The following is a 288,358-nucleotide window of genomic DNA, read 5'->3' on the forward strand; positions in this document are numbered from 1 at the left end:
AACCATGGGTACGGAAGACTAGTCTCCAAACTTGGGTATGGAAGCATCTCCAATGGGGATTCATCCATGGTGGACTCCTGAGGAAAAACTCGGGAAGGTTAGCGCAGGGTGAAAAAATATGGGGAACAGAGTCGTAGAGGGAAGGATGAAGAGGGACAAAAAGTTGCCCGTTCGTCAGCCGTCACAGGAGCAGCTCAAGGAGTACCTACGTCAACAGCGGATTCATTACTCAAGTTCGGAGAAAGTTGGGCATTATTCCATTCTAAAATGTCTCCCCGCTTTAGGGAGACGAATGCTCCATTAAAGAAGTTTTCCGATCCTCCTTCACGCAAATGATACCGAGATCGTAAGAATCAATATATAAGGGGAAAAAGGGTGGTTGGGAGAATCCCGACGGAAAAGATTACGATGAGTCGGAGAGAAGTGACGAGCTTGGTGAAATCGTAAAAAGACGGACGAGGAGATCTCTGTTGATCCAGGCCGATACGAAGATAATAACAATGGAGTCGTCTTTATTACAAGCGAATTTAGGACTAGATGGTCCTTTGTTACAATATACTTGTTTGACAATCACAAACATCCATGCCCCGGATGGCGGTACATCAACCCAGGCGGGGTTCGAATCTAAAACCTTTCCGTTGGCAGACGAGGACACTACCACGGCGCCACCGAGGCTGGCAAATAGAGGTGTGAAAAGAGGTACACACATGAGCGTAAGAAGAGAACATAAATGATACGAAAAAGAAGCAGAGGAAGATCTAAAAAAAAATAAAATAAAACTTAAATGAGATTGCGCAGGAGAATTACGATAGCCATATAGGTACCGGATACACTCTGCATCGTAGCGGCTAACTAGGACTTTTCCATCCCCTTTCAGTTCGGTATTTATTATTTGGAGGAAAGCAACTTCACAGGCGTATCAGCCTTTCCTGTACGATATAAACACTTTCCTGGTCATGAAAGGAAGAGACAATATAAACATATAACTGTAAACACCACATCTTAAATTTCTAGGAAAAACCATAACCGGAAAAATACTTGCTAGATGTGCAGCATACTCTTTGATTAGTGAACGGCATATTCGACGAAAATAAATGTAATTTACATAAAATGTATCATATAATTTCGAATAAAATTTTGTTACATTCACACAGACATCCAGTTGTAGTATTAGCAACAGAATTAGACATGCATCCACGAAGTATTTCTGCTAAAATTACTGTATCTTGTCCAATGCTTCACGCGTTCGATCCGTTCATTAAGCGTCTAATTCATTACACTGAGGTAGCATATGCTCAAAAATACCGTACCAAACACGAAGTTGCTACTCCATAGAAATCAGAGCCGCGAAAGGAATTTCATGGAATAAACTCGAAGTTCAGCAAACAAAACAACGACTAAATGTAATGTATTCCATCGAGTACCAATGCATTCTACTCCGTGAGCCTCGTGCGTTTGGATAGAGCGAAAATTGTTCATCCCTATCATCCCTGGTTCGGAGTGTGATAGCAATGAACAGTAATAGACAATCTGCGGAGATACCTCATTCCTTTGAAAAATTAATAATAACAGATACATTATTTCCAGGCCCTTCGCGTATGCTCAGTGATATAATGCATATTGGACATAGACGAAATATTCGATGGTGGTTGGCGTAACATGGTGAAACTCCTTCATGATGCACAAAGGTTAAGAAAAAGACTTCGCTATTTCACAAAATAAAATATATATATTATTATGATTATCATCATGATACGCTGTATCGAAACCGGTCGCAAATATATTTTATTTTGTGAAACAGCGAAGTCTTTTTCTTAACCTTTGTGCATTGAAATATTCGTTGAAACTGTTTTAAAATCAGCCAGATAGACAGATTTTAATGGTATACATATGGATTGAGTATAAAAGTTGTAGCAAAAATGATTTGAGCAAGTACGAATTTGATTATTTTGAAGTACGATTATTTTTCTACTCAAATTAACAATATTTTCAAATAATAAATAATTATTTTAAAAGATTTAGTTTTTCACCTAGAACAAAAACTTTGGTGGATAAACTCTGAGGTAGTCTATGCTATAATCCTGTGATATAATTTCATAGCATTAAAAAAAATAAATTGTAAAGAAGCATGCAGAAAATCAGTTTCGAATTCAATCTGTTCACGTGACTACTGCTCATAATTCTGGGACAAAAGCCTTATTTTAAAGGACACATATAATAAGTATAACAGTTATGATACCTACCAAAATAGCTGCTATGGTCATTTTAGGAATATCAGCAATTATTTCATAATTCAAACAGCCGATAACAAAGATTTTGGCGTGTAGTCAGAGGACTAAAATTGATTAAAAGTCACGTAATGTCAACAATTTTTAACCATTGTGAAGGAAGAGGAGACTATTAAAATTCAAAAACGGTCAAAATGACTATTCCGGTGCTTTTACTGTTAAGGATTGTTCTCGGATGGAAGGCTGGGAAAGGTTTCGTTAGCCGAATGACTCCCTGGGTTCGACGGAGATTGATCAATCGGAGGTCAGATGAGTGGCTCAGGTCGGCACTACCACTCACGATTGGTAAGCTACCGCCTCTTCCTCTCCGGTCTAGTATCCTCACGCTTCCACTCTTCCCTTACAAAGCTCCCCTTCAGAGTCCCATCCCTCACCTTCATGAGCGCGTGCTCGCACACATCTCTCTGTCACTCTTCGTTAACCTGGAGGCTAATCCCAGGGAGACACGGCGAATTTCGCGTCTGCGGCTCACATTCGCACCGGGGACAGTGTTCGGTACTCCACGAGCGTTCCGTGAAGCATTCGTGCCTCCATTCCACATCACATTTAACTGTAATATATAGAGTTTCTAAATATAAAAATTACAACTTTCTGACATTTGAGCACTGGTGTGACAAAAATTCTTCGTCATTTTTTCCGACAACAGTAGTCAGCAAACAAGAAAAACATATTCTATGAGACTTAACCCAACACAAAGGAAACGTCCCTAGGTACTGATGATGCCAAAACATTCGGCGGAACGTTAGCTAAAGAATAAGACACATTATTCCACGACATGAAGTACATATTGTACGGAAATGTTTATTCTGCCATTCAAGTTAAAGTTACGCATGGTGGCTTAACAGCACGATAAAAAACAACTTACTTAATATAATTTTGTGTTAAACACACTACCTATGAAGAGGCACAACAAAAAATGCAAAAGAAAATATTTTACGAGGACACATGAAAATTCTGTCTTACCTAAGAGAATAACTACGAATGGTGACCAAATGCTTCTAAGACATTCCTGCTGAATATTAAAGGAGCTGTTTTATCTTAAAAATTGATGATTGCCAAGGAACAAAGAACTAGAAGTAAAAATCGTGTCCTAAGAATTCAGAGGAATTTGGCAAAGATGGAAGGCAGTAAAGTGCACGTGTGTATTAATTTAGCATAGGTGTTTTTACTTACTCAAAGAAGACCATCGAGAAAAGCGCGTAATAGATCACACTAGTCTCCTTACTGCCTGCCTGCGCGTAATAGATCACACTAGTCTCCTTACTGCCCGCCTGCGCGTAATAGATCACACTAGTCTCCTTACTGCCTGACTATTTAATTCGAAAATATACACTGAAGAAAAGGACATGGCAATACATATGTATCCGACAGCGGTACAATTGTTCTGATGCAAACACCAGATCCTGAAGGCAAACTACCCATAAAGTAGCCGCGACAAGAATATTCTCCAACAAGGGCGAAAAAAGCCTCATCCCTCTAGTTAACTACCTTCCATGATGTTTAACGCGCTAATTACAAAAATCGAAAAATTAATAAAAGTTTGAATGAAGCCCGATAAAAAGCCTTAAGAAAGAGCAATTTTCATTGCCGTTTCGAGGAATTGAAACGCGGTGAATTGCTTCCTCTTAAATTCTAACGAAGGCAATTCAGCAGATTTAAAATGTGAGAGACGAGCGATATTAAAAATTAAATCCACGCCGTTCGACTTTGATTGGAGAGTGGAAGGTGCCCAAACCAACAAACATCACTTCCCGTTTCGAGCCGACAGCTGAATGATTCATCGCAACCACCAGAGACATTTCTTCGCACCATCTACCACTCCCATTTCCCAAACGGCAAGGGAAACCCTATTTCCTTGTATTTTTGACGCTCCATCCCCTCGACACACAGCAGTTCTCGCCAATTCCAAGCCGGGGTAAGGGAACATAGGCTTTGCGATCTCTCTCGGCCCCTTTTGTACATACCTGGAGCGATCAACCGCGGAAGGACTTGATCCGGAATTGGTAATGACAGCTGACACGCTTCATCCACTATACGAGCTCTTCCATACTTGTGAAAACAGTGATGGGAACGATGGAACTGGCTTATCCTTATCTATAAAATCCAACGCATTCCCTTTCGAACCACTAATTTAATGCATGCTGAGCATGAAAAATTGTCCCGTACGTGCCAACACCGGTAGAGATGACGTTTGCTATGACCGTTAATGAAAGCCATTAAGTCAGTGGAGGCGGGGTAAAGTCCACGCCTACCAAACTAAAGGTCGTGGGTTCGAATCCCGCCTAGGTATGTAACCCCAAATTAGGAGATAGATTATTGAGGTCGTGGTTCATTGTTGTATCCCCCGTTGCAAAAGCCAAATAGTGCTGTTTTCGGGGTAATGATAGTATATGAAATGTAAATTTCAAACATAAAATGCAAAGCAAAACCCTTTGAATTAAGGATATCAAAAGAAGTATTTCCCTCGGTTATTAGAAATGTTTCCACATTATCCATTTTGTGAAAATACTCTAAAGATACAGGAATCAGAGTGAGATCGACTATAACATTTCCCTTCCAACTTGAAACGATAATATTACTTTAAATTAAATATTAATCAATAATAATAAAAATTAAATACGCTCTACTGCTTCTGACAGCTCAAAAATGACACAATCCGCATCTCGCTCGTTGCACGCTCACAAAAGAACCACAACCATATGAAAGTTGAACGGACCGATAAAATTATCTGACAAAAGACAAGTAAACGACCACACCTGCGGAAGAACTGGAACTTTACAGTGTCAACACGACAGAGGAGCCAGAAATAGAAGTCAAGCCGCGGATGCCGTGTTGACTTCAGTTCAGAACTTGGCTTTGTTACCCGCTTCCCCTTGTAACATTTGATCCTGTCGTGAAATGGATATTCCAAACCAAAATTTTCCGCCATTTCGCGGCCCATTTCGTACGCCGGCGTAAAAGTGACATCGTAGGGGCAAAAAAAGAATAAATGAGAGAAACAGCTCATTCTCCCCACAAAAAAAGTGTTTTATGCGTCTTCTGCTGTCGACTTATCGGGGTTCGCTAGATGTTGTGATAGTCATAACTATAGGGAAATTTCATATTCTCCTCCCTGTCACTTAGGGTATGTGATCCTTCATAAAAACTGGTAGAAGTCATAAAAGAGAAAGTCATAGACAGAATGGGATACCTAGACGATGAATAGCAATGAATACTTCGCCGATCGCCTAGCTTACAGCAATTTTTCGAGAGGGCCAACCAAAACACCAAAATAAAAAAAGTGCGGGAGTAAACAATTCCAAGAAAATTAAAGGACTTCATTTTATTAAAACTCCATCTGATCAATATTCCCTGACATTCTATGTGCTTCCGAGATTAATTCGGATGAAATCTCACATATCGAAAGAGGAGGCTCACAATTTTCCACAAAAACGATTTAATGAGGACCTGTTAAGATACATGTCATTCGCTGATCCAGAAGACAAAACAAGCTATCGAAACTGGTCGCCATATTTTAATTTTCAGTAAAATTGCCAGTTTTATTGTTCAAACTATTCCCTGATACTTCTTCCTAGCCGCGGTTAGAAATATATTAATACCTTTTGCTCATTACATTATTTCATAATATTTTATTACAGGCACTCAATTGCAAGTTTAAATTACCAGTAAGTACGATATCTTGTCTACATTTTTGGACGAAGGGAAGAATTTTCTTATTGGGTCAGAAGAGAATGACAGTCATTTCCTTTTTCAGGTAGGAGCTCAGAAGGCGCCTCGGGGTATTTGGACTGCCTTGGATCGTATTTCTGTGTTTTTCGCTGCCGACGCATAAGGAATGACGGTGAGACACGCAAGAATTCCATTGTCGAGAGCAAGAGATTACTTCCAATATCACAACTCGGTCCCGTTATGCCTTTTATATTGCCGCGGGGAAGGAATGTATTCCGTTTGATTCGAGCCTGAATTTCGGCAGCTTTTGAGGCACGCAATAACGATAAAAGACTAGCACCCTTTGGCCATATCGATGACACGATTTCACGGGTCTCACACCCAACACAACGCTCCATCGACGCCGTTTCGGAGGAGTCACACCAGAGCACCCATGCTGGGGCAATGAGCAATAAGGCAGTCGCACAGTCTCCGCGAATGAGATCAGCTCAGCTCTACATGAAAAGCGAATCCGACACGCCAGTGTGAGGTAATACAGGCGTTTCCATTCATTCCGCAACGAAAACGTTATTGCGGATCAGCGCTGAATTACCGAATATCGAAAAACATAAGTACGTGGAAACACGAATTTGATAAATGATTAACCCTTAATTACACGCTAAGCGGGGATTTTGCTGCATTTCTTTGAAAATTCGAAATAGCGCGCTTACTGCGTAAAGATCACTAGTGGCACACTTTGGTATTCTATTTCTGCACTTTTCCTCGACCAAGAACATTGTCGTCTGCAACTCCTTGAGCAAAATTATTCAAAGTATTTATCAAGAAATTTCCTTATTAATATACTTTATTTTTGCTTATAAAAGTAAGATAAAAATATTTAAGGCGCTTTTAATTATTAGAAGTTATCCAAATTCAAAATACCCTAAACGTTTAATGTCTATTTAGGAAAACCAAAAATATTGAAGTGCGGCAAAAAATCTGCAAACGTGCACTGGCGCTATCCTCGCGGGCGCGTGTAGCTAAGGGTTAATTAAACTAATTTGTACACAGAAAACACTCCTTTAATTCGATGATAACCACATCACCATAGATAACATAAAATTTAAAGCCCCGGCTCATGACACGCGTGACTTTATAGCACTGCTTTTGCCAATAGCATCGCCTTAAATTATGACGCGTTAAATTGAGAAATAGTAATGAACAATATGAAATCAGAATTAGTATGCCTAACACATTGGTTCAAAGCAAACATATTAGGATTAACTGTTAAGTAAAATTAAATGTGCATACTACACATTTGCAACAGACCAAATTAACTGGGATTTGCACTATCACTTAAAGATTGTGACGCAAACAAATGTTTAAAATGTCTTCCACTTGAAAAGGTATATAATTTCAAGTACTTGGAAATAACCCTGGATGAGTGCTTAAAATGGCTACAAAATGTGGGAAATGTGTCGAAGAATGTAAGGCGAACTATGTCAAATTAGTATTTTATTCGGAACAAAGTCGCTACTCTTGAAATTTATTCATAATAATACCTAATTAAAGTCAAGACTAGGCAATGGTTCTTTTTGTTGGAGTAGAGCCTAACAAAACTCTGTTGATTTTATAGTTATACTAAAAAGGAATTGTTATAGCAATCCCAAAAAAAGAACCGCATAGAAAGTTCTTTTCCATCATTGTGTAGCTCCCCTACAAGCATCTTCTAGTTACAGCTTTAAGTCGATTTTTCATTAAATGTGGAAATAATGAGCTCTTGTTATACAGCTCTTCCTCCACAGTACGAAGAACCCGTTTTTGTTTTCCAAAAATTAATCTAACGATAAGTAAACAATGTTACATATTCATGGAATCAAAAATGTACCATATATTACCATATTCATGTCTGAAAATGAAAAACTGTAATTTCATTACTGAAAATTCTCAGTTCTGGTTATTCTCAAGACAAATTTTACATTTTCCCTTAATTATAAAATCTATGAAAATTCAATACGTACTATGTATAAATGGTGTTTTACTTTGTTTGTTTATATTGGAGCATTACTTACTTTTGATGGTAGCCACAGCACTGAAAATTCTTAATGGCTACCTGAAATTACTTCTCCGATGAATGTAGCCGAGCTTATCACGTAAAATTATCCATCTAACAGAACAGAACTTTCAAAATCACATCCAGCCAGAAACGCCGAAAATGGGGTGAAACTTACACTTCGAATCGAAAGGAATAAAAACGGAATCCGCATGCCAACGAGAAAAGGACTCGGGTTCCGGAAAGATGAGAAAATATTAAATTGGCTCCGTAACAGGCCGCTTCCCTCACTTCGAATGAGAAGGGAAATATATCCTTTCAAGAAAACGAACGCACGGAAATTGGCAGATCCAGAATCCGACAGTTAGTGGAGAGAGGAAGGTAGGAACGGGGATTAGGTAAGGATCGAAGCAATGAGGCCACGGAAATCAATGACTCAAGGTGATACACGGTCACGTCGACTCATTAGAATGTATCCATGGCATCACGCCATACATATCAACCATTGTAAACAATTATAAGAATATGGTACTTTTTCACATGATTTATTTAAGACGACCGATTTCGTCGCAGAGGCGACATCTTCCGGTACAGAAATCGTTATTTAATAAATAACGATTATTAAAATAATTAAAAATTATAGTTAAAATAAGGATTTCTGTACCTGAAGATGTCGCCACTGCGACGGAACCGATCGTCTTAAATAAATTCTGTGAAAAAGTACCATACCTTCACAATTGTTTACAAGGGATTTTCACAAAGTTATGCCTGAAAGAATTGAGTTTATGATATCAATCATAGTTTAAATAATCAGATAACAAAAACGCATAAAAAATAGAAAAAATTAATTTTTAGAAAAATATTTTACATGGTACCTACTGATCCTCGACATTAGGCGTTTCATAACGATATAAAAAAACACTTCAAACGCTTATTGATGGTAAATGTTAGTTAAATTTTTAGAAGTGACATTCCAACAACGCCAAACCCGAGCACCAATGAGTCTTTGCTTCATTCATTCAAAACCAAATTATCATTTTGTATTGAAAATTATTTAAGCCATACCGCATAAATAACGAATTTATAAGTATGAACGGTATGAATACAATGATAAATTTCGACAAACTACGAATAAAACAAAATATGCACTAAAATAAGATGAAATTATTTGTTGCAATTCTTGAGTAAAATTCGTAGTGCTGAGAAAAAACTTTAACTGTTCACAAAGAAAACTTTGTTGGCCAGACAATATCTATTTACAACTAATTAAAAATTAATTACGTATTGCATGCCGGGATGGCGCTTAAGAAACGAATTTCTTTTCATATAAGAACTTTTTATCGAGAGACCCACACAGGATTCACATACATAGAGCCAAATTTGTTGAGTGATCACACAAGTTTAACAAATGTAAAATACCGACAATTCTAAGAAATGCGATGACATTCTTCGGAAAAAGATGTTTGACTCCCCCTAAGTATCAATTGAATATGGATATCTTCCAGACGTCCACTCCTAATACGACTTGAATCTTGCGTCATAGACTTAAGATATGCAGCAAAATACGCGCATCTAGCACAGGCATTGCATATTAAAAAATACGATGAAAACCGACTTGCCATCCCTCGACATCTTGGGATACTTGAGAGCGAGTTGGAAGCAGAAAAAAATAAACATTCAGGAAGTTGACTTCGCGACTCTCCACCATTTCCTTCATTTCATCAGCTCACTTGTTTTATGAACGTACCCTCATCCAACGTCGGGAAGAGGACATCACCCAGTATCGGCGCGACCAATACTCGACGAGAACTCGCACGGCGAAGTAAAACCAAAATTCACGCGACTCCTGGTCGCCTTGGACTTGGTTCTTAGCCACGGCAAAAAGCAATTTCTCCGTTACCAGTCCGACCAATGAGAACTCGCAAGGCGAAATGCACTCAAAAATCAATTCCTTTTCAGGTCCAGTTAGATGACCAGGCGTGACGAGCGACACGAAGGTCGTCTCAAAAGGATAGCACCTAGGTTGGGCAGGAGAAATACCTCGCGTCATGAAATGGAGACGCGGAGGGTGAAGTTTCACGACACAGCACGAGGCAAGAACGAAGCCGGTCGACGGTACCATGTGGCACGATATTGGAAATCGCTACGTCACCCATGGGGCCCAGACAGGACCAAGACATTCATATCTACATAGAATCTATTCTTCAGCATATGCATCCTAGCGTGCAATTTAAGAAATAAGGCATTAAAGCATTTTCATTGAAAACCGGGAAGACAATTCCACCATTTTTTATGCCGCTCCTCGACTTTAGGGCTCATCCTACGGTAGTAGCAACAAAAATTCAGCTATCCTTTTTTTCATATCATGTATACATAGTAGGGACGAATTGTTTAATGCATGATTTTATACAGATTTGATATATATTTGACAGTTGTTTTTCTTTAATTGTCATTTTTTTCTTCAAAAAATTCACTAATAGATTATTTTTTTAAGGTGGTTGTGAACGACACTAAATCAATGAAGTGCCGATTTACGTTTTCCTGGATATCAGTTTTCCTGGATATCAGACAGTTACTTATACCACTTATTTTAAGTAATTGCCTGATATCTAGGAAAACTTATAATGGAATACCACGAAGGTAATGGAAGGTACGGTTATTACTGGGAATACGAGCATAAATTTAAAAAAAAAGTACACGAAGTAAACGCGAAATGTTCGGTGATGCCTTTACATTCATCGGTAATACACACAAAAACATTCGGTAGCATAAGATTCTCAAGAAGATATCTAAGGGATCGAGACATTTGCGGGCGCATAGTATACCCAATGACCTACTCGAATTTTAGGTTACTAAGAGCATAAAAGATGCACAAACATTCGCGCATCCATTTCAGGCGACACACAGGGATAAATATTTGAAGGTAAAAAAATTTCAACCAAGGATACATCACTCGACAGCATGCGACACTTGAGAATGAGTTGCGAGTGGCGTGAACGAAAAAAGATATACGAGGCGAAGACTGAAATGCTCTGCGCTCTTATCCTCCAACTTCTACGACGAGAGCACGGGAATGGAATGAGAACTGAATGTCACCAACCTGAATAGAAGGAATCCTAGTCCGGTGACAGCAGCTCGGCGCACGTCATCGTTGACATCGGACACCTGGAAAACAAAATACGATGAATGCAATCAAATATATCAAAAATCGTCAGAGTTGCAATGGATGAAATATGACTAAACGACCCAAATCGGGCATTCCTCCAAGCATTACGGAGGTATTACCAATATCGTCATTTAAGCATTCAAAAGGATCGGTTTAGGTATGTATGCACGGACCATTTCCTCCTTCTTCTCGTCCTATTGTCACCCCTTCAAATTTGAACATCTCTCTTCAATTCTAAATCCAAATTTGACCAATGCATTCCTAAGCCAATGTTCAAATTAATGGCTAACAGGAGTGTTGCATTTATTATCTAACCAGCATTGTAAAAGGAATTCCATTTAAATTGCAGAAAGTTGGATTATAATATTTTTAACTTCGCAAGAGCTAACAAGGGTAAGGGTTCCACAAATGCTGTATCCATCTCACGTCGGTACCTCAACATTTTTTTCTCTTTAAAGCTGCAACCGCACCTCCTGCGTAACCTCAAATTTAAACAGACTGAATATAATTGCGTTTTTTAATTGACGCTTTGTCCCTGAGCAGGCTGTATATTTTGTCATCACGTAAACTACAGTTCCTTTTAAAAATTCACAAGTTCAAAGTAATTTCGCATCCACAGAACACCATTGAGCGGTCTCACAAAAATACTTCCCTAAAAGACGCAACTTTAAGATGATGAAAATACACAGTATTTATTCACGCTAAGTAACTACCTTTTTTTCTTTTCAACGCTGGCGTTTTAGGCTAAAAAGAAACGAGTCTTTGATGATTATAAAGGCATTCATAATTACATCTATCTACCACAACAAAGGCGCCAAAGAGCACTAATTTTTAACCGAAGGCGCTCACCTCAAAAAAATAATTGGATTCCAAAATACGTAACCATTTCATCCTTATCGAAAGGCTTTTCATCGAGCAATTGGATGAAACAAACGATTCGGAACGATCTTCTCGAAACTGAAAAAATACTGTTCCCGCAACTGACGCAAATGAGAAATCCAAGGATGCAGAAGCAATTACATCCTTTTCAAGACATTCCTTGAGCCCTAATGAACGCATTTCTGAAGCGAAACTCTCAACAAGTCGCAGATACCTAATTACTTCACTCTTTCATTCATTTGAGAGAGTGCAAAAGCAATGAGTACGTTGCTTGAAATTTCACATCCGAAAATTTCTTCGGCGTAATATTCGCTAATGTGGAACGTGTCACGTCAACGAATACAGTGAACGGCCTAGAATTTACGAGAGGGAAGAAGACGGCATGAATTTCAAGCACGAATATGTATTGTACTTATTTTAACGCAATTTAAAAAAAATTACTGGAAGTTTGAAATGCGGCGATTCCACACATACTTTGGATATACAACCTAGAACTTCCAACAGAAGACACTTAACATATGCATAGCATAATTGTTTTTCGTTACAATCCATAGCGTATCAGTAGTAGCCAAAGTGAGGCTCCTATCAGATTAGAGGTCTACGAATGCATGATAAGAAGTTCTTACACAGCACACTTTGACATAGCTCTTTAATAAGGCTACCACATTGACTAGGGCCTCAGTTGGGTCATAAAAATAGTACTCCTAGCTTCTCTACCGCCTGCCCTCATTAATAACAAAAACTGAGAAAAATTAAAATATGTACTGAAAAGTTCGATATAATGCACTGCATTGACGGAGGTGATCATATCACAGTATTACTTGCATAGATAAACTGATTAGTATTCCAACAGCGCCCAAATATCTAGACTAATCGCTCTATAAAATTCTATGCAAGACAGTTATCATAAAAAAATTACTTAAGTACTCCTGATGGCATTCTGTAAATATTTCCAACCGTGAAAAGTAACACGTCTTCTTGATACACTGACAAGTCCAAAATCGATAGAGGTAAAAACAAACTAGAAACAAACTTTAAAAGAGTTAATCCCTGAAAAATCTTCACAATCGATGAAACAGGATATCACCATCAATTAGCGATATGGAAAAGTGAGAAATACATAGACAATAACGGCAAAAAGCTATAATGAGACAGCACTTTGAAATAGAGTAAATCTTCCAGAACAAAATTCGCCGAAATAGATTATTTCACTATAAAACTCAATTTAAGCAGAGGAACTCATTAACTGAGACGTGTTTCAGATTGTTCCCACATAACAATGAACAATTAAAATTGAAACTCGCTTTCTCTCTCTACACAGGAATTTTCAATTGGCCATGAACACCCTGAGAATGTCTCCATAATGCCAAATGAACTATAAAAGATCCGATCACATAACAGGAAGTAAAATTACTATCGGACCATTCGGCTGAGAATGCTTTGAAATTTTACTACTGGAACAAAAATACTTGACCCCTCAATGTTAACACGGAATGAAAGGTCAGAAAATAAGGAACCTAGCCATTCACATACTACATAAAGAGTGCAGTCGATACGACCATTTGATACCACAGATAAGAGAAGAACAACACAAATCAAGGCCACCCCAAAAAGAACAATTATCCTGTCACTCGAACGAGAGAATTTTCATTACGCTAGACTTTTCGTAACACGATGAACAACTGAGGAAACGAGAATAACCTTGCCGTTAAGGGTAACTCAAAACATTCATCTACTTTAATTTCAGGACGCAATATCCCGAAGGGTTCTTAAATTAAATTTAAAAAAAAACAAACAGCGACCTTATCCGTTCGAAGGAAGGTGAAACGAAGGCGCAAGCTAAGGGTGATAATATGGCCTATGCGATATTAACCTCGGCAAGAAATTAGGAGCAGCAAGAGAAGATTTTAAGCTCACACAAGTCTGGAGGAAGATAAAATCCACCACAATCACAAGAACGTTTAATTAGCACTCGTTACGAGCTGGAGCTTTAATGTCGGATTACCTGGCACGAAACACTGGTAACTTAAACCACAAGAACCCATTCCCTAAAAAGCAGAATGACTGATGAGAATGATGGCTGAAAATGCTCGCGGTGAACATATGTGTAATGATAAAGCAAGGAGTCAACTCTTAATCGAGCACATACCTACGCATGTGTTTTTAGCTATTAAAAGCCTATCGCATGGATTAAGGAGACGATTTATACAAAACGGTTGGCCGCCGCGAGCTACATACACGAAAGACTGAAGAACTTAAATAGTGAATGAAAGGCTATATCGTACTTTTTTTCCTCAAAATGCAACGCATCAATAGCTATATTCAAGGTTATGACGCACATTATTTCATTCGAGTATTTAAAATTCTTTTAAAAAAAACCATATCCAAACATATCAGAGATTATGATATTTCTCTGAGTCACCTCCAACACTTTTAAATATTCTATTTGCGCTTGAATGCAGTGGATGTAAAATCATTTAAATCGACACAATATAATATCCTAAAGATTTAACCCCACATAACTTTTATTCATTAAAATAGGCTAGCTACCGAAATCCGATTATCGACATCCCTCGCTTTTCCTTGATGACCGAACTGATTCCCTTAGGCAAAAGAAGTACAAAATGATGGATACATTTTCATTATTCAAAACTAAATATTCAGCAAAGATGGAAGAAAGTGTTGAATACCGAAATCAGCGCAATAAATGCTTCAATTCCATCCTAATGCTGACCACCGTGTACGGATTCTAATTAATTGATCGTACTAACTAAATTATAACCACAATTATACGCGCTAATGATAAATATTTATGTTCTTAATTACCAAACAAAAGGGAACATACAACAAGGCTTTCAGGATGATTCCAAAACAATGAAGACTTTCCAGAAATTTAAAAATTATGAAAATTCCATGCTTCTCCGGTTTCCTTCACGATTAATTGTTCTTAAATATATGATTTTATACTTACTGCGACGTGGAGAAGTTTCCGGATGGCCCTGTTGTTTCCCGTGCCACAGAATGCCATGGCGAGCGTATACATTCCCGAACGTCTAAGGATGGGGTCTTTGTCTCTGGACAATGAGGTCACGAGGGGGTCAGCCTCCTCCAGGCGGCCGTACGTTGTGAGGGCTATGCCGACGGCCAAACCACGGAGAATCTTCTCGTGCTGGGTCTCCTGTGCGTACTGCAATGAAAGAAAGAAACACCGTTTAACACAAAGATGCGATCATTTTTATAGTGTGCAAAATGAAGAAAGCGTACATGTTTCAATTTTATCTTAGATATTGCACGTATTCACCCTATATTTGAATATTTACTCATTACGCGTCGTTTTCGGGATTTATCGGCAAGCAGTGGCGCAGCGAGGGGGGGGGGTGGTTGGGGGATAAAACCCCTTCCAGAGCTCAGAGAAATGTTTAAATTTATTCCATTTTATTTAATTGGTTAAATATTACTTATAGAATGGTGTAAGGATTAATAAAATGCCCCTCAGAAAGCCGTAAAATTCACCAGTTTGAACCATTTATCCTAAAAATTTTCTGAGGGGAGGGCACCCGCACCGAGGCGAGTATTACTTATATCCCAGGCCCCCCACTATAAGCTGCGCCTAAAACCCACCCTAGCCTTAATTCCAAGCTGCGCGCCTGTTGGCAAGATAATCATCCATTTTTTGTAGAGCACATAAACATTTACATATTTTTGAAGACTTATTAAGATGACTTTAAATCTTAACAGAATCCGTCCATTCATTTTAAGAGAATAGTTAGTACTTACTTTGGTTGGGCAATGGACTGAGCTCTTTGCTTTAATCGAAGTATTGTAAGTGATGAACATAAAAAGAAGCAGTTGAACCTTTAGGATTCGAGTAACGCTTGCGAGTCAACTTTAGTAGAATCTTTAATCGGTAAAGCAATGTTGCCATATGTATATCATCCGGATGTTGGGAAATTTGTACGTCAGGGTTTGTACCCGTCGTATCATAAAGTCATTCTTTTTGAGGAGTTTGACCTTAAGTATCAATTATGTTCTATTTTAAAGACGCTATTGGAAAAGATAAGAGTTTACCGCTCCCATGATATGCGAAACGGGGCGCTTGATAAAATTCACTGGTTTGATTACATATGTGTCTAATTACGACGATATATAAAAGATCAGGCTGCTCTTTATCCAGGCGGACACGCCGTTTTGGGAAGGAGGTATCAGGAGATAGATCATATTAGAACGATTGCATTCCCAAAGTACTGAACAAAGGTGAGGTTACTGAATATTAAAAAGTGTGTTGTCCAACCATCCTCAAACTTAGCCTATGAAATGAAATAAAATGTATTCAATATTTTGGGTACATACCCCTAAGAACAACAGATACATAAAGCAACATGACATTTTGGGTTCATAGTAAGAAAAAACAACACTCAAAACATAATATATAATGAATAATGAAGAATAGACGTTTACGTACTCTTAACATGACCGTGACATAAAGTAAAAATTAATTATTTCATTACTGATGTAGCAGACATTTATAACATTTGCAATTGAAAGATTTCATAGCCGTACAATTTTTTAAACCGTTATGAATTTTATTCCTAACTAACAGTAAACTTAGCCTATATTATATCTTATATGATTATTCTTCTTTCATCGCACAACTTCTTTCCAGAAATCTTTCCAGGTTGTTGGGTCAAATTTCTGGAACGAGTTGCCTAAAAATGTGAAAGAAATTCGGTCTCTGAAATTATTTAAGTCAAAGGTCTATAGCTTATTGCTTACCGCCACGCTGTAATTTTGATTGTAAATTGTATGTCTTACCGTTGTATACATTGTATAAAACTTGTATCATTGATTGGATATTGTCTAATATTTTTTTTCTCTTTTACTGCCCACAATGAGTAATTGAGCAAATATATTGAAGTATGTATATATGCTTTGTAAATTGTTTTGTTCTTAGAGGACATCAGTCCTAGAATAATAAATAATCTTTCTATCATTCCATCTATTATTAATATACTATTTTACTGCATAAGATAATTAAGACTATTTTCAACTCAAGCCGTATCATTAAAATTAGAACACGGCGTTTTTCTCACTCAACAGTATGGAAGGTAAAATTCTTCACATGGAATTCCACACACAGCTAGTTAATTATCACAAAAGGGTAACAGACCGTGGCCCACGTTGAAGGGTTTACATGGGGTTTCACAACGCCGCACATAGGCCTTCGGAGAATCCGATGGAAAGATCGATAGTTGAGGAAAGTTAGGAGATTAAAACCCATTGTCCGGAGAAGCGGTAGGGTCCACCACCACACATGAACGAAGCCCGAAAATTCAATGGTAATAAGGAGATTGGGTCCAAGCTGCCACTCCACTACCTTTGCCACAAGGCCAATAAGGGACAATGGCAGCCTTATATCTGGACATAACCTCAGCATAAGGTAGGCAAGAAACATCTACCAAAGTAGCAAACAATGATTGAATCAAGAATTTAAATACTGAAAGCGGGTCATGCCATAAGAAGTCAGCACATGGTTCAACCTGGCCTTCTCCGATTCCTTTCAAAATTTGTCGATCGAGTGACTCTTAAGAGTAATGAAAAAAATCAAAAATAATGAATTTCACGGCAATTAAAATTATTGAATTTTTACGAATTTTATAACAAGGTTATATAAAATCAAAATTGGCAAATAGCGTGACTCATAATATTCCGCGGCGAGGTTCAGACGACTCCGTTCATCATGGGTTTCATCACGTATTGATTTATTCCTTGACGACAGTTTCTCTGGTACTTATGATATTTCTATAGGATATAACAATTGATTGGGGTGCTAAAATGCATTTTTATCAAAAAACTAAAGGGGTGATTTGAGATATCAATGATCAAGTATTAAATCATTAACCTAGGATACCAAAGCTCAAACAAATGGCTCACTTATACCCATAATAAATACCTACCCATTCGCTCCCTTCCTCGCAACCCTACATTAATCTCCCTTCTTTCATGGAAGTAAAAATAAAGAGCCTTCAGTCCACAATCTTCGGCTGACTAATTCATTAATTGAGTGTAAAACTAAGTGAATTTATTTTTTCCACCACTCGCAAAGGTCACTAAATTTACCAAATTTTGAAAAGAATCGGAGAGGATTAGGTAGAAAATGCCACTTAATTGTGATGAGTTGACGTGGAATGACCCAGGCAGAATGAATTGGACAAAAGCATTATAAATATACACCAAACCCCTACACAGAGCCTATGGTCAATATTGATAATTTACCTTGAAATTAAAATCTGTATAATTATCCCACTAAGTCACGAATTAAAGATCCTTCACAGATTCCGCACAGAAACATCATTGAAAATATAATAAGTCCCAACGTTTCCACATCATTCTCAGGTCTTACTTGAGAATTCCATTCATGATGGAGCAGATGCACTACATATCACCTAAAACGTCTGCTTTAAAGAATATAGGGAGGATAACATAAACAGCTCTCTGAAAGCATTTCAAGATATGAACAGCTTCAGAGGTTGAATACCTTAATACGCATGCATGTATACGAAATTTGAGGATGTGCGTACACAACTGCGTGAATTATGTGTTTAACCACCCATCCAAACTGAATATTAATCCATGGCGTCCGCCTATAATACAGGCAGCCAGACATTGAACATTTAATATTAATATCAATATAAAATACCGAGAAATACGATTTTAAGTCGATCATTACTGTAATCAGTAAGCCACATCCCACGAAGCTTACTAACCCTATCCATAAAAGACGAAGCTTATCACGAGGAAACAGCTCGGGAAGAGGATATTCCAGATTTGAAATAGTCCGAAGGTTTAACCGCAAGGGTGGAAGGTGGCAGGTGGTTATAAGGATGGGGAGACTGACGACCCCGGCCTATGGGGCGAGAGGATACGAGGTGAAAACGGTATTGATTGAATACCCGATAACGGCATCAGCCCAGAATCGAGAATAACTAGAAAGGGCGAAGCCAGAGCATCGCCTATCACTTTCTCATCATCCATAATTAATACCACCATCATCCTTCCTGGACCCTGCGGAAACGTTTCCGAAGCTACGGTACAAATAAAAGGAAAATTCCGATAGACCAGGGACTATAACGACCATATACTTGAACAAGTTAACGAGATTTTCTTGATTTATCACCTTGAAAAACCTTCCATCGTGTTATAGCAGTTAGGTCGTTTATAAATACACCTTTTCAAGCACAAAAAAGTTGCGAATAAATAATCACTCAACGAAGGAACCGCTATTCACACAAATTAATAATGCATATCAACGCAAATCACGAACATATTCACTTTTAGATCTTGGGAATGATGTCTCCTCAAAAAGCTTAAACTCTGTAAAAAAAAAAAATGGGTGGGTATGCTCTCGAATTTAGTCATGTAACCATCTCAAACTTTCAAAATTCTAAGTTGATTGGTTAACAAAATTATGAGGCGAGAAAATAATGATCGCTGACATCTTCGCTGCCCGTTCACGACGTCAAATACAAACGGGATGCGATTAATTTTTTAAATTACTTTTTTGCCCTACCTTCTTAGCATGTTTTGAATAAGATCCTGATTTTAAGAACCTAATCGAGGAATCCATTCAAAATATCACCCCCATAAGATTTATATCTCAATATATCCTGATACATAATATTTTAGAGACAATAATTATGCCAGGTGGTTTTCAATCGGGAATCGGTAACTTAGGATGCGCTGAAGGTATCCACGATAATTAAGGATGGATTTTGGTAAATCGCAGCGTGAAGAAACTTCAACGATGGATAACAGAGTGACATAACTGTTTAAGAATACCTCTAGCTTCCTCCGCTTCATTTTCATATACACTGCCCTGGCGTTAGTGACATTTAGTGTCTTTCCCTCCCTTAAACGACTTTTCAACCACTTCAGCATACATTCTCTTATCCGTTGACAACGATCATGTGCGTGCAAAATTCTACCCTTAAGATACCGAGGATTTGACAAAGCCCAATAGAAAAAATAAATACTTAATACCCAAGACCCTACTCACTCATCTGGTGGGCAGAGAAACTGTTACTAATTCAGATATACTGTCGTAGCACCCAATTTTCAAGAGTCGCGATTACGAGTGCGAATCAATATGCTTATTTTAATAAATACAATGCGAACTATAAACTATTCAGACTGATAGTGTAAAACATTTTCCAGTAGTCTGGATTAGAATTGCGAAAACGAAGAACATTTAATTAAGCTGGTGCTATTGCCGTTCAGGAAAATTAAGTTCCGACAACTACCGAGGATTAAAACTATGCATCACACTGAAACCAACTTAAGAACGTTAGCCAGACACATTTTAATAAGGATGCCTCCAAAATAATTTCGCCACATCCAACTGAAGCAGTTGAAGTTGGGCAAATAAAAAACTAAGTAAGAGAAATGATATTATCAAAGTATTTTACCCGCTAAGGTAGGATCACATGGAGCCTTTTTACAAATATTCCCGTCCGGTCCCGCATCCCTCATCCAATTCCCTTTCCAATTCACAGTAAGGCCTCTTCTCTTTCATTCCATCTAGAAATCCTATTCCCCCTCTCGCTTGCCAAGCAACCTTCCCTCTATCGCGGTTTTTAGCGTTCTCTCACCGCTAAGAAGTAGGGTGAAACTTGATGACAAAATAACTTCATATCAAATCCCTTGAGTGAATTCGAAATAATATACGAACACGCAGATAAGATTTCAATTAACGCTAGGCCCCAGGGAGAAACATTTTCGATGAGGAAAAAATACATACACCTACTATTCGCAGCCATAAATTATAGAATTTCGGGACCGCGACCGCCCTGAGATCCCATAAACATTTTACCACACCATCCCATGAAGTGACACAATTTATTCAAAATTATCTCACAGCTTTTGCTGACACTTGAGTGATTGATAGCTGGGGGCTTTGGGCCGATTTTTTTTGTTTCTGAATATATTCCAGGCAGATCGATAATTTTCGGTCGAGAAAAATGTAAATGCTGGGGGTGGTACTAATAGATTAGGAAACACTGATCTACTGAGGCGTTAAGTCCAACTCGTGTCCAGAATAAAATTGCGAACTTGAGTACGATAAATAACACAGCAGTTCCACCATTTCACTTCATTTCCCATCAATGTCAACTCCAAAGCAAACCAAAAATCCTGAATGTATACAATTCCTCATTCAAAAATGGGCAATGGAATAATTTAACGTTAAAAATTTATATTTCAGAAATTTTCAAGCAGAGGACAAAAAGACCAATAACCTGGAGTGAAAAATTTCCAAGCTTTCTACACAGCAAAGGGAAATGAGCATTAGAGGCAAAGAATGAAAAGGTATAACAATACCGCAGCAAGACCTCACAATATAATATTATGTGACAAGGAAAATTAGAGGAAAATTGCATCAAAACTGCACTACATTGGGCACTGCAGTGGAATTTTTCTGTGAAAGTGAAAAGGCCTATGCGTATCTTAAGTATGTATAATGAATTTTCATAGACTTGGTAATTATTCGTTCACGGATCAATGATAATTATTAATCTTTGAATTATTAATAAAGGTGAAAATTCACCTTAAATGCCCACTCCAGTGTGGCCGTAGGTGTTTCTGACATTATTTGGATATACAGGATATCAATGGAACACAGCTATCAACTCTTATTAACATCCAATGGAGTGCATCGGAATCGTAACGGCCATACTCGTCCACGTTATAAGAAATGGTACACAAAAAACTACTCAGCTCAGTGAAAAGGCATACTGGATACAAAACGATTATCCCCACACTTTATTATTACCATCTACGACGTTAAGTGGTATGCGCGGAAAGGATTCCAAAAATACATTATAAACACAGGAGAACAATGGCACAGTGAAAAGTTCGCTGTTTTTTTTTACCGAAATCAAAATTCAGAAAAACGGATTCCAATGCATTAATAAATCGGGCAGGCCTAAACAGAGGTAAGTTTCTCATGCATTTCATATAACCTGTGCAAGTTTATGCACAACTCGTTTAATACTGTAGCGATTCATGATAGAATAAACAAATTATTTATATCTATATACACTTAATTTAATAACAAAGCAAGAAAGTTTTTCTCCAACCAAGGAATCAATTCATAAACAGCGAAGGAATATTTTAAGGCAATACAGACTCAAAGCCGCTGTCACCTCAGAGATACGTATCTTTATTTAACTTTTTCATTCAGGTGTGACGTACACGGATCTTTGCACTCAAATCCAGGATTAAATTCAGAGAGAGCCTTGAATTCGTGATACATAATTTAATAGACACTCAACTTGAAAGAAACAAGATAAAGGGAAATTTTCGTTCAACTTGGCGGTACCCCACACACTTCCATTATCGTCACTAACTCGATTCAAATTTATTCCGCAGCACCCTAAATTGATAACGTCATTTTTAAAGAGTATTTCTAGCTCTCGATCAAAGGAGCAGCGAGCGGAATATCAAATTATTAATTTTTCTACCACTGCCCTGCAACATTCCACCAACAACAGCATTGAAATTTCAAGTTACATATAGGGATACGCAATATACACGACCATGCGGAACTTGTGTCATAACGGGATGCGCAATGCATTAATTCATGCAGCTTCGAATATTTGAGTATACTATACGGACCAGTACCGGTAGTATGAATCTAGAATCTCCGAATAAAGTCAACTTTTTGCGGAAAGATGTCGTCGAACAACATATCGAATGATAAACGTATCATATTTCCCACAAATTTTATAATAACAGCTGACTACACATGCTTCGATTGTTAAACAACCACAAATACCTGATGATGATTGTGTGACAATCGAAACACGTGCAATAAACTTTGATAATAAAATTAGTGAGCAATACGATACACCTTGTTCATCATTCTAATGTCCGGTTGCTTCACTATTTTTGCTCCCGAACATTAGACCTTCTTCCTCAAACGCTCCTTTCTTATTACGATATTCAACTTTTTCGAAGGATTTTTGGGTAAGCATTTTTTTGAAGTCATACAGATTGCAAAACTTTGTTTGAGGTCATATAGAATGCAAAACCCCTTAATTTTCAAATAATCAGCGATACCGGAAGACATTATTTTAAGAAAGGAATATTTGATAAATGCAAGGCATTGTGAATGATAAAAACTGCCATGAATTCGCACCTGATTGGCAGAACCAAAGTCTGAAATGTAAGCTATGACGGCGAGTGAAGGAGGACGGTATTCCTTAACCCGTGCTTGAGATGGATTGTTTCCGGGGACGAAATATCAATTTATCAATCCCTCATTACAAGAATATATTATCTCAATTACCGCAAATTACCATCACAACAAACAAATGAGTTAGAAATATAATTCCGAATAAATTTTCACCTTCCGCACTTCACAAAATAATAAAGCGAACATCACTTCCGCGGATACCACGGTAATAAATTTCACTCTGCAAGCTGGAAACGCGTTCCAAAGCAAGGCGCATTCCGCCAAGACGACGTTTCCATCCGCACTTGTCTTCAAGATACTCCGCACCATGCATCGATTGACAAGGACAGACGTGCGCATTCAATCGTACCCCAACTTGTCACCTGCAGGTCCGCTGTCGTCGACGAAGGAAAGACTGAGATACGGGAAGGTTCCTCCTCCGTAGGACTTACAAAATTCAGACGCATCATAATCTTCGGCTTGAGTAAAAAAAATGGTAATTCAAGGTGTCCAGCCAATCAAAGCAGAAGATTTCACGCATAATTCACGGTTTTCCACGTTTTTTTACAAAATTCCAGGTTAATCTTACGTGATTACTTCTATGGATAAGAATTTAAAAACACCCAATAATACTTCAATACTTTAAACTAATATTATTTTATATTATTTAACTTTGATGCATTAATTATATAAACTAGTATTATTTATGCCTATTTATTAGCAGGTCAGTTAACACACATTGCATGCAAAATTAAAATTTATTAAGAAGCTGCTTCGACCTCCTAAGTAGACGCCACCTAGAATTGATGACACCTAGAATTCCATTCTTCGTGTTTTTGAATCTTACTTGAGACAAGAGTGCTAGACATTTCGAGTCTGTTGTCTTGTCTGACATTCCACGTTTCGATGCGGTTGTAAAAATTCCACTAAGGTACTGCGCTTAAAATTACGCCAAACTTTAAGGCCAGAAAATGGGCGTCGTACTGGCATAAAAATTATGTGAAAGATTTTGAAAATCCAGGTTGGAGCAAAAATTCATGCATAATTCCAGGGACTACAAATTAATGCACGATTCCGGATTTTTCCGGTCGCTGGACACCCTGAAATTCTATATGCCTACAGGAAGAATAGATTTTAGAACTGAAATGATCCAACTTCTTCATCTCGTTGATAAAATAGCTTTAGCAACGCGCATCGACTTGCATCACGCCCGTCTCTTCCAACTGATGGCTTTAGAGGACGCATCGCACCCACTCGATCGGTCATTTTTTCACGCTTTACGAACTTATTTCTTTATTAAACTAAAGCAATAATCTTGAAATGTTGAGGGCACGTAGAGAAGGCCCTTATCGATATACTCCCGTATCTCAAATATGGTTTTACAATATTGCGATAAAAAGCGTGGAATCCGTCAAAACCAGGAATGTAGTGACACGCAAAATTTCTAAAAGGCATGTAGGAAGGAAAAGTAAGAAAGACAATATTTTCACTTATTAAGAACTCGTGATCAGAAAACTTGAGCGGAAGTATCAACTGAAGTCGCCAGTCGCTAGCACTAAATTTCTTGCATGGAAGTAAGACTGTGTCATGAACTGCATGCAGATGATGTGTAAGTGCACATATGTTAAACTCGTTCGTTGTGATGCAGAGCCCATGCATGAGCATTCACATTTGAAAAACTCAGTCATGAGACTAACTCTCCTCAAAATTTAATTCCCCGTAAATGTAGGACTTAAGTTGAACAACTATCGCCGAATAACTCCATTAAACCAGCTAACTTACAAATTACTCAACTAAAATTTTATATCCACCATTGAAACTATAAGCCAGCGACGAAGTATTACGCATGGATTAATTTCATAAATCGTCATCACGAGAGAACTCGAATTACGGTAAATTATTCTCTCATTTGATTTTGGGAATTCGTTTCATTCTCGCAGTTGTTACATGAAGATTTTTACATTGAACGCAACTCACATACTAAGAATAATAATATTTTTTTACCTTGTTGAGGGGAAAGTTTGCATTTCAAAACATCTCTCGTGCACGTGACTTTAGTGCAATTACATGGCTTTCTGAAAAAAGTCCAAGAGTCAACATCGGCAGATTATATCAACTTTACGGATAAATACGATAAAATAAAAAGTATTACAGTAAAATTAAAATTGAAAATTCTCCATCGCATGTGAAACTATTCTTTCCAAGTTGTACAAACAACCCTTATTGGACAACTAAATATAACTGAATTTGTATAACTGAATAGGTAAATGAACCATCACTTAGAAAAAGTTACTAATTTTACGCACTAAAAAATTCAAATTATGACCTGGTTATCCTTTCGTACAACATCATCACATTGGTCGTAGAAGAATAAAATAAGCCAAATATTAACGAAAGGGCGTTGATGAAATAAACGTTACTCGGGTCACAATTTAAGTTATTTTTCGTGGAACTGGCAAGTGTTTGTTCTCTTAGTGACGGTAATGGTACGTTTCCACAGGATAATTCCATAATCGTCCGAAATTTGTCATCTATGTATCATAAATGGTCTGCCGAAAATGAAGTATTTACAGAAAAGTTCATTAGTAAAATGAAACCAACTTTACGATAATTTTAATAATGATAAGTCCCATAATATCAACACATCATGCACACTCGAGATTTTTTAATTTCATTTGAAAGGATTAATACTATAATATCACAGATAAACAAATGCTAATACTTAGTACTAAAACAAAAGTGCGGCACACTACTATCCAAGATACCAGATAGTCAAAATCCCATGACGAGATTTTTAAGACTGATGCAAACGTCCTCGGTGAGTGAAGATAAATGTATAGCTGCATACGCTAGTCGCGGGCCGGACATTACCCAAGGAAATTCCTCAAACAAAGCAAATTCACACAATACGCACGCGGCCTCGTCTTCTTGACACATTCAATGCATTCATTCCGCCTTCTATCTCTAGCACCTGCCTGCATTTCATACCATCAACAAGTCCAAAGCCTTTCTCCGGTAGACATCGAGTAACGACTGACATAGTGTTTCAAAAAATCAATTAATGCACGAAAGGCAAATTCCATGCATTAACAAGTATAATACGATGAAAATGAGGAAATTAATCAACCACCGTCGTTCAGGATACAGTATCGTTCACTTTTCTCTAAATATAATACTCATTAGGAGGCTGATGAAAAGCAACCTTTTAGAAACAAAGATCTCTGGCATAGGGCAATCGCATACAGCACACAGTGAATTGATAGAAAAATACACGATGATCGACATTCATGTGCATGGAGAATGTGCATAAGGGTTATGACTTTTTTGTAACCCTTTCTTCCTGTGCTATAAATTGATGGAACTTTTGTTCAAAAGCGAAGTAAAAAAGATTATTTCTATTTAGTTTTTGAAAAAGGTCACCCCCAACCCAAAAAAACTATTTTTACCATAACAACGTATGAGGCGAAAAAAATCATTTTGTAGCATTTTTTAATTAAATTACAAATTAAATCATAATGATGCTATTTTATAACACTTATGAAGCAACAAACATCTGTTCAGCGGGGTAGCGGGGTCCGGACCAACCACCGAAATATAAAACACAATCTTTCCTTTATAAAAGAAAACAATATAATGAAAAATCATAAATTTACAAAAGATTTCTTTGACGAATGAAGTTTTTTCGATGATAAAAAGTGTTAAAAGTAGTTTAAAACCCTCTACTTAGTACCCTGTTTTTCAAAAATTTCCCTCCCCCGGTTTCGGACCTGAAACTGAAACCCTCGCTTTCGGAGTAGTTTCAGTAAAATGGAGTAGTTAAATGACTACCATTAAATTGTAGTTTCAAATTGCCAGGCTTTAAAAAAACTTACTTCAGCTTATTATTCTCTGACATTGTAATCGGTTACCCAGAGCGGGCCCGCAAAATTTATACTCCTGAGGGCCGGGAACCAAGTCCGAGACTTTTACGCCCGTGCCTCTCAGTAGGAGAAGGACAGAGGAAGAAAAAGGGGAAAGGAGGCACCGCCGCGATAAGGAGCCCGACGACGCCGCAAGGTTGGGATAGGGAAGGAAGGATTGGGATGGAAGAAAACTGCGCCGTCACTAAGGCGGCGCCGCTACACTACACTACAAGCAAAACCGAGCTTAGCTGTTTCTACATAAATGAAAAAATGTTATAACAGTAAGAATACCCCACATACTTTTCTGTAGATATTATTCTATGATAACCAGTAAATATCATTATACTCTCATAATTTAAAAAATGCCGCTTGTACGACGAAGGCGTGGTGGCGGTCGCGCCGCGCTGGTGAGATGGGTCGGCATCGGCGGCGCCGAAAAATTCTGCGGCGTCGGCGGTGTGGCGGCGCAAAACTCCCAGTCGACTCGCCCTAGATTGCGTCCCTTCCCCTTTTGCAGAACCCTCCCAACCTCTAAGCCCCCTCAGGGCTTCCCCGAAAATATGATGAATGCGACCTCCCTCCTTCCCATTCTATATCCTCGATTTACGTTCCTTGGGGACCCCGTGAATGAGGTGCCCGAAATAACTCGGTCCCGAGCACACGCTTCCTTTTCATTACGAGGATTACCACAGTGGCGACCCCCCTACGCTCAATTATTAAGGTCCCGCACGTAAAGGCGAGCCCACAATCCACTTTCGTCAGCCAGTTCAAAAAAGCAGGAGCGTGGTGTAAAGCTTACGGCCGGATCATGACACCCAATGGGCAATCGCCGATACAATTTGTATACATGTATCGTTCTGTAGGCCCATGGGCAAGAGCATCAAATCAATTTCACGAAGCTACAACCGGTAATAGCAAGCATCACTCTCGCTCGGCCGGTCTTTTTGCGGTAAAACTTACTCTTTCCAAACCTCCGCTGTCAGTTGATGTTTTCAGAGTATACAGAGTTAACTCAAGTCAGAATTAACCTGTACTCCAAACGTTGCCTCAAGTTTTCTCAGATGAAAAATTATTAAAGATGAGCTACAGACAAACGTAGAAAAATTTCGATTCTAAACATCGAGAAATTTTCGAAAAAAATACGGTAAGTTTAAATCGAGTTATTCGTACTGAAAAAATACAAATTATTCTCGACACATTGAGAGTAATGCGAGCTTTTAACGTGGTCGTAGTCACATGATAGAAAACAATTCGAATACTAGGGTCGCTGGAGTTCTACCATTCCAGCGACCCTAGTATTCGAATTGTTTTGTGAATGTTGTAAACCGTATTTTAGCGCACCAAAAACTTATATAGATGAAAGTGTCATCGAGGATAACGGGGAAATGAGGTGACTAGTGTGTAGTATTCCCAATCAGAGAGCGTGAATTTGCACCTCCGCAACAGCGGTGAAAAACAGAGGGCCTTCCTCTTGAAAAAAAAAAACCGTGGGATGCTGCGCGAAGTACATTCTATGTAAATCATTTCAACCAATGAGTGGGACATAAAACCACAGTCCCCTAACTGCCTTTCATGAAGAGTAGCCTAACCTCGATGCCATGTTTCTCCCTTAAGTTCTTCCCCTACACTTCTCTCAAAGCACAAAGCATCTGGGTTTTTGATCACCACCGCCTATTACCATTCTAGTTCCACCGAGAAGCATATTTGACGCCAATCACAAGAACATTCCAAAACCTGCCTCTCCAGTAGCATTACTATCATTTTAAAAATATGCTAATTACCTGATTTAAACTATAGTAAAAACGTATAGCTGATCATAGAAGTATAGATGCCTTAAAGACCAGGAGTAGATGGCAATTGCTGAAGACAGTTGGATAGGATGAGAAACAAGGAAGTGAGCTGAGAAACAGGAGAAGGGAAACTGTAAAACACCCAGAGACTTACCTGGTGCACTGGCAATGTTATAAGACATGGTTATTTTGCAATACACCAAATAATTGAGTGATAATAGAGGGAAAAGTACTCCAGGGAATACCATGAAATGAATACTTGAGGCAGGCTAAGAGGGGGACACAAGGAAGAAACATCAAAGATAGCTTGGAAAAGGCAGATGGAGGGCAGCAACACACCTATCTCAGGATTGCAATATTTATTTATTTTATTTGCCAACGTATTTTACGATTTAATGTAGATTTCCATGGAGTGTTAAAGAAGTACTCTGATAGTACCTATCATTAACTTCCCCCTTCAATTCACAATAAGGCCTACTCCTTCATTCTATTTAGCAATCCCACTTCCTTCCATCCTCTCCAGCATTTACTCAATATTCAACTCTCTCACACTGTTATCAACATTCCCTCCCCACTCAGTACTCGCTCAATTCATAACTTGTGTCCTCCTTATCTCATTTAGAAGATTCCTCTCCTCACCCACCACGTCTGGCACCTGGTCGTTCTTCTTCCTCTCTATCCACTTCACCTTCTACAATCTTCTACAGACCCACATCTTGAATATCTCCAGCCTTCTCTCATCCTCCTCACTAAATGCCCACATTTCTCATGTAAAGAGCAACTTTTACCTTGTCTCCTATTCCTAACTCACAATGCTTTTCAAAACTGCCATAACCTTGGTCTTTTTGTGATTAATCCTCATGCCATATTCCTCACAACACTTGTTAAATGCATCCGCAAGAGCCTGCAGCCATCTTGCTGACTGGCTAATCAACAACTGATCATCCACAAACCTCACTGATTTAAGCATCACTCCCTCATTTTTACTCCAGCTTCTAACTCATCCCACACTTCTCTGACCAAATCCTCCGCATACATATTGCAGCAACAACGATAGTGGACAGCCTTGCCTAACTCCTTGGCCAAAGCTTGCCCACCCATATTCTCTATCCTCTGCCCTCATTTGCACAGCCTGGGCCATAAACAGATAACAAATGAGTCGCCTATCCCTCCAATCTACACCTTTTAAGAAGATACATTCATATCTTGAGAATATCCGTATCATGAAGGGCTCTCTCCAGCCAGCCACACCCCCAACCCTCCACTGATCTTTCCTTCTCTAAATTAACCTTTAATGCCCATTTCTTTCGTAATACTGATCCTCACCACATTCCTTAGATCTAATCAGAATCTCGTCTCACTCAGTTAGCATCCTTCCATCTTTATTCATAATTTTTGACCAGACCACCTCTCTTTTGCCACTTAATAGCAATTTAACCTTGGCATTCAAGGGCCTACCTCTCCTTTTGAAACTTTTCCGTTTTGCAATACTATGAATGAATAAAAGGCATGTACAGTTCGACTGGTTTTTGGCGACTTTTAGCCCATGAGTAGCAAATTGGAGACAACAATAAGAATACAAAATGAGAGGGTGAGAAGCCAAGGGGTGCAAGTGATTTTCGATCTAAAAAGCATTAGGTGCTGAAATTAATAAAAGAAATGCACAAAAACTTGGTGGCCAAGGGATACCAGTGATTCTCAGTTCTGCGCTGACATCAAGTGGAAAAACAAATGCACCACTAAATATCCAGTTGGTCTCGTTTATTTTCTATACCCAACTTCTATTCCTAACTCTCTTAAGAACAAAAAATCACTTGTTACCATTGGCTTCTCATCCTCTCAAATGTCTTAGAAAAAAAATTGCCATGGATGGGTCATAACATCAGAATTGTGATAAACAGAATGCAGGCACCCTGCATAACACCTGCTGAGTGACTACATAGCAATGTAATACATTCATCAGTGTCAAAATAAAGTAAGCAAATGTGTCAATACAGGTGAAACGAGGACCCTGGTGGGCTCGCAGGGCTACTCTCTCGAGGGCAGGGTATATAAGCCTTTGCTTTTCACCCTTGCACCTCAGGAGGGGAAGGACAGTGGAAGGACAAAAGAATGGGAGGCGCCCCACATCAATGAGAGCCCAACGATGCCTCCAGGGAAAGGATAGGGATGGAAGGGAGGGGATAGGGAAGCCCAACACCGTCATTGGGGCGGCGGGGCCCACTATTAGCAAAACCATGCTTTGCTGTTTCTACAGAAATCAAAGATCTCCCTATGAGGAAGGGAAATCCTATGATTTTCCGTAGATAAATGTGTCAATACAGTTCACTCAAACACCTGGATAAAGAAATAACTTCACCACAGGTGCTTAAACTAAGCTGCAATGTATACCATTGTCTCTAAATATGCCCATGACATTGAAATAAGTCATTTATGAGAGCAATACACATTATTGATAAAAAAAAACAGACTCAAGTGAGTTGCAATTCATACAATGCTTAGCATGTATATTACAGTGATATTATGAATACATGGGAGCAGTGGCACATAATCATATGAAACATCACCATCTGACACGCTTTGATACATAGCATTAGCATTTCATACAATTACAAACACTGACTCTAGCTCTTGCCGATGTTTCATAATTAGATCCATGATACAGATGAAAAATAAGCCATTACTCTCATTATTACTTCAGCACTAATTATCACCATGTCAATGAAACACGCTGGCATTTTTCCACAAATTTTGGGAAAATTTTACTAGCAGAAAAGTTAAAGTGGAAAATTCTCATTCAGCTTAGCCAGAAGTCATGGCCTTCATGGAGCTATAAGATGGCTGGAATATGCCAAAAAGACTAAAAATAAAGTAGAAGGGCAGGAGATACCCAAGCTAAGGGTATGTAACTTTAAAGTAGAAAAAGCCCTCAGGAAAATACAAGCAAGAAAAGACTCAAGCCAAAACCAATGCCAGGGTGAAGATGAATGGAGGATTTTTACATAAGGGAATGCAACCATAATCACCATTTCAATTATTAGATCTTAAATAAAGATTCCGAATATCAAGGCAGTAGTGCTTGTTCCATGGATTTAGAGAAAAAAATATATACCTTAAACTGGACTGCTTGGAATTGTTTTACGACTAATAAGAAATTTTGTAGGTGTATTTATTTATGGTATAAACAATGTTTTGGAAAAATGAAATTTCAGTCGGCAACCTCATTCTTACCGAGGTTGAGAAAGAAGTTAGTACTTCAAAAGTTTCCGAATCTATTTTCCTGTGTGAGTGTTTCTTTTTTTGTCTCTCTATGTTTATTGATATTGACTTGAACTATTTATATTTATGGTATAAAGATACATACATTGATTGAGGGCAGTAGTTTGAGAAACATGGTGGCCAGTGAGAGGGCAAGGTATGAAAAAAATGTTATAATGTGTAACAAAATATGGAGAAAGAGGAATGGTTATATTTGGGGAGACGATAAATGATAAAGGATTCATGGAAAACCAGGTTTTCAAAAGCAATAATATCTTGAAGATTGAGAAATTATGGTGTGCACTGGACAAGAATTGAATACAAACAGTACAAAAATAAAATCATTCAAAAATTAGAAAGAGCTAAGTCCACAGATAATATCTTGAAGATTGAGAAATTATGGTGTGCACTGTACAAGAATTGAATACAAACAGTACGAAAATAAAATTATTCAAAAATTAGAAAGAGCTACTCCAGCAATAGAAGCAATTTCAAAATAAGGTAATCATGAATAATACTGAAATCCTTAGGTAAAGATTGAAAAAGAGTGTGGCCATCATGGAAGTACATATGTACACTTCGGCCCAGATTCATAGTGGGTACCTAGGTGACCGCTATGCTCACAAACTGAATTTATACCCCCCCTTGAAGGGGACTGATGTCAATACCTCCACTGCATAAACGCTCAACAATCGCCCACCAAATAGAATCCGCTCATCTAGATAGCCCTTATAGTACTAGATGAGCGAATTTGATTAGGTGAGCGATTGTTGAGCATTTATGCAGCGGAGGTATCCCCCAACTCACCCTCAGGCCACGGGATGGGTGAAAGATGCTTCAAGCTTACACAGGAGCCCCCTTATAGACGTTCAAGATGGCTGTCGCCATTAAACTGGGTACAGGCATCCCCCAAGTTACGTAAGAGATGCGTTCCGGCAGACTCTGCGTAAGTCGAAATTTACGTAAGTCGAACCTTTGCGTTAGTGCTTCAGAGATTTCGATCGGGGCGGTGAAATTCTCAGCGGAGAAATGCACGGTAAATTCTCGGTGAAGTTTCATTCAATTCACTGCGATATTCATGAACTCTACCGCGTATTCTTACGTTATTAGATACAAAAGCGATAAACATTAATATAGTCTGAGAATTGCACCTCGAGCATTGCTAATCAAAATGCGTAATATTATTCCCAGAGTTGACCGATCGCGTGGATTCGGGAAAGTACGGTATCTCAACACTACATTACTAAACTGATTACTTAAATTGATTCATTATGTTATACTACGATCTAAGGGCCCAAAGAATGCATTGTCTACCTACCTATAGTCATTATATCTTCTGCCTTTTATATATTACGTTGATCGATGAATCTGGTGGTTTCACTGTTACAGTTAATACACGTAGGAGGAGAGTCTAAGATTACGAGTAAATAACACACAAAAAAATACCAGTAAATTACTATATTCTTAGATACATTCACACGCACATACCCTCAATCTTTCACGCACGGAAACATACTTTCATTCTCTCATATCTCAATAAAATAACGTGAAAATATCATCATTTGAATATTTACTTCGCTGGAAACATCGAAGAGTATTTCCAATGCACGAAGCTAATTAAAAGTGAGCTTTTATTCAGCCAACTCCGTCATTAACGTGCAACAAAGTTAGTGGGGAAAAGCTTCCAATGACGCAATATTCAATTACAGTTGCACACAATATGCAGCTTAATAAAATCTTCCGCCAGAAACATGTAAAAAATTACGCAATTAATATCGTGAGTCAACTTTTTCTTAACTTTTTCGCGGCGTTCATTGCCAACACTCAAAATTTGAATGCCGTTACGTGAGTACTAAACAATTCTTTTCCGCAATAAAAATTTCTGCTTGAACTTTATTTTCTTTTAATTCCACAGATGGAAATGTCCAAACTTAAGGATATAATTTTTAAATAGTTGAAAGTCGGAGTTCGGGTGTGTATGCTGTGTAACAAGCTGTATGGTATAGGAGTGAGCGCAACCACCATGGAAGAAGGAGGAGTCTCCTTCTTCTCCCCTCCTTCTTCCATGCAACCACTTCCCATCGCTAGAACTCCAAATTTTCACGTTGATTGCTGACTTGGGATTTATAAGCGATTTTTCTACAGAAATTAATGAAAATTCCTTTGAGGAATGACAAAAAGGGTCACTTTGTTATTTTTAGCGCGTAAAAAACTCAATAACTATTCGATATTTTTTCTACCACAGGTTGTACGAGCGAATATCTACTTCTTCGCGCTCTCATTCGAAAATTAACGTAATCATTTGAAATACGGTTATCACTTACGTAAGTACGGATTTACGTAAGTCGAGACATACGTAACTCGGGGGATGCCTGTATTAATATTGTTATGAAATATATAACTCAATAAACATATAGTACACACAAAATTCCATTTTAACAATTCCAGTTTTAAATGTGTGGACAGTAATAACAGAAAATGTAGATGCAAATGTTCTTTGCAATGATAATCACATCGCTTCCATAAATTTCTTTTATAGTACATATTATGCAAATTTTTCAAGAAATTCATCCCTGTACTGAATTATAAGTTGAGTTATGACTGTGAGCAAACAGATTTTAAGTATCAGAGCACAAAAACTTACACATCTTACATGTAAATTATCTAAATGCTTACCTATTATTTTGAAACACGTTTACTACAGGCGTATTGAAGTTAATTCTCCAAATTATGGTTATACAACCTATATCTGGATTATAATAGCTCCAGTAACATTATCAGGCTCTTGAAATACTTTCATGCAGTACAATAACATTACTTGCATGTTGAATAAATTATTAATCAATATGGTGGTGATTTTTATTGGTGGTGGTATTTGTCTGAATATAGTCCCCCTTTTTTTCCCAAAATGCCCGTGATAAAAGCTAAGGGGGGACTATATTCAAACCCATTTTTTAAATTTTTTACCGAAACTGAAGCCTCAAAATTAGGGGGGGGACTATATTCATAGGGGGGACGATATTCGGAGGAATACGGTTATTCCCTCCTGGTTAGCTAGCTTATAACCGAAGATGGTATTAGGAATACATGAAGGAGGTGACACTTTCATTCATTTAGAGTATTGCAACCCTGAGATATGGTAAAATACAGCCATACGTTTCTCCCTATCCCATACACGTTCATTTATTTCCCTGAGGCTCTCTTTCCTAGTATCTTTCTTGATACGCAGGTACTTGTCCCTCGGACGTACTCTGGATACTATTTCATCAATTTTCCTGCCCACTAGTTCTCTAGTAATTGCTATAACCCATTACGGTGTTCCCCAGGGGTCTGTCTTGGGACCCATTTTATTCTTAGTAATGATCAATGACCTACCATGCAGTATACCTTCAAAATCCATTCTTTATGCAAAACTACTACCTATGCTGCTCAAAGTGCAGACAATCATCTAGTATTGGCCAATGATTGGTTTAGATTCAATGGCTTTATACTTAACATAGAAAAAACTCAAAAGCTTATCTGTAACCTGAAGCCTGCCAACAAAGTCAAGCCAACAAAGTTACTTGGGTTTTATCTGGACTCTAAACTCAGTTGGAGCTATCACACCACTGAGGTTAATAAAAAGCTTTCCAAAGCTCTCTTTATTTTAAGAAAGCTAAGTCTGATAGTCCCTTCTGATTATATGCAATCTATATATTATGCTTTTTTTAACAGCCACATAGATTACGGCCTAGAAATATGGGGTAGTGCCCCTGATATAAAATCAGTGTTTCTTTTGCAAAAAAGGCAGTTAGAATACTAACTAATTCTCCATCTCGTGAACACTGTCGCCCACTATTTATTAGATTGAACATTTTAACTATTTACAGTATGTACGTGTACAGAGTTTTACTATATATGAAAGAAAACCTTGATCTTTTCCCTATAAGAAGTACAACTCATAACCATAGCCTAAGAAATAAGAATTCCTTATCACTAAATCAGTGCAGATTAACCAAAACCCAATTCTCCATACATAATTTAGGTATCAAGCTATTTAACCATCTCCCTATCTCAGCCAGAATGGCTAGCTTGACCAAATTCAAGAGTGTGATTCACTCATGGCTAGCCTCACAGCCATTGTATTCTGTCAGTGAATATTTTACTCTTAACACACGTGATATTGTATTCTAATATATTCATATATTTTTTATTATATTTCATTTATTTTTATTATTTTTATTAATTGTACACTGCCTATGAACTGCGACTATCTTTTCTTGTACATTCTATATGTATGTGCAATTGAATTTCATCTGTGACGAGGTCTGTGTATTTAATGAATACTATTGACCAATAAAGATTATTATTATTATTATGTCTCATTTCACGGCCAATCCAGAGTTCTTCTATGGCATACAATGATTCATATTGTCATTTTTTTTCTCCAGTTTCTCACCCTTTCCATCAATTTTACTCCAATATTCTACTCTAGAACCAGATCTTGAACGCCTCTAATTTTTTTCAGATCACTTTTTTTTCATTGTCCAAGCTTTTAAACCATAGAGTGCCACTGCCCATACAAATATCTTCAGGTACCATTCACTGTTTCCACTCTTAAGCTCTTCCAGCATAATAGTGGCCTCATTGCCATGAATACCAAGTTAGTTTGAACTTATCGATGCCTGATGCATCTCATACTTCCGTCCCAAGTAATTGTGCTCACAAGGTAGGTGAATGACTCCACTTGCTCCAACTTTTCTTCTTTGAGGCAAACATCAGTCACTGTTTTCTCTCTTTCATAAACAGTTATACAGTAAACTCTTGATTTTACGAAGCAGGATTTTACGAAGTTTTCGATTATACGAAGTGATATTGCGGTCCCGGTGAAAAGCCTATGCTAAATACATGGCGCTATTCGATTATACGAAGTTTCGATTATACGAAATTTTTTGAATTTACGAACCTCGGCTCGGTCCCTAGGAGCAAATGGCATTCGTTTATACGAACTACGGCGAAAAATTTGTCAACAAAACTAGTTACGCCGGCGTAAGTAGCTAAAAAATCAGCGCTTCCAACTTTGGTCCATCAAAAGTGCGAAATCGTAAATGATAATGCAACTTTGGAGAGAAATGGGTCGCCAAAAACCTCACTGTGGGAATTTAGGGGGAGTAGGAGTTCAGTTAAAATATCGCGGCTGACATTATGCCCCTATTTACGTGCCTGTTCGTAAACATTGCATCGACAATAATTCGTAGTTTAACATGTCAGGAAGGTCGCGCGGAGTATTTCGTACACCCCTAATTAACCCTTTGCACTGCTGTGAACGTACTTCGAAGACTACTTGACTACTTTTCGCCGAAGCACTTCGAAGGGTCCCTAATTCGGGACCCTTTCCTCGACGAGCTCACCCTCGCTGGCCCCTGAAACTGGGCTATTTTTTAATGCATTACCTGACGCAACCCTGGGTTTCAAAGGGCAAAGGTGCCATGGGGGGAAAAAGAGTAAAGTGCGTGTTACTGGGGGGCTGTGCGTCAACCAAACGGGCACGGACAAAATAAGCCCGTTGTCATTGGGAAATTTGAAAGGCCACGGTGCTTAAAACATGTAAAATTGGAAGCCCTCCCCGTTTTTTACCATGCAAATAAAAACAGCTGGATGACCCGAGAAATTTTCCAGCAAACGGTTATACGTCTACAGAGAAAAATTGCTGGAGAGAACAGCAAAATTGTTTTAATAATGGATAATGCCACCGTTCATAAATACGTGGAAGATCTAAAATTGGCTAATGTTCGAGTCCTCTTTTTACCCCCGAACTCGACTAGCAAGTCCCAGCCCTTGGACCAAGGCATTATCCAGGATTTTAAAGTCCAATACCGGAAGAAGCTTGAGCGGTATTACTTGCGATGGATCGGTATGCACACATTCATCTATTTTGCTCATGTGCGTTTGGATATCGATTTAGATATTTTTATTCATGATTATCATTCTTTCAAATCTATTTGCTACTTTTATAAATGGGAACAGAAATTAATAACATCCCGAAATGGACGTTGATACATGCAATCCGCGCCATAATATCTTCTCGTGTATATATTGGCCTTTGTGAATGAACAACTTAAATATCTTAAGTACTGGGCTCTATTTACCGCCAATTTATATTTCAGGCTTCTCGTAATGAAGACGCACTTCCAAGTCTAACCATGAACTTTCTTCTCACGCGCGCTTCCCCGTTCTCCCATGCTGGGGTGCTGTCTTTCCAAAGCCGTCCCTTCCCTCCTGCCGCCTTTGGCTGATCTTGCTGACACCCACCTTACGCATCCCAAACCCCTCCTTCCCCAGCATTTCCCATTCACTCCCTCCCTAAGGAGACTGAGCTTGTGTGCGTCGCAAAAAAATACGGCCCCCAAAAGTAGACTGAGGCAGAGCTGAAGGCCATTTCCCCACCCTTCTTTGTCCTGCCCCCTTCACCAGTCCTTGTGCTGACCACACTTCTTTCCTCAGGCAATCCCCATCCCACTCTTATTCACCCCACCCACTGGGAACGTTCCCCGATTGTGGAGAAGGGCATGGTTCATCTTTACCTGCAACGGGGGGAAGTTATTAACCGGAGAGAGGCGGAAGAAGTATCTTCCACTATCGGGAAAATTGTGCCGCGCTTATAATTGTCTCTCTTCTTCTCAGCTGACTTTTCAATTGAAATTAATTTCTTTGCTCTTTCCACACTATATTTATTTACGATTATGGCGCGACTATTTTTTAGTGCTAAAACTAAGAAAATCTTTTCTCTATGTCAATGATCCTTTGCCTAACTTTCAATACGGCGGAGAAAGGAACACGAAAACTAAATGAGGTGACGGTACAGGTTTTTGCGTGTCATTTTTTGGGAATTCACGCTAGCGAACCAATACTTAACCACGTTGAGAAATGATAAAACGTCTCTTGTAGGAAAACAATCAATGTGGATAATAACGTTTCCATCTATATTTCTCCGATACTGTAAGATGTTTCTCCTGTCGTTTACCGGTTGGAACCTTGCTCCTGTCGGCATAAAAGGAGAGAAACATACTATATGAACAGGTCACCTCACACCCGGTATGAAGAATACAGTCCTGATGAAGAATTAAGTCTTTTATGGCAACGTCTGCAAAGATGATGGAACACAGTAGTCGGACGGAGAACTCAAACAGAATTTACTTCAAATATTCGCCAGAAGATAATCACATCCTACGTTATTTATGATCGTAATTGAATCTCAGTGAAAATAGAGCACATTCTGCTGAAAATACAAAGTAACTCGAAATATTAACTTACGAAGGTTATTTTGGAAACGGGCTAAGACCCTTGTTTTTCTTTTTTTCTCGTCACTGAGCGATAGAGGGCGACATAAATGGCGGTTAGGCCGGCTGCCGCTAAAATTCCGTGGGTGTCAGAAACAAATATCTATCTTTTGCATACTTAATAGTAGCTATTGGCTCCTAACCACAAATTTATTACTGTTAATTCTTATAATAAACATTGCAATTCATTATTTGATTACGTTTTCTAAACTGGTCGGGAATTTCTTTAGCGATCGTTGATGTTGAAGTATGAACAAGAAATGGGAATTTTATGGTGGTATAATTATTTAACGATTATTCACATCATAAATCGATAGCAAAAAGCCTTTTCTATGAATTATACCGAGAATAACCACCGAAAACATTTAAATAAGACCACTATTGACAAAAAACGGCGGAAGAAACAAAAGCGAACATTTTTTTTCGTGACTTATGAAAAAGGTTTGAATTTACGAAACTCGATTTTACGAAGTGCCAATTTTCCGGTCCCACTGACTTCGTAAAATCAAGAGTTTACTGTATTGATTTTCTTCCCATGTATTTTCATTTGATTGATTCTCTATTCCCCTTGATCCCCCTGAGTCTTCATTTGTCTGTCTTTAATTACTTCCCTCATTGATTCCTTCATAAATTGTGCCTCCATGTTTCTTTCTCCTTGTGCGCATTTTGGCCACTTAGTCCATGCAGAGCTAGCAGATGATTCTTCCGTCACTGTTTTAGTGAGTCATATATAGTAGTAGAATTGAATATTCCCCATCCTACTGGCCATCTTATTCCATTCGATGACCTTTAATGCCATTTAAAAATCCACTAAGGCAATTATGTAGTTGTTTATGCGGATCACCTTGAGATGTCAAACTAATCCTTCAATTTGCATTTCAGTATTTTTGTTATATGCTTGTCACATAGAGATTAAAGTGATACATATATGTTTTGCAGCTTCAATAAATACTCCAAATTGCAAAAAGCACTAATCAACCTCAAACATAATGGGACTATTTATCACATGGCGATCACTTCATCAGTGAGCGATGGGAGCGTGCACCTAAGAATTCTTAGGAAAATGACAGCTGCTCAATAGTGGTCGGGTTATATATAACCAATCACATTCAGGGGGTGAGCAGTAGTCCACTCACTGAGTGATCAATGAGCGGAACTCCCCTGAATGTTCGCAATTCTTTTCAACATACCGTATATGTCTGAATATAGTCCCCCTTTTTTTCCAAAAATGCCCGTGAAAAAGTTAAGGGGGGTACTATATTCAAACCCATTTTTTAAATTTTTTTCCGAAACTCAAGCCTCAAAATTAGGGGGGGGGACTATATTCAGAGGGGGACTATATTCGGAGGAATACGGTAACTTCTGGCTCTGACCTACAGAACCAGTGAAAATGATTGACATAATCCACCTATTCCTAGTTTTAAGTGAAGAATCATGTAAATGTATCGGCTTGTTAGCTCGAAGGCAATGCCAGCATGATTATCACTCCTATGCCTAAACAAATTGGGTAATTCAAGCAATCAGGTCAAGTCTCCAGGCATCAATTAATGAATTTAGGTTTTTAGGTATCTGGGGAATGGGACAATTGCGAGCTGAGGACAGCTTCTTCAAAAACATTGAAAAAGTTGATTTTTTGTGATGTATGAGTGAAGGAGCTTGAAGTCTTCATCCATGACGTTTTTGGTGTGTGGGAGTGCAGTTGTGTAAGCCCATGAAAATTCAATTAACTGTCCTATTGGGAGGAGCCCAAATTAATAGCTGTAGCATTTTAGGTATTAGATCAAAATTAAAAGATATCCAAGGAAGAAGACTGAGCAAGTATGTAATGCAAAGATTGAAACACTTGGCTCCCACCATCCAAATGTTCTCAATAAGGATATTTTACTGTAATTACAACAGGAATAAAATATTAGGATTAAAGATTAATTGGCAGCTAGCTACTGCCCCAAATTACACAAACTAAAGAATGGGGATGGGTAGAGTAGTTAACTGTTAGTTGCCCTATGTCTTTCTTCCATCGCAATCGCTGAAAGAATGTGAGGGAGATACAAGAATAGCTTACTATTAAAATAATGATAAAATTAGAGCCACTGATTAAATAGAAATTGACCAAACCTCTAAATCCTCATGCAATATCTGCAATACCCATGGGTCGGAGTTTCAAAATGCTACAGCTATTAATTTGAGCTCCTTCTGATGGGACAGTTATTTAAATTATCATGAACTTACACAACTGCAACTCCCACATACCAAAAACTTCATGGATGAAGACTAATTCAAGCTTCTTCGCTCATACATTACAAAAAATCAACTTGTGCAATGTCTTTCAAGAAGCTGTTCTCAGCTCGCAATTGTCCTATTCCCCAAAACAGACTACTTCAGGATTAACTTTGTGGAATTTTTCAATTCTAGACATTAGACATCTAGACATCTAGACATAGATAACTATTGCTAATCTCATTCATTCAAGATTTATTGATAACTTGGGGTTATAAGTAATGCCATCTTCATCAAAACCCATGGCTATCACTTAATGGAATAGGTGAAATTTGCAGAAATTATTATTTCCAGCACTAGTTTTTCACTAAAGCGAGTGAATTTTAAGGTTCAAAACAATCAAGAACTAGCCAAGCAAATAAATTATGAAATAATCCCATTCACAGCATTGAAAACATAAAGACAATCATAGAGAATTATACTCACCGCCACCATATCTTCAATAGCCTGTGTGGATTTTGATCCCAGCATCACCATTCCCATTGCAATTCCTGCAGCCTCTCCAGTCACAGCATCATCCTGGTAAAGATTGAACTTCAACTGTTCATAAACATCTTGCCTGTGAGTGCCCATGGCAGCCAATCCAAGACCCAAACAACCTCCATGGCGAACCATCTATAAAATCAAAAGATAAGTGGATAAATAATTTTGGAAAGAATATATGTGCTTAATAAAATTATGAATCGAGAATGGTAATGGATGCGGAAAGAAATACAACAATTTAAAATTTCCAGCAATGCGACAACAACCAAGCTCAAAATACATAATAATTGACAGACCTATATGGCATCACATATAAGCAAGTGAGTCCACCTCTCCATAAGCAAAAATCCCAAGTGCATAAGAGCAACCACAGACTGGAAAATGGAGGAAACACCAAAAAGAATTCATTTTCTTAGTAAGCCACTCCATCACTCAAACATATAGTATCAAAGCAAGTGTTCTAGCAGCACTACATATTGCTTTACTTATTCTTAAATAATCCTCTCCAATTTTTGAGGATACAATTCTGTGCTTTAATATATAACCCCCTTTCATTTTCTCCTATATAAGTATAAGACAAAATTCCTGACAATATTGTCATTTCTTGTATTATTTTCATTGAAATCATTAACATTTTCAATTCCTAGGATAATCTTAAGCCATATTGTTTTCAGCAGAGCTTCCACATAAGGATAAATCTGACATATAAATTTCTTTGAACATCTTTTTATAAATAAGCAGTTTGATGAAGTTGACCAAGTATTGTACCCTTTTCAACAGAATTCGCAGGATACACTAATTATGTATTTTGATATCAAGATCACAACCAAACCTTTGTGATCTTGCAGTTGCATTAGATGTAACAGCAGTTGTTGTCAGATATACAAATGATTGGGAACCAAAGATGATGGAAGAATTTGGGATCATGCACAGGAGAGTGTTCATGAATGCATCTCATGTGAGAGGTACGTAGAAGAGTGGGCACACCTTTCTCAGGTTGTCATGTCGTAAACCTGAACCGCAATACACTTGATCTTTAGACAGACCTAGCACCCGTGTGAGCACTTGATACTAAGGGCAGAGACACATGTGATTAGAGACACCTAATAAGGTTGCAAAAATCTGATTTATTGACTGCAATCATATTCCACCCAGACAAAATAGCAAGCAATTATCACATACTTCACTGACAAATTTAATTTTCATGTAACACTCTCAGACACTGTTTACAAAATGAGATAAACGCACTTAAGCGGAGTCAAACGAAACAAACAAACGAAAGATATCCAAGTTGTATAAAAAATGCCAATGCATACAATAACATGCTCCTCTAGAAAACCTTGAAAAACACATTTTTCTAATTTTAATTTCTGAAAAATCTCCATCTGCTGATCAAGTAGTTAGTCAGTGATCAATTACTACTGCATACATTAGGAAGACTTAGTTACACATGATGTACATACAGAATTAATTTTTTAACAGCCATCAAAATGACATGACCAGAAAAAAGGTGAAGATAGGAACATTTAAGATACCTACATTAAAATCTAATGATACAATTTTGTCCAAAAAAACTTAGATAGCTATAAAATGATGCTTCAACATTCCAAGCTTCTAGAAATTTCAAAAAAAAAGAACTGCTGAATTAAGCTCAACTATAACTGATAAAGCAAACAATCCACAAAAACCTATGCTGAAATTCTGATGGAGCACTACTTTCATTGAACAAGACCCTGATAAGCAAGTACAGAATCTTTTCATCCAATTATAAAATAATTACCTCATTTTGAGCTTCTTTCAGCTGTCCCAAGAGGTAATCAATGATGGCACCACCATGGTTCGCATGAATCAGACCCAGAGCATAGAGGCCACCACCTTCTGAGTATCCTGATGAAGGACCAGCTTCTTTAGGCAAATAGGACTGCATGAGTGCCAGTGCCTCTTGCTCATGCCCCCTGTGTATCACTCCTAATGATGCAGTAGCAGTGAGTTTAGCCCAATTTGTAGCCCTTGCCAACCATTCAAGGTTGTCCCTGTAACAAAGCCAAGTTAGAATACGTTACGTCAGTTCAGAAGTTATTTTTTATGACAAAGTCAAATGCATGGCTATGGTTATGCAAGAAGAACCACAACATAGCTAAGCCCAAAAACTAGCATAGCATAATTACATAAGGTCTAAATGACAGCAAGATATTTACCTGCACAAATTGAAAATTTTATGACAACAGAAATACCAAATACTGATACCAACAAGAAAAAACTAGTTACTGCAAAGGCTGGTGACCAGAAAAGACCAGCAGTGAAAATACCCAAAAGTATAAAGCAGCCAAAAAATACATTTTCACGCAAACATAAGATTAATTTATCTTGTGCTCAACCTTTTTGTCATGTTAATAGTTATTCAACATAATTACACATTTAAATAATGGATTCTGATGAATAGGAAATTGCCAAAGAAGTACTACCTAATCCCAAAATTTGAGTACCACAATTGGTTTCATTACTGTAACTCATTGCAAGCATGAAATGTAAAATAAACAACCAAGGACAAGAAAATTCTAAATTTAAAATCAGAAAAAGATCATGACTTGAAAATTCCTCTTTTTTAAAAATTGAAATTGAAACTAAGGAACTAAGTAAAATCAATTAATTCCACCCACTAAATAAATTTAATTATATGCTTGCCTCAGAAACTGGTCACTGGTGGTGCCTGCATGCATATATGCATTAGCTATAACAGTAGCTGTATGGCATACAGACACCCTGACAGCATCTTTGGTACCACGAAGTATAAGGAGGTCTGCACGATTACTTCGGATGAGGAACTGCAGCTGAAGGCTGATTGATAATTCACCTCCTAGGATAGAAGCCAAGCATTCCAGTCTTCCAGCATCCCCAGATTTCTCTTCTTCCTCCTGTAATGGCAAATAAAAGACTTACAAACAATGACTCAATGCACTGACACTTCCACAAGTTACAACATAAATTGCAAGCAGGCCAATCCTTTTGGCCCTAGACAGGAAATGTATTTTTAAAAGAATTATGTACTTAAACCATAATTAGTGCCTCTGGTTCACTATGAATGAATCATTTCCATATAGACACTGACATACACTTTCATCAAGAAATCTAAAAATTTATTACAGTGCTCATAGCCATCACCACAATTTCCAGTACCTTATGAGCCCCAAAAGGTCTTACTTAAGATAGATATGATTATCATATTCACCACATAGCTTTAATGAAAAGTTATGGGATAGAAAAAGTATGCACCAATCCATCATGAAATTTTCATGACGAACTTGAGCCTCATTTTGACCAATTTCACGAGCTAGATGGAATTTCCAAATATTTCCTATTTTTTGTAGGCAAGTCAAGCTGGTTCATCGTTCAACCAGATGCAAGCAACTGAAGCTTCTAATGATACCTATGAGTAACTTGTTTTTTTTTGTAATTAAAAGGTGACTTGAAAATACACATGTCATACACCATGAAAATGCCATAGCAAAATGTCATACAATGAATTTATTTCTCCAAAGACATCATAAACACCAAATAAGTGCACTGAAGAATTGAAAGCACCTTTGTTGATGGTTTATCCTTTGTCTTGTCGACTTCTGATGGACTAGCAACTACAACAGCAGCAGCATCCCCATCCGACTTTGTCTCCATACCATCTCCAGCTGCAGCAGACCCTTCGGCTGGAGCAGTGGCCCTAATAGCTTGCAAAACTCTTCCAAGGAATTGCTGGGTGGCACTCTCATATAAATCGAAGGCTATTTGGTAAGCCATGAGAGTACTTTCCTGTACAATTTAAATATTTAATTATGCTCACACATGCATACTTACAGGATGAAATAGTATAATTCACATGGGAAACTTGCAAATAAAATATGGCTGTGACACAAGACTCATTCCAGAAGTTTTCCATTCCTCTCTTACCTCAGATTCTTTAGAAAGCCTGTCAAGAACTTCAGCAACTGCAAGTGGATCATCCAAAAATATGAGACACTGACACATGTTAACATAGTCAGGAGTCGCCAACCCTCGATACAGCCCAACAAGTGAGCGAAGAACAGCATTTCGAAAACCACGGTTTTGTATCAGAGACATGGCAACATTAAAAGCATAAGATAGCATCCCCTGAACATCGTCCTGTAAATAAAATAAAATTGATTACTTCTAAAGATTATTTTTTTAAGCTTATGCCAATGGAATAGCTAACTGAAGGCCATTTTTCAAAGATAATAACAGAGCATATAGTCTATCACTTTATACTTCTTGAAAGATAAACATGGAATACACAATTGGTGAACGGCAATTGACTCGTATATTACGGAGCTTATTCAAAGATTGGGTATTAGCAAAATGCATTATAATTCAAAAAATTTCCCACTTAAAGACAAGGCCAAACAAAGAATGACGGTTTGATTTGTACTAACCGATTGCACGATGGCCCTCTCAAACACATCCATGCGACGAGTCTCCAGGGCAATGCCAACCGCTTGGCGATACTGGCAATCATCTATACAACGCTGGAACATACGATTCACAATAGCTTCTAGGCGTGGATCTATTTCCTTAGCTTCACTAGGGTTTTCCACCATAGCCACTCGCTGCTGGGTATAGTAGTCTATGCATTTTGCTATCCGAAAAATTAAGGATGAAAGAAATCATTAACATATAACAGCTACAAGAGGCCCATTTAAATAAACAATGAGGAAAAAGTACAAACTTCTTCACGAGATAATACATGCACTCATTGAAATTTCCGGAATAAATTTTCACTGCACAACCCATTTATGAAGTATAGTGACCGTTATTTTAATAAGGCTCATGATTACCCACATTGCCGTTTAAATAAAGCCACCTCCCGCCAGGACTTACCAATGATTGTGTCCACATATTCTGACCTAGAGTTTACATTAAACAAATTTCCGGCACCCAAAGCATATGTGAGAGAGTCTTCGAAGGACCCAAGGTGGTAGTAAACTTTGCTGGCCACAAGAGCCGCCAATTCATGCTGGTTGAATATTTTATCCTCATGCAGGATTTCACTGCAATAAAATTGAAATATTATTGCACAATGTAAAATGAGAATCAACAAATATTTGAAGCAGAATAATAATTACATTTTCTCAATGGCTTCAGAAATCTCCGGCCAGAATTCATCAACAATCAAGTCCAGTTTCTTCAAGGCAAAAACCTTGAGCTCCGGCATGGGCTCATCGAGGAGGGAGATAATACCAGCTGAAAGAAATTCATTTCATCGCGTCAAATAAATAAAATTAAAAAGATTCTTCATCACAGAGAAAATTTATCGACAAGTTTACCAGACGAGCATGGCCATAAAAATAAATATGATTTGCATCAGAGGAAAACGTTATATCTCAATTATATTACAGCATTTTGTAGAAAAAACACGTGGTGCGAATTATTTTCAAGCTATTACTCTAAATTAACTCAAGAAATGTTACCTGCTGATGTAATATTCATTTTTAATGAATGTTTTCGTCCAGTTGCCGAATGACTTGTCAGAGTTCAACGAGTTTCTGTGAGGAATTTCGTCATTCGTATTTCAACCGAAGTCGAGCCAGTTTAGAGCGTGGCGTCGCTACTGTCGTATTTTATTTTCTGAAAAATCTCCTCCATAAGGTACTATTTTAATATTTTACTTATAAAATAACATTTTTCTATTATTTTAACCAGTTTAAACGATTTTAGCTTTAACATTCACTTTATTTCAAGTTGTGCAGTTTCGTCACCAAAAAGGCGCCAAGGAGAATGATAGCGCGCCAACAGATAAATTTGCAAACTCACGTTAGCTGATTCATTCACTTGAATCATTGCCAGAAAATTTTTAAAAAATTATTTACCCGATTTTCATAAGTTTTTCAAGTAGGTTTCACCACCTTCCAAAAGATAAATTCATCTATGAGTCAAAAATACAATGTGTCGTTGGTTTGCAAGTTTAAGTTGGTGAAAGACATACATATATTATGCTGTGTAGCAGTGCTTAATTTCTAAAAATTTAGGTACCAGACAATAAACGTGTAATCCACAAATTATTTTCAAATATAAGCCACTGCCACCTAAAACTTCAGATTTTTAAAGGTTGTAATAAAAGTTACAATGAGGTTTTGCGTTTAATCAAATATAAAGAAATGGCTAGTTTTTTGACATACGCGCATATGCCCTGAGAGGTGCCACAACACCGTGCCGGTGTATTCTGGCCAAAATTAAGGACTGTTATATTATTATTATAGTATTCTACCGATTAAGGTAGGTTTCCATGGAGTACGCAAGAAGTGATCTGGGAGTCTCCCTTTCCTTCCAGCACTGCCTTCTTTAACTCACAGTAAGGCCTACTCTCTTTCAATCTATCTAAAAAGCCTATTCTTTCCCTTCCCCTCCCTCGTTTCCCTAACATTCGACCCTCTAACACCATTTTCAACATCCCCTCACCGCTAAGCACTAACTCCATCCATACCTTCTGTCTCCTCCGTATCTCATCCAAAAGCTGTCTCTCCTCGCCAACCATATCCAGCACTTCGTCATTCCTTTTCCTCTCCGTCCATTTCACCCTCTCCATTCTTCTCCATACCCACATCTCGAATGCCTCCAATCTTCTCTCGTCTTCTTTCCTCAGTGTCCACGTTTCCGCACCGTAGAGAGCTACACTCCAGATCAAACTCTTCACTAACCTTTTCTTTAAACTCTTACATAAAGATCCTCTTAGAAGCTCCTTCCTGTTCATGAACGCCTCCTTCGCTAATGCAATTCTCTTCCTGATGTCCTTACTACTGTATCCGTTTTCCTCTAACGTACTGCCTAAATAGTTGAATTGCTCAACCTGCTCAAGTTTTTCACCACCCACCTTTATCTTGAGTCTCACATTCCTCGCTCGTGATGCTTTACAAAACCGCATAACCTTAGTTTTCTTGTGATTAATCCTCATCCCATACTCCTCGCAATGCTCGTATAAAGCATCCACTAGAGCCTGAAGCCCCCTCGCTGACTGGCTAATCAGCTCCTGATCATCCGCGAATCTCACTGATTTGAACATCATTCCTCCCACTTTTATTCCAGCTTCTAACTCATCCCACGCTTCCCTTACCATCTCTTCAGCGTACACGTTAAAGAGCAGCGGCGATAGAGGACAGCCTTGCCTCACACCTCGGCCAATGCTTGCCCACCCAGATTCTCCGTCCGCTACCCTCACTTGCGCAGTCTGGGCCATATACAGATTACGAATCAGTCGTCTATCCCTCCAATCTACACCTATTCTCTTCAGAATATCCATTAACTTTACCCAGTTCACCCTATCAAAACTTTCTTTCAAAAATCCACGAAACACGCATATACGTCCTGGTCATATTCTAGGTTCCTCTCGACGAGGGACCTCATTATTGCTATTGCATCACGAGTTGACTTCCCTTTTCTGAAACCAAATTGATCTTCGCTCAAATACTCGTTTGCCCTCGCCTCCATTCGTCTGTTCAATATCCTCAGCACCACTTTCGCCTCATGCGATATTAAGCTGATAGTCCTATAATCTCCGCATTCCACAGCTTTCTTCTTTTTCGGAAGCGGAATTAAAACCGTCTTCACGAAATCTTCCGGCCAATATCCCTCCTCATAGATCCTGCGCACTAGTTCGAAAAACCTTTTCTTACCTTCCCTCCCTAGATTCTTCAGAAGCTCACACGGGATATTGTCCACGCCGACTGCTTTCCTAGCCTTCATATCATGAAGTGCTCTCTCTATTTCCGCATCTAATATATCCGGCCCAAGATTATCCTCCTCCACTGCACTTTCCTCCTCTAGAGTCAATCTCTCTGGTCTGTTCATTCCGTCATACAGTTCCTCCACGTATTCTTTCCATCTACTCTGTACCTCTTCTCGCTCGGTTAGCATCCTCCCATCTTTAGCCTTAATTTTGGACATGGCTTGTCCTCTTTTGCCGCCCGATAGCAACTTAACTTTGGTGTACAACGCGCCTACTTCTCCATCCTTCTGGAACTTTTCCATTTCCTCACACTGTCTTTTCCACCAAGCCTCCCTTTCCCTCTTAGTTTCACGTAGTAATCGATTATTCAATTCCCTATACATTCTTTTGCCCTGTTCTGTGTCCACGTTCTTCCACTTCCTCCTCTCCTCCATTTCATTAACCATTGCCACTGTTATCCACGGCTTCTTTATCCTTCTACTGTCAACGTAACCAATTGACTTCTCCACCGCTTTGACTATTCCCGTTTTTATATTATCCCATCTTTCCTCTACCGTCTTGGTACTTTCAATCTCCCGTATACTAATGTCCACTAGTTCCTGATATTCTCTCCTCATACTCCTCTTCAGGGCTTCTACGTTCCATTTCATCACCTTCCTAACTTTCATAAGTCTTTTGAATCTTAGGACTGTTATATAAAATTATTTATAAAGATGTAATTACCATAGAGGTTGACCAAATATCAAACTAAGGCCCACCTCCATCATCCATTGTAGAGTTTCTTGCCACAACACGAGGAACATGCATTACTTTGTCATTTAACCCCTCAAGCCATGGGCGTACCCAGCAAGGGGCAGGTGGGGGCAGCTGCCCTCCCCATAGAAGCAAAATCGCAAAAGTCTTTAAGCAAAATTAGTACTGAATTGAAGCGAAAGTATTCAACAATTTTCTTTAAACCCACGAAAAATTATATATATATTAGTATAAGATATGTAACTAAAATAAAACTTTTTTCAAGGGAATAATCTCATAAAACCTATGGCTAGCCCCCCTATATCATGGCTTGACCCCTCTAGACCATGGCTTGTCCCCCCCCCTAGTTATGATCCTGGGTTCGTGACTTTAAATTCCCATGGTCCTTCCCTCAGCGTGTGCAACTCGACGTCTGCGTTCTATGAAAGCCATGCCTTAAGCGTGTGTGGCACATACAATGACACATTCAGAAGCCTATGCATAGGCATCCGAATGTTTCATTAGGTATTCCTATCTCTTATGTATACTTTTAGTGAGTATTAGCTTCCATATGTATACTTTTAGTGAGTATATATGTGAGACATATCTGCCTGCTTTCGTTCTGTGCTTCTTAATTGCCTATTTTGTGTGCTCGCATTTTTTTAAGAATATTTTTTCCAGCTGGTGCCTGGATGCCTCCTCTAGGAGCGGCGTCTCTTGGACGCTCATGGAAGATAGTCTCCCACTTACGCTCCGATTCATTTGCTTTCTTAGCGTTTGTGTGTTCAATGTGGGGATGCCTCATCCTTTCTTTCTCTTTCATCCTGGCAATGATAGTGAATGCTTAGACTGTCCAGGCATTATCACTTAATAGTTCTCGGAACCTCGAAGACCTGCCAGCATTTGGTATATTATTTGCGACATTTGAAGCTGAGGGTTGGGTTTTTTCATCCTACATTTGTTTTGGTGGTTTTATTTTTTTGGCTTTGGGTCCCTTCCGTACCTGAACCCCTCCTTAGTTGGCCATGCTTTCTAGCTCTCGTGAGTCGTCCAATTAGTCTTTGCTTGACGCTCTGGAAGAAAAGAGTGCAGAATGTTCTCATATGACTTTGGAAGTTTCAATTGGATACTCCCTTGAATCCAGGTTTCTAAGATTTATACCATCTCATTTTTGTGTGAATTTTCAAGAAAATAATAGGGTATAGTTTCCTTCATTGAAGAAAACAAAAGGCATTGATTGCGATTCGTTACCCACCATTAGTGTATTCATAATATGCAAACAATTTGGTTTTAGAAATACTGGTTTAGACGAATGGCAAGGGTCAATTTTATCCTCATTTGAGAAAGGCCAGATTGGCGCCCATGCGATGCCACTCCATGTGACATGATGGGGACTTAGTTTCTATACGAGTAGATAGGAGTTTTACATCGTCTGAGGTTACCAATGCATGCATGAGGGACAGAGCTCAGGGAAACATGTCTTAATAATCACCTATTAAAACTGGCTAAGGTCGGAAAGTTTTCTTCATTTGATAAGGTATTAATAATCCTTATTTAAGCCAAGCGCTGCCAGCTAGCATGGTACTCTGCTACCTGCTAGCATCCTGTATCGTATCAGCTCTCAGAGCCTTGCCCCAAGGTCACCTCACTTGTGGCAGCGGGAACCAGAACGACGTCACACAGAGTTTTCCCGGCATTCATACTTAACCATCGCGTTTTCGCGCGCTTGAAAATTTTCACTTTTCATTTAATCGTGAAAAATAGATATCGTCATTTAAAAATCGAAAAGCGTGAATTACGTACTCCAATAGTTATAATCTTTCGATTTAGGCAATAAAAAATAATAGGAAACCACCCTATTGGGAAGAGATCGGCTGTGAAGACATATGCCTGTAATCTTTGGGTGTGATTTAATTGGACAAAAAATCTCGCCTATTCATGTAAAGACGGTCCTTTGGCATTGGAGTTATTTTTTGATGATGAAATAATTACAATTATAGTGACTGAGACAAACCACTATTTAGCATAGTTTCTTGAAAATCTACGAAGAAAATTCGAAAGCAAAAAAAATTGCTATTTCAAAAGTAGGTCCCCACAAATCTGGTGGAAATAATATGTAGTATTCTAGGTTTGCTCACATTGATGGGAATAAATAAGGGACCAAGCTTCAGAATGTATTTTATTGGAAAACATGTAGGTATTCGAAACTCTATTTTTTATCAATGTAATGAGCAAGGAAAGGTTTTCATGGCTCTCTAAATTTCTCTGTTTTGTGGATAGAAAGAGGAAGGAAGTTGTAAAAAAATATCCTTATGTTGGCACCATAAAAATTTCGCCCATTAGAGAATATTTGAATCTTAGTGAACAAAATCGTAGCAGGACAGAATTTAGAACAGTGCAAAGGATGGCTCTCGGATACCAATACAGAATGTGCTCGATTGACCAGATGGCATTTTGTTCAACAAAACCCACCAACTGAAACATTTAGGGTTGAAAGAAGAAAGTGTGTGGTGAGTGAGAAAAACAAAAAGAGATATGAAACAAGATACAGATGTAAAAACTCCCCAGGAACCTGTGAACCTGTGTCCTAGGTAGGACCCTATTTTGAAAAACACCACAGACTGGACAACTACTAAATATGGCATACAGGGAGCAGGCAAAAGTAAAGAGCTCTGAAAATTGTGAGTACGCATTAATAATTATCAAGTTCAAAAAATTTTTTAGAGAATATATTTTCTTAAAATTTTATTCGATGAGCAATTACGATGCTAAAAATGTTTTACTTGATGTCTGCACAAAAGCTTCAGTGCCTCCGAACTTAAGAACTCTGGGAGACTTAGATACCTACGATTAAAGCACACTATAGGAACAGAATAGCAATGGCACATGTGCTGCGTTGCACACACTTGAGAGATTAAGTTTCAAATATAGCCAATGAAATTATAGAACTTTCTACCATTGCATACAATGCTAACATTCCTCACAGCAAAATATCTTCTAGATGCCTGCAATATATCTATAACGTCTTTAGCTAATGTCTAGAAAATATCTTGTAATATTTTCTAGATATTTTGTAGATATCTGAATGTCTGTTTTTCTGATATCTGCAAGATACCTTCAAGAAGATATTTTCTAGACATTTCATATTCAAATTGGATCCACTGGGAAAATTCAGGATAAATGCGGCTAGAATCATAGAGTAAGTATATTAAGTAATTATATACTTACTCTATGCTAGAATATAATATTTTTCGGTATAGCAAGAGTTTATTTTCCACTGACAGCCTACTGGTGGAGCAGGAGGTGATGGTAGGGTGATTTCTGGGGATTCTTCCTAAATATTGGAACCTCTCTGGTTTTCACTTCTTTCTAAAGGGGGCTTCCTCCTCCAATTCCAAATTTGAAGTTACCAAAGCAGCTTACAATTTCCTTGTAGATTTCTCAAAGGAGTCTGCAACATTATCAATGAATGTTGATTCAGTGTCTTGAAATGTAGGTCTTGAACAATTTTTAATTCAAGTTTTTGCTAATGTAGTTAAACACCTTCATCAGGGCTATGAACAAGGGCGTACCCAGGATAAAAACTATGGGGGGGGAGGGGCAAGCCAAGGTTGTTCAAGTTATAGGTAAGACTTAATCATGGATAAGGTGAATGAAACCAACATTTTAAGGAAACTAACACCTCTTTATTGGTTTTTAAATCATTTGCTTGAAAAAAATTATTTTCCTTAAAGACAGTTGCGATATTTGCTTCTACAGGGAGCAGCTGCCCCCTCCTGCCCCTCCCTGGGTACGCCCATAGCTATGAATGAATTATATTTATATGAATGAGTACATAATTGTTATATGTAAAAGGTTATGGCAATATTTTTTACAATAGTAAAAAAATTAGTTGTAAATTAATTATAAAAAGAAGTTACTAGAATTTTGGCATCACTTTTATTCCATTGAATTGTATTTGTTTATTGATGGTAACCAGTGGCGGATACAGAAAAAACTCAAGGGGGGGGCGCAACATATCTTGAGTTGTCTTTACTTTTATCGTAATAAGAGATGATCAAGTCACAGGCAAAGTATAAGAAAATTTTATTTAAAGTGATAATAAACATGTAAAAGACAATGCCATCTTATAATATAAAATATTTACAGTTGTGATTTTGCAATGTTCGGCAATACAACCGGACCCGCAAGGGGGGGGGCGCGCGCCCCCTGCGCCCCCCATCTGTATCCGCCACTGATGGTAACTAAGCTGAGACAGTTCATAGGGTTTGGATGGAGTGGGTACATACTAATCATAAAGGGGTAGCTAAAATCCTTGTTATAGAGAGAGGAACGTTGGGGAGTGGAGGGAAGGGAAGAGAATAGGTTTTATGGAAAGGGACTGGCAGGGTGACTTGGACAATGCTTCATGCAAAGCTGCCTTAGCTGGTAGAGTACCTTTAATTATGATCTGTCTTCATTTCTTTTTAAGATGCTAGAGAGTTCTTACGTAAAATCCATTAAAAAAAGTACATAAAAGATGCTCTATGATAAGCAGAATTACCTATTGAAGAAGCATTTTTGTGGCAAGATGTTTAAAGTACACTTAAGTTCTTAACACCAGGTTCATTTACCATGGTTTGGATAGAGCAAGTACTTATGGCAGAGGGCATGTTAAAAACTGAACTAGAGTGAAGACTACTAGGTGAGCAGGGGAGGGGGAGGGAGACGATAGGATTTTTAGATGGAAGGAATAAGAGTTATAGTGGACAGAAAAGAAAAGACCAATTTTGAAGGGAAGATCAGTTGGAGTGAACAGTTTGCTAAACATGCCGATAAACTAACTCAACTATAGTAGAATACTTAAATGATAACTATGAAAAAAAATTCTTTAGGCCTTTTCCACTTTTTCAAGTATTTTTTAGAGTTGCTGGAAACATACCAGCAAGGGATATGATGCATGTAGACCTAAATAAGAAGTTTGAAATTAAATCCTCTATCACCATCATCACTGGTCAACAATCCTATGATTGGTTTCATGCAGCTCTACACTCAATTCTTGCATCATCTAATCTTTTCATGCATGCACACCTATTTATTCTGCGGTGGAGCTCTTAGTTTTGAGTGCCACCAGGCTGAGTTCGTTGCCCTGAGACCCTGAGGTCTCTGCTGATACCATCAGAGTTTGCGGAGGCTAGCGCCAGGAAGGCACTGCGAGAAAGAGACGCTCACAGGAAGGCAATGGAGAAGAACTTCCGGGAACGAGAGGCGAGTACACATCTGTATCGTTTGCCATCGGAATGAACATGGTCGACATTATTTCCGACTACATTATTGGAAGTGAGATTGATTACAGAACTATCCAGAACCCAAAACCACACCTGTTACCATTAGCCACGCCACCTTCACCGCGAATCCTTCACCCTATCCAACTTTGCCCTCCTCACCCACCCTCTTTCCCTCCCTTAACCTAGACCTTTCACCGATGCCTCAGATTTTACCCTGGGGACAGTTCTTCAACAACAAACTGACACTGGCTGGAAACTATTGGGTTTCTTTTCTTAAAAAATTCAATGCTGCAGAGAAGAACTAAAGCCCATACAATAGAGAACTATTGGCCATTTACTATGGGGTTCACTACTTCAAACACATGATAGAAAGGTGAAATTTCATGATTTTCGAGGACCACAAACCATTAAAAGCATTCCAGTTAAAGTCTGATAAGTGCCACGCCGGCAATTCCGCTACCTTGACATGATAGGCCAATTTTTCGACGGATATACATCATGTAGCAGGGGCCGACAATATTGTTGCTGATGCCTTGTCCCGGATTGAGGAAGTGACTTGTCGATTTTGAGACACTAGGCCGTTCCCAGGAGGCTGTTGAGGAACTGGCCTTCCTTCTAAACCCTCATACATCTTTAATCCTAAAGAAAGTGACAATATGCGGGTGCAGTAGGCAGTTAATGTGTGATACATCTACATCAAACATTTGACCATATGTCGCTCCAGCTTTCCAACGCCAAGCATTCAATTCAATTCACAACCCTGCACACCCTGGAGTGAGAACTACCATCAAATTAGTGACTACTCGTTTTGTGTAGCCATCAATAATAGCGATCCAAAATAGCACAGCATGTCTCCTCACCCATAACTGATTTCACCCTGCCGGGAAGGAGGTTTGAACATGTGCACATTGATCTTGTTGGTCCTCTTCCAATCTGCTGTGGTTATCGCTACTGCCTCACATGTGTAGACTGCTTTACAAGGTGGCCTGAGGTCATTCCTGTGGAGGACATCTCTACCGAAACCGTGGCTCGTACCTTCCTTTGGAATTGGCTGTCATGCTTTGCGATGCCTCTGTGAATCACTACAGACCAAGGCAGACAATTTGAGAGTGCCCTTTTGTGCCAGCTCTCCAATATAGTATACTTGGTGCAGTCAACTTGTGGACCTCAGCATACCATCTGGCATTTGGCAGCAAATGGGATGGTGGAGCGCCTCCACCACCAATTAAAATCTGCCATCCGCTGTCACAACATGCAACAGTGGGTGGATGTACTGCTGGCAACCCCCTTGGGTTTCCAATAGGGATGAGTCGATTCCAAATGTCGATTCTCGATTCCACCGATTCTCGGGCACGGAATCGGAATCGAGAATCGATCGCCTAAAGTCGATTCCGATTCCATCGATTCCAGGAAGATAAATGTTTTGAGCATAGACTATAAGTTTGGGGCATAAATGCTGCCACACCCCTAAGCGGCCGCGGTGTCAGCCTTGCCCGCGCGGAGGATACGCCCCGCACGCGGGTGCTGCGACAAACATACCTAAGCGGCCTCGGAAACATTAAAATGTCGGCAAGAGCGACAAACCGACGAACCCTGAAATACCTCGTGTTCATGAGCAACTCTCAGAGAAAAAAAATTGGAAACCACGGGATCGGGAAGCAGCGCATGCGTTTTCCGTTCTTTTATTAACCGCTGGTCACGGCAAATCAAATTGTTACGATTATGAATCACATTCGGAGAATTCATCTGGACCACCAATTTTAAAGTATAATAGATCGAAATATATTTTTTTACTTTCGAATGACATTTGAAGTCTGATGATAATAAAAACGTGCAGAGAGCGAGTTTTTCTGTGAAAAAAGTTTCTTATAGGTAAATACGCGCTGAGAGCGGTTTTTTTTATATTAGTAACTTTTTAGACTAACACGCGCCTGCGTCAATAATAAAAAAAAGACACATTCGCGTTTGTATAGCCCAGTTTCATCAATGCAACCCTTGAGGAAGTTGATACTTGCTTGGCATAAGCCGCCGCGGCTTCCGGGCGGACTCGACAGGTTGCGCCGCCACCGCGCACCCGCCAGGCTGCTCTGGTATGTATCGACGCCATGAACGCTACTTTATTGTTTAGCCACCGCGGCCAAACGAGAATGTAGCCACCGCGGCTATTGTTATTTTTAGGGATGGTCGGATCGGATACCTCGGATTCAAATACCCGCGGGTATTGCCCTTCATCGGATCCAAAGTCGCGGAAGACATCGGATCTGGATCGGAAATTTTAAATAATAGCTTCAGTGAATGTAACGCCCCATAAGAGTGGAAAGATTTCCGATTCTCTCTTCGAATGCGCCGTCGCATGCGATTATTGTCCTACTCATGAACTGTTTTGTTTGAAAGCTCTCGCAGAGGTTGCAAGTAGAATTTCAGCCGTGGCCAGGATTTTCAGCATTTCAAAAGTAACTATGTCGTAGATTTCAGAAAACCACCCTCGGCCGTCCATCAGCCCGTGCCTCTGTTGTTTTTTTTTCGCATCCGAAATCACACGGACCAAAAATCATTGTCTTCTAAGGAAAATATCAAATCACACGAAAACAATTGAAGCGTGTTTCATCCCTACCTCGTCTCACCAACTTACCTTTTTTGGCCTATCTGCTTCAATTCTCCGTTTCTAGACTACAAATGCTAGGAGAGTGACTTTCTGGGAAAGTGCTAAAATTAGTTTAAAACCCATTATTTAGTGCCCGGTTTTTTCAACAATTTTCCCCCCTGGTTTTGGATCCCCCCCCCCCAATTGAAATTCCTGGCTACGCCACTGCTCCTTCCCCTCCACCTCTCCTTTACACGCTTTTGCTGCCCACTCCTTCCTCATGCTGAGCGGTTGAGCACCTCGTCGCACGTGACGTTATTACCGTTTTAAATACTTTTAATTGTGTTGCTGATTGCGCAGTTGCAATGTAATTTAATGATGCACCAATAAAAATGTCTTTCATTGTGTATAAACATTTCCATTAACAGGAGTACCAATGAATGCAGTGTGCGTGCACTATGGCGTAAATAATTGCGAGGATGTGCTAAATCCACCTCACCATACTGAAGCATTTTCGGATGAAACACAGGTCCGTATGCGATGAGAAAGTGAAATTCGGGGGAAACGCGTGTGAGGAAAATTTGAATTCAGTCGATAGCAGGGGGGTAGCCAGGAATTTTGTTAAGGGGGGGTCCAAAACCAGGGGGGGAAATTTTTAAACAACAGGTTACAAAGGAGAGGTTTTCAAACTAATTTTAACGCCCTTCATAATAGAAAAAACTTCATTTTTCAGAGATTCTTTTTTTTTCATTTTTGTAAATTCATGATTTTTAATATTTTGTTTCCTTTTATGAAGGAAAGTAATTGTGTTTTTATATTTTGGGGGGTTCTCTCGCTACGCTACTGGTCAGTGGTTCATCCTAAGATTTTTCCTATTTTCATTTCCAGACCCAAGCGTAACAGTTTAGACCCTGAGTATGTAAAGATGTTTTTAAAAATCAACTTGAAAGCCCATAAAAAAATTTTTAATTTATAAAAATATAAAAATGAGTATGAAAATCTAAAAAGCATTCCATTGATTGTATGTACCCGCAATAAACTTGAATAATGACTTTGTTTAATGGCAGGAATTCGAAAATGCATTTGGAATCGAAAATATCCGATTCGAAAGATCTGGCTCCAAAAATCCTGGATCCGTCCATCCCTAGTTATTTTATTCCATTCAATTCTTAAAGTTTAATGACAGCGATGCTACAGATAAATCAAAATCCCACCTGCCATAAGGAGTAAGAATCGATGGAATCGGAATCGAGAATCGGGAATCGATTTGAAGGAATCGAAATTGGAATCGGAATCGAAAAAAAGTGGAATCGACTCATCCCTAGTTTCCAATCTGCGCGGTAGGAGGATATTCAAGCCACCCCAGCGGAGCTCGTATACGGTGAGCAACTAAGGGTGCGATTCATAGACGGAACTTTAGGCTAAAGTATACTTTAGCCGGGCTAAAGTCTGCTTTTTCCGTTTCATAAACGCCACTTTAGAGGAAAAATGGCCGAATCGTCACTTTACCGTAAAGTGCCCAACCGGAGCTCACTTTAGGGCTAAAGTGTCCTTTACGGATGAATAAATATGGCTGCACCGGCTGTTATTGAAGTTGAAATATGAAGATATTTGGGTTACGGAAATGAATATGAACTAATTTTTTGGTGAGAACACAGCAGCAAACTGGCGCGTTTCAAGAAATAACCATACAAGTAATATATGTCTTTTCCCTGAATATATATCGAGTCGGTATTGATGGAGATGACCCAATTCTTATATTTTGAAGTTTAACTCTATCGGTCGTGTGATAATTACAACACAGTAATTGGTTGAACAGGTTGGCATAATTTAAATTCGTTATAATTCGTCGGCAAAATAATATCGTTTGGCCAGCCAAATACTAGTTTCTACACCTTGCATTGCATTTTAAGCGTTTTCATTCAATATTTGCTTAATGTACTCTTTCCGTATGCCTCCATATCACGCTTAACATGTTTCTGTGATTGTGAAACTAGAGTCGAGTTTCTGTTTCGTTTTTCGACTATACATTTGCATGTTTACAATGATTATATAAGATCTCGTCATGAAAGGCAGCAATAAAAAGTAAAACGTACTTTCCTTCATAGCCATATTATCAGCAGCAAAGCAATGTTTTCTCGAGGATGTAGGATTGTTATGAAATGTTATTTACGCAGCATCACAGACTTCACTGACTTTTCTTACTGCAAAATTCGTGTATGGATACTCGGGTTAGGTATTCACATATGTCGAGGCATCTTTTAAAGTAGACAAAGAGATATTTATTGATATAAGTCCATTCTCACATTCAACATGTTTCATTGCGTGGCCATTCATTCATTGGTTTTGATGATATAGATATTCTTGACTGTACATTCTCGTCTATTTCTCTAGAATATATAACCCCTTAGGTCAACATTCCAAGAATTAAAATATTGGTAAGCACAAAAGAATTCAACAAACACCCATACCTCATTCAAAATGTGCGTCCAACTGAGACAACCACTGATCGGTAAATCTTCAAATTAATTGGCAGTTTCAAGTTAACGCGAGAGAATTTCACTATTTCACCCACCTTCAATGAACGTACACCATCAAACTTCGACTAACATGTAGTCCAAACAACCGTATGCAGTTAATCATAGAAAATGATCATAAAATGACGTGAAAACATCAGCATTTGAATATTTACTTCGCTGGGAACATCGAAGGGCATTACCAATGCACGAAGCTAATTAAAAGTGATCTTTTATTCAGCGAACTCAGTCATTAACGTACAAAATAGCTAGTGGGGAAAAGCTTTCAATGACGCAGTATTCATTTACATTTGCACATAATATGAGAAAACGAGAAAATACAGCTTAATAAGTCTTAGGGTGCGATTCATAGACGGCACTTTAGGCTAAAGTATACTTTAGCCGGGCTAAAGTCTGCTTTTTCCGTTTCATAAACGCCACTTTAGAGGAAAAATGGCCGAATCGTCACTTTACCGTAAAGTGCCCAACCGGAGCTCACTTTAGGGCTAAAGTGTCCTTTACGGATGAATAAATATGGCTGCACCGGCTGTTATTGAAGTTGAAATATGAAGATATTTGGGTTACGGAAATGAATATGAACTAATTTTTTGGTGAGAACACAGCAGCAAACTGGCGCGTTTCAAGAAATAACCAGACAAGTAATATATGTCTTTTCCCTGAATATATATCGAGTCGGTATTGATGGAGATGACCCAATTCTTATATTTTGAAATTTAACTCTATCGGTCGTGTGATAATTACAACACAGTAAGTGGTTGAACAGGTTGCCATAATTTATGTTGATTTTATATACAAGTTAATTGTTGAATTCTTAGGTTATTTATACGTTCATATTCTAGAATTTTCCTTAAAGATACTTGAATATGATAGCAAAATTCTGTTTACATTGGCGTCAATAGCCTTCGTACGCTAAGACTTGATTTTCATGTCGTTTGGCTAGCCAAATGCTAGCTTCTATACCTTGCATTGTATTTTAAGTGTTTTCATTCAATATTGCTTAATGTACTCTTGCCGTATGCCTCCATATCGCGTTTAACATGTTTCTGTGATTTTGAAACTATAGTCGAGTTTCTGATTCGTTTTTCGTCTATGCATTTGAATGTTTATAATGATGATATAAGATCTCGTCATGAAAGGCAGCAATAAAAAGTAAAACACACTTTCCTTCATAATCATATTATCTGCAGCAAAGCGATGTTTTCTCGAGGATGTAAGATTGTTATGAAATTTTATTTACACAGCATCACAGACTTCATTGAAATTTTTTACTACGAAATTCGTGAATGGATACTCGGGTTAGGTATTCACATGTCGAGGCATCATTTGAAGTAGATAAAGAGATATTTATTGATATAAATCCATTTTCACATTCAAAATGTTTCATTGCGTGGCCATTCATTCATTGGTTTTGATGATGTAGGTATTATTGAAAGTACATTTCTCTAAATATATAGGTAACCCCTTAGGTTAACATTCCAAGAATTAAAATACTGGTAAGCTCAAAAGAATTCAACAAACGCCCATACATCATTCATAATATACGTCCAACTGAGACAACCACTGATCGGTAAATCTTCAAATTAATTGGTACAGTTTCAAGTTAACGCGAGAGAATTTCACTATTTCACCCACCTTCAATGAACCTACACCATCAAACTTCGACTAACATATAGTCCAAACAACCGTTTGCAGTTAATCATGGAAAATGATCATAAAATGTCGTGAAAATATCATCATTTGAATATTTACTTCTCTAGAAACATCGAAGGGCATTACCAATGCACGAAGCTAATTAAAAGCGAGCTTTTATTCAGCCAAATCAGTCATTAACGTACAATAAAGCTAGTGGAGAAAAGCTTTCAATGACGCAGTATTCATTTACATTTGCTCATAATATGAGAAAACGAGAAAATGCAGCTTAATAAAACCTTAGCAAAATACAACATGAAAACCCAGTCGCCAGAAACATGTAAACAAGTACGCATTTAATATCGTGTGTCATCTTTTTCTTCACTTTTTCGCAGCGTTCATTGCCAACACTCAAAATTTCAATGCATGATCGAGACTTTAGGAGCTAAAGTGCCACTTTATAAAGTGAGATCCTTGAAACGACTCTGCAACGAACTTTAGCTAAAGTCTCACTTTACCGTAAAGTGAGACTTTGTAAAGTGAGCAATTTCAGTGTCGTCTATGAATCGCACCCTTAGCAAAATACAACACGAAAACCCAGTCGCCAGAAACATGTAAACAAGTACGCATTTAATATCGTGTGTCATCTTTTTCTTCACTTTTTCGCAGCGTTCATTGCCAACACTCAAAAATTTCAATGCATGATCGAGACTTTAGGAGCTAAAGTTCCACTTTATAAAGTGAGATCCTTGGAACGACTCTGAAACGAACTTTAGCTAAAGTCTCACTTTACCGTAAAGAGAGACTTTGTAAAGTGAGCAATTTCAGTGTCGTCTATGAATCGCACCCTAAGACTTCCAGGCAAGTTCCTCTCTCCAACCAGTGGCCCCGACCCCAATGCCACCTATTTTACCTCCCATCACAGGGAAACTTTCAAGGCCTGATTCCTCGACCAGCAGCATGCCATGACACATGGCATGCCTTACATTATTGAAGTGAGGTTAGTTATGGAACCAGGAGGGCAAGTCTGTAACTCTGTTCTCTCCCGAAAATGGGAGAAAGGAGATTCGTGAAGCGCCTGCGCGAGAGTTGTCGCCCGCCCCAAGTCTCTAGGGCGCCCCGCCGGAGAAAGGAGACTATTTGTCGCCTGGGAGAGTACTAGTCTCTCGACCCAAGTCCGTAAGCCTCCTCAAGCGCCTTTGGCGCCCCAGACGGGCGCTTCAGTTACGTCCCCCTCAAGAGCCCGACGTATTTCTTTCTCCCATGGAGAAAGTGCGTATCTCGACAGTGTTTTGTTGTATTTTCTCAATATGGCGCGTTTTCTTTCAAACCATAGAATATTATTGCTCGTATATGAGGTGCATTTAAGAGAAGTGGGGCAATTAACACCAGTGAGAAATTGTTGCGGGATATTAATAAACCGTTTGAGGCGAGGGAGGAAGATTTCCGGCCGCATTAGCGGAGAACCCCTATGAAAAAATTGTATAAACTTGTTTCAAAATTTTATACAATTTATACAATTTCCATGGCAATGTATAAGATTGTATAAAATTTTGAAACAGGTTTATACAATTTTTTCATAGGGGAAGGTTGTCCTATCCGTCCTTCGATGGTCCGATTCTCTTCCTGCTGAAAATCCATCACCCTCAATAGCAGACAAAAACACCGCAATCCTATGAAATAACAATTATCTGTAGCTCTGAATTCTTTTCGTGTAAGTAGCGGGGTTTAGAAAGCTAATGCTAATTCAGAGAGCGCAAGAAAAGCACTTTAAATAATGGAAAATAACTTCTAAACAGTTACCTATGAAAAGCAACAGATAGTTAATGAAACACAAGACATGCCCTTATTGTTAAAAGAACTTATTCCACGACAATGTAATAGAGTTTCACCATTTCATTGGTTTCACGAATACGACTGCTCAGCATAACCGTGTGCACACAACATGAGATCGCGAATCGGTTCCGCTGTCAACACATACAGAAGCTATAAATGTACTTCAATAATAAATCAATATCCACAAACTAAGTACTAGCACACACCGTAAATATAAAGTGAGACATAGGCAAATAAAATATAAAAAAACTGGAAATCACTTCCACTCTTTTATTCATCACGAACAACTTACAATCACTAAGCTCGTTATGATAAAAACAACTATTAATTCACTGATTTAAAGCCAGAAATTAGCCCACGAAAGAGGCACAGGTGACTTTTCTGACTATTATTCGTTAATATACTAGAAAAAGAAACTTCACACACAGCTTTGATCTTGATAGCTTGATCGTGAAATGTCAATGTACCTATACGATGAACAACGGAGGTGAACACGCCACTGACAATGTTTACATTGCTGTCAGACATTAATCGATATGGTAATAACACTGCTTACAATTCAATCACGATGGAGCACTGATAATTACAACTCTTAGCCAATATTTTTGTACATTGCAACCACTGGCACTGTGATTATCAGCAGAAGATTTACGGGAGTTGTCACATTGACAATAACACAATTTTGGCACAAAAGATGTTTGCACAAATCTGCAAGCAGCGAGCAAAAGCTGTATTCACATTAGAAATATACTCTTAATTTTCAACTTTGGTGAGGTTGTAATTGATACGAAATGAAGAATTTACATGGTGACAAGCAAAATTTACCGGCACTTGGATTTAGCCTTGCAGCCGCTTGCAAGCGAGGAATCACTGCGCGCGGTCAAAAAAGTAGTCCCGACTTTAGTAAGTCATAATGAGGTTATTATGCATTTAATTTAGAAAATATTTGCATGGATGGGTTTGACATAAAATTAAAAACATTTTAAAATTGCACACGGTTAATTTCTCGATAAATCAAGCTCCAATATCAGATTCGCCTTAGAAATTTTTCATACTACCCATCGGAGCGAGTTTTCTCCCATCCGAACGGGAGAAACAGTTCTCTCTACCGAGTTACGGACTTGGGTGGGGAGACAATTTTGGGCGACAACTCTCTCTCCCAAACGAGGCGCCCCAAGTTACCGACTTGCCCTCCAGGGGCACAGCTAGGAATTAAGGCTGGGGAGGGTTTTGGTGCAACTATTATCTGTTCATTTTATCTCTGCGGGTGAGCTTTCGTGAGATCCCGGACACTCTCGGAGGGCCTCGCTGAAGGGGGAGGGGCCTCGCTGAAGGGGAAGGGGTAGTACCGAGAGAGAGAGAGCAGGAGCAACCTCAACGTTGCCAAATGTACATAGCCGCCCTAGTGTCTCACTGAAAAGTTGTGACTCATACGTGGCCACAGATATTTTGGGCCCGGCGGCGAAACAATGCATACAACGTATACCTACTCATTTAGAGGGGATTGAGGATAATCCCATCTCAGAAGAAAGGATATTGTCCGCTAAATGCGAGACCGCTGGTGAAAGGCATACATAGGCGTAACATTCTGATAAACGGGGAGTGCAAGGGAATTCGTGAGGATGAGGATGCAAAAAGAATGGAGAAAAGTAGCACGAAGGGTATTTTATTAAATAATTTATTTTGTAACTTATTGTTGGAGTGGTGTGGCTAATAAATCAACCTCCTCGTCTTCCCTCCCGTCAGTGTCTTCATTTTCGGAGTCACTTTCCATGAGCTGTGTAATGATAAATGAATGAAAGTAACGAAGAACATTAAACACAATGCTCTTCGCGCTACTGTGAAGCAGCTACGCTCGGGTGTTACTCTTTTAAATCAGAGGTATCCAAAACTATATAGGTTATAATACCCAAAAGTAAATACGGAGTTGAGGAAAAGGGTTAAGGTTTGGTAAGAAAGGGATCGGAAAAGTACTGAGAGGGAATAGGTGAAGGGAGGGAGTCGGTGCTGATGGGAATGCAAAAGGTGAATAAAAATTTTCTGGAAAGAAGATGGAAAAGGATTGAAGTGGAAGAATAAGGAACAGTAAGTTATAAGTTGGATTTAAATGGAAGAATCGAAGAGCACCAAGAGAACGCGCGAGATTTGGCAACACAGCTAGCAGATTCACGAAGTTGACACGACGGAGGTCTGAGAGCGACTGAAATTCCGAAGTGCTAGGCCATGCCTACTGTGTGCTGATTGGCAGAGGGAAACTCAAGTGTAGATAAACTTTCCCTCCTCTCACCCCAACTCGGTTAAGCCACACCAGCTCACCCCCAAAGATAAAGTGAACAGACCTTAACACCGAGGTGTGTGGGGTATGGTATACCCACTAGGATAAGCGTTAGGTACGAGATTAATAAATTGCGGAATTTTACAGATAAATGTTTCAAAATGGTGAGTTTTAAGGCTTTCTGAGGGATATTTTATTAATCCTTACAATATTCTATTAGTAAAGTCAATCAAATTAAGTAAAATGGGTTAAACTTAAAACTTTCTTTGAGTACCTGGGGGGGGGGGGTTTATCCCCCAAAACTCCCCCCTCGCTGTGCCACTGTACAGAACTATCCCATGCCCCTTCAATTCTTTTTCACATTCTTTGATACCTGTTCTATGTATTTTATTTGCAGTCTTCCTTTTCCATTTTTGCCATCTACTTATCCCTCGGCGATTGTCTTCATCAAGCCATCATGTCTCAAGATATGGCCGATTAGGTTGTTTCATCATCTTATCAAGATTTCACAAGGTTTCTCTTCTCTCCTATTCTTCTCAGGACTTCCTCATCACTTCCGTGATCGATCCGTATATATCGATACAATTTGATCCTCATCATTTACCTGTTGCACCACATTTTGAAAGCCTCCACCCTTGATTTCTCTGCTCTCTATGGCTCACTTCCTTAGAGAAGCAAACTTTAAATGTTAGTTATGATAAATTGCTTCCTAACCTCTATGCTTGAATTTCCTGCCGTAAATCACCCTTTCTTTTGATGGAATATTCTCTTCACGTAGACTGTTCCATTGATACTTTCTTTCTAGCTTCTCCCATCACTGGTTAGTTTATATAGGAAATATTAAACATACTGATTTTGATATTTTAAATGAAACCTATGTACATTTAAAAGGCAACAGGAGGGATAAAACATTTTAAAAGATGGGTACTTCTGGTTCAATAAAATTATAAATGATGCATGGTAAAAAAACCTAAAAAGAATAGCAAAAATAAAAATATCATAAAATATCCCTCACATTTCAATGCACTTCCTCTGAGAGGTATGCTGAACACTCAAATTCATGTTTCCCAGGCATGAAAAACTGATTAGCCTTTGCTACCCTCACTGATTGGTATTTCCCTAATCTACCACATCCCTTCTCAAATTTCCCTTGCAATACCCCGCATAAAGTTCTACCTAGGAAATGATGGTAAAATTGGAAGATTAAGGAGAGAAAATGAATCAGAAAAAAGCAGAGAATGGTCCATAAAAGGCCTTGCCAATATAGGATGTATAAGTATGCACCTACCTGTTCCACAATTATTGGTTACAAAGTGGGTAACGTTGGAAAAACAACTTCACTTCAGGTGAGTTAACTGATCAAGAATAAAATATGCAAATGGATAAAAATTGTTATGTATTTTCTGCTGTCTGCTAATATTGTGTGTCAGTTGTTTGCGACTGTGGTGCCATTTGGGTGGTGTGGTAGGAACTGGGGGACTTAACAGCATCTCGGATTGTAGCCATGGTCGAGTACGGACGTGTATTGTGTACTGCTGTATTATTCGCTTACTAAATAAAAGCAGGTTGTTAATCCAACCAGAGTTCTTGTTACATATCAAAAATAAGCACTCAACAAATAATCAATTAATTTAATTTCAATTGATTCAAGTAAAAACATAGGAAAGGTACCACAAGCGTAAAGCAACCTTGTAAGGCCGGCTCTTTCTTGGAACATGAGGGTTTAAAAAATCAGCTATTCACATCACAACAAACTTGGTAACATATTTACAAATGACGTATGCAGCTGCAATTGCTGTCACATAATCTCAATCACTGCACAATACACACTTTCAACAATGATACATACAAGCCACTTGGTGGCAGGCTGTACAAATATAATGTACACAATATACTCCTCCTGAGCATTTAACCAAAGATTAATGGAGAGGAGAAAGTTTAATATCTATATATAATGGGAGAAGGGAACAAAAGAGATGAGCATTATTCCAAGTCAACATAAGAAATACAGTTCAACATTCAACAAAGAGACCAAAGGAAAGAACATGATTTTGTTAGGGAAGATTCATCTGCATCAGATCAGGACAGAATCATGCTAGGGCTTTTAAAAATGCAATTTTCATCCCAGCGTCAGCGTAACTAGAACGCAAAATGGATAGATGTCTGGGAAAACTTTACAAATACAAAGGTATTCTTGAAATGCATACTTAGCAGGCACTGGCAATTTTATTTTATGCATAAATTTATTCTTGGTTTTCATACATATGTAATGACCATGCATTATTTATTTTACAGCTTGTTATCAAGAATGAATGTGAGATAAAAATTTGTGATACAAAAGGCTGTAAATCATCTTTAATTGATCAAAAAATGCCAAAACATATTCTCATCTTTTTCAACAGTGCTTTGATATCTGAAAAAACCAATTTGAGGCCAAATCCCTATGCATGTTTTTATACATATATTTTTAAGTACTATCATGTAAAATTATTTTTAAAATCTTGAGACATGAAGTTTTTGTGCCTGTTTAAGTACACATTAAATTATAAAAAATTGACCAAAATTAAACAAGACAACATTTTTTTGGATAGCCAAGCTTGGCTCATAGTAATTCTGAGATGGTGTAAGAGTCATCACCAATGAAATGCAACCTTTTCTTGAGCATTGGCAACCAGTCCTTGCCAAATGACCCTTCCAATAGCACATCGAGTCTTGCCTTTGATGTGAAGTGAATTTCCTTATGACTTTGTCTTAGGGTGTGATGCGTGCCTACGTGGGCGTCGAGGAGCTGGATCATCTTCCGAGGTCCCCTCTGACCTGCGTCTTGTCACACCCTTCCGCCTTTCGATTGCTGCCTCCTTGTGGGCAACACGGCTCTCTGAGTAGGCCCTTCTTCTGCCCCCAGGACCAGCTCTTCTCTTTGTCTGCTGCTGCTTCCCTTCTCCCTCGCACCGTCATACTTTCTCCCCACTTAAACTGACCACATTATAGTAACAGTGATCTGGGAACCTCTCGAGTTCAATATAATCTGTCTCTGTCAGGAGTAGTCCTTCCAACAAGGTTACTAGCTCCCCGAAGGTGGGCCTTTCTTTAGGGTCCTTGTCCCAACAATAGTACATGACATTGAACAACTCGCGACGACAATGCTCAGGTTTCTCCAGTCTTAATCCGTCTCTAACCTTTTTCATCACATCTGAAGCAGCAAGTCCAGGGTATGGCGTTGAGCCTAGGGTTACAACTTCCCAGGCAAAGACACCAAAACTCCACACATCAGATTTTGTGGTGAAAATATTGTCATATAAGGACTCAGGAGCCATCCACCGAATGGGTAGGCGACCTTCTGATTTACGTTCATACACATGATTGGCTGCAATGTCACGAGCAAAGCCAAAGTCTGCCACTTTGCAGATTCTATTAGCGGAAATGAGGACATTGCGTGCAGCAAGATCTCTGTGTATGATCTGAAAAGAAAAGTGAAAATGATAAAAATTTTCGCTTGAGAGTATAATTAGGTAATGAAATACATCATAAATAATAAGATCAGGTTCAAATAGGATTGCATATGCCAAGGTTTAGGAACAAAAAATAACCATCTGTGGATGCAAAATATGACATCACACTTTACAGTTACATGAGCTGAATACCTATTTACATTCTTCTCCAGATATCCCCTGGGTTTGGTCCTTTATTTACGCCAGGGTTTCAATTCTTACCTCTTAAGTCTTATATTTGGGCTGAAGAAAGCTTCCCTAATTCATTTTTCAGCCACGATTATGATTCATGAGTAAAGAATGGAAACGTTAGCCATAAATTAATGACCTAACCTGGTGGAAATCCCACAAAGCATTTATCATAACTGTGGTTGTAGATACATATACATAAAATATAGCACAAAAAACCATAATAGGAGATTCACTACTATTCATGAGAAGAATTGAACAGAACCTCTTAAAAATAAGCCACGATATATCTCCTCATAGTTATGGAAAATATCACAGAGTCATACTAATATTTTAAATGAAGATGATACATACACATATAACATACTATTGAGATTCCTCAATATGTTCATAGGTCAATGTTATGCTCAGGACCGGGCAACCCAGGCGACTGCCCAGGGCGAGGTAGCTAGGGTGGGCGACCAAACACCTGGATATTGCTTAATTGGGGGGTATTCTATACCAAAGCCCCCGGTAGTGGGGTGACACAATAGCTGTTTGCTAATGTAAGTAAGCCTTAAGCCGGACATGGTAATGCTAATCATCAAATTACTAGAAAAGCTACTTACTCCTCTTGATGAAAGATACTGCATTCCCCTGGCTACTTGGTACACAAAAGATGTGAGATCTCTTGAACTGAGGTTCTCACTCTTTCCATGCAAGTTTCCATAGGACCGCTCAGCCCTGGTGCTCCTGAGGTAGCTCTGTAATTTTCCACCTGACATGTACTCCATAATTACAAAAATTGGATCTGAAAAACATAACAAGCCTTTAAAATTCTGTCCGTCACTTAAACACCTACTGTGGTACCCAAGTAATAAGGTAAAATTTTAATAAGATAAAATTGATCAAGCTGTGAAAGTTATCGACCCTTATTTCCCCATTAAAAAAATATGAAATGAAAATGTGCGTAATCTACATACTTGGAGAGTGTACTCCAAACACCAGCAATTTTATTAAAGATAGATCACAATTTCACTCAGATTGAACATGTGAAAAATCAACTTTAAGTGTGCCCATCACTCCCTTGCTCACTTTATGCATTGGGGTAACACTTGCAGTCATAAATGCCACAAGTTGGAAGTCAAAAAGCTAATGAAGGGCTCACAACTTCGGATTGGAAAAGTCTAATAATGTTTGAACTATATTTTCAAATTCAATGAACTGAGATAGTATATGCAAATGAATTCAATTGCGACCCCATTCAATGATTGTATCCTAATGCAATTTTGTCCAATAAAAATATCACATGAAAAGAAACACTGAAATAATTCTTTACCTTTATCTGTACAGCATCCGATAAGACGGACAACATTTGGGTGGGGATCCAGCATTTTCATCACATGGAGTTCTTGTAGGAGATCTTGTCTCTCCTTTTCACCTGAATTCTCTTTAAGAGTCTTGACAGCCACAATAGTAGGACCCTCAACACCTGAGAAATAATGAAGAGTTTTTAACGGTGCAATTGAATATGATAGACAAATGAAATTTCCTTACACTTCTATTATCTTCTAGTTTTCACCAAAGTCAATATGTAGTAGGCATGGATATAAATCAAGGATGAATTTTTAAGCAAAAAATCCATTATCTTGACCGGGATTTGAACAGGTATCTCCTGATTGCCAGTCAGGTATGGGGACTAAAAAGGACAAATGAGCAATTTTATGACTTAGCTTCGCAATACACTCATAAAAAACAAAAGCTAAATGTGTAGGAACGGTTTAAGGCTTACAAGTAAAAGCTGACTGTGATGCATTTCTGCAAATGTTCCAAGATTCTTTCCCAATTCACAGAGCCACAAAAATTTCACTTTTCCCACTTAATTCACCTCTTTCACCTAAATACATTAGTCATGTGAATATATTTTGGTGTTGGACACAGCTCTAAACCTAGAGCTCCTCTCAGGGAAAATTAGGTTTTGTCAAAAAAATTTCATCACTTTATGATAAGAATCACATGAGCATAATGATACATATTTATATATCACACGTTCAAAACATGATTCCTCATAGTAACTTTAATTACAAGTTTTAAAAATCGGAATTTTTTTTGGGGGTTAAGGGGGGGTTAAATTTGACAATAGGGTGGATTAAATGTGTTGTGTACATTCCGATACCTAAAATTTTATAAATTAATCACTGGCTAAACCTATTTAGGTATATGCAGGAATGAAAATCAAAAAGAAAACTTGACAAAAATTCTTGCTTTTTGATTGATCTTTTTATACAAATAAAGCTTCAGAGAAGTGAATTAAGAGATGACTTACCATTTATGTCCTGAGCTTCACAGCGCCACACTTGCCCAAAACAGCCCTCACCCAGAATATTGAACACTCTCAAGCGATGTCTTGGAAATTCCCAAGGATCCCTCATTGGCTGTCTATTGTCATTTCCCTGGGCATCTCCACCAGCAGGTCTTCCATTAGCAATACCACCCATAGGCCCATTCTATCAAACCAGATTCATTAAAATTAGTACAGAGCAAAAGAATAGAATCTCTAAAATCGAATAAAAATATTATTCATTAATCCAGGAAGTTAAAATAGCTGAAATACCAAATGAACATTCTTAAAATGAGATATAAACAATTTTTCTGATGAATAGTAGTTCTTAATTCAATCAATACCACATATTTAAGAGTATTTCAACTTTTTCATGGTAACAAGGAGAATGAATGGCAAGATTTTCAAATTTTAGGTCAGTACTGTCATAGCCACCTAGAGAGTGTTGCTTAGGGAGACTGTAATCAATATGACATAAACTCAAAAGTTAATTATTGGTTGCTCTCTGCTTGAGCACCATGAAATGGCTCTTTTAAATCTAATTTGATAAATGTTTTGGTATGTGATTGACAGACTCATCCCTGTTCTTGCTACACTTTCGCCACTATTTTTCTCAGACAGCTCAATGGATTTTTGGTTTCCTCATAGTAGGGTTTATTTTATGAAATTTCCATGATATGAAAGAGACAAACTGCGCATTTCACTCATTATAGGTCTACAAATCCCAGGAATATAATTCCATAAGGGGTTACCGTTCATTTTCTGGTAATGAAGTAAATTCTACAATAACACTGAGGAAAGATAAAACAGAAGTGACAGTTATTTGCAGGGGCGGATCCAGGATTTTTTTCTGGGAGGGGCACAAGCAAGGCCGTATCCAGGATTTTTTTCAGGGGGGGGCACAAGGATACACCGTAATACAAAACGAACGCAATGATAATGGGACCGTATTAAAAATCTTGCATATATTTGAGGGTCTGGGGGGGGCACGTGCCCCCGTGCCCCCCCCCTGGATCCGTCTATGGTTATTTGAGGATGAAAGAACGCTAGGATAGATAATAAGAACTAGAGTACAATGAATAGAGAGGAGAGGAGATTATGCTTTGACATCAACAGCAGAAAAATATGAACTACTTAAAGCAAGAACAGAGGGAAATTTGGAAAACAGTGGAAGAAAAAAAATAGTCACTACCTATTTAAGAGATTATGGCATAAGGAGAATTAAACATGCAGATTGATAAATTCATAACATGGCACTCTCCAATGATTGATACACTTGATTCATGTTGATAGACAGCCGGCTCTGTTAAGGCATTTGTTTGCAGGGCTACTCTGAATAATCTCTTCATGAAAACAAACATTATGGAGGAACAAAATGAACTCACCTCTGTATCCCAGCTTTCATACCGGTTGCTGAGGGCTCTGGCAGATCGCCAATGCTGCATCGAGGGACCATTGCTAGAATCAGTGCTGGACAAAGGAACAGAAGTAGTGGCTGACGATGATGCACTGCTTCGAAAGCCAACAGACAATGCTCCAGGCAAGCTAGCATCTTTTCTCTGCACAAAAATGTGTAAAAAAGAATATCAGCAAACAGTATTAGTCATACTATTCTCAAGAAGATTATTTAATGTAAACATTTACGAGGAATATTATTGAGAATAGCATTTTTTAGTGATTTAACACCATATTACTTTGAATCGGCAGGTCATTACAAAGAAGAAAAAGGTTTAAGTAATCAATGATTATTTCACCTTGAATAAAAACTGAAGAACATTAAATTTTTTCAAAAGAAGCAAAGTTTAATGCATGACCAGTTTCGTTACTGTATGACATCCTCTCTTTAGCAAGAGAAAATATCATAATACAATGAAAGTCTAGGGGATAGGAGGTTAGAGTCATTGGTTAAGGCAGGGTAAAGGTTTGATTAAAGGGCAGAATAGGGAGGGAGGAGAGGGATTTCACAGGGAAGGCAGAACAGCTGGGGGTATTGGCTGAGTGTAACCAAGTCAAACCATGCTTCATGGTAGGAGATGAGGTTAAGGGTTTGGAGAGTGGATAGTGGTGACAGGGAATAGGGTAAGTAGGGTTGAGGGTAAGTAGGTAAAGGTAAAAGATATAGGCAAATATCATCAATGAGCATACGTAACAATTTTCAACGTAAAATTTAAAATTTCCACTGACTCCAAAGCATCCAACTACACAAGTGCATTGTGTGTAGTGTCCTTTATTCTCTGCATGGAGAATTCCTGGTGTAAATTTACATGCATGATATTCTTCAAATAAATGTTTGACAAACAACCAGAAGGGGCTTTTATTTTTATAACAAGCATCAAGGTCCTTAACTTTTGCTATGAATTACCTTCCTGGCCAATATATTTTTTGACATGAATCGCACATGAATTAATACTTGCTGTTCAATGAGGATATTTTGACTACAGTGTGGCTGGTTATTTTTTAATATGATACATTTTATTGTATCTGGTGTAACTTGGCTGAAAAAATGTATATTCTTGATTGAATTGAGAGAAAATTTACTCGCACTGAATTCTGAAGAAATATCTGCAGAAATTACAAAGTTTAAATACATAATCAATACATCCACCAAGTTACACCTGATGCAATCAACTTTATTGGGTAGAGGAGGTTTTTTTTGGCACACATACCAGGTCTTTGTCTTTCTGAGCAGGATCCCTGCATCGGAATTTTCTGTGAAAGAACACAGCAGATGCTCCAGCCACTAGAAGCAGCAGTGCACATCCAACGACCACAGGCACTACTGTGCCACCAAGACTAGACATTCCAGTATCTGCAGGAACATTTTTACCACCTCCTCCCTCATCTTCTGTTTGGTTTTTTCCTATAGAGAAGAAGTATCTTTATAAAGAACCAGCTATGACGTGAAGACTAATTTCGAGTGATTGCATACAGTACCATATACCAATCTAAGTTACTTTTATGATTGAGTTCCACCATTCAAAACTGAAGAAGACCAAGTTTTATAGCAATCAATAAAAAGCATAATGAATGTTACCTTACTTTGTATTACTGAGTCATTCAAGGCCAAATATGGTGTTGCATTGACTTTGGCCATAAATGCTTACATATTCTGATTAAAATTTTCACACAGAATGAGGAGCCTGGTAGCCGAGTGGGTAGAGTGCTTAGCTGCTGACTGAAGGGTTAACGTTTCAGATCCCGGGTGAAGCCCTCAAGTATCCACAAATGAAAATCCTAAAAGTGTGAAGGAACTGACCCCCCCTAACCTAAATTTAGGGTACACTCCATTCCCTAAATACCGTATTTCTCCGAATATAGTCCCCCCCCCCTAATTTCGAGGCTTCAGTTTCAGGAAAAATTATAAAAATGCATCTGAATGTAGTCCCCTCTTTACTTTTACCATTGGAATTTTTGGAAAAAAGGGGGGACTATATTCAGACAAATACAGTACACATGCCTGTGATTGAGTATGGCGTGATCTCTACTGTCACCTATCCAAATCAACGAGTTGAAAAATCCATTAAGTTGCATCAATCCTAGACTGAGTATGGCCAAAATCAGGCTAAATTCCCTAATGATCACTGAAAACATCAAAATTTATTTTTACTAAGACTTCTAAACTTATAACTACTCCCTTAATAATAAAGTGAAAATGAAAATAATTAGTCAAGCACCTTCTGAATATAGTATTTCAATCACAATCTCATCTTCAATGGAGACATCATAATTATTGAAAGCAAAATTTCATTCCCAGTACTCCTTCCATTGTAAATACAATGTATGTTATCTAGTGAGTCAAACATCTTCACAGTTGCATGCACAACCAAACTTGTAGTGAAAATCATTTTTATAAAAAAATCAATGCTAACAAGTTCTACCACAAGATGCCTGAGAGAATATATATTACCTTCTGGGGGTCTCCCAATGTTGCTATGTGGGGGTGCTGTACTGGAATGGGCCAGAATATCCTTCCGTTCTTGAATACCAGCTTCATTTCCAGGTCCTGGGAGGACCTGGATGGTGTCACCTAATTTAGTTGGAGGCTTTCCTATTGTGGGCCGAAATTGTACAGGCCTGCCCCCAGGCAAAAGCTGGCTCACGTAGAATGGATTTACTGGTGGTGGATGTGGAGGCTTTGATCGGCTATTGCCTCCGCCGTAACCATCAGCTGATGCATTCACAATATTCACGTAGACCTCAGCCTTCGTGGTCAGTCTTCCATCAGTGACAGTGACAAATAGGAAAAGATTCTTTCCAGCCTAAAAAAATAAAACAATATTTTGAAAACTCCCAGCATATAATGCAATTATACTCATTCACTTAGCAAATAAATAATTAAAATACTCTACATAATTTACCCCACACAATATAGATGAGTTATATAACTAATCCATCCCATTGCACAATAATTGATCTCACTATTGGGAAGTAGATTATAGCCCCCAGAATAGCATTAATGAATGCCTTTTTATGCCTACACTTTTTTATTATTTATTCTAGGTCAAATAAGGCCATATGAGTCTATATACTCCAGGTTTTCTCATAGGAGAAATGGATAGAAATTTTTGGTGGGGTGGGGAGTGAATAAAAAATTGGAGGATTAGAATAATATTTAATGATGAATGGTTGGGGAAGGTAAATAAAAAATATTTTGTTCGAAAGGGGAAAGAGGCTTCATCATAGTAGGCACAATTAGATGCCTGGTTTTGTCAATTTCATTAATCAATTGTAACAGTCAGCTAATGATGTCATTCTGTATTTGGTAATATTTAATAGAAATGAATTTATTCTGAATGAATTAATATTTTTAGCCAGAATATTTGTCTTGAAGTTTTACCATTTCAACATATAATATTGTTTTTGTAGGTATTCAACTGGTTAAGGTATGCATGGAGCATTTTGAAAATCAACCTGATTACCCCCTGTGGCAAAATTGAACTTCCCTCTTAAATTCCCCATAAGATGCACACCATTTCATTACATCCATGAATATTATTCTCTTCCTCCAACTTCCCCGCTAACCTCACATTCTTTCCTCTTTGATGACTTTGAAAATCCAGGGTGACTTAAAATTTTTGGCGGAGAGGCATCAGTGGTTATAAATATTGGAAATGAAACCACAAAATGCCATTTATATACTCACGTTTCATGGATTAGAACACCTTACCCCTAAGGTCATTACGTTATGATATAGGCAACCCACACAACACTCGACTTTTTCTCTAATTCTATTGTAAATAACCCGATGGAAGCGTGTTTCCCATTTAATACCGCCGAATTAATTACGAAAAATTGTCGAGATATTTCAGATAAACGGGGAAGTTACTAAATATACCATTGATGACACGCCTCGCATTGCTTTTCATATTTCACTTAATTTCGCATTATGAAGTAACTTCCCATTTCACCCTTTTCTTTAAAATATGGGAAATACAAAAAAACAAACTCGGTCGGTTAAAAAATTTCAGCACTTGAGATTTGAGACCCACACTATTTTTATGGAATAGAAATACGGTAGAAGCTAACCAATTTAATAATATTAGAATGAAATAGAAAACGTGTCAAACAAAGGTTTTAACAGTAAATGGGAGAAAAAACTGAATTTTCCGTTTAACATTATGGATGATGAGATTGAAGCGTAAAAGGTAAAAAAATGTAAATGATAGACGAACAATAATGGACCTGACTGAGTCAACAAGTGAGGACGCAATAAGAAAAATGATGGCGTCATTAGAGACTTCCAGTTTTTTGTAATGACATTACGCCTATTTTTAATTAATCTTTGCATAAAAAAAGGAAGGGGCATAACCACGCACAGGGGCATCTTTTTATTACTTTTCACGTTCATATTAATTAACATTCAAAATAAGTCCCTACGATCATGTAGTCCCGAGACAATGACATTTTCTCAGTTCATTGACCGGACTCCTGAACTTACGAGTAATAGTTCACGATTCGCCTTATACGCAGTTCAATGACCCACGAAAGAAAACCAGAAAAAAACACGACAAATTCTCACATTAAAAAAATAACTTTACATAAGTAGCAATACCGTTCGTTGTCGTAAAGAAAATGATGTTCATTCCCTAATGAGTAGCTGATGATGAAATACTAGAAAAACTGATATGGGTCATAAAATTTAAATTCCCATCCGGTTAACGGACTACACTTGCTCTCTGTCCTACATGGGACAGGAGAAAAAAAGAATTATAGATAGCAGTGGCGCAGCGAGGGGGGGAGGTTTGGGGGATAAACCCCCCCCAGATCTCAGAATTTTTTAAAAAGTTTAATCCATTTTACTTAATTGGATTAATATTACTTACAGAATAGTGTAAATATTAATAAAATATCCCTCAAAAAGCCGTAAAACTCACCATTTAGAACCATTTATCTTGAAAAATTTCTGAAGGATTGCCCCCGCACCTCCCGATTACCCTGGCGGGTATTCCACACCCCCAGACACCCCAGTATTAGTTGTGCCTAAAACGCCTTAATTCCTAGTCGCGCCCCTGGTAGATAGAGGACATTCCTAATGCATTTAGCTTTCTTCAGCTGTAATACGGGTAAAGAGCGCAAGGGCCAAAATAAAGCCGTTATATACACCGCGAGCGAGCAAAGACCTGTTGCGCCAGCCTTTCGATTCATCATCGAGGGGTAAAGTACGAGAAACTGCGGGGGATTCTCATCTGTTGGAAGTTCAACAGGTCGGATAGTTCTAGCTCGATCCTACTGTTAGATTCAGAGGGGGGGAAGCCGCCCTCACGTAATATATGGAAAAATTAAAAATATATGATATTCAATGATAGCTTTGATTTCATAAGCTAAATAAACTATTTTAAATATGATTGATGAATATCTAAAATTCACTTGTCGACTCATAGATATTAGACCTAAGACCTATTACCGCTGAGGGGTATGGCATTACATCACGAAGCGGCGCGGAAACCGCTCGCTCCAAAACAATGACCTTGATCCGCCCCAGCTCGATCCGTTTGTTTTCAGTATTAAGTACGAACTTAATTTAAAAAATTTCATACGGCCTTCACCACAGTTAATGCCGAAAATTCCATACTGATCAATAAATGAGCTGTCGAATGCGGAATTCCATGGAATATAAATCATTTACAATGATCAGGAGTGAAACCAGCAATCCTCAATTCTCAATCCTCAATGACTTTCCCTTGAATCCATCCTGGTCTTCGAGAACATAGGCGGGTGACTCCTTAATGCTCTAATGTTGGCTAATGTGCGGTTATTTCACGAATAAATCTTGCGATTAAAAAACAAATATTGCCCAAATTGTTTTGTTCTAAAATTAAATTGCTTCGAAAGATGGGAAAAAACTTTAGCACGGGAAAATGTATTATAAGCTACGAGACGACTATTTTCTCAGTAGCGTAAAAAGATTATATCTTTGCGGGGGGAGCGAGATCAAATTTAGGTTAGGGTAAGTTGATTTCAAATAAGGTCACCCTATGTAATGTCCTGGATTGGATTCCTGAATGCCTGAAGATGATGAGCGAGTTACTTGTCGAAACATTGGAAGGAGATAAGGAGGATCTTATCCGATGTGAGACCCGAGAAATATTTACTGCCAAGGTCACCCTATGATAATTTTTATCTATACCACGAATGTTAAATAAAAAAGGAGGTTCGATGGAATAAGTAAATGGATAGGAAGTACTGAGATATAAGAAAAATATCCGTCAATCTGGGGAAATTCGAGATGTGGGTATGGAGAAGAATCAGGAAGGTAAAGTTGAAGGAGAGGAGGTGAACGACGAAGTGCTCGACATGGTGGGTGAGGAGAAGCCATCCCCTTAATGAGATATAAAACAGAAAGAAAGTTTGGATGGAGAGAATTTTAAGTTGGGAGGAAACGTTGAAAACAGTGTTAGAGGGAAGAATGTTGGGTGAGCGTGGGGGGAAGAGGATAGGATTTCTGTATAGGATTAAAGAGAGTGGACGTTACGGTGAACAGGGAACTCTGTATATGGAGGGGAGACGGGCCAGAATCGGCAAAATACTCCATGTAAACCTAAATTGATCGGTACAGCACTTTAATAAAAATACATTTTTGGGGGGCTGCCCCCCTCATAAACGCCCCAGCATTTGACACAAAAGGCAGTCTAGTGGGAAGTCAGAAGCTTTAATGGATGCCTCTTCGAGAACTGCGTTCATTCAGTTCAGGGGAAGATATCCATGTCACATGACATGCAGGAAAGGTAAGCGTTCTCTGGAGTGGCAATCGACGGTCAAGTCAACCATCCGAGACGAGGAAATGGCCGTACCCTTTCCGCCATGGCTTCACGCTTCGTGGGTGGATGGGAAGTAGACACGGTGGCGATGGACAGTGTTATGGGGGTGGAAGTCAAGACAGACCGGAGATCAGCGAAATTCTTTTCTATGGGCAAAACGCCGTAAAAACTATAAATGTGGCATTGACGGTATGATCACAGTGATCGATAATCTAGTACTTACATTCATTACTTTTTGCACGCCAAAATATGAAGGAGAGAGAGGGTTTGGATGGAACGGGTACTAAGCGGGAAAGGGCTGCTAAAAAACAAAGTTTAATGAAAGAATGCTAGATAATTAGGTAAGGGGGAGGAAGTCTAGATTTATAGATAGAATTAAATGGAATAAGCCTTATTCTCAATTTTTAAGGGAAGTCTAACTTGGGAGGGGAAACAGTCCGATATGAGTCACGAAAGTCTCCAAGTAAACCAACCGGTAGAATATCTTTACTAATAATCAACTAGCGGCATGGCATGATGGCTTGTCAATCAATTGGAACGTAATAATTACATCAGGAAATCAAAAACACCTGTCGGCCATGCATTTCCTGGAAAGGAAACTTCGTGCAACACAAAAAATATGGCAAATTGGAGGCATATGAACGTGGAGGGGTGGCGCATAAAAACTGGACGTTAATGCTTCTTCGGAAAACGCACTGAAAGAGAACGGGTTGGGGAATGCTGCAGATGATGAAAAAAGAGGAGGATGTCTGTCGAGGGCGAAAAAGGAAGAAAGCAAGAATTTGGACAAAATGGTAGAAGATAATCATCAGCAGTCAACGGTCCGAAGATTGGTTCGACCCCCACTAGCCTATCATATTGAGCCCACATTGAGCCAATGTTAGACCAAGGTGGCAATGTTGGCTTTCATCGGTCATGGACTACCGATTCCGAATTCCGATACCGAAGTCCACGATGGCCCAATATTGGCTACGATTGGAAGTGGTACGATTAAATGTTTACCTCGTCGTAACAACCAAAGGATACGCTATGAATCACCGTCGCATAAAAAAGGCTCCACCCAGCCTGCGGATAAAGTATCGAACTTACGTGCTCTCTGAATAGTAGTTGATCATTGACAGTGATCACCCAGAAAATTCCTACCAAGTCGGGCAAATGCCAAGGACATATGGAGGCAGAGCAAAATCAATATCAAACATTTAATGCAAAACATTTTGGATTCAATTCTCATCGGAAGTGGTACCATTAAATTTTATAAATTCCATTTCCTAACATGCCATGCATGGAAAGAATCGTTGTAAAGACAACAATGGATATCAAACGAAGGATATCCGCGATAATTTATGTCATGAATTAATTGAAATTATTTGTTAAGTAATGAATTTCTGATTGAAATCAAATAATCAAGAGGAAAATCCTATTGGTTCAGGCGTGATAAAGAGGAAGTTCGATTTATTAAAAGAAAAGGTATTTGCTCTTTTCCACAATCATTTTAATGCGTACGAGGCGTTAAAATAATTGCGGAAAATTGAAACTACCTTTTATTTCAAGAGAAAAACGATAAATATGGAAGAGGAAAAACAATGTCAACATGGACAGCAAGTAGAATGTTTGGAGGGAAAGCAGCCTACATCTTGATTAAATGTGACCGCGCTACGCGCCAACGTGGAGAGTGTTATTTGAACACAAGAAAGATATCACACGCCGATGTCTTCTCCTAACTGTACTCCCATTGAGAGAACCAGAAGAGCGCAAAACTTCGCACGCTATCGCGACTGCTTAAATCTGACGTAAGCGTGAAATGAACATCATCGCCGAATACTGCATCATTCACTCAACGGAGGATGAGAGAGAATCAAGGACTGACCTTTGCTTAAGTCTGAATATAACGATAATTTATTCCATCTCCTCTGAGGGACAGCTCCAGCGATCGTTCAAGTGATTCCATTATTTCTATTATAGTATCCTACCGATTAAGGTAGGTTTCCATGGAGTACTAAAGAAGTATTCTGGGAGCCTCCCTTTCCTACAAGCACTGTCTTCTTCAATTCACTGTAAGGTCTTCTCTATTTCAATCTATCTATAAATCCTATTCTCTTCCTTCCCCTCCCCCGTTTACTTAACATTCTACCCTTTAACACATCTTTTCAACATCACCTCCCCGCTAAGTACTCCCTCCATCCATACCTTCTGTCTCCTCCATATCTAATCTAAAAGCTGCTTCTTCTCTACCACCATGTCCATGCACTTCGTCGTTCCCCCTACTCTCCGTCCACTTCACCTTCTCCATTCTTCTCTACACCCACATCTCGAATGCCTCAAGTCTTCTCTTGTTCTTCCAAAGAGTCCACCTCATATCTAGAGGTTGCCAGATTTTTCAAGCGCGTATTTATCGCATAATTTGATTAATGTGATTTTGACCTGTTTTGCACGCACGCTGCAATATGTGTGGATATTACGATTTACTTTACGAAATAGCAAAAATATCATGCTAAGCATGGTGGACTCACGCTCACATCTCAGCTGTCTCCCATACCATATATTATCCCTCACACCGCTATCCCCTTGAGGAGGGACTACCCTTAATAATATCGATTGGCGATCCTCCCGAATATTTCCGGGCACCGTAGGAAAATTTATACATCGATCATTGAGAAGGCACCTGAAATTGGTCTTTAATGAATTCATTCGATAGGTCGACGCCGAGATGGAACCAACCGTGGCTGCAAATGATAAGCGGAAGTCCCGAAGGGCCAAAATGAAAAACGGAATCAGGACGGTCGAAATGACAACTGGGAGAGACGATCATCTCAACGATACAAACCCCGAGGCCAAGATCGATAATCACAATCATCCTTCGCAGTCCTGATCATATCGGTGCGTGAGGAAATAAATTATGATATTGGGGCTGGCAATTGTACGATGCTGTCATTTCTGATCGGAACGTGATGAACGATAATGATAGAGGCGTAGTTTGCTCACCACGAAAATATACTGCCAATTTCTACGAAGTGATCATTAGAGCATGGAGCACCAGGGGTGGGAAAAATCGCTAACAACCTCTTGACGATTTGCAATAATTTGACGTACGAACTTATTGAAATTCGCTATTTTTATTATCCAATACCGTTAAATTTAATGCTCACGAACGACAGGCATTAATTCGACTTCCTTAAAGAAATAATATCCACAATACGCAGTTAATCGGGAAACGGCTTCAGGGTTAAATGAAGGGAAATGGAAGGAGTTATGTTCGCAACTGCACGGTCCAAAACGAATTCTGTCCACGTGTGTAACCTGAAAAGTGGTTACTCCATAAATGATATCCATTCAGGTGAAAAAGCAAACTTAGGGTGCAAAGAATACGGATCGGTTGGGCGGTTCGATCAATGGGTGGTTTCTTCGTTCACTTATTCAAGTTGAACTCAACCTCGTTCTGCAGAGACTATAATAGCGACGGCCACACAGTTATGCGAGAAATAAACAGTACTTTTGCAAACTACTGGTGATAAATACTTTTTTGACGCTATTGTTCAAGACACAAGTTTTAGGCTAAACTTATGTTAGCTGAAAGAAAATCCAGAAAAAACGAATTTCAACATTGTCGCCAATTTTGGAAAAAGGAATCTACGATCTCGTTTGATTTCAAAAGTAGATATGTGCCACAATTCTCTCCAGTAAGAAAGAGGGATACCTTGCGTAAATGATGTATAATGATTCATCGTTGAAATCTCAATGCCTACTTTATAACTATGGCTATCGACGCTAGGCAATACCTCACCGATCCGATGAGATAGTGACTCGCCCGACATATTCGCTAATGAAGTCATTGTATTAGATCACCGCATCATTCCTTCAATATTACGTATAAAAATATTTTTTTAAGAATGTGAAATAAATCTCCTTGTTGAAAGGGCGTAGAACAATGATATCACAATATCGGATGGGTGCGGTGAACGTTTCCAAATAGAATAGACCGTTATTTTAGACAATCACCATGATCCGAGGTCAAAATTTACTGGAATGACTGGTTGGGAGGAACAAATGTATTGCTATCGGCCTGATGCAAGACGGAGTAGAGACACAAGTATGGTGCTCGCTATAAAAGACCGTTTGGGAAATTGAGGTTATATGCTTCGTATTGCTTCTAACTCCAAAGATCAATCTCCAAAATTTCCATGCTAGATAATGACCAATGGAATATCCAGAAAGTCTAAACCTAGCCTTGCTTGAAATCACGCGCAATTTTATGATCTCAAAGAGATCGTGGTGGGTAGCAGCCCAAAAAAACACATAAAATCAGCACAAAAAGAGACAAATATTTCATTAATTTCTTCAAAGTAGGTAATTAAAAGCGTCACGAAAAATAGGCATCTCCAACAAGTAAGGACAAGGGGCGTAGTGGCTGCTGATCGTAGGGACTCGGTTTCAGATATGAATACTGGGTGAAGCCTTTGGACGCCCTAAAATAATTACCCTAGAAGTGTTTGGTGGCCCAAGGAAAATAAATAGTCCTCTTACCCTGAAAGCGAGAATTCTAACGACTTGCGCCTTAGTGTGGGCTGAGATTGCTCTCACCTCTCTTAAACAACCTTCGGTTATGATCACTCAATGAGAGGGACCAGTAGTGAGGTGACTTCATGGGATTTATGTATATACCACAAGGCTTCTTCACTTATGTACTATTACATCTTTTGGATTATTACCACTGAATTACTATAGGTTGCTATAAATATGTATTTACGAAAGAGGTATCAACTTATCGAGGTTGCTTTTTTTTAGTGAGTCCTCTTCCTCCTTTCACTCTGAGTAGAGACCCTGGACTTTTCCGATCACAATTAATCTATAAGACGTAATATGCGATATGAAAATATTAATCCGATCGCATCAGGCGTCTTGAAGATGCATTGGTTATTTCACAAACATATTCATTTACTCACTTGTTCCAGCGATTTAACCTGACACTTTCGCTATCTAATTCCGTTGGCTAAATGCTTGTTTTCCGTCACTTTCCAGCTATCGTATTTAAACATGTTACCATTTTTATAAGGAATATTAAAATGTTTTGATTAAAATTGTTCAATTTTCACGTTTGAGATCCAAATTTTCCAATCGAATATCCACGTTTCTTGTTCCCCATAGACTGTTTTCATCCGTAAATTCTTATCCTTGATCACCAACTGATAATAGAATTCTATTCATAGAGATTTGGTTGGTAATTTTTTACGACACCTATTTTCTAGACATTCGCTTTATAAATATAATCCTCGTTAGGGCTGAGGTGACATTACTAGGACAGGACAGGGCTCAGGTGATGAGCCATGATAAACTTAAGCAAACGAAGTGGAACTTCAGTCAATTGTAAGTGGCGAAGTTAAAAAAAAAATATGGACCAAAGCCGAATATAAAGACTTCATTCCTGTCTATTCTATCGACTAATGCTCCTCTCCAATGACTAAGGATATTTCGACTGTGGCACATAGATGGGATCGTGCAAAGGGCGTTTCGATTTCACCATTAGTAATTCGAACACGGGAAATAGAGCACGGCAGTACGTGCATCGAAACATCTACGGTCTAAAGAAAGAAGGGCCTTAACCAAGGAACCGTTTTCTTCGAACAGCTTTCCATCGAATTTCATCCCCGCTCACCGAGAGATGACGACCTAGATAAATCGCAATCAACACACTCAGCTCATCGAACGGAAAGAGGCTTACAGTGAGTGCAAAACTCCGGTCATGTATTAAGTTCCACGAGGCGTTTCAGTCTTTTCCATGACAGCGAGGGCAAACAAAGAAACCATTCTACAATACACATAATCTTCACTAAACATTTTCGCCACATCACATTCTCGGTCTTGGAGTGATTCAATCCGAATAATGGTTTGCGTAGGTGAGAGTAGAGCTCACCTCACGTACAAAGCCTCAGGCATACGGATAGGTATCACTTATTCAAGGTAGGGGGAGCAGTTCATTTCCCTAGGCCACGACGCACTTCGAGGCGAGCCCTCGCTTTTAGTCGTCGGAATGAAAACATTTGACAAGTACAAATTCCGATTGCATTTCCAACCACTCACAGCAAACCGCTCACAATGACGATCGACAGGAATAATTTCGATCAATCTGGCGAGAAAGGATCATACTTATAAGATTAAGGCTCCAAGGCAGCTTTCAAACAGAGTAACATTTTGCTTCCTACATCGGGGGACAGAGAATTGGAATGGTTTACCGCAGGAATTTTTTTGAGCCCTTCCTAACTAACGCCAAGATATTTATGGCTACGTTAAATAAAATTGAATTCTGAGGGCTTTTCCAAACGTTAATTTTTTGAATTTGGTGTTTCATATTTTTTGCTTTGGTCTTCATATATTATTTCTTGTGTGTTATGTATTGTGTAAAAATGGATTATTGAGGGCTTTTTCAAAAATGTTTTTGCACTTGATATTTTATGTTTTGTATTTTGTTTTTTTTAAATATTTTTTGTATGATGAAACCTATCGACCAAGCTGGTAGGTACTATGAATTTCATATTTTTGTCTTTATATACTTCCTGATTTATGTTACCACCCGACTTTATGGTCGACTTGTTGGAGTTTTTGCTATTGTAATAATAATGTCTAGGAAACCCCCTCTCGCTTGGATTTAAAGTAGCACCCAAGAAGTTATTAAAGGCTACACATGGGGAATTTTTATATCTATGTTAGCGAGGTTTGGACATTGACATCAGCAGAGAAGTTAAGAGTGGATGCATTCGAAATGTGGAGCTACTGACGAATGATGAAGATAAAATAGATGGGCCAAGTAAGTAGTGAGGAGGTGTTAGGAAGAGTGGGAGAAAAGAAAACTGCTCAAAAAACCCTAAGGAAAAGACAACTTAGTCGGCCACATTATTAGGCATGATGGCATGATGAAAGCAATCGTAGATGGAGAGGTGAAAGGGAAGAAGGGCAAGACCTCGCCCCTCGAACCTACATAGGACATGTTATGAAATATGTTAAACAGAAGAAATACATCGCTATGAAAAGGCTAGTGGATAGGAGAGAGGAATGGAGAGCTGCGTTTAACCAATCTCAGGATTGTTGACTAATGATGATGATATCCTATGGATGGAGTGAAAATAAATGTACTTACTTTGCCCTTGAGTGACTGGTTGAGGTACACGACTCCGCGCTTCCGGTCGATGCGGAAAGGGTTGTAGTCCCCGGAAGGTGAGGTGGGCGCCGTCTCCAGGCCGAACTCGAGGCGGTCCTGCTCGTTGTCGTGAGCTTTGACGATGGTCACCACGGAGCCGTTCGCCTCGTCGTCCCGGACGACCCAGCTGCGGTCCAACACCATGACGGGCGGCGTGTTGTCGCTCAGCTGACACATTCCTACAATGAGGCAACGAGGGAATCTTTGTAGTTATCGTGAAGAAGGTAATGCACACTTCAGGGTAAACATGTAAATAGGGCAAACATATAAACAGAGTAGCGCATAAACTGAGTAAACACATGGACAGAAAAAAAACACAAGAGGGATAAGAGGCTACTGCGCCGGCTACTAAGATTTAAATAGAATTATCCGGGATCACGTGATGGGTCTGATTGCCTGTCGACGACTGTTTGTTTTAATGATTTGTACTTGAATTTAAAATGTTTATGTATGTACCCTGTATGTATTTATCCTGAGACGCGCACAAGTTGATGCGAATACCTACTTCATGCAAAAATAAATTACCCCTCTGATCGGAAACTTGGTCGCTGAGGAAGGAGGACGGGAAAAGACTGGAGGCATTCGAGATGTGGGCGGAGGAGGATGAAGAAGGAGAGATGGAAGGAGGGGAACAAAACGAGCAAGTGCTACACATGGTGGGCGAAGAGGGAAACTTCTGGCGGGTTTATAGGGGAAATAGATAGTCTGGAAGAAGCGAATACGGAAAAGAAGACAGGGTTATTGAAAGAATAACTGAGGATAGGACTTATTTCGAACAAAAGAGGGTGTGGAATTTGGGAGGATATTCATAAAGTGCTCTATGTAAACCTACATTCACCTTGACAGTAAAAATAGTAGCACAACGAAAGTACATATAAAGAGTTTTTCGGAGTCAAGAAGAGCATCGAGTATGTAAGTTTTAATTCCTGCTTACAAATCACAAAGTCGCATAATTCCTAAGTTAAAATCGGAAGCCAATTAAATTAAGCATGCTAAATAAATTCACCATTTTAGACCAAGCCAAAATTAAAACAAATTACGTACCTATAACTATGATCTTTGTATTCCTATAACAACATGCATGAGACACCCAGGGGAACCTATATTGACGTAAAGTGGGGAACGCTATGGTCCAGCCAACAAAATATAAAAGAATACCTTTAAAATATTAGATGAGGTAGAAGTGATTTGATAGGAGAACTCAGATTTTATTGAAACCTTTTGTAATCTGTGAAGAAAACTGAACTGCTATTCAGTTTCAATGGATAGAATGAAGAGTAATAAGCCTCATGCAAATCTGATAAAGGAAAGTCTACGGGGGAATGGGTATGAGGAGTTATTGGTAAATCTGGAGTGATCTACAAAATCCTTCATTTAATGGATGATTACTTGCGATAGTAATTTTTGCGTCTATTCAAATGAAATTTCCGAGCACATTTGGCATGCGATACACCCACCACAAAAATAAAGTTGGAATAAATACTAACTCATGAAAACTAAAGGATGGAACATAGAATTTGCCATTCCAAAACGGATTTCATCACATGCAATGGATTTTATGATCTGCAAGAGTATGCGGGAGAAATTATTTGAAAATACATGCATTTGGTTGCAATAAATCGCAGTAAGACGAATACCCATTTTCCACATCCCAAACCTGCTATAAGGGCAGTTATAAATTTATAGAAGCGATACGGTCCTCCAAAACTGCCCAGCATTGATCTGGAAGTAATTCCCCTTTGGTGTCAATATTTTCTTCATTGGCTCAAATTATAATTTTAGCAAATATAGTGAGCCATTCTCGTATAATTTCCACGCAGAAAGTTCGCTACTCAGTGATTTTAACCAGTTCTCAGAGCTCGGTGATTTTAACCAATTCTCGCAGTACGTTGCCATGCCAACTTAATAAGGTGAATTTCAAGGTCTAAGATCTACAAGTCTTTCTTTTCCCTAAATTTTCCATAAAATAAAACTCGCAAAACTCGGAGCGGTTTTTTTATGAGATCATTTATATTCACGCCCCAGAAAAACCAGTTCCAATCGGACACACCCATTCAAGTGGAGGAATCTACCACGAGGGTGAAAAAGTGGACTTGAGGGGTAAATAACCAGTCTTAACACCCTAAAGTACCTTGTGGGACAAACTATGCAAATTGATATTCTTATAATGGATAGTTTTGAATTACTCAATGCAAAAATAAAAAAAACATGCTGAGAAGCTGTTGAAACGATTTTTTTGTGGACAGTGTATTTAATGGAAACAATTATTTTCCTGAGAAAATGTATGCCTTTATCATTATGTGTATGAAAGGGTTGCAGAAACTGGTTCATGAAACTGAAGGAAAACGAAAGGAGTTATCATTATCATAATGGATAATAGTTATGCTTCATGGAAGAACAACAGGCCAATTTTTGTCATCATCCCCGGTTGGCGGCAATCCTATACTGAGTTCTCACCTTAAATTTGACGTGAAACCTACCATTAATATTACCCTTCATCACATCCATGAATACTTGCAAACTTATAGAGAGAAATTGAACATGATGATGGTGGACAGTCGGGGAAAAATCCCTATGTTAACCTACCTCACCAGATAGAAAATTTCAATAATCACATGAATGGTTTCATCCCAGATGACTGAATACTTTTCATCACATGATGCTAACAAGAGTCAAGAATTAGACGAAGTAAAGATGATGTTAAAAACGAAATTTATGCCGAAGCGGGTTCAACCTGCAATTTTCTCAAGACGAAAAAAGATAATTTTGAGCACAAAATTTACTCTCAAGCGGGTTTCACATTTGCTTTTCTCAAGACTGGATGATTCACGCCATGATTCAGAGGAAAATGTTCTCAGCGGAACGAAGGGCTGGGGAGCAAGCGGCAGGCACGGCACGAAGCACACAGAATACAAATTCGTCCTCATTCCCCAATGGTGCGGAATACAAGCATATTCCGCAACTCAGACAGATGACATATGATATCGTACAGACAGTACAAATTGCGAAAAAAGCGACCGACTAGAGATGTAACTATACTGAGGCATTGAATAAATTAAGATATTAGTTGTACCACTTAATGAAACATTTTTGAATAAAATGTATTAATCACTATGTAATGATAAATATACACATTAAATCAGGCTAAAGTCATAAGCTGAGTCGCAAAAAAATAATTTTTGAAAGCCATAAGTGGCTCAAAGCACAATGCCATCGTATAAAATGCAACCAGACTCTGATCTTCCAAGTCGTAAATGAAAAATTACAATAATCAGATGTAAATTCAAGATGTAGATTTAAAACATTCAGACACGACTTTTGATTCAAATTTCCATTCGACTGATCCATGTTAATTTCTCCATCCTTACAATCCTTTCGAAGGGTGGCACATATAAAATATATCCATTTTCCTCAGAGCATTTGATTCGTCCGAAGATGTCGTATTTATTACGCATTTCATTTTTCAATTACGGTCTGAAGTCCAAGAAAACTTCATAGTTCCTATTCTACTGGGAGGGCTTGGATCCTAAAACCCGTTCTCAGCTGTAGCACCACCATCCCTAGCATTAAAATTCAAGTAGCAATTTCAACATTCAAAGTCGTCTCACCGCCGCATGTTGTACCTGCAATAACCTCAAACCAATACAAACCTGCGGAACATAGTGAGCTATTCAAATGCGCTCACGTACAACAGCGAAAACGACTTATGAGCAAAATAAAACAGCTGCGAACCACGGCTTGGTCTCTAGCGATTCTGCCTTTCTCTGGATTTATCGGGGGAGCAATGACAACGAGTAGGATCAAAGACCAGCAGCGGGTAAACCGCGCACGGGAATATAAACTTCATTTCACTTCCATTTCGCACAGAGCATTACCGTAAGGCTGCGGTCGTAAACCCACAGCTCACGCAAGTTTTTTTTTCAAGCCCGCAGAATATTAGACTATTCCTTCAATTATTTTTCAGAGCACAAAACGTGCTCGCGAGGGTGAAGGGCCGCCGCGATAGGTAAACACATGCGGTCTTGAATATCAATACAAATTCAAAGATGATTTTAACATTTTCCTACAAAATGGGCATTAGCAAGGCTGAAAAACAAAGTTTGAAAGACGAGCTTAATGATTGATTAGATAATCAGTCGGTAGGTTACTACAGCAATTTTATTAGATAGGATTCACCAGCTAATTAGACGAAGCAATTGAAAAACAAGGCCTCATATGGCTTAGGTAGCATTAATAATTTATTTAACGCACATATTTTAATAATTGTGCTCAATTAATAATCGACAGCCACAAACAACTAAAACTTGAATACCGAAAAATCTATGAAGGCGAGACTCGAGCCCGCGACTCTAACGTTTGCAGCCACCTTCAATTCCACCGTCACCAATGCACACGAATAAGCAACCTAATCGAGTTACTTTGAATCACTGAATTCCAGTCATGAATACGGAATTTCTTCAGAAATACCGTCATATTGAATCGAGAGAAACGTGACTTGAGAGAACATGTCAACATAAATAGAGAAAAACATATTTAACACCCATAATCACCAATTATTTTCTTACTCGGTATTCCCATTCTTCATTTTCGTCACTGATGAGTTCCGAAAGGTAATAATTCGTACGTCATAGTTAAATCATACGAACATAAGCCTGTACCTGTACCTGTATGGCATCTTTCAATTTTTCACGGGCAATCAATAATACGACGTTTATTATGGTAGTGAATCTCCGGCGTGATTTGAAAATTCTTCCCACTGATTGAGTTTCGAATGAAGATACACAGTCTACCCCTCCTTCAACGACGAGATAATCATAATCAGTCATAAAAATAATTAATTGATTATGCATATTTCTTATCTAACATCACCTCGTTCATCCAACCCATTTCTCCAATTTTCTCCTTCTCCTTACAATGCAACCCAGGCACTCGACCCTCGTTACTCGCTCAAACCAACTCTGCTTTCATTCAATCATTCAGCAATTAACTACCCTCTTTCCTCATTATGAGTTCCACCTTGCATTCCTGCCGGAGGCGGATCAAGGGGGGAGCGGCCTCCCCCCGTAATTCCTGGAAAAATAAAACAGACGGTAATCAAAGGTGGCTCTCCGAAGAATTATATTATTTAACCAGGTCAACAAACCTTCTTTAAACGTATTTGCCAGAGTCATATAAAAGCCACTTGTCTAACTGACGAAAGCCACCAAAGTGGCGTTGAAAGTAATTAACCAAAAAACCAAGACAACAATCTTAATACTGCTTCCCGCTCATCAATGATCAAACTGAAATTCTTGTGTTACATCGGAAGATTCCAGCGAGATGAAGCGGAATTTGTCTATACTGGATTGGTAATTAGCAACTTTCCTCTAAATTAAACGTATAGCACGGATCGGTACTCATGAGGAAAGAGCTCGCACCACCAGATATGTTCGAGAATATTTTTCTCACATTAAAATGAAGTGCATACGATTATATACATTCAAAAGTTGCTAAAAACCAACCATTTACCAAATATCCTTCAGATAGTTTGTAGGGTATTCTGTAGATGTATTTTCTGTTGTATTGTCGTAATTTGTAGGATTACGTCAAACATTATTTCACTGAAAATGAGAATGATAACTCATGGAGGGTAAACTAAATCTGATCTACATCTACATATTACCCTGAAAGCAGCCTCTATAAGCGTTTGGAGATAGGTATAGGTAGGATACCAACAGTCAACAAGACCGAGGATGCAATAAAAATTAAGGTGCATGTTGTGAGAGATTTGACTGCCTGAATCCGACCCTCCTTTATTCTTCGGTAGAATATAGAATTCATACATCCGTTTGCTTGGTAAAATATTTATCTAGTCTTTAGTTTCGGTCGAACATGGATAAAGTGTGGTTCTAAGATGTTTTACGAGTCGCTCTGAAAGATATCCGTTCTCAAATAAACAAGCAATCAAAGCCTAGAACGTAGCCTCAGAGTCTCCAGCGGTTACCGATGTAATTAGTGTATAAACTGTATAATGCTCTTAACTTGCTCGGAAAGTTTTTGACGAATCTCGCCGCTTTTGCTCGCATTTCATTTAGCTCGCGCATAAAACATATCTCTCTCTTCTTAGTACTTCCTCTAGAGGAAGTAAAAAGAAGAGACATGAAAACAATTGTAGAAGGACAGGTGGAAGGGAAGAAGGGCAAGGGACAGCCCCGAATGAGTTACAAAAGACAGGTGGTAAAGAAGGTAAAAGAGTAAAAAAACGTCGCTATGAAAAGGCTAGCGGATAGGAAAGAGGAATGGAGAGCTGCGTCAAACCAATCATAGGATTGTTGACAAATGACGATGATTAAATATGTCTGTGGATTGTAGCCGCAGGATTAGAGCGAGGAAGAGGAAGAAAAATTTCACAGTTTTCCTACGCCGTAGCCCATGAAAGTTTAAATTTGCAATTATATCCACGTCTTCCAACGCCCCGCTGAAAATATTCGCCACGTTCTCATTTCGGATTCACGGAGGTAACTCTCGCCTCACCGGCACCTCCACCTCCAGACTCTGTTATTTACGGCACTGCACCGCCGCGCCGCCGGGAGGCCTCTCACAGAATGGTCGTCGTGGAGAGGGAGGGGAGTTCGCAGAGACCGATCGCACCGCAGCTGTCGCTCTAGCTGCCCATCAAAAATCTCTCGAATCGCGCTTTATTTCACGTCGTCGGCGCATGTCTCGAGACGATACCGTTTTTCGACCGATCGACTGCTGGATGGCGGTATTTTCTTCTTCCGAGAGCCGAGGAGAGAACGGGTCCGAATACCTCGACGCAAAACCAAAGGGGAGGACTTTGCAGTCTTGGAGACCGCTATTGCAGCGAGGGGACAGTTGTGTAGGTCATGCGGAGTGTAGGTCAACACTGATGAGGTTACTCCGAAACACGAAGAAAATTTCATTTTCCTGGAAACTCCAAAATATGCTCTTCTGATTGTGCTTCATTGAAGGACGAGCCGTTCCAAGCTATATTTTCTGGATGAAGCAGTTGGAAATTAGAATGTTGCGTAAGTCCATGAATGCTTAATGCCAAAGCCGAACTTTGAGCATTATAATGTTTGCTTACGACTAACTGCAGGAAAAAAGCGAGGACTATCCAGGAGTAAACCCTACGCTCAAGTTCGCACAAAGTTGGAATTTTCCACAGGGGTAAATCGTTTTACCTCCCCAGGATTCAAATTCCAATTGAAAAAATATTCTGTATTATTGTCGAAATTTCTAAGTTATTTTATCATTAAAATCGATTAAATACAATTGAAGAATCATTTTTTAATTGCAAATTTTACATCCTCTGTAGCCATTGAACTACTATTTCCAGAGAAAAATAATAGGAACCTGTTTCATAAAAAATAAAAATTGTTTCACCAAAAGTTTCACGGTATTAGAGCAATTCCAGAAAAAGTCAAATAAAGCGACATTTAAAGACCTCTCTGACCCTGGCTCACCCTCCAAAGGGTATTTTAGGTGGTTGTTCATCTAGATCCAACGGTTGCGCAAAATTTTACAACCACACGATTTTATCTCCAATTTTACGTTCGTTGATCGGGGTTGAAAAGTAGTCAGCCTAATAGTGGATGGAGAATGAAACAAACCGAAGTATTCTACTAAAATCTCTACGTAGACAGAATAGAATTGAATATATAGAATACTCTAATGCCAATTATAGAGCGATTCCACCAAGTAGAACCTCGAGTAATCAATATTATACAAAAAGTATTTGTTTCGAGTCGTTCGGTCGCAATAAAACTTCCGATGGAGAGGACGCGACGTCGTAAGTAAGCGCAGAATCCGCATCCTTGAGTGGGGTGAGGCAATGGTCGTGATCGACTGTCTTTTTTTCCTTTCGTTGTCGTCGTCCTCCCCGGCACCGATCTCGGGCCGGGAAGGAAACAAGTGACAAGCGGTGCGGTCGCGAGATTAACGGAGCGTGGAGAGAAAGGGGGGAGAGGGAAGAACCACAGGTGTACCCTCTCCGTAAACTCCTCCCCTAGCGTAATGTGACCGAAGGGCACGAGTGGTTACCGGGCCTTCAATTCTAATTAAAAGATTCCGATCGAATTTTTCCAGGATTCACGACAGTTCACGAAAGATCAGGTGCACATAGAAAGGGGGAGGGGCCGCGAGTACTCCCGAAATTAGGAAATATTGTCGTATTCTAGCCGCCTACCGCCCGCACGCCGCTTATAGGTGTCGTAGTACACCCTAACTTTATGCAAAAATATCGTATTTACTTAAATTTTTTAATTAAAAATTTATTTTAAATACAGTATATCATGGGGTATTCCCTTTTAAAATTACCTACCCTAACCTTAGTTGGTCTTATCCTACAAGATAAACCCTAGGTTCTTGAATATGACATTATTATTACTATTAAAGTATTCTACCGATTCAGGTAGGTTTTCATGGAGTACTTAGGTACCATTCTGGAAGCTTGCCCTTCCTTCAAACACTTCCCTCTTTAATTAATTTTAAGGCCTACTCCCCTTCATTAAATCTAAAAATCCTATTCTCTTCCTTCCTCTACCTCGTTTACCCAACATTCTACCTTCTAACACTGTTTCCAACATCCCCTTTCCGGTAAGTACTCCCGCGACCCTCACGTTCTGTCTCATCCGTATTTCATCTAGGAGTTGCTGCTTCTCCTCACCCACCATGTCCGACAACCGTGGTCGGTAGAGGAGTTGTATATTGAAGTAGGGAAATTACTATTTGTTGTTTATATTTTACAATGTGTCTCTAAAGATTCTTTTAAAAAAATTCTTCTTATTTATTATTATAAATTATTCTTTTACTCTCTAAAAAGTCTCCAATAAATGGGTGAAGCCTTTTGACAAACCCAAAAAAGAAACTCCTCGAAGTGCGAGGTTGCCTAGGGAAAGAAACTGGACCCCAACCCCAAATGCGAAGACGTCACACGACTACGTTCGACTAAGTTCGAGGTGTTTTCCACCATCTATCCTTTAGGTGGAAACACTGATAGCTTTATCTTCCGTGATAAATAACTTCCTTCCCTCCCATTCTCGGCCTCTCTACAATATCGTTTCTATTTATTTCTTCCTTCACATTAATACACTAGAAACTACATCGGAATTTAAAAGCTTGTTTCATTTTTAGTGCAAAAGAGTCCCTAGTATTCCTACCTACTGGTCACATATAATCATATTTTCAATGCTGATGCACCTGCGACCGGAACGGTATCCTTGCTCTGAACATGAGAATACCGTAATACCGGTACAGATTTTTTGGTCTGGAATGGGGATCAGTGATGGCTTGCCCTTGAAATGTACGCTTCCCGCGATCGTCTCGTTTCCTCCGCTAAACGCCACAGAAAGACACGAAGGGCAGAGTCGATCTTCCCCTCCCACCCGGATACAGTTGAGCCTTTTTAACCATTACCTCACCCCTTACGAATCACGATCAGAGATTAAGATTTCGTGGATTATGGACAAGCGTTCGCCCAAAATTGCCCGCCTCTAAAATTCCTCCTACTTTCTGTCTCCTCCGTATCTCCTCTAGAAGCTAACCCTCTTCACCCACCATGTCCAGCACTTCCTCGTTCCTCCTCCTCTCTATCCACTTCACCTTCTCCATTCTTCTCCACAACCACATATGGAATGCATCCGGTCTTCTCTCGTCCTCCTATCTAAACGTCCACATCTCCGCACGGTAAAGAGCTGCCATCCAGATCAATCTCTTTACTAACCTTTTCTTTAGACTCTTACATAACGATCCTCTCATTAGCTTCTTCCTGTCCATTAACGCCTACTTTGCTAATTCAATTATCATCCTGTTGTACTTACTGCTGTATCCGTTTCCCTCTAATGTGCTGCCTAAATACTTGAATTTCTTTACCTGATAAAGTTTTTCCCCACCTACTTTTATCTTCAGTCTCACATTCCTCGCTGGCGATGCATTACAGTGAAAAATCTTAATCGGGATTAATTTAACTGAAAAGAAAAATCCGATTGGAAGAATATGATGTTAACAGGTCGCTGAAATGGGGAAGGATGTGTGAAGCATTCATCCAGATATTCGGAAAATCTTGCTGCTAGGAATGTGTGCGGGGTAGAGGAAATAAAATGTGGGTAGCTATGGGGCAATGGCACTTCCCGTAGAACGGAATGATGGCCTGGAGATCTTGTGATTCATCGAAGAAAAAGGTCTCTTCAGTGCTGTGATGATGATGCTTTCTTTATCCAAGAAATCCACATAAATACAGGTCAGCGGATGTACTCGGAAGGTTTTGACATCTTGGGAGCGAGAGAGATTGAAATGGGTTAAGAAATTGAGAAATGGAAAATCCAAGAGGAGAAGAAATCGGAGACTGATCAAGAGAAAACACTTGGGATGACCGAAAAGGACCATGCTCACATATACTGGAAAGAGTTAAAGAGGGGTGGATAGCCACAGGAGTATTCGGGGGATATATTTCCGTAGCTTACAGATGCCAGATAGTAAAGACAACGCCAAGTTAGGAGGGAAGGTGTTGCAATGAAGTAGAGTGAAGTTCGCTACCCATCTCAAGAGCATTCATCCCAGCAAGAAAAAAATCTCATGCATAAGGTCCCACATTTTCAATTTATGGTCAATATATCAGCACTTATACAACATAACATATTGATTGCCCTGACAATACAAATTATACCTTTCTCAGCCAAACATAACTCCCACATTAAGCATCTCCCATTTCCATTAAGTCCCTTTTCGGGCAACCTCATAAAAATTCACCGCTGTTGGTCCGAAGTTATTCTTCAAAATATACAAAAAATAATACAAAGAAATCTCATTTTTTCATGATTCTGTATTTCAGAAATTAATAAAAATTGATAAGTGCTAATGAAACTTGGCGTTCAATCAACCGAAATGGAAACAGTATTTGTCGTCCGATAATAAACAGGGATATTTCTCACGCATCAAATTTCATTTCGTGAAAGTTATCTATAATCATCTGTCAAGATAATTTGAGCGAGCATAACACTTCGGTTTGAGTGGTATGTTTTCGCGAAGGATTACTTGTTTCAGCCTTACGCAGTTCTGTTGAAGATTTGTAGGTTCATACTGTTAAACCTTGACATTGACTGTATCTCAAGTATGAAAACGTTGTGTCAGTATTTTCATGCAAGTTATTACGTGAAATACAGAAAAAATTGAAGAAGTTTTACTCCATAAACCCTGGGTAATTTATGATGTCAACTTAAGTCTTTAACACGTAATTCGTCGAAAGAGGACCAAAATTTAACCTGTCTAGAAGGATTGACGAGTCTTCCCAATTTTGTCTACATGAATTCCCCCTTTTTTGACTAGTCCTGGAAGTTATTCCATTCGTTACGGAAAACTACTTCTGAAACGGTGATCAAGTGATTGCAGGCACAGGACCTTCGACCATCCATCAAGGATCACCCGCGAGAAGAAAACGAGATATACAGGAATCGATGAGTTTTCTAACGGGCTGAAACCATTCTTCTTGGTGTGAAGCGGTTTCTGCGCTCAAAAAAAGAGAATCGGCCGAGTTACAGGCAGAAACGGTAGAATGTAGGGGTGTTTGTTTTACTGAGCCGATCTACTTGGTCCGCCGCCAGACGGGAGGGAGTAGGGCACGGCGAATGATGCATTTGTATGTCATGCCGGAACTGTCAATCCTTCCAGTCCGAGGGTAAGGTACACGGTCAACGTCCAGCAGAGGCATTCGTCGCTATTTACATTATTAGATTCAATGTACCGTTCAAAAACTGATTAGAAAATAATCGAAGCGTTCGAGTCCCGGTGCTAAATTTGGATGCTGAAGATAAATGCAATTGATGTGAAAGGAGGAGATATTTCATAGAATATGAGAAGGGTATTGAGCGGCATCATATGCCAAAGAAGATTATGGTGGATTGGCCTGGCCATTAGGCACATAAATTATGTAAGAAATGTAATAGATGGAAAAATGAAAGGAAAAGCCTAACAATGAAGACCAAGAGATAAACACTTCGGGGAGCTCACGTAGAATACGGGGAATGGAATGGATGAACTGATATGGGAGTGGGGCAAGGAGGTTGTAAATATACTGGAGGGGGCACCACTGGTTCCGAGCTTTGAGCGCAGTGTGGCAGGAATGGGGGTGCTTGTGTAGGATAGCCACGCCTACTTTGACCAAAACATTGATAAGCCCATAAGGTCAATGCTAACTATTTGGTGAAATATTCGGTCATGATCGTTGTAACGTTTAAATAAACTATCGCAAACGAACACAGTAAACCTTTTTTCTATCATTATGGGAAGGCCTCGTGAAAATATGCCTCGAATATCTTTTCCCAAGGAAAAATTATTGTCAATCCCCACGGTTCCGCTCTGCAACTAGTTTAGCCGAAAATAACATTTTACAATTGTAAAATATCCATTCCCCTGCACTTCTACTGGTAATTAATAAGATTACAGCCAATGGAAATCTTATGATAGCGGACCGGTAGCAATAATAGCACGAAAGTATGTTCACGACGATATGTTATCACCACGATATGACTATATGGACAGTTTAATATAGACAGTAGTATGACGAACGATCGGAAAACTCCGACGACAATCAAGGAGTAATTGTTGCATATTTATTTTATTAATCAGAGGCGATATAAGAAATAGAATACTTCATTATATACGTATACTGTTTGAGAATAAGTCCGAAAATTGTCAAACCAAGATGGCGGAATTCTGACCAATCCTAAAACTCGAATACAGCGCCTCCAGATATTCACAACCTCCTTGGAGTGGGGAAAATAGAGAGCTGAAGTTTGAGAACTTTTATTTCATGTACTGTATTGCCCATTGAGGTATGTTTATGTTGAAGTAGCAAGTGATAACTTAGCCTACACCAGTACAACCGAGGACTCTCCGTCTTGTTTGTATTTTCTTCTTAATCTCGTCAAACAGCCTATCTTCCTACGTGTAATCCATTAACTCTGTCATCTTCCTGCCACTATCTCATTCGTCTAAAATAATTCCCTTCCAATTCCCAGTGTTCACGACCCTCAGTACACGGTCTGTCTCACTATTAGGCTTATCTTCATCTTCTCCGGCAATTACCGATCAATAACAATCCATAAAGCGTGAGTTCGTTTTTTAAGGAACCTATTCCTTTTCTTTTCCAACCTAATCACTTTCTCCACACACTCAAGTAATGATTGTCAAGCATGAAAGTACCCCTCTAAAATGAGTTGTCAATAAAAAATATATATATATCCAGTAAGTGTACACACACAAGTAATGATTGTAAAGCATGAAAGTACCCCGCAAAAATGAATTTACAAATAAAAATATACATATATCCAGTAAGTGCACACACACAAGTAATGATTGTAAAACATGAAAGTATTCCACAAAAATGACTTGACAATAAATACTATACATATATCCAGTAAATACACACATATATCATAACGCCAGGAGAAAATGAGCCATTAAGGCAAATATGACTACTCCTCTATCATACATAACCCTCAAACAACGGTGGTATTGCCTTTATTTAAAAAAAAATTCTGTTTAACAAAAATTAAGTATGAAAGAGATAACTGCCCGGTTAGAACCGTCCGCATATCACCCTAGACCAAATAAAATAAGCAAAACAGCCTTAATATCAAGAAATACTTTTTAAAATCACATTTCCACAACTTATTTTTATAACAAATGCATTATAATATTTCTGGAGATGGCAGAAATTTTATCACATGAATACAGTAGCAATCAAACGACTCATAAGGACACTCATATTTATTGCGTAACAAAAATGACGCAAAATAACGGTCCTCCCAGAATCGATAGTCAGTATTCGAGGAAGTCAAAGAAACTTAAGCCTCGCTCGCACCTTTCCAGACCTATTTAGCACTTCTCGGAAAAATATCAACGCTAATTGAGTGTCCAACCTCACTTTCAGTTTTCCTCGAAGGAACCCCTCCCATGCCAATGGATACAAGTTTTGCACTTGCACAACGGTTAGCACCCGTGGACAGGCGGGAACGCAAAATATGGAGACCGCAAAAATGTTGATAGTGAAAGTTCGTGAGAGCATTTCCAACGGTGCTGCGAATCGGAAAATTGGCAACGCATTGGCCAAGCGATATCCACACACACCATTAACACAACTTGCATTAAGAACTCATACCGAAAGGAAAAAAATACCATGTACCTACAGCATCTCGTGTGGCAACAGAAAGCATTTTGTGAAAACACCCACGATAAATACGTTTCTCGACAATAAAGCCAACAATACCACTTGATAAAAGGTGTGGAGAGAGTCTTCAGGTTGAAATCAATGAACTTACAATTAAAGATAAAATTATTTAAACGATGAAAAGTGAGCATCAAAAGTGGGCGGCAGATTTCTTTATTATCTATGAGTAAAATGTAAACGATATATGACATTGAGTTTGTTCTAAATATTAATTATTACATATTCCTAATTTTCACTAAATTTAGCGGTGAAACATATTATACAAATGTTAAAGGTAGTACGAATATTTAATTATGAATATAAATAACTTACACGAAGTGAAGCCAGACGTTGTTAAACATATTTCTTCTTAGTTTTTAGCAGAGCGGTTGATAAATCTACATATTTTCGTTACCATTTTTTGTTCCCGTAAAGTTTGTGAATTGTAAACTATAGAAAGACGGAAAATGATAACAGATATAATTTAAATCCAAGAATCTCCCTATATCCGTTCCGAAATCGCAGAATTCTAGGTAAAAACATACTTAGCTAAGGGAACAATTTCTTTGCAATTGATATGGATGGTTTTAATATTGACCAGCAAATACTTAGGAGAAACTCAATTTTACGCACATCAATTAAGGGTTTCAGGAATTCATTTCTGCCCATGTAGATCATATAAATATGGATCTCGTAAAAAAAAACCACTCGGCAATTAATTAAATCAAAGATGAAAATAGATTAACTAGAAGAGCTCTGAACAAAATTATTCGTTATCATGTGCCTCCAGTAATAACCAATTTGGATATAAGGGAGTAAAACTTTGTCAGGTTCATTAATATATTGATATGGGCACGACCCGGGTTTCGTAACGTAGTTACATCTTCAGGTGACTGAACCTCTGAACCTGACTCTATGACAGTCACCTGAAGATGTAACTACGTTACGAAACCCCGGTCGTGCCCATATTAATATGATAGTGAAACTGACAAAGTTTTACTCCTTTATTTCCAATATGGAGAGGTTTCATAAAGTCAAGCCTGAAGTTCTCAGTAATCAATTTGTCTTAGAAAAAGTGACGCAAATTGATTAGTAAAAAGGAGTAATAACGGCAAGCTTCACATTTTGGGTAAGGATCAGAGATAGAGATGAGGAAAATAGCGTGGATGAAGCGTACACTGAGGAGAAAGGGGATTCAGGCTACTGCGTTGGTGGTAAGAAAAATAAGTAAGCGAGAATGAGTAAAATAGGATGAAGTGAGATCGTACTGAAAATGTGGGTACAAAGTGAAAATGAGGACAGGCCGAGGTGAAAAGCAGTTTCATCATTCAGTGAGTCATCTTCTACGCAGCTACTTTGACTATTATCTTTAATAAAAATAACTCACAAGCATACTTGAACTACTAACACAAGAAAAAGAGAGACACTAGGAAATTATCTTGAGAAAGGGAAAAATTGAGAGATGCGGTGCACAAATCTTAGGATTGTGTAACTACGAAACCATGCCTATAGCCTTTCAAGGGCCCACAATTATTTCTATCTTCTCCCTAATATTTAGTTGTAAATTCTAAAATGTAAACTCAATCATTTTCTTCTTTCATTATTTGGATCTATCACTATAATATGATTATTGTTACATCTTCATGGTAAAGCATTACCCAGAATTCCGGAAAAAAATCGAGGGCGCAGCCGAACTTAGGTTTTTGCATTAGACGCAAACTTAACTCTCTCCAGTTTAAACTATCCAGTAAATTTTCCGGTTTTAATTTAACATAAAATTTTTTCTTTGAAAATGTTTCCTCCCACTCACTTTATACCTCTTAAATTTTAAAAAATAACCACAAAGTTCTTCGTTCTGTACTCGGAATGGATGAAATCCAATCCTCTAAATCACATGAATTTGAACTCCTTTCTCTCTGATCATTCTCTTTTCGTGTAAGCAATACGAAGATTAGTTAGATTATTCAAAATTTATGCTTCACGACCCCTTATTATATATATATATTTTTTTTAGATCACGAGATGTGGGTCAATTGACCCACATCTCGTGATCTAAAAAAAATATATATATATAATAAGGGGTCGTGAAGCATAAATTTTGAATTATACAAGGAAGAGAAGCTGTCCAGTTGTTCATCAATTCACTTCACCCAGGATAAAAAAGGAGATTTCATGCCAGAGGAGAGTTAAATCAGAAGAGATTGAAAACCATTTTCAACAAAAAAATTGACCCACATCTCGTGATCTAAAAAAAATATATATTAGTTAGATTCACTTTTCCAAAGCCAAAATCAACGTTAGCCGTCTTCTCATTCAACATTAATATTTCCCTGAACATTTGTAAGTAAATTATCGCAGTTGAAACGCAGAGTATTGTTTTTGACAGGTCTCAGAAAGAAGTCCAAAATTAACATGAAGCAGATTTCGCACAGAATATTTAATGTGTTCATTTCAAAAGCCGCAACTAATAAATTTCGCCAATGGATAAGGAGCTTGTGAATAGAAAATAAAATTGCTAATATCGTTTACTGTGGCATTTTCGCTTTCTTAGAGGGTGAATACTATATTAAATACTTGATCACTCGAGAAAGGAGCACCAGTACGTCACGTTCCAAAACCGAACTCGAGGCCTATTGCATTATTCATAAAATCTGCGCTCTTCATCATTGCTCATTTATTCATGTATTATAAGCGCGTTTGTTTTGAACCCCGAATTTTTTATGTTAATGCATCAGCCTCCATTGTTTGTCTTCAACCGCTATTACATGAACCTCTCCATCGGGACCTAAGCAGTGGCGCCATTGTCACAATAGGTTTTTATAAGGCCATCTTTATTATAAAGCCAATGGAGCCATTAATATTTTTTTGAATAAGAAGAAATAAGACAGACAAAAGAGGGGTCGGAAAATCAGCCAAGCGCTACAAAAAAAACTTCTAAATAAGCGCCATGTAAATCAAGTACAAACCTCATTTAGCAATTGAGGGCATTATCATTATCAATAGTTGAATACTGATGCGTAGACCACTGCGAGTCGTTTCTGCAATTTTAAGTAGATTTTGGCACACCACTCAAACGTTTTAGAAGCTCGAACAAAGTGAATGAAGTGGGAATTGGGGGAGGCAAAAAGGTGTACTGGGATAATAACTCAACAAAAATGAAGCTTGTTCGAAAAAAATTACTGACGAGACTGTGGAAAAATAACAAAACATTATTGTTCACATTAAATTACAATGGCCTACTATCTAAAATTTAACTTCTAAAAACATTCACGGTTACAAAGGCCACTAGGCTGTCGATAGTTATGGTTTAAAATATAAATAACCACTCTAAAGGTAAGTAGTCATCAGGAAAGGCAATTATTCTCGTCTGCTTACAGATGTAATTGAAAATAAGCCCGAGAAATGTCATCCCAGAAATTGCACAATCGAAAATTGTGAACAAAAAGGCATAAATTTGACTTAAGTACTATTAAAAACAAAAAAACGGGAATGAGGAAATAATTACAGCATTAAATTTAATTTTTGCACTAGAAAAACTTATTATAAATCGTTCGATTGAGAATCCCATTTCCTATTTTGCTGTCTTCCAGTTCAAAGCCTGAACATTGACATTCTGTAGAAATATATATCCAAATATACTTATTAAAAATAGAGTAACTAAAGTAAAAATGCCATGGCAAAAAAAGACAGCGAGGGCAGAAGAAGGAATTTCAGATTAAACTAAAAATCTATCGCATCTTTGGACAGGAAGAGTTCAACCATGCGAAGAGAAATGGGCTGTCAATGATGATGCATATAAACGATGGCATTGGCAGGGGAACAAAAGTTAATCATTTGTATCCATCACCCGTGACTGATTCAGATTGAAAAAATCACGAGAACAATAGCTGTAGCCATGAGCTGGAACTCACAATAATTAGCAACTAACGTCCCGGAGATGAGTTTTCCACCGGTCCCTTCTCCCTCAGGTTCTAGTCACTTAACGTATTCCTAATTCCTTCCATCAATATCTGCCATCGATAAACGGACAGGTTTCATCCAACGCTTTCATCTGAGATTCGCATCTGCAGTGATATCACCCACGGGCAAGCTCTTCTAATCATGCGACGTTCATTTTGCGAGGGCTTCAGTGAACAAAAAAGAGCGTAAATACATTTTTCGAAGCGCAAAAAATAAAAATAATACTCTACCTAATGTCAAGCATTATTTCTGGACTTAAACACTCGCCATTCGCAAAAGAAAGAAGTCGACGTAGACTCCGTTGACTGCGTACCTTAGACCGGTACCTTCGTGCATAGGCGGATTTAGGGGGGGGGGGGTCGGGGGCACATAGACAAGATTTTCAATACGGTTGTCATTAATTTCGTTTTGTTTTAAGTATTACGGAGCCTCGATCATTCAATTTATTATTAATAACTTTCACATCAAAATGAAAGGGAATATTTTCTACATTAATACTTTTATTTTGTTTTTAATCTCAAATAAGAGAAGACCTGTTAGACCCATGTGCCCCCAAACAGAAAAAAATCCTGGATCCGCCCCTGCCTTCGTGAGTAATCCGAAGACACCGGTGAAAATTTTATGGCTACCAAAAATATATTGATGGATTGACGCCGAATTTAAATTTAATGCCAAATCCGTATTCACGTAAAAGAGGATTCGTTCAATTTTACTTCTCTAAAGAATGATAGGGACTAGGAAATGCCGCTACAACCAATGATTTGACGTAGGAAAAAACCCTGATATTCACCTTCACGTGTAAGAGTACGGGCAGCGATTGTAAACAACAATATATGAAAACGGCAAACGAATGTAGTGACCAAACGTCTTCAAGGATGAGAAGACGCCCAACTACCAAGCGTCAACAGGATAATAGCCTCCTTGGAGAGTTGAGGGACAGGGGAATTCCAATTTTGTGTGGGTGGCAAATCGCCCCTGAAGCTGGAGGAGCCACATAGATAGTCAACGATCTTATCATACCGCAGGGGAGGAATTCGGTATTAATATGTAGGTACATAATGCAATTTAAAGATACGTACGGTCCATCTACACCAACTACCCTTTCTCTTTTTAATAGAGTACTTTATAACCAAAAGAACTGTGCAACTTTCATATCACGCTTTGGAGAATGATTAGCCATAGGACAAATGAATATACTTCTTCACTCCGAAGATGAGGATGCTTAAGAGATTGGAGGGCTGGCAAAGTTAATGTTACATCCCCTTAGATTGAGAATACTATGCCATATTTTACTTGTGGATGATGCAATCCAATTTAGACGAAGGTTGGGTTAAGCTTACTTTTGAGAAATCATTTTCCCAATGTATTAAAATACCACGCAATACCGCTGTAATCCTCCGAAAAATTATTTTGTATCTTGTTTTATAATTGTTTTCTATCCCTTTCTATATGAAATCATAATTATGTATTAGCCTCATTAGGAATTCACCAATTTTAGACACATAACTGCTATGAAAATGGCCGTTTAGAATTTAAAACAATTTTCGATAAATTTACCGACAATCAGTCGCTTGCAATGACTTTACCTTTCAAGTCGCAATCCCATCCGAATAATATAAGCTGAGAAAAATAATTTAAAGCCACACTGTTTCCATGTATAGATTAAAATTGAGATAAAGGAGCCTCGTTAAATGTGATTGAAAACGGTTTCCGACTTCGTCTCCATTACGCCGCAGGAGGCAGCTAATTTGTCCTAAATTAGTGTTTTTCCGTGGTAAATATTATGGATACGAGAAACGAAAAATTACGATACATTTTAAATATCGATGTTTATACTTTGTAAATGAGCATTAAAATGTTATGTGGATAGCATATCAGAGACCTCGGATCGCCCAGGTGTCCGCAGCGTAGTTTTTGGCCATGGTATTCGGGAGTCTTATGGCTACCACGAATCTCGAGAGCGCAATATGGCCTCACGCGCAATTTCTTCTCGAGGGATATCGACATTCCATATTTTTACAGTTCAGTGTACGTCGAGCGTGGGTCAATTCAATTCGTTGGATACAATTCGGTTGGGGTTGCCTAAGCTCGAGGTCCGTATCCAAGGACACGCCTTGGATAAGGCGCGCGGGCGACGAGTCACCCATTAAAAACTCTTTTCAAGATCGAGGCGATGCCTGATCATAATTAATCGCCCCAGACCTGGCGAGAGGCCTGGTTTCTTAAAAGGGCGTTTCCTTTCCACGACTGAAATAGGCTTTGCCGACGAGGAGGGAAAAACTGCTCTGGAGCGAATTCCTGCTGTCAACGCTTTCATACGCGTGTCGCTGATGCTCGGACTGGGCAAGGTCGCACATGTATTATAGTTCGCAAGTGGACTGAACGCATGAAGGTGAGCGGGTGTGGGCAAGAATACTCTGCTTTCGGATTGGAGAAACAGAGGGGTCATCAAGGACTGGAAGACAATTTTCGCGAGTGGAAGGAAGGCATGGTGCCCGCCAAATGAATGTTTTACTGCGACTTAGATAACGAACGGAATTCAAAGAATCACTATAAATCAAGTTATCTCAGAGATATCTTTCGCAATTACAAGTTGACCTTTCATTTTCCGCAAAATTATTCCTAAAAATCCAACATATCGATGGCCAAGTTTTCACAACACGTATCTCAAAATTTGGCTGGTCTGAGTTAATATTGCTAATACTGTCAATAAAGAATAAAATCCAAGCAAAAAACAACTCTTTGTTTTAAAATGTAAGCTTTTTTTCAGTTTTACGTGTTTTTGGTTTTTAATTTCGATCAAAATTTTATACAATTAAAAATATAAATCGTTTATTTGCTCTCCTGAAAATTTGCTGTAATTCAGATACGTGTTGTTAGAACTTAGCCATCGATATGATGATACTTTCGCAGAATTCTACATGCCCTCTAAATCCAGTAACGGATACAGAAAAATTTCAAGGGGGGGCGCAAAGGATATCTCGAGCTACCTTTACTTTTATAGTAATGAAAAATAATCAAGTCACATTCAAAGTTTGAGAAAGTTTTACTTAAACTGATCATAAGCATCACAATGCTATGTCATCTTATGATACAAAAAAGTTTCAATTGCGGTTCTGCAATGTTAGGCAATGTGGGCGGCTTCGCAAGGGGGGAGGCGCCCCCCTCATACCCCCCGTGTGTCCGACACTGTCTCAAACTCTCAAATGCCAGGGGGCCCATAAAGTCGGGTCCCTCCAAATATTTCTCCTGAATACCCTTTTCAACAATATTGAATATAAACATACTCCGATTTCAGTATTTAAGCACTAAAATTGGTATTTTCGAGAGCCATTTATTTCCAGCCAAGAGTTGTTATTCCGCTGTTCAGATTACAAACGGTGCCCGTAACTCTAAATTGTGTCCTCCCGGTTGATTTTCATTGTGGCTAAAACTTGACAATGTATGCCTGGTATTTTATTTTCTAACCCTATCAGTAAAGGGCACTTGCGTCAATATCAATTATCAATTATTCATGAAAATACGTCTCTTTCGGGTAATACACCGTGTGGGTCCATTGTATTACCCGAAAGAGACGTATTTTCATACTCATCGACCCGCGGAAGCCTGCATAAGGAATGAATTATTCATTCTGCGAATGTCATACTGAGGTTAATTTGTAGATCAATGGTACTAAAATTTATTTTATTCAACCCACCAATTTAAAAACTGTTAACCCATTCTCAAGTACAGTCTCCTGCTGGAGAAGCTAAGGACACAGGGGCAGATAAACAATCGGAACCCCCTCTAACTTTCCTTCTGAATTCCGATTATTTTTACCGTATACATAATTCTAAACCACCCTCATTAATGGTTTAAAAAAATCACTGAGTGAGACGGTGACGTATCACACGTTCTGCGAGTTTGAAGAATGATATTGGCGCGTTAGCTTTCTCGTGAACATACCCAAACCGGTGGATTTCCGATGGTAATTGCTGTTCTAGCTTCCTTCATTCGTTTCCTAAATGTATAGCAATGGAAATCAGTAAAAAGAATACCCGTTTGCTGTAGAGGGATCTAATATACAGGCTGTTTCATGAGGAATTTGTAATACTTTAGGAGGTGGTAAGGGAGACAATTTTAAGCATTTTTTGTCCATAAACATTGGGTCGTAACTGCTTAGCTTCAGAGCTATGGCGACGCAAACATTTTTTTAATGCACTTTGCAATTATCACGGCAGGGTTTTCTTGGTCTTTTTTAAATTCAAAATTTCTTTTAATACTCTGTATTTTACGGGCATTTAGTAATTAAGGTTGGTTGAAAATGTACGATTATAATTGCCTCAGGCATTTTCAACCAACTGAGGCAATTATAATCGTAGCTCTAATAGTACTAGATGAGCGGATTTGATTCGGTGGGCGATTGTTGAGAGTTTGTGCAGTAGAGGTATCGAATTAATCTCAAAATGCGTGAGAATGCGCAATCATACCGTTGATTACTCGCTGACAGCTCTCGTTTAGTTAAGCACAAAGATTAATTTTTTCAGACAACAGCTCATTAACTAAGTGGCTCAGTAACTAAGGAGTTACGACCCCATGTTTAAGGACAAAAAATGCTTAACCCTTTCTAGCCCAGAGCTGCTAATGGGAGAAATTGAACTTCAAGACTTTTCATTTTAAAAACGTGAAAATTTTTACTCGATCATAATTATTGTGCCAGATACATATTTCGCCACCAACCTTTACAGCACAAAAGAACACGTAGTTTAAATCTTGCCTGAATAAAGCTGAAAACGTATACATACGTCTTTGATGTTGCTCAAAAAGTACAATTGGTTATAATGGTTTAAAATTGTCTCCCCCACTACCTGCTGAACTGTTGCAGAGTCCTTCTGAAAGATGCTGTACAGCTTTCCCACCCAGCTTATCTCAAGTAGAAACACAACGACGATTGCTACAAGGGAACAATGGCCGACTGAAATATTTGATCCCCTGGAGCATGTTGCGCCACCGATTATTGGGAAATTCCAGACCCAGAGTGACTTGAATGGAGCTGTTCCTGATTTAATCAGAGGCACGCCCAGGATTCCTATCCCCCCAACCGATCGAATACGTCACGTTTGTCGCATGGGCGGGAAATTTTATGATAATGGGCCGTAGCAGGTAGGAGTGGCGGGCCCTCCGACTGGGAACCGGTTTCGGGACGTCTGCGAGGCAATAATGTGAAGAAAGCCAGGGAGATGAAATTCGAAGTGGGCGGCTAATGTACGCTACCCAAACCACTAAACCAGCCCTCGATCGACCTTGCCTGCGGTCTCATGAGGATCGGTCTGGAATAGCCCATAGGGCGGGGTGGGAATGACAAATATTTTTCTGAACCGCCAACGGCTGGCGGCGCCCCTCCCCCCGATTTCAGATGTCATGCTCTAATGGATATATGGAATTCGACGAGAAAGCACAGATTTAAGGAGGTCCGAAAATTGGAACAAATACTTATCGTACATGCTTAATGCATAAATATTTGCTTATAAGGTGATATTTTTTACGCTAAAACGAAAAATCAGGGCATTCAGATAGTGGACAAACAATGGGATTTATATATTTAAATAAATACATTTTCAAGGTGTTAGAGCTCACCGCAGCGTCACTTTTATCAATTCCGTGATATAACTGACGTTATAGATAATATTCAATTGCTAACAACTCAAAAGGTAGTGAGATGATGATATTATATTATATTTTTATGTTGATGATAAAATACATCATTTTCACCTCATATCAGCTTTTTTTCATCATAAATATCATTTTTATTGTCATTTTTCCTAACCATCTGAAAAAGCATCATTTTAGGAGTCTGTAGCAAGTTTTCGATTGGCTAAATGATATTTTTTTTTAAATTAGCAAATTAAATTCATAACTTTTCATTGAAATTCGAATAAGGTACACATTGAAGGATATATCAAGATGATTTCATGAAAGGAACATAAATTTCGTTCTTTAATTGACTCTCCGTAAAGAACGAATGAATATAAATTCAAAGACTCGAGGCGATCACAGACGTATAAATGCAATATAGCAGACATAAATAATAACAAAACAATTTACTATCAGAGGTATTCATGATGTTTCTGAGTTTTAAGGCCGTGGTTGCATAACAAATGTAACAAAAGATCCATAATTTATGGCGAAGAGGCTGCTGAAATGCTCAAATAATGTAAATCATATGACAAGAACATGCTAGGTCATTAAATATCTTAAGCGCAGCAGTGATGCCTGCTGTATAGGCCACAGAAGAAACCGCAACGAAAGATTTATTGAGGAAAAGTGGAGGTTTAAGCCATATAAAAGGACGAAGAAACAAATTTACAAGTCTTCATTTTTTGTAAAAACAATCATAAAGAAGCGACGGAAATTGATTTGATATTCGGAACTTTAGTACATGCTCGTTCGAAAGCAACAAAAATTATGACGTGTTGGAAAGAAATTGACAGCCTTAAGGTTAGATATTTCACCAAATCTTAGATCAAACCTAAAATGCAAAGGCATAAAGTGGATCAAACTGAGAATACTCGCTGAAAACTATTTAATGACTACATTCGGAGAATTACTGAGAGTATCTTCAGCAAGATGGATTGTCCCAAAAATCAAGCATCACCCAAGAAGCCAGCAACTTAACCACTAGTTCTTCCAAGTGCTCATATAATGAAGAAGGATAGTAACCATTCGGTCTCTTATCGAACACGTAAGTTAATCGTCAATAAGTTAGTTTGTCCCAGTTTTCTTAGATATTTCACTATTACTTATACCACTGCTTTTTTACAAAACGCCACCCAGGTTTCGATGAGTTATCAACAGCTTCAGGCGTAAATTACGATGTATTTATCTTATTATTGTTACCTCGGAGGAAGAGATGAATTTTAAAAAGGTCGCTAAATAGTTCCATCGAACCCCTCCATATATTTCCAAGGAACATTCCATGATAATGATGCTACCCTAGGACTGGGGATTCAGGTCACACATATATAGAATGCATATTTCACTCTACAATAATATAAAGGACTTTAGCCTCCGATTTTCTTAGCGTTGATCAAACGTTGATTGTTTTTGTTTAACAACAAATAAAATTTCTCTTTTCGCAATAGGCTCTCATTTGTGCTTTGTGCTTTGTTACATTTGTGCTTACCTTAAATTAATAAATTCATCTGAGAAAATGCGAAGGTAAAATATTCTAACTTGAGAGAAAAGAAAATTCCGAAGGTCCCCCAGTAAATACCCAGAAAAATTCAAAACAAAAGCATTAATAGTGAACGAAAAATACGTCATCAAAAAAGACCGGTCAAACGGTAGTGCGTCCTCTACGAAAGGAACTCTCGCGAGGCAGTAACAGAATCTATTTAAAACCGTCAATACAATCACAGAACAAAAGATTTATATCGTAGTTGAAAGGCCATCAATCCTCATTGACGTGCAGTTTGAGGCATGGCATGCGGAACACAGCCCTCATAACCTGCCAACGAAGGAAAGAACGGGGATCTGTGGTCTGGCAATCTGTAAACAACATCGACCGTGGAAAACATGGCTGCGCGCCACAAAAACACCTAGGCCTCTTCGAAGTCACACTTTTCCACAGCTTAGAGGCATTCATAACCGTCGAACGGGAGGTATACACAAATGACAACGCGAGCTTCACAAAGAGCGCAAAGAAACTGAAATATCGTGACCCAAAATCCGCGGCACGACGCAGATGCTTGGTGAGAAAGGCGCCTCACAGCCGTTTCTCCACCAGTTAAGACGTGTCTGGGTCGAGCAGATATTGGAGTAATCGCTGTTGAGAGTCATAAAAGTAAATTACTGAACGAACGTGTGCCTTTTGAGTGTCCAAGCGAATGTAAATCCAGAAAATAAAGTAATTCAGCCAGAAATATCTTCATCCATATGAATATGATGAGAGAATACGACTGAGGCTTATAATCCAGCTATATACTGGGTGAGTTTGATATAAGCTTTCTGATAGAAACAATCTCTTCAACCTGATCCTGCATCTGCACCTGCTGCATCCAAACTCCACTCACTATTTCTTCCTTCAAGTCAACATAGGTATTGCTCCATGTATCGCCCATTATCAGATTCAAGGACCCCACGGATCACCACATCTTATAAGTTACCTGAAGCCTTTTACTTTATAGTCACCGAGGATCCTACGGTATTATAGTACATTTTAAAATGATAGAGGATATAAAGGAAAAGAAATTTGCATTTACTAGAAAAAAATAGCACATCAAGATTAATTGAAGAGCTGGATAAAACCATCCAATGATTATTTACCAATAATGATGATGAACATTTTTTGGTGGGTAATGTTCTGAAAATCCTCAAAAATCTACAATTATATCTTCAACTTAAAAAAGACTCCGGAAGGAACCCCCAAAATACCGTATTCCATATTGCCTACGCTAGTCATGCAAGGAGGTTGTAAATATAATAAACATGTATTTACAACCTCCTTGTAGCCATGGCATGCGCCATTGCCCCTAGGATCCTTATGTCTACTTCTCACCCAGTAGATATCTATGATTCAAAATCCCGCAAACAAGTACTCATGAATCTGGAGCAGGCAAGAAGACAAATTTGATTCGGGGGAGCTTGGGCGGTCTGCGGGTCGCCTCTGCTGATATTTTGTCGTCAACTCGCACACCTGAGAAAACCACAAATTTTATAAAGCAACATTTCACCAAACCATCTCTTCAACCCAATAAAAGCTGGAGCCCTAGCATCTTTCACTAATTCTTCCTTGAAGTGAACAGGGGTATTGCCCCCTGGATAAGTCCCTGGTCTGAAATCGAGACCCCATCGAAGCCATATTGCTTCACGCGCCCACGTGTCCCGCCCACAGACTCTCCGTGCAGTCGGCGCCACCGTCGCCAACAAGGAAAGGAAAAGTGTACGCATGTGGGCGCGTGGTGTGCATGTGGCACATACCACATGACGGGGGAGACTGGGTGAGAGGCAACAAAGAGAGAGAGAGAAAGAAGCAACAAAGCGTGGCGAATGGGGAGAAGACACCTTTCGCACAATAACGGAACTCTCTCGTTTCTACGACTCGTACCTACTCGTTTGAACACGGGCGATTCAACGACACTATTTAAAGTGCCACAACTCGCTCTTTCACTTTACTAATACTGACAGCCACCTCGGAAACGCTTCTGCGACTGTCACGCGAGGTGCAGGGATGAGAACACCACGAGCCGTAAATGTGGGTATAACACGATTTTGTGTGATTGAAGGATTTAAATTTTGAATAGGGCGGAATATTTTTTTTAATACTAGTAATGGACTTAATATGGAGTTACTAGTTATCCTTTACTTTCCACAGGTACGTCGTGATTAAATCCTTGAGCAATGAGAAGTCTCCGGATTCCTAAATGGACCAATGAGAAGACGCCTTTCTTCGACGGATGTGTATAAAAGAAGGTCGAAAACATCTCTTTTCACTTCATCGATCTTCAGAAGACAGCTGCTACGCCGGCGAAACTGTCGTCTGCGAAGATGGACACGCGGTGCATATATCGTAAACTCTCCGCTGGACGTAGCCACTAATTTGCTTCGGAGGTTGCTTTAGAATTATGCGGGTTACCAGCTCTGATATTTTGTTGTCAATACTTACGCATCGGGAAACCATATTTCATTAAATAAGCTATAAATTTCGTTGGCGTAATGCTGAAAGTAAAATTCACCGTTGGTCATTGGCAGACAGACATGAAATGTAACCATATAAAAAAATGGATAGTCAGAAGATAGTCGCCCCTGGCCTAATAGTCTCCTTAGAAGATGTATTGCTGGTCACAAGGGAAGAAATTTCCGGAGGGATTGAAACCCCCGAAGCTCCTTTCCTCGCAACCTGCCTGACTGAGCATTTGCAGGGCAGAATCGCCCATGTCATTTAACGTTCATGCGGTGAGATGGTGAGGGTAAGGTAAGGGTGACGTAGAATGAGAATGGGGTGGGGTTTAAAGTGGGGAATTGATGTGATCAAGGGTTTCAGGCGTTACTAATCGAAAGTTATGCATTATTATAACAATCAAAAGTAACTATACGTCTTCCATAGGATTTTTACACTGAGCGCACAACGGGTTTCGCAAAGTTAGTTAGCTTACCTGATGATGCAATAACTTGGCGAAAGCGGTAGTACACATAATATTACAGACACATAGTACAGTGATATTATAAATCTTATAAAAGGCAAAAAGCGTCTATTGACTGTAATAATATCGATGCTTAAATCAGTGAAAACCGTGGATGCTGAGGATTGATTAGCCAGTTGGTAAAAAGCTTCTCGGCAGTTTTAGATGCGCCGAGTAAAAACTGCGAGGAATATGCCACTAACGTAAGATTAATCACCACAAGACCTGCTATCACTAGTAAGCCATTTGGTTTTGTAGAGAATCGGTCGCGAGGAACTTGACAATAAACATGAAAGTAGTTAGTCACGAACTTGAAAAGAGGGACCAATTTAAAATTTCGGCAAGCATTTGAGGAAGACGGAATAGCATTTAATACAAAATAGCAGAATACTACCTGTTAAGGTAAGTTACAGGGAGCATTTCGCAGCGGCCTATCACCTCTGCCGAATCGAATGCTTGTCTTCAATTCCCAATAAAGACTAATGCATTGCATTTGAACTAGTTATCACTAACCTTTGTCGACAGGTAATTCATATCCTCTAGGTGCTCCAAAAATATAATCAACGAAGTATCATATGTAAGAATCGAAGGCATACAAATAAATTAAAACAAAATAGAAATGAATGAATGCTGAGTCACGGTCAAGATATTTTTTTCTTTTTTTATAAATATACACTGAAAATAACTACAATGCAGATGCGTACCGTGAAAAACTAATTCATTTACGCCTGAAAATTTAAAGATGTTCATTACCTTTGAATTACATTTGAAATGAAAATTTTATCCGTCCCAGAAAATAGCTCACGTTAACCTAAAATCATTTCCTGTTTCTCAATTGAAAATGTTATTACAATTTTTGCATACATGAAAATTGCTACAATGCATTGCTAAGATATGACGTTTTAGGTATTTCTAAACTTTATTTACGTTATTTGACTATCTTCTGTTTTTACGCCGATTATTTTCAAAAGTTATTTGCCAATTTTTTCCTGATTTTAACACCAAAAATTCCAATTATCTGCTTCTGATGAATCATTAGGTAGAAGACTGAAAATGTTTGTGATATAGGGAGAAAATTTTTAAACAATGTCTGCGTTTTCTAGGTAGCAATCAACATCACAGCGGAGATTCTCAAAATCGTGGTGAATTGCAAAGCTTGGAAGTACAAATGTATGACGAGGAGGTTGATGTATCCGAAGAAAGCATATGATATTTAAACGCTGCCTTTTAAAGTTGAAGTCCCGCTAAGAACCGACACACTTCTTTTCTCAGCCTCGAGTCGACGTCGTCTCTCCTTTTCGGTTTCTTTCCAACGCCCACAACGGCCTTTGTTCGCCCCGAATCTTTTCAAATGTCACGCTCAACGACTAAGTGCGAAAAAATCCGTGGTGCCCAGCGTCATAGCCCTTATGTAAGGGCTGTTTTATAAACAGGAAGAGCACGAATAACAACGAACCAACGCGCAGTGGGCAGAATGCCGAATATAGGAGGAAAAAATATATTTTTGGGTGCAAGGTGCGCTGAATATTTAAATTAATAGATGAAACGTATCAATAAAAGCGGTTTAAGCAATATATACAGATACGTAATATGCTCAATTTTGGGTAATTAACCATATTTTACGGAGGTTAAGGACCGGCCCAACATTCCCTGTTTGGTGATGGCGTTCCATTCGACTCGAGAGTGGATTTTTACCATCCGATTATCCTGAAGTTATGTGTGTGTCTAAAATTATGTCTAAAAATCTGAATATTTTATGCTGACGTAAGAAAAGAGTTTTATGGCAGAATCTGTGGCTTCAATTGAGAGGTAACAACGAACACGTCTCTACGAATTCGAGCTGTTCAAACTAAGTGGCAAACTTATATTTTTCCTAAGAAAGAGAAGAGAGAACAAGACTTATGTCTCTAAGCATTCATATTCCAATGAGAAGTTGATGAAATCTTTGACTAAAGAAAATAAACAAGTCATCTCACTTCGAAGGTTATGAAGTAATGCATCACAATTTTTATTTGAAGATCTTCGCAGATTCTTTTGACCAATTTATATGCTCCTTTAGGGAAATGCTGTATAACGTATAAGATAGATATAAAAAAAGGAATGGAAAATATAAGATTAATTTCAAAACGTCAGAAAACACCGAACGTAATTGATATTTAGGGTTGATTAATATCCAATTTATATAGGGCAGAGAAAAACTGACTTTTCGAAAACAGGAAATTGGCGACCGAGATACTGACGCAGTGTAACATCATTTGGCAGAAATTCGACTTTACTGACCGTGAATCGTTGATGAGGAAGGCCCAGTAACGGATACAGAAAAAACTCAAGGGGGGGCGAAAAAGATATTTTGAGCTACCTATACCCTTATCGTAATGAAAAATAATCAAGTTACATGCAAAATTTAAGATAGTTTTATTCCAACTTATTATGAGCATATAAAAGGCTATGCTATCTTATGGTATGAAGAAGTTACCATTGTGGTTCTGCAATGTTCGGAAATGCGGGCAGCCCCGAAAATGGAGGGCGCTTGCCCCCTTCGCCCCCATATGTATCCGCCACTGGGTAGGCCAGTAAAACATCGAAGATACCTTCCTTAAGGATGTTTTATCATTGTGATTTTACGTGTCTAAAGCATTCTTATTTAAACGTGTTAAAAAAATTATGGCGCAAGAAGTGCAATGTAAATGAGGTCCCATTTAGAAGGTCATTGCTAATCTCAAGATATATTTTCCTTCATGCAAAAATGACCCAGGGAGGCCTTATTCAAGAAAATGCGGAAACTATATCCACAGAAATAGAAAGATAAATATTTACTGAGGAATCATATTCGTTATATTATTATTAGAGTTGCGGTAACAGATAAAATTTTGAAAGAGGTGGCCTGACTGTGTCTGCTGGTTCACTATTTCAGAGGACCACGGGTCCAAAACCAGATCCTTTCTCCCTAAAATGAGAGGTCCCAGGTTGGCTTTAATTCGAGGGCTCACGTTGATGCCAGACCGCCGCTGAAAGGGCATGGGTTAACGAAAAAAACTTTCGCTGCAAGGCCGAGTAAACAAGCTTTGGGAGTAGGCGAGGCTTATCAAGTGTTGGTGTTCAACACCTTTAAAAGTCGTGGTGAATTCCTACAAATCTCTCTTTAAAGATCAGATAGTTATCGTTTACGGACGCCTTCTGAAGTAAGGAGATATGTAAAAGCACACACATCACCTCATTCTTCTACTAAAAAATGCGGAAAACGGAAAGGCTTCTCAATATTGAGAAATAGCTTTTTGGAGGTGCATAAACACGAAGATCCCATGATGATATTGGACACAGGTCTTGTGAACAGACTCCTTTTTGGTAATCTTCTTCACTTTGCCCACACCTAGCATTTTTCTTGCAAAACTCCTTCATCTAAAACATGCGCACAATTATTATTTTACGTTTAGTCAAATACAGTAAAATATTCTTCGACACAATTGCCTTGGATTTCGCTGCAGTGAAGGAATTTATCCAAATTTATCCAAAGAATAATGCATAATAAAATTTAATAAAGATTCACTTTATCTCTGAACGCCAATAGAAATAACTGTGGAGAAATAACAATGCCATGATTTTGGGACTAAAAATAGAAAATACAGGGTGTTGAAATATGATTTTATGCTTTCCCGGCGAATAATGTGGGTAACCTTTTCTCGGGATTCCCACCGGGTTAATGTTTTTACAACGGCCAACGTTTCAAGTACCGTCTCGGCACTCATCATCAGGGCTGAATATGAGAAAATGGCTGAAACGTTGGCCGTTATAAAAACATTAACCCGGTGGGAATCCCGAGAAAAGTTTACCCACAATACAGGGTGTTGTTACTGCAATACTTCAGGAGGTGGTAGGGGAGAAGTTTTTAAGCATTTGTTTTGTCTATAAACATGGGGTGGAAGTGACTTAATTACTGAGTAAAACAATTTTTGGATGCACCATGTAGTTGCCATGAAAATGGTTTTTCTTGGGCATACAGTCGGCATTTTAAATAATATTCTGCATTTTTAAGGATATTGAATAAATAAAGTTGGACAAAATGTGTGATTATAATGCCTGAATCACACGATCATTTTTTTTCGTCGCGAAAGTAATCACTATCGAGATCACTTTTCCCGTCGCGAAAAGCAATCGCTCTTGTGATCATTTTTCTGAATCACACGGTCACTCCCGCCGTCGCTTTTCGCATCATTTCCAATATCACAGCTCGTTGTCATGGGACCCACATCACGAAATTATATAGCTGTTTGTTTATTTATGCCGTTCCCACATTTGTCAAACGTGGCGCTGCAATCACACCATACGGTCATGCTATCTGATTGGCTGATATGGGGTTTTAGTGACGGTTTTAGCGACGGAAAAAGCGACCGGACGAGTGATGAAATTGGCGATGGGAATCCACATCGCGATCGCCATCGCGAAAAACAATTGCCGCCGACGATCATTTGGCGCAGTGCTTGCGATAGTGATCACTTTCGCGACGAAAAAAAATGGCCGTGTGATTCAGGCTTAATTATCTAAAACAATTTATCTTTGAGCTTACATAAACGAGAGCTTTGAGCGAGTATCAACAATAAGATCTCACCTATTTTGAGATCAATTGTTTCATGCAATTATAATCACACATTTTTGTCGCGCCTTAATTATTTCGCCGGCCTCGGTGGCGGCGGGGTAAAGCCCTAGCCTGCCAAACCGAAGGTCGCGGGTTCGAGTCCCGCCTGGGTAGGTTGCCCCTATCCAGGGCATGGTTGTGTGTGATAGTTGTTGTTTCATGTTATACCCTCCGATGTAAAAGGCCTTGTGAGCTGTTTTCGGGGCGATGGAAATAAATAAATAAATAAATAAATAAATGTTCTTAAAAATTCAGAGTATTACATAGAATGACGAAAAGTCTAGGAAAAAAATAAAAACAGTTTTAATAGTAAACGCGAATTGGATAAGAAATGGCTGCATTGCCACAGCTCAGTAACTACGGAGTTGCGAGCCCACGTTTATGGATAAAAAATACTTTAACTTGTCTCCCCTATCCCCTCCTGAAGTAATGCAGATACCTCCTGAAATACCCTGGATATGTTCATATACATCTACATAATACCCTGCGAGCCACCTCTAGGGTGTTTGGCAGGGGGTGATCAAATACCTGCATGCAGCATGCCATTGGACTCCCACATTCACACCACACAGTCCGAAAAATGTCACGTATGCTAACAAATTATACCATATGCCGTTAGAAATTAATGAAATGTTCATCCAACATTCAAGTTAAATAAATCGCAGTATACTTAATCATCTGGAATCCACGTGGACTGAAAAAAAATAACTAACATAAGAGAGAAATAAAAGGCATCAGGAAAGCGGATGTTACGCAGGATGCAGCTCAGACAGACGCTCTCAGGGACGAGAGCTTCATAATATATACTGGCCGTTTCAGTCACCACTCACAGCGGTGGGATCCGGAAAGACCCAGCGGCAACCCTGTATCCTTTCCCGAAGGATGGGAAAATCCCATCTCCCATCCCAATGTCTTACTCGTGGCTTCTCATATTGGTCGAGAGTCGACCGGGAGAGTTGTCTCCGAAAGCTCCGAACACAAGACGTGAATGCATCCGTGACCTTATTATCCCTTGTCCCGGAACTTCCACGAAACGTCCTCTTGAGAAGGTGAAAGCAGCAAGGAGAGCCCCGGGACGTCGTGACGTCAAACGCGTGCGGCGGGCGTCCGAGGGAGGTGATCACAGAACCAATATGGCAACGAGGTCTTCGAAATCGAGCACCGCAACCCGAAGACTATATATATACAAGGTATATTTTCGGGTTCTGCGCATGCGCCTACGAATGAAATGGTGAAATCCCAGATTACGTGATGCTAAAAGCGGACCAAGAAAGTAAAAATCAAAATCTTTGAGTTGGGTAGGTCTTATTCGGTGCTCCAGCAAAAGAGAAGAATTCTGATACATGGGCCGACATGACCAGACTCTTGGAAATGCTTCCGCATGGCGCTTAAATGTTTAATCTAGTTGATCATAGAACTTAGACGCATGCTTCTCTGTCAGGGGGCGAAATATCGGTCAGACAGAAAATTCCATAGAATGTGAGAAGTGTAAAGGATAGTAAAATTCTAATATTTTTACCTAACACTTTTTCAATATCTTTTGACCAACTGTAGGCCCTTCATCATTAAGCTATCGTATTTTGACGTTAGTTTGAAGGTTACCGCTGCTTTGCTGAACGATGCATGAAATATGGTTTTATGCTTTCACGGCGAATAATGTGGGTAAACCCTTCTCGGGATTCCCACTGTGTTTTGACTCAAATTAAAGTACGGCGCTGTGACTTCGTTAAAAGATTACCACTAGGATTTAAATATTATTTTGGCAAAAAATTTTGCAGAGGCAGAATCAGAAGCCGAATATTTGTCATTTGAATCAATACAGATATTGATAACTTTTTTTGGTAGAAATAATTTGCGGAGAAATTTCAAGGAAATAGCTTGCTAATGCTCTAATGTAATACGCCATACTCATCTCTCAGCACTAAAAGTTTTAAAAGGCACACCAAAATAAAATTCGGCATCAAGCGTTTTTGAAATGGAAGGATTGTTCTCTTACTATTTGTCACCAACACCTAAAATAAGAATATTCACAGATATTTTTCGCACCTACTCCAGTATACAATGATAGATTCCCCTTATGACGGAAGGTATTATTAATGAAACCCGTTGATAGGAATATATTTTCGCGGGGTATTTTTGCCTTGACTAGTTTAGATTTATTAACGAGTTATTCCAAGTACTTGCATGAATACTATAAAAATGCCAAATGAGGAATAACAATTTTCAAAAGCTTGAAAGATTATAGGTAATCATATCGATAAATCCAATCCAAAGGTAGTAATTGCCATGGTTAAGCGCTTTCCAATATTTATGAGCCAAAGGCCTACTCTCAGAAAATAACTTTACATTCATAGGTATGTATTTCAGATGAAAATCTTTAAGGACAGTTAACTGGAAAGGAAATGAAATAGTGACTTCAACGGTCGAGATGAAAGATGCGATGCTTCAATAAACGAGGGACAGCGACAACAGAAGAAGAGAAATTTAGCGCGCAGTGACGCATACGACTAACATCCGCAGCAGTTATGCAATCACAAGACTAAGGTGAAGGCACGGAGATAAAAATTTCACGTCTCCACCCAAATTTTAGCAAAGAAAGCACCATGTTTCACTCCACGAGATTCTCGAAAATTCACGCTGAAAATGAGAATTGAATGCTTTTCAATCATGTGGGATGAAACATATGCATTAAGAAAATATGATATCATCAATGCTGAGAAAGTACTTCTTGGAACTAGATATATAATTTAATTTACTCCCTATTTAATAATTTAATTGAAATCACCATAATCCACAAGCTAATTCATTTTTGCGGGGTAAAAATATTATTAATTTTAAAACTAATTATTATTAGACTCAGCCAGAATATTTGTTTGAACTTCAATAATCATGGTCAATTCCAAAACGATACATATTATGACAACAATTTTCGGTATAAAAACTGAATTTACTCTCTTATTATGATTTAAGGAGCATATTATGGGCAGGTTTTACTCTGAATTATTTGTATTGTTACGAATGTGACGCAAAAACCACCTCGTCCCACAACACAGGTCTGAGTCAATGCTGATAAATAAAATAAGTAGAAGTAGAAGTAGGGAGCCCATAATTCATCTCGACTTCGGTACAAGTGAATTAATGAATCAAAATGTACGTAACTTCCAGGGACAGAATAGTTCTCACGACTATCTCGCGAAAGTGATAGGAGCAGTTCCATGAGTTTGAAAAACGCTTTCTGAAAATCATGCGAAAAAGAATTGGTAACAGAAATTCCACATCCAAGACGCTGAAAGCATGACGTAGGAACGTGAATTTCCATCATGCGTCAGACGTGCATAAGCAGTCTGGCCTTTCGCCGTCTCAAACCTCTGATCAACGTCTATTTCTCAAGAGATTGTGATGGGAAAGAATGGATCCGCTCGCCAAGGACATCGCATAGGCTTCATTTCCATGAGTTATAGCCCCATGTATACATTCGTAGCTGAGACGGCCATTGTTGTCGAGTTTAGCTGTGCTTTTCCCGATTTTTTTGCGCCGAGAAGTTTCAGATACGATTTTGGAACTTATGAGGGATGGTTAGAAACTCGAAGTACATGCCATTTTCATAAATATTTCAAAATATGGTCCAATTAATTTTATACCACTGATGGGTTGGAATATTGAGGAATGCTCTACAGAAAATTTTGTTAAATTGTCGCCAATGTTTCAATCAACGTTTTTCTCTTTTGTTCGAGAATCATCAAGGCTAAGTAATTAATAATAATACAGAAGTAATAATTTATTTATTTAGAAGTAATAATTTTCATGAAGTATGTAATTTGCATGTTAAATTCATGCATGAATTTTAATTAGATTGATATAGCTCTTTTATATTTAAATATAATATATAAGCTTTTAATTTTTTAATATGTACACACCAAGAATTTCTCGCTTTTAGGATTTAAAATTTGTTATGTTTTCTTTTTAAGGAATAACAATTTTTTGGAAGATATTCATAACAATATTTACAAAATGTTGGAGTACTTAAAATAATACAATTACTTCTGTATTACTGAAATGTTGATGTCATCAGCCCGGATAATGCTAGAATAAGAGAGCAAAACGGTGGTGTAAAGTTGGCGAATAGTTTTGAATACCGAACTCCAATAATCATCGCATTCAGTTGAAGTAAAATGAGTAGTAAAGAACTACGAGAGTCTACTACTTGCACCTCATCGACTGATAGCCACAAAAAAAGGCTTTCGGTGCCATTTTCTCATACGAAAAATTCCGATTAATTCTAGAATATACATGTTGTTTTGACAAAAAAATCCGATACAAAGTTCGCTATATATCTTATTCCTTGAATGTTCAGAATAATGATGCAATTAAAGTTAAACTCGTCACTGGATTAATTACTGTGTTTTTTAGCTGAGGAACGCTGTTATTGAAGTGAAGTCACGTTAGTTACATAAAAATGGCGTCACAGAATTGGCTCGATAAATAACCATTCCCATTAGTCATAATAAACTGAAGAGATACATTGCAAGAAACGGCTTTATTTTGGGGTAAAATTAATAAATGAAGTGAGTTTGGCCCCGACCTATAAGCCAGTTAGGCACAAATAATGTAAAAACCCAGGTTGTTATGTATAGCTAATACTTCGAGTCAATCTGGAAAAAACAATGAATTGTGAAAATGATATTGAGGATCAAATATCGAAAAGCAAACATGAACTAGGACACCTTCGTAGTTCTTCGTTAGAACTTTCGCAGGTACTCGTCATGTTGAATAAAAACTTTTGGGCTATGTCGCCGCGTCAATTCTTGGGTGGCTCCGTAGCTTAAATATAAATTCTTAGACAAAAATAAAGGCGCTGATATCACCGGCAACAATGAAATAAAAGAACACGGATGACGAACACTATTCCTTGAATATCAAGGTGAAAATTAAATTCGCATTTATCTGAGATAATTTCCTCCCACCCTAAGCGGCGAGGCTTGAGAAAAAAATGCAACAGGTGGAAGGCCTGCGGAAGCGATTAACTGAGATAACTAGTCCCACACGTCATCATGCTCGGTACATCATCAAGAGAGAGAGTGTGGGATTTAAATGCGAACGTGCCACATGCAATACGTACACTGTAATTGAAACATTTGTCTTCTTATTCCACAATTATCTCCACATATTCCACAGTCTTAGGGGGCCGAGAAGCTCAGAGTAGTAAATATTAAAACGCAAGAAGATTGATGTTACTTTTAAGCTCAATGGCTCCCGATTCCTTTGGGGCCGAGTGAATGAAACCATGATTGTCAGGAAGTAACAGCATACTTTACAGTTATGCGTTCTTAACGCTGGAAATTATGCTCTTCTGCTGCAATTCATTTGATTCAAAACTTCACAATACTCAACAGTCACCGAAATAAAGACCTACGGAGACGACATACGGTAATCAACCATTTAGGTTGAGTCTCTAGGCAAATATTTTTTATTTCCAGTCACCATAGTTAATTAAAACTAAAAGGCAATTGATACTCTGGCCTCAGGACGAAACCAACCATGTCACTTTTTTAGTCCAGCACAGATAGTTCCGACATCACAGAGCCATCGGCATGATGGTGATACTTAATGGCAAAACGTATTTCAAAAACTAGTTTTGCTAAAAAAACTAGCAAACATCATCCTTTACTGGTCGTCAATTAATGCTATGAGCCATAAATAAATGCTAAAAAAGACTCAAAGCGGTAGTTTACGGAGGGTCCCACAAGAATAAAATATGGCTAACTACAACGACTTACGAAGCATCGAGACTGAGAAAAAGCAACTAAGCAAAACTGCCCAGGGTCCACCCCCGCAAACTTCAAGATAACCCTTATTACCATCTTTTGGCGCACAGGATTGATTGCCTCCTTGAAACGTAATGATCCCCGCTCCACAATCGAAAGATTTATGGGCACCTGAGGGATGAGCTTGGTTCGACCTGCACGGAAAACTTCACCGATCGCAATTTCGCCCTTCACTTAAAGCGGTGGACGGGTTGAAGAAGGGAATGGGTCGAGACTCCGCGGGCTATTTCGGACCATCCACGCAATGGACCCTCTTCCTGCAGCAGCATCATCCGATGGGCAGCACGCACGAGAATCAAGTTGAAGGACCGCGAGGAGGGAAGCGCGGATCAGGCTTCCGGCGCGGAGGGAGATGGTGAAAAAAAACAACGGAACACTCGTGGGAGCGCGATACGACTCGGGTCGAGTTCATCACTGGGTTCCGAGACTCTCGGCTCGTATCGCAACGGGAGGTCCCGAAATACCAAAACTACCTACTCACGCGTATAGCTACTCACATTCGCTCTCTTACACGCCCGCAAGACCGTAGCGAGCGGGAGGGAGTGAGGAGAACCATGGGATTGATTAAATAGTAAAACCAGGGTGTCCAGCCAATCGAAGCAGAAAAATTCATGTGCGATTGCCGGTTTTCTAGGGAAATTTTACAAAATTTGAGGTTAATATTACGCGATTACTGCGATAGATAAGAATTTTAAAGCACCCAAAATTACTTCAATACTTTTTAATAATATTATATTTACATATTATTTTACGTTTCTAATAGAAATTATTCATACCATAATTATAAAGATATCATTATCATGATAAAGAAATTATTTAGATTTATTTAATGCCAGCCAAAACGATGCTTCGACCTCATAAGTAGACATAATGTTGACGTCATCCGACATTCTATACTTCGTGTTTTTGAATCTTACTTGAGTTAAGAGTGCTAGATATTTCGATTCTGTTCAATTGTCTAACATTCCACGTTTTGATGCGACTGTAAAAAGTCTACTCAGCTACATCACTTAAAATTACGACAAACACATTTAAGGCCAGAACATGGGTGTTGGTATGGGAAAATTTTATGTGAAATGAATTTGAAATAAAAGATTTTGAAATACGAGGCTGGAGCAAAAATTGATGAATAATTCATGCATAATTCCAGGAACTAAAAATTCACGCACATTTCCCGATTTTCCCGGTTTTCTCGGTCGCTGGACACCTTGAAAACTCTCTTGTAACGATCACGCATGAAACGAAATCCCGCCTAAAACGAGGTTAGTTCACGGTCCATTGGACTTTCCTGAGATCGCCAATGTCAATTTCGCCATCGCCATCTTTTCTTCGCTACTTAACCGTTCCTTATCTTATCATCAGTTTCCCTCACGTGTGGCCATCACCACTTACTTCCACTGTTGATCTTAAAATCTTTCTCTTTACAGCCGTTTAATAGGAAGGGTTGGATGATGATTGATGGCTTTGGATATGATGCTTAAACATTGACGATTTACGGAATATTAGCCGACGATCCTGTGATGCATATTGAAAAATCCTTTATTTAGGATATAACGAAATCCCATGTATAGCAAAATAGCACAATGGTCCCCAGAAATTCGTAATAAGCAGTGACGGATACATTTGGAGGGGTCGCGGGGCGCCCGCCCGCCCGCATTGCCGAACATTGCAGAACCACAATTGTAACTTTTTATGTCATAGGATGGGATTGTTTTTTATATGCGTATTATCAGTAAAAAATGCTTAATATTTGCATTTGACTTAATTATTTGTCATTACGACAAAAGTAAAGGTAGCTCAAGATATCTTTTGCGCCCCCCTTTGAGTTTTACTGGTTATAAGCGAGTTTTACTGGAATTTATTTACTCCCAAAAAGTTTTGTTGCACAGCCCGGTATCGGCAAAAAGGAGAGGGAGCTGTCTCCAAGGTCATAAAACCACCTAAGTTCCACAAATGTAGGTATGCCATACAAATAAACGCAGAAACTGTCACACAAGTATTGTTACAATGCAAAGCATCAAAATAAATGCTCATTTTTTTCTTGAGAAAAGAGCCAAGTTTTAAATATTTTTTGAGAATTCAATTGTTTCGATTATAGTGGGCACTAAATTAAATACCTATTTCCCCATAAAGAGAAAGAAACGTTTAAAGTTATAGTTGACGTTTAAACGTTAAAGTTAATCACCCAACATCAAATTTTTAGGGGTGCAGATTGGACGCTATCGAGATATGTGTATTGAGAAGAATGGAGAGGGTGAAGTGGACGAAGAGGAAGACGTACGACGAAGTATTAGACATGGTGGTCGAGATGAGGAAAATAAAGGAATTTACTTACGGCTAAAACAGAGGGTTTGGATGGAGCGAGCAATAAATGAATACGGGCTGTTAAAAGCGGTGTCAGAAGAAAGAATGGTTGGTAAGCTGGGCAAGTGGAGTAAAAGAATAAGATTCATAGATACAATGCTAGGGCTGTAATGGGAATCAAAGAGGGAAGTTAAGTTTCGGGATGGTTAGAGTCGGGTTCATACCAAAAATGCTTCATGATAAATTGTCTTAATAGGAAGAATACTTTAATTATAAAAAAAGTCTTTAAATTGGACTAGTCTACCCTATCGCTAATATTAGAGGTAGAGACCATCAGCGATAAGTCCCAAAATTGAAGAACTCCCAGTGAATCCTCCCTTAACAATAATTTTGGTTACGGCCTTGTAAAACTGTATATGCGGAATAAATTCCCCCATCAAAGGAGGTATTGTGCGGTACATGACACCGAATCAGTAAAAAGGTTACACTCTGACGTTTGAGAAATATTAAATGCTAAAATATTCTTCTGTTTAAGTGCTCTTTTGAAAGATTAGTAAAGGTTTAGGAAAAAATGCCTAATTTGTCGATATTGAACCTATACAGAATCAGCCGGATAAAGCACAATCATGACCATCTAACTACTTATAAGCCAGTGAGAATTAACCCTCATTACACACCCTGATGGAAGCTTAAAGAGAAATACTTAATGACTTATATTATACATAAATCTTAAAATTAATTCATTATTGACACCAGAAACCTGATTTTCATTAAATAGCACGATGGGAAACCTCATTCTTGTCACTCATGCCGACAGTCAGACTTTATAAATGTTTCGAAAAGTTTTCTTTTTCTGAGCAAACAAAATATAGGCAAATAAACTGCTAAATTGCTTTATCAACACACATCAACATTCCTATTCGATACATCCTCCGATCTTCTTTTCACGTCCAACAGGCAATCTCAGGTTCGCCCAATATTCTTATTCTTCCGCGTCTTCAAAAGCAATCTCATCCCTATCATTCCATTCATCTCAATACTCCATCCAGCTACTTCACCAACCTAATACGAATCCACCTCCGTTCTTCTCTACGCAACCAAAGCTATCAGTTTGCCCACCATTCATTCCCACTGAATACACTCACACGCTTTCTACCACCAAACATGCTGTCTCGAAGCTTTATATACACCTTCTTCCCTGCCCTCTCGCTTCTATTCAACCTTCCCTTCCCTCTCGATATGTTCCACGAGTCCACTTTTGCCGCCGCCTACGATTCTAGCCGCCTCGTACCTTTTTTTATTTCTCTTTTGACATACGATGTTTTTCTTTCGGTGCCCACACCACTCGCACCTACCAGTGACGTTTGAGACCCCTCCGCCTCCCCCACCTTTCCCCGATGTTCCCACCGCCACCATGGAGATCTCACCCCCTCCTTCTCTTCCCCCTTCCCCACTCCCTACACCCCCACCCTCCTCCGCTCCGTAGATACCGTTAGGTCAAGGTTTCCTCTCTCTCGCGCGCACCTCTCTTTTCCTCTCTTCCAGTCCACTTCCACACGGCCGCCTCCTCAACCCCTTCCCTCTCCAGCCCCCAAAGCCAACATCTGACGCTGGAATTCTGAATAGAATGCGTGAAAAGACGGCGGGGAAGGAGCTGGGAGAATGAAATAAAAAGGCCGGCGTGTGTCTGCCGCGGGGGTTCTACATTTCAGGTGACCAGAAAAACCATCGAAAGGGTGTTTGGAATGGGATGACTTTTCCACCAAGTTTATAATAGCATGCGCAAAATAGTTATGAAAAATGGAAATAATTTTAATAATAAAATCCTAAGATCCAAGCGTGATGGAGCGGAATTTTTCCATTACTGAAATAAACGTTAACAATTTTCCACTAGTATTATATAAAAATTGCAAGTGTTAATTTCAATGTAAAATAATTTTACTCTTGCCACTCTTCTGAAAAAATCCATAGGAGATCCTAAATATAATGAAATTATTTTTAAAAAATGCGGTAGTTTTAAAGAATTATTTGGTTGTTTTAGGCAATCAATATTATTTATTAATTTTCCAGAGGAAATTTTTCTTTATAAAACTCCTAAGTACAAGTAGTCATTTGTAGACATCTATTTCATGTGCTCAGTAGCAGTAACGGTTAGATGCACAATAAGTTTTTACATGTCCGTAGTTGCTAATACGATACTTTCGTACAAAATTAACATTGAATACTTGCTGAGGGTTAGTATCCGACACGTATTAGCATATTACTGAGGAATGGCATTTAAAGTTCATTGTGTAGAGCATATGAGTCCATGGAAAGAAAACCTACTCCTTCAGTAACGCAACAGAGATGATTATCCAGTAAACCTATGGCTGTATATATCCTTGTGAAAGAGAAGAAAACTATCATAAGGCTGATAGGTAGGAAGTGATTTCTGAACAAAAATAAAAACATCCTCTCCGTTCTAGTGAGAAAAGCGATTTATTGGAATGTATAGCAACTGTCGCTATCCCTGATAGTAGGAAGGAATGAATGATATCTTTAATCTTCCCGTGCGCTAGTTTATTGCTACGTGTTTAAGAGAAGAAAACTAGCATAAGGCTGTTAGGTAGGAAGTGATTTCTCAACAAAAATAAAAGCATCCTCTTCGTCCTAGTGAGAACAGCGATTCATTGAAACGTATAGCAACTGTCGCTATCCTTGATAGTCGGAGGAAATAAATGATACCTTAAATCTTCACGTGCGGCAATTTATTTCTTTAATCTCTTTCCAGTGATCTTTCCCGCCGCTGTACCATACGACTGGGTTGCATGAGCACGGGAGGCATTCAAGTGGTTTTTTTCACCGCAATGGGAGTAAAGGGAGCCCCTCGAAGGTAAGGCTGGATTTCCCGCCGCACCGCAGTCGGCCGGTGCAGCCGATGTGTGGCTCTCTGTCTCTTGAGGGTTTCTATCGCGGTCGGGAATTACGTAAGTCAGGCGAAGAGATCCTGAGGAGAGATGGAAGATAAATAATCGGCTCGCCGTTGCCTCGAATCTCGTTCAAAGCGAAGAGAGATTCTTATGACTCGTGATCAGCGTGCAGGACAGAAAATCTGGAGAGTCATCCGAGACCAATAAATACAGTTTTAAAAATCCACCACTCTACTTTCAGTAAATTCAAGGTACCAGAACACGAGAGGCTGTATCGTCTCAACGAGAAAACCGATTTCTATGCAGTAAAACGGATAAGAGAGACTGCTCTTTTCTACGCTGGTCTATGTACATTAAAATAAATCCACCACCCTTTGGTATTTCTTGTACTTCATTTTTTTCTCGATTGATTACACGTGCTTTACGAGAAAAACGTCTCAGAAGCTTACTAGATGCGAATAAAATTACCTGCTTGAGTCTTACTCAGAGAATAAGATTGGTTTCTCTGCACTATAATTTGAAGGCATTTATTCGTATTAACGATGAGAATTTGCCGATGAAATTGACTGAAAGAAATGATTTCATTTCTAAAATGGATGCTCAACAAGTTAACGAAGAAGCTGATGAAGTTTTACCAACTCAATATGCTCTTTCGAGATCTTTTTTGTCCTAGGAGATGGCCTACTAAAAAAACAGAAACACGTTCCACATATGCCACTTTGGTTACTATTTTGCATTGTTGCTCAAGCCACATGCATAATAAGTGAAGCGCAAAAGGGATAAAGAATAAGACTCTATTGCCAGTCCTCTGAACCTTGGCGGCTTAGTGCTATTTTAATTCAATGGACTGTAACGACGTATTTGCGAAAAAAGTAATTTAAAGACATAAATTTCAGTTTGAAAGCCAACTCTAAGAAAAAAATGAATTACTCTCATTTCGCAACACAACTCCTTCTAGTATGAACGTAATAATCTCACGTAGAGAAACAGAGTAAAATTATTAATTACAAGTCACCACATGATTCATAAAAATGACTACTAACTTAAGGCTTTGAGTAAAATTACTAAGACCGAAGAAAAATGCAGAGAAATGAACATTCCTGAAGCCAATGAAAAATGCATTGCTGGAGTCACACTTAAATAATATTAAGATCATAATAAACAGCCTTACTGCGATACCGTGGTAAGCCAATGGCATATTGGGATGAAGAATAAAAGTTACAAGATAGAATCATAAAACCGATGGGAGTGTAAATGAACTTAGTATCACTCTTTAGAATGTAGTTTAACATGGCTGGAGTAGGCTATGATAAAAAATATTCCGTGACCATGTACCACAAAACCTTGTCACACCATGAATGCTAAGTTGCCAGTTATTAATTAACAAATTCCAGATAAGGATATTTAGAAACGTAACCCTATGGATTCGTTACCACAAAATAACGCTTCAATTTTAATATCTCCTGAAAGAAAACAACGCAAAAACAAAGCAAAAGTTCAAAACGGTCGCGAGGAAGTCAATTTCTGGATGGCAATTACAACTATCACCGTCCCTTGGAATATAAATAAAAACCGTGAATGAAGTTATAATATTATTGCCCTAATAATTTCAAATTTTCACGATAAAACCGCAAGCATAAATTGTTAATAGGACGTATAACTTCCTCTCTACCGGTCGTATTTTATTTTCTTTCATGACACAATGCTCGTTCCTAAGTTGAGTTATCATTTTGAAATTTTCAAGGCGTACCCATTCGATATTTAGTTATACTGGACGGTAACTCGCATATAAAATATTGTGTCTGAGTAAACACTGAATAGAAATGTTCAATTGAAATAAATAAATTTCCCAAGGCCGCACTCTTTACTGGGCGAAAAAAAGGGGTTGGAAAGTTAAAAAGGTTGTCATCGGTATGAAATTCAACAACTTAAACTAAAAACATAAGAATTCACAAAACTTTGCAAGCTCACTCTCTCACCTAGCAGATTTGCAAACGGAACCCCCGTAGGTCTCATCCATTCAACCACTCAGAAATTTTCAAATTTGGAATACTGAAAAATGTCAACGTTAGGCCTCCTGGAAAATTTAATACGGCAGAAACAGTTTAACCCCTTACAACTCAATGTTGCTTCTAACTAAATAACATAAAAAATATTTACATTTTCAGCCATATTCAGGAAAGATTTAAACTAAGTGTGATTTTGTGCTGTAAAATTTGATGGCGAAATGCGTAGCTGCCACAATAATTATGATTGAGTGGAAAATTTTCACGTTTTTAAATGAGAAGTCTTGAAATTTAATTTCTCCCATAAGTAACTCTGGGTTAGAAAGGGCAAAAACCATCATCACGAAAAAAGGCCAATGGAGTGGGAGTGATGCAGCCTCTTCACTCTCCGCGACGTCGCGTAGTTTCGCTAGTTCGCAAAACACCTACGCACTATAAAAGATGACTGTCGTGATACGAGCAAGATGACTACGCGCCGCGAATTCCAGTCTCAACCTACGGCTTCCACTCTTGGCAAAACCCAAAAGCCGCCAAGATCTCTGAAAGCGTATGAAGTTGTCCTTGGAACTTGGGACTCGAGCCAACTCATGGGCTCCGCCCTGAACATGAAATGACGCCTCAAATTCAAAACACGACGGCATTGGAGGGACGATGACCCACCTCTCTACGCAGCTGTGAAAGTGGACGAGACAGAAAATAGGAGAATGGGAAACATGGAACTCGATAGAGGAGATTCATGTTCTGGCATGGACGATTTTTCAGTGAACTCACGAAACCTTGAGGCACAATATAAAATATGAACGCATAGAGTAAAAAAATTGGATGAAGATTATACCACACGGTGTTCTGGGAAAAATATTTCTTAAACAGCCATAAAGATATGTTTGTATTAAAATAAAAACTTGCTCGGCTTCATAAATGTAGATTACTTGTCAACAAGTTTCATATACATCCCCGGGAAAGTCACCCAAGGGGGATAAAGTTGTTTACACAACTTGAATACATTGTGTGACCTTAGCAACAGAAAAATCGACCGATTGAGCCATAAAATACTGTTTACCGATCATAATTCAAACAAGTTATTAATGTTACTCGGTTTCATCATAGTCTCAAATCGGTTTCATTAAAATCTCATTATAATTTCATATAATACAAAACGAAATCCACGTACAAACTTGCCGACTCTCACGCACAGGTAACTCAGAAGCATAAAAACACATTTTATCTCCCTTATCGATGCTGAGCAGAAAAGTGGTATTCCCTAACAGTTCCAAGCCTAATTAGGTGTAAATATGACATTATGCTGAAAGAGAAGATCATAATCAGCAACTACGAGTCATTTCATTTTCATAACCAATTAAAATGAACATTGGAAAGACATCCATTTTGTTAACTACAATAATTTTGAATCGGGACCGCAGCATACTTGTCCCAATACCAATAAACCCATAGTTATGACAATAAAAATAATTGAAATATTAATTACGACCAAAAGCATAGTTAATGAAGCCCGCTAAAAATTACTCTAACTACTGACCCCTGGATATACGAAACTCAAACGCCTCAGACTGAACTTGTGGAAGTTTATTTTAGTGATGAAATGAAAAAAAACTTCGTTTTATTCCAGCAATTTATTGGCGGCGGCATAGCTGCCACTGCATCGAAACTAGTTATACCGTAAAATAAATTGGCGGGATAAAACAAAGTTTGCTTTCATATCACTATCCGAAATTCTCCCTAAATGGAGCCATAGATTAGTCACATAAAGCAATTATAGTTTAACCGCTTACTATACGCCCGAACTCTTTACCTTCAATTACCGTAGCAGGTCCATTACCCAATCTTTATCCATCTATCCGCACTCCTTAATAGTGTACACATCCAACCAGTTAGTGGTCACCCGAATAACCAACCAACCATATGGCATAGCCACTCGAAAGACGTAAAAATACCTGTGTTGAGAGAGAAGAGATACCGAAATTCACAATCAAATACTTTGGAATTCGTTCCATCCGTCGTTGAAAGCCAGCAGGTGGGTAGCGGATGACTTGGTGTGGGGACAAGAGGAAAAACAAGAGAGAAACGAAAGAGAAGAGATATATATAATATACGAAGGAGGCAGAAGACTAGAACTGTTCTTACGGTACCACAAATGAAAAAGCATTTTCCGACCATTTGCCGTTTCCTCCGGAGGCGGCCCGCGGATAATGAAAATTTTAGTGCTTCCAATTACGGAGATAATTTACTCTCGGAATGCAGCTGCATTCTCAGCGTCGTGGAATTCTACGAGTGTTCACGCAACCCTTTTGCCCTATTGCACTTCTCGGTGGAGAGAAACGTATCTTTATTCTGAGATACCACTGCCCTTAATCATTAAGTAGGGCTCAAAACATATAACACAGAGAATATATACACCTACACCACGGGGGCCGAACACAAGATGCAGAAATCCAACGAGAAAGACAACAATTAAAGAGAAGAAAATTATAAAAATAAACTAAATACGTACCGGCTAATTTGTGCCATGATGATTCACCAATAAATAATTGACTATCAAGAGAGCTGTACCCTATGCAAGATCTTTGCTCAATAAATGATGGCGGGCCCAATTAAAGCTAGCATAAGCTTCAACTCCAGAGAAAAAAGAGTTTCTAACACAGTTATACTGCATGTATAATAACCTATACGCGTAGCGCGATGACAGAGGATGGCTCTATAGCAATTATAAGCTTAATCTTTGGTTACTCTCTATGCTTAAGATTAAAATATAGCTATTTAACATTTGATGATTAGAACCACTGGGAAACGTGATAGTGTAGTGGATAGAGTGAGAGGCTTTTGACCCAAGGGTCCCGGGTTCAAACCTCAGGTGAATACTATGTACACCCTCTAACATAAAAAACTCGAAAAGTAATAAACTCGAAGTGCGAGATGGCACTGGGAAGGAACTGGGCAAAAATCTTGAATATGTGTTATTCATTTACCAGTAGGATGGATTACTATTCTCACCTATCTGGACCAAACTTGTTGTTGAATCACCAAGTAAGTTGGCAATAAAACAGGGAAAAGGCAAGTTTTTTTTGTGACATAAAGACCCAGGTCGATAGCTTTGATGCCATTCCCTGTCAAAAGCAATACATAAAGGGCTTATAAAAGTGTTGGTGTAAGTCAAAAATCAAAGTTTTTCATTAATTATACCTTTGCGTTTGTCATTGTTCTCAGGATTACAATCCTTATCTTTATCGGCACCACCACTATCATTAATATATTCAACATTTCTTCACTATTGGGTTTAATATGCGATGTTGTTCACCATGCAATGGGTGTCTAAATGCAATGTGATTCAGCAATCAGTGTCAGCTGCTAAGATACACAATGGTGTAAGTCAGACTCACTTCACTTTGATCCGTAAAGAAGTTGGGACTGTGAAGAGGGTGTCCCAGTATTTTCTGCTGCCTGACAGTCCCAAGTGAAACTCTTATATACCTTGCATCATTGTATTTCTAGGAATATAGTATATTTTGGAGTCGGTTGCCATAGATATCTCAAGATCAACAAAAATTTACTCACACCATTATGTTTCTAAGCCCTCCATCTGCTGACAGGAAGAGGAAAATTATTCGTGACATAGCACGACCTTGACGGTAAGCGAGTACGATGCAATGCAGTCCACCCGACCCGACCTATGAATAATACCGCGCACTTCGATCTTTCATTATTTTTCTGGCGACAACAACCTAGTAAAAGTCCATACTTTGCTTTCAAGTACTCTCACTCCGCTGCATGTCATAAACGAGGGCGACGTAAAATATTTATGACGACGTAACATTCTTCCAACGGCCGTATTGCACTCACCGTAGGTAGTGGCAACCGTGAAGGAAACATTCTTCATCCGTTCATTAGCATAGCATGCGAAAAGAGCCATAAGACACGAGGCTCTGGGTGCGTGAAGAGACACTCCATATCCATAATGAGAATGATATATACCCTCGTGTTACTTAACTATCTGCCACAGACACAGATAAAGTTAAAAGAAAGAAGTTCATAGAGTCACGCTAAAAAGATGAATAATAACTTCGCTAACGTAATTTTTGTGAAAAAGACTGTGCTCTAACTACGCTCACCTACTATTCAGCGCTAATATTTTTCTCTATGACTTTCTATTTGGGCTGCACCTATTTTATGAACACACTGGGCTCCAATTGCAAAATCAAAAATCTGGGTTGAAACGAATGGGTTAATTGTAAATTCATGATCAGAAAATTGATGTATCTGATATACAGGAAAATGCAGACAAAGGTCAGTGATTCACTCACAAGGCGATTCAACCCGAAGGTAGATAAGGGTTGGTGAGGGTAGAGCTCATCCCAGAATTATTCAAGGATATGTAAATTTGATACATTCAGAGTATGGGGTCTATTTCCTTTCCCTATTGACCACCTTTCGATACGAGGATTTTTGTATGGAACGTCCGAAGGTTTCACTACCGATAATGATTCTGTGCAGCGTTAAAATTTCGATATGAAAAAATAAAATTTTAACGATATATTGATCGCGAAAAAAGACGAAGCACGACCGGTGGAGAGGGAATGATGCGCTACCTTAAGGTTTCCAGTGGAGTTCCATGAGTAAGGATGAGGCGAGAAATTCAAAAGAGAGCCTTGGAGGGATAACTGTATGTGGGTGTTGGCGGGCTTCGCGTGAGGCTTAAACTCGCAGTCATTCAAGGGAAACGAGCGAGATAGAAGCGATTACAGAAATGAAGTGGGATTCAAAAAGGTTTCCCTCGGGCTTTTATGGTATACACAGATAACGGATGTCATACATGCTAAATTGATTGTTCTCCTCTGGAATGAAAGAGATCTCTTAAACTGACCCTTAAACCATGATCGTAAATGAATTGACTCACTGTGGTGGGAATTCTTAACACATTGGTCCATTATTATTAAAGAAGTCTACCGATTAAGGCAGGTTTCCATGGAGTACTTTAGAAGTATTTTGGCAGCCTCGCCTCCCTTCGTGTCCTTCCCTCTTCACAATTCAAAATAAGGCCTCCTCCCTTTAATTGTATCTAAAAATCCTATTCTTTTCCTTCCTCTCCCTCGTTTACCTAACATTCTACCCTCTAACACAGTTTTCAACATCCCATTCCCAACATCGATACCTTCCGTCTCCTCCGTATCTCATCTAAAAGCTGCCTCTCCTCACCCACCATGTACAGCACTTCGTCGTTCCTCCTCTTTTCCGTCCACTTCACCTTCTCCATTCTTCGCCACAGCCACATCTTGAACGCCGTTATAGAACGAATAGATCCTTAGAAGGCAAGTAAAATGTCATTAATTATCAATGATGATCGCAAAAATACTGAAAAATGAAGATTCAGTCGAAACACGCTTTATAGGTATGAGCTCAATGTTTATCTTTGCAGCAAAAATTCCATACGCTACGTCCGGTCTTTGAGTACAATTCGACGGCAGATAACTAAGATATATGGCTGTTAGACCTAGCACCAAGATTCTTTCTTCGTTGATTTACTCATATTTAAGCGCCATATGTCAAAGATAAGTACGAATCGCATCATTATAATTCAAATACACGGACACGCACAGCCATCATCCATCAAGGCACATAATGCGTCATCCATTATTTACCACAAAACAAGCGTACTCTAGACTTCCGTAATAGAAAGAGATGATTTAGCATCATTTTTTAGAGACGTCCTTGCGTCAACGATGCCGGTGAATCTTCCTTCAGAGAGAGAGATTCCAATACTCCAAGGACATCCGGAAACACTCACAATCACCTTAAAAGCTAACTCGAAGATCTTCTCTCGTCTTAAAAGGAATCAGAAGGTCAGAAAGGTATGGTGAAGGCAGCATTAAAGAGGGAACTATCTTGAAGTAATTGGGACTATTCAAGACTCATTAGACTTAAGAATATAAGCTATCTCCAACCTTTTCCATAGCGCAAATGTTTGAAGAATTCCACGAGTTACGGTTGAAGAAATATAAATTGATTCTAAATTTGACAGTTTCACAAGTACATTTTACCTAATGTGTACACGACGTTAAGGATATGATGAAATCGCGTCATAATGACCACAATGCGTAATATGAAAACTTTTTAATTTGTCGCATTCTTAAGAAGCCTGGATCCTTCACGCCCCAGCTTTCGCGCTCACAGGAAGTTGTACGTAGTTCAAAAAAGTAATAGCATCTCTGACCTATAATATAAACTCTGCACCCACCTAACTATTTCCTGACACTTCCACCAAATATCCCTTCCTTCCCTACAGTATGGAGAAGCATTGTAACCTGATGTATGAAGCGTTTGACTGCTAATTGAAGGCTCCTGGATTCAAATCTCAGGTGAAACCTTCAGAAACTCAAAAATAAATCTTAAAATAAGCCCACATAAAGGACCTAATCCTCTTACTCTGAATGTTAGAAATTCACACGCGTGTGGCTTAGTCCGAGGTGAGCTCTCCCTTACATCCAAACCAACCTTGACGTGTGGTACTGAAAACTGTGCTTAAGGATAGATGCTGGTTTAGCGGGGAAGGAGAACAGCGATAATGGATAGCGTAATAGGTAATAGATCCAATCAAAAATTAACCAGGGAACTTCGACATTAGAAAGGGTTAGAATTAGAGATCATTAAAATGTTTTAAGTGAACTTTAACAGCGGGCAACGCCGAGTTTGCTTCAAATAAGGTCGTTAACCTCCCAGATTACACTCAGTGCCAGGATTTATACTCGACGCTTAACCATAATGTTGCATTTATTAATTCCTGGAACTCATTTTTTTAAATTATCAATGACCCGTTTGCACCGTAGAGACCATCCGCCAAGGTGCGCCGCAAAAAATACGCCCGGAAGCCGCCGACGTGGAATTTTTGACATTTTTGGCGCACAGGTCTAACGTAATCGGTAAACTTACCTTAACAGGTAGAAAACGTTCAATAGTAACTTGATTACACCGATTTTCGACATTCCCATAAAATAAAATTTCAAGAGCCTTCCAATAAATATATACTCACAATGAGTTACTTTATGCCACATCCCGCTCCCCACGAAGATGTGCTTGACACTGATCGGAATTACTGCTCGGTTTTCATTCCGAGCAGTTGATTCTGTTTGTTAGCTACGTAATTAGACTTCGCTGAAAGAAATGTTTCACTCCTACCATCACCATGAGAGCTCATATCGTCGTCGGCATGAAATTTATCTAGCACAACGAAGTCAGATCAAGTTGAAACCAAACAGAATCAACAATTTGGAATGAAAACTGATCGGAATAATTCCTTGTGCTGGTAAAATCCTTGGCGGTGGGGTAAAGTCCTTGCATGCTATACCGAATGAGGTGGGTTCGAGTCCCGTTTGGGTAGGTTGCCTCTATCCTGGGCATGGATGTTCGTGTACGTTTAAATGTTCAATGTTATGAAAATCCTGATGTAAAGGCCAAGTTTTCGGCGGTGTGGCAATAAATAAAGATTACAACCTCCCTGGAACGTGTGAACGTTTTCACCACAGGAAATCTCCGCAGTGAAGCACTCGCGTCGCGTTTCCCGTCGGGGGGAGAGCGCAGAGAATAACAAATGCACAAGTCGCATGACCCAGTTGCTCCCCTTACTTCCCTCTCCTTCTCCCCTGGGGCCGGCTTGCTCGAATCATTCCACGCTTCCGTCCGAGCGAGCCGGCCCTCAAACCCACTGACCCGTCGCGTCGTCAAATGAAGATCAGCCGACGAAGGGTGTTAAAGAAGGGGTGGGGATTATTTCGAATGGGGGAGAGAGAGGGATAGTGGCGCCGGAAGTAGGCCTTCCGAAGTGGGAGGAACAAGAAACTCTCTCTCCGTCTACGGGCGGGCGAAGATGGCCGACGTCCTCGGCAAAGTCGTCGGCGTCTTCCCACTCCAAATGGGAGAGTTTCATCGGCATGACTACCCACGATAAAGCGGGAGAAAAGGAAGGCGAGAATCAGTGGTGTCGCTCTACGACGCATACAAATATCAATGCATAATAGCGATAATTTGTTTATGCGCACGGAGCGAAGGTCCAAATGGCAAAATTCGAGTTCACGCGATGGGGTTGATCGAATGACTCCAACGAGAGCGTTTGCACACCCGTTATTTATTCATCATCACCACTCCTCAGCAATCCTAAGCTTGGTTAGACGCGGCTCTCCACTCAAATCTCCTGTAAACTAATATTTTCATACCTACGTATTTCTTCTCTTCACTTCCTCATTTACCTGTACCATTTATTTTATCCGAGGTATTCCTTTTCCATTCTTGCCATCCTCCTACCACTCAACGATTTTCTTCTTCACGCCTTTAAGCCTCAAGATATGGCCGATTAAGTTTTTTCGCCTTCTAAATGAGGATTTCGCTAAGATTCTCTTATCTCCTACTCTTCTTAGGACTTCCTCATCAATTACTCGGTCGATCCGTTCGATCCTCATCATTCCTCTGAAGCACCACATGTCGAAAGCCTCCACCCTTGAATTCTCTGGTGCTGTCACTGTCTAGTGGACAATGCCCAAGCCTCACTTCTATCGAGATGCACACTACAAATGTAACTTCTGAAAGATTGTTTCCCTACTTCTATGTTTAAATTTCCCTCTGAAATTTAAACGTACAAGTAGGTATGATATTTGGTGGAATGGTTTCTTCTCCTAGGGTATTTTGCTGATAATTTCTTTCTCTATTATTAGTCATTCCGCTTCCCAAATCGCGTTTTTAATTTACCTCTCCTAGTTTTTTCTCTGTGGATATTCTCTCCTTACGGCTTTTATTTGATTTAATAAATGGCTTTCTCCACGTAAACGTCAAAAATAACGAGTGAAAAAGCAAAACTTTGTCTCGCTCTTTCCTAATTTTTGCTTCTTTTCTGATTTTATCACCACTGCTTGGCATTTGTATCAACTGTGGATGCTTCTCCTGTCATTCCAATTTCATTCACGGTTCTAAGAATGCAATTCCAATCCACGAAGTAAAGCGCCTAGTCTAAGTCCACAAACGCAACGAAAGTGGGCTTGTTCTTATACACTATTTTCTCTACGAGCAGCCTAACGGCCAATATTGCTTCTCTGGTGCCTTGCTTTTTCTGTTTACGAATTGTCCTCCTCTGCTCTTCGTTCTGTTCTTCTATAAATGATCCTGTCACTATCCTCGACGCATGTGTTGTCAGGCTTATGGTCCCAAAATCTTCATCGTTCTCCGCTCTTTTCCTCTTGGGAATTAGGATAATAATGTTCCTTTCGAAGTCCTTTGGTACCTCACCTGTTGAATACATTTCACTTATGATTTTGTACAGCTGGTATAAGGCCTTTTCTCCTACATATTTTGGCCGTTTTACACGGGGCACGGAATTTCGCAGGTTAGATCTGCATTAATTTCTAAAATGGCGTGGAATTGAGCGAATGCATGAACGAAATTAGAACAGGGGCTATTTTGCTATGTCACGTCTACCCATTCTCGCATGTATTCTAGCAATTCACTGCTTTACACGACGCAATTTTGACTGCACCTTCGTACACACGTCAGATTGTGCAAGTACGTGCCCATTGTAAAACGGCCTTTTGATTAGCTCTGCAGCACCACCTGCAATTCCATCATCGTCCTTCTCTCAAATGCGTAGAACAGCCGTGCTAGTCACGAGACCTTTTCCCGGTAGGTGAATGAAATCGGTTAACTTAATTTGTACCATGCTATAGCTATATATTAGTGCACCACAGCGAATGTATGAGTTTGCCCGTAGATCGAATCATTTTTTAAGGATATATTTCGCTTGATTTAGGGGACGAGGGTATTGGGGCACAAAGATTTCCACGAGAGCTGAATGCAAGAGAAAGTATTCCTGCACCTACACTATTCCACGGCTAAAGCCAGAGTCGCTCATAACGGGCATGCGTAGGCAGAGCGGGCTCAAACTTCCTCGGAGCTGTCACCATGAAAAAACTCGAGAAAAATATTTTCATCCAGCGATCCTGAGCTGCAGGTGTCTTTCTCTCACCGGGATGTTACAATATCCTCGAATCCAATTCCCAACCTTTTCCCTGGCTAAAATCTTTATTTATCTGTATTTATTTTATCCCCCATTACATAATTAAAGAATAATTCGATGAAAAATTGTAAATTAAGTACATAATTCTTATAAAATATATTTAAATTCTTTTTATAACCTATTTCTTCACAATGAACAAAGAGAAAAAATAACTTGAAATTTTAATTCCAGTCTAATAGCAGGTCAAAATATGAAAATTCATATTGACACGTCGGACAAAAAGTAAAAATAAACATACAAAAATAACGCTAAATTAACTTCATGCGATGCTTCCAGAAGCTTAATTTTCCAAAAACTAAAAGAAAATGATTTTTATCGAATTAATGCAATTCAGAAGGCAATTTAATGCATCTTCCTACGACAAATATACAAACCCAAAGAGACTTTCATAAAATTTCCCCGATTAATTTCTAATTCATGGATTTTCTCTGCTCTAATTCACCCTTAATAACCCTGTTTAAGCACCAGCCTCTGTTGAGCAGAGATGAATAATTGGAATTCTTGAAAATCCCCACCCGTACCTAATATAAAATAGGGAACGAAATAAAATAAGCCATTACGACCGATTTCGCCCTTCACTTGGCTCATCTACTATCCTCAGTGAATTTTTACGAGAAAAAATTCCACCGGAACAAGAAATCGAACCTCTCCGGTGTGGCTTTGCTTTTGTCCGAGCAAAGAATATATCATTACCGAACTCAGATATATATGATTTTGGATTCTGATCCGAGGTCTAGTCAATCCCAAAGCAACAAACAAGCACAGAACCTTTAAGGCTTTTTATTTGTGTCGTGAAGAGATTTTACTAGATCAATAGAGGATAATAAAAAATTAACGCTCTCAACAAAAAGATAATTCGAGAAAGATGGGAAACCAAATATTATCGCCTCTTAAAATCCTATCTTCACTCTCATAAACATGTGGGTAGAAAGTAAATTGCTTGGGTGAAGTGCATGACTTATGAGAGGCTCTAAAGACTAACATGCCTTCAATATCAGCATCCGATATCGCTGTTGAAGCTATGCGAGTTATCTACTGGGTGAGATGCAATGTCATTCAAGGGAGAACCCGAACGGAAATCACAATAGCTTAAATGATTAATTTACAAAACCTAAGTGCGATAACGGAATGAAATCTGAATTTAAAATAAAAAAATGCGGTGGAAAATAAAAACAGTAAGAAATCAGTTTCAAAACTTCTCCCAAGTATTGCGTTCACTTTTTACTCGAGGTAAAATGGGGGATGTGAAAAGGTCATGACAGCATGGCGGCCCAATTGACGCCTGAACTTTCACTACCTGCGACACCATAAATAACCACTCATGTCACGCTATGCGAACACAAACTCGCACTTCCCAAGGGTCTTCCTGTTATACGCTCCTCAAGACAATAAAGATAAGAGCGTGTTAAGTTGCAATTCAAGATTTATCTAAGACTTTTCACACTGGAAACAGAATTGGCGGAGTGGCCCATTTGTTTGACATGACAGGATGGTGACAAGCAACAAATTTTATCTCAGACACTTTTGCTGCAGGAAATGTGTATAGTAAACATTGATAACACCAAGAACGTACCGCCTGACGCTATTTTTTTCGTCTAATACCAAAAATATGTGTACCACCCACCTGTGTGGTATGTTCCCTCGTAAAGGGTAATTTGAAATGCTAAAAAATAACCGGTACCTTTGTTCGGACTTTGGAAAAAGGGAAATGTAGAGAAAAATTAGAAATAATGAATACTTACTATATCTTAATCTGAGTTATTTCGGCAGAAATAAATAATAAATGCCAATTCAATCCTCACGCATTGAGATTACTAGAACAAGTTCATTATTCTACAATGAATAATAGACGCCCAGGGATAAAATTAAATCTGAAACCAGAGGTGTAAAGCTGCGAGTATTTTGGATGACATCAATACAGTAGCCAGAAAACTATTTCGGTGAGGGAGTAGTGAACAAATTTTCTGAAGGGAGGAGGAGGTACTTGAAGGGGTTAACACCTAAGAATTTAGCTCCCAAACCCTTCGGAAGTTGGGTGGAGAAAAGAGGGGGGTTGAACCCCTCGAGCCCCAACTCGCTACAGCCCTGGAAGCTATTTACCTAATAAGGAATGAAATAATATTAGAAACCAGAATTTCAAGACTTTTTCATCCCGTAATTCCTTGTGGTGACTCCTCTTTTGCCCTTATTTAGAAGATATGATCCGTAAAAACAACGAGATTGATATTATGGATTAAAAATTATTAGCGTTACATGTATCTGATTAAAATAACACGATAAAAAGAATCTATCCTGACTGACTCCAAAAATAAAGCTTTAAATAATGGTAAATTTTTCTAGACCTGGTGAGATAAATAAAGAGGTACCTTAGTGGACTAGTATTGAATATCTTATTAAGTGAGCGATCCTGAGAAGGCAAGTAAACTAAAATTTAACTGTTTTTCGACCAATACTTTCTAAGCAAATATTCTTAGCACAAGAAAAAAGTCTGAAGTTTGATACTCGGCAAAGTGATATTTTTTCTCGTGTCATTTCACGTGCAATGAATGTAAAGAACGAATGGATTATAAGCCTAAGAAAGGTGAATTCCACATCCCAAAGCTATAATCCGAGGTATAACATTAACTCTTTAAGATTTAGATAAAAATATAAGCATTTTACGCCACTATCTCTGATAATATCATTTCACATCCGGCTTGAAGTTTTGAACGATATATATCCTAGTTAAAATTCAACTAGTAGCCGCTAAAGACTGTAAATAATGTAATATCGATATATGCTGTAAATGACGTAAAGCCCCCAAACAGACGGAGAAACTCTACATCATTTTAATACTCGAGGATATCACAGGTAAAATACTATCGCCATCTCTACAAGAAACCAACAACAAATAACTAGATGGAAGACAAAATTTTACCCTAAAAATAAAAAAAAATTATATTTTAAGATACAGATAAAATATTTGAATTTTGGGGACACTCGATAAATGCAATAGCCAAAGTCTCCGTAGGAAATATTCGACGAAGCATCAATAAAAATTCTTCAATCTCAAAAATGTCAAAGGGCTAGCCATACATAAATGGAAGAAAAGCGGTTTATCATAACTACTTCAATCCGCATCTATTTAAACTAAATGCCATCCGAACACAGATCAAGACTACAAATTTACGATCAACTGGCGAAGACTTGAGTAAATGAATTTCTAAGTCGTCCTCCCACCATAATTCTGTAAATTAAAATAAATGAGACGCTACGAATAAACAAGGACTAAAGATACAAGGAGCCAAATCCACGAATAACTAAGAGTAGAACTGAAACCAATTCCCTGAATGATGCGCAATAATTTACTGATTCCGCATTATTTCTTGTTGCATTTTTCGAGTAGACCTTTCCAAAATTATAGTCGGGGGACGTGGAAAAAAAACAAAAAAACTCCCAGTTTATCAATGACGTAGGCTAATGATCCATTGTAACCTTAGAAGCAGCAAAGATTCCTTGAAAAACCCTATCAAAATATGCAAATACATCCCGTCAGTCAGGAATGTATTACATTTAGCATAATACTTCAGGGGCTTTCAGGGTAATAAAATTCTATTTTGGTGGCATGAATCATTGCGTTCTCAATAATTCTTCCGGAATTCGTGTATTTTCACGAAATTACTAGAGGACACATATCGCGAATCTTTCACTCTTTACTCGCATGTATTTTTTAACGTTGGAAACAGTAAAACTAACTATTGCTCGGGTCAATAAGAGAGAAAATTAAATATTTGTTCAATCAAAAGGGTTAATTTTGAAATTATGAATAAAGGCTCCACGATCATATGGAGATACAAATAGAGGGATGCTGAATATAGTGAATATTGATTGTCGCAATTGTATGACTTTTTTACATTGTTACGCCGTGAAAAAAAATTATCCACCCATCAAGTTATCTACACTTTTTAAAGGTCAACTTGCACGGTAGCAACACTTTTCGCGTCTAAAACTGCGGAATACATAAGTGCGATATCAATTCAATAATAAGTTTGTTATAAATAACGATGACATTTCCACCTGTAACGTTTCCACACGTCGACTGAAAAATAATATTGCATGACAGAGTAAACTGATACTTACCCCCATTCCCAATGATGATGACGGCTACGGCGATGCTCCAGTACTCGAAAATCATTTTGACTGATTTTACAGCAGAAACAGAGGCTGAATGACAAAACCGAAAAGCACTTTTGAGCACAACCTGATTTTCACTCAATTTCACCAAGGGTCATCACGCCCGCTGGAATCCGTTTTCACTGCGGGAAATATGCACTGATAATTTTCCAAGCGAACCACTTTCGTCGTTAAATATCGATTATAGTCGATGGGGAGTATGTTGAAGCCCTCACAGGTGAAGGAAGAGGTCCAATCATCGGCAGATTCCTCATCCTTACACACAAATCAAGGAGTGGACCACCGATCCCAACCACACCTCACTGCGGAGTCAGCGGTACTGCTTGCTCTTAGAGGGACCGACATGAGCGACGCGAGCCCCGCGATAGCTGCCGGTGCTCCCAGCGCTACCTACACGGGCGCGAAGAAACCACTAGCCCGCGCGAAACAGCCGCTGGAACGCCAAGATGGCCTCTTAGCCTACATAACTCCCACGTATCGTTTATCCCGCGATAGAGAAACTCGGTTATGATTCGTCAGACTTGCGATCGTCACTGATCAAAATCACGTTCTCACCTTATCAACGAATGGGTGCTTATACGATACATATCTTCGATGCTGTGCAGCATGTCGTATCATTTTCTCTGATTCTACGCAAAGAGGCTGATGACTCATTTGTAGCGCGTCACGTCAAATTTGCTGAGCATTTATAAACAATTTTGTCCTTTATTATTTATTTAGCGACAGCCTCTAAAGACCTTCCACATCGAGAGTATATATCATTCGATGATGGACGGCACATTCCACCCCGTCCTACGTGGGAAAAACCTATACCCAGGGGAGATGCGAACACACTACCTTCGATTAGGCAGACGAGAACTTTACCCCACAGCCACCGAGCCTGAAAATCTATTGCCTATATCTTCATACCATTGAAATGCCTGTTCCAGTAGAGGTTGTTAGCTTCTAAAACTTAAGGTGCAATTATACGTAAACTTTGCTCCCAGGCATGGGCGCACCCAGCGAGGGGCAGGAGGTGGCCCCCTATAAGCAAAAATCGCAAATGTCTTTAAGGAAATAATACTTTGTCAAGAAAATAATTTTAAAAACTAATAAAGAGCCGTTACATTTTCCTTGAAATGTTGATTCCATTCACCTTTTTCATGCTTAAATCTAGGAGGGGGCAATTGCCCCCTCCTAGTTTCGATCATGGGTACGCCCTTGCTCCCAGGTATTCATAATTAACATGTATCGATATCCATGTGACTGTATTGAGTAAATGAAATACATGCGATTTAGCTGTTGAATAAATACACCACAGCCTTCCAGTCTGAGCAGGAATTGAGTGGAGACTTCAATGCCTAATGATTCCCGTCTCCAATTGGATGGCACAAAGAATGGCTTAACAACTTCCTATAATCTGCAAAAGTTGAGTATGAAATTTTATTCCAGTCTTTAATTACCCACAATCCTAATCTCGGCAAATGGGGGTTTAATTATCCCATCACCCAAAGCTGGCAAAGAATTAGCCAACTTTCTCTTTGTCTTCGTAATGGACCCCTCCCATTCGAATGTGTCAGCATTTAAAGTTAAATACTCGTAGCTATCAGGTTTAAAGGAATTTAAAGAGCAAGCTGAATGATATGACACAAGCAAATCGTGAATTACACGTAAATCAAATACCCAAGAAAATAAACATTTTGTCTCCCTGCACATACGAAATGTAAAATGGAGATTTCAACGCCTGATTTTACCAGAAAAAGGGCACAGCCTTAGAAAAAAATACGGACTATTATATATCAATCAACTGCACTGAGATTAGTCTGGCCAACTCAGCTCAGGTTGGTAAACCAAGACGTCAGAACAGACTGGTCTTCAAGTGAGCTAAGTTGACCTATAAAGTTTCATAAGTTATAAATCCATCACTTTCATTAAATTAACTGGAAGATGATAAAATATGGTGACTATAAAAGAGGCTGGGTTAAGTCATTGTCTACCTCTGTTAGAATCTCAGTTTCAAATCTCGCCCACTAGTGGTTGTATCCCCACTAGAGATGGATATATGTCAAGTCTATTTATTTCACTTGCAATGTAATAATCACTGTAAAAATGCCAAGGCAGGAGCTTACCGACAGAATAGGTAAAAATAATTAGGTAAGAAAATAAAATAAATCTGCTGATGGCTAAAACAATACTTCATGAACTACATCACTAATTAACAATTTTAATTAAATATTGAAAGAAGCAAAGCCATTCATATTTTTTCCTTTTCTTCCAAATCCTTCTCTTTCCCATACTTGATCTCCAAGTCAGCGACAACATCTGCTACAGCTTCACCTCTGTCCAAGACTTCCTCATAATCTTGCATATTCAAAACTGCCCAGCCTGAATGAAAAAGTACCCCATCTGACAATTTGGCACTACTTTTCCTGCAGATCCCTTTTACCTGTATCATACAGTGTTCTCAAGTGTGCCTTTTGAGATGTAATCTGGCTGCTTGAGAAAAAATCCAAACTTCTTGAAGAAGCTTTCATTGAATGAGAGACACTACAGATGAAGAGCATGTCTATTTTTGGACCATGTATCCTAAAAAATCCACAAGAAATAAATCTGTATAAATCTCCAGGTATGTAACTTCATCTTCACCAAAACATATTATTTGAGCCACCAAAGATACTCATTAAGACCTAATAGGTTGGTTTCCTATCATTTTTTATTGCCTAAATCGAAAGATTATTACTCCTGGAGTACGTATTTCACGCTTTTAGATTTTTAAATGACGATATCTATTTTTCGCGATTAAATGAAAACTGAAAATTTTCTAGCGCGCGAAAACGCGACGCGTAAGTATGAATGCCGGGAAATCTCTCCGTGTGACGTATTTCTGGTTCCCGCTGCCGGCCTGTGAGGTGACCTTGAGCCGAGGCTTAGCGCTGATACGACGCAGGCTGCTAGCGGGTAGCTGAGTACCCTGCTGGCTGGTAGCGCTTGGCTTAAATAAGGATTATTAATACCTTATCAAATGAAGAAAACTTTCCGACCTTAGCCAGTTTTAATAAGTGATTATTAAGACATGTTTCCCTGAGCTCTGCGCCTCATGCATGCATTGATAGCCTCAGACGACGTAAACTCCTATCTTCTCGTATAGAAACTAGGTCCCTGTGACGTCACGTGGAGTTGCATCGCATGGGCGTCAATCTGGCCCATTTCAAATGAGGATAAAAATGGACTATTGCCATTCGTCTAAACCGGTATTTCTAAAACTAAATAATTTGTATATTATGAATAAAGTAATGGTGGGTAACGAACCGCAATCAATGCCTTTCGTTTTCTTTGATGAAGGAAACTACCCTATTATATATGATGCAGGGCATAAGAATAATTCTAGGAAACAGGAAATGACTTTCAGGTATGAGTGAAAATATGAAAAAGCCAGTGATCTGTCTCTGATCGATTCTTCATTGCATAATATTGTACACTCCTTCTCTGCAGCTTAATATCAGATTAGGGGTCGCTGTTCATCAATTAAATTCATTTTAGTGCACATAAAATGTCAATCATTTTCTAGTATTGCAAAATGAACTTCAGTTCAATCCAAATGATCAGTCCAATTTTTTATTTTAGTCCTAGAACTCAGAGTGATTCAAAGAATAAACATTTTATTTTAGTGCAGAAACACCATACTGAAGGTTGTTTCTGACCTGAATAATTTACTTGAACTGTTCACATACCCTATCTACATACTATGTATGTACCTCCTCCATATGGTTGCTAGGGTTCATGTAAAGCTGAACCACCACAACGTTGGGCAGTCATTCCTAATCTTTTACCTCCAGAATCCTATTGTTTACCTGCTCCACATAAAGAGCTGGTAGTGCTGGCTTCAGACATTTTTTAAGTGTCAGTAAACAAAATTCTGCCACCCCCTCAAATGTAACCTTAGAGTTTGTAGGGATTCTCTCTGGATACAAATAAATGCAATTACATACCTTAGGAATAAGGGTCGAGATTTAAATATCAGAGTGAACTTATAACTTGTTTGCTCTTATATATTGAATGTGATATTTTTAGGGCTTAAAAACCAGTGCTTAGGGGCCCTTTTTCTTGGTGCCCTACTCGACTTCATACTTTGCTTACCGTTTTAAACGAGGCTGAGAGCCAGGCAGTATAAAAATACATGGCTGTATTTCAAATCAATCATTTAATATGATCTTTGTAATTTTATTTGTATCTGAAATACATCTTAAAATTATTTGTTTTCTGTAACTATATATATTTCAGGATGTATTTTGCAATTTAAAAATATATTTAAAATAAACATACATAGTGTACACAAGTTTTGAACACATTATTTTTGCTATCCCTCATAATAGGGAACTTGCATGTATTTCAAATATAATCAAGAGCCCCAAAATTATATAAAAATATATATTTGCATACCACGGTGAAAGTTTTTTTATTGTTTTATGACGTGGTTTGCGATATTTAATGCATCAAAGTTCACGAGAATTTTCAAATACAAATGAGAATCGAAAACGCCCGATGATTGGCTGGTAGAAAAGTGACGTCATTATTGGCACGGCGGCAAGGCCATGGTAGAGGTTGCATACTTGAATACAAGCGACGACGTGGTTATGATTCATTTATTGAAGTGCAGACGTATCGGAGTTGTTCGTTGTGACTTCAGGGCAATTATTTGATCTATTTCTCCTCCATTGAAAGCGATAGATTGCGTAAAGATGAAGGAATATGGTTATTCTTAGGCTGATCCTTGCAAGCTTCCTGTTACTGATTCCATCATGATACCAGGGTATTTGAGTGGAACTGTAGACTTCGTCGGTGCCGAAAGTCGATGCCGAGAAATGGAAAGGTAGCTGATGTGTATCTGAAATGTTTTATTGTTCATAACAAAGTGAGACTTGCGTGTAATATTGGCGAAAGCGTATACTCATGTGAAATGTGTATTCTTTTGGCAGTCCGGTAGAGTCTTATGGTGAACTTATTTTCCACATCGAAGCTGTCGATGATACTTTCAACTTAAAAATACCTTGCCTGGAAGGCGACAGGAGGCTCTTTAAGACTATCATCTGAGGAAGCCAGATTATTAATTGTTTCAATTTAGTAGCAATAATATGCACGAATTTCCAACACAATCTACCATCTTGTGACTCAAAAACCCGGAAGCCACTTCCTATTCTGCAGAGAGAATCGGTCAATCGCATTTAGATCAATATAATAAACACAACGTCTTCAGGTGTTAATAAGTTACTTATGTAATTAAGGCCTTCCTAAAGTAACATTAAAATGTGAATATTTTTCAACAGTCTTTAATACATTTTGGGAGCTTTTCTCACGATATATCTGAAACCTACTCTAAAGGCGAGCTCATCGTCATTGCGATCGGTTGTCACTTAAAAATTCAGTATCGGAAATCCTAGAGGGATGACCTTCGACGATGACCGTGATCACCTGCACTCTCACTATCACTGGAACCCGAGGTGAAAATATCATCCCAATCCAATTTCTATTTGGTTTTAACTGGGGAAAGAGCAACATATGAGATAACTGCACATTCTTTGGGCAAATTTGGGTTTGACTTTTCCTCAAACACCCCATCTCCCCTGTGGTGCAAATCAGTCCTACTTTATACGATGGCCTGACAACCTTTAAATGGATCCTTGGTTTATCCTGACAACCAACCAAATGGAAATTGCTGATCCACACATGTCTTCCTCTTGTCTCCACAGTTTCCAAATCAAGGGCCGCGGAACATTCCTCTTGTGACTCAACTTTTTCTGAAAAGCAAGCCGGCGCGCCGCGGCGTAGAATAAAATCAAAGATTGCTGCGATTCATTTTTTGTGACCACCTCTTGATTCCATTCTTTTTCCATCTACAACTTCCTTTATCTTTCGGGGTGAACTATGGGACAAGATAATGCTTAAATATTTTCATTGATTTATAACAAAATATAAGTTATAAAAATACCCAAAAGCCATTTTCTTAATCCGCACTGATGAGTGTAAATTAATGTGGAAGATGAATGCTGTAGACGTAGTAGTTTTCCTTAGGTTGAGTTGCAAAGATCATGAAGTTGACAAAACGGCTATTCGGTGCGCGGAGTCATTTATTGCACTGGCCGTGTCTACATTTTTCAATTTTTTTTGTAATAAAATAAATCAGAATTTAGGATAAAATTTCCTTTAAAATGACGTATAGTTCATTATCATAGCATGCAGTGAAGCCAGGATATAAATTTGCAAAGTACAGCGGCACATCATTTTGACGCCGAAAGTAGAAGAAAACGCTGTCTTCTTGGCTGGCACTCGAATGCATGAGGATCAACGTTGCTCTTTATTTTCATATTTCCTCCCTTGATTTTAAACATCATGGAATTTTCCTTGTCCTTCCGTAACTGAAATTGAATAAGGGCCATAAATAATTCGAGTCCATCGTACCTATCGAGAAACAAGTATCTCGATTTTTGTTGAGAAGTTGAGTTTTTATTCTACGGCGGCCGAATTATAGAAAAATACCAGTTTCAAGTTATTCAGTCGATGAAATATGAAAATATTATTTATATTAAAGTTATCTTCGCTCACATAGCACACGGGTTTATCATTCCGTTTATTATACTCTTATTTTTCCGTAACGCTCATCCGGACAGACGGCATACATCGAGGCTTTTCTTCTAATTTCCTCCGTGGGAATGCAGAAAAATTTTTTTCTGGGGTGGTATTGCATAGAGGAACAATGCACCACTTGTAATTTTTCCTTATTTCAGCCATTTTCTCCTTTAAACGCAACGTGGCTCTTCTAAACCTGCAGCTACTGGGCTTGGATCTTGGACTCCAGTAACCGGAACCTACGAAAGGACCTGAAGATCACTCCATTGCTGCACTGTCTAAAGCGCTCTCTCCATAAATTTGCAAAATCACTACCACTAACAAACAACGAACCGATCGCTCATCTTTGGGATTACAACCTTCCTGACAAAACAAAGCACAAACTCCCAAAAACCGCCTTCCTTCCATCCCATATCCCTTACCCCTAATTAATCAATAAACAGAATTGCCATGACCCACTACTAGCCGGAAACCAAAAATAATGAAACAAGTAGTAGACAGCCGTTGGCTGGGAACTACTGATACCAAGAAGAAAGTGAAATACGTTGCGTGCGGATCTTGGACTCCTACTGAATAATGACGTTACTGCGTAAGATTAGTGAGGGCGGTATTTTTTAGCCCGCGAAACTCGGGAGACTTTTGGGAGTCATTTTCTAGTGTATAAACTGAATTTTAAGCGGAAAAAAGTATATTGCAGTACTAAGTGTTTACTGCAGTATATCAGCATACTGTTTATAAAAAGTATGCAATTTCCCCATTCCTCTGTAGGTCAAGAGGCAATGTCTTCAAATCAATTGTTGCCATGACATAACCATAAAAAAAACTGACAATTAACCTGAGTTATTTGGTGACTCCAAGTCATAAAAACAGCTGCTTATCTTGATTATATGATGCTGCAGCATGAGCTCATGAGCTGTTGAAACTAGTAGACAACATTTAATTCTCTGTGGAACAGAACATTGTTTTGGCTTTGTTATACCATGATAATATTTTCGATCTCTTGTTTTTCAATCTCCATCACAATCCACGTTCCAAAAAAATAGGCGAACATGCTCATTTCCTTAAACAGGGAAAGTAAGCTCTATCGTCTAAATTGTGTAATGAAAAGATTGAATGCAAGGTCTGTCTATTTTTTATTTTAAATCTGATCGCAGGTACATACAAATTGGTTAACTGTACAGGTTTGCAGGAATGACAGCATTGACCAACTACAGTCCCTCATCTAGGAAATCCTTCACAAGAATACTCTTAACTCATTACAATCCTTTGCAAGGGTTGAAGGGCATTCATCAAGGTTGTCTGGGTTGAGATACCACTAACACACCCACATGCTCTGCAAGATGAACACCGACTTACCAATTGCTGAGATTAAAAAATACGTGTTTTGAAAAGTTATGAATAAGTTAATGCTTGCGCACAAAGACTTGCAGTTATTTTCACTGTGATTTACGTGCTTGCATTCCACTTTACTTTGGGGACCAGAGATATTAATTTACTTCAAAAATCGGTGAGCAGAGCGCTATAAACTTGTTAGAGGAGTAGGAATAGGCAAAATGAAAGCAAATACCAAGTATTCAAAATTTTATAATTTGATTGCCGTAAAATTTGCCACCAAATCAACCTCCCCTGAGGACAATTTCTAGTAGTATAGTGTGCATGCGCATCCGCAAATTTCTTTTCCATCAACAACATTTTATACGCGCATGCGGAAATGGTTGACCAAGTTCAGTCGACACAGACCGGTATACATTTTATGGTGAATTATCTATGGTTTCTTATAGATCAGACAAAATGATATAATTTCCACAGGTGGATCGAGGAATGAATAGACAGTGACAACACAGTTACGCAATAGTAGTACCGACTGGACGCAACCATTGTAAAGGAGATTTAAGGGAGCAACAAATGATAATGGAACACGAAATGATAATAAAATACTTATAAGCTATACAAAATTGAAGTGCGGAGAATACTGAGGGGAAATTTCCAAGGGGCAATATACCTCTTTCACCATGTCATATACCAGCTATATGTCCGCTTACGCGTTTAGGGCAAAGTTTTTACCCAAATTATCAATTAAATCTTTCCAAAGGAACTTTTGGAAGTTAAATCTCTCCTACAGTCAATTATCTTACGTCCAAAATCAAGAATTATACAAACCTTGGCAATCTTGACGGTCTACGAATCCTCAAATTTAAGCGCGCTCATGACAAACGAAATTATAGTTTCCCGAAGCAACCACAAAGCTTGTAGATGGAAGCACCAGTGGAACAAAAAGAAATTAATAAAAATGGCCACCGCGGAGACGATCACGCGAGTGTGTGAAACACCAGGATGTAATGCTTCTGCAAAATTACAGTGTCCAACATGCTTGAAATTAGGAATCCAAGGATCTTTTTTCTGTTCACAAGTAATATTTTTATTTAATCGCGTGCATGCTATTATGTCGATATTTATTTGTCTTTAGTGCTAAGGTTATTTTCCTGAGCTCAGAGAAATACTGAAATATTACTTCGAAATTATGATAAAATTCATTCAATCTTCTCAAATTTATGTAATGGGTCACTGTGTCGATTAGCAAGCATATGGAGTGCTCTTTATCTGAAATGGAGAAATTTTGCTTGTGTCGAAAGCATGTAGAGGTTACATCTAAGGTGTCAGTCATCATATTTGCTAATTTGAGCTTACTTTATTTAGGTTTTCATTAGTTCCCTGATTTCAAGTATACCGAAGTTGATTTCTCTCGACGTTTTTTTCCAGGATTGCTTTAAAGGAAATTGGAAGTCTCACAAGGTTCTACATAAATTGGCAAGTATGTACAATTCTCTCACTCCTATGTCCAATTCATATATCATTGAAGCACTAATGACAACTCTGTCATATTTGAATTTTCGTTGGGTTTGTGCCGTATGTCATTTTGAATGAGGTTGCCTGTGCTTAATCGGCTGTTCATGTTTCCTGCAGAAGGCGAGGGTGTAGATTCCAAAGATGACCAAGATCAGTGGCCAGTTTGGCCCAACTATAGATTTACTGGTAAGTATGTAGGTATTATTATGATGCTTGAGTAATTAAGAAGTTGTCCTCCACCGTGGAACTCTTAATTTCATTCATTGCTGTTCATATTTTTATACGTATTATTTACCATCCTTTGTTGATTGAGGGTATCATCAGTACGATTTGTTTATACCGATGGTTAAAGTTTATTATGGCTTCGTTAGTATGTATTGGTGGATCATTCTATGTCAACTCAACTAGTTCGAAACGATTTGATTGAGTGTACGAAACCACTCCCATTTTTGCTCTGATTTATATATAATATTTCCTAACATGTACTAAGGCATTCACGAAAGTAATAAATAACATTTCTGACGGAACAGTTTTTACAAGTCAAAAATATTTTAGATGATAGTGTTTAGCCAATATTCTAAACTCCGTCTATTTTACTCAATTTCTATTCTGACCCCAAAAAAATCTTGAAAACTTTTTCTGTTTATGTGGTTTACCTTTGTTGACCTGCATTTACTTGGCAATGGTCATGCGGGAAATGTAAAAAGTACTTAAAAGGGGATTATAAATTGATATGCCTCGAGTTCTCAACAGCAGTGATATGGAGTGGGCTTGTATTTTTCTGTAAGTTATTTAAATAAAAAAATATGAAGTATTTAGTTTTTGCTAAGTTTTAAAAGGAAACAGTTGTTAAAACAGTGGAACAAATTTTACTATCACCTCTTGTTTGTCAGGAATCTGTTGATATTATTTCCTTGTCTTTGCAAGAATCTGTTGCACCGTCCTCAGTGATGGGAGTCCATGATCTTCTAACACTTACACTGTCTCATTCATTATTCACACTCATTCATGGAATTCCTTGAGGACCTTAAACTCATTTTATCTTCTCTATTTTAATTCTATCTTGCTGTGTTAGTTATTCTTGCATCATGGTCTGACCATCAAAGTTAACCTATTTGTTTATGTCAGGAAACAGCATCAGAGCACTACTTCATGACCCATTCCATTGGTGATCCTTTCACTTACTTTTTTATTTTCATCTTAGGTACCCACTACATTTAGCCCAATTGCATGCTGAAAGAGTTTGCTCAACTTCTTGTCAAATTTCAGACCTGAGAGTCTTGTCTTTTTTCTGCAAATTTTTATTTTCATTTAAAGTACCTATTTTTCTCTAAATTAATAGACCCAGTTCTTATGCTTTTAGCATTTTCATTGCATCATTGGATTACCTCATCATTTGACAATCTGTTCACTGTCACATAATAATGGGAAATTGATAAAGGTGCACCAAATATTATTTTGTCCATCAATCAGTTTTAATGATCAATCCATTTTTGTGATAACTGTTGAAATGTGTTTCAGTTCTGTGGGACCACATCTGTTCCTTTACTTTACCAATTACTTTGAAATTCTGTGCCTGGATTCTTCAAAGCAATGTTTGTTTTAAAATGTATTAAAATGTCCATTTTCTTAAAAAAAATCTCAGAAGAGTAGCAACAATATGTTTCATCATCTCAGGACTCAATTTGCTGAGTTATCTTATTTTTGCCAGAAATGCTTGATGGCTTAATCAGCTAATAATATCTTTGTTACACATGTGAAAATTGAGTCTAGAAAAATATTAAATCTCGTACCAGTATTCCCCTTGCCATCTCTAAATGCATAGTTTTTCTTATTCCACAGAATTTGGTAGTTGCTCGTAATTGTAATGTATTGTAATATTCATTAAGAGATCTGGATTATGTTGTATGACTGTTGTATTATGACTGAAAGGTTTGATTTGGTAAGTCTTCATTAATAATGTATCTACTGCTAAATTGTGTGTACTTGTTCTCACTTATTTGTGATTTTATGTTTAGGTAAGCTCAGGCCTCATGCTCAGTCTAAAAGAAGAACGGTGCCAAGTCACATTCCTAGACCAGACTATGCTACACACCCTGAGGGGATACCACTATCGGAGCAAAAGATGAGAGGTTCTGCCCAGATTCGAACACTGACTGAGGAAGAAATTGAAGGAATGAGAGTTGCATGCAAGGTGAAACATGTTTTCAATTTAATATGAAGTTGATTGATGAAGAAAAATGAAGGGTACTGATATGATGGTGTAATTATGTACAGCTTCCTAATAATTCCTGCTTCATAACTCTTCTATGGAATGACGCATGATACTTTGTATTACCATTTTGTCAATATGGTAGTTATAAGTACTCCTGTTGTTTCCAGCTTGGGCGTGAAGTCCTGGATGAGGCAGCAAAAGTCATTGGGGTGGGAGTCACAACTGATGAAGTTGATCGAGTTGTGCATGAGGCTTGTGTGGAAAGAGAGTGCTACCCTTCACCCTTGAACTACTACGAGTTTCCGCGTTCTTGCTGTACCTCTGTCAATGAGGTTATATGTCATGGTATCCCAGACCTTAGGCCTCTTCAAGATGGGGATATATGTAATGGTGAGCCGCAAGTGAAACAAAGGTCTTCCTTGCAATAATGAATTATTATTTCCAGTCCCTTCAACAGTTTTTAAATCTTTGCATTTATTTTTGAAATATCTTCTCCCATTACCAGGTCCAAAAGGAGGGTATTGTAAAAATCCTAACTATTCTAAAATGCAAGCACAAGAATATTTCTGAGATTATTAAATTATATCTCTAAGCTTGCTGTACATTTAGTTTGAAGTTTTCATTTGTGATACTCCTCTAATTGCTTTAGCTGTATTTAATAATTAAATTCAGCACTGCAGCTTATAAATTTGCTTGCAATGGTCTCATTATTTTTTATTTCTAAAGTTATCTTTAGTATTTATTTACTTTCATTTTATTACCTATATAGCAATGTTAGAAATCCTTCCAAATATAATATTTCTGGCTGAATTTTGATTTCTGTGATTATTTCTAATGAAAATTTGGACTTGAAAGATAGCTTTGTGTTGAATTATTATTGTTTTGTGCAGATTGAATTGGATGAAAGGTTATGTGAATTGCATTCTTTGTTATAATATTTGTGATTGAACTTTATGAACTTAGGGATACTTTTATAGTCAAGTTACTGATTGCAGAAGAATTTAAGTTGATATGAAATGCCTTTGAAATTGGTAGTACCATATATCTCCGGGTATAGTCCCCCTCTGAATATAGTTTTGAGGCTTCGGCTTCGGGAAAATTTTAAGAAATGCATTTGAATATAGTCCCCCCTTTACTTTTACCACGGGTATTTTTGGAAAAAAAAAGGGGGACTCTATTCAGACAAATACAGTAATTGGTTGGTATTAGCAAGCTACTGTGGACTAGGCATGGGCGGCACTTGAAAAAGTACTGGTATTTTTGTGATGAGTATTAAAAAGCAATGATAGTAGTACCGGCGAAAAAATACCGGTACTTTCATAATGGATAAAATATGTTAACAAGTTGAGATTTAATGCTTGTATCACCCTAATTATCCGGTATTTCGGCAAATTAGCGTAACAAACAGAAAGAATACACTGAAAAAATCATTGACTGGAATTTTTTACGAAAATTTATCGGAAAAATACATGGAGGCTAGGTTGCAGTTTGTTGTTTTCCTGGCATATATGAAGTGTGAAGTTCTCCTGGGAAATCTATCAGATGAGTTTTTTTTCCTAAAGCCACCGGTTTTTTTTCGAACTCGAGACCAACATTAGAACGTCTTCTGCCGAGAACTTAAAATGAATAGTCTTCTTATTCACAGAGCTTACGTTGTCAGTCTGAGATTACCTAGAAAATGCTCCTCTAATGTTAAGAAATTTAATTTTATGATTTTAAGCAACAAGAATTGGTGTTAGTAATGCCTAAAATACTGCAGTCGAATAAAATTATATGTGTAGGTCGCTGTTCCATTTTTTTCAGAGAAAGAAATATATATGTGGAGTTCTAAAAAGTTTGATTTTTCTTGCCTTATTTGAGTAAATAAATATCTTCTATATCAATAATGATAACACTTGCCTCAAACTCACAGTTTTGTAAAAGTACCGTTAAATGATAAGAAAACAAGAAAGGAACTAAGGAAAGAGGATGCATCTTAATAATTAAGAAGCAAAATTAATTTGGTCTTTTTTGGTGGTTCTTGATTGGTTGTATGTAAAAAATACGAGAAACGGATGAAAATTGTTAATACATTAGAAAAGTTGATGACTATTGTAAACACGCTTAAGCTTGATAGAAAAGCCTATATCATGATAGTATTGCTATTTTTCAGTCTCTTCCTACGTTGATCAGTTGTATCAGTGCTTAAAGCATCCGTTTAAATGAAAATAAACAGATAGTATTATTTTTATTGTGCTTAAATACAAGTTGTGCACTTGATTGCATAAGTCTGCATCTAAATTTTCTTGTTATGATTTCTTGAGAAATATCCTGGGCATTACTTAATTAGACACTTCTTGCTGAAAGCCATTGTGAATATATTATTTATTTCTCGGAAATGGCCTACTTCGCTTGATATATTATCAACACTCAATTGTTTAAGTAGCTGGGTAGGTAGTTGATTGGTAACACATAAGATGGCAGCGCCGTCGAATTACCGGTATTTCTAGTACCGATACTCCGGTAGTACCACTAAAAAAATACTGGCCGGTACTACAGGAGTTTAAAAAATAGTACTCGGTACTAACGTATTACGGTATTTTTTGCCCATGCCTACTGTGGACTTCCCAAGCATCTTGCCGTTGCAACTAAAATTTTACCAATTTTTATCAGCTTGCTTGGTTAAGGTGGCTGGCAAAAAGAAATTGCCTTCTGAGTCCAGATTTACAGCTCACAAGTTGTATTGATCAATTTATTTTTTATACTCTTTCAGTGGATGTCACTGTCTACCATCGAGGCTATCATGGTGATTTAAATGAAACATTTCTTATTGGTGATGTCAAGCCTACTGCCAAGAAACTTGTTCAAGTCACATGGGAATGCCTTGACAAATCAATCCAGATAGGTAATTTCTCAAACCCAATAGAATAATGACATATGTATTATGAAAATTAATACGTAATAGTTAAGCAATAAAATCAATGAATAGTTGCTAAAATTTTGTGCTGGGTTAAATGTGAACCTACCTCAACTATTGGATTAATTTTAAGTTAATGCATGAAACGTATGTCTTTCTTATTTGGACATGAAAGATCAGACCATCAGAGAGGAATTCTTTAATATTTAGGACCATTCAGGTTAATTTTTTAAATCATATATCTTATGCAATGCAGAGTTAGATGAATTGAATTCATATGCTACATAAGCTCAAATTTTATAAGCAGTACTGCTTAAGTGCTCGGTAAAATTTTAAATCAATGTAATTCAATTTTCTGAAGTAAAAATTTTTATGGCTTCAATTTTCTCTTTCCCCTCTAACATCTATTTTCTCTAATATAAATGATCAGTTTATTGGAATGGGGTAGCATTCACTGAACATTCCAGGGTGGCAATAAAAAAATGGAAATTAGTTTGAACTAGTTTTGTCAGACTTCTTTCACTGTTGATGTTATTGTGTCATTGAAAAACCTGAAAACTTCTTTCTTGGGTTAAGAACGAAGGCCATGTGGCATATAAGTACTCTAGTAAAATTCTGGATCAAAGATTGAATCATATTTCAATAATTATTTGTTCACATATGGTTTTTGAAGGATTATAGATGCACAATTAAGTTCTAAATATAAGTGATTCATTTCATTGATATTTTTTGTCCTTGCAGTTAAGCCTGGAGAGAAATACAGAGAAATTGGAAATGTTATTCAGAAGCATGCCCAAAATAATGGTTTTTCTGTTGTTAGAGGCTATTGTGGACATGGAATACATAAACTATTTCACACTGCACCCAGTATACCTCATTATGCTAGTAAGTAGTTTCCTGTGGAATATGGCGTGAATATCTTATTGATTATTTTAACTCTAAGTTACATGTCTCTGCTTGCATTTGAAGTACCAGAGAAATATATGTGTTTTAATTTTTCAGAAAACAAAGCTGTAGGAGTGATGAAGTATGGGCATTGCTTCACTATTGAGCCCATGATTTCTGAAGGTAAGCAAAAGAACTGAAAATTTTCTGCTAAAATTAGATTCTGAATTATTTGTCTTATCAATGCTTGTAATGGAACATTTTTGGGTCACTGCTGTTAATTTTCTTAATCCATCTTGGCAAAATCTTTGATTTGACCATAATTTTTGTCAGCTCAATGGAAGATGATTAATATGCTTAATAGAATAAATAAAAACGAACAAACTTTGTATTAATCCACCAATTTATTTATGCGGTACGACTAGTTTCGACGCAGCGGCGTCATCCTCAGGTACTAAGGTTACAAACAATCAAATATCCTTGTATATCATGTGGTATCTGTGGCAGAGGAAGAAGGTAGGTGGAAGGGGTGGCTGGGAAATCGGAAGTAGGTGATTGGGCGTTGTGGGTGGGTGGTGAGAGTTGGAGAGGGGCGGGGTGTGGAAGACCGTTGGTCGGAAGTAACGGAATGTTGTTGGTGACTAAGGTAATGACAGAGGTGTCCGTAGGAGTGGGGGAGGGGAAGGATTATGGGTTGTTGGTTTTTCCGTGAGGTTCAGGGAGGCTATTAGGAGGGGGGAAAGGTTTTCAAAAAGGATATCATTAAGAAGGGGACGTTTCTTGATGAGTTGGAGATTAGAAGGCTAATCAAGAAACGTCCTCCCCCCACTCCTACGGACACCTCTGTCATTACCTTAGTCACCAACAACCTTCCGTTACTCCTGACCAACTGTCTTCCACACCCCGCTCCTCTCCAACTCTCACCACCCGCCCACAACGCCCAATCACCTACTTCAGATTTCCCAGCCACCCCCTTCCACCTACCTTCTTCCTCCGCCACAGATACCACATAATAGATAAGGATATTTGATTGTTTGTAACCTTAGTACCCAAGGATGACGCCGCTGCGTTGAAACTAGTCGTACCGCGTAAATAAATTGGTGGATTAATACAAAGTTTCTTCGTTTTTATTTATTGAAATGAACTTCCGCAAAGTTGAACCTGTGACTATAGAGATTATGCTTAATGGAATTACATAAGATGTAATTATAGTCCATAAATTTGGTCAAATTTTGAACCCATGGATTTGATGGGATTTAGTCAATTTTCCAAATCCCCTTAGCTAAGAGAAGAGACGGATAAAAAGTCCTCTCTGTATTTTGAAAGGTTCTGATTTAATGTCCAAAACCTCTATAATTTTGTTATAAAGATAGCTGAATCACTCAATTATTGTTTCCAAATGGTTTATTTTAGTGAAGCATTGCAGCTGTACCCTAATTTTATCTGTGATCAGTGACACTCCTCAATTTGTATGGAGTTCAATGGTCTATCATTTTTTGATCGTAAATTCGTCTCTGGCTACCAAGGAATTCCATTTTATGCCTCCATGTACATCTCAAGAGAATTCTTCAGAATATTAATGTTCTTGTTTTGCTTTCAATCAGTGTGGTGAATGTATTCTGTTCACATTGGTCTGATTGGTTTTGTTTTGAAATGAAGGATGTAGATAATGTGATTAATGAAATAAAGTTAGGAGATCCATAGGTTGATTGCACCATTATATGCATGGGTCATTGTTTGTTTTAGTTTTTGTATGTTTTTAATATCATTCATATCCCTTGGAATTAAAATATTTTCCGTTATTTTTTAATTTAGGGAATTGGAGAGATGAGCTGTGGCCTGATCGATGGACTGCTGTGACGGTAGATGGCATGCTCTCTGCACAGTTTGAGCACACATTGCTTGTTACAGATACGGGTGCCGAAATTCTCACTGCCCGACGTTCTAACAATGGAAACCCCTACTTCATGGACAAACTTTGACATTGAAAAATTCATTTTTTCACCTTTTATTTGCTTTGTCCCAAGTAATTGTTTTTGACCCTTCGGTAAGTTTTCAAAAGAGAGTCCTGTTTCTTTTGGCATGTGTTTTCTGTAAAAACCTTTTTTATGCCTAGAATTTGCCTTTTTGAATTTTTTTGGAACTCTCTTGAGCGAACCATTCTTGAAATAACGTATGAAATGGTTTCAGTACCGATTGAGAACAGATGACTGAAAATGTAATCTAGAAAACTGAGTGTATTTGAGCTATGTGATTTAATAAAATTTGTTACTTATAGACTCGCAGATAAGGTTAACAATCTATTGCCTTTCCTTTCTTGTTTATTGTCACTGGTGGAAATGGACTAATTTGAAAAATACCAATACATACCTGTTTTCTTTAAATTACAGTAAAAGCTCTATACAATGACCTCATACAGCAAAATTTCAGGAATACCTCCGTATTTCAAAGTCACAGACCTGCTGATTTGTAAATGAAAAACTTTGCTGTTTCTACAATTTGGAACTTTATTTTCCTGACTAGTTTCGATACACTGTATCATATTCATATAGTCCTATGAATATGATACAGTGTATCGAAACTAGTCAGGAAAATAAAGTTCCAAATTGTAGAAACAGCAAAGTTTTTCATTTACAAATCAGTAAGATGGATTTCTACAACGTGAAGGCCTCTACTATTCAGTGCGTCACAGACCTGGTCGCCAACCCTTAAAATGGGCATTACATGTGGCAAAAACCTCCCATTAAGAACATCTGTAATTAAGACAACTATGTGTAATGAAGTCTTCGCATGAGCCCTGATCAGGAAAAGTGTCCTCTATGCTGAATTTTTACAATAAGCATGTTATTTGACATTTATAGATAATTCTTTCCTTTGGTATAGACATACTCAGTATGGAGTAGAAGTGGAGCGGAGGGTACCATGTCTTTACCACTCGACTCGAGTTTTACTTTCCACAGCACCTTGATGGTATGCAATGCCCCTCTCCAATAATGTGTCCAAGTTCTGGTATTCGTAGACAAGTGATTTCTACATATTCTGCAACAATTATTTAAGCATGCTTGATATGATGGTGAAAGAAAACTTTAATTGAAGGGCCACCTTTAAGATTAGTATCTTTTCTAATTTTCCCTCAACTCCTTATAATACGACACTGGCTTATGCAACCTCTTTGCTGGACTAGTTTAGGTGGGGTAAAGTTACATTTATTATGCAGCTCATTGATAAAAATTGATTTGCAAGAGATATAGGGTTAAATGAAACAACATTAGGAGATGAATTACTATCAATGAAACTCGACAGTGAGAAAACTTTTTTCTTCTACAGAGCGAGCATTACAGAAAAAGTCAATCATCTATCATTTTCAATCTGCGTTCTAATTTGTAATTGGAATGGTTGAATTCCCATCAATTCAGCTCTGTGCCTCAATGCTTACTTTAGTTGAAGTCTGAAATTAAAGGACTGCCAAAATTAATGCCTATGGATTACATATTTTTTAAGTTCTCCGTAATTTTGCTGAATATTTTATCGATTGTATCCTTGGAGTAGAATAATTTAAATCAATAGCAATTGACTACATATTTCATATTGCCAGCTTTCTGCAGTAATATTAGCACATATTACCTTTATTTAGACTGATGAAGTAAAATTAATTATTAGAATCTCATTCATTTACTGATACATCTCTATGTTCATGACTGCTATTTACAAGATGATGATAGCACAATGACTGAAGTTAGGTGGGGCGAGTTTGTTAAATAGAGTAAAAACGTGGCAGTCGACATAGCACTGAGGTCACATTGGCCATTGCAGATGATGATGCCTTCAATGAAGCTGCGCACGATAGATATCTTGTTGGTGCTACTGTTCTTGGGTATCAAAGTGATGTACATACCATTCTCAAATACACCATATAATATTTGTAATACTTTACTAGATGTTATTAATCCAGTAGTTACCTATTCACACCTAAAGCTAATTCTCCTAGAGGTTTACCCTTCCTCAGTACTTACCTCATTTAAAAATTACCTACCTATTTAACTGAGTTTTAAGTTGCTAATGCACAATCATTTGAGTAAAAATGTCATCAGCTCCTATACAGAGAAGACAAAACATGGAAAAGGAACCTCATCTCTCTCCTTGTTGCATCTTGCTCAGCTCTAGAAGGGCCCAGTTTTCTGACAAAACGTCTCACAATCGCTCCAGTAACATGCAGTGCGATAATACTAACAATTTGGAATGGACAAGTTTTGAGTTGGATGCAGCAAGAAATATTACTGCCATGTAATGTATCCATTCAAAAAAGTACACAGGAGTGTGTTGCCAACTAAACCCCTCCCAAAAATTCCATACAAAAATGCCAATTATTCAATACCATTCCCCTCCAAATGGCAGAAAAGCTATGTCCTTACTCACCCCTTTCTCTACAGTACTGCCATAAGCTCTCCTCCCCTTCCCACTTTCCTACTCCTCAATGGCTTCCAAATGGGAGCTCGTGAGTTTCCGACCTAGTGTGGTGTATTAGTCTGCCACTCTTCTAATAGCCATACATTTAGCCATTCCACTGCTTGCCTTCCTCAAAAGAAGCACATCACTAACTGCTCAGTTTTAACACCTTGCGTACGGATGGCGAGAACTCTCGTCATTTTTTTCCCGAACGTTCCGGACGGATGACGAAGATTCTCGTCATTTAGGCACGTCAACCTAAACAATTTTAAAGCGTACAATACGTATTCGTTAGTAAGTTTTCAGTTGTTGTCCGTTATTCATAATGAATTGATGCATCACAACGTTTGATTGGGCAAAGTTATATTCTAAACATTAGGCTTTTAACCATGTTTAAACCAAAGGCATTACGCCCTAATAGGCACATATTTCCAAATCGGCGTTCCTAGGAATTAAAATATCCCGGCACGCAACGTGTTAACATCCTTTCCTTGATACATTCCGAGGTTAGTCTCCTCGGAGTAATCCTGCCAGAGTAGAAGTAGTGTTTCTTCCGGTATTTTTTTGATTGGTGAGTAAGCACATTTTTTCTCAGAGGATAAACATTTAACTGAGAGTTACTCTTACCAGTGCATCTCTAGGGATAACTGGAATGCCTTTCTCAACTGACTTTTCACTGCCTCGAGGTTGTAGTCTGTAAGAAATGGTATAGGGGAAGCAAAAAAGCAAGGAAAAGGGAGTAAGATGTATTGATTTAAGAACTACAAATGAAGGAAATATGTATTTCCACTTGGGAATGGCAGATTGAACTATCAAAACAGGTTCTGGTGATTTTTGTTCATAACAAGGGAAAATTTGCTATTTCCATATATCAGATTTAAGTCTAATTGTATTCATATCTTCAACCTCAAACTTTTTTCAGGAAATAACCTTGAAGTAGTCTGGAATGCAGTTTTATAGTATCACTCTGTGTTTGATGAAGAGAGTTCAAAGAGGTTTGACTGTTTTATCAAGTTGTAATATAATGAAGTTATGTTTAAAGTCCAATGGTCTAGAGTTAACAATATGAGCTTGTGCTATGTATGTTGTACATTGAAAACTACTATCATTATTATTACATCTATTTGTAATGGAGAAGCTGATGAGGAATAAAAATTTTGTCAGGTACTCAGAAACGTCCGATAATTTCAAAATCTAGATCTTTTAGCAGCCTGATAATGGTCAAAGAAAAGCTTTTTACATGTTCCCCTCTTAGAATGGAATTGTGCTCTGTATTCCTGAAATAATGTAGTAAACTGGGTATTTTATTAAAGAGTTTATTTGTTTCAGTCACATCAATTCTGTGGACATGTTTTGTATTCAACCAGTGATGTATACAATATTCTTCAGTACTCAAGAAGTACCCAAAAGAAAAATTACATTTACAAAAGCAGGACACTCCTCGCCTGAATCGACAGGTCACGTTGCATTTGTAACAAAAACAATGTTTAAAAACTAAGACATCTTCCAGAAATACAAACAATGGCTTTACAAATGATTGTCAAATGTTTCTCCTTGTGCTGTGTACCTGAATATGTACAGCAGAAGAATCACCAGCGCGCTTTCGAATAAGTATTAAAACAATAGAAAAAATCACAACCCAATTACTACGAGCACATTGACTAGCAATAAACACTTAAAGATTATAGTTATATCACAGCAATTTTTCTTGAATGGTACCTATGCAGCTCGTCACAACATGCATTAATCATTTCATAAAGCTCGCAATTGATACCATAAGTCATGTTAAAATGTACTCATAGCTGTATTTTATTTCATTGGTCTTCATCGGAATCAGATAGTAAACGCTGTTCTTCCACTCCCATATCCTTCAGGATTGACTGACATTGGTTTTGTTCCATCTGCCTGAAAATAGAAGTCACCAGGCTCATTCTTCTCATAAGTCAAAAGGAGTATTCTTTCCATTTAATGGGGTGGTCATTCAAAAATTCTATTGCAAATTTGCAAAACCCCTCTCTTAAACTAGAGGATAGTTCACTGTGCACCAATTAAACTCAAGTAGTGGCAATATAAATGTATTCAGTCCCTTTCTCATGGTAGCTATAGAGGTTTAATAGCAAAGACTTGTTTTGGAGACAGGTGCAGTAAGGGGGGAGGGGGGACAGGCACATATTTAGGCCCCTGGTCATCTAGAATGGAACCCCCAATGCTATTGTCCCTAATTATAAAAAGTATAAACATGCTTAAAAGTGACACTTATGAGAACCCTGACTTTTGAGGGATTTTATGAGAGAGTTCCATGATCACTGCCCAATGAAGGACACTACATAGCTGATTTATAAAAATAATAAGAAATTATAAAAATAAATAACACACTTGCAAGACCCCTGGCATCTGCCAGGGACATACAGATTCTCACTTGGAATGAAATGCATGCTCATATATATTCTTGAAATATTGTTCCAGTGCAGTGCTTTGGTCTTAGATTTTTACAGCCGAGTGAAAAAATATCTACAAGTAGATATAATTTGTCCCTCAATTTCTCCATGCTTTCAAAATTTCTTCATGAAGAGTGGGTCACCTACTCCATTATAACGGCTTGAATTTGCCTTGAATTATTAAAAATAAATGGGTAACTAGCATACTGGTGAACTTGACATTTGTTTTGCGAGGAGTTCCCTCCTTTGCTGTCACCTTCAAATGGATGGAATTATCTCACTGATCCGTCATAATGAAAATAAACCCCTAACTTTAACTCATTATCCCATAAATTCATTAATCAGGCTTCAGTTCCTACATTTTGTACACATCAATTTTGGTAATTAATTCACATACACAAGGTATAAGCAGGCCGACTTACAAAAAATATTGGAGGGGCCCAAACCGGGGATCTGCCTCAGGAAATTTTGTAAGTTGTGAGTTTTTAGTTTTTTAAGCATTTTAGAAGAGTCATATGATTAGCATTAGAACCCTGATAACACAAATCTTGATATCTGAACACTCTGGGGAAAATCGACAAGCCTGACACATTTTTTCGTCACACCCATAACCAATTTTTGAGAGGGCTCGGGCCCCCTCAGGCCCCATGGAGTCGGCGCCACTGGGAATAAGTCCATTCCAGAAACTCCTATCATCTGACTTATTTTTTTCCCTCTTGAAAAATCCATCTTTCAACAGCTAACAAGGAGTTAGCCATAGCTTTTATAATATGCTTTTTATCATAGCTACCTAAGCATTCTAAAATACTTGCATGGGACAACAGGACAAAATTCATTTTTGTCATAAAAGAAATGGAATACAAATAAAAATAGATAATTTTGTAGTATATCCACCAAATAGAAATAAAAAATCTACCTGAATTGACGATTAAATAAAATAAAGTAGGCTAAACAAGTATCTTGAGAATAGACAAATAAAAGAGGTTATAATATTGTAATTATCCAATCAAACAAGGCAGCTCAGAGGGCTTTGACGAGCTTATAGGAACAGTCACAGACGATTCCGTGGGATTCAAGTCCAAGCATGTAAGTTTCAATCCTAAGACAATCAATTCTCAGAAATTTATCACTAAGGGTGCTTTCTCTAATGAAATTCTAAATCAAGCAAGACAGGGTGAAGAATAAATGAAAAAAGTTCCATAGCATTGGTTGCATTATTATTTAATCCACAATCTTGAAATAAAATATTTTGAGCAAATGTAAATAAATGATGAAGCAGAGTTGATACAAATAAGACAAGCAAGAGGAAATGTTTTTTAAAGCAAACATCCAGGCATATATATATAAATTTCATTTGAGGTATTAGGCATTCAAGTAACTTCCACTCGATAAACTTCTTTACTGCCAGTGAAAACTTCACATTAGGTGGTAGAAATTTTGCATGTATGTTTCAACTGGCATAGGTAACAAGGGATAAACCAATGGAAGACTCATCATGACTACACACAAATTGTATGCATGTAAAACACCAAATCTTATAGTACATCTCAAAAGTATGCTTTTACAGCAATCTATGACTTAGAATATCTTTGGGGCTCTGCTGCATCATGAGATTTTTCGCTAAAGCTTTCACTGCCATTGCAGACAGCATCATCATAAGGATAACTATCTCAGTGATTAGGTGAGGATTTAACGTCTCCCCTCTCTTCCTTCTTCTTATAAGTAGGTATTTGGAGGAGGCCAGTGGCACAGCGAGGGGGGGTTTTGGGGGATAAAACCTCCCCCAGAGCTCAGAGAAATTTTTGAGTTTAATCCATTTCACTTATTTTGATCAGTATTAATTACAGAATAGTGTTAGGATTTATCAAATATCCCTTAAAAAGCCGTAAAACTCACCATTTTAAACCTAAATTTAAAAAAATTTCTGAAACAGGGCCCCTGTAACTCCTGCTTACCCTGGTGGGTATACAATACCCCCACACCCATAAGTATTAGTTACCCTAAAACTCTCCCTAGCCTTAATTCCTAGCTGCGCCCCTGGAGGAGGCAACTAACAGATAAGGTCATTTGCACCACAAGGGAAGGTAGGGTGGACAGAATCCTGGCATCAGCACTACCCTGCTATGAATGGAAGGTACTAACTGGACCCAGGTTAACATCCTTTCCAAAAGAATGCTCTCCACAAAGTACCCAAACAGGGATCGGGCTATCTCTGAAAAATCTCCACCACCACCAGCATTTGAACGTAGTCCCACAGGACAGGAAGCCGACACACCAAACTAACCTGATTCCCTTTCCTCTATGATGTCCATTTGCTCTCAAGGTAAGTATTTCCCTAACTTGCTTAATTTCAGGTGATTGCAATTAGACTTCCATCATTTCACTTCGTGTACAAAACAGCCTAAGCTGAAGTCTAATGCTACCATTGCCGAGAAATTTTTAAATCTCTTTGAAGGACGAAGTGGAATCACAGAAGATAAAATGAATTCACTCGCAAAAGACAAGGTGGGATAACATTCACTCTAAGGGTAGACAAACACACCACAGGAAGATAGGGAGGAGATACTCTGAATTATTGCCAATCCACTAGAAAGTCATTCTTTTTAAGATGACATGTGCAATGACAGCAAAAGCTGGTGCTGAAAATCTCAAAACACAGCAGAACCCAAAAAAACATCCAAAAACACATAAGCACATCCTTGAAACAGCTAACTCCCAGGTTTCTTCAAAAATGCCTAAAGGAATGCAAAAATGCTTTACAATCCCTGTTGACCTTCAGTGGTAGCACTATAAGAGGAGAGAAAAAGTGAGTGAATTTCCTGAAATGTGATACTAAACTATTATCAATTACAGTGAAACCATGTTACATCACAATAAATACCATATTTCTCCGAATATAGTCCCCTCCTAATTTTGAGGCTTAAGTTTCGGGAAAAGTTAAAAAAATGCATTTGAATATAGTCCCCCCCTTTACTTTTACCATAGGCATTTTTGGAAAAAAAGGGGGGACTATATTCAGATATACACGGTAAAAGTTAAGAAATCATGAGACAAGTGGTAAAGAATAACCCAATAGTGTTAGTATTAGGATCTTTCTTCCGAATTCTTTATACATATATAGGAAGATTAAGTGACCTGAAAGTCCATTTTATCTTTCATAATATGTAAACAGTATATATAAATGATAAATTAACCCTTTCATTGCTGTTCAATATCCGAAAACCTTCTGACATGCGGTGAAAATGTTAAAATGCATTTCGTAGGGACATGGAGCAGGTACTTCCAGGATAGGTGTGGTACACCCTCCATAGGTTCGCTAATCCAGAACCCTTTCCTCGATGAGCTCACCCTCACTGGCCCGTATCTTGGACCCTCCAAGCGTGGGGCCTCCCTCCCGAAAAGTGACCGCTCTGACTTCAATTTGAAAATTAACCAATCAATCCGATCATCAAAAAATGATTGTTTGCATCGCACTCATGCCAATTATGCAATTTTTTTTTTTGCCAAATGCAAGTTTTCAACCCTCCAAGCGGGGGGCCTCCCTCTTCATTCAAACATGAGCGCACTGACTGCATTTTGAAAATCTATCAATCAGTTCGATCATCAAAAAATGATTGTTTGCATCACACTCCTGCCAATCAAGCAATCAAGTACATCTTTGAACCGTGTTTCTGCGATGAAAAATAACGATTTTATTAACTTTACTAAAAACGTGGCTGCCGACCACCGGAAAATGGCCATTTTAGCAAAGTTAACAAAATCGTTATTTCTCATCACAGAAACATGGTTCAAAGATGTACTTGATTGGCAGGAGTGCGATGCAAACAATCATTTTTTGATGATCGAACTGATTGATAGATTTTCAAAATACAGTCAGAGCGCTCATGTTTGAATGAAGAGGGAGGCCCCCCGCTCGGAGGGTTGAAAACAGGGGCCAGCAAGGGTGAGCTCGTCGAGGAAAGGGTCCCCGATCACGGGCTCTTCAAAGTACTGAGCGCATGGCAGGGAGGATGAAAAAGTATTTTCACAGAAGCCTGCCGTGCGTACGTACCAGGTACGTTCACAGCAATGAAAGGGTTAAGAGTAATTTCTGCATGCCCTTGGCTGAAGGCTATTTAGCACAGAATATTATCTAACTAATGGATGTAAAATAACAAGGTTTTACTGTACAGAACCGCATCATAACAAAGGAAAAATCTGCAGCTACTAGGCGATAATTCCCCCATATACAGGGTGCCCCATTTATCTTGACCACCCGAAATAACTTTTTGTCCAGATGTAAATTCAAAATCGTGTCAAGCAAATGTCCATTAGCCGTCAGGGGGACATCAATCAGCATGATTGCCTTCCTTCTAGCTTTGTTATTTGCAAAGATATGAGCAGCAATATGTCTTTTTTAAATGGCACTCTGTATTTTTTATTCGGCAATTTATTACCTCTCCTAAAGACTTTTTCAAAAATGTAACACAGTGGACCATTAACATAAACTCAGTGTTACAAAAAATGACTGACTCTCTAGCGCTTAGTGCAGATACATGGGTATTGGAACTACTACACTTGCTGACGTTGACGGTGAACAAATGAAAACATAGTAAAATGCATACCAGTCATAATACTCGTCCACAGGAAGTGGACAAGTTTCTTAAGTTTTCAAAACGTTGTGTTTACGTTAATGGTCCACTGTGCTACATTTTTGAATAAGTCTTTAGGAGAGGAAATGAATTACAGAATAAAAAATATAGGGAGCCCTTTAAAAAAGACATACTGCTATCATATCTTTGTAAATAACAAAGCTACAAGGAAGACAATCATGCTGATTAATGTCCCCCTGACGGCTTATGAACATTTGCTTGACACATTTTTGAATTTTCATCTGGACAAAAAGTTATTTCGGGTGCTCAAGATAAATGGGACACCCTGTAGAATGCAGAGAGGAAAGGCACATGGAAAAAGGCATGCAAAGGAAAAAAAGAAATTAAACATGCACCAGCCTGTTACCACCCGCTCAAGGATTTGGAGTGAGACAAAAATTCAATATCAGCTGTAATAAGAATATCCAAGAATATTCACACACTAAGGAGTCCAATTCCTGAAATTAAACATAAAACAATCTGATCAGAGACCCATGCAATTGAAATATGCATTCCATAGAGAAATCATAAAGAATTACTTGAACACTTCCTAGCCATGAAGTGCGCCTCAGTTAAAATGGCTGTTACACAAAAAAACAATATACACACATAGTTTTCTATTAAATTAAAAATACAAATACATTTTCAAGCAGCTACAAGAACAGGGTGGGAAATTTAATAGAAACAAAAGGAAAGGAAAAAAGAAATGCCAGTTAATAGTGATATCTTGAGTTTATCCACATTAACTACAACACACTGGTTAACTAAAAGAGGCAACAGTTTGTAGGCTAAAAGTCCAAAAATTGGTACAGGGGAATAAATCTGTGAATTTGCCAGAGCAAACCACTCATACATTAAACTCTGTAATACACATTCACGAATGAGCCACGCATGTTACATGAATCAAAGTTTTGTGTACCTCTTGGAACCTTATTGTGTAAATGGGAAATTGATGAGGCTGAAAAGAAAGGAACCGACTGGGATTATTTTAATTGTATGAAATTAAAACCATTAACTTAGTTTCGTCTATTCTCACCTATCTAGCCACAATCACATAATTATTTTGATTGATATGATGTAGGAAAATGATAAATAAACAAAAAATGTGTCACACTCATAGGAACTGATTATCTATAATGCTGGAGCAGCATGCACCAGCTTGATAGTGGTTTTTGTCTTCTCCATCTCAGGCACTTCTACTGATTCATTTATATATCATACCTAAGACTGACTGAAAAGTAAAAGATTATTTTATTACTTAATATCCACTAATAAAGACAAAAATTGTGTAGTCAGGACCCAAAAATGGGAGGAAAATGTTCACTTTGGTCACCGTTACTAATTTCACTAGGCAATGAAATCATGCTAAATAGAGTATGAGTGGAATACAGGATTATTAAAAGTCATTTGGAAATTGATGAGTGGTACTCAATGTAATCCACACTTGGGCAAAGTAAATCACTACAAACAAGTTGCATGACTGAAGATTAATTTTTCTTTTTATAGATAACTGTTCCTTCTAATCTCCAGCGATACCTACTTAGAAAAACTTCCGTTAAAATACGTACCATGATAACTTAAGTCAGCAGGACTTTTCATATCATCTTTCTAAATAATTTAAATGCTAATTAACAACATATATATTCAAATACATAGGTTTAAAAAAATGTAAACTTTCATCACCAATATCTTATGTGCAGTCAAAACAGAAAAACAACCAAAATTCACATTCTCGCAAACCTATGTCCCTAAATTCACTGTCAAGTTTTAGCAAATCAAATTTACACATGCAGAGATAAGTCATAGCAGCATGGAATACATTTTTTCAGATGAGGAAGAAGAAGAGTAAATGTTTGAAAGCCTAACATACTATGTACATATATTCAACAGAGAAACTGAAAGCAGATCTGACACCTTTAATTCCTCACAGGAAAATGTAGTATGGTTAAAACAAGGAACATACCCTTCAACAACACTTAACATTTAAGAGTTGAAATTTATCCACATAAGCACATGCTACATATATGAAGAGAGTTCACTTTACTTACCAGTCATATCCATTGTTTTTCCTTCGTTTTGATACAATGACCACTGTCATTATTAAAACTCCAATAATCACCAAAACAATGACTGCTCCTGCAGAAAATTGTCCATTCTCAAAATATGCATGTAAATATATATGTGTATGAGAGTAAACCAGAAATTGAGGATATTAAGGATGTTTAAGGCATGGGGATTTTCATTTTTTAAGGTGCCACCCAAATACAGGAGTTCCAGATGGTAAAAAAGTCATAAAACACCTGAATCAGTCACGCAATGGGATTACATTAGCCAAACATGTAAAGCAGAGTGCCCTAATTTTGCTACACACAGCCTAGTTCCGTAAATACGCACTACAAATCTGCAGCCAATATCCTATACCAGGAAGAGAAAATCTGAGCATCAGGGGCGTAATTAACTGCCAGAATGTTACTGAGGGGATTAGGTCAATTAAGGCAGGCCAAAGAAACGGCCATGGTTAAGAAAAGTAGCCTCATACCTATTCTCCATCAGTCTAAAAATTCAAAATTAAGTTTTCTGAGGAAAAAAATCATGGCATTCACCAATCGTGAATGGAAAGGGGTCCTGTAGGATGATTTCATGTGAATAAGGACCACCATCATAGCTGCTGCATACTGTGAGACCCTAAAGAAAATAAAAAAAAAATCGAAATAAAAGAGGAGGGATGACTTCAATATTGACTCATGTAGTTTCACTTTTTCATGACAGAAACGGATGCCTTACAGCCCACCTCACCGAGGACCTGTTGGTTTCGTACCGATAGGAAATTGTAACAATAAGAAAAAAATGAGCTGCAGTAATTTACCACACTATTTTATTCGGTCAACCAGTTTCAACACTTACACATCAAGAGCTGTCTCTGCCAATAAAAAAGAGCGGAAAATTACTAAAGCTGTACGTATTTTATAATTATAGATGAATTTTCACAAAGTGAACACGTCAAGAATCGATCTGGGGAAATTAAAGCAGACTCCCGTTTATCTGGCTGCGGTTTATCCGGGTTGCGGATTATCCATGCGTGAGTTAATGGTCCTTCGAAGTTTTCTGCGATCTTTATAAAAAATAAAATCAGACGCAAAAGCACCAAGATATGAATTTGCATGTTTTAAACACAATGCTAACCCGAGCTAATTATTTCCACGAGAATCCCCTCCTTAAAGTGGAATTATTTTATCTACTTGCTGACAGGGAATGTTTCAAGTTTACTTGGACGTCTGCTCTAGCATTTTAGACGCCAATCATTGGTGGGAAAAAACTCTCGATTAATTTGAGAAGGTTCTTCAATGGTTAATCATTCATAAATTCAGAGAAATGTTAACTATGATCTTTAATTGTATATTTCATATCGCAAATCAAATGCGCAATTACTGCTGTGGCCTCGCATGCGGTTGAAGATGGTCCAAGGGAACCGGAGATTTTGTCACACTCGGGCATGTTTACGCCGTTACCAGTCAAGGCCAAACTGGAGAGGAAGGGAAGAGTACAAGTGAAAGCAGTGGGGGAAGTGGAGGTAGAGATAGCACGAGTCATAGCCAGGCACTCTCCTATTTAGACAATTTTCTCCTGCCTTACGTCCTGGTTTCCTATAACCGCTACTGCACGATGGTGTAAAAGGGTAGTTTCCTTCATCACAGAAAACGAAAGGCATTGATTGCGATTCGTTACCCACCATTAGTGTATTCATAATACACAAATTATTTGGTTTTTGAAATACCGGTTTAGACGAATGGCAATGGTCAAATTTTATCCTCATTTGAAAAAGGCCAGATTGGCGCCCATGCGATTCCACTCCACGTGACGTCACAGGGACCTAGTTTCTACACGAGAGGATAGGAGTTATACATCCTCTGAGGTTACCAATGCATGCATGAGGCAAAGAGCTCAGGGAAACATGTCTTAATAATCACCTATTAAAACTGCCTAAGGTCGGAAAGTTTTCTTCGTTTGATAAGGTATTAATAAACCATTTTTAAGCCAAGCGCTACCAGCCAGCAAGGTACTCAGCTACCCGCTAGCATCCTGCGTCCTATCAGCGCTCAGAGCCTCGATCAAGGTCACCTCACAAGGCTGGAGGGGGAACCAGAAATGCATCGCACGGACTTTTTCCCACCATTCCTACTTACGCGTCGCGTTTTCGCGCGCTTGAAATTTTTCACTTTTCGTTTAATAGCGAAAAATAGATATCGTCATTTAAAAATCTAAAAGCGTGAAATACATACTCCAGGAGTAATAATCTTTCGATTTAGGCAATAAAAAAATAATAGGAAACCACCCTATTGCGCACCCGTCGCCTTCATGGAAGTTCTGTCCTCGTCTTTTCCAAGCATCGCGGTGCGAGATAGGGCTCAGTAATTCCGGATCCGCCTCCCGCAGCAGTGGTATCCCGGGCAACTTGTGCGAGACGTGACTACTCTGTATGGTGTCTGTCAGTGTAGTTTCCGACGACGCGCAGAGGTCGCGAAGCATTTGTGCAAACCACTTTTCTGACTCTGTGACCTCGCAGCCATGGGTCCGTGGTTTTCGGAAACCAGGTATTACTTGTAGCAGTAGGAAATCAAAGTAAAGTTTGGTTTATCCATGTTTTCTGATTATTCCCGCCGCCTCTCATCATTAGCCCGGATAATCAGGAGTGTCCTGTATAACTCTACTACCCTAATCTCCAAGTAAACTACCTTCCAATAACCAAGTTTTTACAAACTACAAGGAGTTCTTAGGTGGACAGGGCTTTTCAGAGGATGAAGAGGTCACGAACTCATGTCTGTAGTTAGAGATAAATATCAAGTTTTAACAAATTTATTATTTTCTGGACATTACTCATTCTAACATTGTTGCTTTCAACTTAAAAAAAAGTAACTCTAGAGAATTACCAGAAAAATGAAATGTTTCCTTGGTTAATTTGCTGGTTCTACTTTAAAAATCAGTATGGATATTTTCTGAGATTGAAATTTAAAAATTTTTAATTTGAACTTTTTGCATCTCACATACGTATTTTTAAACATAACAATAAGTTGTTATACCTGCTTTGTAAAAACATCTCTATTGTTGCTGTTGTTTGCCTTGAGCTCAACAAGTTAAAACTTTTGATAAATTCAACAAGTTAAAACTTTTTAGAGTAGGTGAGGAAGTTCCTTCAGTACATAAAGGACATGACATCTATCCTTATCAATGAGAACCATGCGTACACATTTTTTGTGTTCAGAAGTCACTTAAAATAATTGTCATATACTAGAACTAGAAGAAGACAAGAGTTGAAAATGGATGATTTTTTACCAGAAAATAATGAAATAATTCTTCACAAAAAAACTCTATTTATGAGTATATATGTAATTAATTTTTCTCTTCCTCACCACTATAGGTGATAATCAATAAAGAGTAAATACACAAAAAACATGAAAGAATGTATCATAACTCATACAAAATCATCCATACTGATTTTTAATAATTATTATTATAAGTAAAAATTATTTTTTTACTCACCTATCACAATGTAGGTTGCCTCAAAATCCATTGCTAATAGATCAGGATTCGAAGAGACTAGTATTTTGTCAAGAGTTTCTGAGGAACCATTTACAGGTTGAGATGGAAGACCCAAAATTTTAGAAACAAGGGGAAACAAGTCTACTGATTCAAAAGGAGGTATAACATATCCCTTCTTGAAGAGAGGTCCCCAAGCAAAGAAAAATGAATGCATACTTTCAAGGCTATTGTCATAGCCATGTACTCCGTATGTCTGATTCCTGGAAGCTGAAAAATATCATAAATTATTTCCAATGATCATCTAGCATGAGCATATATAAATAAGCAATCCGAGTAGCTATATAGTAAGAGAGGCATGAAAGAAGTATGATATTGATTTAGCTAGTGTATAGTAAAATTAGTAACTTTATTTGCTGAGTATATTTATCAGCCAATACTTGAATATCTTAAAGAAACAGCTAGACATCCGTTAGAAAATAAATGAGATTAATACAGATAGATGCTCAACAAGTGAGAAAATACTTAAGTATACAAAAACATGACTCATTCATTTAAAAGTTTGAAATTCTGGTCATGCATAATGCATAAAATTCGAATCAAAAGTGAAGTAAAAACCCTGCGTGTGATTGATAAGACATTTTGAAAAAATATGTGTGGTGAAATAAAGAAATTATTTAAAGTTAAAAATATGCTATTCTACACAGTAGTTTTTTCACCTAGTAAAGATTCAAATATGTACATCGGTGAAATGAAGAAATTATTTAAAGTTAAAAATATGCTATTCTACACAGTAGTTTTTTCACCTAGTAAAGATTCAAATACATCATACATATTACTTACGTGTAATATTGAATTTTTTCCTGTAATAATCCATCTTATAATAGAAGTCTTGAAAGACATATCCACCATCAGCGACAGCAATTATAGGTGGTGCTCTTCTAGAATATTTTGTGTGCCACCTCTCAGGCATATCATCCTTACGGTAAACAGTAAAAGCTTCAGATGCAGCTCTGGAACTTAGCTGCTGAAAAACTACATCTTCGTACCCTAAATTTGACATATGGAGATTGAAAAAAATGAAAAATTATTGTATGAAATATTAGTTACTGCAACAAGCTTTTTGAAGCTAATATAAGGGGTCATTATTATATTACAAATCAGAATAAAAATGAAGAGAAAGTTGAATGTGAAATCTGCAAGAGAATTTATGAACAGTGTTGTTATCAATAGCAATGATAGTATCTAAGTAATATTGTCTCATACAAGGGCATTATCGCTGGGGAGGACAGAAGTACACCTCCAACCCCATATTTGATTACCCCCAGATCCTCAAGCATATGCTCACCAAAATAAATAATAGCTGCTGATGCCCATGGTCTCATACACGATGTAAAAACAAAATATAAGGACACAAACATTTATATTTAATTCAATGTTTGTGACACAACGTTCTTTTGTCCTCCTTCCTAATCGTTCATGTTTCCTCACTGTAAAGTGCTACACTCACACATTAGACTCTTGAAAACCCTTTTCTTTAAACTAATATGTACATAACAATCCTCTCAAAACCTCCTACCTGCTAATGAACTTCTCCTTTGCTAATGCAATTCTCTTTTGATTTCCTCACTGCCACATCCATTGCTCATCAACGCCTGATCATTGGTGAACCTCACTGATTTTAACATTATTCCCCTCACTTTCCTGCTCCAACTCATCCCAATCCACTCTTTTCATCTCCTCAGCATATGCAAGCAACAGCAATAGTGAACAGCCTTCGGCAAATGCTTGTCTACCCAGACTCTCCATCCGCTACCCTCACTTACACAGTCTGGGGGACATGCATATAGCAGATGAGTTGCCTATTCCCCCAATCTACACCTATTTCCTGGAGAATATCCATTAACTTCACCCACACAACTTTATCAAATTCCTTGAAACAGACTACACGTCCTGGCTGTATTCTAGGTTCCTTTTCACCAGGGACCTCATTACTGGTATTATGTCATGAGATGACTATCCTTTTCTGAAACCAAACTGATCTTAGCCCAACTGTTTGCCCTTACCTCCATTTGTCTGCTAATGTACTCAGTACCACTTTCACTGTGTGGGATGTTAGGCTGATAGTCCTATAATCTCCACATTCTACAGCTTTATTCTATTTTGGTGGCGAAATTAGAACCTTCTTCACTAAATCCTCTAACTAACATTCCTCCACATGGATCCTGTGCACTAGTTTAAAAAAACCTTCTCTTACCATCTCTACCTAGATTATTTAGAAACTCACAGGATAAATTGTCCATGACCACTACTTTCCTAGCCTACATGTCATGAAGGCTACGTTCTTTCGATTTCCATGTCAAAGATCCCTGGCCTAAGAGCCCCCTCAAATTCAATCTTTCCCATCTATTCCTATTGTCATACAGATCCTCCATATATTTCTTCCATCTACTCTGAACCTTGTCTTGCTCTGTTGGCATCCTTCCATCCTTAGCCTTGATTCTTGATATGGCTTGTCCTCTTTTGCAGCCCCATCATGATAGGTTGGCTGAGAAAATAATTGCCTGAAAATACATCACTGAACTATTCTTCAAAAGGACAAAAAAAGAATATTCAGGCTCAAGGCATTGATAAAATATGAGGGAAAGGTTTTCCCACTCATAAGAAAATGATTAAGTATCAGTTTCCAAACAGGGAAGATGATGACTTTAAATTATGCAGAAAATTTGCATTAATGATACTGTTTTAGTATCAGTAATACACACCTATTTGTAAGGAAATGAATTACCACTACAAAGAAGGAATACACAACAAAAGTAATGCCAGCCACAATAATCAAACTAAGTATTAACGAAATAATAATAACTATCTTATAACTCGAATTACAAGAATCAAATCAAACCTTCCAATGGATGTATATGAAGAGTAGGAGAATAATTTGGCACCGTGTAGAGAGATGTGTTCACAGTAGTCGACAGATCAATAATTCTTGAAGGTGTGACCGTCAGGAGACCATGGTCACTGACTACGATCATGTTAACGATATCCGACAGGTTTTTGGACACTATTTTGTCACATATATATGCTAATGTGTCATCCACCCTTTTGACTTGCTCTTTGGCCTGCAAGAAACAACAAAATCTGTTTAATCTAAAACATAGCATACCATAAGAGCAATTAAGCTTCATTAGGTTAGCAATTTACTTGACTTGATTCAGGCCCATGAACATGGGCAGTGGTATCTGGTTCTTCGAAATATAGCATCACCAAATTCGTAGGAGTAACATTGTGCGTCATCCAATCCATGGCCGTATCAACCCTGTAATGCCAGTCCACTGCTTCATTCCACGCTAAATAAAATGTGGGAAGAATTCCATTCTTTTTCAAGTCTTTCCCATATGGGAATTCACTCCCTGGCCACATCATGGATCCCGAATGTCTTCCTGACATCTCGTTAAGAGTCTATAACGTACATGGAAAAATTATTTTCTAAGTTGGTAACATCATTAATGCCAAAATAATTGACAAAAAAATGAATTTATTTACCCAAATTGGGATGACGCCTTCATATTCGTAAAGCTCGGCACTGTAGTTCAATATCTTCCCCAGCTTTGGATCATAAAGGGAGTTGGCAATGACTCCATGAGATTCTGGATACAGACCCGTTGCAATCGATTGGTGATTGGGAAATGTTAGGGTCTCAAAAACATTTATCATATGTTCTGCAGAAGAACCTTGACTAATTAATGATTTTATCTTTGGAAGGTCCATGTCCTTAACATAGTCAGGCCTGAAGCCATCGAATGATACAATTAATACGATGGGATCTCGATTATTGACTTCCACAGGCAAGGAATAAACCATGCAAACACAAAACAACACACCATAAAACGAAGTCATTTCGAAGAATGACTTTGATATTCTACCTACGAATCACTTAACTGCCGCAAGCATTAATAACAAAGTTTACGCAACCCGCCGTAGACAAAAACAGAGACGTGAAATTTTGATGACGGGATCGGCAACAAGTATGGCGGCACAAAATTGGGAGTGGTGATTGGTCAGACGGGCTGGGGCAACAGATGAAAAGCGATATTGAAAGAGGGAGAAGATGTGTTCATTTGAAACTATTTCAAATATTTGATATGTGTTAAAGCGGACTACGGGGAAAGAGGAAATTCTATACCATGGTAATTGAAAACGGTTAGAATTGACTGATATTTCTAGTTTTATCTGGTAAATTAAGCTCGGACAACATTAGAATAAATAAGATGCATGATTAAGTAGCCTAGACAGGATAATTCCCATAATGGCAAATATTACGGTGAATTTTCATGTAAGAATCATATAGAGAAAATTTGATGCTAATATGTGATATTATTTCATTTGGATTTAAGTTCGTTTTTTCCGGGAATTAATTTCTGCCGTCGATTGGAAGCCACCTGCGAAATAATTTAATTTCTGAAGGTTACGAATCTTTAATAGCGCTCATTAGTTAAGTTTGAGAATGAGTTCTACTTCTGAGTGAAACCTTTATTTTTCAGCGTATCTATGAGACTTAATCACTGGCAGTAAAATGCTCAAGGAAACGCCGTCTTCATATTTTACCTTGTTCAAATGTAGTGCCCATTTGTATTACAAGGTGTGCAATATTGTACACCTTGTAATGCATATATCCCTGGGATATCCCTGAAGGTAGAAGGAGGTCGATGAATAGCTAATTAAGGCAATATAAGTATATTGTTGCTACAGTTATCATGTCACGATTTTTTATTGCTTAATTTTTTCATTGTGTTGGCCTTGGCAAAATAGAGATTTTAATCTGGAGTACCCAAGAATCTGCAGGAATCAATCAACAAAAGATTTATAGCAGAGAAATAAATGTCAAACTAATTCTCAATTCTCGAAATTATTGAACGAATCCAGCACTCTAATTTAAAATCTATTAATCCAAATTGATTGCATTATCTTAGAGTTCATTGCTGGAACATTATAATATTAATTATTATTATGTATTAAAGAAGGCAGTGCTGGAGGGAAAGGGAGGCTCCCAGATCACTTCTTGAATACTCCATGGAAACCTACCTTAATCGGTAGAATACTATAGTAAATAAATCTTAGAGTTCATTGCTGGAACATTAATATTAATTATTATTATTACTTTGTATTCAGCTGATGAAGGTATAGGTTTACATGGAGTACTAAAGAAGTGTTCTGGAAGCCTCCCTTTCCTTCAAGCACTGCCCTCTTAAAAAAGGATGGTGTTTGGCATGTGGTGACTTTTCCATCAAGAGTATTATTATAATAATAGTATTCTACCGATTAAGGTAGGTTTCTATGGAGTATTTTTGAAGCATTCTAGCAATCTCCCTTCCTTCCTGTACTTCCCTCTTTAAATCAATGTTAGGCCTACTCCCTTTCAATCTACCTAAAAATCCTATTCTCTTCTTTGCACTTCCTCATTTACTTAACGTTCGACCCTCTAACAATGTTTTCAAGATACCCTTCATGCTAAGTGCTCGTCCTATTTAACCCTTGTCTCCATATCTCATTTAGAAGCTGCCTCTCCTCACCCACCATGTCCGGCACCTCTTAGTTCCTCTTCCTTTTTCCATTCATCTCCATACCCACATCTCGAAAGCCTCTCAAGTTTTTCTCCAAGCCCTGCCAATCAGTGCATTGGGGATAATTGCAGACTCAAGAAGGACAATGATTCATGTTTGAAGGGCTAAGTCCATTGTACACAATTCATGAATTCAAGTGTTTTACAAATTTGTATGATATGTTATAGTTTAATGTTTTCAAATATAGAAGAAACTATACATGTTAGAACATATTAGAGAAAAATGAAATGAAAACATGTTCTCAGAAATTTGCTTTGAATGCCTTCATTTGGAGCTTTGATACTAACCCAGGCATACCAAATCTCATTCTTGAGTGTAAGATATGGGATGATAGTGTAGTTTAATTAGGGTGGCCATAAATATTTTGGCCTAAACTGTGACACCTTAGTACCGAGGGGGAGACAAGTTCCTCGTGAAGTTTGAAAACTTGTAGCCTTACTCCATGGAAATGGCTTTGATGAATTCAAATGTTGCTACCAATTTGTAAAATAAAAAATGGGAGTGGGAGTACTCTCTAATCATAAAAATGGGAGATTATTTTTATTATTACAGAGTAAAATGCACAGAGGGGAGGTGAGTGGTGCTGGGGTTGGGCAGGGATCCGAGGAAGGGGAAGGGACTGTGTGCTGCTACCATAGCTGCTGCGACATTTGGCTCCAATTGCTGAAGGTGCTCTTTGGTAATGTAGCTATATGATTATTATAAGGTGAAGTTTCTAAGATAACTTTTATTCTGACCACCACCTCCCTACCACTACATGTTAATCAAAAAACATCCCAGCTTCATTTCGAATCCCCTTAAGGCCGCACGGTCTTATACACGGTGAATGATCATGCAAATGAAATTATTCGCAGTGTATCACAGAAAAATTTGCGAATGAACCGTCATGTGCATGATCATTCAGTGAAAATTAGAGCATGTTCTATTTTGCTCGTATGATCCTGTGAATGATCACGTGATCATTCAGCATGATCATTCACCGTGCATAGTGGCCTTTATACATGATGGTTTTTTATGTTTTTTGATTTTTTTGGGATTTATCTCTATATTGTGCTTGGTTGATGGCCCTGGGTGGGTGGTTGGTCCAGGGCCTGGGCCCCATGACCCCCCCTGTTTAATCCGACCCTGCCTCACCGATAAAATTAATTTCATTTATCTTTCTGAAATGCATATACGATTCCTTTTCCTTTTTGTTTATGGCACCTCCTTGGTACATATTGTGGGTACACGAAAATTTCTATCATTGATGGAGCAGTTTCGGTTGACCCCAGTTCGGATAACCGCGATTTTACCGCAGCATACAAACGTCATTCCCTCCCTTACTCATAAAAAATTCGCCTCCACGCTACCGAATGTGAGAGTTCACCGCTTGCAATTTTGGGAGCACGAAAAACTTATCCGATGGATGTTCTATGGGATCGTCTAGAGGTCTGTTATTGACACGAGAATCACACTCTGTTGCACTCTCCGGGGAAGAGGTCTCTTTCTCTCTCTCTCTATGCCTGGATTGGAAAGGACGTGTTTCCTGCACCCTCCTCACATGTTTTTTTCTCATTTTTTTTATTCCGCTGGAGCCTAGTTGGTAAACAGTTGTACGCTGACCCAAATCGGTCTCCGCCCGCAGTCAATAACATCGAAGGCCGGTCAGAAAAAAAGAGACGAAAAAAAACATTCGAACGGGGAAAATGCGCGTTCCGACTCTGCAGTTTTCGACCGTCACCCTTTCCTTCTCTCGCCCTTTTGAGACCTCAAAAAGGAAGGGCCCCCCCATTGTCGGCTCTTGGTCCGTGTGTTGTCGCTCTTGATGCGGAATAGCACCGAGAAGTTAGCTTGTGTCACAAAGCGCGGTGGACCCCTCACGCTCCCTTGTGGTACACTCCGAGACGTCTCCATTCGCTTTTGGTCCGCGGCGAAAACAAAAAAAATTGGAGCACGGATGAACGTGGCCTACGGAACCAACCAATGATGGATGAAAAACTCGCCCGCTCAGATGTTTGACTGCCCTCCTATTCACCCAAAGTTGGACCGAGCGAAGGAATTACTAAGCTGGATCTGTTTTTTTATAGGATTCAGCAAAGATTTCTATTAAGTTTTCCTTTCAAGATTCCTCTAAGCTTTTCTTTCATTTCACGATCATGTCGGTATTTTTTAATGTTATTTTATCAAACTATGTATAATTTCTATGTTTAAGAATTCCTGCTCGCGTTTTTTTTAAGTAAATTAGGGGTTATTGATTTTTTTGCCATCGGGCTCATGAAACTGAAATCGAGGCCTACTGTTCTTGAGATTTTTATTCGTGTGCCGAATTTCATGCGAGGCTCCCTTGACCTGTACCTTCATGTTAGGAAACTGGTAAATAACTTCAGTACTTTTGGCAGCACGCTATGATTCACTCGGGTTCCATTTTTATCTTAAATTCGTAATAGAGCTATATGTATGGGGCGTATATGTTCAGGGGACCCTATCTGCTTAAAAGAGGAAAATTTTCAGCGTTTAATATTCTAACTCCCGCCACTTCGAGCTATCGTCGTACTTCCTAACGCTGATCCAAATTTGTCAATTATCATGGTGAGTCCATATTTGAAATGACTTTACATAATCTAGCATTGATATTGACTCAATACCCAGATAATATATTATATAAAATAAGGTGTATGTATACGCTCATAAAATAAGGTGTACCAGTGTACCTCTCTTTAACCTACCAAATACTTCCGTTCGGGGTGGTACATAGTTCTAGCTGTTGTATCCAGTTGGTTTAAACTTATTTTACGAACTTCGAGTATTTTATTGTTTTCTTCTATTACCTACATCAGGTATCTCCTGTGCTCCCCATGAATTTCTCAAGTCGACGTTCTGCTCTCTTTGTAACTCCTTCAAGTATCCCTTTATCAACGACTTTATCTTTATCCTAGGTTGAACTCGCTCTTTTTGCTTTTAAAGTTGTATAGAATTTTTGGACTTTCATTATCACTCCATATATATTGTTTATTACAGCAAGGCCATAAGAATCCACCCCATTTTTTCAAAGTTTACCATGGTATATCATCATCTGCAAATTATATTCTATGTCGATGCCTCGGCCGCTTTAGTTCTCCCAGGATTACACATCACAGGACCTCAGAATTCTCTTGTTCGGCAATACGCGTGGCATCCATATCGATTTCTGCTGACTTATGATTATTTTTTTGAATTGTCAACGAAACCCAACATCCGTTTGTTTACTGGTGATATAACCGTAGTTGCCTTACTAATGAAGGCTCGCTTGAATATACGCTTTGGCGGTAGTGATACTAGTCCGCCACTCACCAAAGGGCAGTAGAAAACCTTTCAAATCAACACCTGACCACTACCTTTTAAAATACAAATTTTTATTACCAGCAATTAATTAGTGTGTTGAAATTTGCAATCTCAGAAAATCAGTAAGTACTAGTGTTCAAGAGATAATTAAGAAATATGTTATTCGTGAATACATCGGTAAATGATGAACAAATGCGTGAATGAATGAATGGATAATTTACTATCTTTGCAAGTTATGGTTTCATATGGTATAAATGATTATTAATAAATTGTGGCTTTTATTTTTCCTATTTCTAGGCTAACTTGCTTCTAAATTCATCTTGTCACGTGTGCATCTTTTTCGTGGCGGATGCCACTGCTTGTCTCAAATAACCCCTGATTTCTACACTTCAGCTGCTGGATTGCGTTCTTTTCCGCAACGTGTTTTATTATCTCTCTTCATGTTGCCTTTTTATTGAGCATTTAATAGATAAGAGCTAGTTTGTGTATTAAAGTGAGTGAAACTAATAATACTCATCACCGCTGACCGCTCTTAGATGATACAGCTGCCATGTAAAGAATATGTATACCGATTATTAAGGTGAGATATTAATTGCCTCAGAATTTTTATAGGCCTTTTCGCCTAGTTTCGCATTCAATATTCCTTACGGCTGCTAATTAATTTGCTGTGCTGTATATCAATAGCATCGTCGTGGCTCTTGTATATAGCCGTTTTGACTCGTTTCCTCAACCCTTCCCTGTAAACTCTTAATGATCTCTCTCGCTTTATTGTCTTTCCACTTCGTCTGTGGTCTCTTACTTTTCCCCTCTCTTCCATCTGGATTAATTATAATCTTCATATATAATCTGCTTATTTATCGATACTACGCTGGACGAACCATTTTACGCCGGACCACACCATTTTAATGGGCATGCTTGAATCCTCCTCGCTAACGGTCACTCTGTGCAGATCGTCTCATTTTATCATTCCTGCCTTAAACTTTCCTTGTAATATCTCAAATTCACCGCAGCATTATTTTATTTTCTTTCCAGGTACTGGGTGACATTTTATTGTACTATCGTTTTCAAAAGTATGTAGACACCCAGGAGTCCCACTCAACTGATGGGGCCGGGTCGGTGAAAACTTGTGAGGTTGGCACATAAAGCGACTTGCATCCCTCACTCGTATGCCACCAAGAGCCGACGAGGATGGAGGCGGACGCGACCTAGCCACCGAAGCTGGAGTCAAACTCGAGGAGCATAAGCCCAATTGGAAATAAGATTTCTAGATGGAATCACTGAGGTAACTCACTTCCACGCTCACGTTACGCCGTGGGAGTGTTCTCTTTCGGTCTCCGTGGCGAGGTTATTCCCATCTTTAGATTCATATTTGGACTCACCATTTTTTACCTCTCACCAATATGTGGTTCCGTGCCCGAGTAGGTCTATACTGTGCGCATCAGTTACGGTAAAGTTAAAGGAGGGTTCGAATCCGGATGTTTATACTTTTTCACTTTTTAAAGAGATATCCTGAACATCAACATAATCTATGCAGATGACTCAAGAAAAATGTAGCACCGAATTTTTTTGTAAACGACTGAATTTATGCAATTAAAAGTAGCCTCCGATGCAATACGCTTGACGAAACTTTTAACGCCAAATTAACTACTGGCGGTAATGCCGAAAAAAAACGGAAATTCCGAAACGCGTACTCTAGGGAATAAATAAAACCAATGCAATAAGCATTTCAGCGGAATTCGCCTACCTAGACTACAAGCGTGGAAACAAATATACCGAAAATCAATCTACAAAATATGACATCAAGTTTGCCGTAGATAAAAATAAGAGCGCAAAAATCAAGCATATAGCGTGTTACATATTAGCTTTTTTATATACCTCCAAACTCCGAAATTGATATTATTTACCAATTAGATTATCAAATATCTGCATTTATTTTGGGAGGCAGCTAAGGTGTAATAATTATTAGGGGAAATTTTAATCTCCCATCCGTAAATTGGGATTCTTACCCTCCAAATCGAATTCAAAGAATAGGGAGATAAATTATCATGATCTTACAACGCACAAGCAATTCACTCACACTACTACGTAACAAGTCTATGAGAGGAAATAAAATATTAGTCTTTTTAGGATTAAGCCACCGTAAGTTGATAAAACAAATGAATGTTATTGACGGTTTAAGTGATCACCGAGTAATTGTTGCAACCTTAAAAATCGGAGTAGACTCATTTGTAAAACCAAAACGGAATATTTATTTGATACATGCAACTTCATTAAGTTTGGCAAGAAGTTTGATAAATCGTACACGGACTTCGTAGCTAAAGCAGATAGTAAAATCACCGACGTATCATGTAAATGCTTCTTTGAAATTCTACGTCGACTAATATAATCCGTAAAAACCGAAATTGATGGCAAAAAAACCTCGGTGGTACAACAACGATGTTAGGAGGGTCCCTAATCAACGGAGAAAACTGTAAAACGTACTCAAAAGGTCATTTATATCCATTATTACCGGACTAGACATGATTCGTTCATTAGTGCATACATAAATACCAATGGCGCTACATTTCTTGCGAAGGTCGTATAACTATCCCCGTGTATGTGCTTGGGATAGTTTCAGCATAAAAGCGACAGATTAAGTAAAGATAAAGTTCAGAAGAAGTTAGAATTTGTCAAGCGCAATGTGAAAATATTGTCGGACGAGAAAGTAAAAGATAGGTGTTATTTCGCACTCAAATACTGCTGCGGGCGTACAGAAAGCACAGATGTTAAACAAATTTGGTTGGGAGCCACAAAAGACTCGGAGGCTACGCGCTAGGCTTAAGTAGATTGCTTGAGTAATGGAGAATGGATATCATTATGAGCGACGCGGAGAACATCACATTAGGGCCTCACTACGTTTCCAGGTCCGATACGATAAATAAAGAGATATCATGCCAAACGGATAGGTATGGGAATTCTTTTTCCACTCGCACCATAAAGAACCTAAATAAATGCTAGGCGTAACTTCGTAAGAGTATTTCCTTTTTTTTTTGGGTAAACGGTAGACGTCCTAACACCCCCCGCCAAACACCTATTGATGCGGCTTGTAGGGTATTATGTAGATGCTGATGTATTAAAATGATGGTGAAATACTATTTATAATGCCAAAGATTGGAATTGGGTATGGAACCATTCAGGAAAAAATGGAGCAGGTATGGAATTGTTAATTGGCGATAGGGAGTGCATTGGTCAAAGAAGAAATTGCGGGAAACTGGAAATTAATTCAAATAAAAATTTAGGCAAATGGAGGCAGAAGGAGAATAACTTCGCAAAAATAGTTATTATTAGTTTAAAATCAATGATTAAGCTTTAGGAAATTGATCCTAAATATATTTCCAGTCTGTCCCACGTGGATCAGCGCTGCTCCGGAGGTTGGGTATGTTAGGGCTGGATTGTAAGATAGGTGGGAGATAATGCTTTTGGTTTAGCCCACGGACTTATGTAGCCTGCTGCCACCCTTACCAATCTTCGGTTTGAAGCACTGAATGAATGAATGCAGAGTGTAATATGTTGGCATGAATTAAATACCATGGTTTACGGAGAAAGTCTCAAATTATTTTTCAAACGCAAAGGTGATTTCAGCAGTTTTTAAGATACTTAAAAATAACTAAATTTGTAATAAAATATTGAATTTATAAGGCGTAGAAGCAAGGAGGACGCGCTCCGTGAAATCTACTACCTAGCAATCCAAATGTGAGTTGGAAGAAGCATACCTGTAAGGATGCAAACCAGCCCCCTTTCATAGAGGGCCCCATTTTAGTCATAAACCGAGGTTAAACGCTCGCGGAAACTTGTGAGTCAAATAATAACTATGTCTTTTACCACGATAGACGTAGGAATTAAGTTTCTGTAGTGAGAGAAACACACACATATATATATAAGCGGGCAATGAAAAATGGCACCTATCCTTTGTGTGAGACGTTCGTGAACGGGAAGGAGCTAATGAGAGGATCATTGTGTAAGAGTGCAAAGAAAAGGTTAGTGAAGAGTCTGATCTGGAGTGTAGCAATTTACGATGCGGAAACGTGGACTCTTAGGAAGGAGGACTAGAGAAGACTGTAGGCGTTCGAGATGTGGTTGTGGAGAAGAATGGACGGAAGGTGAAGTGGACTGAGAGGAGGAATGACGAAGTGCTGGACGTGGTGGGTGAGGAGAGGTTGGTTTTATTAATTAAATCGAAACTTGAAGTTTTTACGTGGTGCAAGGGCTCCATATTAGCAGGAAAAGGCAATTCGTTACTTCCACAATTTATTCAAAACGTACGAACGGTTTCGGCTGTTACGCCATTATCATATACATAAATACCTTTTATTTATTTATTTTATTGTTAAAATTGCTTTCTCCTTTTTGTTTGGTTATTGATGCACTTGTTAATTATGTCGTCATGCCTTTCATTGCTAATCGGTAGCTATTAGATAAGATACGGAGGAGACAGAGGGTATAGATGGAGGGAGTACCAAGCGTGGAGAGGATCTTGGAAACAGTGTTAAGGGGTGTAATTTAGGTAAACGAGGAAGAGGAAGGAAGAGAATAGGATTTTTAGATAGAATGAAAAAGAGTAGGCCTTATTGTGAATTGAAGAGGGAAGTATATGAAGAAAGGGGAGGCTGCCAGAATGGTTCTTAAGCACTCCTTGGAATCCTAACTTAATCGATAGAATACTTTAATAAGTAAATTACGATTAATTTATTAATTATGAATCAAGTAATAACTAATTCCGAATAAATTCGGCGTGAAGCATTTAAAGTTTACTCCAAGCACTGGACCAGGAAGATCCATATGTTTAGCTAATACTATTTCGAATCAATTATAATTAATGAACTAATCCCTCAAGTAAACATTTCCACTCTAAAACTCAGTATTTCATCGTTGATGTCTCAAAGGAGCTCAGTTTTTTAACTTCTCTCAAAGTAATGTATTTAATAGATAAAAATGACGATTAATTGGCTGGATAAAAAGCAAGAAGGACGATGGGAGATACTATGAGACGGAAAATCTGCATGTAGGGCGCACAAGAAGAAGAGACATGTTGGAGTGGGTCATAAGTGGGGAACGCACGGTAAAGATATGCGGGGTGGGAAAAGGTGTTGGTGCCTCGAATACAGAAGGCATGCTATAAAATTCAGAAAAATACGATCAGGTGATCAGGTTTTTTAGTTAAAAATGATGGAGAAGAATTTTTCGGGACTATAAAGTAATGAGTTGGATTTTTTCATTATCATCGTCCGAAATTGCTGAGGAGGGAATCAGCTGGGTAGAAGCAACCGAGTTACCTAATTTTTTCTTGAATTAGTTAAATAAAAGAGTATAGTTTTTCATCTCAATATTAATCATACCCCTCTCTGAAAGAAATAATTTATTTCTAAATTTGTATTATCTTTCAATTTTGTCAGATTGCGTCCCTGCATCTCCATCTACTTGAGGTCTGCGGGCAACGGCGGTATCAATGGTGAGGAAAGTCCGCTGATTGAGGATGTATTTATACTAATAAGAAGTAAATTGTTCTACGCTTAGTCATTAAAATAAGTTGCCAAAATTATACGTTAAAATATCTAAACTAATATTACTGCATTGGCTTTTTTTATTATTTCCTTTGGCATAGCTTGTATTTCGGTGTGTTTTCCGTGTCGATATGTCATCGTACATTTTCATCATTACGTTTAATCTGGCGTTTCAGCGGGAGTTTTCAGGTATAAATGCTTGCGCAGTGCGTTTGTTCGTCTTGACTGGTTAACGTATTCGGCTTAATTCTGATTTTTTAATTTTTTCTTTATTTCCTGGATTAAAAAGAACTGGCTTTTCCATTCCCCCCATTATAACAGTTTTTTTAACACTTCTTCTATGCGGGTGGAGGGAACAATAAGCTGTTTTTTGCCCCCCGTAATAGGCCTGCGTGGAATTTTCTTTCTCTTTCGATCATTTTCGCATGTTCAATGTAAACATTTTGCCTTGGCTCTTCTTGTTAGTGTTTGATGGAGGTGGATTAGCGAAACTGTCGTTCACGGTTGATCAAATATGCTAAATAAGTCATCAGTTAGTATTGTTAATATTTATTTGGTTGGTGCATAACTCATTACAACCTTTTTGCTTCTTACGTGGATGTCTCTCTTTTTCTGCATGGGTTCACGTTTCTCCTAATGTGCAAGCTAAGTATCTTAATTTTCTTGCCTTTTTTCTTTCCAAAAATTATTTGCAGGTACGTGATTTATGTGTGTGTTGTTATCTTGTCTTATTAACATGAACACCCTTATTAAGATCCGGTCATTAACTTAGCGGTATATTACCATGAACCCTAGGTTAAAAACTCACAATCATCGCGTCGCTATGATGTCTGGTATATATCTCGTGATCTAACGTTGGCTCATGTGTTCTCAATTTTGTTGCCAGGACGAGTACTCTAACCCATTCGTGCCCTCATGGCTTAACCAAATTAGTTAACAATCATCTTTATCGAAAATCCTTTGTAACTAATTCTTAAAAACTAAAAATTTGAATAAAAAAAGATATTACTTTGGGTTTTCAGTGTCTTAAAAATATATGATTGTCATAGGTGCTACCGTGGTAATAGACCGTGAAAGTTATTATTAACAACAGGGAATAATTTTTCAATGAAACAAGTTACACTAAATTGATTTCACGGTACATGTTTGTCAATAATATGGATTTCGGGGGTAACTCATGTCAGGACTTTTGGTCATGGTCATTTTAAAGTCGTGACGCGGGTTATCCCCCAAATCCATTAAGTTGCTCTATTCAAAGAACAGCACAGCATATTCGTATGTGAATCCAAGGAGTTAATATTCACGTAAAAAAATCTGACGCAATAATTTAGCTGCAGGGCCCAGGTCGAGCTTTTGAAAACTCCCGCCCTCTCACAGAAAATTCTCAAGCGAAGCAGGATTGGTCCGTGTAGCGGGGACGACTTTCCCCGGGCGGAGACCCCCTAGCAGTTCCCGTCCTCGCCCGCAGATGTCCCCGCCTGCGAGATTATCAGGGGCGCCCTTTTAACCTGGGGAGCGGCGCATCCCATCTCCCTCACCCGCGCTCCCATAGTGCCCTGGATCGATCCGCGGGAAAACGAGAGAGAGGAGGAGGAGGAGGCGGTCCACGGAGAGAGAGATAGATAGAGAGAAAGGGAATATGGAGAAACTGAGGGTAGTAGGATGAGTGTGGGGGGGGGGGGGGAGGGGTTAGGCTGGAGGGGAAGTTACGGGAGGCTGCGGGATAGGGAGGGGAAGAAGCGGAAATGCGATGGCAGGGTAGGGGAAGCGAGGAGATGTAAGGGGTGGAGGTGTCTTTCGAGCTACCCTGCTGCGAAGGGGAAGCGATGCTGTAGCGCCGCCGACGGTGGAGTCGGAACGAAAAAACGAAAGACAGCACCCCGGCTCGGATTGGCGCTATCCTCCCACCTCCTCCTCTCTTTCACTCCTCGCATCTCTCTCTTCCTTCTCCTCCCATTCTTCCTCCCCTCAAACTCTCTCGGAGAGCCGTACCCCTCTCTATCCGCGCCTCTTCCCCTCTCGCTCGCCTGGCCGAGGACTGGGGCACACCCGCGTTCGACGACCGGGTAAAATCCGCCCCGCGGAGTCGATGGTCAGTGGTGTCGCCGGGAGGGCAGTGTCGTCTCGAGCCGCGGACCGCCTCTCGTCTTGCCCGCGCGGCTGTGGTGTGCTGGGCCCGCCAAGGTGGTGACGGTGGCTCCCCCTCTCGGGAGTTTTGCAGAGGGGGAGTGGTGCCGGTTTCGGTGGTGGTTTTAGTGGTGTTGGTGCCGCTGCCTCCTCTCCGAAAGGAGCAGCGTAGACCCCAGAGGCGCGGCCCTTTCTCTCCCCCGATATTTCCGCGGGCCGCCGCTGCAGGAAGCCCCGCGTTCGTCCGCAACACTCCTCGAGGTGCTCGCTGGTGTCTGAAGGAGGCGGTCTGTGGACACCCCCAGAGAGTTTGCCTTGTTTTTTCGGTGACTCATCCCGTTTGGGTGGAGTGTGGAAAATAATCCTTTATAATCCGCCCCGAATCTTTCCCGTAGCGGCCCGGCCGTGCAATAGTACAGGTGAGTTTTGGTGCCTGTGGTGATGCCCTTGAGTGGAAAAGCCCCGACTGTATTCGTGTGTGTTGTCTCCCCCCGTGCTGTAGTGAGTGTGTCTTCCATTCCCAGAGTACACACACGGCCTCGTATTACTGTGTCCCATCAAGGTCGTGGGCTCGAGAGCACGGGAAGGAAGGTTCCATTCAATGGGTGCGTGCGCCTTGGCGCATTCGTATTCTGTGTGGACGAGATTTTTTGGTGCAGCGCGCGGAGGGCGGGTCCTCCCCGCTAGAGGAAGTGTTCTCTCACTCTTTCCAATATATATATAAACGTATGTTACCCCAATCGCATGACCCCTTGCATTTCGAGGCTAACCTCCCGGAGCGGCAGGCAGCCCGATCGTGCTGCAGCAAAAGCCTCCGGAGACTCCGGGAGGCGTGCGTAGGCGTCGGGAGTGCGGTATGTGTCCTCTCCCCGCGGTAGATGCTCTTTTGTCTTCTCGCGGAAAACTCGAGGGAGGCGTGGGGCGAAAGGGTGGGAGTGGGAGGGGTAAGTGGGAAGGAGAAGGAGGATTCTGTGTTCCTCTTCCCTGGCTGGGCGGCGGGAGTGGGCCCAGGGCAAGGATCCGGGACAAAATATTGGGGTTCCGATGAGGAGACGGGGAGGGTTTTCTTTTTATTTTTTTATCTGATTACGCCGGCGGGGATGGGATGGGTTTGTGCCATGGGTGCGTGTTGGGTCAGGAGGGTGGAACGATATTGTGGTGGCGTTGTGTTTTGGCGAAACGTGTTGGAGCGAAACGTCGGCTAAGCACAATTGTTGTTGTTGTTTTGGCCGCTTTCACGCTCTCGTGTGTAACCTAATATTTCGCGCCAATGCTGTGATAGGGGAGGTTTCATGTTTCCTGCTTTCATTTCCTGTCTGTCATCATCTTAACCTACGGAGAACTATCCTCTAGTGCAAGACAAAACGTCATTATTGAAAAATGATGCGTTTGCAAGGGTATAAACTAGAAATAAAATCTGTCGTCGTGGGGGGCTCTGCGAGTTTCACCCCCCCATGTTTTTGCCAAGCTTCTATCAATATACGATGATTGAGGTCGCATCTCCTGGCTCATGTATGGATTTCTTGCCATGCATGAGGAGCAGGGAGAGTATTAAACTAGACTTGGAGGGAGGTACTAAACCTTCATCATGGTGGACCAAGCTCGATAATGCTATGCAATCCCTGGACTAAAACGCCTCACACGTAGTGATTTTGTGACAAAAAATTAAAAGGCACATCACCATGTAATTTTAATCGTAGACACTAATGTGACATTGATCGGTTGTGATTTGGCGTCCCCTTATTAATGGTAAATCACGAGGTTTATGTATTGTGTAACTTTATTAACGATTTTTCATGCTATTTGTTCGAGAACTCACGGGAATATATTATTATATAATTATGTAAGTAGCGTGTTAGTGCATATCTTAGGAATATTATTGAGCGAATAATCATGGAATATAGGCTTAAAGTATTTTAACGCGATTATCCACTTTCCTGTTGTTGATATCATACATCTAAATTCCTTAACTATCTCGTACTTTTATTAGGCTAAACATTGACGCAGTTGGTGCCTTTCGGCGTGTTTCTCGCGGGTGAGGGATTTATGGCACTCAGGCATCCCCCTAGTGGCAGTCATGCACCCGCCCCGGCTGTATGGGCGAGGTCACATGCCTCTACTCACGTATTGCCTCACCCGGCCAACACTATCCCTCTGCGTTTTGCGGCGGGAGATGTTCAAGGTCTTGACGAGTCGGATATCGCTGGGGGGTGTACAGTGGGCGGGGAAGGAGGGGTCTAAGGGAGCGGGTGACCCCGACGGTGGAAAGACCGCACCTTAGCCTTTTTTAAAGATCAATATTGTAAACATTGGGAAGAAGTAAATTTTCTGCCAATGGCACCGTTGGCTTGCTTGCTTGCTGGTATTATGTATTCTCGCAATCCCCCTTCGAACGAAAAACCCCGCTCATCCCTCGACAGTCGGCTGCTCTATCGCAGCCTTCTTTTCTCTCCTTTCCCCCCACTTTTAACGAAACGAGGAGAGAAAGGGCTAATTAAACGCCGTTCCGATGTTTTGTGCCCGAGTTTTTTTTACTCCCTCTCCTCTCTCTCGGAAGGAAGAAGGGGGAAATGCCGGGACGCAAACGGGGTAGGGTCGGGGTGTATGTGTGTTTGGGATATTATCAATTGCGTCGTAATCCGCACTCGTTTTTTTCCTGAACCTCGTTCTGGAATGCGCCCCGGGAAGTAAAAACCTTTTGGACCAGAAACGATTGCTGGGCTCATTTCCCTCAATGCTGCCGTTTGAAAAGCGCATGTCAAGGTTTTTCTCCCCTCCTCGCCTCTCTCTTCGAACCACCGACTGCTCTTTCTTTCTTTTTCCCTTTATTTTTGCGTCTTGCTCTCTACGTTCTTGATTCGTGCGGCTGCCTTCCGAGGCTCGAATTTCGAGGTGTAAATACAGTAAGCGAAGGGACGGTCTGGGTGAAAACCTTGCGTGGAAGATTTCCTCAGTTTTTTTAACCGCCAATTTTCGTCCCTTCTTTGTGTTGGAGATATTGAAATCATCAGGAGATGTACATAACTGAAGAGTAATTTCTCATGCTCCTATCTTTTTTTCCCGTGGTTGAGGCTCAAGCTCCAAAATAAATGCTCTCTGAACTCCCAAAAAGGAGCTCAAGACGCAGGGCTGGAAAATATATGCGTTCTTGTTTACATTTCGTATAAGTTCGATACTGGCCTCCTCAAAGCTATCTGATTTCGGAGAAATTTCGAAAAACTAGATTATTTTCTTGACGATAATACAGAAATATCTTGACCGTGATAGTTTCTTTCGTGTCCATGATAACATCTTCCCAAAGCGGATGAAATGTTGAGATATTTTCGTCTCTGAAAATCTCGAAAATAACAGGTGAATGACTGGGGTGTGTACCATGATGGTGTTTCTTGCGATATTGAATCAAATTTATAGGTGAAGGACTGTGAAAATACCGTATAGTAACTATATGTTATGAATAATTATATCGTAGTGCATAAAATATTGGGTAAAGTCCAGTTTCCACGTTAAAACATTAGTAAACAAAGGGTCGTGCGCTTGCGTGTGGTCATGGCAGGAAGACTACTCAGTCAGTTGAATGTCGATGAACAGTCGATGTTGCTCTCAAGAGTGAACATTTGAATTATGGCGATAAGAACTAATAGGGCCATTGTCTTTAAAAATAATTCATCTTTACCAATAAGTAATAGGTTTTGCTGATAGTGGAGTTATGATACCCTTAAGGAAAAAATTAATTTCATGCAATTCCGCGATTAAGACGGTTTCATTGCTGGACTTACGTCAGATATCTACCCTAATCCCAGTACTAAGCACACAGTATGAGGAAAAAACACTTTTTTGAGGCGTCTGTAGCCGAATATAATTCATCTTCTTTTGATTTCATGAAGTCTCAAAGGAAGGGTGGGAAAAGGAAGGGAAACATATTCTTGTGCTTCTGAACAATCGATACAATCAGCTTATTGGAAGAGGGTTCTATTATTTTAATTCTTTCCAACTTCCGAAGAATTATTTTATTTTTCCCCATCTCAGACTGTTTTCGGGAAAATTCGTCCAAGTACTGCATACGTACTTTCATATTTTTCGGTGTATGGCATTTGTGAATGTATGACATTTTTGAATGAATGAAAAATTAATTTGACACTATCGCCAAATATTTATGAAGGCAAACCTTTCATAGAAGTAAATTTTTGACGTTGATGGGTTATAAAAATATTTTTTTCATTCGCTCCTCCCAATTTTTGATGTAATATCATAATATATTTAATAATTTAATAATGTTTGGAAGGAATTAATTTACCTGTATTTCTTCATTTTAAGTCATAAACCCGTTTCCGTGAGTATTTATGAGAGAAAGTATTGATTATTTGCGTCAGTAGGTTATATGTTAAGGCAAATTATCCTATTGAATCGTGTAAGATAAGTGGTTGTTAAAAATTCTTTGCTTTCAAGGTAGCGCTGATTTCAGTTGAATGATTTGGGATACTTTTGTTTTTATGCCCGAAATTTCTCCGAAATTTCGACGTTCCATAGGGTTGGCCGGAAGCAAGCAGGAAATTCTTGGTGCTCATCAAGAGCGGCGCTGACATATGAAGGGAATTATGTTTTTCTTATGTTTAATACCTGAGAAGCGATATTGACGGGCATGAAGTGCTCAGATCATGATTATTAACCATATAATGTTCTTAGTCTTTTTGTAAAAAATCAATATTTTTGTGTGTATGAAAAATGGCTATAATCCGTTTTCAATTCGTTTCTTCACAGCGATTATAGCATTTTTGAAAAGTTAATGCAGATTACCTCCTATGAATTGAAAACAAGTATTATCCGTTACACATTAGAATTGTAACTAATAGTGGGTATTCAACATGAAGTACTGTACATACAAAAATACTCCATTTTCTCTGGCAAAAATGAATAGGTTTTGATATTTATTCCAAATTTGCCTACAGAACTCCCAAAATGTCTCCATTTGTTGATTTTGCCATAATTTTCTGCCGATGCAAAATGTTATTCTCTAATAGAGTTTGTGATAAAGACCAACGGTCACTATGCAACTTGAAGATGTGGCTTTATTAAGGCTGTACCTTAACATTCTCTCCTACGTTTACCTGTAGTTTCCTATTAATAACATTATGGAGTTTCTTTTTATTATGGACTTGACTCAAATATCATCGATATTTTAACTATATTTGACAAGTTGACAAGGAAAGAAATTTGACAAGTGCGTCCAGCCTTTTTAAGTCATATTATTATGGTTTTTTTGGTGTATATTCAGTGAAACAGACAATACAGCGGCAAACTTGTTTGGTAATGTGGGAAAAATGTGATAATTTTATGTTCAAGGGTAGTTGCCGAAGAAAGGCCATTCTTGGAGCAACTGTAACAGGGTACAATTAACCCATGAGGAGATGGTGTTTTGATATTTATAAAGGAATATTTACATCATTGTCTAACGGTAAGGATAAATAATAGTCCCATATTTCCAGCCTGTGATGAAGTTTATTTGAAAATAATTTGTAAATTTGATCAAAGGAATTGAATAACTATCATGCGACGCTTTCTACCGTCGATTTTGGAATCTTTGCGGAATTTGAGGAATCTTCCTATAATATTTCACTTATGGATTCTGTTTTTGATTAGGTAAGAACATGGCTCCTGGACAGCGTCCGGAAATGATTTTTGCAATGAGGCCAAAGTTTTATTTACTTTTTGCGATGGTTATGGCTAAGAACTGTCAGTAAACGTCTTAATTCGAGGGTCTAATTTACTTAATGAAATGGAATGGAAATGAAAAAGAATCCACCGAAACGGCTTAAAACAAAATGACGGCCTATCACAAAATTAAAATCTATTTGAAGGAATATCCTTTCCTCATCGACAAAATCACCTATTTTTAACTAAATAGGTCCAACGTTGCCCTCTCTAGATTATAGTGCTCACCATGAGTACGCAAAGCCAATGAAACCAATGAGGTCTGGTATTGTTTCTACCAACTATCTCTCGCAAATGTCTAGTTACTATGATTACCACGCTAAATTTCGATAGCCCTCATTCTGTACCCCTTATCAAAAGTATTGAATTCGTAAACAGAATATGATTACGTATTTTCAGAGGGAGAAATCAGGGTATTTTTCAAAGTTTCTTACCTATTTCCAAGTGTTTCAATAGATAGTGTTATTCAAGCATTAAAAAATGGCTTGAATCCTTCTCTCTTGATCCCAAAATCAGTGAATACCCACAAATTTAATTAAGGACTAAAATTATTTCACACACCAAAGAATATGTTTCAAACAACAATTGGGAACTCGCTTCACCTTTCCTGGTCAATATCTTCATGAGACATTTCGAAAATGTTTTCAAAGTTAAAATTACTTATTTTCCTCGTATTGACGTACGGTCTTTGACGACATATTTATCATTTTTGGCACCAATAAGTGCAATATAGATGATTTATCTCAATAGCCTTGTCCCTATAATTATTTTCATCGCGAAAATAGAAAGAGATGGTACCTTACTTCCCTCGATACGTCCCTCACGATGAGGAAACATGTTGATATTTGACATGTGTCGGAAACCACCCATACAACCAATTAAATACATCAAAATTCATTTGAACATCCTAACCATGAAATAGCAGCCTTCCAATCCCTTGCATACAGTCTGTTAAACATTATATTATACACCTCAGCCTTCGACGAAGAATTGCACTGCGTTTAGAAAGATTTACCGACGGAACGGCTTCCAAACCTCAACGGCCGACAGCAGTGATGGATCCAGGATATGGACAAGAGAGGAGGGTGGGAGACCTGGGGGGCAACCTCTCAGCAGTAGTGGTGGTCCGGGAGGTTACAAAATTTTTGAGAATTTCGAGGATTGTAACAAGACTTTAAGGCTGTTTCATTACTGATTTTCTAAAGAATTAAATTTTAACACAAACATTTTTTGCAATTCCACCTCATGGTAAGTTTATAGAATGCATTAATTTTTTAGTCCTCGTTATAAAAGGTTCAGAAAGGTTCTTCTATACTGTATATATTAGACAAATGAGCAAAATTACAATTTATCTAAAGTAATTTGGATACCCTTGATCCCTCTCTGAATGTAGACTGGTCGACAGCATTCTAAGAAAACGCAAATTCAAGGAAGTGATTTCTTATACGACCACACACGAAAAAGACGATCCAAAAAAAGAGGTAAAAATTACCTTTCTCCTTAACTTGACCAAAGGCTGAATAGGTAGAATCTTCAGAACCGTGAACACAAAAATTGCGTACACTAATATCAGCAAATTGAAACATTATTGGAAAACACAAAAGACAAAATTCCAATGCATGAAAATTCTGGTATATATCAAATTGACTGTACCATATGACATTGACATGCTGCCTACCTTGGTCATACGCGAATGAACATTCTCACTCAAAAAAAGGAATATTAATCATATCGCAAAAGCAATAATCCAAAAAATTCGAGTCAAATTGGCTGACACAGTTTATGAAATGGCACAAGAAAATTTTAATGTTTTGAAAAGTGCTCCTAACAATCTTTTGGATGCATTCTAAAGCATATTTACTTTTAAAAGGGAAGAAAAACTGCTTAACAGCAACTCAGGATGAAAATAACTTTCTGCACACCAATCACTAAGTATTCTCTGAATCCGCGAAAGTTTTTTTTTCTCCTCGTCCATATCAGTCTTTATTTTCTTAAAGTTCTTTCTCTTGATCATCTCAATGTTTCCTTTCTTAGTATTTTAATTTTTTTCATGAATCTATGAATAATTTCAGCACAAAGACTTGACTAGCTCAATAAGATGCCTGGAAGAAGAAATCTATGAATTCTCAATGGACGATTGGACGAATTAAATTGTATGAAATAACAATTCCTGTGTCTGAGCTGAATACCTTATCATATACCATATAAAAGACCCCAGGCCCAGGGGAAGAGGGGGGCCGGATTGTGGCCTCACCTGGGAATGGTTAAATAAATCGCAAATCAAGTTACAGAGGTATTTCCTGTGTACAAAATTATTCTTTGTCGCTAGGATTACATTATTTGATATTTTCATTTAATTAATTTCATGTACTTCTGCATTCTTTCATGATGGCTTTTATTCGTTGTAAGCTAGCTCTGCCTATTGAGTATTGGCCAAATTTATATGCGATGCACTGCGATAATTTATCAGGGAGGAATTTTTATGTATTAACCTTTTCATTTAATTTTGAATTTTTAATATTTATTTACGCCGCATATAAAGATATATTGCATATATATAGAATGAGTTCTTCATTTGCTAATTTATTTAATATTAACCCTAAAAATAGTGTAAAATGATTGCTTAGTCTATCTCATTATTCAAGGTTTTATAAATCTAATTAAGCTTAATGGTCTTCGCACCTGATGGTGCCCACGTTGTGCTTGAGAGTATCGTAGACATTGCGGCTATATCTCACTTATCGGACAAGCTTGAGGAAATCAAAATTGCTGGGATTTGCTTAAATCTGTAGGTACTCATTATAGTGCACTGCGAATCTAATTTGTTGGTTTAAGTCCTGTAATCCAGCTATCGGTGAGCCATCAGGAATACCTAAATGGGTCGAATATCTCCGATAAAAGCTCGCCAATAATCATACGCCATTTCAAGTTAAGAGGATTAAATGTTCTTAATCCAGTAAAAGGGAGAAGGATATGACCATTTAAAGGTTTCATCTTTGTTCATCTCACTAATATGAGGACTGAAATTTTGTGCTAAGGCCTCTCTGCAGTTTTGATGCTCCCCAGTGCCTTTTGAGTTCACGAACGTGACTCGTATCTCAATTACGTTGAATATTTCCGACAGCTAATCAGCCTTTTTGATTGGCTTTCTTTCCACTTTCTCTTATTTAAATGCTACCGTCCATCTGGTGCATTAGATATAGATAGCATGGCCACGTCAAATAGTTCGAATCATGTATCGTTTAATAATTAAAGATTCCTAGAGTTTCTGGAATGTTTATACTGCATGCATTACCCTTAACCCATTACATTTGACCAGGTCTTACTGAATCCTGCTGTATCCTAGGTTGACATGGTAGGGTGTTTTGGCCCTACATTCAGGTAATTATCGTCGTCTATCGAAAATATTTAGAAGGGTTTGGCGCATCAATCCCATTAATTCTCCTAGATGCTAACATTTTTACGTTGATATTTTTTCTTTAAATCCTCAATCACTTGATCGAGACCTTCATTAACGGTTCCTCCCTGCCAGTTGCCCATCGACGATTGTCATTCTATATCTTTGTGTGGCCAATTATGTTGCCCCGTTTCCTCAGTATTTTCACCTCTACACCCCTCAAGACTTCCTCATTTTTCACTCTGTTGGTCCATTCTTCGTTGGCACCATATTTCGAATGCTTACACCATTCAGTTCTCTTGCTGCTGCCAACATGCATGAATCATTGCCTGTGTGAGTCGTTCTCCATATGTCAATTCTGATGATTTTTTACCTCAATTCTATGTTTGTAGTCTTATCTGTTTGTGGATAATATTTTTGTAAAATTCCCTCTTTTCCCAGGCTTTACTAATAAAACTTTCCTTCTTGCTGCGTTCGTCGTTGGTTACTCGGCTTGCTAGGTAATAGAACTCTAACTCCTCTAGTTTTTTTCTAGTATAACGTTGAGCATGTCTTCATCTCTTCCCTCGCACATAATAATTTTAATTGTTTCTTATTGTTTTACTGAAAATGTCTAATCATTGTTCTTTTCTTTATTTACTAGAATATCCTTCATAGTATCCTAATATTTCTTATGACTGCTATGTCGTCGGAAAAAACATGGCATGCTTATTTTTTTTACCATGGATATCTATTCCTGTAGCGTTCTCTTTGATGTCATAGATGACTTTTTCGATGTAATGATGGCATTTTTACCGTACCGTGAATAGCCATGATGAACCGTCTGAAACCTCCTTTCTTGGTCAAAGAGAATAATAGAAGTAAGGGAAAAGATAAATAATCTGTATCAAATAAGAAACCTTCATCATCCGTGTTGCCTTGGTGCTATTTTAAAATATTTTTTGCAAAGTGGCATATGAAGTTATGGTAATGATGAATATAACTTATTTTCCTCTTTTAAAAATGAATGACATAGCCACCTTGTTTCGTTGTTTCTTCATCATCATCATTATTGTTTAAATCGTCGGATACCCGTATGTGCGTAACAACTTGGGAATTATATCGCACTTTATATCGACTCCCTAGGGAGGAGGTATTCATGAATTTTTATTTCATTTTTACCGTGTTGTGTATTTCCCTTATTCAAGTTGCATTGGTAATCATGTTCCTTTTAGCTGTGTACCAAAGTCTAATTTATGCTCTCTCCAAAGTAGCACCGCATATAGTTTTGCATCTTCTATTAGTGGGTGGCCAAAATGATCCAAAGTGATCATTCTAGATTCGTGATTGCCGTAATAACATTTCTCCGAGATTCCTGGAACAGAATTTAAAATTTTCCTATCGATTTCTGGAGATATGACTGATGCAAAATTTTTTTGAAATGATTTTAATTTGTTTAAATAATAATTTAATTTTAAAATATATTTCAATATTTTTATGAAATTTTTAATCCAAACATATGGTATCCTTCAAGCCTTGTTATTATCATGTTGGTATTAGAAATGAAAGAGCTCAAGGCTGATACATTATTGACTCAACTTACCTCGTTTCCTCTTAAATAGGTGCAACGAAAACTCGAGAAGGTAGAACAGTTTAGCTATTTGGACATCTCGCAAGAGTTCGTTATAAATTAGATAAACGGTACCAATATGCACGAAAAGAATGGTGCTGTCAAACGAGGCGTTTATAAATTGAACCGAGTTAGTGGGAGGAGGATTATATATCGTAAGGAAAGGGCTGTGGGGGATCCAGAAAATAAGCATTGCTAACCGTGGTGGAAACGTGGACTATTTGTAAGGAGGATGGGAATAAACTCGAGGCGATGTGGGTATGGTATAGGGTTAACGTGAGATGGACCGAGAGAAAAAGGGACGGGTGCTTAATACGAGGTGATGAAAACCGTGATAGAGGGAAGGATGTTGGATAGGAGGAGAAGAGAGAGGAAGAATATATATTTCCTGAATCGAACGAATAGAAAATAATGGACCTTGTCTGACCTATAGAAGAACATTCATGTCGAAATGGGTGCTGATGGGTGAAATGCATTAAATAGGTGCCATTTTGATCAACCTTAATCCATAGATTAATTGTGGTCATAAGACTCGTCCTATTGCCTGAGTCGCTTTTCTGGTGTCTTAATGACGATTTTTATCTGAATCATTATGCCTCGGACCTAGGCTATTTATGACGCGGCTGTCGCCTTAATCCCTCATGGATTCAGATACAAGTACTTCCTGATTCTACTTTTCCCATTTGCTATTTATCACCTCACTTCAACAGTTGCCACTCCCATCTCCACCTTTCTGGTCCCTCCCTTTGTCATATCTGGTATTTCCTTGGCTGCTTAACAATGATGATTTATTGACAAAATCTTATTTAATTAACTATTTAAATTTGATTAAATGATTAAACTATCTTGGAAAAATTTGTTTTTTCAATATGAGGTGCGCACCTGATTTATTTGTTTCTAAATACCATAATTAATGTGCTCCTGACGACATTGAAGATGGAGTAGTATAAAACTTTTAAGTTCCGATTTCGTTCTCTTTTCGACCTATTGATTTTAACGCCTCATTATGAAGCTGTTGTCATCGTACCATGTTCGTCAGAAATAATTGTTTTTCTTCGTTTTTTTTTCTTCTTCACTTAATTCTTCTCATATTTCTGGCCGGCGTTTCCAAATGTAGCCTTACGTTCAGCGTTTATCTCGAATCGCCTCTGACTTCATCCAGAAGATATATAGACCTGAAGAATGGCATACATGAAAGTAGAATGCTCTTTAAGTCCCAAAATTGAAACTTCTCATTCTAAATTAGCGTTCTTCCATTCTATAAAATATTGTTTTGCAATGGAGCGATATTTGAGCCCTAATATTCGTAATTATTATTTCTATGCAGCTTTCGTACGAATCAACCTATGACTGCGTCTGTTATAAATCACAGTAATTATATAGAAACTGGATCATTGTATTCATTCGGTTACTATTGACTATTGAAGTAATTTACCAGTCTGATAAGTGTCCATCTGTCACGTCAGGGGAGGGGAACACTTCATAACTAAGGATCGCAAGTGGTTATGTTTACGTTGGACGCACATGCCTGATTTGCTCAAAGCATTTGTAATATTTAAAGTAATCTACCGATTAAAGTGGGTTTCCATGGAGTGGTTAAGAAGCATTCTGGGAGCATCTCATTCCTTCAAGCACCACCGCTTCAATTCAAAATAATGCTTACCCCCTTTTATTATATCTAAAAACCCTATTCTTTTCCCTACTCTCCTTCGTTTACCTAACACTCTACCCTCTAACACCATTTTCAACATACCCTTCATGCTAAATACTTGCTCCATCCATACCTCATGTCTCCTCCGTATCCCATTTAAAAGCTGCCTCTCCTAACCTACCATGTCCAGCACTTCGCCGTTCCTCCTCTTCTCCGTCCACTTCATCTTCCTCATTCTTCGCCACACCCACATCTCGAATGCCTCCAGTCTTCTCTCGTCCTCCTTCCGAAGTGTCCATGCTTCCGCACCGTAAATAGCTACACTTCAGATCAAACTCTTCACTAACCTTTTCTTTAATCTCTCACATAACGATTCTCTCATAAACTCCTTCCTGTTCATGAAGGCCTCCTTTGCTAACGCAATTCTCTTCCTGAAGTCCTTACTTCTGTATCCGTTTTCCTCTAATGTGCTGCCTAAATAGTTCCATGCCTGGGTTTCAGTCCGCCATTACTACTAGATTTTTCCTACCGGGAGTTTCTCTAATTATTTCCTCGAGCTGGTTATGTACCTCATCTACTTCTTCCTCCCTATGATTACTAGTGGGCCTATAAACTGGAACCACTACAAAATTGCTTGGTCGCGCCTCAATTTCTATCACCAGAATCCTATCTATCGCTTATCTAATGTATACCTACCACTCCCTTACCCATCTTCCCGTTTGATACTAAAGCTACCCCTCGCAGGCTTTCCTCCACACCACTATATTTAACCCGGTACATATCTCTCCAGTAGTTACCACCATACTCTTTCTAGTCACTTCGCATAATTCTAAATTATCTATCCTCCGTTTCACCTTTTCCCTTTTATATTTTATAACTTCCCCACCCTCATCATTGTCCTCACTTTCCACGTCTCCACGTCTATTGCTGGCTTCTTCTTCTCCGTCTTCTTGGTCTTCATTTCTTGTGTCTTCGTTGCTGCTGCTGATGATGATAAGTCTCTGCAAGGATTTCCCATGTTCACGACCCCGAGGACCTTGCCGACCTCGCTGCCGTGAACGACACCCGCCCTTTGCGGACGGGTTCCGTTCGATGAGATTCCGAGGCTCATTTGGCTGTACTCCATGTTTTCATGGAAGAGATAGTTGGTAGTGTTTCCCACTTCCATTTCTACAGTATTTTTTACGTGACACCACCACGTGGACTACCTTTTGTCTAGCTCCTACCCTTCGACCTATGATTCATTCTATTCATGGGTGGCCCTACCGGAAATTATTAATAATTAATCCCGCCAGTGCAGCACTAGGGGTCATAGGAACGCGCAAGCCTTTCCACCGCCTAAGGCTGTAGCCCAAGGGAAAGGTCGCAGCATTTGTATGAGTAACTTATAAATGTACCCTAAAGTAAGTAGTTAGCCCTCACTATAAGCATTTTTAAACTAAAGCGTAAAAAATTACCATAAATAGATTTTCGGGAAGTCACGGATCAGGAGACCATTGATGGATTATCCCCCTCTTCCTTTCATTAGTACTCTAATTAGCACATTATTGATCTCCTTCGAATCCTAACTCTACCATTTTGATGAGTAGATACGTATACTCGATGTGTGGTACGACATGTACGGCTTTTGTTTTTTTGGAGGATTTTGAAGAATACCTACAGAAGTAAATAATGGATGAAGCTGCAATAGAAATATTTTGACAACTAGCGGTATTAAGGACATTTTAAGTTTTTTTTTAACTCGATGATAAAAACTCTGAGACATCTTCGAGCTGATTTCCAGAGGGACTTGCGATGATGTGCTCTTCTGAATTAAAAAACCGTAGTAGGCGGTTATAAATATTAAACATTAGCGAGATAGGGTTTATTTCCCAAACATTTGTTTGTTCATTATGACCGTTTCTTGACTTAGCCCGTTTTGGGGATGGCATAAACTCATTTGGCGACACTTTATGCGGTTTTATGGTTGGTCATAGTTTTCTCTCGTATGTTTTCCTCCCTTTTATCCGCGGTTCACGGGTACTGAGCTTACTCCTGGTCCATTTCATATGTCGGCAATGAATTATTTCACTATCGTAATAGTCGATGAAAAAACTGCTAGCAAATGTCGGTATGAATTGTAAATTGATGTCGTATTCGTCGATCGTTGCTGTTAAGGTAATAATTGTTGTAGTTCGGTAGATAAGTGATTCTAAACTGTTGTTTTCGGGGATCTGAAACGGGTGAAGGTTATTACTAAACTTTTTAAAATAAACATTGACCGAATCAATTTAAATACAATGTAGTGTACTTTTTTTTAGCGTAGTAGGTATACGATTAATGAAAATTCCTATGGCGTTGGTTTTGAGTAGAATGGAAAGTTATTGACTACTTGGTCGCATCTATGGCCTGCATCGCCGTAAGGTCATTGCCATTATCATTATTTCTTCCAACATATTTTTCTCTTCAATTTCTCATTCTCTCCTTTTTAAATTTTATCAAACCCTACCTTCCTAATGTCTCTTGATTGAAAGTGATTTCGATACTAATTTATATTTCAAGGGGTAAAAAAAATCATGAACCGCATTAGCTAATTTCTTTAACATAAATGTAACGCGATTTTAAGCATCACGACTTTAAGATGAATAGAAAACGAGAAAACAGAAATAAAGAGAGGCAAGCTTATAGCGCGTAATTGATGTAGCAATGTTAAATGGACAAATGAGCCAAACACTTGGAGACTTTCTCTGATACATTGTGGTATAGAGGCACACGAGACCTTAAGTATCTCATCAAACCTTGAATTGAAATTCCATTGGTGAAATTTTAAAATTCATTTTACACTCCTGGAGACCTCAAATAGTTTACTAAAATTTTGTAATTGAATTTTTTTAGCCTTAGGTACGAGGTTATTGCGGATAGTAGAAAAACGTCCAGCAAAAAAACCCTTATTACAGCACCGATTACCACCGGTAAAAATAGTTATTTTATTCAGTTAAAAGCGAAATGTTCGAATCTCTTACCCGAGACGTCTGTCTCAAATATTTTAGTATGCTTTGCCTTCTCTCCGCAGATACAAAACAGGAAGCTCATTCACAGGCGTTTTATCTCAATTTTGTTCCTCTCTCTCTTAGAATTTTGTACTCTCTCATAGATAATTTTGCCATTCTCATCGACAGGTACTTCTGCTCCCCAAAGTCTTAAAACCTCTCACATATTGCTTTACTATCTTAAAAACTCTCATGTATTGCTTTACTACCATCCATTTTTCATGTCTGCCAACAAATGATGACCAAATCTTCATTAAATGCTTCTCATGATTCCGTCAAATCAGGATATAAATTTTTAATGCTCACTGCACCACTCTGCGGAAGCCTCCATCTGCATGTCAATGCCTGTATAGAAATTGTCCCTAGAAATTGCGTAGTTCTAATAAATTTTATGATATCGTGCTGTTTATCCAAAAGTACACGACAAATTCGAAATCTTATGCCCTATTCCTTAAGCTTTCATCACATAAAATTTATTTCAAAACAATTTTTGTACGGTATTTTATATGTTATTTACTTAAATTCTTTTGACGCGTGAGCTGGAAGGATCCTCGAGTTGCTGTTTTAATTTTTTCTTAAAAATGCGGAAGAGTAGGTGATAGGCTAATTTTTAATTTATTCATCGTTGGTGAATCCGGACTTTGACGCAGCTCTCCACTCAATTTTTCGATCAGCTAATCTTTCACACCTATGAATTTCTTCTTTTTCACATCCTTCTTTACCACTTTCATATATTTTATTCTTCCTTTTCCGTTCTTGCCATCCACTTTCCCCTCGACGATTGTCTTCATTAGGCTATCATGTCTCAAGGCATAGCCTATAAGGTTGTTCCGTCTTCTTTTCGAGGTTTTAATGAGGCTTCTCTTCTCTCCTACTCTTCATTACTTGCTCGGTCGATCCATTTGATCATCATGATTCTTCTGTGGAAACACATTTCAAAGGTCTCTATCCTTGATTTATCTGAGGCTGCCATTATCCTTGCCTAACTTCCGTAGAGAAGCATTCTCTAAATGTAAGTTCTGATAAACTATTTCCTTATTTCTATGTTTAAATTTCCCACTATAATTCGATCTTTATTTTGACGGAGCTGTCTTACCTCTGAAGCGTTCATGAACAGGGAGTAACTAATGAGAGAATCGTTATGTGAGAGTTTAAAGAAAAGGTTAGTGTAGAGTTTGATCTGAAGTGTAGCTGTTCACGGTGCGGAAGCGTGGACACTTAGGAAGGAGGACGAGAGAAGACTGGAGGCATTCGAGATGTGGGTGTGGCGAAGAATGAGGAAGATGAATTGGACGGTGAGGAGGAGGAACGACGAAGTGCTGGACATGGTAGGTTAGGAGATGCAGCTTTTAAATGGGATACGGAGGAGACAGGAGGTATGGATGGAGCGAGTACTTAGCATGGAGAGAATGTTGAAAACGGTGTTAGAGGGTAGAATGTTAGGTAAACGGGGGAGGGGAAGGAAGAAAATAGGATTTTTGGATAGAATGAAAGAGAGTTACAGTAAATCGAAGAGGGAAATGCTGGAAGAAAGGGGAGGCTCCCAGAATGCTTCATAAGTACTCCGTGGAAACCTACCTTAATCGGTAGAATACTATAATATTACCTCTGAAGTTAGCCGTATTTCTGTTAAATCGTACGAATTGCGATTCTGGAACCTCTTCCGCCGAGAAATCTAAGCAACTTTTACCTTCCCCTCATATCATTTATATTTCCCAAAAAGATAACGGAAAGTTCTCCCTTCCCTTCTGCTGCCATTCAAGGGTTTTAACTCTCGCATTTTTTCCTTTCCTTCCGTCACTCTGATTTCAAATATCTTTTTTACAGTCTTCCACTTCCTCTTCCCGTCTCCGTTTCAAAGGACGACGAGAACCGTGTTTTCCATCCGCTAATGGACCAAAATAAGTGGACAAATTTCCATCGATTTAATGAAAATTATTCTACTCAATTTTAATTAAAATAATGATTCTAGAATAATTTGATAGTTTTTTATCCTGGAACTCTTGAAACATCCCCTATATAACTAAGTATTTTGCTAAGTTCCTCATGGTAACGTTTATTGTTTTTCAAGGGCGGATCCAGGATTTTTTTCGAAAGGAAATTACTTTGCGAAATATATCATCATCTCCATACTCCGTTGCACAAAACAAAACGACAGTAATGATTTCGGGACCGTATTAAAAATCTTGTCTATATTTTAAGCGTCTTTGTTGGGGGTGGCACGTGTCTAAATCCGCCTATATTGTTCTTCCCTATGTTCGCAGTGTCCTCAGCCAAGCGATTAAACCGTCAGCTTTTGTCGTAGGGCTGGGGTCAAAAGGAAGATGATCCTTCATAGCTTACAGTGAAGTTAAATATTTCAACGCTGTCTGCTAGCTGTATTACCTAAATCCTTTCCTTCAGATTCCATGGATGACCATAAGGTTTTAGCTATAGGCGATTCCGCATAAACTTTTACATCCTTTTTCTACTTATAATTTCTACTTCCGGTGTTCACCTTATTCAGTTCACAATTTTACGCACGCGTCCTTTCTCTTTCCCTCATCTCCTCCTCCAGCATCAGTTTACAAATTTCTGTTAAGCGGAATTTGTATTTGTTTTATATATGTAAATGAATCAAACAACCGAAGTTTATTCACTTTGTTAAAGTTTCAAGGTTGTTTTTAAATATTTTTATACAATTTTTTAACATTAAATAGAAATAAGATGGGAATCTCTGAAAGGGAAGTACCTGGCATCTGATTCAAATTCTTAAAAATATCTCATGCGCTTTCTGTCGATAACCGAGCAAAATATTCCATTTATCAGCCCACCCATCTATTTTGCGTTGACTAAAGTTACCTTTCTATTTGATCAATATGCTTTTATTCGCTAATTGAGGTATCGACCAAGCTCTCAAATCTTAATTTTCTTCTTCGGATTGTAATGAAGGCATATAATAAGCGATTGTTAAATTCATTGAAATCATTTCTACTTCGTCATGCTGCACTCTTCGCCGTTATTTACCACGCTTGTCGATACCGGAAGTTCATCCATCAATGATCGCACACATTTCCTTCCTTTCAGATCGTCGCTGTCCTTCCCCCATTCATTTCATAAGAGTCCATCATAGGGGTTAGGTGGAAGAGGGAGATTTTTAGTCTCAACCTCGCCTGAATAAAGACATCTATTATTGTTATTATTTGCATTTATAAAAGTTTGAACAACATTTACCACCGCTTTTATGTTATTGATACGTAAGATTGAGATTGCTGTGTAGCTATTAAGTGTTATATCCGCTCATAATAATCGGTCTTCATAAGATAATGTTTTTATTTATAAATAACTTGAAACGAAGATGAAAGTGAAGATGAAAACACGCCGTCCCAATTATTATCCAAATGAATAACGCTGTTCAAATCTACCAGACAGAGTTACACTTACACACTCCAAATTATGTCGCTGAAAGCAAAAAAAAATCTTAATGGGATGCATATTATTTTCATCTGAAGCATTAAGAACCTTGGATAAGAAGGGATCATTATCCACGGATTAATAATCATTCCAACTAAGGGAAAATGAAAAAAAAAGCCGTGAGGCACCACGTACGTATTGATGAACTGATAAGTACTGTTATTAATGATACAGAGGAGATAAAAAATTATACTCATGTTATACCAGAGAAGGATAAGAAGGGATCATTATCCACGGATAAATAATCATTCCAACCAAAGTATTCATAAGAATATTAAAGAATGAAGAAACCTCTAAGATTACCACATGAGCTAGTTATTACTTGGAGTCGTACAATAATTTCAAACTAAATCGCTGAGATGACAAAAAATAATGGTGGGAGGTTCGAAATGGGTAATTTCTGCCGAAATTAATTCAAGCTCATTTAAAAATAGATTAAATAGAATAATTCAATAGAATTGTGCCTGAAAAAAATGTAACGTGGCATCATAGAGGAATGAAGTAAATTGGTATACTAAACAGGTAGTCTTATCATTTCGCGCCGAAAGTTTAGGTGTACGAGGTAGTATTCACAAGGGAAAATAAAAAAAAGCCGTGAGGCACCACGTACGTATTGATGAACTTATAAGTACTGTTATTAATGATAGAGAGGGGATAAAAATTATACTCATGTTATACTAGAGATATTTAATCAATTGAACTGTTTCCACAACCAATTAGGCTGATTAGTATCTACCGAAAGTACACACGAAGAAATATAAATACCGAAATAGCGTGACGGGGTGATAGGAATCGATAGAAATAAAAGAAATGTTTGGCATGAAATGTAAGGTTCTTAAAAATAAAACCCACATTTCAGTCCCCGAGAGAAGCACCGCGATACTGCCTGTGCGTACCTACAAGTATGTGGACGCCTGGACCGGCTTAGCATCGATAAAGAACGAAATCGTTCCTCCTTTTCCACGCGGCAATTCCACCTTTTTCATTTATTTATATATATGTATAACCCACGCCGCCGAACTTCAGCTTTCGGACAATCCCGCTCAATTTATATTTTTTTTGCTCTCGTACTGCACCAACATCCACTCCTTTTTCTGCCCGCACACCGCCTCCTCCTCTTTGCTTCCAGGCTCCCGCTACTAGCCGCACCTTTACCCTTCGCCGCGCCACTAATCCGTACCCCTCCCGCCCCTGTTTTCCCCCCGCGCGTTCCCCTCCACACACCGTACACCTCTACTCTCCTTCCTACTTTCTTCCCCGCGCGCCGCCGTATCTCTCCCGCACTTTCCCCGCTCCGCCTCTGTGTGTGGGCCGCACCTCCTTCCTTTTGCCGCTGCTCGCCTTTACCCAGTTACAACGATGGGGGAGATCGATAGAAGGTGAAGAAGAGGGAGTGCGTGAGAGGTGGATGAGGGTTGGTGGAGGGAAACGGAAAATGGGAGGAAGTAAAGCGATATGTGAAAGGGAGACTGAGTGAGTGTGGACGGAAGAGAGGAGAAAAAGAGAGGAGAGACGTGGATGGCAGATGAGGAAAGGACGAAGAGCATGAGAAAAAGGAAGGAAAAACTCATGTGGAATCATTGGTGGATGAACTTCCGGTTTCGACATCCGTGGGATGTCAAGAGCGCTTAGAAACGAAGTACTTTATTCGGTACAGATTAGCGTTGATTTCACTCAGATGATGATTATCGATGGTTTTATTGAGTGTTATAGATCAAACATTTTGTACCCTTGCCACGAAGTAAACCCAAAGCCTTCTATACTAAGAATGAGCCAAAAATAGAAGAGTATTTTCATTGGAATTGAATTTCAAGGCAACCCAAAACTTCCTATACTGAGAATGAGCCACAAATAGAAAGTTTTTTCATTGAAATGGAATTTCAAGGCAAGGATTTATTTGACATGAAATGGGATTTCATTATGTTCAGCCTCCTTGTAATTATAAACTTCCCTTACTAAATATTTTGATTAGAAGATTAAAAACTTGAACTTGTATCTCGTTGTTGGAATTAGCGTACGATGAAATTGGTGTTGCTATGAAATAAAATCAGCAGAAAAAGGTATGAAGAAGTAAAGCGATATGCGAGAGAGAGTGTGGACGGAAGAGACAAGAAAACGGAGGAGAGACGTAGATGGCGGATGAGGAAAGGACGACGGACATGTGAAAAAGGAAGGAGAAACTTGTGCGGTATCATTGGTGGATGAAATTCCGATATCGACATTTATGGTATTTTAAGAGCGCTAAGATATTAAGTTCTTAATGCGGTGTTAATTGTTTTAATCAATATTCTAAATCGACAATTTTGTACCCGTACCACGAAGCAAACCCAAAATCATCCTATGCTAATAGTGAGCCAGAAATGAGTATTTTCAACTTATTGAAATAGAATGTGAAGGCAAGGATTGATTTAATATGTAATTCGATTTATTCAACCCCCTTTTTATTATACTTTTCCCTTTGAAAATATTTTGACCAGAAGATTGAAAACGAACTTTTACTTCGTTGTTGGAATTAGCGTATGCGATTAATGGAATTGGTGTTGCTATGGATTTAAAGCAGGGAAAAAAGGTTAGACGAAGTAGGGCGATGTGTGAGAGAGCGGACTGATAAGGGAAGAAAAAGGTAGGAGAGACGTGGAAATTCGTGGATGGCATTTGATGAAGGGACAGCTAAACTGTGAAAAAGGAAGGAAAAACTTGTGTGAAATCATTGGTGGATGAACTTCCGGTGTCGACATCCGTGGGATGTCAATAGCGGGGGAATCTGAGTACTTACTACGGTGAAAATGGTTTCTTTTCAATTTTCTAAAGCGAAAGTTTGTACCTTTGTCTAGAAGTAAACCCAAAAATCTTCTATGCTAACAATGAGCCAGAAACAGAAAAATGTTTTAATTGAAATAAAATATTATCTCGAAGTAAATCCGAATCACCTAGTACTAAGAATTAGCCAAAAATAGAAGAGCATTTTGATCATATCGGAATAGAATTTTGAGGCAAGGATTGATTTTATATGCATCAGAATTTATTTCATTAAGATAAGCTTCCTTTCAATGATATACTTTGGAATTATTTTAAGCAGAGTTTTCCAGAATTTCAGAGTTTTAATAGCAGAACTTCCATCAGAAAATATTTTCATCAGAAGATTGACAACTTGAACTATTAATTCGTTGCTGGCATTAGTGTATGTATTTAATGGAATTGGATGTGCAATAAAATAAAAGCTGGGAAAAGGTAAGAGGAAGTAGATCGTTATGTGAGGGAGCGGACTGATAAGAAAAGAAAACGGAGGAGAGACGTGGATGGCAGTTGAGAAAAGGACAGCGAGCATGCGAGAGGAAGGAGAAACATGGGTGGAATCATTGGTGGGTGAATTTCCGGTATCGACATCCTTGGGATGCCAAGAGCGCAGAGACGCTAAGTACTTACTGCGGTGAAAACGGTTTTGTTCAATAGTCTAAATCGAAAATGTTGTACCCTCACCATTAAGCGAACCAAATACCTCCCTCCGATAAAAATGAGCCAGAAATAGATGAGCATTTTGATATAATTGAAATAGAATTTCAAGGCAAGGATTGATTTAATCCGTAATGGGATGTATCCCATAAAGTTTGGCCTCCTTTCAATTATATACTTCGGAAATATTTTAAGCGGATGTTTGAAAACTTAAACTATTACTTTGTTGCTGAAATTAGCGTATGCGGGAATGGAATTGGAGTTGCTATGAAATACAAGCAGGGGAAAAGAATATAGGGAAGTGGAGCGATATGTGAGAAAACGCACTGATAAGAGAAGTAAAGGAAGGAGAGATGTAGAAACTGATTGATTGCAGATAGGGAAGGACAACTACGATGTGGAAGGAAGGAATAGCTTGTGTGGGATCATTGGTGGATGAACTTCCGGTATCGTCAAGCGTGGTAAACAACGGGAAGGAGTGCAGCATTATGAATTAGGAATGGTTTCAATGAATTCCACAATTAATACTGAAGTTAATCTTCCTTGGTTACAAGCCGAAGAGGAAAATTAAGATTTGATCGTTGGGTTGACGCCTCAATTGTTGGAAAAAATTTGGTCTTCTAGAGTCTGTTCATATAAATTCCTATCATCAATTCAAGTTGAACCTCCTCAGTTTTCTTCTTTTTAATTCTTCGGTATTTGTATTGAATTAATACCTTCATTATTCCCATTTTAAATCACGTGTTTATCTCTTTCTGGAATTATGGAAGATTAAAATGGAAGATTATTTTGGTTCAAAATAATCTTCCATTTTAACCTTCCCTGCTTTTCTCCCCATTCTATTCTTAGTATATTTTAATTCACTGCTCAATTCTCTGTAAAACACTAACTTTTGGATAGTAGAAATGATTGATAGTTTATGCTTTTTTAGTGCCTGTCAGAATCTACTGCAAATTTTGGCGATTAAGTTTCGGTATTCAACATAGGAAAAGCTAGAATGCGTAGGATTCATTGTGATTCCTCGTTTTCATCATTAATTTATTGGGTACTAGAGAATGGAAGGCTACCCTCTTTTGTTGCTTCTATGATGCATTGGAGAATATTTGAGGCATACAATTTTACGGCAGGTTTTTTACGATTATGTAAGTGACGATGACTCATAAGCAACTGTGTAAGGCTCCAATATTGCATTAAATGTGAATATCACGATTCTGCTCCGCTTAACCAGGCATTTGTATATTCAAGTATGCAATTATTTTTCTCAAGATCACGCGCAGCGGCAAAAAGTAATAGACGGAGTAAAAGACGATGGAAATATTCGTTACTCTTTCCGTTTTCCAAATTTGTTTCCAGAATTCTAAAAAAATCTTAAGCGTTTTGTAGTTGCTGCTTTGTACTGGTATGTACATGACATTCCCTGATTACAGTTTTTCTCGCAAGTGTAAATAAAAGTTTTATAAACCTTTTCCATCTATATCAAGGCTCATTTGTATCATCAATTAAAAATAATGTGGTCAACAACGTTAAAAATAATGGATTAGGATTATTGCTTAAAATAATAAGTTTATAGTCGGTTTTTATGTTGCAAGTATTGGAATGAGAATCTTGAAAGAAGAAGAGAAACAAATTGACTAATGATTGATATGAAATTGATTTCGCATCGTTCAGGGGGAAAATCGTGGGAAGTTCGCACAGAAGATTTCAAACTAAATCGCTAGGTGCTACAGTAGAGCTTAAAATGTAGGTCTAAAAGGATTAACGTACAATAGTTTTCATTTTTCAATAGGACGGCAGTATTTTGGAACAGCATTCGTGAGCAATGTTAATTTGTAATTGATCGAGGAGGCAGAGGGTTTGGATGGAGCGAGAATGAAGCCACGATGGAATATTAAAATCCGCGTTAAAAGGAAGAATACTGGATAAGCAAGTGAGGGGGAAAAAGAGAATGAGATTTATAGGTAGAATGGAAAGGAATATGCCTTACTGTGAAATGAAAAAGAGGAAGTCCAATCTCGGAGACCGGGGTAATTTGCAAGATTCGCCACGAAAACTTACCAACTGGTAGAATACTTAAATGATAATAGTATTGATTCCGGTTAGTATGGTTTATTTTGGTGATTGGCTTTACGTCTTTTTTCTATGTTACCTTCTGGTTAAACACCAATCTCGTGAGACTTTGAGTTACTAATAATAATCCCACAAAAGTATCGTAACGCGTCAATAAAGTAGATGTATTATCTGGAGATGCTTCCTATCCTTCGCTTTCCTGCACCTTTGATAGGAACCGAAAGCACGAAGAGAGAGAGAGAGAAGATGCTGGAAGTAAAAAGGAATTCACTGCAGAGACCGAGTCGCTCACCTGCGTTTGAGTGAGGACCACACCTTCTCAGAGCATCCTCTACCCTTCCCCCTTCCTTTCCCTACACACCCTGCCACCTGCAATTCCCTAGACCCTTTTCGGATCCCTTACTGCAATGGAGGGAGGCGGAAGGGAAGGCCGGGGAAGGGTCGGAAGTGGATGCGATGTGTTTCTGTGTTTGTATTCCTGGAGTTGGAGGGGAGGAAGTGTAGGGGATCAGCAGGGCGCGAAGGGTAGTGCGGACCATAGAGGGTTCGTCGAATGGGGGTCGGTGAGGCGGAGACGTGATATTCGATCTCGATCATGCAGGATAAACAGAACGTCTCAACTAAGTGATCGCGTCCATATGCCTTTAACCATTCTCAAAGATTCGTACCATTTTTATCTATTCCTACCCAAAAAAACTACGGGCGTACCAACAGCGTTACCCAGTTGTTAAGGGTATTAGGCTTGGAGCCGCTAGCGGCACGAGCAGTATTTTAGAGACCGACTATATTTTCAGGTGCGGCAAAAGCGATAAATTAAGAGAGATATTTTGCTGAGCGGATAGATATGGGGATTCATTTTTCCCCACTAACCATAAAGGACTTAATAAATTCTAATCGTTATTTTGTTTGAGCATTTGCTTTTTATATGCAGATGACTGGTATCCTAACACCCCCTGCCACACGCCTTTTTGGGCGGCTTGCAGGGTAGTAGGGGGACGGTGAGGCGGAGACGTGATATTCGATCTCGATCATGCGGGATAAACAGAACGTCTCTATTAAGTGAGTGCGTCCATATGCCTTTAACCATTCTCAAAGACTCGTAGCACTTTATTCTATCTTTTGCCACTCAATAAAGCTTCTGGTTAACCCATTATATAACAATTTTGCGTCTAAGTAACATCAACAATGCATGCATTTTCAGCTTTATTCAGAAAAGATTTTATTAGCGTGCTCTTTTTTGTTGTAAAGTTGAATTGTGAAATATATAACTGCCGCAATAATTATGATGGAGAAGATAGTTTTCACTTCTTTAAAATGAGAGGTCTTGAATTTAATTCCTCCCTGAAGCAGCTTTAGGTTAGAAAAGGTTAACTGTTATTGAAGATTAGTAGCATATTATCTGTTCCATCCCACTCAACAAAGCCTCTGGAGGGAATGTTGTTAGATCTTATCAGAACTTGATGTTACTCCTACATCTACAATAATACGCTGCGAGTCACCTATAGGGTGTTTGAAATCGAGTGATCAATCGCCAGCATGTAGCATGCAAGAGGATTCCCACATGCACTCGGCGCGGTCATAAAAACTTTGCGCATGCCTACAAATGTTACTTCTACATACATGCGAAGGAAAAACTTTCCAACTACTAGTGAAGGCAATCTGCCTATGAAGGTAGAACATGGAAATCATGCTGCTATAAATAATAGGAAAATTCAGAAACATGCAATAAGGAGTACATAAGTTAGTAGGCTACACCATATATCAATTAGCCTATTTCTAAGTCCTAACGCTACGATTATAGTCTCTTATCGATCGTGGAAATATTGATATAGCGATATACGATCTTGATCATCCGGGATATACAGAACGTCTCAACTAAGTGATTGCGCCCATATGGCTTTAAACATTCTCAAAGATTCGTAACATTTTTGTTTCCCTTCGCACTCAACAAAGCCTCTGGAAGGAAGATTGTTAGTTCTTATCAAAACTTGATATCTGTTGCTTGGTGCTAAAAGGACCAATGTCAAAATTTCTTAATTTTCTGGAGAGCAGTCTGAAGTTATAATGGAACATTCAACCTTATTGTACTGAATGGCCCAAAGACTGCTATAACCTCCTCCTATTTGTTTCAGGCATTGGACCTTTTTACACTGCATAGTTTCCAAGATTTGAAGTGCTATGGGGAATACAAAAGCGAAAAATTTTGACACTGGACCTTTATTCACCAAGCCACATATATTATTGTAACGTCTCATTCATCATCATCACTGGTCAACAGTTATAATATTAGTTTGACGCAGCTCTCCACTCAATTCTCCTATAAGCTACTATTTTCACACCTAAGTATTTCTTTTCTTTCACGTCCTTCTTTACCTGTTCCATGTATTTCATTAGAGGTCATCCTTTTCAATTCTTGCCATCTACTTGTCTCTCGACGATTGCCTTCATCAGGCAATCATGTCACAAGATGTGGCCCATAAGGCTGTTCCGTCTTCTTGTTAAGGTTTTCACGAGGCTTCTCTTCTCTCCTACTCTTCTTAGGACTTCCTCATAATTAACTCGGTCGATCCATTTAATACTCATCATTCTTCTGTAGCACCATATTTCAAAGGCCTCTATCCTAGATTTCTCCGCCGCTGTCATTTTGATGCCTCATGGCATGCTCTTTAATGTTGATGCGTTTGATATGTTAGTGGAGATACGTTTTTTTTGTGCTTGAAGATATGCTACTTGTGTACGTCGCGTTGGCAACTGCGTTACGTTGACAACAACAAAGTTGAGACTGGAAAAGGGGGCTGTTGATGAAAAATACCTACTCTTTTAAAATGGCTACATTTAAAAGAGATGGAAAGCTACTCTTTTCTATCAATATAACAATTTATTGACTTTTTCATGAGTACAATAGTTGCGGTATTTGTTGTTACGGAGATAAGTCATATACAAAGTAAAACAGTCCTTTTGCTGAAGTTTCGCACAATTTATTTCTGGATCTTCAGAAAATGTTACTTAAAAAATTTCACTCACAATTAAAACTATTATAAAACTTTCGCAAACGTATTAAAAATGTTGCAATTCCAAGTTTGGCTAAGTCTTAGAAGAGTTGCACTTTTATGGGTAACTATCTACAAAATTCACCAGTCCCGGAGATGCTCAAGTTAAAACCACGAAACGTGAGGAAAAACATCGGTTTATTTTATGAGTGACCCATCCGCGTAATAATGAAAAAAATATGTTCTAAAAAGAACGCTGTTTTAGGAAAAATCGTTCGGAAACGTTGGTGTGCAACGTTCGAGGAGTTTCGAGGAACCCGGAGTGTTGACGTTGACGGAATGGGTGGGCGGCATTGGGGGCAGGAGGGAGGGTGAACCAAAAGGTGCTCTTGCACCGGGTTGTATCGGGGGTGAGGGGAGGAAGCTGTTCCTTTCCGGGGGAGGAGGGGAAGCTGAGTGAATTGAGTGGGCGGAGGGTAAAACGAATTTGGTTTAAGGCTTGTATGTGGGTGTAGGAGACTCGATGGGATGTATTAGGGAGGGATGAGATGTTCTTACCCGTGGGTTTGCTCAGGGCAGGGTGGCCAATCAGTCACAGCCATAAGATATCAGAGTCTTTCTGTTTTTTTTTTACCGTAAGTACATTTTCATTTTTCCTTCTCTTACGCGATGTTTATGTCTTGTCTGTACTTGGGTTTAAGTTAATAGTGAGTGAGTTGATAAGATATGCAATCACTTTTCCTAAACGTTACTCTTATTTAGAATCCTTAAGGCTTCATAAGAGAAATATAATAACAGGCTCCTTTTCATGGTCAATGACTCTAATAATCAACTTTCACCAACTTGTCACTACTTTGTTCAAACATCGCCATGGCTTTAGATAAAAATGTGGTAACCTAGTAAATAAAATATCTTTTGATTTGTTCGACAGGGTCTGGCAGGTTAAGCGCTATTTTTTTTATTTGGACACCGTAATGTAATCTGAAGCCCAGATGGAACTCAAATAATAGAGTATGAATATAAATAAGGACCCAGAACTACATTAATCATCTGAATGACGACGATTATTAGATATAGCAGTAATATAATTATTTCAAAATACGTCGAATTAAAGTGTAATCCGAGGGTGTCCAAAAGGATGTCACGATCATAATTTCAAGTTCTGCAAATATGTAAATAGCCATTGAAGGTGTTCACCAGGATGTAAAGTACACAGCGTATTTTAAGTGTGCTTGTAAATTTACTCAGAATTCAAAATGCACTACTTGAAAAATTTATTAGTTTAATGTTTCGTTCCATTTTATTTATTCATAAGATAGCAAAACTTTCGCTCTTCAGTTTCAAATAATTCCAGTGAAATTTCAAATATTTCCTGCAGCTTTCCAGTTTTTCGCGTGTGGGTGGCCGCCCTGCCACAGGCTGAAGGTAGGGGATCGGTCGCATATGTGGGAGAGGTTGAAGAGGGCTTTGGGGGTAAGGGGTATAGGAAGGTTTTTAGGGACGTGAGGGTGGAAGAGTGAAGGGTTTACGAGTGCTGAGGGAAGGGGAAGGGGTGCAGCTCGAAAGGGTGGCTAAAGGGAGTGCAAGATGGCCCTTAGGAGAGGTTGTAGGCTTAGGGAGCCGAGCGATGTTCCGTTGTTTTTCTTTCGATGCGGACGAAAAATACTCCTTGGAAGTGTCCAAATACACCGTTTGGGTGCCCGTGTTCTCCCTGAGAACGGAAAAAAGTTGTCACCATCATAATTAACATATCTATAATTGTAAACGAATTATCAAAGCATATAAAAAGTTTAAACTTAGGTTTTAGTGTTACTGAGTGGAGAGCTCCTGCGTTTCTTGGGCCGTGTTCAGTGTCATTCCACGCTAGTTGAACGCAGTAAAGCAGCATATTAACGGCTTTCTACAATTACCCATGCATTGTTACAGTCAGTGAGCCTGATAGCTTATGGAAAACTAACTATTATCACAGATATACTATTTTTGTAGAAAGTGATGATTATCGTTATGCTAGCCAATAGTGCAAGAGTTGAGTATTGAGGTAGATACTACAATTCTGGTTCATCAGTTATAATTGAGTATAAAGCTCAGTAGAACCTGGACGCCCTTGTTTTCAACCAATAATTGTAATAAAATGAAAAATCAGGATGAACTTTTGTTGTGTCTACTTTCGCGTTTCTAATTGTCGTTATCACAACAGATTTTTTGGGTAGTTGCGCTATTTGCTATGTTATGGAGATAGGACGTGAGACTCCATTTGATTTTCATCGGTGTGAGCTGGAGTCGTCAATGGTATGAAGTTTATTGATATCACATCATACTGACTTAAATTAGATTGATTTAGATGTTATCCTGCATCAAATGGTAAAATTTAGCGTTTCCTCGGTATAGGCATATCTTTCTCCGCAGTCAGCAGCCTTCAAGCAACATGAATCTCTCATTTGCATCAAAGCACAGGAAGTTTAGCTTTGTATTGAGCCCTCTTAATGAATTTTATTAGTAAGTTAATGAAGTTATACGAGTATTGAATTTTGAAATAAATATTGACATGTTTTCACCAAAAACAAAAAAAAAAATACAGTGAAAAGAGTTCAATAAAAAATGACATGATGGAACAAGAAAATACATTCTTTTCTTTTCGTAAACTAAATAAGTATGGAAGAGTGAACTTCGAGATACCTTCATTGATACTTTGGGCTCCAGATCATTTAGCATTCACTTTTCTTAGATGGTTATAACACTTCAATGCATTGCAATATAAAATTGAACGCAAGGACATTAGTTTTGAAGGATATATCTTTTGCGATCCATTTAGCGTGTTTTAAAAGATGAAGGAAATATAAGCTTTTCTCTGTGGTGATTGAATCGCGACGTTTTTTCAAGTACGCACACGTCAAATAAAATTACGCGTCTTCCGAATCCAGAAAAATGGTACCGGAACAGTATTTTCTGCGCGAAAAAAAGGATTTTTAGTTTAGCGGGTCATTCGAGAATACTTGGGAAAATCGAAGGTTTTTCACATTAAATAAAATGCGACTGCAATTCTCTTCGCAATCATGGGGACTAAGTAAGAGAAGTTTCTGTGTACTGTACACATGTTATGGGCTATAATGATTGGTACTGTTACATAGTATCATAAGCAATGTGTAAAATGAACATGGAAAAGTGAATTTGCTCAGCAGTGACGGGAGTCGGTGGTTGCCAAGGTATAAAATCACGCTGTGGCTAAATTCCTTTTTGTAATGTTTTAGATACTTATTTGGTTATTTTAACCGATTATGTAAACAATACGCGAAATCACGAGGACTAACAATGCCTTTGTATTTATTTTCCCCGCTTGCAAAATTAAGGCGTTAATCGACTAATTTAAATGATAAAATGAGAATTGATATCTTTTTAGTGTTGAGCTGCCTCTTTTACATCTTCAGGCGCAGAATTTTGTGATTTTTTCGTTTAAACCCTCTTTTAAACGCATTTTTTTAACCGTTTTGTGCCCCTCGTATGGTAATTCCTGGTGAAAATTTTGTGCATCAGAATATTTAAAATGTCTATTGCTGCCTGCGAAAAGTGACTGTAGGATGGAAAAAATGCCGGAAAAGATTATGTTACCAGCTATTAACAATTTATTTTGGCTCTTAATTGCGCCGAGTGCAACATCTAAACCTATTGTCTTTCTTGGACGAATATCAAGTGAGAGTCAAACGTGTATCTTTACTATAGTTGGAATACGAGTAAGCATGACCAAAATGAAGAGCTTGCAGCCAGTTTGACGGAGAAATTCACGGTGACCAAAATTGCCGAGATGATATCATTCGCCATTCAATGAGTTTATTTCTGAAATTCACTAATTATACAGATAATCTTTTTGTATTACTCTCTCCGACTGATTATATTGTGATAATATAGGCAGTACTTTAACTTTCTTATTTAAATAAAACTTAATTTATTTAAAATATTTTATTTTTGATGTTAGATAATGATTGCTTAAATGAATAGCTATACCGGAAATCCGTACTGAAAAGTCTTACCTATGCTTATGTTAAAAAAGTCATGCCTAACAGGTGAAACGACAAACAAACGTGTACGATGAGTACGATAATCAATGAGTACGCAGGTAAATATAATTTTTCATTTAACAGATATAATAAAAAAATAATATTAAAATATTTGAATTTGTGACAGCCATCGCGGAAGCATAAATAGAATGATGAATAACGACTTTAAAAATTGTTATAGTTCAAACTATCTACTTACGTGTGAGTTCAACCGATTTAGGCGTGATATAAACGTAGTTCAATTTATTGAAATCAAAGGAAGGTTCACTTTTCCGCAATTACCGAGATAATCGGGATGATTGTGGAAAAGTGCTTTCTTTTCAATACTTTCATGTTGGTGTTAATTATATTCACTGATTATATGTTATTATTCCTTAGCGGAGTTCCTCGACGTTTAGCCAGGAAGTATGGAAATGAAACCATAATCTAGTGTAGGTTGTAAGGAAATCCCTTCCAGCCAGAAATTGATTCCAATTGCGGTGCGAATGTAGGAGGAGAGGCGCAAGAGAATGAAATAACCAGTAAAATTAATTTCAATGAAAGGAGTGAATATTTTTCGCAATCAAAAATGAATTTGGTCGAAGGGTTTCCCCTAAATTATACCGCGTTAGTGACAAAAAAATCGTTCTAAATAAAACTGGATGAATAATAAATATTATACTTTTGATGCTCGACAGTTTGAGTTTAATGGGAGGTTAAATGAATAGATATTCCGAAAATTCGGTCTTAATGTTTATGTCGCAAATGTTACGCATAACTGATGAAACGTCGAGAAAACGTAAAATAGCAACCAATCAGCACCCCCATAAATATTTTTCTTGCCTTGAAAGAGATGTAATATAAAAATAGCATTAAAATACTTAAATGGGTGACACTGTGACCGTACTTACGTAAGCATAAATCTGAGGAAACATAGCTTGAATAAATAACATTTTAGATTTATTACAGTTCAAATTATCAACTTTCCTGTGGGTATAAAGTATATTCACCGATTATTTCTTGACGGATATCCTTGACGTTTGGCCGGAAAGTATGGAGATTAAACCATCGTTTAGCATTGGTTGTAAGGAAGTCCTTTCCAGCCAGATATTCGTACCAATTGCAGTACGGATGTAGGCTTTGAAGGAGGAGAGACGAGGCGGGGTGATGGAGTTTCCGGTCCACGATTTTCCGAGGTGATTGGAGTGGTAGGAGGAGGAGGAGGTGATTCGCAAACGGAAACTCCCGGGGCGGCAGCGGCGGCGGCGGCGTCTTTCGCAGCGCGGGCGAGCGAGGCGGAGGAATTTGAGGATGGTGGTCTACTTCGGCGTGTGCAGTTGAGTGCTCGATCGATGGCACGGCATTCGATTTCGGGATCGAACTTTGGCGTACGTTGGAGAGAGCGAGAGGGTTATTGTGACCGAAGACAACCTTTATTCTCCTCAGCACTCCGCTCCAACCCTTATGGCTTTCCCCAATCTTTTTACCAAAAGTCCACGGCACACTAATTGCATTCCCCTCTCCTCTGGAGAGGACTATCCCAGAAACCCTGTGTGTAACAGTATCTGCGCATTAGTTTAGGTATGGAAAACCTTTCTTCGAGCTCATACTTAGCACAAAGTTCGAAACAAAGTTTCACACCAAACATTTGTTTAAATGATTCATGTGGGCTCTAATTTTTTATAATAATTGGTCTTGAATTATTGGATTCTTAATAAAATTTTTTATGGTAAACCTAATTACATTTTGGGATTGAACACAAAAATTGCATTCCCTTCTCCTCTGGACAAGAGTATCCAAGAAAACCTGTGTGTAACAGTATCTACGCATAACCGGAGTGACCGCTTGGTGAGCAGACTTTAAGACCTCGTATTTCATTAAACAGTTCCAATTTTCCACGATTATAAAATTAATTGCGACTTAGGTTTCAATGATACTACTTCATCTTCAAGAAGATCTTTATAATGAGTTTTTGAAGGTAGCAATAGAAATTTCAAATATCCTGATTTTGAGGGGGGCACGGAGGTACGTACCCTCCTAGACGTTTAATAATAGACAAATTTTTATGTGGTTATCACGACGTTCGTTTTGTTTTGTGCGCTACGGAACCTCAATTATTTAATTTCATGTTAATACATTTCGAATTAAAGGAAAGAGAATATTTCGTACAGTACTTATTGTATCTTGTCTTTAATCAAAAGTATGAGAAGATCGTTTGCCTGTTAGACTCTTGTGCCCCCCCCCAGAAAAATATCCTTGAATTTTGCAAGAATATCACATTAATAAAATTTATTACGTCTTAGGTTTCAATGTTACTGCATCATCTTCAAGATATTGCTGAAGATGATGCAGTAACATTGACACCTAGGAAATGTTATAACTGCGGAAAATTGCAAGTGTTTAATTAAAAATGGAAAAATTCACGCTTCAATCTTCGGACTGTATCAAAGGTCTCGGTTTGTATCCGAAACATTCCTACTTAAATATTCTACTGTTTAGGTACTACATGGCCGCTCCTCAGCTATGCCTCGCCCGTTTGGTTACATGCAGCTGCCACCCTCTTAAAGAAGGTTCACATTACGGAGGAAAAAAAAAACAATTCGGAAAAAATTTACGCACCCTGGTTCATTCGAAACCAAAACATTCGCAAAGGTTTAAAAATAACCCCGATACTGACTAATCTCGTTATTGCTGTGTAAAAATTCTCGCTCTTTCAATAGAACTGACAATATGCTCTTGCAAAACCTCTGGGACTATCAAAATCCACTCAAACCTAAACACCGCCTACCCAAATGGCCCTTTAATCCTTCCCATATTCCTGCTCCTTAACCCCGCTCTCTGCTTTTAAAAATGCCATGACTGTTAATCATCTAACTGTAACATAAATATTGCTCCTGAAACGAAATTCTATCGAATCACCGAGGAGATGTATCAAGTAGCTGGGAACTGCGGCATTCAGAACTAACAATAAGTGATATTTACTTGGACTTGGAGCATACATGGAGTATTGGACTAATCACCAGGGCCTGTCTCCCCTACAAAGTCAGACTTTCCTTTTCAATTTACAATAGGGCATTTCCTATTTTGTTCTTTCTATAAATCCCATTCTCTTCCTCCCTCTCTCCCGCTTTCCCAGAATTCTCCCCCTGACACTCCTTTTAGCCTTCCTTCCCGGTTTTGCACTCACTCCACCCAAATGCAATTTCTCCTTTAAATCTACTCTTAATATTGTTTCCTCTCCTTGCCCACAATTTTATCAGCATATATTGAGTGAACGTAGATTAGGTGTGAGAAACCTTTTTTTTGGCTCATACTTTGCCCCAACTTCGATAGAAATTTCACACCAAACGTTTTTTTACTCAGTCAAGTGGACTCTTCTGTTATTTATAAACGGTCTTTGAATTATTTGATTCTCAATACAATTATGTATGCGAAACTTCATTATAATTCGGGATCAAACTTGGGCGTACGCTGGAGAAAGAGGGCGAGAGTGTTATTGTGACCAAAGACAACCTTCATTCTCTTCGGCACTCCGCACTAACCCGTGTGGCTTTCCCCAATCTTTTCCAAAAGCCTCGGGCACACTAATTTCATTTCCATGCTCTCGGGAGGAGTGTTCCAGAAACCATGTGCGGAACGGTATCTGAGAATCCCCGAAATGACCACCGAGTACATAAACTGATAGACCCTGGTTCGAATCCCCAAACATCAGTCGGAAAATTAAATCAGGTATGAAAAACCTCATGCATTGTGTGTTAACAAAATATTATTCCTAACGCATGTATTGGCCGAATTTATGACATTAAGCCGTATCGAAATACGAAATTTAAATTATTGAAAGCAATGTTAGACTAGTCTTTCCATTTTTTCTTATTTTGTTTTTATATTATATGCTAGGAGTATCAGATAAAGGGAGACAATAGAACCGGGCACCAGAGACAGAAGTAACAGTGATTACGTGAGATATTCAATGGTGTGAAAAAAAGAGGGAAAGTCTAGATATCTTATTATGGAACTGGTTTTTATTATTAGTACCTACTATAGGTATTATTACATTGCTCACGGGAGTTAAAGGAGTCACGGAAGAGGAACATTTAGTTAAAGTTAACTAGCTTATGCATGGGAAAAATGTGGAGATAAAGTGTTTACCATTGGATTACTAAGTTTTACTACGTCAAGAGGCCACGATTGCTCATCATTATTTAAATAAGGATGTACTGTCGTGGCATACATGTGAGGGAACCGGCCACAATTTCGGTATATTAAATCTCATATTATTTTCGGGATTAATAAAATTCGTCGATCGTTGGAGAGAGCAAAAGGGTTTTGAAGACCGAAGATAGCCTAATTTTCCTGGGCACTCATATCTAACTTGGGCTTTACCCAGTCTTTTCCAAAAGTCTAGGGTACACTAATTGCCCTCCCTTCCTCTCGAGGAAAATGCTAGAAGCAGCATGTAACGATATCCACGTATCCCAAGATAACCACCTCGTGTTCGAACAAAGAGGCTTGATTCATATACCCAGGCGTCAGTCAATGCTTATGAAAATTAGACGGAGCATCAGAGGAGATAAAAGAGTCCATACAAAACGGTTGTGTAGCAGAGTCATCTACGTACCACTAAATTAACTGGCTAATTATTTTGGTGACTTTAGATGGCTCTAGTTTTTATTGTATTTAAAATATCTTCGCTTAGGGAAAAATAAAATACAATCATCTTTTTGCGTAGATAGTTTTTAATAATTAATGCCTTTTTTCCATTGTTAGTTTTGATGCATTATCTGATTCTATTTTATCATTATTTTCTCACTATAAGAGGAATCATTATATCAGACGTGCTCGGAAACTTACTTTGATTTCGGCATATATAAATTAATTTTGCAAATATTTTATTCTGATCAGTTTCCGAGTGTAAGCGCATCAACTGCAATTTGAGATCAACCTTTGGATAATAATAATGTGCAAACAAAAGTATAAGTTCGATGGTTTAGTCCGTAATCGTACTCGTACATGGCAGAGAATAGTTAATTCCTTAGATCTCGTGCAATACCGCTTCTAAGACGTTTAAATTGGCCCTAATATAACAGTGTATTTAATTTTTTTTACACTTTTAAATTAACAACAATTTCAATAATTGGGGAATAAATGAGGAAGTGAGGAAAAAAATATCTCCGGTTTTCACACGACTCAATATCCGGTATATTTTCAATTTGTGATGCTATATTGGGCTTAATATCATAATAATTGTGTATTTCAATGGTTATGGAATGGTTATGGTCAATGGAAATGTTATTCCATAATGCATTCTTACCTGTCATTTTAAAACTCATTCTTCCAGGTAAATAATAACTGATTAAAAATTATTATTTACGTGATATTTTTTATTTACGATAGGCGAAGAAGAAATTCTTTTGCATGACACACGAATGGTTTATAAATATAGGAAATAAGATTGGCAAGTTGGCCAATTTGTCGAAACTGTCGGACAAGAGATCTTCTTTGAAGTGGGTTTAAGTACGTGGGTTAAAGTAAAATTATTTTTTAGTCATAAATTATTTTTTTTCCAATTTTATTTCTTCATTTATGCTGTCTGACTTGAGACACCTTTGTGCGGACTGCTATCTTTACATTTCTCGGTCCTGGGCTGCTTTCTTGAAGTATTCATTCCCCTTGCCTGTCGCAATATCTGTTTGCGTGATGTTCTTTCTTTTGCTCAAACCTCTCTTTCCCGCTACCTTTACTACCATCTATCTCCTGGAAAACAGTCTTTTTACGAAATACATCCCATGTGGTCCGCATTCCTCTTTTGCAGACTATTTATTTTTGCTATTCACCCTTATCTCACTCCATCTGATATTTTTAATTCATTACCTCAGCTATGACTTTAATCACTCCATACACCCATCAGCTGCTCTCCTTATTGTATGGGATTTGTTATTTATATTATAAAAAGAGGGTACAATTTTGGTAGTAAAATTGTGGTTCCTACATATTAAGGAAATAGAATTCGCTTGTTAGGTGTTTTGTGCAATCATTTACATAAAGCCTTTCACCTGGGCTACAACCTTGTCGCGGTGGAAAGGCTTGCGAGTTCCTATGACCCCTAGAGCTGCACTGGCGGGATTAATTCTAAATTATTCCCGGTAGGGCCACCCATGCCAGATAGGTCGAAGGGTAGGAGCCAGACGAAAGGTAGTCCACGTGGTGGTGTCACGTAGAAAAACACTGCCGGAATGGAAGTGGGAAACCCTACCAACTATCTATTCCCTGAAAACATGTGAATTGAAGAAGGCAGTGCTGGAAGGAAATGGAGGCTCCCAGATTACTTCTTTAGTACTCCATTAAAACCTACCTTAATCGGTAGAATACTATAATAATAATGCACATAAAGCGATAAATAAAATATTTTGTGAGTATTTTCCTAAAAATCGTGTATGAGTTGATATAGATGTTAGTATTTTTCTGCTTCACTAAAGGGTATCTTTCCTAAGCTATATTTAATTCTAATGTGTTCCGTGTACCTTTGATTCTATGTGGTAATGCTTCATAAGTATCTTGAGTATGCTCTTTGTAATATTTGGTTTATTCCGAGCATCGTTTAAAGTACTAGAACGTCAGATACCTACCCATTATCCCTTACCTTCAGAATGTATCTTTGTATTTGATTCTGTTCAGGGATTAATACTTAAGTGATTCTGTATTAAATTATTCATAGCCAAAATACTGAAAATTTTATACCATAAGTATTGCTTGATACAGTTATAGAAGCCTCCGAGAGTTGATGTTGTCACATAGTACTTGTAGGCGATATTTGAATCAGGGAGTAAAAATAATTTCTGTAGGATTACTCCCTAAGATCCGGAAAATATTTGTGAATAATTGATTCGTGCAAGGGATAAAGTTGTCTCTTTGCCATTTGGAGAGAGGGAAGGAGAGATTGAATTCCGTATTCACTTTTGACACAGCTTATGTTTTTGATATCTCTTTTTAATTTCTTCTTCTTTACTTTTTTTCGAGTCTTTCATGTTTTCTATAAAATCTGAAAAATATCAATGGCCCTCTGCCCGTATTTTAAAAAGGTTAATAAGAAAACCCAATGCCTTCTCGTCTTGATCCTATCTTGTGAAAGTGACATTGTTGTTATTTTCGCTTTCTTAAGTATGCGAAAGTATTTTAAGCCCCTTTTATGCCCCTTTAAGTATTCGAAAGTATTTTAAAGTATCATGCAAAAATGACTGTATTTAATCATAAATTTAAGATCAAATTTTCACCGAAGAAACTCTCAGTAGAAAATACTGAGATTTGGTGACAGTAGGATTAGCACAAATGCAGGAAAATCACCGAAATTTCGAGTTATTTTTGTGCCCCTAGATATGGATGTTTAAAACTGGAGAGAACATGTCTTGGAGTAGTCGGTCTTATAGGCTACAGGTGGAGGATATTGTTAACTTCCAATGGCTTTTGTAACGAGCTTACTTTAGCTCTTACGTATACCTTCTTGCCTTGAAACTGTGAAGGTTGGAAACCTTCAAAAAGGAAGCCATAAAAGTTTATTCGTTGGCTAGCCACGTTGCTTTATTTTCTTTCCGAGGATCATTTTTCAGCACTCGTAATTCCATTTCTCGAGACCCCAGAACCAACCGTACATTGACTAGAGTGCGTAATGTTTTTCTTCACTCAAACCAATCGTTGACCGATCATTCGTTTAAAAGAATTGGAAAAGGAAGGAATAGTGATTTGTCTTATTGGCAAGTCAGAAGAGAACCAAGGCGATTTGCGCTCCCTACTTCTCTGCGCGAATTCACTGGCCGTGGAAATCGTAGTAGGCCTTGCCTTTTATTTTTTATTTTATTTATTTTTTCTGATTTTGAACTGAAATTTTTATGCATATATAAGACATTGTGTGAATGAAAGATAATATTTCGTGAGACATAGTGAGTCGGAAATACTCGTTATTGTAGATTCATGCAACACATCTTGCAATTCATCATCATTGATCAACAATCCTAAGATTGGTTTGATGCAGCTCTTTATTCCGCTCTCCTATCCGCCAGCTTTTTCATAGCGTCATATTTCTTCTCTTTTACACATCTGAAAACTTTTCCAATGTAAATCATTCGGGGCCATCCATTACCCTTCTTCCATTCCACCTGTCCTTCTGCGATCGCTATCATCAGGCTACCATGTCTAATAACGTGGCCAACTAAGACATCTGGTTTCTATTTTCTTTCACTGGTGTAGCTGTCTGCCGCTGTAATGACCACTGTGGTCTCCACCATCACTCATAAGAAGAAGAGCTGCTGCCTTCTCCCGCGGATGATGGGAGGCATAGTTGTTGGCGGCCTCCCGTCACCAAGTCGCGGCATTTTCACAGTCTTAATGTATCATTTAGATGGCCTATCTTACTCAGGCATGGACCCATACCACCTTGGAATACCGTCAATTTTTGTCCACGACTACTTTTTTGACCAGTAAAATTGCTTATATCGCACCTAATCAATATATCTTAAGGTAAAACCACCATCCTAAACCGGTAGACACACCGGGTGGCTTCAAGCTCAGCCCGGAGACCTTGCTATTATCCATTGCCTTTAATAGTAATTACCGAGGTGAATTTTATGAAAACTTGATTTGTATTTGACATTATTTCAGTATTACGAAGGACAGCAATGAGGAATGTTTCAATCAGCTTAAGGAATTGGAATCATTTATTATTATCGAAAAAAAATAATTTTAAAATGTTTATACTTGTATATGATATACTTCAGATTCCTAATATTGGAAGTAATTTGATAATGTGATAAATGTTGAGTTATCTTTGAAGAGATGAGTATTTTTAAAATCAATTTTATAATTCAGAAAGATGCATATGGAAATATACACGAAAAATTTTATGCATGAAATGATGATGCCCCTTTTGATTGCATCGGCTTTTAGTTTGATAAAGGTGAGTGAAATCAGGGAAGTATAAGCGAATCTCACCCATGACATCGGGGAATCTTTATGTCGTGACCAGAAAATCGAAATTACCACCTTGAGTTTAGCTGTCTATTTTCCCGACCCTATAATTCCCGACTCATTCCAAAATTATTTATTGTAGTGCTGATGAACTAGTTCTTTTTTATGGCCAGTAAATGAAATCACTGAGCCATATATTATAAGCCAAAAGTAAATGGAAGCCAAAGCCTAATTCAATGATAAAATGGATACATGTGCATTGAAATTCTCAAAAAATCAGAAACTATAAAAAAATGTGGAAGAGGGATCGTTTTTTCAAAGCATCAATTCGGGAATCTGATAAATAACGTATACTTCGTAAATGAAATGAAATCATGGATAGCATAGTATTGTATGAACTTGTTCCTCCTACATTCCAATTCACACAATAAACTGATGACATCCCTTAGGATGTTTAGCAATCATTATAACAGAGTTCGTTGTAACATCCGACGTGATGGAACAAATTTTTTGCCGTCAACTTAAAAGTTAACTTGGAAACCCTATATATATATTCTATTAGATCGCTCATGCAGTGCCCTATATATACCGCAGGCTTGAGGGGTTCACAATATATCTGAATTATTAGACTAAAAGTTCTCTTGCTGAGTGATGAGGTGATTGCCTGATTCACTTTGCCACGTTAAGTCTCCCTCTGCTTTTGCAGCACTGACTTGTTCTGCTGTCAGGTTCTGCCTCGTCAGGTAACGTTATTTCTGTTGTACAGGCAATGGTTTTATGACCTACCCGAAGAGCTAACGGAAAAGTTTTATTTGGAAGTAATTTGGTATCACTTTTTCATATAATTTTCCAGTTATGACCACTAAGTTGTGATGCAGCTTTTGATTTGCAGCGGCTTCCAAATATTACAAGGCGCATTCAAATAAAGGACGATTTTATTTACGGTGTTTCAACGTCTTTCTCGTTAATTAGACGTTAACATACAACGTTAGCGATTTCTATGAATCATGCTATTGTATGATGCTGTAATCTGTGAAGGAGCTTATAACTTGTTGCAATAATGACATTTTACTTGGCCAAGCGGAGAAAAAAGTCAAACGTCGATGCATTGTATGCAATACACCAGGATCGAGGAGGTTAAGGCTGATCGAACGTCGAGAAATCGAGCAGAAATCAGCAGCAGAAATCGAGAGCCTGTCCCGTTCGAAAACCCGAGTAAGATTCATCTCATCTGTTTATCACTGGGTAAAAATCAGATCCTGCTATCGTTTGCTCTATCACTTTCAGATCCCGACCTGAAGGACCGATGGAATAAATTTTCCGTCACCCACTTCCTATGGAGAGGTAACTTTTTGACCCTTGAACGATTCAAGTGTGACACCTGTAACGTGAGCATTTAAGGGAGGGAAGAAAAGATAGGGAGAAGGGGTGGGTTGGGGTGTCTTTAATGGCGAGGCAATGATGCCGTATTCCTTCAACCGCTTCCTCTTGCCTCTTCCCCCCTCTTCAAGCCGTCGCCGTATCTACGTGCCCTGGTCCGGGAAGGAGAAAGGGGGCTGGGCTCGTTCGATGGATGGGGACGATGATGGGACCCTGTGACCGGAGGAACCTCTTTTTCTCGCGAACCCTAATAGGGTGGAGGGACGATCTGAAAGGAGATGGGGAGGGGTATGCAGGGCGGAGTGGGTTTTTAGATGGGGCTTTGGGAGGATCCGGGTGACTGAGATGCCTCTTAGGTAAGCTTTCATTTTTTTCTTCTTCTCCCAAAGCATCGGCGAATTTTTCCCTTTCGCGCGACTTAAAATTTTTAGGCCATCGTTAAGACCCTTCACGGATCGTGGTGCGGGGTTAGTGTCTCTCGGAAGGAGGGAGAGTCTCGGCCGCTATATTAGGTATTTACTCTCGGAAACGAGACGTCGAGACGGAGGTAATACTTAAAAGAAAATAATTTTTTCAGTCCATCGTACGTTCGGAAGGAGAGCTTTTCAATTTTTATTTACTATCTTAAAAAATGGTAGTTTAAAATGGCAGATCCCCCTCAGTATACGATTTATTAATCAAAGTTGTGACAATTAAATAGCTTAACTCACCAATTTTCAATAGTTAATAATTCAACTATTTGGGCAGCACATTAGAGGAAAACGGATCCATAATAAGGACATAAGGAAGAGAAATGCGTAAGCAAAAGAAGCGTTCATGAACAGGAAGAAGATTATGAGGGGATCGTTATGTAAGAGTTTTAAAATAAGGTTAATAAAGAGTTTGATCGGGAGTGTAGCGCTTTACGGTGCGGAAACGTGGAAAGTTAGGAAGAGACGAAAGGAGAAGAATATTGTGGGCATTACAAATTAGGGTGTGGCGAAGAATGGAGAAAGTGAAGTGGATGGAGAGGAGGAGGAACGAAGAAGTGGACATGGCGGGTGAGGAGCCTTGAATATTGATTAATATTTGCTGCAGTTGATTTTTGTGGTGGAATTATTTAAAAAAAGAATATTTATATATTGTCATTAAATTCTTTGCGGGATATCATTCGGGTAAGCACCTAGATCTCTACCGCTGCCGATGTTTCGATGGAATTCTTTTCCATCGTCATGGGCATCGACCGTACGCACGTGAAAAAGTTTCATTTTGATTAAATAATGCGAAATACGTGGGTATGCATTCAAAATTAACTGTATTATGTATGGATTTTCTCTTGAATTATTGCGTAAGGTATATTTTCAGAATCGATGCTGTAAACATAATATGTGCAGCTACAAAAAATCAATTTTTCATGATTGGAAAACAAATTCATTCGTTTTTTTCCGGTTTGCTTTATTTAACGTAGATATTAATTTGATATTTAAATTACAACATTTAGTCATTAATTGGGAAAGTGATGCTCGACTCCCTCGTCTTCTGACTCTCGATATTAATGGCAGGTGACCTATGGTTCATCTTCAAACTGTTCTTTCCTCTCGTGTCATCTTAAATTATGTAAGCCGTTTTTCCTCGCTCCGCGCCCAAGTGCCACATTAACCTGAGCCTTCGATCCTTCGAACGTCCACCTCGATCTTCGTTCAACCAATTTCCCATCCTCGAGACTAATCATGACGGCCACGCCCTGGGGTCTTGTCTCGTTCCCTCGGTTTCCTCCCTTCGTCACTGGCACACCAAAAAGTGACGCTTCTGACTCATACCTGCGCCTGTTGGCGTAGCCTTGGAGGGGTTTCCCGGTTACCACCCCTTGAGCCTTTAAAAGAGCCGACAAAAACGAGTGAGATGGCCTCATTAAATAACTTCAAATAAATAATCATTCAAAATTGCTGGTTTTGAGACCTAAAAATTAAGTTTTCAACATCACAAGTCCCAAAATATTCCGGGAAAGAACCCCCATTTGCCATGGGGTGTTTTCAATACACCCTGGAAGGGCTCCAGCATCTAACCGGAGATTTTCAAAATTTCCCCCATTTCAAAATCCTGCCTGCGCCACTGCCTGCGCCTCATTACAACATTTGCCTTTCGCTCGGTGGTACATCGTTCCTCAATCAATTTTTCAATTAATTTTATCGGAACGGATTTTAAGACCCAGAAAAACTTTGCAATCTGTTTAGATATTATGCTTGGTTTGATACACATCGAAGTTGACAGCTAAAAAAATTGTAATACTCGGAAAAACTTTACAATCCATACAGATATTATGCATGGTTTCCTCGTCCAAGTTTTATGCTTCTACAGTTTAAGTTAAGTGGAGTATGAAGGTGAATATTATTGCAGTCAACTTTGACATGTAGTTACGGAATTCTGACAGAAAGCAAAAAAGAATAATTTATAGTTTTTCAGTCACAGTGACTCTAATTTGGGAAATAAAACATCATTTATGATTAAATTTGGCTTTAATATCGCAATTTGTAAGTTTTTTCTCATTTTTATCGACTAGTTTACTAATTACGTTACCCCATGAAGGTATCGTACAATAGGGTTTTCAATCTGCAACACTTATTCGCAATGCCTATAAAAAACAGTGGCTGGCATTAATTTTTGAATGGACTATTTGTGTATTCATGGTGAAAGAAACGCTGGTGTTACTCTCAATGCGAATTGTATCTAAATGGTTATATTATTTCCTTGCATTAAATATATCATAATCACAACAGAGTTCGTAATTTTTAAAATGAAAATATTCACTGTCAATTAAGGCTACCAGCTGATTATTTAAAAGCAATTTTAAAATTTTAGCTCTCAAAATAGTTTATGCAACGATAATGATTCATCATCCATTGTCCTTCATAAATCCCTGTAAAATCAGTTTACTAGAACTCAGATTCCAACTCAGGACAGTCATTCTGCGACGGCTTTTGAGGATAAAGTCTCATATTGATGGACTCACGAGAACAGTAACTAGAAAGGGGTTTATATATTCTTCCCTTGCTTTTATACTTTTTCGTGGCGGCAATCACGAACATACTTCTGAATCAATGAAGAAGAGAGGCCAATCATTAGATAACGTCGATAATCACCTCCATTTGGATTAGAAACGGGAGATTCGGTTTCAGGGGATTGCAATTGAAACGTTCGAGATTAATTCCGGCACGTAACGAAGGGCTCACCTAATAATGAATCAATAAGGGTTCGAGATTATTCCGGAATGAAATCATTCTCGAACATTTCAAGCACGCACCCCCCAGGTCAGAATCTAGGTGGATAATTATTGAACCTCTGTGGAATATTTACATTTTAAAGAGAAATAGATAATGAAATTTATTATTCCGGGACAAGTGTGTCCCTAAGAAATATGCATGTTTATAAATATATGAGAGTCAAATTATAACACATTATTAAGATTTACATGAAACATCGATATCACAGAATGCGACGTAATATTTGACAAAATATAACAAAATCAGCAAGGCAAACGTATGAATACACATGAAAAGCATCTGATTTTGCAAAATGAAGCACAATATTCGTTCACTTTCAATATTTAATTCACACGTAGCAATATTTCACTGTATTCTTTTAAATTGACTCATATTTTTAGATTTTGAAGAGTTTCCGGAGACAAGGTTGAATACTAAAATACCTTCAATTGCAGTTGAATTGGATGGATATACATTGATGGACTCGTAATGGCCGGATTTGTGCAGGTGTGGGAGATGTTTTTTAGTGCAGGTGTAGGAGATGACGCCAGAGCACTCAGACATCTGTGTATTCTGCTGTTTCCCCGAAATTGGCTGCATTTTCAGGCCCCACTGTGCACAACCATTTTATCGTAAAATCAAGAGTAACTTTCAATTCATTTACCACCCTTATTTTTTATGCTGGCGAAAAATTTGACGGTTTTAGATGTTATCAAGGTTTTTGTTGTATTCTATTACGTTTCATCTATTTTTAAAATTTAAAACTGCCCTTATTTGAACATCCTCGTCAATCTCATCGTTTTTTCAAGTTAAGCTAGTAACAAGGAAGTTATCAAATCTTGCGAGAGCTTAGAAAATGTATTAAGTCCACTGATACCTATTTCATGATTTATGCGCAAGTGAGTTGATTGGTAGAATTTCTTTTTTGATTTGGGTATTAAAAAACCTAGTCATCGTCTAATTTACTTATAAATTTTTTACTTCCGTTCATGTATAGTTTATTTTCCTATTTGATAAGAAAATGCAATTTTTATTTGGATTTGAGAATCTGAGCTTTTCCCGGTGAATAGCCTGGATGAAAGCTTCTCGGGTTTCCAAACGGGTCAGGGTCTGCATGGTGTAGGCCGACGTTTCGTTGGGAGACTTTCCCAACATTTCCCAACTTTTATTTGGATTTGATTCGCTTTTATATAGTAATAGCTCGAGGTAAAATTCGGCGGTTTTCTCGTCAGTAGATGAATTGCTGTCGGCATGGCTTGTAGAATATACTGTTAGTCAGACGCTATCAGTCTCCAATTGAGTTTTATGCTTCATAATTTTTCACCGGTGACCTCTTTCGTTCGGAACGAAGCATGGCGTTAATCTTAAGGAAGTCGGTCGGATCGTTCGTGCTCGCTGCGCATCCCGACCGGTTTAGGTTCATCCTTTTTATCGCCAATTTAAAGATATCTCGACAAAAGGCGAGGCCTTCGATTTTCTCTCGTGCCCAGGTGCGATACTCCCCACTTCCCCTCCACCATTCTTTCTGTCTCCCTCCATTGGGTCATGCCTCACCCCACTCGCTTCTCGATCTTCAGGCACTTCATTCCAGAAAATAAATTTGATATTGCGAAACTCGTCTGTATTAAAATTCTCGATTCAATGTGATATTGCATTAAAATGTGTGCATAAATTAATGTTTCCTTATATCTTCTGGAATTAGGCTAATGGCCGTATTTTTCTTGAAACTTGTAATATAGTCATTAGATCATATGGCAATGTGGTTTTTATCCTCTTTCTTTAGCTTTGTAAATTGATGATATCTCTAATCAGCTAGTCAGAGTTAATTTTCTGCAGCTTGTATTCAGATAATCAAGTGCATAATTTTGTTTTGCCATTTCATCTCCAGTGGAAACTTAATCTCTCTCTTAATCTGAAGATTTGTGAAGCAGTATTCACGCATTTTATGTTTAATTTTCCAGAAAAACGCCAGCTACCGTAAAGGTGCGACATAATGATTTCCATTTTGTTTCATCAAAGCTGATTGTAAACTGATTGGTTTTTATAGTAAAGATGATTTTGACGCAATATCTGCTGAGGTAATTTGTATACTATGCGATTTGGTTGGATACTATTTGAAAAGCATTCAAACGTGAATGATTCGCATAGCTGTTGAAATGAAACCCCTTTTATAATTCCTATTAATTACTCATATATTGAATTATGAGAAGATAAATTCTCTCTTATTTCAGTAATAGAGTTTCTCTCTTTAAAGTTTGAGCAACCATATTTAATGTAGTTTGCTCTTCCTGACTGCCGTGATTTGTTTCCATATAATTATTATCATGATTATTTTCATCCACCCTGTACCTGGAAAAAATTATATTTTTATCCAGATCCAACGACATTTATTTTCAAATTTTTATATTACCGTAGATTTGATTTTAATGAAAAACATCGTGCTCAGAATTTTTCGAAATAAAAGGAATTCGGGTATATTCGGATCACATTAATCATAACCCGCAATGGACCGACCTCGTAAATTTAGAGAAAAGAGGCATAAAAATACGGATTAGGTGGGGTTCTTTGTATTGGCGCATGTCTTTCACGAATAACTTTTTTAAATAAAAAAAATGTCCTTGAGAAGACAATCGATGGCCTCTTTTTTTGAGTCAATTAGTATCACTTCAACGTAAAGGAATACTTCTCATGGGGCCATTAATCATTGAGGCTATTTACCCAAGCTATTTTTAAATAGTCAGGTAAATAAATCCTAATTTGAAAATACCTTACCTGTATTCGCTGAGACCTTCGTATTTACTCATCCCCCTTTCTGCTCCTGCACGTAAAGAAAGAGCCATGGGCATTTCTGGAGTATCCTAAAATGTATGCGTCCTCCGTGACTGGAATTAAAAGAGGGAGACTGAACACCAGGCGTATGCAAGTCTCGTGTAATCTGGTGCCGAAAAGTTTTTGAGCCTTCCGAGATGTGCTGCCGGCCCGCAGAGCATTCCTTGGGAGCACAATCAAACGGGGCCATCGTTGAAATTGTTTACAGTTCCAAGCAATGCATGTGAGATGGACTTTAAGGTCAGGAATGCAGTGGGCATGGCGGTTAGCAGCTAAGGTACGAGGGAGAAAGGCTTTTGTTTCGGAGCGGTTGGTAGAATGCCAAGGCCCTCCCTGAGGCTGAAATCGAGGTATTTAGTTGAAAGGTTACGTGGACGTGGGGTTAACTTGGGAGATAGCGTTTCGGGTGGAGTAAGGAAGACGGGGCAAAGTGGAGGATGGCATTTCGAAGGAAGGATGGGAGGTAGGGCTTGAAGGAAGTCGGCTTTCCCTGAGTGTGGTCTGCCTATACGCTTTCCAAGCGTATTGGACGCCGTGTGGATATTTCATATCGTTTTAGAGGACAATCTTTTTAATCTAAAGAATTATGGATGTGATTTTATATACTGGGTGTTTCAGGAGGACTCTAAATGAATACGTCACAGTTCTCTGTAATTATTACATCAATAAATACAAGGAAAATGATTGAAACTTCCTCCATCATATGTATTAAAACAATTTGATAACAGAATCATCGAAAAAAGATTAGATGCCACACATTACTGGGTCATATTCTTAAGTGCACATAAAAATACACGTTACGGCTTTGTTCACAGTACACATGTTGTTTCAGATCGGAATACACAATACTTCTGGTGGTGGTAGGGTGGCAAATTTAAGCATTTTTTGTCCAAAAACATGGATTCGCAATAGTTTAGCCACTGAGCTATAGAAACGCAAATATTTTTGGATGCACTTGGCAGTTACCATTAAAACATTTTTTAGGTTATCCAGCCTTTTTGACATTTTATTTAATACTCTGGATTTTTAGGACATTAACTATTTAAGGTTGAACGAAAATGTGTGATTATAATTGTCTAAAACAAGTAACCTTAAAATGGATGAAATCGCGCAATCGTATTGTTGATAATTTCTCAAAGCTATCGTTTACTTAATCTCAAAGATTGAAAAGTACCTCCTGAAGTGTTGTAGATTTCTCCTGAAACACTGTACATTTTGAAAGGTGTTACATTACTCATAGTAATAATAATAATAATAATGTCTGTAATGATCACAGGTTATACCCAATTTAAAATTAATGATTAATTTGATTTATTTGATAATATTATTTTCCCTGGAGTGGGTTTGGTTAAGAATGATGAAGTGCTGGACATTATGGGTGAGAATAGGCAGCTTCTAGATGAGATACGGAGGAGACAGAAGTTATTGATGCAAGGAGTAATTAACGTGGAGGAAATATTGAAAGCAGTGTTTGAGAGTAGAATTTTGGGTAAACGAGGGAGAGGAAGGAAGAGAATTTGATTTTTAGATAGAATGAAAGGGAATAGTATTATTATTGTTATTATTACATAAATTGCTACAAGTCGACCATGAAGTCGGGTGGTAACATAAATTCAGGAAGTACATTAAGAGAAAAATACAAAATGCAAAGTACCAGCTTGGTTGATACTTGGTTGATACATCACACACAAAAATGTACAAAAATCAAAGTACAAATCAAAAGAACAACTAATAAAAAATTTTAAAAAGCCCTCAAAAAACCATTTTTTATACAACACATGTCCCCATGTACCTAGCATCAAATTAGAATATAAAATACATGTTTACATTTACATAGCCCTCAAGTTCCATTTTTGCACAATAATATACTAAGAACAAAGCAAAAAAACATGTAATAAAAAAAAAACGTTTAGAAAAGCCCTCAGAGCCTTATTGTGAGTTGAAGAGAGGAGAGCATGAAGGAAGGGGAGGATCCCAGAATGCGTCTATCATGATCAATGGAAACCTACCTTAATGGGTAGAATAATTTAAAAATAAGGGTTGATTGAGTGGTTATTTTGTTGACGTTGGCCTCCCATCCCGTGCACTCGGGTCCCTGCGGCAGAGAGTTTTCTAAGACTCCTAGATCCATGGTTGAGTGCTTTGTGCAAGTGCAAAGTTTCGTCAGTCGGATGGGTTGTAAATCTGTGGTATTCTTGGTACTTTTCTTTAAAAGGAGGTTAACGGCGACGCCGAGTTATTTTCCATCCTTCTCTACTTGTCCTACCTAAGGTGCAAATGGTCTAAGCTCATCCAAATACTCAAATAAAATATTTCTTCTCCCAATTCCAATTTTTCCTTGCCATCTGTATAAATTGCGATGGATATTCTCTATCACATGGATCTTTAATAACGGTAATATTGAAATGCTGCATATGTATATTTCAGTTTGGTTTTGCAATCGGCCACATGCGTTTGATCTTTTTTTCGAATTTATGAGCTTGATTATATTTTATTAGATCATTATTATGTGTTTTAGACCAATTTCAGAAATCTGTATTTATTTTTTTATGACATATTAATGATTAGAATATTTTCATTTGTTTTAACTTCCTTTGTTAATACATTTGGTAATTTTTTTCTGATGATTTCTGCCGTTGTTCAATGTCGAAAAAATGCATTTCTAGTGATGAGTATATTGTGCCAACAAGCCTATTAACTTCTAATTTAGAATTTAAATGCTCCTGTCTTGAAATTTTCACTTCTAACAGAGTTTAATTTTTCTTTCAGGTGAGGAAGTTAACCATGCTGTCGTGTTGTTGGTTGGATTACGTAGCTGTTGGAATTTGGTGAGTGTGAGGAATACTATTTCCTGTTTCGAGATGAAAAATTACTTATCATACAACGAAGAAGTTTTAAGAGCATTTACTGGCAAACATATACTTAGTATGTACAGCAATTAGTATATGGTAGAATTAGCCAAAAGGTAGCAATGATTCTGTGTTCATTTATAATGGGTCAGTTAACCATAAAACAATATCGATCGAAAGTTAGAATATGTATTTATATCTTAGAATATCTTCGCGTGCTACCTTTGAAATATGAAAAAGATAAAGGGAGCAAACGCTAAAGGGTGTTGCTATCTTCGAATCTTTACTTTTCTTGCCGCTTAAACTTGGAAGTCTCATTCATTGACACTTAACTATTGATTTCATTGTTATTATCTTTCACGCTTTAGATTTTTAATCCTTATCGCATACTGTATGATCACTTACATCGCGTGGATATACCAAATTGCCATAAAAAATTACCTATTGGGCGATATCCTCGGACAACCGAGCGTGCCAACTAATTTATGAAAAAACTACTTTGGAACAAACGAGGCTTTACAGTAGTCGAGATTGATTAGTAAGCAATAGACACTTTCGGGCGCTGCTATATGCATTAGAAATAAAATCCAGAAGTAAAAACTGGAAAACCTATCACGAGAAAAATTCGAGTAAATGTTTAGTTAGAGTAAAATAAAATAAAATAAAATAAAAACTTAGAGTGAAATTGGTATGCAGATTCTTCTTATTATGCTGTGAAATAAAATTTAAGCAAGTGGAGAAGTGTAATTAAATCTGGAAAACGTAAGAGGAAAACATGAGCATTTATTGGGGCAGGTCTGGAAACTGACAAAAGAGAGGGTTTGCGCAGAATATAATTTGTATCGGGCTTTCATTTCCAAGCTTTCTTTGAACTCCATTTGGCAAGATATATAAGTAGCTAATGGAAGATTCGAATTTAATTTGACTTTGATATTTTTTACTCTTGATCGCGTCATGGAAATATAGGAATTTGATCTTGTTGTTATGTATTTGATGGTGATATAAATATAATTTATTCCCTTTCGGTATCTCTCCCGTACATTCGCTTTATATTATCCTAGCATGAACATTTTCGTAAGATGATTTGTCCTTGATGTTTTAGCCTTAAGCTTTCTTAGAGATATCCCTATTTATCCCTCCTTTGATACCACCTACCAGCCTTCATCTCTTGAATTTTCCTCCCTATATGTTGTGGTTGGTGCGAAAAGCATATTTATTATGTATCTTTACTTTTATTATCATGATGATTCTCTCAAACCGACGGATTTGGTATAACATTTGATGAAATAAAAATACTACTAAGTCCACATCTAAAACCATGAACTAATGAAGATGCATAAAATTGTCGTCCATTGGATAAATTAGTAAGCTGAAGAGGAAATTTATCATATAAACTGTAATCCTCGAGTTTTTAGTTCGGATCGATACCCTTGTGGGCGTTCCAGGTGCTTTATAAAGAGCAATAGGCGATATTGTTTCGCCATTGCCTCGGCTAGGATCTAGAAATTGCCCTGTTAAACTTTTGTGAGCGCCTTCCATCGCGCGAGCGTCATTCTGATTTCAATATTAGTTCCATTATAGAAAATCTATTAATAGAATTACTTCCAACGTACCAGACGCTTCTGACCATTTTAATGAAGCTTGTTCAAATTCGTTTGATTTGACATAATTTGCTGTTGGAAATAGCTCAGCGGTTAAATACATTATTTTGCATTTTATCGTAATTTTCGATCAAAACAATGATACTGGGCACACTTTACGTGAAATTTTTTATGTCGTAGGGAAACATAAGATTGAAAAGATGAAAGAGTTTTCTTACCTGGGAAGCCATTTCCATCGATGGACGATCATGAAAGAAACAGTTAATAGACTAGCGCAGGCTAAGAGGGCTTTCAATAAAAATAAGAATCTTTACAGCTGAGAGTACAAACATAAAAGTAAGGAAACAATTCATCTGATGCTATATATGGAGCATGTGAGCTTTGTAAGCGAGGCTTGGACGTTGACTGCAGCAGAGAAGTCAAGAGTGGAAGCGTTCGAAATGTGGTGCTACCGAAGAATGATTAAGGTATCATAGTTCGGCCGTGTAAGTAACGAGGAAGTGCTAAGAATAGTGGGAGATAAGAGAATTTTTCTAAAAATCTTAAGCAGAAGATGCGACAACTTAGATGGCCATAATATGAGACATCATGGCCTGATGAAGATAATCGTAGAAGGGAAGAAAGGCAAGGGACGGTCCCGAATGAGTTACATAGAACAGGTTATAAAGGATGTAAAAGAGAAGAAATACGACGCTATGAAAAGGTTAGCAGACAGGGGAGAGGAATAGAAAGATGCGTCCAACCAAACTCAGAACTGTTGATAAGTGATGATGATGAATTTATTATTTGTATTTTGCTGGAATATCTATAGTATTTAAACTCACTAAACTTGGTAAGGGAAGTTTATCATTTCAAAAGTAATCTTCCTCTATGGTAATCGTTTAATTTTTTCATTAGTTTTCTGGCTCATAATCATGAATGATTTTATAACAACATTTGCCCTAAATAGATATAATATCTGAATCCATCTGGTACAATTATTTCAGTTGATTTTAATAACTTCACTTAATAGGCGCGTGGAAATAGCTCAATAGTAAAAGACATGGTATGTTTGCATTTAATCGTAATTTTTGATCTGAGTAATGACATTTTTTTATACATAGATATAATTTTTGATCTGAGCACACCTTTCGCACAATTTTCTAAAATATTGTAATCTTAAAATTATATATTTTTCTAGAATATCTATAGTATTTTAGCTCAATAAACTTGGTAAGGGAAGTTGATCATTTAAAAAGACTTTCCTTCATGGGTAGCGATTAAAATTTTCAACACTTACCTGGCTGGTAGGCTAGAATGTTAGGTAAACGAGGGATGGGAAGGATGAAAATAGCATTTTTAGATAGAATGAAAGGGCGTAGGCTTTAGTTTTAATTGAAGAGGAAAGTGCATCAAGTGATGGGATGCTGCCAGAATACTTCTTAAGTATTCCATAGAAACCTCCTTAATCGGCAGATGAATTTAATCGCAATATGGATGGTAATCATGGATCATTTTATAATGAAATTTGCCCTGAATAGGTGTTATATCAGAACGTAGCTGATACAATTATTTCGACCGCTTTTAAAAATTCCACCTTATCCCCTATTGGATTTTTTCGGGTGGAGTCGGTTCTGAGGCGGGCATTCTGAGCCGCTCGCCAGTTTCTGTGAAAAATCCGAGGGAAAAAATAATCACCTCCCCTCCAGCGAAATACGTATCTCACTTCCCCAGCAGCAGTCTGCTCAAACACCTTCAGCTCCTCCCCTTTTGCATCGCCTCCAACCTTTCTCTCTCTTTCCCCGAACACCACGCCCCACTTCAGGTCGGATGGAGGTTGCGAAGAGCAGAGGGGGTGATGGAGGGGTATACTATTGAAAAGGTAGAAGTTGCAGTCGTCTAGCGAAGTGAGAGGGTCGCACAGTGAAGTGAAAAACTGACCACATTAAGAAATTTAAAAAGGAGAAAAAAAAGCACTTTAAACCTGCCGAAATCTTTTTTCATTGTTTAGTTTTGTAATTTTTTAGTATATAGTTCAATTCCATCTCGAATACTCCTTTATTTCCTTGACCTCTTGGCCTCCCGCACCAGTTTCAACAGCCATCTGCTAAGCCTTCCATTGTGATACCTACCTTTTCGTATACATTGTATTTTTAAAACATCATTGTTATTAATGATTTTTTCTACTCGTTTTTATCTTGTATTATACACAATATCACCATAAATTTTGGTCGTTAAATAGAACTTAAATATTTTTAGTCTTTTAAATATTATGAAAATCAAGAATTTCAATGAAATTTTTGTTCTAATTTTTTAAGTAACCACCAATTTTTACTAAACAGTAATATTTCTTCAAAAACGCTTGAAGCATTTGACCGGTTATTATGTTTCAAGGTAACTTCAAATATATCCAAATTCACCTACAAATAATTTCGCAAATGTTAAAAGAAGCTTATAATTTTCCCGACTTTGTTGCCTTCCAAGTTTCTTCTGCGTACTTTATTTCTTGAATGATACAGAAAGATAATTTTTAGTAATATTCCCCCTCCTGTCAGAGAATTCTTTGAATAGATTATTATTTAATTGCATGGTCTGACTTATTTCTAGAGTATTTTGATGTGTGCATAACCTTTTTGTCTTGTTAAAGTAGTCATAGAAAAATTACATCGGATTGAAATTTTCGGCATTGCACTATTTAACCCCTGTCCAACTTATGCATTGACATTCGGCTGACTCCGTTAAGGATTATCACTGTCTAGTCCGCCGGCTTCTTTATAAATAAGAAAGTTAATTCAATTGTCGCTGATAAGCCGCTATTCGATGTTCCTCTGTTCGATGTTCGTCGAAATATGTCCACTGCTTATTGTGATAAATTCAACCTTAAATGTTGCACCTTAACGTTTTATAGTACGCGAATAGTTATAATTATTCGGGTAGTATAGAATACTATATTTTAAAAGGTTGATTTATAATTATCGAAGATCTTAGCAGTTTTTTTTATATAGAGTTGTGGCGGGCTATTCATGCCGGTGACTGCTCCCGTCCAATCCTGGGTGTTTGTGCTGATGTCTCCCTTATTAAATCGCAATTTTTTTCACAGAGTGCGCTATTAGAATAACTGGTAATTTTCTCAAACGAAGTGCTTTGTGCAAAAAAGTCTTTTTATCCCATTAAGCTGAAGGTATGTTGCATAAGTAGCAACATAATGCGGTAACCAAATGCCATAGAATGTTTTCTTTCAATTTTCAGGTTGGTTGAGGAGTTATTTTAGTTTTATTGTAAAAAAGGGGTTGTCATATCAATACCTTTTACTCTAATTTTTTGACTTCAGATGATAAATATAGTTACTGGGAAATATACTTCCGCCTTCATTTAAAACAAAATTTTGTAAGAAAATGTTAAAATATTTGGTAGTAACTTAAGTGCCGGTTCACATTCAGGTTATTTTTGTTAATTATATGTCAGCAAAAAAAATTAAAGAAAATTTTTGAACGAGCCCATTATTATCAACCCAAATCTCGATGGCTAACGAACAAACCCTTATGTCGAGGGAAAGAGAGTGTGGGGTGGGGTGGAACGGAGGTGTGCGGGGGTAGTAGAAGGGTCGGGAGCGGCGGTGCGTTCCATTGACGTGCAACGTGCGAATTAGCCGGGTAATAGGGTGAGGGGGAAATTTGGGCGTGCGAGAGGGGAATACGGTTGCGACGACGGCGGCGGCGTCTGGTGCCGGGGCGGAGCGGGGAAGGGAAGGACGTGGTGACGCGTCACAGGTGATGTGCCGCGCAAAACCAGCGTCTCACGCCACGCGGGAGCTTCAAGAGGACGAATCAATCCCTCTCGAACAGTCGTATTTTCTCTCTTCTCTTAACGAATCACCGTTTGGAACACGGATATTGCAAAAGAGGATGCAAAAGACGGCCTCTAAATGAGCTGTTATTCACCGCTCATTCAACCCATTATAGCCCAATGCTGCTCCTAAGCAGCATCAAAAATGCATACATTTTCATCCTCACCTGGGAATTGTCTAAACTACATATTATTTTGTAGTGTAAATATTAGTGATAAAATATTTGGCTACCATGACAATTATGATTGAGTGCAAAGTTTTCAAGTTTTTTTTGTGAGAAAACTTGAAATTTGATTTCTCCTAGAAGCAGCTCTGGGTTAGAAAGGGTTGAACGGGTTTACAAAAGTCGCCACACGCGTCGCTGATGAACAGAATGATCCGAGTTACTCGGGGAAATATGGTATAAATAGGGGTATTAATTGGTATTTATATACATGATGATGTCATCTATCAAATTGATAAATTGCCATTCCTCCTATTTACTAGCATTTTAATGCAAAACATTGGAAAAAAAGTACATCGCATTGCACTCATGACCGCGCCGTGGAAATTTTTGAATTCCGATTAAAATGTACCGAAGTGGCAACAGAAATCAAATCTTTTATGGGATGGAATTGGGCCTCCACTATGAAGTCCCCTTTGTTTTTAATACTTAAGCCTAAATGTACGACGGTGCGTTTCTTGCAAAGGTCGTACCCCTAACCCCATGTATATGCTGTGGAATTTATAAACGTTATTGCGACAAATTGTGCGAAAATTACGCGGAGAAAAAAATCATTCCAGAAGTAGAACCCGGATATCCCGATTTCCGTTCATGTGCTTTAGCCAGCTACGCTACCTAGGCATTTTTCCCTTCTGTGGAAATTCGTGGACCATACTGGAAAAGAATTTTTTTCTCTATGAAATTTTCGCACAATTTTTCGCAGTAACGAAAGACTCCGTAAAGTTTTCATCGTGGCTAGTCTCGGTATGCTTAAATTAGTAAACGCGACAGATGAAGTGAAGTATCTAGAAGCCACGATAACTTCGAACCTATGGTGGGGAGCCCACATAATATACAGTTGTGGCAGTACCCTCAAGGGTCTAGGAATCTTCAACTGTATTGTGGAAAGAATATTGAATTAAAAACTTAGAAAGCGGTGCTATTTCGCACTCATGCGGGCACACCTTGAAGGCACGGCGAGCAAATGGGATCTGGTACAGAGGGACAAAATACGTGAACTTATTAAAATACAAAGGAAAGCTGCGCGATTTGTCAAAAAATGCTAAGGACGTACAGAGTGCGTTACACAGATGTTAAACAAATTAGGTTGGGAGATGGTAGAGGCTCGGAGGTTGCGCGCTAGGCTTAGATTTATTGAGCAATTGGGAATGGATATCTTTGAGAACGACTTGGAGGAAATAATATTAGAACCCCACAACATTTCTAGGTCCGATAAAAGGGATAAATTAAGAGAAATATTTTGCCGAACAGATAGGTATGGTCATTCAGTTTTCCACCGTGAGATAAAGCACTGTGATTAATACTAGGCGATATTTCGTTAGAGTATATCCTTTTTGTATGTAAACGACTGGTGTCCTAACACCCTCATCACACGCCTATTTAGGCAGCTTCCAGGTTAGTATGTGAATGTTAAAATTTACTGGGTGTTAATAGTTGACTTTTGTCAAATATGCCCTTTTATTAAATACAACTAGATATATGGATGACTCCCGAGGATTTGGGGAATTTGCCATTGTAGTTAGATGAATGAAACACAAGGTTAGAATCTGATATAACTTTGATAATTAATTATTGCTAAAGAAGTCTGCCGGTATAATTAAATGGATCCTCGCTCACTCCACGCACAGCCTCTCTAACGTATCAACTAGAGCCTTTACTCTCCTCGCTGACTGGGTAATCAATGCCTGATCATCCGCAAACCTAACTGATTTGAACATCATTCCTCCCACTCTCACTCCAGCTTCCAACTTGTCCCACGCTTCTCTTATCATCTCCTCAGTCTATATCAAAAAGCAGCGCTGATAAAGGACAACCTTGTCTCACTCCTCAGCCTATCCTTGCCCATCCAGATTCTCCGTCCGGTACCCTCATTTGCGCTGTCTGGGCCATGTAAAGATTACAAACGAGTCGCCTATCCCTCCAATCTACGCCTATCATCTTGAGAATATTCATTAACTTTACACAGTTCACCCTATCAAATGCTTTTTCAAAATATACGAAACAGGCATACACGTCTCTGTTCATATTCCAGGTTCCTCTCAACCATGGACCTCATTATCGCTATTGCATCACGAGTTGACTTCCCTTTTCCATAACCAAACTGATCTTCGCCCAAATACTCGTTTGGTCTCGCCTCCATTCGTCTGTTCAATATCCTCAGTACCACGTTCGCCGCGTGCGATATTTGGCTAATAGTACCATTATCTCCGCATTCCACATCTTTCTTCTTTATCGGTAGTGGAATTAGCACCGTCTTCACGTAATCCTCCGGCAAACTTCCCTCTTCATAGATCCTGCGTACTAATTCGAAAAATCATTTCTTACTATCCTTCCCTAGATTCTTCAGAAGCTCACACGGGATATTGTCCACGCCTACTGCTTTCCTAGCCTTCATATCACGAAGTGCTCTCTCTATTTCCGAATCTAATATCCCCGGCCCAAGATTGTCCTCCTCCACTGCACTTTCCTCCTCTAGAGTCAATCTCTCTGGTCTGTTCATTCCGTCATACAGGTCCTCCACGTATTCCTTCCACCTACCCTGTACCTCTGCTCGCTCGGTTAGCATCCTCCCATCCTTAACCTTAATTTTAGACATGGCTCGACCTCTTTTGCCGCCCGATAGCGACTTAACTTTGGCGTACAACGTGCCTTATTCTTAACGTACTTCTCCATCCTTATGGAACTTTTCCATTTCCTCACACTGTCTTTTCCACCAAGCCTCCCTTGCCCTCTTAGTTTCACGTCGTAATCGATTATTAATTTGTCTATATATTTTTTACTCTGCTCTGTGTCCATGTTTTTTCACTTCCTTCTCTACGGTGAGTCTTGTCGAAAAGTTGGAAGCAGATATGGAGGACCCGACCCGGTGTAAAACCCTAGAAATATTAACTGCCATCTATCACAGTATTTACTGAAATTCATGCTAAACGATATCAGAGCTGCGACCAATTAATCTGTTTATTTTTCACTCCGTAGCTTATCCCGCCAACATTCTGGCACCGTTTGGTGAGCCATTCTCCAGGCAATTACCATGCGCACGCCCATAGCTTTCATCCTACTCAAGTCTTTTGCTCGTCTTCCTCCAGCCCGACAGCTCCTCCTCCTTCTCCACCTCCCACTCAAGCCCCTCCTTCCAAATACTCCCTCTCCCTTCCCTCGACAGCCAGCCACACCCTTCGGCCCCACCCTTCAAACTCCATCACAGACAACCATCCAAAACTCGAAACCTTAAGGTAGTTCCGCGTCAAAGAACGATACTGTACAAATACTTTTGGCAAGTTTTACCAAAAATTTCCTTTGAAATAGACGACATGCATTCTAAATCAAAGTTTTGACGAAGAGTTTTATGGCGATGATTTTCAATCACTCGGTGATTTTAACCCGTACATCATATCAAAACTTCACGGTATTTTAAGTCCCACCAGAAACGAAATTATAGATGATTTGGTGAATTTTTTCGTTAATAGGAATTCGTTTTCCATCTTCAAGAGCTGCAGTAAAGTCTGGGTCGAATTCTGGTGCTCAATTCTCAAAACTCCCACCCACGTTTTTTGCATTCTTGTTAATGTTTTGTTGGTTTCCTAACTCTTTCAACCAAACACCTATTAACGCGGCTTGCGGGGTTATTTGTAGAAATTATAAGAAGAACATACAAGGTAAAGGACCCAAATTATTGTATCGGCAGTCGGCGAAGTAGTATAAGAAGAGCATATATTTGGATATTTATGAAAATGGACTGAATGAAAATTTTAAATTTATTATTTATGAAAAGTTGATCGCATAATTTAGCCAATGTTTGGGGCACTAGTCATTAATGAATGATATTTTTATTTAAGTAAGTAAAACGACCTTTTTAAGATATGTTACCATGTTTGCGAATGCCTTACTTACAGAAAATTAATACCGTAAGCATAACTAGGGAGGTTTTTCCTTGATTTATGATTTTTTACCGCTACTTGGACGTCAATTGACTATATTATGGACGATATCGTCACTACTGTCGAAAATTAGGACAAAAACATAGATAGAGAGAGCTTAAATCAGGTAGGGTTGATTCATCATTTATCAATCATCAATTATTTGATTGGGATTTTGGATTTTCTACTTTTAGAGACACGGATATGGCCTATAAGGTTGCTCCGCCTACTTATCAATGTTCCTCGGTGGAACCTCGTTCAGCTTTCCTTATCCTTACACCTTCCCAGGCATAGTGTGAGGGGAACCGATCCCTCGCTTTCTCGTCGCCGCCCCCTAAAAAGTTCTCTCAAGCCCCCGTTGCAGCGATCTCAACTTCCTCCCTTTTTCCTTTCTTCAGCGTCTTCCTCTTCCCTCGCCCGTACCCACTCGTAGCGCCCAACGCACACCCTCCTCCCCCACACTATGTAAACATTGTGAAAACAGGGCGGCATTGGCTGCGTGCGCGAACAATCAAGTTTGCCAGAATCTCATCGCAGAATGAGCGACGGGGGTGGATATTCACTCCCGGAAATGACTGTTCCTTTACGTGCTTTGGAGGCTTGGTTGCTAGATGAATGAGACACATGGTTCGAATCTGATGATGACTTCGGCTATCATTAAGGTAGTCTGCCGATATAATCAAATGAATCGATCGAGGAAGTGTTGAGGAAGTCTTAGGAAGAGTAGGAGAGAGCCTCGTGAATATTTTAGGAAGGTGACGGGGCAACCAAATCGACAATATCCTGATGCATAATTGCCTGATGAATATAATCGTCGAGGTATAAGTGAATGGAACGGAAAAGGAATACCTCGAATGAAATATATGGAACAAGTAAAAAAAAGTATCCAAAAGAGATGAAATACGTAGGTGTGAAAAGATTAACTGATAAGAGATTTGTCAAACCAATCTATGGATTGACATTACATCGAAGGATTGAGCAGACATGATGACCGTTTTTCTTACTAACCCTGTTATGGTGGAGCACTTGTGTCTTTATCAACGGTAGGCTAACGGTTAAGGTAGATTAGGGTCACCGCAGCATTTTAATAACCAATCCTCTAAGATAACGCTTTTGATAACGCTCTCATTAGAAAGTGCGAAATGCCGAGAGATAATGATTAGAAAGCAATATTTCCCTAAATAAACACAAACAATAATTAACACATGAAGCTGCGGAGACTTCCTACAAAATTAAATAGGTGTTGATTAAAGTTGCTCCGGTCAACAAAGTTATATTTCTTTAAAAGTTAAAATGTTCCTTAATCTTCACACTAAATTTCCTTTCTAATGTACTCTTCATCAACGAAACCAATTTTCAATGAATGTAAACCTCTTAAGTTACTGTAGTCCGTTCAATAATTGTGCATCAATAATTAAGATTATATTTAAATTAAATTCTTGAATGAAAACTATTTTCTGTCAGACAGCTGAAGAGTCAAAAGGGATAATATATAAGTTGATTTCTCTTAAGTTTTCCCTTCTCAAAAAATTTCATTATGCATATACCCCTGCATATCAGATAATTCAGTGCCAAATCATCCGGGTGTTCAACATCAGGCACGAACTTATTCACTAACGTCCAATGAATTCTAACCGATGAGTGGCCGAATTGGAAGCCAAGAGACTGTAATGCCCAAGGGGACGGCAAAGAAGAGACCCAATTCCATCCCATAAAAGGTTGACTTCTGTTGCTTCTTAGGTCGCATTTTAATCGGTTTTCAAAAATGTCCGCGGCGCGTTGATGAGTGCAATGCGATCCACTTATTTTTCAATATTTTGCATTAAAATGTTGATAATAGGGTGGTTTCCTATTATTTTTTTATTGCCTAAATCGAAAGATTATTACTCCTGGAGTACGTATTTCACGCTTTTAGATTTTTAAATGACGATATCTATTTTTCGCGATTAAATGAAAAGTGAAAAATTTCAAGCGCGCGAAAACGCGACGCGTAAGTAGGAATGATGGGAAAAGTCCGTGCGACGCATTTCTGGTTCCCCCTCCCGCCTTGTGAGGTGACCTTGATCGAGGCTCTAAGCGCTGATAGGACGCAGGATGCTAGCGGGTAGCTGAGTACCTTGCTGGCTGGTAGCGCCTGGCTTAAAAAAGGTTTTTTAATACCTTATCAAACGAAGAAAACTTTCCGACCTTAGGCAGGTTTAATAGGTGATTATTAAGACATGTTTCCCTGAGCTCTTTGCCTCATGCATGCATTGGTAACCTCAGGGGATGTATAACTCCTATCCTCTCGTGTAGAAACTAGGTCCCTGTGACGTCACGTGGAGTGGAATCGCATGGGCGCCAATCTGGCCTTTTTCAAATGAGGATAAAATTTGACCCTTGCCATTCGTCTAAACCGGTATTTCGAAAACCAAATAATATGTGTATTATGAATACACTAATGGTGGGTAACGAATCGCAATCAATGTCTTTCGTTTTCTTTGATGGAGGAAACTACCCGATTACGAGGAATAGCAATTTATTAATTTGATAGATCACATAATCATTTATATAAATTCAGATTAGCAGCCCTACTTATACCTTATTTCCCATTGAAATTCGGATCATTTTGTCTGTCAGCGACGCGAGTGGCGACTTTGTAAACCCATTTAAATGCGGTGGGTGACAACACATTTAGAGGCCCACTTGTGCATCCTCTTTTGTAATATTCATGGTGACGACACCGCGCTGGGGCAACTTGACGCACACAGGAAGACCGTGTGGCGGGGAATAGTGGCGAGGGGACGAGAAAGGCGATAACTAGCCGAGTGGTCGAGAGAAGAGGGCGTTTTCGTGAATCCTCCCGACTTTCCGTGACTCACGTTCGCAGCGGGGATGCGTGCTACGGAGAGAAAAAAAGCGGCTCGAATTTTATATGGGATCGACGGAGGGAAAGGAAAGAAGAGAGCGAGAGCATAATAGTTTCTTTAGGGTGTGTCCGCAGCTGAACGGCTCGCAAGCTTAATTAGAAACGGGCTATTCGCATAGTTTCCAAGTAAGGTGGAACAATTCAAAGGAACTGAATGACTGAAGGTAAAAGAGTACATTGACTGGATCATCATTATTCATAGGCATTCTGTCAGTTACGTTAAGGTTGATAGAAAAGAAGGCGTGATAACACGGTTTGAAGTAAGAAGAAATTTGAATTGAGATGGGAGTAGCTTGGCTTCCAGGTTGTCCTCCGCGCTGATTTACTCCGTAACACCGTTTCGTCGGCGTTGCAGCAGGCTTCTTCAGGTTTGGAGTGTCGGGTGCCAGTATTTTCCCGTCTGCCTTGGTTTTGGCCTGGTGCGCATTGGCCTACCCAGTGAGGGTGGGGGGGGAGGGGGAGGGGCAGCTGCCCCCCAAGAAGCAGATGTAAATTTGGTTTAAAATGAAGTATTTGAACAAATTTCCTATAAAATCCAAGAGGAGTTATATTAGTTTAAAACATTTTATTAAAATAAAAATATTTTTTCGGAGCAAATACTTTTAAAAACTAATCAAGCGCTGTTATAATTTTCTTGGCATTTTGTATCCTTAACCTTTTCTGTGTCACAACTTGAACGATCACGGCTTTCCCCTTTTAGTTTTGATCATGAATACGCCCTTGCATGTGCGTCCTGATTGGTCGGTTTGTGAACTGGCATCCGAAAAGCCTCAAACCTGAAGACACCTGCTGCAACGCCGACGATACTGTCGTGTGAATATGTATCGACGCGGAGGTCCACCCGGAATCCAAGATGCGCCAACTGAACCACACTGCGGAAGCATCCATTAACATTTGTATTGTGATGTTATGTTATTTGGTTTTTCAATTTTTTCAGAAAAATTAGCTGATACGTCATCTTAAACATTTTTCCCGATACACAATTTACCGAAACATTGTTAGGTCTAATCTTCTGAGGATATCAATGGTAAGGTCCGTTCGTTAATGTCGATATATTTTATGGAGCTCAGGATGAAGATTTAATTGGAATGGAATTTATTTGAATGATAATTACACCCTCACCTTCGAAGTAAATTTCAACGTAGGGTAAGGCATATTAATATCTAAGAATATCTTATAAGCTGGCATGTATATAATTGGGTGTGTGATTTGTGCGTGTTATGTTATGTACAACTTAAAGTCTTTCATCGTTGTCGATTACAATTCGCCTCGGGCATTAGAATACGTTGAATTTCATGCCAAACGCCTACGTTAATGTTTCTGATGATTTATACTTCCTTTTTATTTCATCTTATCCTCCACCTTTCCGGCCTATCACTACTACTTCTTTGCACCCAAATTAACAAATTTTAATCTTTTATTGCGATAGTGACTAATGCAATTTCTTTTGCAATCCCTGAATCTCAGTCTCTAATTAATTTTCATGTTTTTCCGTATCGAGGCCTCTTTCAAATCGTCTCTCTCGAAATATCATTAATCCTCTATCTTACTCACTGACACGCGACTGAGGAGTATTAATGTGTTAGGGAATGCCGAAAGAAAAGCTTCCAAAAAATATCTGAAATGAAGTGGCTAATTTTGCATTTAGCTTTTACCTGCTTTTTTGGCATAGTAAAACTTTTACCTTCTTTAAAATTGGAATGCTTACATACTCCTAAAATTATTATAACTACATTTAATAACTCTTAAAGTTATTTTACCAACTTTTCCTGTGCATTCCAATGGTAAATCTTTTACAATTGTCTTTAAAGGCAGTCCAAAATGTCCATAACTTTAGATTTATCGTCACTTATTGTGTATTTATCGTCACTCATATAATGCAAGCCCAGCTGTGACACTCAGTTGAGATCATCGTGCTTGTCATAGTAATCTTATCAAATTCGTTGGGTTTTTAATGAGTAAGAACGGTATCACCAACCTCAAAATTATATGTACTTCAGTAAAACATAAGTTTGTTTTTAATTACTAACATATGTCTGGTGTATCTTATTTATTGAGTTATTTTTATCTCTACCTTTAATTATTCGTGCCATCGAAAACCGTGTTGCAAAATGCCGAAAATTAGTATTATTCTTCTTCGTCCCATCCAAAATTTGCGCCATAATCACCCTCTCAACATCTTCAATCATTTCTTCACCAAATTGTCTGCCGTTCTCGTATCCATGCTATCTACTATAATCCTTCCTCAACCATATTTAACATCTCTTCATTCGTCGTCCTCTTTGTTCCCACTGTCCACCCTCCTAGAGACCCACATCTCTTGAGCTTCCAATCTATCACGCTCTTCCTCTTTCCTTCATAGACGGGGAGAGGTAGGGTCTTTGATGGAGGAAGGGTGGGGCAGGAAGGAGCAAGTGCCCGCCCGTTGGTGAGCCATGGAACCCGTGAAGGGGCTGGAATAAGGTTTTTCGTAGGTTCTATAAGTAAAAGGATGAAGTGGAATATAAATAGGGAGCAAGGGAAATATGGGTGATGATTATTATTATTAAGATGGCTACAAGGGTATAGTTTCTCCAGTGGTGACATTTTAATCAAATCAATCTAATATAAAAAATACACTATTACCATTTTATTCATTAAACATTCAAATTTAAATGTTTTGCTTTGGTCTGCAATCATGGTCTTATTCCACCAGAAACATTTCTTACGTGGGTCCTTTTTGAGTGACTTTTTAACTAGTGCTGGTGATAATGTACTCCCACAAAATTAGGTTTTACTATATCTTTCCTCAGGACCTTCCTATGTTATTTCGCCGATAACTTTTCCCATCCCATCCCAGTATCCCATTTTTCCCCGAAGTTGCTAGCTATCCAAATCAAGTGATAATGCAAGCATGCAGAAAATGTCTCCGGATTCAGGCGGCTAACTTCGGGTCCCCTTAACTTTTTCCAAACGGTAGATGAAATTAAATGCATATGATGATTCAGAGCCTATGCATTTAAAGGTTACGTTGATTGAAAAAATCTTTTACGACAATCAAAAATGGTGCCTGGTAAAGGTATACTGTCAGGAATTTTAAGGACTAGATCTGCCCTCTAATACAGCACCTGTGACACCTAATGAGGGGATGCCATCAACTACATCTTTATAATTCTAATGATGGTGATGGGTTGTTGCAACTTTTTGAACGACGGTCATCATCTTGAATTATTTCCGGAAAGATGTTTCGCCGCGAGCAGCTGGAGCATTGGGCAACAGATCGAGAAACTGGAAATACGAGTCTCTTTCTTTCGTTTGAAACTCTAACTCAGTCGAAAGTAAAAAAATGGAGAACGATTTAATAATCACATCTTACCAATTTTTAGTCTTTCTTTCACCTTTATCACCCATGTCAGGCCTTTCTAAAAATATTGAACACTTTAAGTTAAGCAAAATAACAAACTTTGCTTTCTGCAACTTAACCTTTGATCACCGACTAGATTCGATACACTGTATCAATTTCAAGACTAAATATATCTCTAGTATTGAAAATTATGCAGTGTCTTGATTAATTGTTAAGTTGTAGGAAGCAAAATTTTTAATTTTTCTTAAATTAAAACGGTATTCCACAAGGTTAAGGCCTCAACAAATCAGTTCATATTTAACACCTCTCCACTCGTCTTGCTCTCCTCTCAGCGCACCCTATTCATCCTCTCCGAGACCCACATCTCGTCAGCCTCCAATCTACCACGCTCATCCTCTCCCCTCGTAGACCAAACGATGCTGAGCAGGGGAGTTCTCGACGGAGGTTGGGGAGGGAGGGGCGAACGTGAGTGCCAACCTTTTTGAGCCCGGCCCGTGAAAGGGCTCGAATCTTGGAGGAAGTGGAGGGCGGGTACTTCGCACCTTCTTCAGCCAAAACGTGCACCTATTAAATGTATCACGTGACGTGGGAAAATACGCGCCTTTTTAATATAGAAAATATTAAGAACCATCCATAGTTCCATTGATGAAAATGGTGTGTAGAGTATCAAGTCAAGCAAAGAGCTTAGGGAACTGCATAAAGACTGAGATACAATATCCAGTAACGTCATGGCAAAATTAGCAGTGCCAGAACGCACATCTCCTAACTTTTTTTAGAAGTGAAATATTACTCTATGTTATTTTATTACAAGTTATTATTTACATTTTATTACATTTTTTTGTGTTACGAATTATGTATGAGAAATTTTGAGGCAACATAATTGATAAAGGTGTAATTTGACTATTATGCCTTTTGCTAACCAGTGCCGGAACGGCGTTCCGGCACCATGACCACTGATAATATCCCGAATAAAAAGTAGGAGGCTGAGGTGAGCTGGTAACGTAAAGAGGAGAGTAGGATACTCAATCTAAGAATGGTGTCAGAAAAGCTACCTCGACCGCTGGTGCGACCCCAGCTAAGATGGCAGAACCAAGTGCGGAAGAACACAGAAAAGTTGAGAGCAGAGATGGCATGGATGGAAGAAGGAGAAAGATGGCGACATGTTGTTAGTGAGGACAAAAACCTACAGAGGCTTGAATGGCCACTTAGGTAAGATAAGATTAATGTGGAACGCGGCGCGATCGCCTGAGGATCCTTATGGAAACTATAGCTGATAAAATCATGTACGCGGACGAAAACACATCTTGATAATACCGCAATAATACTGCATTTTGTTGCACATAGTGGCTTTATAGAATATTGTTGACACATCGATTAAGCCAGGAGAAAAAATAGGTACTTTTCTAATTAAAATAAATATATTAAAGTATTTTTAACTTGTGCCAAATATTTAGAAGCCTGCGGCGTGAACGGCGGTGAAATATGCATGAATTGCCATGAGAAAAAAATCCCTTGGACCGGAAATCGAACCACGGCCTTCCGGGCTCTGCGCAGACCACTGCGATATCCAAGAGCCCTGTCCATTATTATGGGAATCTCTCGGATAGTTCGTGGTTGGTTTTTGGAAAGACGTCATAATTTCGGATTGAGCTATTCACTAAGGTCTGTACGAACTTTCCGTCTCAGAAACTCTTCCGTGAGCGTCCAAAATGACGGAGGGTCTCTAAAAATGAATTTTCGGAATCGGAAAGAGATGTGCCAGGTGGTAAGTTATGGGATATTTTACCGCGGTAGTGGTGCTGCAGAATATGGTAAGAAATCACAAGTAATAAGTAATACTGGCACGGTATGTGTACTTAATATTATGGGAAATGGATGTTTATGCACGGAGTTAGGAATTAAATAAAGTTACAGGCGAAAATAATTGAGAACGTTTATGCCTTGAGAAGCGTTGACGCTTTTAAAAACGCAATAAATTTAGCATAGTGGATGACATAGAAGCCCTTCCGATTGACGGAAACGGAATCGGATACGGAAACGGAAAGTTCGATTCCGAAATTTCGGAAACGAGGAGATTTAGTTATTGGGTAGGGCTCCAGGTTCCTAAATTCCTATGGCAATTGTACCGAGGCTCATGGTACAAGATGTTTTGGCCCTCGCGGTCCATCAAGTATGGCAATGTGAGGGAGAAAGGACTTCAATGAAGCTGCAATTCCTGATTTCCGGTACAATTGCCATGAAGATTCATGAGCGTGGTTAGTTTAGTGATCTGTGCAGAGGCCCGGAAAGGCAAAGGTCCGTGGTTCGTTTTCCGGTTCAGGGAAATTTCCTCTCATCGAAATTAAAATATATTTTTTACTTTATTCGCTGAGGTCGGTACGGTTTTAACTCGAAGGATACTGAGCTTCTCTTACACCAATATTACAATAGATGGTCCTCAAGTCGGCCTCATAATGTGTTGTCGCCCTCCGCGCATTTAAATGGGTTTACAAAGTCGCCACTTGCGTCGCTGACGAACAAACTGATCCGAGTTTCACGGGGAAATAAGGTGTAATTAGGGATACCATCCGAAGTTTACATTCCTGATGATGTGATGAATGAAATTCATTGCTATCCAACGCCATCCCTCGTTATGACAAACATTATACCGCAAAATGTTTGGATCGCATTTCACTCATCACCACATAGCGGACATTTTCGAAACCTGTTTTGAGTGGCAACATAAATCAACCTCTTATGGGATGGAATTGGGCCTCCTCTATGCTGTCCCCTTGTTCCCTTGAATGGTTTGTCTTGGAATGCACGGCAATGATGCGCAGTTTTGCGATTGCACGCTGGTCACGTGACACATTTACACGTCACAATTGAGTTTCTTCTGTTATGTTGAGATCAAGGGAGTGACCACTCCGGCCCTGTACTTATCCTTACTCTTTACCCGTAATGAATATTATTTTTTGGTGGATATGGGGAAGTAGGGCTATAGTAGGTAAGATAACGAACTCTCATCTTTTTCGAGAATCTTGAAAGTATGCGGGAGTGAGAAGAAATGCCGCCCGAAGTGGGTCGGGGTGGAGCCCTGAAAGAGTAGATCTAAGGGTTAATATCAAAACCCTCTCCACCGGTTTATATCCGTGACGAATTACTGGCCATAAAGTACACTGTCAGCTTTCGTCCCTTGTCAATTTTTTTCTTTCTCTCAAATTTTACAAATTAATTCCGTTAAAAATGACCGGTTGAGAGGACACGATGCCCACTTTTTAGACCGGTTTATACTAAAAATAACCGTTGAATTAAATTAAATACTTAACAAAATATATTAATTTAGGCTATGGAGCCATTGTGAAAAAATTAACGTGGACTGTACACCATCATCACTTTTATGTGAACCAACAGCTAATTGCCATTTACGCCTCATTTTACTTACTTTGCTGGCTTTATTTCTTGCCTGGGGTATATTTTTCTAGTATCTCTGAGTTATTTTGTCCTTCCAAAATATTCTACCATTCTTCATGCCGATTTCACTGCTAAAGGCAAAAAAACTGAAGAAAAGGTCCAAAAAAAATTCATGCGACTTAATAAAAATGATCATATCTCACGATGATTTTTCGGTTTATTTAACTATGTTTCGCATTAATTTATCCATCCAAATGTTCTTAAACACTGAAAATAGGGCAAAAACAACTGACTACGACTAGTTAAAAAATCGATCTGATTTCAAGATACTTCCTTCAATCCACCCCGGTTTCGTGTTGATATTCTCCATGAACGCGGAACGTCGGTGTTACGACGCGGTGATATCACACTCGGTGCTCACTGAGGTTAATTTATCCTTAATTTTTTCTATGAAGCGGTGGTCCTGAGAGGGAGAAAGAGAGAGAGAGAGAGGAGTAAGATTGGGAAGGGAGAGGGGAGGGAGCTAAGGACAGGTAGAGGGGTGGGGAGGGGTTAGGAGAGGAAGTAGTAGTGAGGGAGTATTGATTTTTGGTTGCAGTGGGGTGGGCGGTGGGGGAGGGACAGGGGAGGGGAGGCAGTCGGGTGGGAGGGGGGGGGGGGACGGAGGAGGAAGTAGGACCGACCACATGCAGGGGAGAAACGCCAAGGGTGGGGTCCCACTGCTCCATATCAGGCGGGACGCGCCCGGTCGCATTCATGCGTTTTTTTTTCAGTCGAAAATTTGAGATAAGTTTTGAGAATTAAGTCAAACTACGGCAAGCGTGGTAGCCTAGTGTATAGAGCCCTCGGCTGCGGATTGAGGGGTTTCGGCTTCAAGTTCCTGATTCCAGTCTCGGATGAAGTCTTTGGAGATCCTATGTTTATGTGCGAGGTGCTCAGGGAAAGGAATTGGGTCTCCTACCCTGAATGTGTGAAATAACACGCCTCTGCTTTAGTCCGGGGTGAGTTCCACTCTCTCCTATTCAGTACAACCTTCGTGTTAAATCACTGAGCGAATGTGTGTCGAAACGTGTCAATGCTTGTATGAAAACTCTTAATGATATCAATTGAAAATGATGACGCTAAGCGCTAGGCTTAAATTCCAGAGGAATTGAGAATATACATCTTTAAGAGCAACACGGAAGAACCCCAACTTTATTTCCGGGTGTGGCAGAAACGATAAATTATAATCATAGATATTTCACCGAACGGATCGGTGTTAGAATTTGATTTTACTCCGCACTATTAAAGACTTCAATTCATGAGACGACCTTTAATTAGAGAGCATTTTCTTTTTATGTGTAAACAGCTGGTGCTCTAACACCTCTCCAACCGCCTATTGAGGCGGCTTGCGAAGTAGTATGTGTACTTTGATCAGGAAGGATCCATTAATCCGAAAAAATGTAACTGTGATTAGAGTGTGGGAGCATGCCGCGATAACTCGCTATCATTCCAGAGATTAATTAGTAATCTTGATCTGGAGGGTGCGGTGCGGAAAAGTGGACACTTAGGAAGGAGGACGAGAGAAGACTGAAGGTATTCGAGATGTGGGCATGGAGAAGAATAGAGAGGGTTAAGTGGACGGAGAGGAAGAGAAACGACGAAGTGCTGGAGATGGTGGGTGAGGAAAGTCAACTTTTAGATGAGATACAGAGGAGACAGAAGATATGAATGGATGGAGTAATTTGCGGGGAGAAGATGTTGAAAACTTTGTAAGAGGGTAGAATGTTAGGTAAACGATGGAGAGGAAGGAAAAGTATAGGATTTTTAGATAGAATAAAATGGAGGAGAACTTACAGTGAATTGAAAAGGGCAGTGCTTGAAGGAAAGGGAGGATCCCAAAATACTTAGTACTCCATGGAAAGGTTCCTTAATCGATAGAATACTTTTATAACAATTAGCAATCGGTAGCAACAATAAATAATAGTTTACAAAGAGCTGTGAACAGATAAAAATAGTTTACAAAGAGCTGTGCCCTTAACACTGCAGTCGGATGGCCTATCGTTATCATTTCGATTAGCCAAGAATGATGAATATTAGGCTAGGTTGTTGCTGCTTTTAGAAGCTAGACTAATATGCAGGAAGAATTTGTACTTAATTTACTGAGGACAGAACAAAATATTTATTTGCGGAAGCGCGAACGACACTGCTACTTATAACTTGTTTCAATGAGGAATGAATCTAGCAATGTGTATTTCTATCTAGAACTTAGATGATTCAGGTCTCTCGACCAGTTGCATTAATATCGTTGGCGTGATGTTGGTTTTCCACTAATTTTAGGATTGATTTGGTGCGAAAAATTGTTATTTTTTGCATTAGCAGTGAAAAATTCAACTAACATTCAGGAATTTCTTTTTTAATTTGCGCATCAATGGAAAACATTGTTAACCATTGCATACTGCTAAAATGAGCAATAATTTCGTGCAATGCCAGCCTGGAATGTTTATTATTTGTTACGCATAGATTCGGGATAATGATTCCTCTGAGCACTTTAGACTGATACTTTGAAAAACTCTTTTTTTATCAGAAATGGCGCGATTAGACGCAATTACCAAAACTCATTTTAATTTCATTCAACATCTAAAAATAAGAGATACTAATTTTATTCCTCGAGGAAGATGCGCAGAAATTGGCTAACGAACGGGACCGATGGAAACCGATGAACAAGGATTCACATGCCGTATGGAGTATTCAAAATTTTGACTTGTTCTTTGCAAGTCATATTGCGCCAAAACTTTAGTCCGTTGTTTTCTCTTGATTAACTTTCTGGAATTAGATTGTCGCAAGGGAAGCGTGGTAACCGAATGGGTAGGGCTTTTGCTGCCGATAGAAAGATCACGGGTTCATATTCCGGGTGAAGCCTGCGGGCACCCCGAACATAAAGTCCTCGAGGCGTGTCGTGGTTCAGGTAAAGCAACGGGCCACTCCACCCGTAATGCGCGATGTCACATACTTGTGAGTAAGCAGTGCTTTATTTGGGCTGTAACGGCGTTCTGATAGCTCTTAGGGAAAATTGGGTTTATTGAAAAAGTTATAGTAAAATCGGTAAAACAAGATTCGTCATTGTAACTTTCATCACAAGTTTAAAAATTCGGAAGTTTTAGGGGGCGTCGGCTTATATTTGAAAATCATGTGTAGGTTAAATGCGTGGATATGCGTTCTGATGCCTAAAATTAAAAAAAAAAATAAGCACTGAGGCTAAGTCTGGGGTAGGTCATTCCTCACCTATCCAAACTAATCTTCGGGTTGAATCTCTAAGTTAATTGGGTAGGTTCTTGGCTTTTGTCAACTGAAACATGTCTTCTGCCCAGCTGTGTGGCTGGCCAACTTCATTGGTACGAATATCTACAAAAGAGAATCCTCATATCGCTCTCTAAATGTGTTGTCAACCACCGCGAATTTATAAGGGTTTGCGGAAGTCGCCACTCGCATCGCTGACGCACAAGGTGATTCGAGTTTCAAGGGGAAATAAGGTGTAAGTAGGGGTGTCAAGCGAAATTTATATTCATAAAGATATAATCTGTTAAATCCATCACTATTCAATGCTATTCCTCGCAATTACAAAAAATATACTACATATATTACTATATACATTAATATATGTACTATTATATTATTATATGTACTATATATATTTTACATTGACCTAAAAATCCAAGAAATATTATTTAATGTAAAAAATATACTGAGAAATATCGGAAAACAAAGTTTGCATTGCACTCATCACCGCGCCGCGGACATTTTTGAAAACCGATTATAAAGCGACCGAAGTGGAAGAAGAAATCAACCTTTTATGGGACGGAATTGGGTTTTTTCTCTGCAATCCCCCTGTTCATTGGCTTGCGCATATTATTACGACTTCTCGTGTCCGCCGGCGTGTCCCCCTGCTGAGCGACCGATGGTTCCCGTCGCCTTCGACGCCACAGGAGCGCTACTCAGTCCTTGTCCGCACGCTTGCACGACGTCGTAATCTTTCCCACTTCCCCAACCCCAAAAATACTCCTCTCCACGCCCTCCCCTCTTATCTCCACTCTACTTCCGAGAAAAGTTTCTTTTCGGAAATTGCCGTTGTGTCGGCGCGTTTTTGGAAGGGTGTCACTGATATCAAGTTTCTAATGATGAGGAGGGATGTGTTGGCGCGGGTGAAGGTCTTGATGCATGAGCGGAACGCTTTGTCAGGGAGGGAAGATTGTAAGGAAGTGGTGGGAAGGAATGAAAGTTTGGACGTGCCTCTCCGGAACGATGAGCCGTTATAGTGCGATACCTATTTTTCCCCCTAAGCTCTACCCACCCGTTGAGTGCTGCGGAAGTTTATTGCTACGCCTACAAGGCATTCAATTCATGAGTGTTATTTCCTCTTCCTGTGAGCATATATCAGCCTGATTATCTTCCAGTAAGCAGCTTTTAACTTTCTAGGTAGTGAAATGTAAAAGTGCAAAAGCGATTCCCCGGCTCTACACCGAGTCCTTTTTCTAAAAAACTCTCATTTTTCGGCGGAAGATTTATCTATCATATACTATCATTTTCCCAAGATTATAAAAAAAGTCATTTGTCGAAATGTTGGCGTTCTAAAAACACATCACCCGGTGTGAATTATGAAAAATATTTTGTATTAAATTCAACGAGAAAATCATTTATTGAGTCTAAAGGTGTCAAGGATTAGGGAATTAAATGAGTACCCAGGGTAAACAAAAATTTTGCATTGACTGCATGCGCATTTGTGCATGTCCTTAAAGGTTTGTAGCAAAGTTTTAAGATGTAGTTCAGGTGGTGAGGGGACCAATATTATTCAGCTACTGGGTTTAAAAAAATACTATTTCTATTATACATACCACTCAGTAATAATTTTTGGCAATGATAATGCCGGTCCATTTGATTTTCAGCATCCACTAACAGAACTGTCTCCAAGGCTTCCATTCTTTTCAAATCACTTTTTCAATGGTATATTCTTCTGAATCATGTCGATATTTAACAATAGATATTATTTATAAAGAGTCTTTTATAGGCCATTTTGTTTGTATGACTTAAGCGATATCGAAATAAGAAATTGCAGCAATTTTCATTCTATAAATTTTATATTGTGGTTATGGTATCTCACATTGCGCCCCTTTTTGAGCATTTCTATCTTAATCTTATTTATTCGGCCATTAGTATATGCCATACCTGTTGAGGCTCCTGGCGGGATAGTATATATATTATTTTAAAATTGATTCTGCCACTTGCCTTCATTACTTGTTGTACGGTGTTTTCACTACCTCGGTTACGGTTGTGCCATCGCTTCAAAAGGCATGGCCATAGGCCCAGGCCTTCTTTTTGAAATCTTGGTCATTCTATCTTTTCCTATTTTAAAGCTCACCCGTATCCTGTGGGTCATCATAATAAGTCAACATCCCGAGGATCGGTTTGACGCTCCTCTCCACTCCGCTCTTTTGTCCGTTAACTTTTTCATGCTGGCGTGTATCTTCTATTTTACATCATCTATAATCTGTATTATGTTACTTATTCGGGGCCGTTCGTTTCCTTTCTCCTAGTGTCCAAAGTCCTTCGATGATATTCTTCATCTACTCACCATGCCCCATGGTGTTGACAATGTAATTGTCCCGTTTTCGTGGTAAGTTTTAAAAGGCTACTTATTTGTCCTCCTGTTGGTATGGTATGATATTTGGAGGAGGCGCCTGACAGCTTAGGTCATTTGCGCCATGAGGGAAGGGTATGGAAGGGAGGGTGGAGAGAAACCCGGCGTTGGCATTAGCCTGCTATTAACGAAAGGCGCCAAGGGGACCACGGTTTAACGTCCCATCCGGCGGAGGTAGTGTTGCGCTTGAAATGTCCTCCACACAACATTCAAGCAGGGATCGGGCAGTCTCTGAAAATTCTCTGCCATTGCCGGGATTTGAACCCGAGCCCGCCGGGTGGGAAGCAAACGTAGGGCCCACTCCAGCCACCACACCGACCCGATCCCCTCTCCTCCTGTTTCTAGGATAGAACTGCCTCATTACTTTCTCTAACGATCCATTATCTTTTCATCATTCTTAGGTAGCACCACATTTTGAATGTTTCCAATCTTGACGTTTCTGCTACTGTCAACGTCCATAGGTTGTTCTCACATGGAAATATGCTTCATGTGTAGCAGGAGACGATTTGTTTCCTTCTGTATGTATTCAGCATTCAGCGGGTATCACAAGGAAACTCACCGCAAGTTTGGGTGTTTCTCTGCGATGTTTTCCGATATTTCGACAAATGGCTCTCATATCATCTTCCGCTAGTGAGCGCCACCGTCTTGTTACATTCAGGATTCTTTTCTTACTCTCACTGAGGTATCGTGGGTTCAGTGGTGGATCTATTGGGGAGGGGGTCCTAAAAGGGCCTATCGCCCCCCCCCCTTGGATATCCAATTTACACTTGATAGAATGGTAATTTTGTTCGAACCCCCACTACTGGGAGTTTCCCCCTTTGTCCCTATCCTGGATCCGTTACTGCGTGGGTTCACAATTACTTCCTGATGCCGAAGTGATGGTCTCCCAAATAATTGTTTTCCCTCATCTCCATATGTTCATTAGCAATCCTTAAAGCTAACTTCTCACTATGCGATGTTTGAGTAATAGTTATAAAACAGCAGAATCTTGATTTCGTCGCACTTAACTTTACTTTTTCGGATTGGATGGCGCGTTCTGCCACCGCGGAGCTAATTAATAATTATTGCCAGAAAAGTGAAGAAGTGTATTCCAGATACCGTTGACATCTTATCCTGCGATGTGTTTTAAACCTTCGAACCTTTACACTCGTATCACTCGTTACCCGTAGCTATGGCCACGTTAGAACCTTGTCAAGTTCGGCGCCTTTGCGCGGCTGGCCTGGGTCGAGAGGTCTCCCTCACACGCCGTCGAGTCTTCCTTTTTTCCTCCCCGTCCGACCCCGCCTATCCACGCACCATCCCGCGAACGTTTGGAGCCGCTACGCCTCTAAATAATGCAATGCTTCCAGCTCCCTCGAGTTCCACCCCTTCTTTGTTTCCCCTCCCACAACCACTTGCTATTTCCCTCCCTCGTTCCCCCCCCCTCTCTGCCCCGCCCACACACCAGCCGCTTCCGCCCCGTTCAGACGACCCTGGTCGTTACGTTGGTCACTGCGCGCGAAGGATATAATCGTCGGGCGAACGCATAACCTTACGCGTGCCACTAGTCATAGGCGGATTGAGGGGGGAGGAAAAGGGGGCACGTGCCACCCCCCAAAATGCTTACAATATCGACAATGTTTTTAATACGGTTATCATAACGTTCATTTTGTTTTGTGTATTATGGAGCCTCAGTCATTGAATTTCATATAAATAGCTTTCATATTAAAATACGGAGAATATCTCGTACAGTAGTTGTTGTATGTTGTTTTTAGTCTCAAATAAGAGAAGACCTAAAGCCTGGCAGATCCCTCTCCCCCCAGAAAAAATCCTGGATTCGCCCTTGTCATCAGATGCTCGTAGCCACGAATATTACAAAAGATTAGATGGGGAGATACAAAAATTCTTTGAAACTCACAACGCTACTGGGACCGCATAATTAAGGAAGCCGTAGGGATCCGCCTCAATCTAAAAAATTTCATTCGTGACACTGACTTGAATATAAGCAATACTTGGACACCGGTAATTAATCGCATAAAAACATAAGGAAAGTGCATAAAGTACTTGAAATTGACCAACAGCCAATCAGCACAACACCTGAGCCTTATTGTTGTACACGCCAAACAGTCAATTCGGTTCAGTGTGCGATTGGACATTCGGACTGTAAAACGCCTTGAGAATGGAAATCAAGTCGTTTTCCGAAACGTTGGCCAATACGACGGAATTAACTTCCGAGAATAAAATTCCTGAATATTACCAAAGATGATCCTCAAGTCGGACTTTAAATGTGTTGTCACCTGCCGCGCATTTAAATGGGTTTACAAAAGTCGCCACTCGCGTCGCTCACGGATAAATTGATCCAAGTTACACTGGGAAATATGGTATAATTTGTGGTGTTAACTGAAAATGACATACACGATGATTTGATGTATCAAATTCATAACTTTTCAATGATACTTCTCGAACTTACAAACATTATAATGCAAAATAATGGAAAAAAGTTGATCGTATTGCACTCATCACCGCGCCGCGGACATTATTGAAATTCGATTTAAATGCGACCGAAGTTGCAACAGAAATCAGTGGCGGATCCAGGATAGAGACAAGGGGGGGCTGATATTACGATTCTATCTAGTGTAATTTGGATACCCAAGGGTGGGCTATCGCCCCCTTTAGCCTCTCTCTATAACTACCATTGGATTATAACAAACCCAAAAGCGAGTAAAATAGGCCCTAAGTTTAGTGCTAATTTGTATACCTACCGATTCGATCGATAGATTTTTCTTCCTCATAGGAAAATCCACTAGGATTGGTATAATATTAATTGCGTGTGCTTGGTTTCGCTATTAGTAGGGCCCGCCCGCCTTGTGACGGTGCGGGATTCCTCGTCCCTTCCCCTCCTTCCCTATCCCCTCCCCGGAGGCGTCGTCGGGCACTCATCGCGGCGGCGCCTCCTTCCTTGTTCCTTCCCGTCCTTCCCCTCCTGCGGGCAGAGGAAAAAAGCTAGCGCTTAGAATCCCTGCCCCAGGAGTGTAACCCGCGAGCCCGCCCTAAGGGTTTCGTTTCCATTGCTAATTTGTATTTCAATTCGTTAAAGTAGGTAGATATATCGGAAAATATAACTAAATAATTTTGTGCAGTGGCAGCCTCCAAAAATTTCGATTTTATCTCATATGCGTTTCGACCCAATGGGGAGGGGGGGAGTCCGTAGATCCCCAATAGATCCGCCACTAACAAAAATCATACTTCTCTGGGATGGAATTGGGCCTTCCCTAAGCAGTCCCCTTGATCGTATCTATGTGAGTTGGTTTGAAGATGTTTTAACTCTTCCGAGAGGAATGACTTTTACCCCTTATTACCAGTGGCGAATCTATGGGGGGGGGGGCGGCTAAGGGGACTATAGTATCCTTCTAGGGTATCCAATTCACACTAGATAGAATGATGATATAGGCTCTTATATATGCATCTTTTTGTGGGATGAAGAGGCCTATATAAGGCGGAAAATTTTCCGAGTTACCTCACCTTCGACCTGAAGACGCTGACTGCAATGTCAGCGAGACTGTTGTCGCCAAAACCCAACGGACGTGGCGAAAACCCGAAGAGAATGCAGAGATCATCTAATCAACGCCGCGAAAATCTTCGAACATTCATTAGATAGAATGGTAATTTTTTTTCCAAGCCGAACTACTGCTGGAATTTTTAACCCCACTTAGCCCCCCCTTCCTGGGTCCGCCACTGCTTATTGCTATTTATTTTTTCATCCCCATACCACGGAAAACAAAAAATATTGGACTGTTACATCAAGGTTTTCAACAAATTTAACAATTAAGTGTGCACGAACAAAACGTGACCTGGGTAGAGGCAACCTGTCTAGGCTGGACTCGAACTCGTGACCTCTTTTTTGAGGCGAGGACTTTACCCCGCAGGCACCGAGGCCGGTGTTGATGATTTATTATGTAGTTTAGTCAAATTTGTTTTTAACACATTTCTTGTTCCTTCATTTTCCACCAATATTCAGGAAAAGTTAGTATTTGATTTATGTAATGGATTACTCATGAATTTTACCATTTGACGTCTTCTACGACCATTGTGCCTGTTGGAACCTTGCTAAACCAAAGTAGCGGTATTACGATTGTAGGCACCGTTGCGTTGTAGCAGTGAAATAAGTAAGTAAATAACACTTTCAAGAAATTCCAGGATAAATGTGTGAGAGTGAAGGGATGGAATCATTTTTATTGACTCACATCAATTACTATGTGAAGCAATTCCCCTGAAACGGGAACCTAATCACGGGCCTTTGGCTTTCGAAATTTCACTGGAAAATTTCCTTGAACATTTAGGAACATGGATAGGGTGATGGTATTTGCAGTGGTCCGGATAGGTGTAGGTACTTGGTTCAATTTATGGTTTGGTAGATTTGTTTCCTTTGCAAATAAAGTGGTTTTCACCTTCTTTCAAGTGACAAGGTCTAAATAAATCACATTATTCCCTCAAATTTTAAAACCGGCGAATATATTATAAATTTAGAATGAAGATACCTATGTAACAGCATTTCTCTATTATGTATGCGTTGCCCGGGAAAAATATTAGTCCCAGCATCAAAAATGCTTCATGAGTCATGAGGACTTTGCTCTGAGTCCCTCGAATACACATCTCATGTGCCAATTTGCGAAGCAGAATCCCAAAAATCTCCTTAAAAACCATCCCATGAATGGTCTCCTCAGGTGAAAATGTGAATTTTGACGTCCTGAGCTCCGGCTTTACCCATTTTCTCAGTGGTAAATTATAAAAATCTTTCAGAAAATGATCTAATGAATCATTATATCTCCTACCAAAATTACTTTTCCCTTCAATCATTTCAAAATTCCCGCCATTGGGGGGTATCGCACCACGAGTGTGGTACGGGTGTTGTGTGATCGCAGTTAGGGTTCGTACGTGCGTATCAACAAGCGTTGTCTGAGCGAGAATTATTCTGCTCTGCTTCCTCCTCCCTCCGCTTCCTAACAACTCCCCCTTCCACGGCTAGTTTCGTCCCACTTACCCCTCCATATTGTTCTGCTCTTTCTCTCTTATCAACTCCTCATCATCGTGCCAGCCCTCTTATTCTTGGCCCCATTGCGTTCGATTTTATTACTTATACAGAGGAACCTTGTTTACTTATTTCGTTTTAAGGGGATTCGTCGCTACTGAGAAACTCACTACCAATACTTTTCGTAACTTCATCATTTGGAGTGATCGCCGGCCTCGGTGGCGGCGGGGTGAAGTCTTCTCCTGCCAAACCAATGGTCGCGGGTTTGAGCCCCGTCTGGGTAAGTTACCCTTATATAGGGCATGGGTGTTTATGAACGCTTGGTTGTTAAACGGCATCAACCCAGATGAGAAGTGCTGTTTTGTGTTTATAAAATAAATAAATAAATAATTGGATGAATCCACCATTAACCGTTGATAATTGAGTTAAGGATGAGTTTTAAATCCTTAATTCATATTTTTAGCCACGAGGAACACGTATTTTCTAATATATTGCTTAGAATCTGCCTTGAGACCATGTCACTGAGAACAGAGAGGTTCTATAATCGGTGATATCTTTATCAGCTTTCATTTACCTGTTGATGAGGCAATATAGCATCCTGATTGCAATGATTTCTTCACACTTTAGATGAAAATGACGCCTTTATTAGCTCAAATAGCTGCAAAAAGTGCTGTCTTAAAATTTTGAGGTAGAAATTCTCCAATTTCTTTTATCCTAATTTTGATAATAAACCTCGATGGATGATGTGACGGAAAATTAAAAATAAAAGAAACGTTGGCGAAAAATATTTGCTATGAGTCGGGTATTTGTCATCGAGATTTTTTCTTCCTCTTTCTTTATCTTCCTTTTCTCTTTCTTAGTTGGTTTTCTTAATCTTATTCTGCAAATTAAAGAGCGCAGTGTGATAGACTAAACCACTATCTGCGTCTTTTGATGCAAGGCGTCGTATGCAGGTATGACAATGGAAACTAAATGAAACTCAAAACCAGTAATCCATTTCTACCGACGTTTCGAGCTCTGACTCGGGGATCATCCTCAAGGCTATAGTTGGCACTTCTCTTCTCATTCATTGGCACTTCTCTTTTCACTACCTAGGGAATTTTTTTTTCCTGGAGGCAATATGCCTTAGCGGTAAGATGCTTTTTTTCTGTGGCATAAAAGCTATTTATATTAGGCCGAATATTAATAAAACATTTTTTCTTCTTGTATTTTCATCTGTCATTGGAGTCTTATCAGTCGAATTTAAGCTGATTGTTACTGCTACAAGCACTACTATAAGCACTGTTAAGCAGATTTTCTCGATGAAGACTTATGAAAGGCATATATTTATTAGAGTTGATAGTTGAATAAATTAAGAAGTCTTATATTTTGGAGAACTTTATCTTCTCATTTTCTGTCATATTCTAATTACTTGTGTTATCAAATAAGAGCATATTTTCGAATATTAATATAAATAAACACTTTACATGCATCTTCTATTTACGAATAGGTAAAGCAATCTAATAGAATTGTAAAAAAATATTACATTGTACAAAACGCACCCACTCGAGTAAAATCAACCGACAAATCGTCGAAACGTTCAAGCTGCTGGAGTGCATTGAATATTCAAGAAAATTAAAAATTTCCAAACATTTTATCGGGACTTTCCTTTTTTAAGTCGGTGATAATTTAACTTAGATTTAACTGAGTCTTGAAAAAATTTAACTTTTTATGATTTTTTATTGAGGTAAAACTTCAATTATGATGACATTATAGATTTTTTTCACCTTAGTTTTGAAATATTACTCCTTTGAATTACTTAATCTTGATGAGTGTGTAACGTATTCATTCATGGCCACAATGTGTGTTGAAATCCGTGTGAATATTTCAAGTACAAACAAGCGATTAGATCTTGAACTTCACGGAAGGCTTTTCCCAAGGCTAACGGGAAATGAAAAGTATCCGGAGAAGGAGGGGGAGAAGTTTCATGTCCCCATTCAGTGAAAAACGCACGCAACGTTCCGTGGTTATGCAAATGATTAAAACCCCATCACGGCCGGGAAATTAGAGCGGTAAGGCGTGAGGGTGACCCGATGGTGTAAACCCTGACAGGGGTTTCCACCGTGGCGTCGGGCTGTTACGGAGGAAGTGGAGGATTTGCTCGCCTGCTTATCCGCGCTATGTATGTTCAAGTGAAGGAGATGTGTGAGTTGAAAAAGGCGACCACGTAAGGGAGACGGAATCGCTCATACCCCTCCAAGTGGGATCACGCGAATAAATTTGCATTCCGTGGTTACTTCCGGAATATCCGCTTTGTCCTCTCTACACTTCTATTAAGCAGACATGCGATGTAATAAATTTTTCTCTCCGAGTTTTGCGAAGGAATTCTGTGCAGTTCAAATTACAGAAGCAACATTCATCATTTTATTAGGCCTTTACGTGATAATTCTATCCAAAATAAATGAAATGTATGCCTTTTTATAGTGATAGTTTTTAATGCTAAAATGCAATTTTTCCTCACGAATGTTTGCAAAGTTATCTTATTCATTTCAACTCATCATCATCTTATTCTTTATCGTAGCATTGTCTTTTTCCTTTATAATTATACTTTATCATCTAAATATAAGTTTATCAGCTGTAAAAAGGTTTCTAGATCCGTTCAGATGAACCGTCAATACTCAGTGTTAGATCTAAAACCTTTTACTCCCAACTTAACTATTTTTATATAAATTACTTTATGTTTTCTTCACTATTAATTTACTCACGATATTAAAAAATTCTTAGTGTATTATCCCATTTTACTGAAGTTTTTAAATTGAATAATTTTTTTCAATATTAATGTATTAATTATTTTAAGCCTAACAGTTTTAGCTCTCGTGGTATTGATACGAGGGAGCTATTGTTGGTCTCACCGAATATAACCAATATCAATAAACCTGATATCACGGTATATGTCCCTCCCCCGACCTTTCCGTATTTTGAAAACCACTGAATTACTGATTCCACTGTCAGGAGACTTTATTTATCGTGAAGAGTGTCCATAAAACTAGGACATATGCTCAGGAGAAAGTATGAGGCTTGAAAATGAAATGGTTTTTTGGGTTTAGATTGCTAAATTATTTCATTAATAGTAGGCCAAACTAAATTAAAACCCAAAATGGCTTTTTTAGGGTAAGAATTTGGTAGATACTTGGCAAAATGATCGGCAGTCTGTAAGTAAGATGTCAAATTTAATGTACTTTCCTAGTGGCTGCCTGGATAAAGGGGCACCGATATGACCGATTCACCTATTATCTACCGTGCAACGTACATGATAGCTGGGACATGTTTTCGGGGGTGATTTCAGTAGCTAGATACTAACTTTAACTGGACAACATCGATCATATCAGATCATATCAGATCATCATTGGTTTCGCCAACATGCAGGTATCAGTGTTTTGCAAAGGACGAGTAGAATTCTTTAACATCACGGAAGTTTTTCGCCGTTCGAAAGAGCAATATTGTGCTGTGCAACATATGTTGAGGCATGTTTTAAGGGGACGATTTCAGAAGAGGTAACTACTACCTTTAACTGGGCAGCACGGATCATATCACATCATTATAGGTTTGGCCAAGATATCACCGTTGTGCGAAGGCCGAGTAGAATTCTCCAGCATCACGGAAGTTTTTCGCCGTTCCTAAGAGCGAAAATGCTAGCGTTCAGGTAAAAGGGAACGGAGCTTGTGGTTTACTCTTCGTCGTGGCGTGTTGAGAGGGTGCGTTGAGGAGGTATAGGCACGGCAGAGGCGGACCGACTCGAGTAGAGAACGGGTAGTAGGTCTCGTAGAATGTTCGCTGACATAGAGATGGCGGGAAAAGTGAATGGGAAGTGTGGGGTGGGAAAAAAAGAGGGAGGCCGAAGAATATTGAGGTCGGCTTGGCTGGTGTTCTCCGTCTTCTTCTGTCCGTCGATAGTGGAACGAGGGCTTTTGTACGGAAGTCGTTAAGTAAAAACACCTGCGGCGCCGTATCCGAGCCTGTCTCCACATGCGCTCACACACATGTAAACACAAGCTCCACGGCCTGACTAACATCTCGACAAAAACGAATCCTGCCGCGCATAATTTCACCATCTGACTCTCTCTCTCTCTACCCTCCTGTCGCGCCACCTACCTCTCTGCTAACCATTCTCAGTGCTTCCCCTACCTTGTTTTCCCCTTCTCTACCTCGTTTACCCCTTCCTCCTCATCCCTCCCTCCCTCTAGCATACCTCCCTTTGCCTCTCCGTTGTGTTCCACAAAAATGCAAATGTTTCAAATGAAGGGAAAAGAAAAAATATATTTAAAAAAATTATTTTTAAAAAAATCTCTCCTCCGTGCTGCACGGGGTGGATGGATGTAAGAATGATATTTACCGTCCGAGCCGCGGGGCTCGGGTTCTATCCCGAACCGTTAATGCTCGCCCTCCCTTGTGATGCGAAATAAAAACAGGAATGGGCGCGACAGTTTATCCCCCCTGGGCATGGGAGCGAGTCCAAAACGTGTTGGCCACTTCATGGATGGACGTTTTTTTTCTTTGCTCGGGCTGAAGGAAAGCGCTGATTAAAACTTCCTGAAGTGGGATGCACCGTCGACGTGCTGTTTGTCAGCATGTGAATCCGACTGCGTTGATACGATTCTCAGATTAATGAGGATAAGTTACAGCAGCGTTGTTGTTTATAACACGTGAGTAATGTGCAGATTATAATCCCATTTTCTTACTCTTCAATAATGCTTTGCAATTGTAATTATCGCAACCCGATTGTTAATTATCATTTGGTGCTTGTTATGCATGTAATAGTATACTCCTTGAATTTTAGATTTTACGCCTTTCCACATTTGATTTTACAAGTTATTAGGGGAAAAAAACTTATACTCACACAATTTTGGAAACTCTTCTGATTTTTATGTGATCTTGTTAAGTTTCAGGCTTTGGAAAAATGGTATTTTTAGGTGGAGTGATCACCAGCATTTTCATATCAAAAAATCACTTCTTGGCCACTTCATTGATGTACGTTTTTCTTTGCTCAGGCTGGCTCTGATTAATGAGGATAATTTAAGCGGCATTAATATTTATAAAAAGTGAGTAATGTGCAGAATTTGATCCCATTTTCTTACTTCGCGTTATTCCATTGCTGCTTCCTGATTGTTATTATCTCGACCCAATGGTTAAATATCATTTGGTGCTTGTCATGAATGTACCTGTTAACTCCTTGCGTTACAGATTTAACGCCTCTCCAACTTTGATTTTACATTTTGCTTGGTAGAAAATTTGACCTAATTCAGTTTTGAAATTCTCTTGCTCTATGTCCAATTGTTTACTTCTGAGGATAAAGTTGCAGGTGGGGTGATTGAAATTTTTAAAAATTTCATAACATTCTAAAAAAGATGAGAATGTGAATCCGGCTGCCATGGTAAGTTTATGAAATCAATGAGGATTAATTAAAGCAGTGTCATTATTTATAACAAGTGAATAACATGCAGATTTTTATTCATTTTTCTTACTCCGCATAACTCCACCATTGCTTTGTAATATAAATTATCGTAACCCAATGGTTGAATATCATATGGTATAAATTCAACTGATTCAGGCGCGATAGAGAGAAAGTTTGACGTACTGAAATAAAAGTTAGTTTCTTTTTTCCTCAATTATTTGGAGTTGGTTGGTAGTTTTTTTTCACAAATTATTGTTGAAAAGTGCCAGTGGGTACCTGCTATTTCAAGAATATCATTTGGTGCGCGTTCTGTATGTAAAAGTATACTCCTTGAGTTTTAGATTTCACGCCTTTCTTCCTTTTTTTTTGACACGTTATTAGGGAAAAAAAACTTAGCCCCACGCTATTTTGAAAATCCCTAATTGCCTGATTGATTGCTTACGTTTAATATTCCAGGTGGTGCGGTTACTAGCATTTTCATATTAAAAAAACACGTTTGGTCACTTTATGGATGGATTTATTTTTCTTTGCTCTGACTGAAGGAAAGCGCTTATTAAAACTTCCTGAGAAGCTGCGTAATTGTAATTATCGTAACCCTGTAGTTAAAAATAACTCGGTGCTTGTTACGCTTGCAGTAGAGTACTCTTTGAATTTTTGATTTCACGCCTTTCCACGTTTTATATTTAGATAAGTATAGAAAACTAAGCCCCATTCAATTTTGAAAATCTCTTGCTTTATACCTGATTGCTTACTTCTGAGGATAGAGTTTCATGTGGAGTGGTTACCTTTTTTTAACATTTTTATAACACCTTAAAAAGATCAGTACTTGAATGCGGCTGCTAATCTATTATTATACTATACATATATCTTATACACTATATATATTATTCCATACAATTCTGAAATTGCTGATAATTAAATACAGCGGCGTTTTTATTTATAACATGTTAATAATGTGCAGTTTTTGAACCCATTTTTATTCCGCATTATTCCATTATTGCATTGTAACTTTAACAATCGCAACCCAATGCTTGAGTATCATTTAGCATTATTTTTAATGGGTCTGGCGTAATATAGTGATAGTCGACATATTGAAATAAGGTAGCTGTACATTTCCACAATTATTTGCAGTTGGTAGTTGCAATTTTCCACAAGTGATTGTGGATAGGTGCAACTACGTACCTGTTATTTCAAGAATATCATTTGGTGCTTGTTATGCGTATAAAATTATGCTCCATGAGTTGTAGATTTTATGCCTTTCCACCTTAGATTTCTATACCTAATGAAATTTGAAATCAAAGCCCCATGAAATTTTTTATATCTCTTAGTTTTTGTCTGATTGAGGTAAAAGTTTCAGGTGGAGTGGTTACCAGCTTATCAGTTATTTCCATATTACAAAAACACGTCCAATGGACATTTATTGATTTTTAAGTAAATTGAATTGTTTTTGAGTTAAGGTTTTAATATTTAATCGGTTTTTTGATGACGTTTTAGAATGTCCGTGATTAGCATTTATATTATTCCATCAAAATTGGAAAACACCAAATTAGGAGATTTGATTTCTTGAATAATTTTTAACATTTTCATAAAATCCTAAAAATATATATTTGTATTGATTCGAATGGTATTTAATTTAAAAATAGTTAACGGTTGAATTTCATTTACTTTTAAATTTTGTTGAAGTAATTAAGATTGGTTTATTTTTGCATCTTTAATTCGTTTAGCACTTCTTAGTTGAAGGCAATAATAAATTAAAGAGGAGATATGGTTCAGATACTTTAACTAGTCCTTAATCAAATACTTAAAATCTCTATTTTAATCATTGGATTAATATGTAAAGGTAATCTATCCTACGATATCATTATCCCTTATGGAAAACTGTTTTCGAATAATTCGATATAATTCTATGATTTGCTATCAGTTTTAAATTAAGTCTGTGTAGATCAGGACTGATATCTTTCGAGAAATCGATATTAAACTGATATTCATAGATCTGATCAGGTTAAAATTATTTTTCTTCATAGACGTTTCCGCACATAAATCTTATTTTCGTTAGTGTATTCATTTATGGCATTAAAATGATAATAGGTGCTTACTTCATTGCATTACATTTAATATAAGGTGAAGAATTATTTTTAAAATAAGCAATTGACTTCAACTCGATTTTCGGGTGGTTTGTCGAAAATGTAATGAATGCATCACGCAAATATCTTGAAAATTTTCTTGCAACGAAGGAAAAATTGTTTTAAACTCGATTTTCTGGTGGTTTGTCGAAAATGTAATGAATGTATCACGAAAATATCTTGAAAATTGTCTTGTAACGAAGGAACTGCTAAAAAGTGTTGAAGAATAGAAAGAAATATCGATTCTGAACTGTTACTGCGCGTCATAATGGAAATCAGTTCGTTGGCTCATCTGGATTTCAGTCCAGACTCGCTCTGAAAAGGCCACACGTGTTTTCTCCAAGCCTGGAACACTCTCATTGTAGCTGTTAGAAATTCTTTGATCGTCCTTTTTCCCACAGCGGAACGTTTTGTCCCGAGCTCGTAAATTATCCTCGGCCCTGAGCTCTTCTGCCGATTTTGTGCGACGCACGTTCCAGATAGGTGGTGGCGCTCCATGGTGTTCCTTTTTTTCTGAGAAAGAAAACGAAAGACGTGGGGAAGGGAGTGGGACCTAAGCCTCAGCCCAGTACGGCCGGGGACGCGTTACGGCCCTCCGAGACGTAATGGATGCGTACCTCCGTGGCTGTGAGGCTCCGTTCTAGGCGAGGGTGGTGCTGGTGGGGTAGGATTTTTGTTTCCAACGGTAATTTCTACAGTATTCGTTTCCTTTCTCAGCTGGTTGTCTCTATTAAAATTGATTTGAAGGGGTGAAATTACTTGCTTTCCATTCTAAAAAGGAAAGTCCCACAAGCAACATTACCAGATCTCGTTCAAATTTTCCAGGTAATAGGAAATGGATACCCTTGAGGTATAATTTTTGTTTCAGCTGCCGATGCTCAATACTTTTCGTGGTATTAGCGATGGAAAGTACAAGAAAACGCCCAGAGTTATACCACCCGCGGCATAATAAACGCCATGCTCTTTCTTACCTAACAACGGAATATAAGGGACCATTTTTATACTGCGGGTTGCATAAAAGCAGGAGTATTTATGATATTTTTCCCGTCGTGTAACGTTTGATATGAAATCATTGATGTTGATGTTTTAGGTAGTTGTTGATGGGAGGAAAGTGTATTGTTGAGAGATAGAAGGGAAAGTTTCCTGAAGTAGTGAGGCAAAAGGAAAGAATGAGAAGTGTGTCTTTTAAAAAATAAAGAGGATTTGGGGTAAATCAAACGTTTGACGCTATATAAGCATATTATTAGGATATTCTACCGCTTAAGGCAAATCTTTATTGAGCATTTTGCGAAATACCCTCGAATGTTCTCCCTTTCAAATGTGACTTCCCTATTTTATTCACAACTAAGCCTGCTCTTTCAATCTTACTCTAAATACTATATTGCTTCTTTTCCCAACCCCGATTTTTAACCATTATTTCCTCTAACAGAATTTTTAGCATTTCCCCCCGTTCTATTCAAATCCTTTGTCTTCTCCGTATAACCTCTCCTCCATATTTAACATCGCATAAAATGACATTTTACGTTGTCTTGTAAATGTCATTATGTTGACATGGCATGAATTCTTTTTATTTGAAAGAGTGGAAGACACAAGTCCTTATAAAGAAACAATCTGCCACTTTGAAGTCCTTACCAGATCAGTGTATCGTCTGAATAACAAATTGCAGTTAGAAGCCTATGGAAGATTCAACTGTAATCAGTATTTTGACCTTATTTGGACCTTATCAGTATTTTTCATAATTATTTCCCAATAGGAAGACGTGAAGATCATCTCTCGAGAAAAGAATTATCGGGAAAGAATTACGAAGGAGGCCATAGAGATCCGGCTAACGGACAAAAACTTCAACAGAGATGGCGGTTACTCCCTTAGTAACGTATGGAAACCTGTATTGAATAAAATCCGATTGGCTAATACCAAGGGCCAATCAATGGGAACCTGACATCCCGGCACGCTATATAAGGCGAACACCTTCCGAGAAATGACACTCAGCCCTGAATATTGAGTACGACTCGTACCCCGAAACGTCGGCAGCCATGGAGGAGATTACCCGGTGGAGAACTCGAATAGCCTTCAATAACTTTGACTGTTTTGAGACCTAAATGTGTGTATTTCCTTTGAGAGAAGTGTCTTTGCGATGCATATCCTGAGCTGCGACGCCGTTTCTCCCGTAAAGGCCCAATCAGCGTCCCTTCGCGGCATCTCGCTACAGCTGACCTCTCGCAGGGATGGAAGGAAATGATAGTGGAGAAACGACAAGGCGGGCTATTCAAGCCGGCCATTGCCGCGAACAATCATGCGTGGAGCTCTTAACTCCTCTCTCTTCCATAATCTTTGAGAAATCCGTCGTTTATAATAATTGCTGTCAATATCGCCTGCATTGCGGTTGTGAAGAAAGAAAATTGCTCTCCTTTAGCCATCAAAACCTTTAGTCAACTTGCTTGTGAATTTTGATACGGGTCTGCTTTTGGAATGCACTTAATATTTTTTTACATCAGTAATAGTGAGATTAATTGGTAATAATATTCGGTAATAATTTCAGTTTAAAAAAAAGGATAATTTTCAATTTTTCATGCTCAAAAAGGTAAGAAAGCATGTAAATGTAAAGGTTGCAT

At 38.6% G+C, this 288,358-nt stretch overlaps 4 protein-coding genes across 8 annotated transcripts; 1 reads left to right on the forward strand and 3 right to left on the reverse strand.

The window, feature by feature from the left end:
* Positions 1 to 11,043: 11,043 nt before the first annotated feature.
* On the reverse strand, positions 11,044 to 47,878 carry LOC124161400 (26S proteasome non-ATPase regulatory subunit 1). Its single transcript, XM_046537718.1, has 11 exons — positions 47,768 to 47,878; positions 47,423 to 47,540; positions 47,178 to 47,347; positions 46,733 to 46,935; positions 46,233 to 46,445; positions 45,873 to 46,094; positions 44,976 to 45,205; positions 44,071 to 44,323; positions 42,234 to 42,422; positions 15,006 to 15,221; positions 11,044 to 11,154 (listed from the first exon to the last, which is right to left on the reverse strand). Exons 1-11 carry the CDS (start codon positions 47,784 to 47,786, stop codon positions 11,044 to 11,046), a joined length of 1,944 nt encoding a protein of 647 aa, XP_046393674.1. The 5' UTR covers positions 47,787 to 47,878.
* Positions 47,879 to 68,496: 20,618 nt separating this feature from the next.
* On the reverse strand, positions 68,497 to 148,891 carry LOC124161013 (tyrosine kinase receptor Cad96Ca). The gene is made up of 9 exons (XM_046537148.1): positions 148,515 to 148,891; positions 88,267 to 88,505; positions 76,787 to 77,138; positions 75,546 to 75,739; positions 74,265 to 74,438; positions 72,865 to 73,045; positions 71,878 to 72,030; positions 71,168 to 71,349; positions 68,497 to 70,340 (listed from the first exon to the last, which is right to left on the reverse strand). Exons 1-9 carry the CDS (start codon positions 148,567 to 148,569, stop codon positions 69,834 to 69,836), a joined length of 2,037 nt encoding a protein of 678 aa, XP_046393104.1. The 5' UTR covers positions 148,570 to 148,891; the 3' UTR covers positions 68,497 to 69,833.
* An 8,561-nt stretch (positions 148,892 to 157,452) lies between these two features.
* Positions 157,453 to 166,291, forward strand: LOC124161015 (methionine aminopeptidase 1). Of its 2 annotated transcripts, none has more exons than XM_046537150.1 (9): positions 157,453 to 157,581; positions 157,869 to 157,983; positions 158,136 to 158,204; positions 160,037 to 160,212; positions 160,401 to 160,623; positions 162,986 to 163,117; positions 163,871 to 164,014; positions 164,132 to 164,197; positions 165,830 to 166,291. In XM_046537150.1, the coding sequence occupies exons 1-9, from the start codon at positions 157,462 to 157,464 to the stop codon at positions 165,994 to 165,996; spliced, it is 1,212 nt and encodes a 403-aa protein (XP_046393106.1). In that variant the 5' UTR covers positions 157,453 to 157,461; the 3' UTR covers positions 165,997 to 166,291. The 2 variants fall into 2 exon arrangements, with proteins under 2 accessions (XP_046393106.1, XP_046393107.1); XM_046537151.1 differs by having other exon boundaries at positions 157,932 to 157,983.
* A 3,469-nt stretch (positions 166,292 to 169,760) lies between these two features.
* LOC124161016 (ectonucleotide pyrophosphatase/phosphodiesterase family member 5-like) lies at positions 169,761 to 185,113 on the reverse strand. Of its 4 annotated transcripts, none has more exons than XM_046537153.1 (7): positions 184,611 to 185,113; positions 184,269 to 184,526; positions 183,967 to 184,186; positions 181,908 to 182,114; positions 181,068 to 181,334; positions 177,578 to 177,659; positions 169,761 to 170,365 (listed from the first exon to the last, which is right to left on the reverse strand). In XM_046537153.1, exons 1-7 carry the CDS (start codon positions 184,962 to 184,964, stop codon positions 170,275 to 170,277), a joined length of 1,479 nt encoding a protein of 492 aa, XP_046393109.1. In that variant the 5' UTR covers positions 184,965 to 185,113; the 3' UTR covers positions 169,761 to 170,274. The 4 variants fall into 4 exon arrangements, with proteins under 4 accessions (XP_046393109.1, XP_046393108.1, XP_046393111.1 ...); XM_046537152.1 differs by having other exon boundaries at positions 177,578 to 177,665; positions 184,611 to 185,112; XM_046537154.1 differs by lacking the exon at positions 169,761 to 170,365 and adding an exon at positions 173,341 to 173,685 and having other exon boundaries at positions 177,578 to 177,665.
* Between the last annotated feature and the right edge of the window lie 103,245 nt (positions 185,114 to 288,358).

This window comes from Ischnura elegans, chromosome 6, assembly GCF_921293095.1.
Source record: "Ischnura elegans chromosome 6, ioIscEleg1.1, whole genome shotgun sequence".
Lineage (NCBI taxonomy): Eukaryota > Metazoa > Arthropoda > Insecta > Odonata > Coenagrionidae > Ischnura > Ischnura elegans.

Bases quoted from the DNA above. Each gene is read 5' to 3' on its own strand.
- LOC124161400 (XM_046537718.1), bottom strand. The intron at 15,222-42,233 runs GTGAGTATAATT...CTTTCATTGCAG, and splicing joins CTATTGAAGATATGGTGGCG to TACGCACAGGAGACCCAGCA. The intron at 11,155-15,005 runs GTAAGTATAAAA...TTTGTTTTCCAG, and splicing joins GGAAACTTCTCCACGTCGCA to GTGTCCGATGTCAACGATGA.
- LOC124161013 (XM_046537148.1), bottom strand. From the start codon at position 148,569: ATGATTTTCGAGTACTGGAGCATCGCCGTAGCCGTCATCATCATTGGG. The intron at 88,506-148,514 runs GTAAGTATCAGT...GCCTCATTGTAG, and splicing joins CATCATCATTGGGAATGGGG to GAATGTGTCAGCTGAGCGAC. The intron at 77,139-88,266 runs GTAAGTACATTT...TTATTTTTTTAG, and splicing joins ACCAGTCACTCAAGGGCAAA to GCTGGAAAGAATCTTTTCCT.
- LOC124161015 (XM_046537150.1), top strand. From the start codon at position 157,462: ATGGCCACCGCGGAGACGATCACGCGAGTGTGTGAAACACCAGGATGT. The intron at 157,984-158,135 runs GTATGTACAATT...TGTTTCCTGCAG, and splicing joins GGTTCTACATAAATTGGCAA to AAGGCGAGGGTGTAGATTCC. The intron at 160,213-160,400 runs GTGAAACATGTT...TGTTGTTTCCAG, and splicing joins GAATGAGAGTTGCATGCAAG to CTTGGGCGTGAAGTCCTGGA.
- LOC124161016 (XM_046537152.1), bottom strand. From the start codon at position 184,964: ATGACTTCGTTTTATGGTGTGTTGTTTTGTGTTTGCATGGTTTATTCC. The intron at 184,187-184,268 runs GTAAATTGCTAA...TGTTTCTTGCAG, and splicing joins ATGGGCCTGAATCAAGTCAA to GCCAAAGAGCAAGTCAAAAG. The intron at 181,335-181,907 runs GTAAGTAATATG...GATATTTTTCAG, and splicing joins GAAAAAATTCAATATTACAC to CTTCCAGGAATCAGACATAC.